At 31.1% G+C, this 243,302-nt stretch overlaps 34 protein-coding genes, 1 long non-coding RNA gene and 1 other non-coding gene across 43 annotated transcripts; 16 read left to right on the top strand and 20 right to left on the bottom strand.

Moving 5' to 3' along the window:
* The first annotated feature begins 4,549 nt into the window (after window positions 1-4,549).
* LOC105800547 (uncharacterized) lies at window positions 4,550-10,565 on the top strand. Its single transcript, XM_012631744.2, has 18 exons — window positions 4,550-5,047; window positions 5,707-5,946; window positions 6,082-6,145; window positions 6,229-6,358; window positions 6,434-6,581; window positions 6,693-6,941; window positions 7,077-7,161; window positions 7,601-7,703; window positions 8,073-8,198; window positions 8,275-8,388; window positions 8,598-8,716; window positions 9,024-9,105; window positions 9,196-9,288; window positions 9,373-9,462; window positions 9,578-9,697; window positions 9,782-9,873; window positions 10,080-10,137; window positions 10,244-10,565. Exons 1-18 carry the CDS (start codon window positions 4,861-4,863, stop codon window positions 10,319-10,321), a joined length of 2,178 nt encoding a protein of 725 aa, XP_012487198.2. The 5' UTR covers window positions 4,550-4,860; the 3' UTR covers window positions 10,322-10,565.
* A 753-nt stretch (window positions 10,566-11,318) lies between these two features.
* On the bottom strand, window positions 11,319-12,209 carry LOC105800549 (early light-induced protein 1, chloroplastic). Its single transcript, XM_012631746.2, has 2 exons — window positions 11,907-12,209; window positions 11,319-11,811 (listed from the first exon to the last, which is right to left on the bottom strand). Exons 1-2 carry the CDS (start codon window positions 12,063-12,065, stop codon window positions 11,389-11,391), a joined length of 582 nt encoding a protein of 193 aa, XP_012487200.1. The 5' UTR covers window positions 12,066-12,209; the 3' UTR covers window positions 11,319-11,388.
* Window positions 12,210-14,202: 1,993 nt separating this feature from the next.
* LOC105800550 (early light-induced protein 1, chloroplastic) lies at window positions 14,203-15,392 on the bottom strand. Its single transcript, XM_012631747.2, has 2 exons — window positions 14,766-15,392; window positions 14,203-14,684 (listed from the first exon to the last, which is right to left on the bottom strand). Exons 1-2 carry the CDS (start codon window positions 14,907-14,909, stop codon window positions 14,316-14,318), a joined length of 513 nt encoding a protein of 170 aa, XP_012487201.1. The 5' UTR covers window positions 14,910-15,392; the 3' UTR covers window positions 14,203-14,315.
* Window positions 15,393-16,064: 672 nt separating this feature from the next.
* On the bottom strand, window positions 16,065-18,653 carry LOC105800552 (perakine reductase). 3 transcript variants are annotated; one of them, XM_052620554.1, is made up of 8 exons: window positions 18,526-18,653; window positions 18,350-18,424; window positions 17,698-17,868; window positions 17,360-17,563; window positions 17,090-17,262; window positions 16,873-16,969; window positions 16,584-16,737; window positions 16,065-16,389 (listed from the first exon to the last, which is right to left on the bottom strand). In XM_052620554.1, the coding sequence occupies exons 2-8, from the start codon at window positions 18,407-18,409 to the stop codon at window positions 16,211-16,213; spliced, it is 1,038 nt and encodes a 345-aa protein (XP_052476514.1). In that variant the 5' UTR covers window positions 18,410-18,424; window positions 18,526-18,653; the 3' UTR covers window positions 16,065-16,210. The 3 variants fall into 3 exon arrangements, with proteins under 3 accessions (XP_052476514.1, XP_052476513.1, XP_012487205.2); XM_052620553.1 differs by having other exon boundaries at window positions 18,522-18,572; XM_012631751.2 differs by having other exon boundaries at window positions 18,350-18,456; window positions 18,526-18,544.
* A 1,285-nt stretch (window positions 18,654-19,938) lies between these two features.
* LOC105800553 (transmembrane emp24 domain-containing protein p24beta3) lies at window positions 19,939-22,438 on the top strand. The gene is made up of 4 exons (XM_012631752.2): window positions 19,939-20,272; window positions 21,100-21,286; window positions 21,498-21,605; window positions 22,124-22,438. The coding sequence occupies exons 1-4, from the start codon at window positions 20,063-20,065 to the stop codon at window positions 22,255-22,257; spliced, it is 639 nt and encodes a 212-aa protein (XP_012487206.1). The 5' UTR covers window positions 19,939-20,062; the 3' UTR covers window positions 22,258-22,438.
* Window positions 22,439-22,582: 144 nt separating this feature from the next.
* Window positions 22,583-26,564, bottom strand: LOC105800551 (meiotic recombination protein DMC1 homolog). Its single transcript, XM_052621517.1, has 14 exons — window positions 26,492-26,564; window positions 26,315-26,397; window positions 25,672-25,763; window positions 25,516-25,587; window positions 25,387-25,425; window positions 25,223-25,280; window positions 25,087-25,132; window positions 24,885-24,930; window positions 24,354-24,415; window positions 24,144-24,210; window positions 23,968-24,060; window positions 23,807-23,875; window positions 23,488-23,566; window positions 22,583-23,321 (listed from the first exon to the last, which is right to left on the bottom strand). Exons 1-14 carry the CDS (start codon window positions 26,506-26,508, stop codon window positions 23,116-23,118), a joined length of 1,029 nt encoding a protein of 342 aa, XP_052477477.1. The 5' UTR covers window positions 26,509-26,564; the 3' UTR covers window positions 22,583-23,115.
* A 12,378-nt stretch (window positions 26,565-38,942) lies between these two features.
* On the top strand, window positions 38,943-41,001 carry LOC105800554 (uncharacterized). Of its 2 annotated transcripts, none has more exons than XR_001135829.2 (2): window positions 38,943-39,267; window positions 39,359-41,001. It is a non-coding gene; the product is annotated as an uncharacterized LOC105800554 (long non-coding RNA). The 2 variants fall into 2 exon arrangements; XR_001135830.2 differs by having other exon boundaries at window positions 39,362-41,001.
* Window positions 41,002-44,097: 3,096 nt separating this feature from the next.
* On the bottom strand, window positions 44,098-50,428 carry LOC105797762 (protein argonaute 10). 2 transcript variants are annotated; one of them, XM_052621321.1, is made up of 22 exons: window positions 50,128-50,428; window positions 49,254-49,719; window positions 48,811-49,019; window positions 48,575-48,721; window positions 48,367-48,500; window positions 48,169-48,278; window positions 47,973-48,079; window positions 47,727-47,865; window positions 47,510-47,626; window positions 47,308-47,415; window positions 47,154-47,225; window positions 46,925-47,047; window positions 46,692-46,848; window positions 46,407-46,528; window positions 46,122-46,259; window positions 45,893-46,035; window positions 45,746-45,808; window positions 45,353-45,416; window positions 45,131-45,266; window positions 44,965-45,038; window positions 44,736-44,862; window positions 44,098-44,622 (listed from the first exon to the last, which is right to left on the bottom strand). In XM_052621321.1, exons 2-22 carry the CDS (start codon window positions 49,701-49,703, stop codon window positions 44,423-44,425), a joined length of 2,940 nt encoding a protein of 979 aa, XP_052477281.1. In that variant the 5' UTR covers window positions 49,704-49,719; window positions 50,128-50,428; the 3' UTR covers window positions 44,098-44,422. The 2 variants fall into 2 exon arrangements, with proteins under 2 accessions (XP_052477281.1, XP_052477280.1); XM_052621320.1 differs by having other exon boundaries at window positions 48,575-48,724; window positions 50,128-50,423.
* Window positions 50,429-61,288: 10,860 nt separating this feature from the next.
* Window positions 61,289-63,184, top strand: LOC105800555 (pentatricopeptide repeat-containing protein At5g43790). Its single transcript, XM_052620621.1, has 2 exons — window positions 61,289-62,911; window positions 63,098-63,184. Exons 1-2 carry the CDS (start codon window positions 61,335-61,337, stop codon window positions 63,108-63,110), a joined length of 1,590 nt encoding a protein of 529 aa, XP_052476581.1. The 5' UTR covers window positions 61,289-61,334; the 3' UTR covers window positions 63,111-63,184.
* A 4,006-nt stretch (window positions 63,185-67,190) lies between these two features.
* On the top strand, window positions 67,191-69,906 carry LOC105797763 (ATP-sulfurylase 3, chloroplastic). The gene is made up of 5 exons (XM_012627687.2): window positions 67,191-67,844; window positions 68,498-68,903; window positions 68,982-69,242; window positions 69,316-69,402; window positions 69,478-69,906. Exons 1-5 carry the CDS (start codon window positions 67,345-67,347, stop codon window positions 69,613-69,615), a joined length of 1,392 nt encoding a protein of 463 aa, XP_012483141.2. The 5' UTR covers window positions 67,191-67,344; the 3' UTR covers window positions 69,616-69,906.
* Window positions 69,907-70,659: 753 nt separating this feature from the next.
* Window positions 70,660-74,179, bottom strand: LOC105800556 (putative calcium-transporting ATPase 13, plasma membrane-type). The gene has a single exon (XM_012631754.2). The coding sequence runs from the start codon at window positions 73,863-73,865 to the stop codon at window positions 70,806-70,808; it is 3,060 nt and encodes a 1,019-aa protein (XP_012487208.1). The 5' UTR covers window positions 73,866-74,179; the 3' UTR covers window positions 70,660-70,805.
* A 4,254-nt stretch (window positions 74,180-78,433) lies between these two features.
* LOC105800557 (calmodulin-like protein 11) lies at window positions 78,434-80,093 on the bottom strand. The gene is made up of 4 exons (XM_012631755.2): window positions 79,902-80,093; window positions 79,638-79,795; window positions 79,447-79,527; window positions 78,434-78,742 (listed from the first exon to the last, which is right to left on the bottom strand). The coding sequence occupies exons 1-4, from the start codon at window positions 79,975-79,977 to the stop codon at window positions 78,605-78,607; spliced, it is 453 nt and encodes a 150-aa protein (XP_012487209.1). The 5' UTR covers window positions 79,978-80,093; the 3' UTR covers window positions 78,434-78,604.
* Window positions 80,094-84,092: 3,999 nt separating this feature from the next.
* LOC105800559 (uncharacterized) lies at window positions 84,093-88,129 on the bottom strand. Its single transcript, XM_012631756.2, has 4 exons — window positions 87,581-88,129; window positions 86,417-87,069; window positions 85,347-85,537; window positions 84,093-84,899 (listed from the first exon to the last, which is right to left on the bottom strand). Exons 1-4 carry the CDS (start codon window positions 88,065-88,067, stop codon window positions 84,521-84,523), a joined length of 1,710 nt encoding a protein of 569 aa, XP_012487210.1. The 5' UTR covers window positions 88,068-88,129; the 3' UTR covers window positions 84,093-84,520.
* Window positions 88,130-90,166: 2,037 nt separating this feature from the next.
* Window positions 90,167-90,754, bottom strand: LOC105797990 (uncharacterized). The gene has a single exon (XM_012627851.2). The coding sequence runs from the start codon at window positions 90,752-90,754 to the stop codon at window positions 90,167-90,169; it is 588 nt and encodes a 195-aa protein (XP_012483305.1).
* A 3,309-nt stretch (window positions 90,755-94,063) lies between these two features.
* LOC105797764 (uncharacterized) lies at window positions 94,064-94,645 on the bottom strand. Its single transcript, XM_012627688.1, has one exon. It carries the CDS (start codon window positions 94,643-94,645, stop codon window positions 94,064-94,066), a length of 582 nt encoding a protein of 193 aa, XP_012483142.1.
* Window positions 94,646-97,483: 2,838 nt separating this feature from the next.
* LOC105797765 (uncharacterized) lies at window positions 97,484-98,098 on the bottom strand. The gene has a single exon (XM_012627690.1). The coding sequence runs from the start codon at window positions 98,096-98,098 to the stop codon at window positions 97,484-97,486; it is 615 nt and encodes a 204-aa protein (XP_012483144.1).
* Window positions 98,099-99,890: 1,792 nt separating this feature from the next.
* On the bottom strand, window positions 99,891-101,838 carry LOC105800560 (leucine-rich repeat extensin-like protein 3). The gene is made up of 2 exons (XM_052621305.1): window positions 101,258-101,838; window positions 99,891-100,051 (listed from the first exon to the last, which is right to left on the bottom strand). Exons 1-2 carry the CDS (start codon window positions 101,781-101,783, stop codon window positions 99,891-99,893), a joined length of 687 nt encoding a protein of 228 aa, XP_052477265.1. The 5' UTR covers window positions 101,784-101,838.
* A 4,366-nt stretch (window positions 101,839-106,204) lies between these two features.
* Window positions 106,205-108,960, top strand: LOC105800562 (guanine nucleotide-binding protein subunit gamma 2). Its single transcript, XM_012631762.2, has 4 exons — window positions 106,205-106,688; window positions 108,410-108,462; window positions 108,568-108,612; window positions 108,724-108,960. The coding sequence occupies exons 1-4, from the start codon at window positions 106,581-106,583 to the stop codon at window positions 108,806-108,808; spliced, it is 291 nt and encodes a 96-aa protein (XP_012487216.1). The 5' UTR covers window positions 106,205-106,580; the 3' UTR covers window positions 108,809-108,960.
* On the bottom strand, window positions 108,942-112,454 carry LOC105800561 (uncharacterized). The gene is made up of 3 exons (XM_012631761.2): window positions 112,217-112,454; window positions 111,910-112,113; window positions 108,942-109,532 (listed from the first exon to the last, which is right to left on the bottom strand). The coding sequence occupies exons 2-3, from the start codon at window positions 112,099-112,101 to the stop codon at window positions 109,173-109,175; spliced, it is 552 nt and encodes a 183-aa protein (XP_012487215.1). The 5' UTR covers window positions 112,102-112,113; window positions 112,217-112,454; the 3' UTR covers window positions 108,942-109,172.
* A 3,798-nt stretch (window positions 112,455-116,252) lies between these two features.
* Window positions 116,253-120,421, top strand: LOC105800563 (pyruvate kinase isozyme A, chloroplastic). Its single transcript, XM_012631763.2, has 6 exons — window positions 116,253-116,998; window positions 117,081-117,171; window positions 117,267-117,460; window positions 118,079-118,200; window positions 118,453-118,931; window positions 119,776-120,421. The coding sequence occupies exons 1-6, from the start codon at window positions 116,408-116,410 to the stop codon at window positions 120,075-120,077; spliced, it is 1,779 nt and encodes a 592-aa protein (XP_012487217.1). The 5' UTR covers window positions 116,253-116,407; the 3' UTR covers window positions 120,078-120,421.
* A 7,448-nt stretch (window positions 120,422-127,869) lies between these two features.
* Window positions 127,870-131,009, top strand: LOC105797766 (putative calcium-transporting ATPase 13, plasma membrane-type). The gene has a single exon (XM_012627691.2). It carries the CDS (start codon window positions 127,870-127,872, stop codon window positions 130,909-130,911), a length of 3,042 nt encoding a protein of 1,013 aa, XP_012483145.1. The 3' UTR covers window positions 130,912-131,009.
* Window positions 131,010-133,153: 2,144 nt separating this feature from the next.
* LOC105797767 (calcium-transporting ATPase 12, plasma membrane-type-like) lies at window positions 133,154-133,872 on the top strand. Its single transcript, XM_052620540.1, has one exon. It carries the CDS (start codon window positions 133,160-133,162, stop codon window positions 133,634-133,636), a length of 477 nt encoding a protein of 158 aa, XP_052476500.1. The 5' UTR covers window positions 133,154-133,159; the 3' UTR covers window positions 133,637-133,872.
* Window positions 133,873-144,640: 10,768 nt separating this feature from the next.
* On the top strand, window positions 144,641-146,438 carry LOC105800564 (uncharacterized). The gene is made up of 3 exons (XM_012631764.2): window positions 144,641-145,466; window positions 145,570-145,759; window positions 145,848-146,438. The coding sequence occupies exons 1-3, from the start codon at window positions 145,047-145,049 to the stop codon at window positions 146,372-146,374; spliced, it is 1,137 nt and encodes a 378-aa protein (XP_012487218.1). The 5' UTR covers window positions 144,641-145,046; the 3' UTR covers window positions 146,375-146,438.
* Window positions 146,439-155,505: 9,067 nt separating this feature from the next.
* LOC105800566 (uncharacterized) lies at window positions 155,506-158,184 on the top strand. Its single transcript, XM_012631766.2, has one exon. It carries the CDS (start codon window positions 155,541-155,543, stop codon window positions 156,930-156,932), a length of 1,392 nt encoding a protein of 463 aa, XP_012487220.1. The 5' UTR covers window positions 155,506-155,540; the 3' UTR covers window positions 156,933-158,184.
* Window positions 158,185-162,735: 4,551 nt separating this feature from the next.
* Window positions 162,736-164,966, bottom strand: LOC105800565 (3-ketoacyl-CoA synthase 11). Its single transcript, XM_012631765.2, has 2 exons — window positions 163,992-164,966; window positions 162,736-163,682 (listed from the first exon to the last, which is right to left on the bottom strand). The coding sequence occupies exons 1-2, from the start codon at window positions 164,784-164,786 to the stop codon at window positions 162,876-162,878; spliced, it is 1,602 nt and encodes a 533-aa protein (XP_012487219.1). The 5' UTR covers window positions 164,787-164,966; the 3' UTR covers window positions 162,736-162,875.
* A 5,301-nt stretch (window positions 164,967-170,267) lies between these two features.
* Window positions 170,268-174,829, bottom strand: LOC105800567 (U-box domain-containing protein 43). 2 transcript variants are annotated; one of them, XM_012631767.2, is made up of 4 exons: window positions 174,602-174,829; window positions 172,746-174,108; window positions 172,046-172,364; window positions 170,268-171,944 (listed from the first exon to the last, which is right to left on the bottom strand). In XM_012631767.2, exons 2-4 carry the CDS (start codon window positions 173,976-173,978, stop codon window positions 170,449-170,451), a joined length of 3,048 nt encoding a protein of 1,015 aa, XP_012487221.1. In that variant the 5' UTR covers window positions 173,979-174,108; window positions 174,602-174,829; the 3' UTR covers window positions 170,268-170,448. The 2 variants fall into 2 exon arrangements, with proteins under 2 accessions (XP_012487221.1, XP_012487223.1); XM_012631769.2 differs by having other exon boundaries at window positions 172,746-174,157.
* Window positions 174,830-187,452: 12,623 nt separating this feature from the next.
* Window positions 187,453-189,090, top strand: LOC105800570 (CBL-interacting serine/threonine-protein kinase 7). Its single transcript, XM_012631772.2, has one exon. It carries the CDS (start codon window positions 187,565-187,567, stop codon window positions 188,939-188,941), a length of 1,377 nt encoding a protein of 458 aa, XP_012487226.1. The 5' UTR covers window positions 187,453-187,564; the 3' UTR covers window positions 188,942-189,090.
* Window positions 189,091-189,353: 263 nt separating this feature from the next.
* Window positions 189,354-192,255, bottom strand: LOC105800569 (pentatricopeptide repeat-containing protein At3g23020). The gene has a single exon (XM_012631770.2). The coding sequence runs from the start codon at window positions 192,115-192,117 to the stop codon at window positions 189,538-189,540; it is 2,580 nt and encodes an 859-aa protein (XP_012487224.1). The 5' UTR covers window positions 192,118-192,255; the 3' UTR covers window positions 189,354-189,537.
* A 1,034-nt stretch (window positions 192,256-193,289) lies between these two features.
* Window positions 193,290-193,370, bottom strand: TRNAL-AAG (transfer RNA leucine (anticodon AAG)). Its single transcript has one exon. It is a non-coding gene; the product is annotated as a tRNA-Leu (tRNA).
* Window positions 193,371-194,915: 1,545 nt separating this feature from the next.
* LOC105800573 (diphthamide biosynthesis protein 3) lies at window positions 194,916-195,683 on the bottom strand. Its single transcript, XM_012631775.2, has one exon. It carries the CDS (start codon window positions 195,356-195,358, stop codon window positions 195,110-195,112), a length of 249 nt encoding a protein of 82 aa, XP_012487229.1. The 5' UTR covers window positions 195,359-195,683; the 3' UTR covers window positions 194,916-195,109.
* Window positions 195,684-195,796: 113 nt separating this feature from the next.
* LOC105800572 (acylamino-acid-releasing enzyme) lies at window positions 195,797-203,083 on the bottom strand. The gene is made up of 18 exons (XM_012631773.2): window positions 202,901-203,083; window positions 201,866-202,041; window positions 201,447-201,756; window positions 200,962-201,183; window positions 200,645-200,863; window positions 200,458-200,526; window positions 199,481-199,619; window positions 199,013-199,164; window positions 198,843-198,925; window positions 198,628-198,749; window positions 198,462-198,540; window positions 197,866-198,037; window positions 197,460-197,520; window positions 197,225-197,347; window positions 196,923-197,120; window positions 196,615-196,683; window positions 196,225-196,301; window positions 195,797-196,099 (listed from the first exon to the last, which is right to left on the bottom strand). The coding sequence occupies exons 1-18, from the start codon at window positions 203,056-203,058 to the stop codon at window positions 196,036-196,038; spliced, it is 2,493 nt and encodes an 830-aa protein (XP_012487227.1). The 5' UTR covers window positions 203,059-203,083; the 3' UTR covers window positions 195,797-196,035.
* A 10,384-nt stretch (window positions 203,084-213,467) lies between these two features.
* LOC105800575 (serine/threonine receptor-like kinase NFP) lies at window positions 213,468-216,617 on the top strand. Its single transcript, XM_012631780.2, has 2 exons — window positions 213,468-214,699; window positions 215,680-216,617. The coding sequence occupies exons 1-2, from the start codon at window positions 213,596-213,598 to the stop codon at window positions 216,412-216,414; spliced, it is 1,839 nt and encodes a 612-aa protein (XP_012487234.1). The 5' UTR covers window positions 213,468-213,595; the 3' UTR covers window positions 216,415-216,617.
* Window positions 216,618-216,945: 328 nt separating this feature from the next.
* LOC105800574 (putative ion channel POLLUX-like 2) lies at window positions 216,946-222,955 on the top strand. 2 transcript variants are annotated; one of them, XM_012631776.2, is made up of 24 exons: window positions 216,955-217,211; window positions 217,850-217,962; window positions 218,126-218,229; window positions 218,368-218,660; window positions 218,735-218,806; window positions 218,998-219,073; window positions 219,191-219,289; window positions 219,400-219,554; window positions 219,633-219,737; window positions 219,864-219,950; window positions 220,117-220,201; window positions 220,271-220,418; window positions 220,547-220,623; window positions 220,691-220,771; window positions 220,903-221,097; window positions 221,194-221,307; window positions 221,402-221,494; window positions 221,597-221,723; window positions 221,793-221,869; window positions 222,001-222,048; window positions 222,135-222,204; window positions 222,284-222,357; window positions 222,471-222,581; window positions 222,657-222,955. In XM_012631776.2, the coding sequence occupies exons 1-24, from the start codon at window positions 217,126-217,128 to the stop codon at window positions 222,756-222,758; spliced, it is 2,592 nt and encodes an 863-aa protein (XP_012487230.1). In that variant the 5' UTR covers window positions 216,955-217,125; the 3' UTR covers window positions 222,759-222,955. The 2 variants fall into 2 exon arrangements, with proteins under 2 accessions (XP_052477037.1, XP_012487230.1); XM_052621077.1 differs by having other exon boundaries at window positions 216,946-217,211; window positions 222,471-222,955.
* A 633-nt stretch (window positions 222,956-223,588) lies between these two features.
* LOC128032781 (uncharacterized mitochondrial protein AtMg00310-like) lies at window positions 223,589-225,349 on the top strand. Its single transcript, XM_052621488.1, has 2 exons — window positions 223,589-224,025; window positions 224,214-225,349. Exons 1-2 carry the CDS (start codon window positions 223,664-223,666, stop codon window positions 224,434-224,436), a joined length of 585 nt encoding a protein of 194 aa, XP_052477448.1. The 5' UTR covers window positions 223,589-223,663; the 3' UTR covers window positions 224,437-225,349.
* A 345-nt stretch (window positions 225,350-225,694) lies between these two features.
* Window positions 225,695-232,962, top strand: LOC105800577 (alpha-mannosidase I MNS4). Of its 2 annotated transcripts, XM_012631783.2 has the most exons (18): window positions 225,695-225,953; window positions 226,367-226,486; window positions 226,586-226,678; window positions 227,074-227,160; window positions 227,249-227,339; window positions 227,446-227,501; window positions 227,765-227,837; window positions 228,698-228,807; window positions 229,358-229,408; window positions 229,504-229,592; window positions 229,758-229,839; window positions 229,951-230,064; window positions 230,431-230,510; window positions 230,941-231,076; window positions 231,258-231,328; window positions 231,437-231,683; window positions 232,074-232,340; window positions 232,498-232,962. In XM_012631783.2, exons 1-17 carry the CDS (start codon window positions 225,840-225,842, stop codon window positions 232,305-232,307), a joined length of 1,848 nt encoding a protein of 615 aa, XP_012487237.1. In that variant the 5' UTR covers window positions 225,695-225,839; the 3' UTR covers window positions 232,308-232,340; window positions 232,498-232,962. The 2 variants fall into 2 exon arrangements, with proteins under 2 accessions (XP_012487237.1, XP_012487235.1); XM_012631781.2 differs by having other exon boundaries at window positions 232,074-232,962.
* A 4,914-nt stretch (window positions 232,963-237,876) lies between these two features.
* LOC105800578 (auxin-induced protein 22D) lies at window positions 237,877-239,280 on the bottom strand. The gene is made up of 4 exons (XM_012631785.2): window positions 238,967-239,280; window positions 238,681-238,886; window positions 238,465-238,564; window positions 237,877-238,365 (listed from the first exon to the last, which is right to left on the bottom strand). The coding sequence occupies exons 1-4, from the start codon at window positions 239,134-239,136 to the stop codon at window positions 238,287-238,289; spliced, it is 555 nt and encodes a 184-aa protein (XP_012487239.1). The 5' UTR covers window positions 239,137-239,280; the 3' UTR covers window positions 237,877-238,286.
* Window positions 239,281-243,302: the final 4,022 nt, after the last annotated feature.

The following is a 243,302-nucleotide window of genomic DNA, read 5'->3' on the forward strand; positions in this document are numbered from 1 at the left end:
ATTCAAAAATTAAAGCTCGTACTTGATTTGAACTCAATCAAATATCAAATTTTAAGCTCAAGTTCAATCAAGATATAATTAATCTACTCAATATTAAATTTGATTAAGCTTATTTATTTTTAAACTCGAATTAATTCATACTTAAACTCATTTAAACTCGTGAACTATTCAAATTGAATATTTATGATACTTGATGGATACTTAAAGCTGCTGGAATTATTATCAAAATTTGTCCTGAATTTTGAAACGTTAAAGAAGATGCTAAACAAAACCAAATGGCTTTCCTTATTAAAAAGGTAAAGAGTAGCCATCAAACAAGCATATGGAAGCACGTCCGAAGACTTGAAGGGCCAATAGGGTTTTCATTGAAAGGCACTCACTCTCCCAATAGTGTGATGAAAACAACATGGCCAGCCTCAAAAGGATTATATATATTTTGTATTTCATATACCCACCACCGACACAAGCCCAACGCTCTGGTTTCAATCTTTTGAACTTATCCTTTCTTTTTCTTTTTCCTTTGTAATTATCCACAAAGCTTTGTCCTTCTCTAATTCCCTAAATCATTGATTAAACAACTTAAACATTTTTTTAATTTAAAAACCCATCCCATTGGAGTGTTCACTTTCAACAATAATACAATAATAAACGGAGTTTTTCTTCTTAATTTTGCAAGTAAAATATAAAAAAATATCTATTTTGATCAATTAATATAATAATTTTTAAGATATTGGCTCGTGTTCAACCAAAAATCTAAATATTATAAAATGAATGAGATAATATTTTCTAAATATATTTTGTTATGTTAAAGGATTAATATATTATTTCGTTTGGTTTTAATGTTTAATTTGTTATTTAAATTTTATTTTGCTTTAATTTGATATTTGAGTTTAGTTTTATTGTTACTTTTGGTACTTGACTTTTTTAAAACAAAGTAATATATTAAATAATATATTAATCTTATATTAAAATCAATCCATAGATCACTCAAAAAAACTCGATTAATTTGAATTGAAGAGCTAAAACTGTCTTCTATACAAACCATAGGTGGAGGGGATGACCACCAAGGACGAAGCTAAAATTTTGTATTGAGAGCTCAAACTAAAATTAAAGAAATCGGAGGTGAAACTAAAAAAAAATTATACTAAAATGATCTAAATTAAATAAATAATTCTTTAGAAGAGTCAAAATATAAATTTCTCATCTAATCAAAATAATTAAAATTAAAGTCCAACTTCGCAAAGGCTCCTATCCCGATAACAACAACAAAGGTTGAACATTAATATTAGCGATTGATTTAACCACTACTTTCTTATATTATCGGTGATAATTTATGAGATTTGAACGATATTAAATTTTTTGTAAAATATTTTTAATTTCAGAATTTTATATTTACATATAAACACATGTGTATATGCGTTATCAATAAACTGAAAACGAAATAAATTACAACAATATTTGCTTAAAAAAGAAATAAATTACAATAATATTAATACTTACTAATATTAAAACATAAAACGATGTGCTCTAACACGACCGAATACTTTTGGTCTCGAATTCAGAATACATTAGATTTTTCTATGGGCAAAAGAAAAAAAAGGTTTTGGACCTTTCCACACGTTAGAATATTGAATTTAGTTTATAAAAATATATATTGATCCCTTTAAAACTCATAAATCTTAAAAGTCAACAAAACGAGTGGCATACCCTAATTGATGGCACGCCCAACTCTAACATCATCAAATTTATTAATTAACAATTAATACAGAATTTAAAGTGTTTTTCCTTAATATATAATTAAAAAATAAAAACGACTTTTGTTAATTTCAGAGCCTCGGAAATTTTGTTAATTTAAAAATATGAAACGCGTGTGGAGACGAGGATTGTTATTGGACCGTGATTTATTTATTTCATAATAATTATGAAAATGACTTATATTTTCAATTAATAATTGTAATATAAAAGAATATATATATATATATGTATACTGTATATCGTTAATTTCCAGGTGAGGTCTTGCCGACGAAGGAAAAACAGTTTGCAAAAGAAGCCTGTAGTTAATAAAGAAACTTCACCTTAAAAGATATCCAAAGACTAAATTGCCCTCCTCTATAATATTAGAATTACTATTTATATTTTAAATATTTCCCATTAAAAATTAAGTTTTAATTCCTAAATTGTAATATATATATATATATATATATAGTATATTAAAATTCCTCTCCAATAAAAATAAATTTTAACAAGATAAAATGTTATCTAATGGTTGAATTTAAGATTAATGTTAACTGAAAATATCTTTTATTACTTTGTCAACAATTTAATCAATTTCTTTTAGTGTGGAGTTGACAAACTTATTCAATTTTGAAAACTTAAGAAATTTATGTTAGGATTTGAAATTTATTTAATAAGTGATTTGAAATATATATAATTCATTTAAATTAAATTTAAACTACTGATTTGATCAATTGATTCTATTATTTATTTAAGTGTTAACTGAAAGTTGATATGTGTAAAATGACAAATAAAGACATGATATATTTTATTGTTAAGTATTTATTTGTTTATAATACATTTTCTTTATTGGTTAAATTATTCAAATAGAACACTGTTACCAATGAATTAAAATATCCATCATGGAAATTAATTAGTGATTTTTTTGAAGTTTTAAATAAATAAATTTATTGAGTTCCTTACTTGCAAATATTAACTTTGTGGAAATTGATAAATGTTAATAGTGTATCAATATAATCGTAGACTATATTGTTAGTGATAATTATGTCATGTTCTTAGCATGTAAATTAGTGATAGTTATGTTACACTCTAAATAAATTTGTCAAGTAGCGTATTTCAATTAATATAAAGTTGCATAAAAATCATTTTACACGAGTAAATTGAAAATAAATTAAGAGTACATAAATATTCAATGATGAATGGACTCAAATAAAAATTTCTTGCGGCAATGTTGATTTTTGTAGATTCACAATGAAGTTTTTTTTTTTTTTTTAGATTTACTTTGGACTTTGGAGGTGGTGAAAGTGGAAATTAAATGAGATAATGGAGGCTACTGATATCTTGGCACCCCTATTAGGTTTGAGAGCATGTGGTAAATGGAGTCATTTTTTAACAAATATGGTCAGATATGTCATTTCACATATCTCATTCCCAATTAGATGCTAAAAATAGTTGCTCATCCTAACGTTTTTTGTTTTGAAGATTTTAGCTCAACAAGCTTTTGTAAATATCCATTCACCACACACTACAATCAAAGGGTTTGACTAACTAATCCTCAATTTGTGCCCAAATCAACTAAAAAAGGCCCAAAACACTGTGTACCAAACATCTCCAATAAAAATTTTAAAATTAAAAAAAACTAATTTTAAAAATTAAAACCATTAAAATTATTAAAAAATATAAAAGTATATATATTTTCATGATTTTTATTTTGTTAAAAAATTAATGTTTACATGTCATCTACACATTAATCCATGTGTATGCCATATCAAGAAATTAACAAATGTTAACTTTCCATCTATTTTGAGGTGATTTGACAAAAGATTATAAATTTAAAGATTAAAAGAAAATGAAAACTTAGATGAATGGTGAAAATAATTTGTTATTATAGGAGAAAAAAACCATTACACCATAAATGTCAATTGGAAAGTTCAACATAATTACTATGCAGTTGTATCAATACAATCATAAATAAAACAAATTCAAGCAATTATAATTAAAATTAATTTAGTACAAAGCACACTCTAATTAAAAAGTAAAAATATATTTGTACAAAATCAACATATAATAAAATTGAATCTAAAATAAATCTGAAAAATATTACATGATATTTATGCACAAAGAAACTTGATTTAGAGTGTGTTTAATAAACTAAAAATTAAGTGTTGAAAAATTGAATCCTGAATTTAATAGGTGTTGATTTCATATTAGAAAATTGTTTGATAAATTAGTAAATGTAAGCACCGAATATGATTATGTTGTTTGATAAAAGTAAATATTGATATTTAAAACAATATTTATTTCTTAATTTTAATCTTATAAATATAATATTTTATATTATTTTGGATATATTTGGATAAAATAAATATATTAATTTGAATATCTCTTATTTAAAAAATGATAATTTATTTCATTTTAATAAAATAAAATAACTTAATATTTTCTACATTAAATGATAAATAGCTATCTATTTACTTATTTTATTCAACATGTTTTTCTAATTTTTATTAAATAAAAATTTCAATAATTTATCAAACACCTTAACATTTGTCAGGATGTAATTGGCAGTCAACACAAGCATTAAATTCATATATAGAATTAAAATTTCAATAAAAATATATAAAAAATCAATACAAATATATAAAAATCAAACTCAATAAATTAATCCTAATATAGTAAAATTCTCTAACTATTATTAAACTACAAAGCTGTAACTCAAACAAAAGAAGGAGGGCAATTCCGTAAATAATAATGATCACATCATCGTCTTAAAAAAAACAAATTTCTTAATAAAAACAAAACAAAAAAACAAAATTAAAAGAACCCTCGATTTATCCCTCTATTTCTCTCTCTACCTCTTCAAAACCTTCCTCTCTAAGCTCCCTCTTCCCTTTTATTTTTTTATTATTTTTTTCAATTGAAAATTTTCATTTCCATTTTGAAATTTCGGAACCAGATCTCTCTTTATCTTTGCAATGCCAATTGCTTCCGAGTCTGAGATCCCTTAACTCGCGTCCTCTTCCTCCTTCTGAAATCAAATCCGGTTTTGTTTCCTTTTCGACTCACTGAGTTAAACCGCCAATCTCTGGCTTTGTATTTTTGTTTTTATACGACGGTAACCGAAGAATGGGAGCGGTGCCTTCGACGCCGCGCCATACAAGCACCACCGCCGAAACGGCGGAGTATCTAATCGGCACCTTCGTCGGCGAGAAATCGTTTCCTTTGGCGTCCGATTTCTGGCAGAAGCTTCTGGAGCTTCCTCTTACACTTCGCTGGTCCTCTTACCGTGTTCAACAAGCTTGCGAGCTCTTCGGTGAGTGCTTTCTCTCCAAATTAATTTCGTAAAACATTTTGATAATTGTTTTCTTTGGAATAATTAGTTGTGTAATTTAGTGCTCAATTTTTTATAATTCACAAAATGCAGCTGTTTTTTCGCATTATTTGTTAATAGAATTTATTGTTGTTTTGAAAATGATAGCAATCTTATTGTAGGAATACAATGCTTAGCTAATGATAAGGTTCCGATTGCTTCTACAGTTTTACTACCTCTATTATTTGATTGGCTTACTTTTCTGGACCGAATTGGAGTGCTGTTGTAGTGATAATATTGTAAAATGTTTGGATACGCGATGATTTGAGCTTCTGCTTTGTGATCTAAAACTAAATGATCTGAAAATATCTCAACGGGTGGAAGATATTTGTTTGTTATTGATACTTTACTTTTACCAAGTTGAGGGCAGCTATTATGAAAACTATACAGAACTTCCAAACTTACCAAAAACGGAGCTAAGTGAATTTTATTAATCAATCTCTAAATTCAATGCTTAAGTTGTGAGAGGCATTTTCTGAATTAATAACTCTTTGCAACTTTATTTTAAATTCTACCACTATTAGTGGACCTTCGTTTGTTTTGTTACAAATATTCACAATCATGCTGACTTTGTTTCTTTGTGCTGGATCCTTCATGTACAGCACAAAACAACCACCACACCAGGCACCTTGCGAAGATTTTGATTCACCTTTCATGGTGTTTACAAGAGGCAGTTCGAACTTCTGGTGCTCCATCTGTGGTCTATTTGAAGGCCATTAATGCGGTGTACTTTTCATCTGTTTTTTTGAAGTATATTGTTGAGAATTCACAGAGTGACAATATCGAGGAGTTATGTTTGTCTCTTCTTGAAAATGAACCGGTGCCTAAAGATTTCATGACTGGTAAATCCATAACTATTTGGCTCTTATCATTATTTGCGCTCAAGTTTTGAAATTAAAGTTTGTAAATGAGTATCTTGCAAGTTGTTATTTTACTGATAAATTGCATCTGACCTGATTTTTATTTCTATTGTGCAGATCAAAGGATTGAAAATCTTTTAATGCATAATGTGCTTACCTTCCTTGGTTCAATAGATGTAAGGTACACCATGGCTTAATAGTGCATTTGTTACATTGGCATTTCTACTTAATTTTCTCCTAATATTACATTATTTTCCTCGCAAGTCCTACAACATCCCTTCTACACCAGGAGTTGCTTAACTTCATGCTTGTTGTGATGTCTACTCAACTTCTTTCTGGACCAACCCCAGGGCCGAAAGATGTAAACCCTTTTCTTGATGCTGCAATGTCTCAGGTTATAAGTTAAAACCTTAGCTTGATTTTTTGCTCCAACAATATCCAGTTTGCTTACTCATTCTTTGCTTCACAGGAAAGTTTGCTGGTCAGTTCAGTGGTTCGCAGATTGCTTCTCAATTATATAATGCGACCTCTTCTTCCTTCTAGTACTGCTGCTTCTTATTCTATTTTTTCCGAGGAAAATCAACCTGGTGTTTTACAAAGAGTTGGTTCTGCTGCTGGTATGGTCTTTTCCTTGATGCTCTTATTAATACTGAGTCCTAATCTGTGCTCATTGCTGTAGGAACTTTTCCTGGAATATGTTTATAATAACGTGTATGCTATGCTTGCAGCAAACTTTGTATTGTTGCCATTCAATTATTTGGTCAATTCAAATAGTGAAGGCTCTAGAAATCAACTGGCAGATTGCAGTCTCCATGTGCTACTCGTTCTTATTCATTACCATAAATGTGTTGTAAGCGATGAGTCTGTAACAGATAGAAGTGATGACAGTGCCTCTACAGATCCTGTTTCTAAAGTAAATACATACTTTACTGTCAACCCTTACAGCAAGGCCTTAGAAAATGCAAGGGACATCGAATGTGAGAACTCCTTACGGTTTCCTTTTGGGTTACTAGCATTTTTGCTATATAGTTTTCTCTTCCTATTTTTTCGTGCATGTCATTATGATGGCATATTAGACGGTATTGGTGAATGTGTAAGAATTCTGCTTGCAGTTGATCGTGCCGATATTGAGGGGAATGCACAAAATGGACCAGTTGTGAGATTACCTTTTGCATCCCTATTTGATACCCTTGGCATGTAAGTGTCTTTCTATTCTATTATCAATATGTGAATGAGTAAAATTACTTCTATGAGATTATTAAAGATTGCTTTTTGTGGATTATGATGTATTCATAGTGGGCAAATCTGGGTAATAAGTTTGTATGACTGCTTTATTACTGTTAGTTTTTGCTAACATTTTGCCAAAAATGGGTTCTATTCCTTGGTAATTGCTGTTGGCTTTCTTTTCCCCATTTTTCTTTTGTTTCTTAATTGATTTTGTTTAAAACTGTTCTATAAAGAAAATTTGACTTAAGTTTAGACTTCTATTTTATGGAGCATCTGTCCTTCGTATAGCTGTGAACTTTGATTGACACAAATGCTTTTCCCCTTGTTGCTATATTCGGAATCAATATTCCGTCTCTCATGGCTTCTCTCTCATTCTTGTTTAGTAATTCGTAATGGTTCCCATCCGCAGGTGCTTGGCTGATGAGACTGCTGTCCTTTTACTTTACTCATTGGTGCAAGGGAACTCTGACTTTTTGGAGTATGTACTAGTGCGAACAGATTTGGATACATTGGTAAGAAGCTCTAACTTCCATTATCTGCATTTCATATATAATCCTCAGGAATTCCATTTGCAAAATTACTTTCTGATTTTTTGAACCAAGATGCGAATTGTATGTGGTGTCTTGTTAACATATTTAAAAGTTTTCTTGGCCTCCTGCCCATCCCCTTTTCGCCAGAAAGAGAGAGCTTGAACATTTCTATATGAGATGTTCAAGTCATACACATTGCATCTTGTTTTGCTTGATCTTGCCTATAATTTTTTTAATCGTTCATTGTAATTCTTCAGTATGTTTACACTTTACATGGCATAAACAACCTGCCTGTTTATATCGTACGTCGCATATGGTTTTAATCTGTGTTTGTATGATGAATATCAACAGTTGATGCCCATCTTGGAAACACTATACAGTGCTTCGAGGAGGACATCAAATCAAATATACATGTTGCTGATTATACTCCTCATACTTAGTCAAGACTCTTCATTCAACGCTAGCATTCACAAGATGGTAAGCATCTCTTTCGTTTGTCAGCTTTTGACTTTGATGAATGAGTAGTGCCTTGATGTCTTATTCATACGGACAGATACTGCCTGGTGTTCCATGGTATAAAGAGCATCTCCTTCATCAGACATCACTTGGTTCCCTGATGGTCATAATTTTGATAAGGACTGTCCAGTATAACTTGTCAAAGTTGCGGGTATGGCTCTGAATGTCTTAGATTCTTACCACACCGTGTTATGCTTATTGAAGTAGTAGGCTCCAGGAGAATATTGTTAAATGGCTGAAATTCTCTCTTCATATGTTAGTTTTGAGCTTTAGGACAGTAATATATGATTGTGTGGGTTCTACACCTGTTAATATCATATTATTTGGGAGTTGATTCTTTTTTCTTTAATGAATGAACAGGATGTCTATCTTCATACTACTTGTCTAGCAACTTTGGCAAATATGGCACCTCATGTCCACCGTTTGAGTGCATATGCTTCCCAGAGACTTGTCAGCCTCTTCTATATGCTTTCACGCAAGTAAGTCATCTATGTTTAGACCGCTTTTTTCTTCACCATAATATTCCTTTAGTGATTGTTACCTCTGTTTCCGACCCTTCAATCTACTTGAAACTGAAAGTACCATTTCCCAACACCTATGTTTGATGCATATCAGGACATGGTTATAGAATCCTCCAAGGACCCTCCAAATGTATGGAAAAACTTAGAAAAATTGAACATTACCCATGTTGGATTCAAACCCGAGTCTGAGTAACAAAGATTCATGTATATTTTGCTATCTTGGCACTCTTTTCCTAACTTTTATTGTAAATTTGTTGGAGTTCAGGTACAACAAATTGGTAGAGCTAAGGGACGATAAACTGCAAACCAAAGCCATCTCAACAGGGGATGGCCTTGTAGAAGATATGGTATCTGTCCTGGTTTTGGCATGTGATATAGCCCTTTGTAAAAACTTTGCTCTGTGTATCCTAAAATAATATCTCTTCCCCTTGTTGCAGTCAGCAGAATTGCAAATTTATACCGACTTTTTGAGAATTGTCCTTGAAATATTAAATGCGATTTTGACATATGCACTGCCACGGAATCCTGAGGTACATCTTTTATTGAAGTTATTCAAGATAATCTTTGGCTGCATTCCATCCCATCAACACTTACGGACATGTGCGTTTGTGCAGGTTGTCTATGCCATTATGCACAGACAGGAGGTTTTTCAGCCATTCAAGAGCCATCCTCGCTTTGCTGAGCTGCTTGAGAATATTTATAATGTATGCTCTGAGTTTATTTGATGAAACGCATTATTTAATCTTCCATTTCTTTGTCCTATTTTCTTCTTTATTTCTCCTTGCTTTTCGATTGTTTTGATCTCTTTGGCTTTTATAGGTATTAGATTTTTTCAACAGTCGTATGGATGCCCAAAGAATGGATGGTGAATGGTCTGTAGAAAAAGTCCTCCTGTTCATAATTAATAATTGTCGATCTTGGCGCGGTGAAGGGATGAAGGTAAAAATTATCCGACTGGATATAATCATTGTGTTATCTAGTAGGTTGCTTCCATTTCAATGCATTTTGGTTCTATTTGAACAGATGTTCACTCAGTTGCACTTCTCGTATGAACAAGAGAGTCATCCCGAGGAGTTCTTTATTCCATACGTTTGGCAACTCGTCCTATCCCGCTGGTAATAATCTGAACCTTAGAAAAAGTATAACCAGAAACGTGGGAGGGAGAAAAAATTCTGGTCTTCACACTATTAGTGATTGCTATGTTTAATAATTTGTATTATTGAAACGACTGAATGGGACTCACTTTAAACAATGTTTTAAGTTTGTACCGTAATAATTTTTGCTGATCTCTAATCCATATTCTGCCCCTTTTTCTTTTCAGTGGATTCAGTTTTAACGCAGATGCTATAACTTTGTTCCCCGTCGGTATGCATGCCAATGTAAGTTTATGATTCGTTTTAAGCTTTGGTTAGTTAATTATGCGATGCCTTGTGATTCTTTCAACTTGCATTGAACGTTTAAACCTTTCGTTCTACTATTTTGCAGAAAGAAATTTACTATGATGAAATGAATACGAACCAAAACGGGGAGTTGAATGAACAAAGAGTTCAGTTTGATCCGTAAAAAGAAAAGAAAAAAAAGGCATTTTATACCATTAGCTTGTGCCTATGCATGTACGTTTGTGGTGTATTCTGTAAATACATAAAAAAAATGATAAAAATAGCAGAAAATGTATTCTTGTTAATTCTTTTCTGTTTATATATGTTTGAAACACTGTAGAGGGGCCTTTTTTGAAGTAGATTAATATTTAAAATCCTTTGTATGAAATAAAAGAGAGGATTTGATGATTCCTTTCCTTTTTCACTAATATTAGTTCAGCCTCCAGTTGTTTTCAAGGAGATGAAATGCATGCTCCTTTGCTAATATGAAGCTGATAGATTGGAGAAGTTCAATGATACATTAATATCTCATAATGTTTATAATTTTTATATTTCTGAAATTTTCTAGGAAATGTATGTTAAAAATTGAAAAAATTTCCCACCTGACTTTGTTATTGGATTTTACTTTATTAATAATTTCTTTTCCAAATGTGTGAGTATAAATTTTAAGATTAATTGTGAACATCAATTGAGGAAATAATTAATTGAGGAAATAATTAAATATTAGACATTTTAACTATTTATATATGCTTTTACAGATTTCTGACGAAATTTTTTTCGAGTATAATATGAAAACCTTGCCAATGATTCTTTGGTATAATGATAATTTTAAAATTTCCCCACCTGACTTTGTTATTGGATTTTACTTTATTAATAATTTCTTTTCCAAATATGTGAGTATAAATTTTAAGATTAATTGTGAACATCAATTGAGGAAATAATTAATTGAGGAAATAATTAAATATTAGACATTTTAACTATTTATATATGCTTTTACAGATTTCTGACGAAATTTTTTTCGAGTATAATATGAAAACCTTGCCAATGATTCTTTGGTATAATGATAATTTTTTTTATTTTTTAAATACAAATCTGTATAAATTTAATATATTTTTATTGTGGTGAGTTATCTTCTGTTATTTGGATGTCAGTTTTAATTTAATTCACTCTGCAAAATTACATGACTTAAGCTTGATAAAATCGTTCACATATTGAGATCAACAACGTACAAAAAGCGAAACCAACTAGAACCTACACTAGGGTTCCGCCCTTTACATATTCGGTGAAAGCCAAGGCAACAAGTCCCAACATGGCGAACCTCCCGTTCCACAGCTCAGCATCCGAGCTCATGAACTGACCGGACCTTGACTCCACCGTCTCACCTCTAAACAACGGTATCAAAGATGCAAGCGATAACACAATACTAGTCCCAACGAACAACGGGATCCCACCGTTGGATATTTGGGTCAACACATCTTGACCATTGGATAACTCCATTGCCAGCGCTGCCACAAACCCAACCATTGCCAACCTGCCGTTGATCCTCTCCGGTGCAGGCCCACTAAAGGCAAACACATCAGAGAATTTCGTGCTCACTTTGGGTGATATCCGTGGAGGGCTCTGCTTAGGTTCCGGCGTTGTTGCTGCTGGCATTGGCTCCTTTTGATCACCCTCCTGCAAGTGCAAAAAATCGAATCACTTAAAACTGAAAACCTGTTTAAAATCAAACCCTGAATGTCAAATAGCAAAACAGGAACTTATGAACTTACCTCTGCCAAACAGCGAACTTGAAGATTGAGTTTCCTTTGAAAACGAGGCATGGGTTTCACGTTATAAAACTGAACCATTTGTCTCTTACTACCAAGGCCAGTCATGGGACTTGCTAAAAGGAGGGATTGCATTTGCATGGCACTTGATGATGCGGCCATTTTCTTCAATTTATGGGTAGATATGTGGAAGTGGAAACCAAGGAAGAACCCTAGAGATTATTTTGTTCTTCAAAATCTAAAGTAAAGGCTTAATGAAGCGAAAGTAGTAGTGAATAATGCAATTGATTGCTGATGGTGAGTAAAGTAGTACAAGTGTTTTGCTATAAATAGCGTAGGATAGGTGAAGGGGGTTGTGGATATTTAAGGGTCCACGTCGCTCTGTATCTAATACTCGAAAGTGAGTGAGTCACGTGGGATTCTTTGTCCACACATGATGAGTTTGGTGACGTGGGCTCTTTTATTACCGGAAAGTGGTTGTTGGTTCCGTAGACAGCCGGACCTTTTGGTCTGACGTGGCCTCTTCTCGATACTAGGAAGAACTTTCTGGACTCTTAGCGTGGGACGTGGTCTCTTTCTATGCGTTGTTTTTTTGGGTGAATTACATTCAAAGTCATTAAATTATTAATAAGTTTATTTTTAGTTATTTAACATCAAACATTATAAAATGGTTATCAAACTATCAGAAAGTTTTCATTTAAGTCATTAGAAGTTAAAATCGTTGCTGTATGACCTTCTTTATTTGTACAATTTGTAGCAATCGAGAGCATTATTTTCATAATTGGACTGAATCGACTGGTTGGATCAAGAATCGATTGAGGTAATGATCTGAAATAAGGAGTCAGACTGGTTGACCCGTGAACTAATTTGACTAGTTAAATCGACCAGTCGGATTGGTTGAACCGACCAATTGAATTGCTTAAACTAATTTTCTTTATTTTAAAATATTTTTTAAATAATTTATTCATTTAAACCAGACGAATCAGTCAAACTGAGAATCGATGGTTTGACTAGTTCAAACATCAGTCTGGTTTTAAAAACTTTGATAAAAAAATCTCCTTTCTCTTTTCTTATACAATTTAGTTTTCTTTCATAAAAAAACTTTGAAGGTAATGAATTTGCAAACCAAAATTCAAATAGCTTTTTTCTCCAATCTCCAAGACAGATCGTTAAATGGATCTGAGGTATGTTTTTTTACTCACTAATGGGTATTGATCTACTGTAACAATCGTTGAATTATTGCTTGGAGTTCACTAGTTAGACTTTAAAAAAAACTTAGTTGCCAAGTGACTTAAATAAAAACTTTTGAATAAATCAGTGATCATTTGTAACTTTTTAAAATTGAGTGACCAAAATATTAATTTATTAATACATTAGTGACCTTGAGTGCAATTTACATTTTTTTATAGTGATTACTTTTGTAGTTATTTGAATATTATGATCATATTACATTTATATTTGCAAATAATTAAAAAAACATATTCAATACACAATTAAAAAGATACATATTTGGGAATAACATTTTGTTGGGCCTTGATTTTGAGAGTATTACGAATATTATGGTCTTTGCGGTACTTCCTAGAGAGACTAATCGTATAGCAGATGCTTTGGTAAAAATAGCTCTATCAAGTGATAAAGTATTGCATATGTTCGAGGAACCCTTGATGGAGATTAAGGAGTTTTTGAAAGAAGCTTCTTCTTTGAATAACTCATTTATGAATATTTAGATGTAATCATTTCTTCTATTTATCAAAAAAAAAATCATAAAATACTAATTGAATTAATTAAACATAGCTTGCTAATTGAGAATTATTTTATAATATTACCAGTATTTAAGCAATAAATAAGAGTTAATATTTAATGCAACCACAATATATAGTTTTATATATTTTTAGGAATTAAAATGAAGTTAGGTGAATTTAATTTTAAAATTTTGAGTAATTTATCATCATTTGATTGGCAAAATGATACATAAATTTATACACCAATACATAAATATAAAATTTATTAAATATTTAGAAAATAGTGAAAGTTCTTCGCAGATTACTATATTATAATATCCTTATTAAATTAACCTTTATACTATTAAATGAATCAATTTAATCTTTATACTATAAAAAATTAAATAAAATCATAGTTTAAAAAGTTAATATTTATTATTAACAAAACCAATATTTTTAAAGCTATTATATTTTTGCAAATAAAATATTTTATTTGAAATTGAACTATAAATAAAATCTCAGTGAAACACCATTAAAGGGGTATAAGGATTAATTTGATTCTTTGAAAGGCTATTAAATAGTATAAGGACTAATTTAATTTTTTAAAATAGTTTAGAGCCTAAATCCATCCATTTAAAAGTTTAAACACTAATTTGATCATATAGCTATAACAGAAGGACCTATTTTACCTTTAGAAAAGGGCACCACCCTTGAGATATTCATGGAATGCCATAAAAACAAGGCCCAACATTGCAAACCTACCATTCCATAGCTCAGCATCAGAGGTGTAAATCCCAACTGAACTGCACTCAATTCTCATCCCTTTCAACAATGGGATCCACGATGCCATTGCTATCACCATACTGCTTCTCACCATCCATCGAATCCCACCGTCTGATGTGATCTCAGTAAGTAGATCCTGGCCCCTGCTTAACTCTACCGCCGTGGCTGCCACGAACCCAATCATCGCCAACCGCCCATTGATCCTCTCTGCCACTGCTCCACTAAATAACGCATCAGACAATTTCAAGCTCTCGAAATGCCCCTCATCTTCATCATCCTGAAAAGTACAAAACCTGGGTTTAAGAAATGTCCAGCGTTATAGCTAGGGAGCTAAGCAAAAAAAGTACCATAAACTTACCTCCGCCAAGCAGCAGATGCAAACATTGGGTCTCTTCGGCACATATTTTACACCAAAAAACTGAAAAATCCTACTTCTGTTAGTGAGTCCAGGTCTCACAGGACTTTCCACAAACAGTTGGACGGCTACTAGTGATGCAACCATTTTTCTTGCTTTCAAAAACCTCTATTACTTTTTTTTCCTGAAAATGAAACTGATTGATCATCAACATAGCATATAAAGCCAAGAACTTTGATGCAATTACAAAACCCAATAAAATTCAAAGCAATTTACTCATTGCATTGACGTAAGAAGGTAAAGTTTGGTATTAATTTTGGAATGTAGAGAGAAAAAATGGTGGTGGTAAATTTGGGTCCACGTCATTTTCATATCTAACTTTCAAAAGTGATTGGTAAATTATGTATTGGGCACAAGTTTCATATTTATAGTTTGTGTTTAGCTCGACATGAATGATTTTCACGTTTATAAAATATTATTTTTTAAAAAATATAAAAGAATTAAATATATTATATTGTAATGTAGGTGTTAAAAACTATGTTAAAATCTTAATAAAAAGATTCGAGCAACATTCAACTTAAACAACTATATATGGTATTAGTATTATGTATAAGATATCTCAACCCGAGCAATGAATATCTTTAGATGTAAATGGTGGAGCAAGGCAATTATGGTAAATGTTTATTAAATTTCATTCCGCTTGACTTTTAAAATTACTAGTTAAAAGAAATGTTAAATTCTGCTATAGTCTTTTGCAAAAGTTGCAGATTTAGTCCTTGTGGATATATTTGATCAATTTAAGTCATTGTACTTTTTAATTTGGTAAATTTTAATCCTTATATTTTTAAATTTTGAAATTTTAGTCCTAACCCAAACAATAACAGTTAAATTCAATTACTAGTTCTGAATTATGCGTACAATTGTATATTTGGTCCACATTCTACAATTAGATTATTCTAAGACCTTATACTTTTCAAATTTTGAATTTTCAATACTTACTTAAATGATAGTTGTTAATCCATTAATTGAGTTTTAGTGGGTAATGTGGAAATAACACATGATAATATGTTTGGCACATCAAGTTTTAGCAATGGTAGAACTTAATGAATTTAACAGTTATTTTTTGGTAATGACTAAAACTTAAAAATTACAAGTATTAAAAATAATCAAACTGAAGTACAATGATTTAATCAACAACGTTCGTAAAGTACAGTGACTAATAGCATAATTTAACCCAAAAGAAATGAAGAAGTGCAGTGTGGAGTAATATAAAGCATTTATAATCTGGAAAAGTATAACAAGTTTTGGCACAACTGTAAAATATATTGCAAACTCAATTTCAAATCATGGAAATAATATTATTGAATGGAACAATCATGAATCCCGAAAAGATTGGTATTCATAGATCGTCACAGGCTTTTCGATTCTAGCAATTTAGCTTTACATTTTCAATCACTTTTTGGGGTATTTGCAAACTTATAGGAATATTCAGCAAAAACATCATATTCTCTTTCACCATTCACTTCTTCAATTGGCACTGCATCACACATTTCTTTCAAATCATCTTTCGTCAGCTTCAATGTCAAGGACCCAATGTTGCTTTCAAGGTTTTTAATCTTTGTTGTAGCTGTAAATTTCAATTCCAAAAAAAAAAAAAAAAAATCATATACCCGGACTGGTGCATATTCGGGTAAAGGTGTAAATTTCAATGGGGATATAACCCTCGAAAAACACTTCAACTGCATAGAGAAATTCTAAAATATTGAACATACTCGTGTAAGATGCAAACCCGAGTTCAACGAGACTGATGAAAAAATTTACCAGGGATTGGAATTATGTCTTCCCCTTGATGGAACACCCATGCTAGAGCAAGCTGAGCAGGGGTGCATTTATGCTTCTTTGCCAAGTTTTCTAAACGAGCATAAACGAGCTTGTTCTTCTCTAAATTATCCCCTGAGAATCTCGGATGCATTTTCTGTGACAAGCAAACATCGAATACTAATCAAAAAGGGAGATTTTCATACCAGAGATGTATATAAGATGCATAGGTTTTGATCATAAAAATGGGAATTAAATCATTTTAAAAAAAACACTAATGGATTTGATGTACCAAAATACTTTCACTAGGCAAGCTCTCCACACTTGCTTTCCCACCAAAGAAACCTCGTCCGAGCGGACTATACGCTACTATCCCGATACCAAGCTCTCTGAGGAAGATACAAAAACAGTTGGAAAGACTCGGAAGTGAGTGTCAGACGTAGGTATTATCCTACACGAATATGCTTGATTTTAAGGAAGACAAAAAGTATGGGTACCGACTAACAAACCTGCAGACCGGAATTATATCATCTTCGATCTCACGAGACCAGAGGGAATACTCCATTTCCAAGGCTGATATAGGATGAACAGCATGAGCTCTTCTAAGGGTATCAACACTAGGTTCAGATAGACCAATATATTTTATCTTTCCCTCTTCTACAAGCTTCTTCAATTCCCCCATCTGTTTTTGCCAATGTTTGATGCATTAAAAAATGTTATCAAGTTTAATAATATCTATAGAGAAAATAGGTGTTTTTTGAGATGATATATATGCTTACAGTTTCCTCTATGGTGACCGAAGTATCGACACGATGCTGGTAGTAAAGATCGATATAGTCCACACCGAGTCGGTTAAGGCTAGCTTCACAGCATTTTCGAACATATTCACGGGTCCCTTTCACCTCAAAGTTAAATCCTTCTAATCTACGGATCCCGAACTTTGTTGCTAATTGCACTTTATCCCGCGGAAGCTGCTTCAAAGCCTGCGAAACAGGACATATATATATGCATGTATCGACATGTGTTTATGAATCAAGACGAGCTCTTATCTAACTGAATATTGACACATACAATGGCTGAAACCACAAAATCGCGACCGTATTGCAACCATACATACCTTCCCGACCATGGTCTCGTTATCGTAAAGTTCGCCGTAAAGGTCAGATGTGTCAAAGAATGTGATGCCCTTAGAAAAAGCTTCCTTTAAAACAAAACACCCTTCTTCATGGGAGAGAGGAGCATTGTACATACCAGAGAGTGCTCCACAACCAAACCCCAATTTAGAGACCTGAAAATATACACACACATATAGAGAGAGATGAATCTATATTACTCGAACTCTTGATTTTTCTAAAGTATTCGTATTCGACCACCACATGTTCAAATAAACATATACCAACACACATATCCTTTTGACACTCACTCGAGTCTAAATAACATTGAAGTGAATATATACAAAATAGTAAATTAACCCAAAACTTGAATCAATTAAAAAATCAAGACTTGAAAATTTTCTTGTTGGCCAGAAAGCCAAATCCATTTCTTACCCTTGTTTCCAGATGCTAAAAAGCATTCAAATAAGTTCAAATCCTAAATTGGTTTCATATAATAAATTTTAAGCAATATTATCTAAGAAATTTGGGGTTTGAATCCCAATATTGCAGCATCCATTGCAAGAACAAAAAAACAATCAAAATGCCAAATAATATATTATCATATCATAAATCCCTATTTTTAATATAATATGAAGAAAACCCATTTTGGCTTACCTCCAATCCTTGAGTACCCAGCTTCACCCTTGGAACTTGAACTTGGGTTTCCTTCTCCATTTCTTTTTTCTGAAGCTGAGTTTTGTTGAAAATGGAGTTTCACAATCCTAGCCACTTAAAAAATGAAATTATCGTATATTATATAACAAAATATTGATCTATATTCCCTTACCAACCTTTTTCTTTTACTTTTGCATCCACCAACCATTGTAGGACCAGTTCAAAACGTTGACTCACCACTGCATTTGTGAGTTGAACAAGGATGCATCAACTCATTATTTTGGTGAACATTTTTACCCCATGAAAATGCTTCCTGCAATTGGAGAAGAAGGGCAGCAAATATCTTGTGCTTATTGCTATATATATATATATTCATATTGGAGCACAAAATCTTTTAAAGTACCCAAAAGCAAACAAGAAGTCAACAAAAGTTGTCATCAAGCAGCTAATCAATCAAAATGGAGCAACAAATAGTAGAGTTTTGGTAATCATATATAAAAAGGTAGAGAATCAAATCAATTCATATAATTAAAAAGGATAATAACAGGAAGAATTCCAAATTTATCTTTATCTCCAATGCGATTCATGTAGTTTTAAAATTGTTCAATGGAGTACTAAAAGTTCCATTCCATTTTATTCTTCGTTTATCGATCACTAACCTCTTGTTTGAAGCATTGTGTTGTTACTTTAAGATTCAGCGTAAGGTTCGTATTTATAATACTTGAATTTATTAGTTTAAAATTTTGAAATAAAATAGAAAAATAAAGGAGTTGTGATGATTATAATTGTAATACTTTAATGGAGCTTTAAGCATGGAATATAGAAAAAGTTGTCACAATTATAGTCTATAATTATTAGTTTAAAATTATTGACATGAATAAAAAGTTGTGCACGCACAATAAAATTATTATTTGAATATGATTCTGAATATCTTGTTTTGAATAATGTTATTTTGTACTAATTACAAAATTATATTTTATGTTGAATATGTTAAAAATGTTTTAATTATATTCAATAAATTTTATATTAATATATTTTAATCATATTTAAAATTTTAAATGAAAAATATTATTTTATACTAATTATTATAATTAAAAATATACTATTTATAAAATTAATTAAATATTAAATACATCAAATCACAGATTAGAAGCTAGTAACTAAAAAGTTAAACAATAATAAAAGATAAATCACCAATTATAACCCTACTACCCTAATTCGTAAAATACTAGTAAATATGAAATTACATAAATAATCTAACAAGCATATAAGAGATTAGAAATTTATAATCAAATTCAACAGCATCAAAATTTTGTAGGACTTTTTGTAAAAATATATTCAAATAATATAATTTATTTTAATTATAAAAAATTAAAATATCTTTAAATAATATATCTTATTTTAATTATAAAAATATTTTTATAATTTTTTATCCGACTTTATACCCAACTAATTAGTGAGGCAAATTTAGTCAAAGACCTAAATAATAAAAAATAGATAATCAAGGTATCAAACCCATAAATATATGAACCGGCGTCGTATAAAGTAACGAGAAACGGTGCCGTTAACACTATAAATGCAGTGATAAACTGAGGCAGTCGTGGGATGCTCAAATTCTATATCATACACCAGAGTTTTTGACTTCTTTGCACAACTGTTAGAAATCAAATCAAAAGAGAGAAAAAAGAAATCCCCAAATCTGAACCCTAAAAGATGGCGAAGATATGGGGAAAGATGTGGGCTTTGATGGGTTTGCTTCTTTTTAATTCGGTGTGTAATGTTTCCTCCCTTTCGGTGAATGTAAACAACATCGAATGTGTGTACGAATATGTGCTTTACGAAGGAGACACGATTTCCGGCAACTTTGTCGTCGTTGACCATGATATTTTCTGGGGTTCCGACCACCCTGGCATTGATTTCACTGTAAGTTTATTTTCCGATCTCTAAACTTGATGGGTTTTCTTTTTTGGATGAAATTTGTGTTAATTTTATATCTGCGTATTGAATTTTAAAGGTCGGGTTTTTATGGCTATGTTTCAATTGTTTTGATTCCTGGGTATTGGTTTCCTTTGACTGAAGGTTGATTTTTAATGATATTTTCTCTCTTTTATTTCACTTTTCTTTTAATGTTTGATTCAATTGACTTAAGATTTAATTTTTAATGATATTTGATATCTTGCTTTTGGTGGAATTATGGGGACTTTTGGGTGATTCTGAATTGGGAAATTTTGATCTATGGCTTAAGGTTTGGTTTTAGTGGTGAAAAGGGTGTTTATTCTTTAGATCCATGCATTTGAATTGAATTCATATGATCTATGGGATATGTTGTCTCTGTTTAATTTCAGGCTTATGTTGATAGATAGATCGAACACAATACCAAAAAAAAGAGAGTAAAACATATCAAAACGAATTATTATACCTGTTGAGGGGGTCGACTTCTTTGGGAGAAGTCTTTGAAGTGTCCCAATAATGGTTGGGTATTGTCCGCAGCAGGGGTAAATGCTCATGTTTCCTTGGGGGGGGGGGTCTCCGGGAACCCATCCCAGCACTAGGACAATACCCTACCATTGTTGGGGGCTGGCAGACCACAGTTTGAAGACTTCTCCAGAAGGAGTCAGCCCCTCAACAATACCTGAAATACCATAATATGATAATGTTACTGAAAATTACATGAATACACAAATTGCCATGTCTATTGGCAGTATTATTTTAAGTAGTCTTCTATCTGTCTAATCTCTTGCTTAATGCAGGTGACTTCTCCTCTGGGTAATACAGTTCACGAATTGAAGGGGACATCTGGGGACAAGTTTGAAGTCAAAGCCCCAAGAAGCGGAATGTACAAATTTTGTTTTCACAATCCCCACTCTGCACCAGAGACCGTCTCTTTCCATATCCACGTTGGCCATATTCCTACTGAGCATGATCTTGCCAAAGACGGTTTGTTATATTTTCCTCGGCATACTTTTAAGTCTATATCCTATTTCTTTGTTGGGAAAACTGTATATTGCTGTTATTATCGGCATTCAACTTTGACTCTAACATTTAAGTTGCTTTTTTCTACCCTGTTTGTAGGCGTACATCATATATTGTTGTCAATATTATTTTTTCCTTAACATTCAGTAATTTTCCTTTATTCTCTTCATTTCAGAACATTTGGACCCAATTAATGTTAAAATCGCCGAACTTAGAGAAGCCTTGGAATCCGTTACAGCAGAACAAAAGTACTTGAAAGCACGTGATACTCGGCATCGTCATAGTAAGTAGCTTCAGTTTCCTCCTTTTGCTTTGAGTTCATAAGTAGTGTTTAATTGATTTTAGTTGGTAGCTAGATGTTATCTAGGCAGAATAGTGGGAACTTACTTTTCCTAGGCTTAGAGGAACTTATGTGCCCAACATGGATATACCCCCGAGTTTTCTATACTTTTCCTAGGCTTAGAGGAACTTATGTGCCCAACATGGATATACCCTAAAGTTTTCTATGTTTTTCCATTTATTTGGAGTATACCTTATATTGAAATATTTGTAGGTCAAATTATGATTTTGAACCCTTTGTGAGATTCAGTCCCTATACTTTAATTTGGTATAATTTGCTTTCTTTACTTTTATAGTGGAACGATCAAATTATGCCAAATTAAAATATAGAGACAATCTCAAATTTGAGCATAAAGAGGGATCAAAGTGACAACCATAATTTGACCCATAGCTAATAAATAACATGTGTTATGTATTATTATGGAAACACTTTCTAATAGCTCTATACTATTTGGGTGGCAGCAAATGAGAGCACAAGGAAGCGAGTTATAGGATACACAGTTGGAGAGTACATTTTGCTAACTCTAGTTAGTGCACTTCAAGTTATCTATATCCGCCAACTCTTCAGCAAATCAGTTGCGTACAACCGAGTTTGAACCACTTGATGTCTGATTATTACTTTTATTATGTATTTTGTAGACGAGTTCACAGAAAAATTATGCAATCAAACAGTTCGGTGTTTTATGTTTTTATTTTAAATACAGTGTAGCTTCTTGACATTAAAGTTTTAGACTGACTTCTATCAAATTGACATTCTTTTTTACTTTCCATTGGAAACCTGGCTCTCATCTGCATCAATTCGATGCTTACCCCTTTTTATATTTCTAATATTCACACAAAGTAGAGAACAACGTTAGTTACACATTTTCATAATTTCTGTAGGCTAAAATAAACCGAGCATATAGGTAATGTTACGGTTCACAATTTTCATTATTTTTATAGGCTAAAATTAGCACGCAACTCTCATAATATTCACTCTGTTTTTTTTTTTCATTCTTTTGTAAAAGGGAAAGGATTTAGCATATAGGTAGGGAAATATAAAAGGGAAGGCAAATCCTTACTTTGCAGCTTAAATTCTAAGGGTGAGGAATATAAACAGTCAATTAAAAAGTATATTACTTTGGCCTACATTTTTCTGCCAATCTTGGTCTCACCTCGGAGTCAGTCCTTCGCATCAGCAATGCCCCCTGGTGTTATCTGAAAGACATGCTTCCGTCAAGGATAACCAAACAACAAAGTTGCAGTACTTAGATAAGATTTGCTACATGCTGATGCCGGGATTTAATTTGATTCATACAGTCATGTTTGAAAGGTAATATCCAATAGATTAAATTATTTGGTCTTAGTTCTAATCGAATTAGTTCATGCAGTCTTTGATTAAGAGCTGGTAACTTGAAGTCTGATCATCGTGGTCAAACGACATGGAGTTGTGGAGTTAAGTGATTTGAGGGTACTCAGAAAAATTTTGCACTGAAATTGAGGTAAAAGGATATTGCTTCAGCTTCGGGCAAATTTGGGGCATCAAACACCTTGCAGACTCGCTGTTCACCTTTGCCTTTCCTGAACATCAACCTTATTGTGGCCGCATGAGCAAGCACATGACCCCCGGCTGGTTTCTTTGGATCTGATATAAATACTCCACCGCCAGGATCGGCAATAACTGCAACAAACAAACAAACAAACAAACAAACAAAGCACCCATTAATATAGTTTAACGATTGACCTTCAATTTGGCTCCGGTTTGTAAAATTTAGTCACCAACTGTTTCTCCGATTGTAGTTTTGCCTCAGGAAATATCAAAAAGATAAAGAGCTTGGAGTTGCAACCTTGGTTGGTCATGTATACTGCAACGTTGAATTCTTCAGCTATTTTTGTCAATCGGGAAAGCATCTGAGCCAATTTTTGCTGAAAAATGGCAAAACGTTCATGTGAGCAAAATTTTGCATTTGAACAAAGTGGTAAAGAGTTCGAAGTCGGTTCCAATTTCAATCTAGAAACCAAGAAAGTAAACTTATTTGCGATTTGACTTAGACTCTAAAATAGTTAAAAACCCAGTGTGACTATCAAGTACGTAGGATCTTAGAGAGAAAAGAGAAGCAAAGTTTTATGTTTTAAGTTTTAATTATAGGCTTTTTCAAGATAAACCTGGCGCTCGGCTAGTTCTCCTCTTCCGGTGAAATCTACTCGAAATAGAGCAATGACAGAATCCACAATCTGAAATATTATGAGCGTAAACAAACATCATCAAACAGATCCCATGATATCAGCATTCCAGAATGATGCTAAAACAATAGTACAATACTCACCAGAAGTCTGAATTGTTCTCCAGACATTTTTGCTGCCAAACCCAGAAGTAGATTATACTGATGCTCATATGTGTATGCACGAGCATAAACAATCTTTCACATTCACAGAAAATGAGAAATATATTTAAAACCTGGTTTAAAACTCAATTGATGATAATGTGGTTGTTGATCCTTACATTGTCAAGAACTGCTGCTGGGTCCATCCCAAATCTTTCTGCTATTGGTATAATTCGATCAGGCCGGCTTCAAGTGTATTTAGTTAAAGTAAACAAATCGACCCTAATTGGAACTACTTCGAAGATAATACTCCTTAGTTAGCGTCTCAAACAAGAGAAACTTGAATCCGTAACTTGAAAATTTAAAGTAAAAGAAAAAAAAAAAGATACAAAGTTCCCTCGGTATCAATGTAAGCAACTTTCCCATTCCCTCCTCTCATGTTTGTAGGAAGCTGCAAATCAATATAAAAATCTAATTTAAAAAAGTCCAATGTATATGATATATTTACTTAGATTGCGAGATGAGTGTCTCAGTAAATATCTTTGAATATAAATGTTGAATACAAATATTTTAAGAAAAATATGGTGTAGACGTAGATGACAAATATTGTCGGCTCCTTTAACTAAATCAATACCATTTCTTGGTGCATAATGTTCTTGCAACATAAACTATACTGTAAACCAGCACTAAGTAGCAGTATTCAATTACGGCATCCTGAAGAAATATACTACAAGTATAGGAGTTCGCATTGCAACAGTCAATTTGAACAAATCAAATCTCCTCCAAAATCAATCCAAATAACATTAGGAGTTTTGAGTCAATTAAACAAAGTCAGCGCTATTCTCTATTTTTCTCTTCCATCCCTAATTTCTAAAAAAAGATCTTGCATTAATCATGGACTACAAAGGTGAGAAAGCAACCTGTGTAGAAACGCAGAGTGTATGTGCCAGCTGTGTTTTTCCAGACCTGAATCAACATTGTAGATTAGTAGACAATTTAATCAAAGCCTCGGGGTACTAGAAATGGACAAGCTGCAAATATTTCAACTGGCAAATCATAGTACCATTTAATATCCATATATAGGAAACTGAAGAACTATAAGCTGTTGTTCTTAGTTCTTACCTAAATTCTCCAAAAGCTTCCGTGATAGCCGATGTTTCTATGCCACCTTTTAAAGTTTAGGCATAATTAAAATGATTTCTATGAGTGCAGTATATTTAACAGCAATGGAGCATCCCCCCAGAGCAGAAGTATTTACCTCCTAAGAGTTCATCTAGGGATTGGCTTCCAGTTGTAATGCGAATAACAGATTTTCTCTACAAAGCCACAAATGTATAATACCCGATAGCATTCAGTTTTATCTTAAGCGGAAATTAAAGCGTGAAAGGAGGAAAAGAAATAAAGAGTTAAATTTGAACTTACTCTTAGCAAAGCATCGCTTCCAGTGATATATCCAAAGTTCTGAAGAAACAAGACGTGAAAAACAAAAATTGAAACAGAAAATGGATAAAAGAAAAAAAGGATTAAATCCATGAGATGAATTCAACTAACCACTATCTTCTCAGCTGCTTCACGGATCTTGTCAACCTTAGCTTCAGATAAACCTTTGATTCCGGTCAAGTTCTGCATTATACACGAAGATGGTAGTAAATTTTTTAAAGAAAATTCCCGCCATATGCAATTAGTTTGAATCGAATTCGATTTTACCTTCTTAGTGTGCATCATCAACCCGTTACAGGTGTAGATCCCTGCATCTTGAAGCTTCTTCACGTCTCCGGCATTGATACCTGCAGATATCACTGCAGGAAAAAAAATGTTGCAGTTCAAATTAAATATGCTGAAAATTAATAAATAAATGTTCAAATGATCCTTGTTTAAATAATGAAATCTATGACACTACAAAGAGAAATGTTCAAATTAATTTATATCATATATGTAACTTCAACAACGATTTTGCCAGCGACATCAATGAAAGCTTATATAGTAAGACCAAGTTGAGACAGAGAATAACGGAAAGCAGATCTGAATCTGAACCGCAAGGCAAGAAAATAAAACTTCGAGAGTACTCTAGCAAATAAAGCTAATTCACTTAAAATATGTTAACAACTAAAACATCTCACAAATAACAACTACGTGCTCATTCAAATCCCAAACATACGATCAAAATGAAGATTAAGAAAGCCAGCAAGCTGATACGAGAACATGAAATCGTAAATAGCAGAAATGATTCAGAAATCTTCAAAACGAATTCAGACTGAATATATGAATAATCAGAAGAAAAAGACTAGCGCGCAAAAGCTTAAAATCACAAATCTTAAAACAGAAACAATAAAGAATCAAAATAGTTTACATTTGTCGATGGATTCAAACAAATCCTCTTCATCATCAATATCTTCTCGCTCCACCAGCTGTAACTGGCTCGCTTCTTCAGCTCTGATTTTCATGCAAATTCTCGTTTACAATTCAATTTTCAAACAAGAAAAGAGAAACAAAGAAAAAGAATATGTAAAGGAAATCATGAACTCACTTTAGAGTAGCGATCATCTCCGTTGCAGTAAAAACTATTGTTTGTTTACGGAGAAAGAGAGGGAGATTTTGATTTGAAATTGGCAGTGAATAAAAGGAACTAAGGAAGATTTGAGATCTTTATAAGCGCGGGAATCGGGAGCAAGAAGTTTGTGGAATTTCGCTTGAAACGACGCTTGAAATCCTCGTTTTGGACGTTGTTAGTTACCCGACGCTTCCCGCTTTGTTTTAAAGTTCGTATCCGGTTATGATTTATACGGTGAATACTTTAACCCACAATTACGTTGCCATGTCAGCACACTAAATGGGGCCCACATATTTGGCGGCAAATGCTGAATGGGTATTTTTTTTCCATTGTAATTGAATTTTAAGAAGGGTTATATACCATTTGGTACATATATTTGGTTTCAATGTCCAATTTGGTACTTGAATATTTTTTGTCTCAATTTGGTACCTAAGTTTGGCTTCAATATTCAATTTGGTATCCAAACTAAACAACATCATATGGTCCAATAAATATTTGACTTGGGGGATGTCCTTAGAGGAACATGTACTAGGGTGTATGTGTGACTTATTCAGATCATGGGCTGAGAAAAAAGAAACAACTTTTTTAGTATCAACGATCCATGCCAATGAATAGAATGGGGTTGAGACAAAAGAAAAACTCAAGTGCTAAATTCAACATTCAAGCCAAATATAGATACCAAATAGTATGTTATTTAGGAAATATATATTTTTAATTGGGTTAATTCATCAAATGTCTCCAAACTATGACTCAACTTTAAATTGATCCTCAAATTTCAAATCTTTATTTTTTAGTCCATAAGGTATTAATATTGTATCAATTAGGCTCTTCCATTAGCCTTGCCATCAGCTTAGGCATTTAATGCCAAATCGAATATGACATTGAACATATTTAAAACATGTGTGAAAAAATTTAAACATGGGTACACTATTATATGGATAACTTGAATTGGCCTAGTTTAAAAAATAAATAGTCCTCCTAAAATTTAATGATATTGTCTATTTTGTAACATGTTAGTAACAAGTTATTCATGCCGAAGGTATCAATTTATTTAAAATTTAATCACATGTTTTTATGTATATTTCACCTTATATCCAAGTTAGAATTCAATGCTCAAAATGATAACTATGCTAACAAAAGGATTTGATAGATAAGATATTAATACTTTGAATACTCAATTAAAACGTTTTAAATTAAGGAACCAATTTAAAATTAACTCGTATGGAAATGGGTTAAAATACACTCCCAAGTCCCTATATTCTTTGTACTTTCATAATTTAATCTCTTTACTTTTATTTCAAGGAATTTAATATCTCTAATTTTCGGATTTAGAAAATGCAATAGACCGTTAAAATTTTTATGTTAAATTTAAGTTCAATACAAAGTCATTTTATTATTCCAAAGCTATCAAGTGAGTATTTTCTTATTTCAAAGTATCATGCCAACATATTTAATAATAAAATTTTAATGGTGTTAACAATTTAAACATAAATTTTGAAATTTAAAGAGTAAAGAAACTAATTTTAAAAAAAAACTAAATTCTAAATATACCAAAAATATAGAGACTTAAAGCATATTTTAACTTAAAAAATATAGACATTTAGAGCATATTTTGTGCCTTCCGTCTCAGCCCCTGTGGAAGGTGTTGCAATTTTTTAACACTTCCACCTTTGTCTACCGAAAGAAAAAAGGTTGTACATCTTTTTTGCTTTCCAACTATCCTAAGAACAAAGCAGATGTAAAGAGAAAGGCAGAGGGAAGAAGTGGAAAAACATGCCTTCCTCTCTCTTACAATTAAATCAATGGTTAAAATCAGAAATAATAATTATAAGCATTAAACTAACTAATTAATTCATAAATTTAAATTTCAACTTAAATTTTCAAAATTTTCAAAGTCTTAACCTTATCATTAAATTAAAATTTCATTAGTTTTGTCTTTCTCTCTTAAACTTTTTTATTATTTAAGTTTAAAAGTACTTTTAATTTAAACTATGATTTCAAACAAAAAAATTTAGTAAATTGTTATGAATGCTATTAAGTGGATCTTCATATTACTCTTGTGTTCTTTACATTATTATTATTTTATAACATGAACAATTAGTTTTTAACCCAAACATTAATTTTAGACTGAGATTTTAACTTAAGCAAAAAGCCAATTTTGGCTTTTGAAAAAGTACTTTGTAATGAAATTATCTTTTTATCTCTAGTTAATTTTCTACTTTACAACATTATGTTTAAAATAAATAAATCATTTGTTCTCAAAAAGTACTTTTTGATAGCAACGATAAACAATCAAAAATTTCAAAAACACGTTTCCATTATATTTTTCTAACTTCAATAGTAAACTAGCACTTACGCTTACCAAAAGACAATAGAAAATAAGGTAAAAATACCATGGAAGCCCTGAATTAGGAGTTAGATTGTATTTTGCTCCCTATATTAAAAAATGAGCATTAAATCAAATAACAAATTGGCCCTTTCTGTTAAAATGTAATCCATTTATATTTTTAAAAATTAGCGTGATTGGCGGAATAATTAGACAGTGATACATAACATGTCACATATACCTTATGTTGATATATAGAGACGGTTTATAACAATAGATATGGAAACAAAATGACAAATTTACTCTTTAATCTAACATATAAAAACTAATTCACTCATTTATAAGTGAAAATGACAAAATGAAATTCAATTCTAAGTAAAAATACCTTCATAATTTTGGTTGGAAAGAAAAACCCAAACCTATCTCTTGTACTTTCTCTTTATTTTGTCCCTAGATGAGTATATATCTAAATAAATAGTGGCTTGTGATTGTTATTTTACGGTTTTGGTTCACTAATGTATTTTCATGATATTTATCATAATTGCCGCAATCCATCTTAATATCTGTGACAGCAATTTAAGTCACTGCCTACTGGACCCTGCAATCTGGAAATGCATTGAGTCATGAGATAAATGAAAGATACCACCACCACCCCTTCCCCTTCTCCTTTCCAAAGATGTAGACTGAGTAATGAGGCTTGCAGTTGCTTTTTCATACCCTTCTCTCACTTTCATTGCGCTCTTATGTTTTTGTCTTCTATCTTTTATAAACGTATTACGGTGGATATGTTTGATGTGTTTGTGAGATTTTGCAAGAGATATTTCTAACTTCAATAATAATATATTTAGTCCTCAATATTTATATATTCTATCAATTTATCTTAATTCTAAATAATTCAATAAATTTAACTCTTTCTATTTGTAAATTTTATTAATTTGATCCTTAAAGTTCCTAAGTACTGAAACTTTTAACTGTTGAAACAGAGACATTTCACATCTATAAATTTGTAAAACCCTTACAAAAAAAACTTCTCTCCATTACCAATCAGTAATGTACTTATATTTAGCAAATTTGTAGTGGTTTTGCCAATTTGTTCATGGCATGGATTTTTTTCTGCTCATTTTCTTTCTTTAAATATACATATAAAATTTTCATTCTTCCGTTTTAAACACACTCATGAAAGATTAAAAATATGTAAAAATAGTTTATTATCTTAATTAATAATAATTTTGAAAAAATTAGACGCATTTTAAGAATAATTTAAATTATATTATTGATATTTTTATTAATATATAAAATTGATTTTAAATTAGAGGAACTTTAAGAGTAATTTAAATTATATTATTAATTTATATGTGAGAGAAGTTTTGTTTTTACAACAAATTTATAAATGCGGATTGCTTCATTTTCAAAGTTGAAAGCTTTAATTAAGAAGTTCGAGGATAAAATTGATAGAATTTGTAAACGTGAATTATTTAGAATTAGGATCAAATTGATAGAATATGTAAGCATTGATGACTAAATATGTTATTATACTAATTAGAGAAAAGGCCTTTTGTTATCAAATGTGACCAAAACAGGAACGAGTTTCAACATTAATACTTAAATTAAAAAAATTTTAAAGTTGGGTTATCTAAACAGGAATGTGGACATAGTTGGGTGACCACTTGCATAGTTTGGCCTAAATTTTTTAACAAAAAGCATAAATTTGCTCTTTGATCAAACGTATAAAACTGATTTACCGTGAGACTTCATTCTTAGTTTCTGGTAAAGTTCCAAACCTCAACTAATTATAATATCTCAAAAAAAGACATTACAAAGTTATAACTTTGAAACCACGGAAGTTAAGTGAGATGGTAAGGGTCTCTCCTACCTTAACCAAAGGTTGAGGGTTTGATCCTCGCCTTAGGTATGGAGTAACTTTAAAACAAGTGGCCAACATCTATCTCATTAATTGTTACAACTTTGAAAAATCTAAAACAACTTTAATACCAACTGAATTAATACTCAATCGAAACAATTAAATATTTTATATGTTTTCCATAAGTAATAACTGTCCTTAGGGACCACTTTACTCTCTCCAACCCCACTTAATATACTTAATTAAGTAGATCCAAGGCTATATACCAGTCAGGCCAGCAAAGGGCAAAACCCCAAATTTTTCTCTCTTTGTGAAATGAAATCTCTCAATTGCACGCGTATTTTAACACATCTTCTGGCATCATTCGACTCTTTCGGCATTATAATTTGCCCTATTTGTTAATATACTCTTCCCCTCTCCTCGTGACTTTGCTGAGCAGGGAATAGATGCTTAACAATTCTAAATAACCAAGCTTTTTTAATAGAATTTTAATTGATAGGAATAAATATCCCTTGTTACTAACCAATTCACCTAGGAATCTTATTCATTTTAAAACCATAAATAAAAGAAAAGGCTATCAATGTGTGACAGCTACAGTTGGCCTAAAAGTTTTACCTATTAAAGGAAAAGGTTGTTGATAGGCCTGTGTTTTAAATATAACTATAAAAGATAAATCATAGAGCTGTAGTTTATTAGATTTATCTCTCATGATCAAATAAATATAAAATATTTTGTATTTTGAGTTGAATCCTCCAAATGGATAATTATTAACTTGAAAAGAAATAATTTTCATTAAGTATAAAATAAAACTATTAAATTGTTCCAGCTAAGCAAATTCTTCAACAGCTTTTAAATTATTGTTCTCGACAACGAAAAACATGTTTATTGTCATGCAGGCTATTATAACAGTGTTGTTAAACATTTGAAGTAAAGGACAAAGTGGTCTTAAAAAAAGAAGGGTAAATTTTAACAACACAAATGGGCCTATTTAATTATTTTTAAACAAAAATTCAATTCTACTTGTAAACTTAAAAACTTTCATCACTAATATACTAAATAAATATTCAAAAAATTCAAAGTCAATATGACAAAAGAAGTAAACGTTAGAAGCTACATCTAACATTATGTCATATATATTTTAGTTTGAAATCTTTCAATAATAGTCACATTAAACTTCGATTAAATTCAAAGTCGAGTTGAGTTAAACTCTTAAATTAAGAACAAAGATCTCCTAACACTATTTTTTTTATCTAATCTAAAAATACGCGAATTCTATTATAATATTTGGAATTACATGTTAGAAAATGAAAAGTTGAGAATGAAGGGTGGACTATAAGGTGAAAAAAAACCTAACCAAAAATAAAATTAAAAGCACGCCTAGTTGCAGCAGTTGGACCACCACATATAAGGCATTTTCAATTTCATTCTAGTAACAATTGGTAGCAGCTACTAAGAGTTGGCTGCTGCTGATTAAAGATTTTGTGGCCCAGTGGTCCCCAAAATCATCCACTTTAGGCAATTAATACCCAAATTCAAAAAAATATTGCATGCGATGTGTGTTCCATAATTTCTAGTCCCAAGTGAAGAGGAAATAAAGTTGTGGGACAATGTTTCCTCCCCTCAACACAAGTATATTAAGTAAAGGTTATACTAAGCAATTATTTCATTAAAAAGTGAAAATTTATCAGTCGTTATACCCCCCAACTATGCGTATGGCTTGGGACTTGATGGCATTTGGACTAGGAATGGGAATTATTACATGAACTTTTTTTTTTTCGGTTAAATTAATTAATTCGACAATAATGGTAAAAAAGGTATATAATCTGAATCAGTTTAATTTTATTAATTTGAACATTAAATAACTTAAATAAGTAATTCAAAATGAACTTAATTTATAATGACCTAAAAAGGTCACAAAATCTCAAATGATTTTAACCAAAAATGATTTCATCTTTTCTTAAGAGATGTGTACAAACTTTTATAAAATATATTGTTGCAAGGAAATATTAAAATATAAAATATTTATAATTTCGGAGTAAAATCGTTATTTTTATAGATTTTTCCATTTTTTAATTTCTTTTATAATTTCTTAGATTTATAATATTATTTTTCCTTTTTCAGATTTTCTAAAATTTGGAAAAAAAAAGAATAGTAAATTTTAAAGAACTTTTAACGATTTTTTTTCTAATTTTTATGCTAATGAATTTTAGATTATTTTATAGTTTTATAATACTATATAACTCTTTCTTTAAAATGTCAATATTTTAAAATTCATTCAATTGTGAATTTATAAGTACATTTTTTGTCTTTTTAATAGTATAGAGATTAAAATATTATTATTATTTTGAAAGAGGGTAAATAATTTTTCCTCCTCGTATTTATTTGGGATCATGTAATTATCTTTGTTGGTAAGAAATTTAAGTCAATCCAACAATCAATGTCAGATATTGAAATTTTTTATTTTATTTCTCAAGGTATTTAATCGAAGCGAGCCGAGTGACTAATCATCTGCATTTTGTAGGCCCATTAAAGGATAGATGCTAGCCACGAGTTTTAAAGTTGCTCCATACCTAAGGCGAGGATCAAACCCTCAATCACTGGTTAAGGTAGGAAAGACATTTACCATCTCACTTAACTCTTGTGATTAAATAAACTTCATTATTGATCATATAGTATGGTTCACAAACTTAATAACACAATTTCATATTATAATAAAATCCTGAACTTAATGCAAATAATTATAAAGAGCCATCTTAAAAGATTATTTTTTCGAACCATTATATACAGTTTAATTTATAAAAATAATGAAAATTTTATTTATCCTAGTTTTAGGCCAAATTTTCTTTTATACATGATTTTTTTACTAATTATAATGATACTTTTTATGAATTTATATTTAATGTGTTATAACGATAAACTCATACAATTCAATGTTATTATGCGATGCCACTAATTAATAAATTTAATTGTTTATTTTTATAGTTGCTTATAAGAAATTCTAACAAAATATTAACGTATTATTTGTTATTAATAAATGGGTAAACTACACCCATGTCATTAAACTATTAGTAAGTTTATGTTTTGGTCACTTAACTTCAAAAAGTTACAAAATGGTCTTGTAACTATTCGAAAGTTTTTATTTAAGTTATTTGATTGTTAAGTTTTTTTTTCAAAGTCTGGCTAGTGAATTCCAAGCAATGATTTGACGATCAGTACGATGAATCAACACTTATCGGTGAATAAAAGAACATATCTTAGATCCAAGTCGATCCAGCTGCCAGTGTCAGAGATTGGAAAAGAAAGTCGTTTGGATTTTGATTCTCAGATTCGTGATGTTCAAAGTTGTTTTATAAGAAAAACTGAACTGTGGAAGAGAAGGGTAATGAGAGCTTTTGATTGGTGTAGACGGTGCTAATAGAGAAGATCATACAACAACAATTTTAACAGCCTGGTGACTTAAATGAAAATTTTTGAATAATTTGGTCACCATTTTGTAACTTTTTGAAGTTGAGTGACTAAAACACAAACTTACTAATACTTTTAGTGGCCTTAGGTGCAATTTACCCAATATAAATTTATAAACTACTTATAATAACTCTTATTTCATAATTTACTAATGATAGTTGAAACTTTAGTTGCTGAAAAAGATTTGTGTTGATAATAGTCACATAGGTGCGTTAAGAGTGGTTGGGGGAGAATATTACCCATCAACCCTACTAACCCTAGCCCTACATTATGATAATTATAGGGCTTCTTAACTGTAAAGTCTTAATTGGCCCACTTTAATTTTACATAATTTAAGTCCTAAGATCTTAATTCTTATTTTTTGAGTCAACGTGTAATTTTATCATAAATTATCTTTTAATTTAATATTTTTTTAGAGGACTTAAATAATAATTTTTCATTTGAGGGGTCCAAAGGCCCTTCCTCCCTTCGAAATCATCCTTGAATTTAGTTTTACTGGAGAGAACATATAGTGATTATGATAAATGATAAAATAATATCTAGTTATTGAATTTGATAACTTTTCTTAATTTTTAATCCATATGATAATGCAGCACTTTAATATTATATCATGTCATTGTTTAAAAATTATAAATTTTCAAAAAAAAAGGTGGTAACAAGTGCGACATCATCACAATAACTAAAATTGAAAATTTTGTCAAACTCAGCAAAAAAAAAGTTTAAAGACTAAATTAATAAAATTACCAATTTCAAGAGATAAATGTTATATTATCCTTAATAATAATTTTTATTTATAAGGAAAGGATATTCCAATATAGGAATCAAACACACACAAAATCTCTAAAAGGTTAGGCAAATCTCATTGGGGTTTATAGAACACCAAACATTTTGTTAATTAATCATAAACATTATAACCCATAGTGCTTATATTAAAATATCTCATTTCTTTTACTTAATAATACCTTACTGTATATGCTGAGAAAAATATATTCAGATATTGGTTCCATCATCACTCACCCTATAGACCTAGTGCACATAAATAAAAGCCTATGAATTTTCTAAACCATTAACTAATTTTCTCTTCTTAGCTTCTTAAGCTTCATTTTCATAGGTAGGAAAGTGTCTTTTTCATCCTACACCTTCTTAAATTAACAAATCAATCTTTCGATTCGAATGGAATTCCACTCGATTCAACTTAATTATGATAAGTTATTGAAATAAATTGTTTAACTTTTAAAATCGAAAATATTACACAATTTTATATTTTAAAATACCCAAATTTAGGGGTGAATTTATAAAAAATTTAGGGACCAAAATCTAATTATAAATTTTTGAGAGGTTAAAACATAATTTTATCATTTATTAATTTATAATTTCATCATTTTAAGGGATTAAAGGAATTCTTTTCATATTTTAGAGGCTAAAATATAATTTTACTATATATTAATTTATAATTTTATTATTTATGAGAATTGAACTGACAATTTTTCTTTTGTGGGAGGCCAACTACCCTTAAATTCGCCCAGCCCAAACTTGAATTAAGTATAATATACTAAAAACAATATACTTATAGTATAAATTATCAATTAGGTGTATTTCTGTAACTTGTAAATATTATATGGGATAATGGCATTTAATATTTTAAAAATCAGGTTAGTGATGGAATTAATAAAATTATAAATTTTTGGTTTTATAATTTATAATTAATCTAATAACAATTAATTAAAATAATAAAATATTATCAAAATTAATTATAAAATTGATTCAACCTCCGCTCATAAACCGATTCAACCTTTTATTCGAATTAGTATACCCAACCGGTCAAGTTCCAAATGAAATTGTAATAAAATATGCAATTACCATTATATATATATGCATTACCATATTCGTTATATCATATCTATAAAACTATGCAAATGATTATAAATGTATATAATTATATTTTTATGATAATTTTAATCTGTAATTATTTCAACAGTATATTAATAAGGTTAAAATTTTAAATTAGGGTCAAACATTTTAAAATGGTTAAATAAAGGTCAAATCTTTTTAAATAAGGGTTTTTACATATTTCATTTAAGTTTGTGACAGAAATTAAGTGAATGCTAATGCGTCTAGAGTAAAACACACGGAAGTTAAATCATATATTACTTGAAAAGAAAATAAAACTAATTTAAAACTTGATACACAACATTTGAGAAGCCATTATCTGAATGCATTTAAAAATATTATGCCCTTATTTAATAATTTTAAAAGTTTTAACCCTTATTTGAGCAACTTCAAAAGATTTAAACTTTTATTTGATATTTTAAAATTTTAACGTAATTATTTAACCTATTAATAATCCATTACATTATGAAAATTAATTTACAAATTTAGACTTATGTGAGCATTTAACCTATTAATGAATTAGGTATAATAACACTTCTTTGAGTAAAAGTATATATAAAATATAAACTTAAGTCTCGGATCCAAAATATACAAAATTATATTAAAATAAAAAGAAATTATTGTATAAAACAAGTAGGCACAGCGTATCGTTTCCATTCAAATTATGCCTCTTAATTACATTTTAATAAAAACATTAAATATTTGTCAATAATCTTTTAGTTCAAGTGATAAGAGTATTATGTTGTAGGCATGAGAGTCCCAAGCAATTACATTCTTCCTAACTATAAAAAAAAATCAACTATTTATTTATTACCTATTATGTGAGATAATTAAAAGATAAGAACATAATTCAATAAAAATAATTTATATATAGGAGAATAATGTGTTTTAGCACATTTAAACCCACATCATTCTCAGTATTGACAACAATATTCATACCAATCGAGTTAAGACTTAACAGGCAAATCTAAATCTAAGTTAAATTTTCACAAGAAGATGGTCTAAATAAAATTGTTTAAAAATTTAAAATGAAAATGAAAATGAAATTTGCAGCTGGCACCAATAAGATAAAATTTGGCTACTATATAACAAATAGAAAGTTTTGCAATAAAATAAAGCTATCATCTGCCAATAAAAGGAAGATGCTTATACAGAAATTTTATTAAATGCACTTTCATGTAAGTACAAAGTAAAATTAATGAAACACAACTACACAAATTTCCACACATATATAATTAGAGGAATCTTTAAAATTTTGCTCTACCCTAATTTTTTTTTCTTTTCATCTATAAATAAACATATTATTGAAGAAGCAAAGGGTCGAAAATCCGATAACTATATTAGATTTCAATTGAATTTAAAACTAAGATAGGGTTTGGATGGACGGTTTGATGTGGTCAGGTGTGGTGCGGTGCGATGCGTTTAGTTTATTTTTTATTTCACGTTAAAATATCGTTATAGTATCTAATCTCACCACCACTATTATTTTTACACTAACAATAGATAAATACACCGTCCATCTAAACTAAGTCTAAATCGGATCAGACGTTCCTTTAACAAAGCAAACCTTGCAGAGCGAAATGTAAGAGGAGGCATAAGGGGTCAAGAAATTTGAAAATTTGTGACTAAGCTTTTCAAAATTTTTGAAAAATCTACTTAAACCCTAAAAAGATTTGAAATTTTTAATAAAATTCTCTAAATTTTTAAAAAAAATTTAATTAAACTCTATTTTTGAAAATTCTCATTAAAAATTAAAAATTTTAATTAGATCCCTAAATTTAATGTCATGTTTCATCGGTGATGAAAGTTACACATAAATTTTTTGGGTGATAGTAAAAAGAGATGCTCTTTCCTCTTTCCATAGCTTTTTCGAATAAAACCATGCAAAATTTATTATTATCTTTTCTGGTCCCCATTTATACTACTAGTAACGGTTACTATCTCTTTTTTGGCTGATCCTTCCTTCTCACAGCTACAAAGAAAAAAAAAAAAAAACCAGCAAAGAGAAAGAGGTTAAAATTAGGTCCCCCACTGTGACTGCCACTGCCTCAACCCTAAAAAATCTTATTTAATGCTCTTTCTTATAACAAATGTATATACAAAACACACACACACACTCACTATTAAACCCTCTCTCTGCCATCACTGCATGGCGTGACAATATTCAATTTGCTTCACTTCTGTGGGGGGACCAGTACTCTTCCTTTCTTACATCTTTTGTTTTGTTTTTATTATTGTTATTTCTTTTCTAAATATTTTTTGGGTTTACGTTATCATATTCGAAATTGAATTGAATTAGATTGAATCTCATTTTAAGAGTTTAATTCTTTTTAAAATTATTTCTCTATTCATAAAACTCAAATACGAAAAACTTAATACATTGAGCATACCTATCATATATGATAACTCTTAATTTTATAACCTTGTTTTGGAATTTTTTATATAATTTTATTAACTTAAAAAGTATAACTAAAATTTTCTTTTAGAGAAACCATGTTGTGTGAGAAGAAAAAAGTATACAAAATATCTAACATCAGCATCAAGGATTAAATTCAAAAGAATTTTAAATTCATCTTTAAATTTAATCACTTATCTAAATTTATTTTAAGATGATACTATAAGCTATTTACTTTTTTTAATTATAAAACCTAAAGGAGATAAATATCCTTATACTAATTTTTATTTTTAAATTTTGATTTTTAGGTTTTTTTTGTCATTATTAGATTAACACGTGAAATCAATCTATTGTGTTTTAATTATTTTCTTGTATTTTATTCAAAATTGTTGGATTATCAAAATAAAATTAAAGTATTATTTAGTCCCTCACAACCCTCTCCTCATCCTTCTATATAAACCCCCTCTTTATCCTCTTTTCTCAACATGGAGTCTAGCAGTTCTATTATAGGCTCTTAGTTTGAGTATAGTCATGGTTTCATGGTGGTTTTTTTTTTTTTTGTTGAAGCTTAAAGGAGAGTTTACGTTATTCTCTTATGGTGCTCCATCATCAGATGAAGCTGCCAGCATGATCTTAATTTCCCTCTGTTTTATCGAGGAAAAATCAGATCATGTGGCAGTTTCACCTGTTGCTGCTTGCACCCCCAAAAAAAACAAACCCTAATTTCTCTAAGATGAAACCCTAATTCCCACTCCTTTCTCTCTCTCCTTTTTTGGTTCACCGCCATTACTGTTTTCTCTCAATCTCTAGAAAAGGTTCGTCGTATCTGAAATCTAAACCTCTCAAGCTTATTTGGATTTATCTAATTTTGCGTTAGCCTTTTTTTTCGTTTTTTTTTTTTTGCAGCAGTTTCTTGAAACTTTTGCACTGGAAATGATGCTGTTTTCGATGATTTCAAGATCCTGCTTTGGTGATTGAGCCTTCTTAGGTATCATCTGTGAACATTCCATACGGTTTCCACTGTTTGATTGCTTTTAACATATGGCTGTATCTCAATTTTTGTTAGTACCCCAATTTTGTTATAAGATCTGTTTGGTTTTATATTTGTTCTTGGGATTCTCAGCTTTTTTTTCCTCTCTTATACTAATAATTTTGGAATTTAATTCTACTTTATTCATGTAGCTTTAGCTAGGGCCTTTTTCTGAAAGTGGGGATTTCTTTCAAATCCCTGGCAGATTTGCAAAATCAGAGAGAAATTAAGAGATCATAATTCACAATTGCGATAAACACGACATTAATATCATTAGTTTGTGGTTTTGGTTGTTCTTGTCTTTGTTATTCATAATTGCGATAAACATGATGCAACCGAAAACGTGTGGATGTGAACCTGCATTTCTTCTTATGAATCAGAGATATAGTAATCTTACTATAGGCATAGGTTATATGAAGAATTTCAACTTAAAACTTGTTAATAGACCTAATATTTTGTTGCCTATCTCTCTTTAAGCTTGAGCTTATTCCTTTTTGCTTCTTGATCTTAGTGCAACTTCAAAGTCCCAAAGAACATATAAGCAATTTATTTGAAAATACATAGTGAAAACATCATCTTGGGAGCCAAAATATGAAACATGTTTCTCAAATGGAAGAATAATTTTGAAGTTCTTAGTTACTTTATTGGAAGAGTATGAGCTCTTTCACTCTTTTTTCTCTCTCTATCTATCTGAGGTGTTGCTTTCTTTTCCATCTGTTTTCCATGTTGGAATTTGGTCTTATTCTTCTTAATGTTGACAAGATTCCATGCAGCTCTCGTATTTCCTTAAGTATAAAAAATACCTAGAAATGGTATTAGTTTTTGAACTCTTTCCCCCAGAGCTTTTTTTTTTCTTTTCTTATGTCAGCTATCATTCATGCATGAAGAAAAACTAAGTGACTAAGAGAGTGGTTCATTGATACTTGTTTACGTTCCATTTAAAGATTGTTCTTGGGAAATTAGCCCCCCACATAAAAGCTATGTTCTTTAAAGAAATGTATCAAACTTCATTCTCTGATAGAGAAATATCGATAAAAGAAGTAGGTGAGATAGCTGCCCGTTTTTGTCTAGGGTGGCCCCAAAGCTGTTTTTGGTCCCTAGCTAGGTAAGCTTTCCTACACCTGGATGATTTATTTCCCCCCTAACGGTAACCCGGGGGTTTGTGTTTCATGTCGTGTTATTGGTTTTTCTTTTTTATGTTATAATCGTGTTTAGATGTTTACTGTTAATTATCAGTATCCCGAGGGTTTTTCATATAATTTTGCTTAGGGTCTGTTTGGGTCTCAGGAGGAAAAGCAAAGGATGATTTCCAGTTGGGTGCTTAACTCAGTGCATTGAACAAAACTGAAAAGCCTTTTGATTTGTTCGATTGTTTTTTTGTTCAAAAGCTTGTTTGATTTTTTGTGCATTATTACTTGTATATATATACGTATATGTATATGTTTTTTTTTTCTGTGTGTGTCATCCCTGATATGTCAGATAAATATTAAGGGTATCTGAGATCTCTCTCTCTCTCTCATCTGCTGTGTTTTTTTCCCCGTTTTAGGGTACATAGGTGACCTCAGACCTGAGATATATAATGAGATTACAGTAGCTTATGGGATGATGATCAAAGTGGAGAGTGGGGTGATAATTTACACTTATATTTGAATTTTTAAAAAATTATTATTGGGAAAGATAACATCAACCCTCAAATAATGATTTTTTTATTTCATAAAACGTACATTGAAGATATCTTTGTCATACCAAAAACAAGCATATCAGCATTACCTCCTTGTTAGGAAATGAAGATCAAGCAAATCAAAACCTAAGTTGGGTGTATTCACCATTTATGTATGTAAGAGGAAGAAAAAGTGATAAAAGAAAAGCTTTTCTTAAAAACAAAAACCTAATTTGAATCATATGAACCCTAATGAATACTTTGAGCTTGGTTGTAGCTTTGTTAGTTCAGAGTTTCATGATTCTTGAACTTAATTGAGTAAAATTTACTTTCGGCTGCTGAGCAGAGTGATTTGAACTTGTAGAACGTAAATATACGATATATATGTACATGAAAAGCTCCCCAGCCACATCCATCGGAAACATTCTTCTGCCCCTCAACATGAGGGCTCCATTTATTAATTGTCATTTTTTAATACAACTATTATCTCCTATTCAAGTTGGTTAAAAAAATGATCAATACCCTACTTAGTCTTATAATTACAATACTATTTAGGACCAATTTAATATTAATTTTAATAAAGGTAAAAACATTCCTAAACAAGCTAAAAATTTTAGTTTCTTCCAAAAGTGTTTTTTTTTCAAAAAAAATATTTTTAAGAAACATTTCTAAACTAAGCTTTAATCACTTACCTTTAACTCACTTATAAGAACTCGACATGTGGCATCTCAAGAATACAGTCAGAAAAGAGTAAAACTTTGTTTATGAAGTATAAAAATTTCCTATGATAACTTTTTTTGCTAAGCTCTCTTATGATAATTATTCCATATATTACGGATGTATGACATACATTCTATTTTTATGTATTCTTTTACACACTATAGTCGCATCACTTTTCAATTTTATTAACAGGATCAAAAAATTAACCGTCTTTTTCTTAATTTGTTATATGATTAATATTTTAATAATTTGATTGTCATATTTCATACTTTATTCATGTAAGTCATGCTTATCAAATTTAAGATAAGTTAATACGTAAATCATACATATATTTGGTATGCCCTAAAAGCTCAAAGATACGATTCTATTAAACATATATTCGTTTTTCACACCCAAATCCAAATTTAGTATATCCTAATAGATGCTTTCACATTATAGATTTTTTAGAAGATCGAAATTTAGGAATAAAAAAGCAATTGTAAATCTCAAATTCAAAATTAAATTTATTGAATGCAAAATTTTAATAAAAAAATTCAAGTTTCAGTTGAAAACCAATAAGAATGGTTGTTTGAATCGGATTCGTTAAATCAAAATTTGATTAGGGTATCAGTTCAGAGAAAATGATTAAACCAGTTGATTTGACAATTGATATAGATTAATCGGATCGGATTTTTTTAATTTTTTATAAATCTTTAATGATTTATTTAATCAAGTCGAATGGACTGATCTGATTAGTTGAATTGACAAATTAATAACTTGACCGATTTGATCATTGATCCAGTTCTAAAAGCCTTGCCAATAAATCCTACTATTCAATCTTTCACATTTAGTCATATTTTCATTGAATATAATCTAGTTCTTGGTGAAAAAATGGCTAAACTTAAAACCTAGTAAAACCAGGTCGATTATTGATTTTAGGAATATATCATTTGGTATTTGAGTTTAACTTTATTGTATAATTTGGTACTTGAGTTTAGCTTCAATAATCAATTTGGCACCCAGACCAAACGAAATCATATAGCCCAATAAATTTTTGACATGTGTGCTCTAGTAAAAAAAGTTAGGTACTTAATTGGTATAGAAACAAGTTTAGGTACTAAATTAAATATCAAAGCTAAATTTAGGCACTTAATTGAGATAAAAGAAAACTTAAGTATCAAATTTAAAAAAAAAAACTTAAGTAGTAGAGGGTAAATTGAAGCCAAATTAAGGTATCAAATTAGAAAAAAAAAAAAGACTGATGTCAAATTAAACATTACAGCCAAACTCAGATACCAAGTATTATATTACCCATTGATTGCTTTTTGGGTTTTCTAACCCAATGCCTAACATGAACTGGGCTTTTTAAAGAGAACAAGCCCAATCTTATTCCTTATCAATTTTGATCCAAATTCCAAAAACCAATCTAATTTATTTAAATTTAGATCCGAGTTGAATTCGGTTTGACGGAGTTTTTATTTATTTTGAATTGTATTTTTCATTTTAATTTTAGGTTTTGAATTTTATTTTGATAAAATAAATTTTATTTTATGTTTTTTCTTAAATTATTTGATAAAGTTTTAAAGTTTTTCTAATAAATATTTCTACAAAAATTAATTTTCATTTATATAAAAATCAATAACCTTTACACAGTACTTTTGACAAATATAGTTTTTCAATATTTTAAATATAAAACATCTAATTTTACATCATAAGTTTAAATTAATTATAAATTAAATAAAATAAAATTAACCTACAACCTCTTAACTTAGTAACAAGAATAATCGTATTATGCATAAAAGCTTCATTACACTCTATCCCCGATTATTAAAAACATAAAAATAAAAATAGGTTAGTTTAGTTTAGTTAACAGTGGGATTTTAGCTTGTGAACCAAAATCATCTAAAGATCATCATTTTAGATCCATTTTCAATTTCTTAATTTTTTTTACTCAAACTTCATAAGCTTTAAACAGCTTGAGCAAATAACTCAAAATTATTTGAATCTAAAAGGACTAGAATCTGAATTTTCAAAATTCAACACCACACAACCATGGAGAGATCTGTCAATGAGATCTTAATTATGTATAAGTTCTATCCAATTCATTTCGGATAAATCCGATTCTCTTTAGTCTTTCATATCCATTTCATAACCTATACTCGAAGGTTAAGAAGTGCCCATTGTACTCGGCTGTGAAATAAGCTATGCTCATGAACCAGAATAAAAGGATTAAAAAAATTTCAACACCTTTTAACATTCTATCTAATTCAATGATCTTCGTCATATATTGAAACGGAGGGTAGGAGATTATAGCAAGTTTCTCAGCCAAAATTTCCTACGTTAAGATTTGATTCTAAATAAGCATTGCTTTACATATACCTACTTTAAACATTTTTATCCATCAAAGATCATTTTGGTCACTGTCCCACCGACCATTTTTACATTAAAGGCTGCGCTGACGACCTTAATTCGAAGACCTTGCATGCAACCATGCAAGTATCATTAGCAACTGTACAAGCAACATTGTGAACCGAAAGGTCGTTCATGGTTGCTGCATCTCCTCCTCGCTTTTGCTACGGTTCTAGCAGTAGAACATCACTCTCTTCACATTCTCTTTCAAGGCCGGCAACGGCCGCACCCCGGATTCTCCTGCTGCCTTTGTACCACCACCTTTTGCTTGACCTGAACCAGCGCCTGTTGAGCTATTATTGTCTTGCATCTCTGGTTCTAGGTAGAACCGTGCTCGGAATGCAGCTAAATGTGCATAATAGGCAGGAGGAACTGCAAAGGAAACCGCGAATGAAATTATATCAAAGCCTGAAAACTCGATGAATTCCAGGGATTCAAATGAACATTTGAGAGAAGCCCTAATAGCCTTCTTATGAAAAACTCACCAACAGAGACCGAGCGCGTGCACCTTGCATACGTGTAACAAAGGTTGTTTGTTAGAGACTGTATTCCATCTGCAGTAAAATTGTTTTCGTCCCAAAGAACATGGTAGTGTGCAGGCCGACTTGTTCCCTGCCCGAAAGTTAAAGAAAAATATTAAAATTATTCTGAAGTTAAATGATAAACGTTTATTCTATGAAGGACGCTAAAGAACAAAGGAAATTAATGTTGTACCTGAATACCGGCATGGCTGCAAAGATAGAAGTCAAATTCCGATGGATGACAGATTTTCGAATCAACGACAGTGCCTGAAAAGAACAATATGCGCCATTGTTAGAATATACACCAAGTGTCAGCATATCCCAAATAATCAAATTATCCAAGATGCTCCATGTTTTACCAGGCAAAATATTTCCACTCTTGTCCGTGCTGCTTCGGTCCCTGTGATTATTAGCAAACAAACGAGTGTGATGTCTTTTTTGCACTACAATGAAAGTCACCAGTGGTTGATAGTTCGGTTCAAGAGAAGCACAGGCCTGCAATAAATTTCGTATCAAAATTGTAAATGTTCCGAATCCGTTTATGCTGAACTGATCCGGGAAGAAAATATATGGATGCTCACCTTCCGGATTGCATCTAACTCGTACAGTAAAACTTGATAAAACTGTCCTTCGCTCACACCATCCCTACTCAAATAATTCACAAGTTAGTATAAGAACAAGGCCTACAACATATAGCATATGCACGAGTGGTGGACTGAGTGTTGAATTTGGGTATATATCCAACACAGAAATGCTTAATCTTTCTAGAAGTTTCCCCTTGTTTTTGAAGGATCATACTTCCATACTCATGTCTCGATATCTATTGGTCATGGATATATAAAAGAAAATGAACTTTACAGCAGCAAAGAGTGCATGCATATAGATGAGTCATTCTTATGCTAACAGGTCGAGTTTGTCTTGATAAGACACAGGAAAATGTTGAAATATTTACCAACAAATCCTTGATCACAAACCTGTAAAATATTATCCTCAGCGGCTTTTGCCCCGTGGCCTTCCTAAAAGATATCAGAAGATCCCTGAACAAGAAATTGATATTAGAACGAAAATCATCCAACCCCAAGGGTGAAAGTACCTACGGAACGGAACTGAAATCAGTATACCTGATCATGCCACCACTGACAGTGCCACGTACAGGATCATGCCAAGTTTTGTACAAGTCCTGTATGAGTTCTTGTCTATGAGCTTGAGCACAAACTAATCCAGCGTATTTCGTCACTTCCGGCCAATCTTGTGAAGCTACTACCTATGGAACAGGTATATTTATGTGTAATTATTAGCACAAGGACGAAAACAAGTTCGAGGAAAAGAAGCTAGGAAAAAGAATCATACTGCTGCTATTGAGGGGCTCGAGTCTTCTCCGTTTTCCGGGTGAGTCACATCTGCTCCGAATATTATGGTCGGTATATCGCTAACTAACGGTATTCGGCAGCTGATAGCATCCAAAAGAACAGTGTTTCTGCCACCCATCTGCAACAATGAGGGAACAATGTTTCAAATATATTTTGTGAAAAAAGTTCAGAAGCACGCATAGCGACCATAATTGGTATAAAGTTCAAATCAAATGATTATGTGGAACTTAGTTTTGTGTATATAAACCAGGAGAAACTATTTAACCTTAACATTGATCTTAAGGGCCACATTAGCCAAGTATTGTTTACTGATCTTAAAGACATGCTTTGTCAGACAGCATTGTGATATTAATCCTAGATCAGTTTCACAAATTCGCTTGAGATCACCTGAAAAAGTAGAACGATGTCACAGTTTAGTACAGCAGTACCATTTTGAGATCATTCTTTAAGTAGCCGCCCTAAGCACGTATAAGAACAGTGGAATGACGCACGCGCGCACGCACACACACACATATATATTAGAATTAGAACCACAAACGATATGACATACCATAAAGCGAGCCGTTGTTGTCAGGCAATATAGCTAATAGAAGCTCTAGTTCTTTTCCCTTAGTTTTCATGGATGCATGATAAACATGCTTCAAAGCTTTTTCCACTTGCTCGGGCCTGGCACTGTAGATCGGTATAACAGGCTCGGGATTGAACTCCTATAAAAACAGCAATGGCTTATAAACTTGTACTCCATGATGAAAACATAAAAGATATAAGGAAAAAAGAAACTACCATGCCAGAAACTTGGCACATTTGAGCAAGTTCATTGCAAAACCCTCGAGCAACACTCTCTTGCACGCTTCGTGAGAAGTTAATACATGCCCATCGGCTCACAGTCATTCCGTTAATCATTTTCTAGATAACGTAAAAGCAAGAAGCCGAAACATTATCAACCCAAGCTAGAAAAAGAAAAGACCTTATATAGTAGAGCAATTAAAATCCTTGTAGACAAGAATATTACCTTGTTCATCATGTTCCATTGCCCCACTTGAGGCAAACAATCCTTTTCTTTTCCAGTTTCATGATATTTCAGCTGCAAAGAGCCAATGAAACAATCAATAACGAATAACACTTTTCTTTTTTTTTGGATTATGCATAAGTTTTAGGTATATTACCCAAGGGGCAGGAAGGATACGAGCCTCGACCGAAGCGAGTTTTTCACTAATTTTGATTCCAAACTCCTTTGCATAAGGATCTTGATCATAAGCATTATGTTGAACCGTCTGCTTGTGTTCAATATGCAGCAAAGACAACTTGTCAAGCAAATGAAGATCGGGGATAGTTGATATGCATACAAGATTACTATATAAAATGTACCTGCAGAATGTCATTTTCTCGATCCCTCGGTCTTTGGCATGTGACTTTCAAGAGAGCAGTAATTTGCCTCTCATTCAATCTTTTCGTATATCTCTGTCCCTCCACGATTTTGCATGCCTAGTGAATCAACGAGTCCAGATTTCTCATCGGAGTTAGTAAAGAAAAAGGATAATTACCGAGGGAACTTATAATAAAACTTTCGGTGATATCTTCTAACCTCCATAGGTAAATAATTTGCCTTCTTCTGGTTTCCAACTTGAAGGCAAGGTAGATGCGTATGCTGAATTGTGAAGCTATACATTTCTTGGAAGTATTCAACAACAGACTTCATTGTAGAGTTATCGTCAACCGGAAACCTGAAAAAAGCACCATAGGTAATAACAACAGTATAAGCACTCTCATTCGAGCTCTAGCAAAATGCCTTAATATCCGTAATCAGGAAAGTTTTCTAGTTCAAGCTTACACTAGTTCTCTAGTAGGCTGAGAAGTCAATCCTGAAACACGGTATTTTCTTCGTACATTCCCTCTATGTGTCACCTCTACTTTGACTCCTCTGAGCGCCTTCTTAATCTGTTGGTTATTTCAAAGTTAGTAATTATGATCAAACCAAATGCCGAGAACAAAACCGTACTGCAGCAGAAGTAAAATGAAAACCATACCTTCACACGATCGGAATCCGACAATGGCCTAGACAGTACATCCTTGCCTAGAAGCTGAGCAACAAACTCTATTACAGGGAGAGGCTCGATGAATGCAGCTGAAGCCATATCTGTTAGAAAAGGGTAAAATAGAGGTAAACAAAAGATAAGAACCATCAAGGCTGAAAAATATTGTAAATTTGATCATATTTCATATACCGATGTTCAGAGACAACCCCATCTGAGTAGGCCTAATACTTTGGTAAAAACCACACCATGACTCCAAACCGTCGCCAAGCCTTTGTGGTGCTCTAATATCAGGTGAAAAGAATGATCTCCCAATAGGACAGTACCTTCACAACATTAGGCAAAATGAGATGTATAGAATAATATTGATAAACAGAATCAGTTTTCTATGAACATGTACCTCTTTGACGATAACTCTCGTAATACAATGTCTAGTATTTGGAGCGCTTCTTGTGGAGCATCAGCTCGCTTACCGGCTAAAAACTGGCCTAAATGATGCATGTTTGCTCGTGCAACAAACTTTATTACCACTTTATATTCTCTTTGTCTTCTGTAAAATCATATATAGGTCTTTAGAGATCAATTCAAAAGGAAGTAATGTATATCTAATATATATTTATGTATGAGATTACTCACTTGGGGCCATTGATGCCATCTTCCTCGTCTACAAGCTTAACGACGAACTCCTTCCACGCAAACGGAAGCTCACCGGCCGTGTACAAACTCTTTCTGCCGTCATAAGCCGGCAATCTCGTACCCAAATCGGATTCTTTGTACAGTCTCACAAGTTCTGCAATAATAGCTCGGTTAACCGTTCTGGATGCTACTTCGGGAGTTATTGTAACCTGCAAAAAACAAATGGCAACATACAGGTTTTGCCAAAAGGCAAACAACAATAAGAACAAAATTTAATATAACACCATAAATGCCGTTAAAAGTTATAGCATTGCATCTTCAATGTTAACAGCAAATATGAAAAAGACATAGCAAGCATACACATGATGAATGTCAGAGTAAGGGCCCACTTTCAAATATTGCCATGAAAATCCAAATCAAATACAAGAAATAAAAAAGCTTACATCATACTGGTTCAAGTCCTTGTCTGGTAACTGAGCAAAGAAATGGTTAGCCTTCACAATACATTTTGTCCCAACTTGACCATAACCAGGTCTAGGTGCAAAATTCAAAGACTTGCTTGAAGTGGGGAACGCCATTTCCATTCCACAAGAAGCTTGGTTCACTGGTTTATGTGCTACAGTGCAAGGCCTTGAACTTGGTCTCATACAAACATCTAGTTGATCAGATTTTTTACCACCCCTTCCTCTTCTTCTTCCTCTATTCTTTGATGGAGGTGATGTGGCTTGGTTATGGGGTTGTTTTGTGTTGTTGTGAGGTTCATGAGCTTGTGGTGGACCTTTGCCATTTTGTGCTGTTTTGGGTGGTCTTTGAACTGTGTTCATAGTGTTTTGCAAGTGGCTTTTTATCACCAGGTGTTGCTCTGAGCTCTCTTTCATTTGCCTTATAGGCATACTTGGTTTACCTTTGCTGATATACAAGGATATAGTTAAAAAAAAATCAATTTCATATATATGAACACATAAAGACAAAACCCCAAATCAAGCTTGTCTGTCACTACTAAAAACTGAAACTTTATAAGAAAAAACATCAGTCTTGAAATGAATATAAGCTCAAGCAGATGAATATAACAACAGCATTAAAGAGAGCTGATTTTTTTCTGTAAAGAGGAGATTTTGAAACCATGGAACTTTTGGGTGTATAGAAAGAATAAAAACAGTCTAGAAGAAAACAAAAAAACACAAGAGCATGAATACAAAGAGAAGGAATAAACATTGAAAAGGGCAATGTAAACACACACATGGATATCAAAAAAATAAATAAATAAAACCAAAAATATATATGAACTCATTAAATGCCATAATCCAAATAACTTACCAGTCACCAACTTGAAAACAAAAATAAAAAAGCAGTGAACTTTGAAGCAAAGATAACAAGAGGAAGATGATAGAAAAGATGGGCTTAAAAATAGAGAGAAATAAAAGAGCAGGGCCCAAAAAAGGAGATTCAAAAAGATGGGATTTTTGAAGAGGATTCAAAGAAGAAAAAAAGAGAGAGGGAGATGATGATGGTGGTGTGTAGGCGATGGTGGTGATGAATCTTTTATACACGCATGCAAAAGAGCTTTTTGGTGTTTTCTTTATCACGTGTTAAAGCCTTTTATTGTTGTAAGCCTTCTTCTTCTCTCACTCACTCATTCTTTGCTGCCATTTTTAATGAAAATGGCTTTGGGGTTTTTTAATTAGCACTTAGCTTAAGCTTTTAAGCTTTTCTTTTTTCTCTTTCTCTGTGTGTTATTGCTTTGAACTGATGGGAGCAGCAGCCTCGGGGACGTACACCATGGCTCATTGATGTTTAAAGAAACAATAAAAATAAAAGTAAAAAAAAACGACAGTCTATAAAAAGCACATACATTGAATATATATATATATATATATATATATATATATAAACATAAGTGAAAGAGGAAAGTGGGAGGGTGTGATGGTGGAGATGGAGAATAAAAAAAATTAACAAAAAAAAACTAAATTAATTAAAAAACTTAAACATAGTAACTAAATAATCCAAAAGAGATATTTGACCAAAATAATAATAATAATCCAAATGAGATAATGAACTGAGAGGATGGATACACAGAAGAAGAATAACTCAAACTTTGCAGTCCCTCTCTCCTCTCTCTCTAGTACTTATGTAATGCTTTGCTTCATGTATTGTCTCTCTCCTAAATTATTATTGTAAGATTAAAATTATACTTTAAGTTATTAAATTATTAATAAATTTATATTTTAATTATTTAATTTTAAAATTTGTAAAATAATTATTAAATTATTTAAAAGTTTTATTTAAGTTATTAAATTATTTGAAAGTTTTATTTAAGTTATTAAATTATTTGAAAGTTTTATTTAAGTCATCGAGTTGTTAAGTCTTTTTTAGTCCAACAATAAGTGTTGATTTGATGGTTAATATCGGAAATTGAAGAAGAAAGTTGTTAGGATTTTGATTCGTTAATTTATAATGTTTAATGAGTTGTAGAAGAGAAAAAGAATAAGAGTTTTTATTGATGTAGGCAGTGTGAATAAAGAAACAACATAGTGATTTAAATGAAAACTTTCAAATAATTTAATGACTATTTTGTAAATTTTTGAAATTGAATGATCAAAATGTAAACTTACAAATAGTTTAGTGGCATTAAAGCGGTTTACCCTTATTGTTATTATCATCCTAAGCAAATATTTTAAGCTAAAATATACCATAGGTCTATGTACTCTTTACAAATTTACAAATTAGTTATTTTACTTTTATTTTCGAAACTTAGTCCTTTTACTTTTTATATTTTAAAATTCAGATCCGATAGTTAACATTACTATTTCTTTTATTAAATTTATTGATACTAAATAAATAATGTTATAATGAACTTGCATGTCAACAAATTAATATTAATAGTATTAAGAATTTAACCTAAATTTTAAAACCCAAAATTAAGAGATTAAATTCTTAAAAGTAAAAATACAAGAGCTAAATCCTAAATTTACAAAGACTTACAACACATTTTAATTAATATTTTATGCATTTATCTATACACTATTTTAAGTCTGTACATATATTCCATCTTATCAAAACTGAGAACTACTTTTTATTTTAATTTGTTAAATTTTATATTTATTATGAAAATCAAATAATTAGATAAATTGGGTAATATTATTAAATAAGGTATTTGTATTAACTTTTTATTATTTACTTGAATTATTATTGTGTTTAAATTATAATATTTTGTTAATAGAATAAACTTAATATTAATTGCAATTTATTTAATTTTATGTTTAATTTGTTAAATACAATCGTGATTTTTTCTAGTTTTAGAATTTGATTTTATAAAAGTTAATTACTAATATTATTATATAATTATGAATTTTCATCAAATGAATCATAATGATAAAACTCGAATTAAACATTAAAAAATAATGCTATTGTTTTTGTTTATCAAAAATATTTTTTCCTATATAAATCAAATAGTTTATGATTTTTCTAAGAATTATATATTGAGATTTTATTAAAATGTATAAACTTTTATTATTAAATGGAAGGAATAAATATTAAAATTGCATATGAATTTTAGTTTAATATTTAATGCGATACATAAATTAATTTTGTTTTAATGTACATATAAAATTTTTATTTTGGTTGAATTATATATATCTTTGATTTTGAATTTAGTTGTAAAAAGCAAATATGTTAATATATTTTTGTATTAAATAAATATAATTATTTGTACATACGATATGTAAAATAGTATTGTCAAATACAACGTTAATGAATTATGAAAATAAAAAATTATTGTATATAAATCAAAATTAATATTAATTTTGAAATTTTCTCTTCATATTAATATTAATAAAGGGAACCCGATTCAATGTTATTGGTATATACATTTATATGATTAGAGATTGCAAAATAATCCAAAATCCGATTCTAACTTGACATGACATGACCTTATAAAGTTGTTTTCCCTAATGCCATGTTTGTTGTAGGATAAGGTGGGATAGGTTTTCAACTAAAAATTTTAAATTTTGACTCTAAAATGGGATTTGTCCTGTTTTGGTTATTCTAAAGAAGACAATTATGTAAATTAGTTATTGTGTTAAAATTTCTATTTTCTTAATGAATTACTGACGTGGCTAACTGAGCGTCTAACACACGACTTTTTTTGTTGACTTTTGACTGAAATTTAGGGACCTTTTAATTAGTCAAATACTTTTTCCCCCAAAACGTTATGAAGATGTCCCTCAACTTTAGTCAAAAGTCAACAAAAGAATGCCACATGTTAGTCACTCATAGGGGTAGTGTGCCACATCAGCAATCTGTTAAAAAATGAAAATTTTAATATCAGTGACTAGTTAGCACAATTATCTTTATTTAGAGAGACTGAATTGAAATAGAAATTTGAAGTTATTAAAATAAGACAAACCCTGTTTTAGAGTGACTATGGGTGTTGTTTATCCCTAAATTATGTTTGACTTTGTTGACACAAGTATCCGCTTCTCTAGAAGAAGTCTTTGAAATGTCTTTCTCTAGCAACTAACCCATACCATCAACAATCGAAGGTGCATATAAGGTCAAGATTTGTGGTTCCAGCTATGACGCCCTCCATAATTTATTCACACACTCAATCTAACACATGTCCTGCGTTTTGTACGTATTGATCTACTCTAACCGAGGCACCCCTATCCATGAACCGTACATGGCTCGTCGCAAATGTCATTAGGACAAAACCCCGACATGGGGACAATGCCTTTGATTGTTAAAGGACAATATCAACTACCTGACAGGCGACACTTCAATATTTCTCCCAAAAGAGTAGACCCTCTCAATTGACTCAATTAAAATCAAACCCATTCTCATCCTCTTAAAAAAAAATTCAAACACTTGTCTTTTTAATTTTATAATTATTTTTACATCTTTTAATTATAAATTTGAATTTATAAAATTTTATAACATTTATTTTATATATTTTAATTAAATAATTTTAAAAATTACAAAATATAATAGATTATATTTAAGGAGTGTTTCTCAAAAGATTTTAGTTTTATAATCAAAATTGGGTGTTAGAACTTTAAATAAAATTAATTTCAAAACGAAATAAAATAAATTATATAAAAATCAGATTGAGACTGTAGCAGGCATCCCTAATAAGGTTTGTGCGCAATTGAATAGGAGTTTGGTATAGGTATGTAAACAATACATTGATGGTCGTAAATTATTTGAGTTTGATTTAAATGATTATTAATTTAAATTTTAGTATAAATTTGAATTTAAGAATCATAATACTGATTTGAACTACTCGAAATTAATCAAGCTTCTCATTGTAATATATTCGAAAATTACATTTTTCACCTTTATTATATAAACAAAATTATAACTAAATTGAAGCTTGTTAGTATTCGATTTCCAAGATCAACGGTGGTGATGGGGGTCATTTCATGAGATTAGGTGGGGTATGGATGTACAATATACCATATGATGGATCCTTAAGACTCAGAATCTGAAACAGAGAGAGAGTTAAAAAGAGGACAAAACACCATTCAATTTCAGAGTGTGGCGGAGTGATGCAGTGATTGTGTATTATGACATTATGGACTTCAGATGAGATATATTTGGGTCCCACTCACCCCTCATTTAAAAGTCAATTTTTATGTGTGTGTTTTTTATGATTTTTCAGTTTTAATACAAAGGCAAAGGCAAATCCCACACTCATTATATTTTGGATGCTTTCAAATATTTCATTGTTTTGTTTACCCATTTTTTAAAGTTTTTCTTTTAACCTTTTGAAATGATTTTGTGTTTTCAAGACTCATGCTTTGGTGTTAAATTGTCTCTTTTTTTCAAAATTATATTTATATACTTAATCTAAAAAAATTGAATTTTCATATATTTTATATTTCATTTTAATGACAAAGTGAAGGAGCTAAGCGTACACTCAAAACCCAAATTATAAATATAAAAAGTTTGACACATAAAAAGAAAAAAAATTCCAATGCAAAGTGTGAAGGGACTTTAGAAAAAAAGGTGGACCACTTTCATCTTGGATTCTATTCATGATGGCCATGAATCAAAAACAGCAAAAAGAAAATCAAGTAATTATTAGTTTAATTGTCATTTATTATTATTGCAAACTATTGAAAGTTGAGTAGAATAGAATTATATATATGTAATTTCTTTTTAATTCATTGCACTCACTTCTTGAGACCACAAAATAAAGAAGATTAAAAAATAATTTGGGTTTTAGTTTAATTAGTTGATACAGATGTTATCAAGATGAAATATCTAAAATTAAAATATATATTTTGAGGTATGGGCTTGTTTTGTTTTGACATAGGAAATTTTTTTTTTCAAGGAAATAAATTTTGTAAAGGGAGAATGGATAGATGGGCAAATTTTGTTTTATTTTGGGATTGGAATTTTTTTGTTTTAATTAAAAAAAAATTAAATACTCTAGTAAGTGAAAGGGTATATAGAGCATGGAGGAGAGGATCCTAAGCTTGTAGACAAAAAATAGGTATCAATAGAGGAAGTGGGTGAGTTTCCCAAGTTATGTATTTCTTTAGTGTGTTCTTTTTATGTCCTAAAACATAAGCAAAGGGAGATGGGAGAGTGCTTAGGGTGGGGGGCCCAACCTCCATATTATATAAAAGAAAAAAAAAAGGTTTTGGGTGTTAATGGATCAGATTTAATCGGTTTAGATTTGAAATTAAATGTTAAGATTTAAAATTTATTTGTATAGATTAATTTAAAAAATTTTCAGAGGTAATTAGTCTCTATATGTTAAATCAAAAGATCAAAGAGTAAATTATACTTTAATCTAATGTACAATGATTAATTCACCTATTTTTGAGTTGAAAATACAATATAATTTCACATCTAATACGCGATTCTCCATAACACGTTTATCATTAAAATACAATTTTATCATTATACTTATAATTTCCTACAAATTAAAGCCACTAATAAACAATAGTTCAACTCAAAACATACATTATTATATTTAGATAAATGTGATTAATACCAACCATAAAGCACGACATGTATACATAAATTATCATATATTGATTTTACCAAAGTGAATAAATAACAATGAAGAGTAACATGGTGAACCTACAAATGTTTTGGTGTTTCCTTTGAAGTTTATATATCAAGATGCATGCAAGCATTTGATTATCCTTAACATCTATTTATTTAGGTTTGATCATTGAAAGATTATTTAAATAAATTGTAAAAAAAATGTTTTGGGGTTTGGGTAATGCATGCGTGCAACTCCCCTTCCATGATGGGGTTATTGAAATTAAAAAAAAAAAATCTAGGGTTTTGAGTCATCCATTCTTTTTGGTTGTATATGTGTCGCCCATTGATTATATTAGTATTATTTATTTTTGCAATTATGGTATTAAATTATTAGAATTGAAATGGGTTTGAAATCTTAGGATCCACTATAATATAGTATATAAATTTGTATTTGATGCATAAAAATTAAATTATTTTTATATATAATAATGTGTTCAAGATAGTGCATGAAATTATATACTTTCAATGTGAGGAATATATGAATTATTATTTCAATAAAAATTAGGAATATTTTTAAAATTATATAACAATTTTAATTTAATATGCAAGGTCTATAAATTTTATTGGCATGAAATAAATTAGAATACTAATTATTGTGAAATAACAAATATTATTTCAATTATATAACAATTAAAATTAATAAATTACCTTAAAAATAAAAAGGTAACAAATAAAAGAGTAAATCACTCAAAAGTATAAATAAGTATAAATTACCTTAATTAGGCACACTCATCAAGCCACCAATTAATAGCAAATAATAATCCATTAATAATTTTAAAAAGTTGTTTTGCTAATTGCTGTATTATCCATTTAAATCAATTTATTTTACAATCTCTCAATAATTTTTATAATAATGATATAAAATAAAAAGTAGGACCCATAAAGATCATAAAGCGATGGGCTAATTAGTGGGGGCCCATCAATATTATGCAGTCCTTTCAAAACCCACCCGCAGCTTTTGTCCGTACACTGAAATGGGCTCTTTGGCAGTTGCGTAGTTAATATTTATTATTTTGGATTTTATTACTTTTTGACCCCTTTTTTTTTCATTTATGAGATTTCTTAAAGTTAAAAGCATATTTTAAAAAAAAATTTAGGGAGTTAAGAAGTTATAAATAATTTAGCATGGCGTATAAAATTTACAATATTAATAATTATAAATAATTTTATTTTTCAATAGAAAATCAAAATTTGAATCATAAGGAAGAGTACAAAATTGTTAATCATATTCATCCTAAATTTAATTTAAATTGAACTTTTTTTAGAAAAAAGGTGAAAGGTTTTCACTTTGATTTATTGGAGATGACAAAAGGTGATTGTTGTTGGGACCAATAAAAAACAAAAAAAAAAGGAGAGTTTTTGATGTGTTAAAGGCCAAACATCACCCTTTTGCTTTTCTTTCTCCTTTACTTTGACTGACATTGCATTATCCCTTCCTTTTATTTACTTTTTCTAGGGTTTAATTTTAAGGTAAATTACATTTAGAGTCATTAAATTATTAATAAATTTATATTTTGGTCACTTAACTTCAGAAAATTATAAAATGGTCACTGAATTATTTGAAGGTTTTCGTTCAAGTCATTGAACTTTTTGAAAGTTTTTATTTAAGCCACTAGTTTGTTAAGATTTTCTTTTTCTTTTTAAAAAACCCACTTAGTGAGCTCCAAGTGAAGACTTGATTATTGGTACGGTGGATTAGTACTCCACTAATAAGTAGAAGAACATACCTTAGATCCAGTCAGTGTCGAAGATTAGAGAAGAAAATTGTTTAGATTTTGATTTGTAGATTCATGACATCCAAAGTTGTTTCATGAAAAAAACTGAATAGTATAAGAGAAGAGGAATGAGAGCTTTTGATTAGTGCAAATTGTGCAAGCAAAAAATGACATACAACAATGATTTTAACAGTCCAGTGACTTAATTGAAAACTTTTGAATAATTCAGTAATTGTATTGTAACTTTTTAAAATTAAAGGATCAAAATATAAACTTACTAATAATTAAGTGACATTGAGTAATTTACCTTTAGATTTATTGTAGGCTTTATTAATAATTTCACTCATTGTCCATGCTTAATTTAGGGATCAAATTGCTAATAAATTCTTTATTATATTTCCCTATCATAGTTAAAGTACTACTTTATTTAATTTAACTTATTGTCCCTAAGCTCTTAGTGCCCTTTTAGGTCTAAACCTTATATACTAAACTATTATATGATTTTTTTATTAATTTCATAAATATCAAATAAATTTAAATATTCTTTATGCATAAATTTTAAATATGATGTCTTCCAATGTCCATCCTTTTCTTTCATTATAATTTATTTTATTTTTTTCGTTTTTCCGTGTGAAGTTATCTTTAAAATTTGAGTAAATTATATAGATGGTCACTTAATTATTTAAAATAAATTTATTTTACGCACTTAAAATAAAGAATTTACAATTTAAGCATTCATGTTACATAGTTCGATCATATTGGTCACTCCGTTAAAATCACAAATGGCTAATTGACGTGACAGTTAAAAATCTTTATAATAACAATTTTAACCCTCAATTTACATATTATATCATTTAATCATAATTTTAAGAATTAACCCTCAAATTTTACAAATTTGATCCTAATTCAAAAAGATTCAAAGAAATACATACAAATTTTCAAAAATATAATAATAAATTTAAAATTTATATTAATATAAATAAAATGATTATATTAATATTGGATAATAAAAAACTCCCCAGACAAAAAATTTACAACCAAAAGAAGAGTTTATACGCACTGAAGCATAAAGATGTTGGATTTTTTTTCTCTTTTCTTGTTGGCTAATCTTTTGGACTTGGATCCTATTTCTTTTATATGGGAAATGAAAGATCATTATTGATTTATATTGACAATAATGAAGCTTTTAGGAGGGAGGATTATTGGCTGCTCATTTATGGTTGGTTCGTGCAGTGTTTATGTTTGTATAAACTTTATAATGTCAAGTTTTACTGTCAACAATCAAGAGTCTATTGCCTGTAGGGGGTGGGAGGAGGGGGGACAGGGACGTTGATGGTGGGAGGGGGAGAGGGGGAGAGGGAGAGGGGTGACAGGGTGGGGGAGAGGAGATTTTTTTTAAAATTTTATTTAATATTAAATTTTTAAAAATATTTATGTATTTTTTTAATTTTTTAGAATTAAGATCAAATTGAGAACATTTGTAAAATTTGAAGGTTAATTTTTTAAAATTGTGACTAAATCGATATAATATGTAAAAGTTGAGGCTAAATTTATTATTATATCGATTTTTAACTATCACATCAACTTAACGAGAATAACCAAAATGACCGAATTATATAATGTAGGTGCTTAAATTATAAACTTTTATTTTCGATATTTAAAATCAAAATTTTTAATAAATTAGATAACTACCTAGAATTTACCCTTAAATTTGATCTCTCTGTTATAATTTTCAAAATTAATAATTAATCTTGCTATCACCTATACTTTTAATCTTATAAAAATTAGTATTAATCCCTCTTCTAAACAAGTTGGGTCCATCAATTTCAATTCCCCCCTCTCTCGTTTTTACTAAAACAAACTTAAAAATTCAATATTGGATATATTAAATCAAAGTTCTAAGTGTGAGATACCAATAAATATGAAATCTACTTTTAATTACGTGTTCGTTAATATTATTGCTATTACAACAATTAGGAAAATATGAATTTACGTGTATTTAAATACATTTTCTTTTTTAATTTAAGGGAAAAAAAGTTTTTATAGATAGAAATTTTGTATAAAAAAAACAATAATCATCATTAAACATTGATCTTTTTCACATGATTTAATCTAAATGTGAAATGATAGTATTTTGATCTATCAACATGATATATATGTAATGGGCAATCCACCAAAGGGCATTGCCTTTTTGCCTAGATCACAACTCATTTTGCTATAAAGAACAGAACTGCATGGATCGAATTAATTGAATAAAAAATTAGTTAAGTGTTAATTTAAGATAAGGAGTCAAACCGTTTGATACGGATCAATTGAACCAATTAACTAAATTAATTTGAATTGAATTAAAAGATGAATTAAATTAATAGATAACACAATCCAGCAAATATAAAATTTAAATCTCAATATATAAAAAAATTTAAATGATTTTTATTCCGGATATAACAACGAAGGGATACGAGTTCATCATTGAATGAAAAGCTCTTATGATTATAAGATGAAAATGTGGCACATGAACTTAATTCTAGTTTTGCTTTTTAGTAGATTATTTTTATTTAAAACCCAGAAATAAAAAAAAATGCCCCAATAAAGGTATAAATGAATGACTATATTAGTTTCCATAATGGATTCCATGTTTGGCAGTCAAATAAGGTGGAACCACCAAAAATGAGGAGGAAAAAAGGAATAAAGTGAGCTCAAATTTATCATGAAATCATCATTACAAATGAATATTTGTTGGTGAAATTTTCTTCTTCTATCCCTTTTTCAAATCAAACTTCAAATTATTTGGTTGATACAATCATATTATGTATGACCATATATCATCTCATTATTATTCTTACTTTTGATTTTTGAGTAATTGGTGCCAACAAGAAAGTGAATATAATAGGTCCCCTATTCTATCTACTATCATATAATGTAGGGTCGATATTATTCTTTTGATTCAAAATTGATTTTATGTTTGGTGAAGTGGTAAAAAATTGGTATTATATATTATTAAATTTTGAATATAAATACATAAAAATTGATTTTTTAGTTATTTGAATATTCATTGGTTCTTATATAATATTTTGGTTGAAAAGACAATAGTTTTTAGATTTAATCAATTGATTGATTTTTTTATGATTTTATGACACATAATAGAACTCGAATATAAATCTCAATTTTTAGGGATTAATATAAAAATATACATGAACATTGATTTTGTGCGATTCTATACATGATATTTTTATCTAATTCAATTTTCATAAATCACTAACAACATTATTAAATTAACACCATTTGTGTTGATATATTTCATTCACAAACAATTATATTAATCCAGCATGAAAATAAATGTATGTATTGATCTCTTTTAATGTGTTCAATTAAATCAAGATTAGAGGTTTATGTATATATATAAACCACAATTTAAGTTATATATATAATTACAACAAATCAAAATTTATATATCAAATTGTACAATAAACTAAGATAAAGATTACTTTTAAAAAACATTGTATGGGAGCTAAAATATTCATCTCAAATTCAAACCCACCATCAATCTCGAAAGCCCGAGCCGAATGCCAACTTCAAACATTCAAGGATAGTCCATAACTCTGCTTTCAAAATGGAATATGAGCCCATAACAGTGAATTTGGCTTACATGCTTTAAACCCAAGCTCAGGACCAAAATCCCCATATTATACATGCATTTAGTGGTCAAATCTCTCCATTGGAACCATCCATCTACAAGAAAAAGTTCAATAGCTAATGAATTCATCAAGTCCAATCTTCAACCACATAACCTTAAATTACTTATCAAAATGCCAGACCCTAAGCTCTCTGAAGCAAGTCCATGCCCAAATGGTAACCACAGGCCTCACTCACCACACTTACCCTCTCAGCAAGCTCCTCTATTTATCCTCCACTTTAGCCTTACCTCATGCCCTCACAATCTTTAACCAAATCCCAAACCCAACAATTTTCCTTTACAACACTCTCATTTCCTCAGTACTATCATCAACCAACCGAAAATGTGAAACCCAACTTGCTTTTTCCTTGTATGAAAGAGTTCTTTGGGATAAAACAATTATACCCAATTCCCACACTTACCCTTCTCTTTTCAAGGCTTGTGGTTCTCATCTCCATGGTCTAGCTCTACATGCCCATGTGTTAAAATTCCTTGGACTTGCATATGATGATTTTGTCCAAACCTCATTGCTTAATTTCTATGCCAAGTATGGCAAATTGGGTGTGGCTAGATGTTTGTTTGATCAAATTAGGAGCCCAGATTTAGCTACTTGGAATTCAATGTTATCCGCTTATGGTAGTGGTGTTACTAGTGAGGAGGAGGACACTAGTGTATCAATGGAGGCTTTATGCCTATTCACTGTGATGCAGAAAAACCCTTTAGTTAAGCCAAATGAAGTTACGTTGGTAGCTTTAGTTAGTGCTTGTGCAAATTTAGGTGCTCTTTGTCAAGGTATATGGGCGCATGTTTATGTGTTGAAGTACAATATTAAGTTAAATTATTATGTGGGTACTGCTTTGATAGATATGTACTCAAAATGTGGGTGTTTGGACTTGGCATATCAGGTGTTTGATGAATTGCCTGAAAGAGATATATTATGTTATAATGCAATGATTGGTGGATTTGGTATTCATGGTTATGGTCACAAGGCACTTCAACTTTTTGAGAAAATGAAGTTTCAAAGGTTAGTGCCTGATGATGTGACATTTGTTGTTACAATGTGTGCTTGCTCACATGTTGGGTTAGTAGACGAGGGTTGCAAGGTTTTTGAGTCAATAAATGAAGATTATGGTAAGGAGCCAAAGCTTGAACATTATGGGTGCTTGATAGACATTTTAGGTAGAGCTGGGAGGGTTCAAGAAGCTGAAGAAAAGCTCAAGGGAATGCCAATGAAACCCAATGCCATTTTATGGAGGTCTTTACTTGGGGCAGCAAGGGTTCATGGTAATTTACAAGTTGGGGAAATTGCATTGAAGCATTTACTAGAACTTGAGCCAGAAACTAGTGGGAACTATGTACTTTTATCAAATATGTATGCAAGCATTAATAGATGGGAAGATGTTAAAAGAGTGAGGAAATTAATGAAGGATCATGGGATTAATAAAATGCCAGGTAGTAGCTTAGTTGAAGTTAATGGTGCCATGCATCAATTCCTGATCGGAGACAAAACTCACCTGTGGTCGAAACGAATTTATTCGAAGCTCGAAGAAGTTGGCAAAAGGTTACAGCAATATGGTCATAAGCCTAGAACTAAAGAAGTGTTGTTTGACATAGATGAGGAGGAAAAAGAAGATGCACTTACTTACCATAGTGAAAGGTTAGCAATTGCATTTGCTTTGGTTGCTTCTGATTCGACTGCTCCTATTCGTATCATTAAAAATCTTCGTGTTTGTAGTGATTGCCATGAAAGTACTAAGCTTATTTCGAAGATATATGGAAGAGATATTATTGTAAGAGATCGAATTCGGTTTCATCATTTCAAAAATGGAACTTGTTCTTGCAGGGACTATTGGTGAGATAGTGTTAAAAGGTAGTGTTTGAATGCAAAAAAAGTTTGGTTATAAAGAGGTTAGTCATCTTTGATTTTAAATTTCCATTTTATATGATTTTTTAGATAGTTTATTGATTACACTATATATACAACTTGGTCTGTTTTGAGTAAAATTATGTGCATTGGACTCAAAAGGCCTTTTGAGTGTTGTTACTCAGGGCGGATTCAAAGGGGAGAGGTTCCTTGGCCTTCTTACTACAATGGAAATATTGCATTTTGACCCATATAAAAAAAATTAGTAAATTCTTTTATCGGGGGCTATGACATTGTTTCTTATCAATATCAATGTGTAAATGAATTGCATTTGAATTAAAAAATATTCGAATTCAATTTGGTAATTATTGAGATTAGTAATAACTAGCTTGAATGACACGTGAGTCTTATCGAGTTTTTTATTTTTAATATACGTTTTAAATATTTTTATACTGTTAAATTATATTATTGCCCTTAGTATATATTATTAGCCCTAAGTTTAATTATCAAACTGAGTTCAAACTCAAGCTTGAGTATGCAATAACTTAATTAAGCTTGAGTTTGTACTTGAGTATGATAATTGATAAATGAGCTTAATTTAACCCAAACTCGAATAGTTTAATTATATTTCAAGTTGTGCTCGAACTTAAAAAAAAAAAAAACATATGTTTGATCGAATTCAAGCTTAAACTTACCAATTAACTTTCGAACTCAACTCAACTCGGCTCAATTATTCTCCTAATAAAAATAATAATGTGTACTCAACTTAATGCTTTGTTCAATTAGTACAGTATATACAATTATCCTCAATAGATGACATTCGATGAATCAAAATTTACCCTTTACAACTCTTTGTTTATCCAAAAGTGTGATCTTATTTATATATAAAACATGTGTTAAATTAGTGCAAATATCAAATGTCATAAAGAACCAAGAAGAATGATGTATGGATTTATAAAAATATATAATGTTAATTAAGCTTAGTGGGACGAGCATGAGCCATAAAGCATTAGTGCTTCCTAGTCGGTCAATGAGTTGATGACACGTATTCATGGTAAAATCCTGGACACATCATCATATCATAATTCTATCTTTATAAAATTAATGGAACGCTTTCTTTTTTGGTCAAAAAATTAATGAAATATTCACCAAAAATTAAAAAATAATAAAAATTAATGAAATGCTTGATCGAGTAATAAAGCAACACATCATCGAACCAAAACAGATCAAGTGATTATTTTAGTTAAAAATTGAAAATCAATAAATTATACGTAAATATAGTACAAATCATTACACCCTAAAAATATTTATTTAAGTATAATTCTTTTTAAGAAAAAGTTTACTCAAATAATGATCTAAAAGAAGAAGGGTTAAAATATAAGATAAATTTTTGTACTTTTACAAATTTAAAATTTAATTCTTGTACTTTTATTTATAGGAGTCTAGTCATTCTATTTTTAATTTTCAAAATTCAAGTTTATCTGTTAACATTGTCAAATTATTTTGTTAAATCCATATTCATTAAACATGATTTATTTAGTTACATTACTATTAAATAAGTATTTTTTCAAAAGGTCACATCAACTTATTTAACCATAAAAGTTAACATCGTTAATAAATTGACCCAAATTTTAAAAATTAAAAAATAATGAGACCAAATTCTTAAAAATATATATATAAAATTAAATTCTAAAAATATAAAAAGCATAGGACCTACTGCTTTCCTTTTCTCATTTTTAAATTTAAATTATTCAAACTTCGAATTGATGAGTATTAATTAGTATTTTAACAAATAAAATATTAATTAATTATGAATTAAATTTGTGATATAATGGTAAAAGATTTTATGAAATAAAATTTTAATTGACATCTGATTTCCTTAAAAATAAATTAACATTAACTTTTATTTCAGTAAAATACTAGATTTTATAAATTTTATTTTTATTTTTAATCTTATTTAATTTAAATTCAATTTAATCTAAAGTTAAATTAATTAATTATTTCGTTTAATTTAATGAACATATATTTTTGAACATTATGGAAAGGTGACATATTTTCCTCCCTGTCATGTCTAAAACTTTCACAATCAATCAATCGCCTGACTTTATTGCCAACAGTAATATAAAAAATATTATAAATATATTAAATATTAATTTTTATTTCCAATAAAAGGTTAAATGAAAACTTCGCTCCTAAATTATAAGTGCTCTTTTTTTTTTGGGTAGAAAAGATAACTGCTTGTTTACTTAGATATTTAAAGTGTTTTAATTATTAAAATTATACTTAAATTATGATTTCATCACCTAATTTGTTTCAATAGTTTACTTATTAGGTTAAAAATATCTCTTAATCAATTGTTTTTGAAGAGTGTCCTAACTTTTAACCCAAAAGAAATTAGCTATTTTTTTATAATTTACTTTTTTTATATCAAGTTGATAATGTTCCTTTTACTAATTAAATTTGACCTTCAATTTTTTTAAAAGAGTCAAATTTGATTATTAATCTTTAAAAATTATTATTTTCTTAGCAATAATATTGACTAAAATGTTTAACTTTTAAACATGACACCTCAAATGATAATCTATGTGTACTTTGGGCTATTTTTTGAATTTTTATTTTTATAATTTAAAATATTTATTAACGTGACATATAAGATAAATAATAACATGTCAACATAAAGTACATATAGGTTGCCTCGCGGGTTATCACATTTATCTTGTTAAAAAATTAGTGTTTTAGTCGAATATCTCAGTAAAAAAATGATTTGACTTTTTTTTTTAAAGATAATGGACAATTTTAGCTCAAAATAAATAAACTGGAAAAACATTATACAAATGTATAAATTACTAGATCTATTCATAGGTTGAGCTTAAGCATGATCATGCTTGCTTAGGCTTGGCTTGCTTGAAATAGGAGATTAAAATTTTGTCCAAGTTCGCTAATATTTGTAAATGGTTAGTTAACGCCCATTTTAGGTTAGCCTATATTATTTTTTATTTGTTTAAATATAAAAATATTTGTTCATTTATTAAAAATATATATTTATTGGCAACTTAACATTTTTTTAATGTTTACATTATAAATTGTATATTACTGTAGATTTTTTTTTTGTTATAAATAACATAATATAATATGTTACAAACTTAAAAAACAGATCGGGTTTGGGCTCTCGAGCGTTGAATGTTTTAGCCCGGACTCGACCTATATTTTAAACGGATCTAATTCTTTTTGTCTAGAACCATTTTTCAAATCAAATATTTTTGGTCAAATATTTCAAAACTTTAGGTGGATAGCTCAAATCTTAAACAGGTCTAATTCAAACCAATCTATGTGACATTCTTTTTAAATCACATAGATGAAAATAGATGGTGGTCATGAATCGAGTTGAGTCAAGTTTGGATGAAATTATGCATAATATCAATGTCGTATATAGTTGTTCAAGTTTGATTTGAAATATGAGTCTCAAATTTTGTCAAAATCGTTCCACACTATATTATAGTATATTTAATTTTATATGATATAAATCATATAATGTATAAAAGAAAAGAAAAGAAATGAAAAGAAAAATGATATATTATAATATTAAAAATAGATTAAATTGCAAAGCTCGAGCTTTGAATATCAAATGTCAAACTAAATTTATAATTTAAATAAATTTAAAATTTTCTCTTAATTCACATTTTACACCCAATATTTTTATCCAAAACCTTTAAAATTTCAAATAAACTTTTAGGTGTGTTCTTAAACATGTGTAAGGACAATTAATATTTTATTTATATTCCTATGCTAAATATAAAAACCAAAGCAAGATAAGATTCTAATGGCACTAAAGACGACCCCAAATGGATATCAAAATTTGACCTGAAAACATCGAAATAAATACTAAATAATTTATTATTTAATTAAAAAAACAACAACAAAAAAAAATTAAGCAAAATGTCCAGGTTCATCCTCCCTAAACCCTAAACTTAATTAGCCCTTAACAAATCCAACATTGATTTCCACTTTTCTTCTTTGTCTTGTCTTTCTTCACTTTTTCTCGTCCAAATCAACAACACTGTGTCACTGTCTTTTTTTATTCCCAAACTACCCTTCTACGGTTCATTCCCCAATCCATATATATTCAACTCACCCACCAGTCTCTCAAAAAACCGAACCACCACCAAGAAGAAGAAGAAGAAGAAGAAGCAGAACCAAACCGGGTTTTGTTTTGGTTCTCTCTTCCAATGGCTTCCACCATTTTCATCCAACCTTCGTTTACGTCAAAGTCTTTGAATAAATCCCTGAATACCCATTTCGTCCCTTCCTTCAAACTCCCCGGTTCGGTCTCTTTCAAGCCCCGAACGGTTTCCCAGTTGTCGGTTCGAGCCGGGTTGATCGAGCCGGACGGTGGGAAGCTCGTGGACCTCCACGTGGCGGAGCCGGAGCGGGGGTTGAAGAAGCGAGAAGCGGCTCCGTTGCCCAGGGTGAAGCTGACCAGGATCGACTTGCAATGGGTCCATGTTTTGAGTGAGGGCTGGGCAAGCCCCCTCACCGGGTTCATGAGAGAATCCGAGTTCCTCCAAACTCTTCATTTTAATTCGCTCCGACTCGGCGATGGTTCTTTCGTCAACATGTCGGTGCCGATTGTGTTGGCGATTGATGATTCTCAAAAGGAGAGGATCGCTGAGTCCAAAAGAGTCACGCTCGTTGACTCGGATGATAACCCCGTCGCGATCCTCAACAAGTAAGTCAATGAACTCCTAATATAGAAATAATGTAATGCTAACCATGCTTTGTATTTTATTCTTCAACTTTTTCCTTTCTTTGTTCACATTTTGCTTTCCTGTTTAATTGGATATATGTACACTTTTCAATACAATTTGACTTCCTACAGTAAAGATTTCTGAAATTGATTGTTTTAATGTTGTAGCTTAAAGTTCTTAAAATTTATACCTTTTTTGTAGCTTAAATTGTCATGATTTTTTCAAATTTCATATATTGCTCGTTTGCTATGATTTCATGTTTTATATAGAAATTATAGATAACTTTGATGTGAAACCAGTATTCTAGATTTAGAAAGCTCCCCTGCTTTTTGATGATATTTAGCAAAATTGGGGATGGGGGAATAGTAGAGTGAAGAAGAGGCGGCTCAGCGCCGGCCTCCGGCCGTTTGTAACCCTCGTATGATTCGATCCTCGACGAATGCCGCATTTTCCTTGGTCTATGATCCTACTGAAAGTTGTTCGATTAAAGTTTGTCTGAATGTAGGTCATCAGATTAATGTTTTTCGGTTGTTTCATTCTAGGACTCAAATGAGTCGATGGTGTATCATAGTTGTCTGATTCGATTCGATAACTATGTGGTCTTATTGTTTGCTTCGTTAATGGATTGATTCAGCATTGAGATTTATAAGCACCTGAAGGAAGAAAGGATAGCGAGGACATGGGGAACTACTGCCCCTGGATTGCCATATGTTGAGGAAACTATAACAAAAGCTGGAAATTGGCTCATTGGAGGTGATTTGGAGGTTATAGAGCCGATCAAGTACCATGATGGTCTCGATCGTTTTCGGCTTTCACCTGTTGAGTTACGTCAAGAGTTTGAAAAACGCAATGCTGATGCCGTGTTTGCATTCCAGCTCAGAAATCCTGTTCACAATGGTCATGCTTTGCTAATGACCGATACTCGTCGTAGGCTTCTTGAGATGGGGTACAAGAACCCCATACTTTTGCTTCATCCATTGGGAGGCTACACGAAGGCAGATGATGTTCCACTTAGTTGGCGAATGAAACAACACGAGAAGGTATTCATTAAACCCTTGAAAATGGTTATATATTTGCTTTGCCAATTGCCATGAAAATGCCATAATGTGTTCGACCAGGTGCTCGAGGACGGTGTTCTCGATCCTGAAACAACAGTGGTCTCTATATTCCCATCTCCTATGCACTATGCTGGCCCAACTGAAGTGCAGTGGCATGCTAAAGCTCGGATCAATGCAGGGGCTAATTTTTATATCGTTGGTAGAGACCCAGCTGGCATGGGCCATCCCATTGAGAAGAGAGACCTGTATGATGCCGATCACGGGAAAAAGGTCTTGAGCATGGCGCCTGGACTCGAGCGGCTGAACATCCTTCCGTTCAGGGTATATTGAGCATTCAATCCCTTTACTATGATATCGCTTGTGGCATATTCTTATTGGGTTGTTTCATTTACAGGTTGCCGCGTACGATAAGACCCAAAGCAAAATGGCTTTCTTCGATCCCTCGAGAGCTCAAGACTTCCTCTTCATATCAGGCACCAAGGTATCTTCTTTTTCTAACCCATCACTAGAAATACGATTCAGGTTCCAATAGTAACCGCTTGCTGCAATTCTACAGATGCGAGCTCTTGCGAAGAACAAAGAGAACCCTCCAGACGGATTCATGTGCCCTGGCGGTTGGAAAGTGTTGGTCAAATACTACGACAGCTTGACACCATCCGACAACGGAAGGATCCATGAAGCCGTTCCGGCTTAGACCAATGTACGATAAAGATACTCCATATGATTGGGAGGAGCATATTTAACACTGTTTGATTTCCAATGTGTGTGTGATGCAGAATCTCTTTAATAAAACCATGAGAGGCACTGGTACAGAGACAATGAAAAAAGCTTGCCTCTCCCTGTAATTAGGTTGCCCCCATTATGGTGTCTGCCATTGGTGCTCGCTTTGCTTGTGGGCAACATTGTACTATTTATGTCTGTGTGGTTTGTTTTGTTCTTATGAAAAGCAATGGCTATGGGACATGCTTTCATGTTTTCTCATTTATACTTCGGTGGAAACGATAGGCTAAAATACATGAACATCTATGGGTGAAAAGTGAATATGCATTGGCTTTTCAATCCAAAACGACCCTCATTTTATGTTGGATCGTGTTTAATTAAAATGTGTTTTTGCTTAATTTTTTTCAAACATTTATAAATTTTATTTATGAGAATCATGTCTATGGAATTTTTTAATAAATGCAAAATGGTTTAATTATCTTTTAAAATTTGAAAAATATATGAATTAAATTTCAAATATTGAAGATTTTAACATAAAAAAAATGCAAAATGTTTTCCAAAAGTAAAAAGCACAAGACACCTTTTTAAGAGGTTTTTTTGAAGCAGATGCGTCTTATGTCTACAAGAGAGTATCGCCCACAATGCGTCCACGTGGACCAATAATATAATTTCGCTCCAAATCAAGACGTGGAGAAGGAAACAGAGTTTCCCTTTCCTCAGTTTCTCTGCCAAGTGGAAATGGTGATGACTTATCATCTTTTTTTTCCTGTCTTTGACCTACCGATTTCCCATTGTTGTCACATTTGTGGTCTAGATTATCATTATCTTATCGTCAATAAGATTTTTTTTTCATTGTTGAAATGTTTGACTCGCTTATTTTTACATTTACAGAGAGAAGGTAATCTATGTTTCTTCCTATATCATCAATCGGCTGAATGTGAAACAGAGGCAGCCGAGATCAATGGGAACACTAGGAACATCTATTAAGCTCAAAAACAAAATTTGAAACTTCCGTCGGTTTAAAAAATGATTGTACTATTTTATTAACGAATAAAGAATCATCTCTGTAATCTGTAAAGATTGTGTAACTACAATATAATTCAATCTTAAATACAAGAAAAGAATATGAATATCAATGATTTGTAATTGTGACCTATGAAGATTCTATTTCCTCCATTTGAGATAGCTGAAAATGGGTTTCTGTGGAACAGGTAAGCACTTGACAACCCAACCAAGTGGCCAAGAAACAGCTGCAACGGCTATGCATGCTCCCCATTGCCCCCAAGTCAACCTCTCTGTATCTGCAAACCGTTTCAGAAACTCTACCATCACCACTTGAAGAAGAATGGTTACCCCGATGATTCCTATGAACAGCTTGTTTTTGTGTATACCCTCGAATACGTTCTTCTTCTCCAACTTCCTTGCGTTGAATTCGTTGAAGACTTGGCAAAATACGAAAATATTGAAGATCAATGTGTCGTTTACCTTCTCTGTCACCCCGAAGATTGATTCACCGCTGAATTGTAAGGTAAGGAGTACGGCTATTTGGTATAGAGCTTGAGCTAGTAGGTTCCTCCACATGATGTTTGTGATAAGTGGCTCAGTTCGACCGACGGGTGGTTTCTCCATCAACTCCTTTGTAGGCCGCTCCGTGGCTAGAGCCAAAGCACCTAATGTGTCCATAATTAAGTTCACCCATAATAACTGGACTGCTGTTAGAGGGACTTCACCTGCTGATACTGCTGCTACGAAGTTGATACAAAGTGCTGCTACATTAACTGTGAGCTGGAATTGAATGAATTTCTGGATGTTGGTATAAACGCATCTTCCCCACCTCAAGACTGTGGCAACCGAAGCGAAATTATCGTCCAAGATGACGATATCCGAACTCTCTTTCGCAACTTCAGTGCCTTGAATTCCCATTGATAGACCAATATCTGCTTCCTTGAGTGCTGGTGCATCATTTGTGCCATCCCCAGTGACTGCAACTACATGCCCTTTCTGTTTCAAGCATTGCACCATGAGAAGTTTATCAAAGGGAGAGGATCTTGCCATGACTTGGATTTTCTCGACTTTCTCCATCCTTTCATGTGGTGTATAGCTTCTGAATTCCTCACCTTCTACGACTGCACCACTAGACAAGTCCTGACCTGGCTTCAGAATCCCACATTCGGTAGCTATGGCTCTTGCAGTGAAAACATTGTCACCAGTGATCATTTTGATGTTTACTCCAGCATATTGGCAATCTTCCACTGCTTTCTTCACTCCAGGTCTGCATGGATCCTTTATACCCACCAATCCTAACAGGGTCAAGTTGTCTTCTTTAAGCTTTTTCTGCTCCTTTAAATTTTGGTACTCTTCTTCTGGAACTTGTTTATGGGCAAAAGCAATGCACCTGAGGCTGCTGGCTGCCATGCCTTGAATAATTTGCTCGAATTTCGTCCTTTCGTCATCATCGAGATCTTTTTCAACTCCTGAAGCATCGTAGTAGCTTGAACACAGTGCTAGAATCATCTCAGCAGCTCCTTTCCAGTGAACATGGACAGTGTCATCATCATTCCTTCCAATCAAAACACCACTTCTTTTTTTCTGAGAATTGAAGGCTTCAACTTGAAGTACTGCATAACATTTCTTCGTTTTCTCCATATCCATCTTCAATTCCACCACAGCCCATGAAAGGATTGCTTTTTCTGTAGGACTACCTGAGAATTCATATTCTGTTCCTGGAGAAGCTCTATAAACACTGCCAGTAGTGTTTAAAGCAACACCTTGATGGATCAAATCAACAACAAATGGAGAAATTGAGGAAGCTCCCTCTTCCATGGATTCCTGACCGAGCCAAAACTTCGTAACTTTCATTCGGTTGAGTGTGAGAGTACCTGTTTTGTCTGTACAAATTGTGGTGGCAGAGCCCATTGTTTCACAGGCAGAGAGCTTTCTCACCATTGCTTGATCTGCCATCATTCTCTTCATCGAATAAGCCAAAGTCAGTGTCACAGCCAATGGTAGTCCTTCTGGAATTGCAACGACAACAATGGTAACAGCGGCAGCTACAATTCCCACAACAGCATTTATGATATCATCACTCTTTGTCTTGCTTCCATTGAACTCCCGGTTTCCGTTCTCATCCGTTGTATGCCCTGTGAAGTAACGGACCAACAACACGACAAGAACCAAGAAAGCAACAGCTAAGCCAACTTTACCAATTGATGAGGTCAGCTTGTTTAAACGTGCTTGTAAAGGTGTTTCATCGTTGGTGTCACGGCTGATTTGGCACATCATTTGGCCCCATGTTGTGTTCATGCCAACCGAAGTAACAAGCATCCGAGCGTATCCATCAGCCACCTTCGTCCCTGACAATAAGAATGGATTTTGGTTGCCATTAACCTCAACATGATCACTTTCCCCAGTCATGCTCGATTCATCAATTTGCAGTGAATGGCCATCTATGAACAACCCATCGGCCGGAACCTGATCTCCGATCTTTAGGCACACAATGTCTCCAACAACGATATCAAATATAGAAATCTGTTGTCGCCGACCTCCTCTGACAACATCAACCTGAATATTGTTGCTGACTTTCGATAACTTGTCGAATTGTCTGTCCTGCCTATAGTTACTTACAGCAGAAACAGCAATGACAAGAAACACAGCTACGAAAATGCTTCCACCATCATACCAACCGTCTTTGAGGCCATGTTCTTTGATTCCAAACCCAAGTGAAAGAGCTGCACACCCTAAAAGAATCATTATAGTAAGGTCTTTAAATGCTTCAACCACAAAATGAAAAAATCCCTTGGTTGGCGGTTTCTTATACGTATTGGAACCGAACGCCTCTCGTCGACGCTCAATGTCCTCGGCACTACCTGAGACACCGACCTGAGTGTCGGTCCCAAGACCAGAAGCCACACCATCGACCCCACCATGTTTCCGTAACTTCTCAATCTTTTTCTCCTTCACCAGCTCAATGAGAGTTGGTTGATCAATTCGGAAGGGACTGTTTTCTTGCATGACAGCGAGCGAAACATGAGACGGCGATCGATGAACGACTCTGGCTTCATCATTGGCGGTTGCGGTTTTGGTGATAAGAGAAGAAAACTTTCTAGAACAATAGATGGTAGCGAAAAGGGAGTGCCATTTCTTTCTGGATTTAGGAAAGGTGGCCGAAGGGACTTGGATTGTATATTCAAAACAAAGCAAATTCGATTGAAGAATGGTAGTCATTGAAAAAGGAAACAACAGTAATACAAGAACAAGATGATATAGATTGAAACAAAGGAAGTGCTCAGTGGTATCTAATTTGATTTACAGATGATATGTTGTATGCAATGAAGAATATCAATAAGATTATCTATATATAATACAAGAAAAGAACGCGTAACAAAAATGTAAAATATTGTGATAAATATCTGCTGTATAATATATGGAAATGACAAATCAATGAAATTAAGGAAACACCTGCAGCTTTCCTGGAAGTACCATAGGAATCCTTTGTTTAATCCCCAATATCACGCTAAAAGTAGGTCGACTGCTATATCGACCAATTTTAATGCCTTTTCACCTGCAAATTATTAAACACTAGTAAATGAAACGGAAATAAATTGCGTAATGATAATAAATAACAATATTAAGTAAATCTCAATCAATTCATACTTTGGGTTTTATTTATTTAAGCTGGAGAAGCAGTTTGTAAAACATAGTTGTCATATGGATCTTTATTATCGTGTAATTTTTTTGTCGGTAGGGTTTTTTTTTTATTATTTTAAATAAAGGTTAAAGGTAAGATGCAAAGTGAGAATATGATTCTTTTTTATGTATTTTGTCGATGGAGTCTTAATTCAATTAATCTCTGTATTATTGTGCAGGAGGACATGAGTTCAAGTGCGTTGAACTGCATTATCTTCCTATTTAAATGTTGAGGAATGACTATTGATAGTTCTAGGCATTGTATTAAAAATAATATATATATATATATATATATATTAAAAATTTATAATAAAATTAATGTTAAAAAAATTATTTATCTATTTTAATAAAAAATATCAATAACTATATATTAAAACAATTTATCGAGTTCAATTGGAGCCAGGGACATGGGTGCTGGTGAAGGAGAAAGGGAGGAAATAAAAGAGAAAGAGAAAGGAATTTTATTATTATTTATTTAAGTATTATTACAGATTTATTGTTAAAATTTATATGATATTTTGTTAAATTTTTTATATCTTTTATTATTCATTTTATGTTGTAGTTATGTTATTTTTAATGTTGTATTTTAATTATTTTCATAAATTCTATTTGTGTCATGATTCAATTTAATTACTTTTGCTGATATTGATTTTCCTTAAAATTATTTAAATAATTTATTAAAATTATTAAAATAATTTATTATACTTTTTACATTAAATAAATTTTAAAAATTATTCCCAATAATGAAATGAACGAAGAAAAATAGTTAGAAAATACTATCATTATTTACTTGATATATTAAAAGAGTTGTCAAATGTAGACTCAAAAGTGGAAGAAAAACATGTTTTCCTAACATTTAAAAAAAAAACCAAATCGTTCATATTATTTAAATTATTTACTTTAAGCATGTTATTTATCGTGTTTTAATTTTCTCATATATCTCAATTTATTTAATAATTTACTATATTTATCATAAGTTTTAAAATACGATTATAAGTTAAAATAAGAGTTATTTAATATAAATTTCAATACTCCAAAACATAGAACTTTTAAGCCCCCAAAAAGAACATAAAACTTTATAAATTTAATTAGTATTAATTATCACAAATGATTACATAGCATTTTCATGATAATATTTATTTTATAAAAGTTTTATTGTAAATTGCATATTTGCATAAAGGAAAAAGAGATTGAGTGACAATTGAGTCATTGACGAGTCAAAAGCGTGGCGACCGGGCCATGAAAATAGGTAAGCTTCATCATCTCAAACTCTGCGTTTTCATTTTGTTTGACACTTGGCATTAATTAAACATGCAACTTTAATAAATAATTATTTATTTACTAATACAAAGAACAATTATATTAGATAAGTTTGCTTATGCCTTCAATCTTTCTAATTTTCTGATTTTTTTATTTTTATTTTAAAATTTATCTACTTTCGAAAATTTTATTATTTTTAATTTTTAATTTTTAATTTTTAAAATTAAAAGTTCTAACTATTGAAATTAAATTTATCACACGTCGATCAAGTGTTGGCTTACTCTCGAGAATTGAATTGAATTGGATATCAATTGAGAAAGACAAAAAAATCATCCAAAATTTTAATTACTGAAATTAAATTATAATCTTTAAATTTTTTAATTTTTAAAGTTTTAAATAATTTGATGACTTAATATATAAGACACGATAAATTCACATAAGGGTTGAGAATTAATTTACTTCAAATACAATTTATTTTAAATAGAAGAGTCGAATTAAATTGAATAATGATATAAATATTGTGAATTAAATTTCTCATTATATTTTTATATAAAATATCAAAATAATAATTTAATGGCACAATTTGAATAAAAATATTATTTTTAAACATTTTTTTCAGTGGAAAAACTAAAACATAATACAACGAACAGCCACCACATTAACTGACACACAATATTAACATATAATAATACGCGACGTTACGCGTTGGAGGGCTTTTGAGTTGTGAACGGAAGCAAAAAGGCAACCGCTTATTTTTTATTCTTCAATAAAATAAACGAGGAAATGCAACTATGTTATGTATTTTCGAGTAAATTACATTTAAAGTTATTAAATTATTCGTAGATTTATGTTTTAGCTACTTAATTTTGAAAATTGAAAAAATAGATATTAAACTATACGAATATTTTCATTCAAGTCACTAGACTGTTAATATTTTTAAAAAAAAATTCGACTAGTGAGCTTCAAGCGACGATTTGATGACTGATCTACGAGCAGATCCAAGTTGATCTGACGATTAGTGTTGAAGATTGAATTGTGGAAGAAAAATGTAATGAGAGCTTTCGATTGATGTACTCAATGCGAACGGAAAAAACCATTTAACATCCTAATGATTTAAATAAAAACTTTCAAATAGTTTAATGATTATTATGTAATTTTTTTGAGTTGAATGATAAAACTTAAAGTTATTAATAATTTAATAACTTTAACATAATTTACCCTTAAAGATAAAGTAGGAAATGCAAGTCGGCTTCGTATGTTTTTTAAAAATTTTCCCACATTTTCAGCTCAGATCTGCTTGCAATCTTATCTGTTAGACAAACTTATTTTAATTTAAAATTGTAAGATTTTGGAAGCTAAATTCTGTCCCTATTATTTATTGGTCTATAAATTATGCACCGTCGTTATCTAAAATCTAGTTCTTGTCTCAATAAATTCGAGATGAGTTGGTAAAAATTTTTCTTACTCTAATCACAATAATTAAAGGTTCGATTCTCATCCAAGATATAAAACAGATTAAAACTTGTGACCAACGTCGATCCCTTTAATGAATCTTATGGAATGTAAAAAATTAATCATCAGATTCAATCCATTAAATATTTTAAAAACCTCAAAATTCTTTTTAAAACAAAACTTCGTTAATTACAACCTCTAAAGGGTTCTTTCCTAAAGTTTTTTAAAATGGATTATAAACATTTTGTCATCAATAAGATCTATTTAACTTTATTTAATTAGACTTGGATTTAATAATAATAAAAGGTTATTTTAAACAAATAATGAATAAAAGTTAAAATTAAATTAACTCATATTAAAATATTATAATGTACAAGTTTTACTTGTTAAATGTTAACACGGTTTTAGTATTAAATATCATCTCCAAAATTTAATTGTAGGCTACTCAATATATAATTATAATTAAATCTAATATGTGATGCACACAGAATTTATATGTAGTAATAAAAAATTAGGAACACGCTACGCGGTTTCTTAACTTGTTTGACTTTTTTCTTTTTCTTTACCCAATATGTGATGTCGGAATTCAAACCATTTAATTACTGTGTATAACTAATTATTTTTATATACAAATATTTAAAATTATTTATGCACTCTCCTCAACCCTTCAATAGGAGGATAAATACGCTTCAATGCACTCGAATCCATATCCTCCTACATAAGCAACACAATGTTAATACCAACCGAATTTTATATGTATAAAATTAAATGCATAAATTAGATTCCATATCTATTTATAGGGTTTTTTTACAAAATTATTATAAAAAAATAACCAAAATATTATAACTTTTTTATTTACCAAATTATTATAATTTTTTTATTTATCAAAATATACAAAAAAAACAAAAAATAGAAAGAAAAAAAAACTGACACAGTCTAATCAGGCCAATCACATTGGCGGCACCAAAGGTGCCAATGTGATTGGCGGCACCAATAGCGCCAAAGGACTAAAATGTTAGTTAAGGGTAGTTTCAAGGACTTGACATGCAAATTTAATATTAATCTCATACTTACTTACATCTAAGTATGACATTATCCTGAATTAAATTACCAATTTAATGAAATTATAAAATTAATTTTAAGACGACATACTTTTATATCATCTTTAAACAAAATAATTATAAATTCAAAAATTAAAGACGTGTTTAATAGCGTCCAAATATAAATTCATTACCACTCAATCTAAATTTATTATTGATTAAAAACATTTTCGTGTAATAAAAATCTAGTAAAATTACAAATATAAGTATAATCCAAATATTGAGTTTTTAGTTATAATATAAATATATATTAAATTAGATTGATTTATAATAAATATTAAAAGGGGCCGGTAATTGTGAAATCCATTCATCTAATTAACTTTTGGACGTCATTTGACATCAATGGATACAATGAGAAAAAGAGTACAACAAATAAACTAAAAAGGACTTATTGGAGAATACAAATTTGAATGCAAAATTAGTAATAATATTATACATATGCGTTGATGATGAAGAAAAGTATGTTCATCCAACGGTCGTCATCATTTTGACAAACTCTTCATAGTTGACTTGACCATCACCGTCCAAATCGGCTTCTTTGATCATCTGCTCAACCTCTTCATCACTTAATTTCTCACCCAAGTTCATCATCACATTTCTCAGCTACATTTAATTGAAACGGCAAATTATTATTTCAATCTTTATTTTTCTTTAAACTATATAATAACAAATTTATCCATAAAAAAATAACGATTAAATTATGATTTTCGTCCTTATTAAATCTTCAACCTAGAGATATAATCCCAATACTTCAATTTAAATATTATTAATGTTATTTCTTTTAATAACAAATTAGTGGAAGTAACTATTTTAGTAACTATAATTTCACTTTTTAAATAATATATTGAAAATCGGATTTTTCTTTTTTAAATTTCATACCAATTGGATTAAGAAACAACTTTAATAATAGTAGTGAAAAATTAAATTATCCCAATTCAAAATGTAATGATGAAATCCCTAAATTGAACAAAGATTTTAAAAAATGGAAAATTAATATAAATATATCTCTCATTTTACTTTTATTAATGTTTGGTCATTACTTTTCCCTTTGATCCGCCACATGCTAGCCATCAACGTGTGTAAATCGTATAATATTCATGGACTATTATCAGTTATAATAATAGCTAAGTTGTATTTTTCATACTTTTCTATATGAAAAAACCCAAAGCTAAAGGTCAAAAGTTTTTCAAGTTGAATGAGTGCGTCAAAAAACTTTTGTTTGAATTTCCATTTTCTGGGTTTTAAAAACAATGCAATGATAATGGGAAATTAATGTTCATTATTAACTCATAATTAAAAAAAATTACCTCAGAAGCTGAAATATAGCCATTTAGATCTTTGTCAAAAACCCTGAAAGCCTCTTTAAGCTCCTCTTCTGCATCAGTTTCCTGTATTTTTTTTTCACACAAATAATTTAAACCCATTTTTTTTTATAAAAAAGAACCCGAATTAAACTCGAGTTTTTAGTTTTTAATTTTTTTTGGGATTTGTTTTATACCTGCATTTTCTTGGCCATTAAGTTCAGGAACTCAGAGAACTCAATAGTTCCATTACCATCAGCATCAACTTCATTAATCATATCTTGAAGCTCTTCTTCAGAGGGATTTTGATCAAGGGATTTTATCACTGTTGCCAATTCTTCCACTGTAATGCAACCTATATAAACACACCATTAAAGCTAAAAGGATTAAAGAACTTGATTCATATATATATATATACTGCATTGAATTTTCAACATGAAAAAAAAAAACAAAAGACTGACCATCTCCATCTTTGTCAAAGAAATTGAAGGCTTCTTTGAACTCAACAATCTGTTCTTGAGTTAGTATATCACCCATGGTTTTGTTTGTTTGGTTGTCTGGAAAATGGAAAGGAGAAAAAAGACCTACAAAAAAGAAACTTTGGGAAGTTTAAGAGAGAGAATGAGAAAAATGAGGGTGAAGCATATGTTTGAGTATAGCTCAAAGTTGAGGCTTAGCTGGGTTTATGTAGGAGTTTCAATGCAAGGAAATTGAGTGAAATCTTCTATTAGGTGTAATAACAAGTTGGTCCTTGGACAATAGGTAAAATGTCAATTTGGTACCTTGGAATTTTTTATTTGGCTTGATGCTTTTGCTTTTATTCCATCCATCGTGTTGGGATCTAAAAAAATAAAAAATAAAAAAAAAGTTCTGAAAAATCTGAAAATTTAGAATTTATTTTTCTGGAATTTTTAAAAATATATTTTTGAAATTATAAATATAAGAATATTCTAAAAAATTTAAAAAGATTCATAAATTTTCTGAAAAATATTTTAAAAACCCTAAATTTCCAAGAAAAGATTCTCAAAATTATAAATAATTTTGAAATTATATCTTTTAAACATTCTTAAAATTTCTAAAACAAAATCTAAAAATTGTGAAAAGCACGATGTGAATTTTTAAAAAATTAAGAATATTAGAACTTTGTTATAATTTTATGGTTTTTATAATTTCAAAAAATAATTAATGTGAAAAATTTCATATATTTATAATTTCAAAAGAAATATTTGTTTATGATGTTCATTTTAAATTTTATATATTTATGATTGTTTTTCTTCTGGTAATTTGGCCTTGATGATGTGGTTTTAAGATGACATTCTATAGACACTAACAGCTTTTATTGTCTACTTATTGCCACAACAACTAATTTTCTCTTTTAAAACATAAAATTGGGAGGTACCAAATTCATAGATAAAATGAAACTACATGTACCCAAATTTAAAAAACAAAATCAAAACACCAAACTGACATTTATTTTATAAAGGCGAAATTAGGTATTAAGCATTTATTTTACTATCATCATTTAAATTACTAAAAATTAAGTTAAAATATAAAGTTCTTTTTTAAAAAAATAAAAATTAACAATGATATTACAATTTTAATTAAAAGTAAAAATAATAATAAATTTGAAGGTCAAATCAAACATAAACATAATTGCTACAAAATATTATTATTTTTTGAAGTAATGGGAAATAAAATTGTAAGACAGCTGTAAGAGTTCAATGTTTAGGAGACAAAACTAGTAAAGCATTCAAAGTAAAAACATTGGAGACTCAGACAAGCATGGGACCCATAGTTCAAGGATTAATTTATCATTTTTTATTTCTATATTATATATGTCTATTTTATGGTTCATGTTCGGGGTTTATGGTTATTTTTTTTAATAATATTATTTCGAATGTTTGAATTTACAATTTTTCATTGAGAGTGTAGGAGGACGTAGGTTCAAGTGCGCCGAAGCGTATTATTTTTTTTATTTAAAGGTTGGAGAAAAACTGTGGCGTATTGGTAGATGAATGTGTTGGATAAAAATAGATATAATAAATTGTTTTAGAAAAATCAAAATGAAATGAATAGGCACCAATGTGTTATTATTTAATACTTCATTTGTAAGGTAATTATACCATAAACAGCCGCCACTTTTTCAAGTATCTAATTAATTTTTTTTCTTTTTAAAACATAAATATATTAATAACACTTCTTTTCTAATTAGTAATAAAATTTCAAACCCACATATCTGTATTTTAAAGTTTAGTATAATGTAATAATAAAATATAATGAAGGGATTTTGTAATGGCATAAGTTAATTGTAAGGAATAAGGACCTAGGTGAATAAATAAAGGAAAGAATGGGGAACTCTATAAATAAATGTGCATTGCTGTCGACGCGGTTTTAATTTTTAATTAATTTTTGTATTGGACGGCGCGGTAAACTTGAGTCATTTCCAGTAGGTCGTCACTTTGTACACTCTTTCAAACTTGTGGCAAAGCTTAGGCCATTCAAAACTTGAGTGTACGAGGGTCTCAAGAAGTGTTAACATGATCAACCAACAGTTTGGCAAAAGCACCATTAAAAAATTATTAGTATCATTAAATATAATAAAAAAATTGATATTTATGGTTTTATTTTGAAAAAAAATTAAATTTATGACATATCTTGAATTGATGTCGAGTCTATCTATAATTTTTTAAGGTAGATAAAATGATATTTAATTTTAGGTTGAGACAGGAAAAGACCGCTTCACCTCTTTTATTATTATTATTTAAGCACCAAATTCGAAGTCGTATGGTATATACTTTAAAATTGATTTTAATTTATGGCGAAATTTATTTGGATTTATGTTGAGATATATTTTCATTATCTATTTAATCGTGCAATATAACAATTAATTTTAATTGCAATTTATATTAAAATTATAGTTGTAAATGTGGTTATATTTAAGAAAAGAAATGAGATATGATCCAAAGATCTAACATACTAAAAAATAAGAATAGAAAGGCTAGCAAAGAATACACAAAGACACGTAGAAATAATTGAACAAGAGACAAGGAGACAAGATCATGGTCGGCAGTTTAGACTTTGATTCTTCTGACCTTGAAAACTCATGCTTTCATTGAATTGACTTTGTGAACTTTTGTTTTTTTAAGGTGATTATGTGGTACGCTAAATATTTTTATTTTGTTAAATTTATTATTTCTACAAATAATTTTAGGCATTCGAGCTTTTATTAGAATTGGAAAATAAAATTTTCACGTAAAAAATAGTACTGAACAGATTGAAAGATAAGCAAAGGACGCCTTAAAAGTTCTTCCTCAAAGAGTCGAAAACTACTTAACTAGAACACGTTTCAAATGGTACAATATAAGAGTTTATGGTTAGTGTAAATAATTTTAGTTGAAGACATTGGAGGCGAGTAAAATGAAGGGACATTAATTGTGTGGTTGAATACTGGTCTTGGTCGGTCACTATTTTATTACGCATTTGGGATTTATCCCTATTTATTTACCATTTAATTTAATAGTTATATGTATTTTTTATTTTTACATTTTTATATTATAAAAAGAAGAGAATTGATTTTAAAAAAAATATAATTTGGGGATTTTTTATACAATTAAATTATTATTTTATGAAAAATCAATATAATAAATCCTTTCCTCTTGTTTCTATTATTTAATCGAACAAAAACATTTAAAAATATTTATTCTCGTATCATTTTAATTAGAATCAAATTTTTATTTGATAGGACTCAAATATAAGCACTTAAATTTCAAAGCTCAACCTTGTCAATAATGTCAAAGACTTTGTTAGTTATTTTGTTAATCCAAACATAATTCTATAAAATTAAACCCTACTTAACAAAAAAGTATTCATTAATTTTACTTATTTTCCTTTATTACTGTTTTTTCATTACAATTTTATTCTCCTTTCATTACACAATTGAGAAAAGGAATGAAATTATTAAAATTTAATCTCTAAATGTCAACATTTACTAATCTTGTCACTTTATCTATGACTAAATTAGTATTTTTTAGGTACTATAACTTATATAACCATCTAATTTTACAAAACAAAATAATAAAAATATTAAACCTTCATTTAATTATTAGTGTTTTAGCCCTTAAACTTGTGTTTTTGTTAGACCACGCCAAAATGAATAGAAAAGTTAACGTTTTTAACTTGTTGATGTTACATACATGCAATTACCATGTGAATGACACATCATGAATTAATTAATTTTTAAAATTTAAAATTTTAAAAAATATAAAAACTATTTTAAAAACTAAAATCATTAAAAATACTAAAAAATATAAAAGTTATATATTTTAAAATTTTAAAAATTAATTAAATATCTACATGACTATCCACATACATGTCACGTCAGGAAAGTTAACAAACATCAACTTTTTTATCTATTCTGAATTGATTTGACAAAAAATACAAGTTTAAGAGCTAAAAGAGACAAAATTAAATTGACGACTACAATGAAATTTTGTAAAGTTAAAAGGACCAAGAAAATGATTATGACTTTCTTTTATTACTATTAATCTCAATATGATAAGTAAACGGTAATTAACCAGAAATGAATCTTGATCAACTTTGTGGATATACGATATCTTGCATCTTCTTTACCAAAATTAACAAATCACTCACAATTCAAGAAAAAGAAAACATAGCTTATAGACATTAATCTATCAGTACATGTGATACAAATAACAACACAAGAAAACCAAAAACCAAATATCATCCAAATAAAATCATTGGGAAGAAAGAAAAAGGAAATAAAATCACTTACATATGTAAGTAATAGAGGCTTCCAACAGTCGAATCATGAACTTAGGATAGAGTAAGAGTTGCGGATACTGAAATTCGAATCTCGAACTTGTTAGATGACACCCTTTTAATTGTGACTACATGAACTACATGAAGCAATTGGATTAAACTCGGCGTTCAACTGAAGATGCTAATCTATATACAAAGTACAAACTTCAGCAAGCTTATTTTTCTTTTAAATAGTAGTTTCTGCATAAGGAACTATGACTACTTATTAACTAAATTTTACCTTGGTATGGAAAATTGTTTATTATTCGGACATCTCTGATGGCTTCTTAACCTCTCGTAGCTGCACGGAATTGTCAAAGCAGTGATAAAAACCATAGTGTGGGAATCTCTCGTACCAGGTCTCTTGTTCCACGTGTGTGTCCCAATGCTCCCCACTGCTACTCTTTCCGTATTTGTGAACCCATCCCGAGCCGTTGTGTTCCTCACCCCATGTGCGATTCCATTGATCTCCATGCTTTCCTTGCCACCATGTTTCTCCTTGCTTTACACCACGCCCATGGGTGTCAAAATGTTCGTCCCACTTGTCACCCCATTTTGACCAACCATCACCTTCGCAGCGCTCTGCCCACTTGTCGGTGTATTTCACACTGCCACCATATCCATCGTATTGTTCACCCCACCTGACATAGTTGCAAAAACTTGTGATCAAATGTATTAAATCAAACTGGATGATTATCGAATATCTATCCTCCAGAGATTGATCTTAAACGAAGTGGCCATTTTCTTCATCGGTTCAGCACTTCAGCTGAGTCGAGTCATTGATGATTGAATCAAAACCATTGACCTAGAACTGAGTTCAGTCAACTGACAAATAGGACCCAAATTCAATGTCATACAAAACCATTCTGACAAAATCCAAAATAAGCTTTGGATGACATAAGACATGGATTTAAGCGTTTCAAGAGGTTGTTTAGAGCTTGCTAGAGTAAATTTCGACAGGGATCAAACAAGGCAATGCTCTTGTAAGCAATTTATGACCGGTTCAAGATTGCAACCATAAACAAATTCTGGATAAAGAAAATAGAAACAGTGAAAATTATATCCAAACTAGATATGATGTTTAATACCTTTCATGCCAGACATGAGCATGACCAGCCTCGAGGGGCGTGTTTGGGTCAATGCTGCACCACTTGTCAGCCCATTTCTCAGATTTTCCGGATGCATCATAATGTTCCCACCATTTTTCTTGCCACTCCTCACCATTAGCATTCTTTCCCCACTTATCAGCAGTTTTTTCAAGATGTACAAGCCCACTATCCTGAACCAAAGAACACTTTCAGTAGATATTTTTTCTTTTAAAACACAATATTCTGATAAAAACACATTATCTTAGCGTACTTCAATATTTTTGGACTGCTTTAGAACACAGTTAAAATTTATTAACGGTGCAATAATTTAGAGAAAACAACAAAGGGCACAAAAAAACTGTGATCAATACACTTTGAGCTAGATATGAGATTGACACAAACAGTAGCAAAGAAGTAAAAGATGCTAAAATAAAGTCATAGATTTAAATCTCTTCACAAAGCAAGCAAATGTGTGAAATGTAAATTAGAATACATCTCCCTTTAGCTTTATTCCTTTCTCCTTTTCTTTTTCTCCTTGAGAGAAGAAGGATGTTTCGTCAATGCCACCTGGCTTGACTGCTGGTGGAAGCTTTTAATAATGTTGCTCTCAGAAAAGGAGAGAGACCAGGAAAAGCATAACTAGCATACAGACAATTTATTATCTCTTAACCTCAAAACGACAGCTCTTTTTCCATTTTTTGTCAAGTTATGCTTGATATGTATCTAAAAGTACATCTATCATGCACTACAGTCAGACTATGGAAAATGATGAAATTCAGCTACAGTGATCTAGTTGTGACTAGACGGGTGAGCTAACCCTAGAAGGGATTCATTCCACACAATTATTTTACTACAATCCGACAAATCTCTGCTCCCAACCATTCATTATACAGGGTTCTCTACATATGCTTACGTGGAGCCAAGATGGACCATATACTCTAAGGATGATTGAACTTCATAATTAAATCACAATTTAATTTAGATGATATGAACCCCAAGTAAAATGCAATAAAAAAGAAAGGGTCCTGAGAAATGTATCATCTTGCTTCAATTATGTTGTTTTTACTGACCTGCAACATCGATTCTCTCCACTTTTCACTCCAAACATTCCCGAAAACATCACGTCCTGACTTCTCAGAACCTAATTCCTTGTAGTCGAACTCATCAGAAGCCTCCCAGTACTTCTCTTGCCATTCAACAGCTTGGTCAGCACTAACACCCCTGATCATTGTCCACCTGCAAATCACACCATCAGGTCTTTGCTCGATTCCCGTTTCAATCCACCATCTTGTTCCATCTTGATTGACTCCTTGAGATGATAATTCTTTGGCCTTATGAAGGGCATCAGCTGCTTCTGCAGCATGCGCTGAAAATTCAACTTCAAGGTCACGTTCCTCTTTTAAAGAAATCTCTTCTACATCAACCTCAGATGCTTTTGTTTTATCAACGTCTAGAAGTGACTGAAACGGTGGAAGATTGCGGGTGGTCTCGTAAGCTTTACTCTCAAAAGGAATAGAGAGAAAGCCAACGGACCGCTCTTTCTCTAGAACTGGATTGCTAGAAATTGGATACTCCGAAGTTTGTCTAGCAGCCTGCATCCCATCCACTTCATCTGAAATTTGATCATTACTTGAAGGAGGTGTCCAGGACCAAAAATCTGGACCAGGTGTCCCATTTCCTGAATTTTCAGGTCGAGTAACAAAAATGCTCCCACCCTGCTTTCCTGTTAAATTAAGACTCCGTTTACTGAAAGAAATAGTAATAACTTTATAATAAGCTTAACTCTGATGATCATTCCGACATTGGGTACTCTGAAAATTATCAGCTGCTAAGTGCCAAAAGTAAAATTAGCCGAGACATTCTTGCCAATCTAACATTGTTAATGGAGTAAACGTGCTTTTACTACTAAAGATTGAAAATGTGTGAGCTGCTGGTTATAAAAATGTCATTGTAGCTTCACATACTCAAGTAACTAAGCTGCGCTTCCTTTTTCCTTTTCTTTTTAATCGAATAATAAATTCCCTTCATTTGAGTTCTCCAAAAGATTAAAAAAAAAAAAAGCTTCTCGGATTCTTTAATTCGCTTCAAAGAAATGTTATCCATTTTCTTTAAAAATGATATCCTCAGATAAATTTTTTTTTAAAAATCAAACTAAATCATTTTAGAAAAAACAGATGTCAACAAAAATAAATACAATTTAAAATTTTCAGATTAAAAAGGATTTTAGTTCTTACCATCTTCTTGAACTCTAACTGAGTTGCGATTTTTGTTGTTGGAATCATCCTTTCTCGAAGAATCCTTGTTCCCGATAAGAGAGCGAGCCGCCGCAATCGCCGCCGCGGCACGATCAATTACTTGCATTCTCTGAATCTGATCCCTTTCTTCCTTCGGAGTTTCCAGAATCTTCTGGAACTCCTTGCTCTTCTTCTCTATAACCTCTTCCTTCTCGTCATTACCGCCGCCGCTATCATCGTCGGTCTTAGCCAAATTTTGAGTGAGCTTTTGAAACTCGGCTTCCTTCTTTTCCCTCTCCACCGCTTTCCTCCACATACCGAGGTACGAATTGTCGCCATCAACGGCTCTAACAACCGTCAAGCTCGTCCTGCTCCTCCTAAAAATCCTTTGGTAAACTGATTTTGGCGCGGCAATGAGCGCGCGTTTATGGTGGTCGGGAGGGAGAGGAGTGGAGGCGCGTAGAGCGGCGCGTGAGAGAGAAGCCATTTTTGTGGTTTTTATTCTTGGGAGAGTGAAATGAATTCGGAACTGCGTGAGCGAAGATATAGAACGTTGGGACTTGGGACTCTCTTTTTGAAGTTAGCGCGTGATTTTGTGAGATTTTTACAGTTTTTTTAGGTTTAAATTTGTCATCGATCCCTGTACTTTAACGAAATTTAATATTTAATCCTTATATTTAAAAAGTTAAGAGCTAAGAACTCTTGCTTTTTATTTAAAAATCTTAGCTCACTCACCAGTCATCACTATCATTAGTATTTTCTATCAAAAATTTTAATTTTACATGATTAATTTGTATTGATATTACAACACATGATTGAGGAAAAAATAAATATGTCAACAAAATTTGAAGAAAATACTAAAATGTTAATCAAGGGCGAATCTAGGGTAAAATCTCCTTTTAAACTTAAGTAATTCAATTTAATTTTTTTAGTACCTTTGTTACATAAAAATTGTATTTATGGCCTTTCTAAAATAATTAATAATTCACTTTAAGCTATTTTGAACTCTCTCTTTTGGTAAGATTTGGCATTCCCAAAATGTTTTATTTTATCTCAACTCTCCTACAAAATTTTTAGTTTCTCCCCCAAGGCTATAATTTTTTTTAAAAAATTTAAACTTTTAAAATACATGGACTAAATATCAATTTTGTAAAAATACAGGAACTAATGGCAGATTTTAACCTATATTATTTTTATTCAAATAATTTCGTGGCATCGAAGGAAAGTTCAGATGCGGTTTTGTTGGCTACGGTCGGTTCAGGTTTAACGGATTTACCTTTTTCTGAAACCGTCAAATGGATATCACATAGTTCTGCCGCGATGCGCAGTTTTTATTGCAGCTTTCTTTTTAAATATTGTTAAGCATCGTAGGAAATAGGGTTAACATCCAACTATTTTGATTGATACTTAACAATAAAAAGTTAATTAATATAATATTAAAATTAAATAAAATTTTTATTTTATAAAAATAAACTTATTTTTTCTTTTACAATATATGATAATTTTATTTTTCAAGTTTTTGTTTTATTAAATAGAAATTCTAACTTAGTTTACTAATTTTAATATTTATAAGTTAAATATTATTAAAATAACATATTTGAAAGAATTCTTTTATCAATTTATGTTTTCAAGTCATCAAAATTAATATTGAGTGGTAAATTTTATTAAAAAATTTAAAATTGGTGATAAAATTTAATAAAATTTAAAAGTAAAATTCAATTACATAGGAGTTGAATGATAAATTTATTCATGGTTTCAAAATATAAAAAAATATAATAGTAAATTTCAATAAACACCTATTATGGTAATTTTGCACTTTTAAGCCTAACAAGTATTTCGAGTATTTTCAACTCCTAAGTAAAATTATTAAACTTTTTATATGAAAACTAAAATATATCCTTTGAGAAATTATATTAAATTTTGAAATATAATATTATATCAATTATAAAAATTATAATGATTGAATTTTAAATTTTAAAAATAGATGAAATAAAATTAATACTAAACTTAAATTATTATGATTATAATAAATAATGTAACTAAGTAAAATAAAAGATGAAATTAATATATAACATCGGAAAAATTAAAATAGTATATCATGAAAAAATAACACAATATTTGGATTTTTTTCTTAAAAGGTGAATACATCTAATTTTCAAACATTATTATATATTTTTAGTATATTAAAGAGTTCATTGCACCAAAATCAACTTATTACAAAAGTAAGCAGACCACCTTTTTGGTGGCTCATTGGCCTAGCCGCCGTCACCACTTACTATCAGAGGTAGTTCCCCTTAACTTTTCGATATCTCCACAAGATGAGAGTATTTTGGGGAATATACATTTAGTACCTAATTGAACTAAAAAAGTTTTAAGTACTAATTAAACCTTTAAAGTAAAGTTTAAGTACTAAAATGTATATTTATTTTTTTTATTTTTAGTATAAGCCTCACGAGACTCTTAAAATTTCGGATTCATGAATAATTATGTAATACCTTGTTGATAAATATTAACCATTAAATAAATAAAAATTGGTGGTTACATATACATCAAATTATTACAGAAATATAATATACTTTTATACATTTAATTTTTGTTGTGAAAGTGGACCATGTCAATAGTAATGGTTAAACTGTTTGTAATCATCTTGCCGAGCAATGAATTCACTTCTGTTATTGGTGACTTAACGTTGGCTTCTTCAAATGCATCCTCACAATGATATATTTTGTCCACATTGGAGCTTAGCTCCACCCTCAGTTGTTTGTCATCGCCAATCGAGATAGCATCAAGGATTCTATGTTTGCTTTCAAGAATAGACTTGTAGTTATTGATACAAATGTTAAAACAATTAGTGATGGGTTTTGAGTTTGAGGAAGATAATAAGAGCTTTGAGGCCTTGTCCAAAGCTTCCTTAGTCTTAATATCAATTGCTTCAACCTCGATATTAAGAATAGACACGGGATTTATAGCAACCTTTTTACGTAAGAATGGAATAGTTGTTATTAAGCATTCAACTGGATTGTCAGTCTTATCACAAATTCGTTGAAGCTTAGGATCGATAACAGCAGGTAGTGTTTGATCGCCTTGTCGAACATTATATGAAGATGGAGTTAAAGCTATTGATGAAGTAGTAAAGAATAAGAACAAAACGAGGATGGAGATTAAGTGCTTCATCTTAATTACCTCTTCGTTTAGAGGCCAAAGATTGGGAAATGAAAAGATGACTTAAGTGGTAACTATTATTGATCAATTTAAACTAGTTTGAGGCGTTAATTTTAGATAGAACTAAAATATTGGTTCGCGTTGTGCCACAAATTTTGGATATTATTATAATGGCTTACATTTAAATACATTGTTAAAGAAATATTTGAAAAAATTATCAACTACAAATTACCAGTTTTTTTTCTCACAATTTGTTAATTTAGGATATTGTTACATAACATAAAAAACTATTTCGTGACAATTTTTTTTAGTATGAAGAATATGATTCACTCACGTTACGCACTCGGTTGACTATTTGTTTATGTTAAATTGTAGAATAAAAAATTGAAGATTAAAATATACTCTAAGTAAAGTTTTCAGAACTTGACCGATGTCGAACTAGTCAGGCCACAAGTTTGTATGGTTTGATTTAATAAATTATTAAAAGATCATAAAAATATTTTTAAAAAACCAATTCAATCGTTTTTTTTAGCCGGTTCAATCAGTTTATATCGATTTGTGGATCTCGGTTTATCTCTCTCCGGATTGATAGCCCGATCAATTCTCGGCCCGACTGGCCACTTTGATTCAAACAACCATGACATTAAGTCTCTACACCTAATGTATTAGGAATTTAGTACTCCTATTTTTATTTTAAAAAATTTAATGCCTCTACTTTTTTGGATTTAAAAATATGCTTTCAAATTATATATAACCACGTAACATGTTAATTGAAAAGTTAACGATATTAACTATTTAAACTAATTTAACACTATAAAAATATTAAAGTCATTAATAACATTATAAAATATAGAGATCAAATTACATTTAAAATTAAAATATAAAAATTAAGTCTCAAATTTAAACATATTAAAATTAAAACTGAAAATTAACCATTTTTATAAAATGAAAAAAAGAAAAGAAACATGGTAGGTGTGTGCATGTCAGCATGAGGGTTGAGGAAGATCCTCTTATATATATATATAGATTTTGAGCATAACTAAAACGATACTATTGTTTTATAATTAAAAAAGAAAAAGAGTGTGGAATGGTTTGGACAGTACTTTTTAGAGGTGCTCATGGGCCGGGCGGGGCCCTGCTCAAAATATGGCAAAATTTTTCCCAGGCCCGACCCGACCTATTTTTAATAAATACTAAAAATTTATTTTAAAAAATAAAAAAAGTATTTTAAAAATATTTTAAAATTAAAAAAAATTAAAAAATAAATATATTTATTATACCGGGCCGGGCCGGGCCAAAAAAGTGGTGCCCGAGGCCCGGCCCGTTTTCTAAACGGGCCTCATTTTTTTGCCCAATCTCATATTTCGGGCCTATATTTTTACCCAAACCCTCCCATATTTCGGGCGGGCCGTCGGGCTGGGCCGGGCCGCCCGGCCCATGAGCACCTCTAGTACTTTTATATAGAACTAGATTATAATCCCCTACTTTGTTGGGGATTTAAATAATTATTAAAATATAAAATTTTAATTATATTGAATACTTTTCAATTAAAATACCTTTAAAATATATCAATTAAAATATTATCTTATGTCTTTAATATTTTATGAAAATAATTTTGGAATTAAATTAAGATAAATTAGTAAAATATGAGGTAACGTGAGATTAAACATATGATGTGATAGAATTAAAACATGACACATTATTCATTGTGCGAATCAATTACTTCATGATATAATTAAAAATAGAATTTAAAAATAAAATTCTAAATGAAGTAATAAAATATAATTACTATTAAAATTTGATCATTATTATATAAATTAAAAAAGTACAGGTATCGTAATAACAATTAAACCATTTATAATGTAAAAAGCAGGACACCTGTGTTAGAATGCCCTTATGGATATAGATTTAAAATTGGAATTATATCATTATTTTAAAATAAAAAACCTTTATTTTTGGGCACTACTTTTATATAGTATATAGATGTATAACTTTAGTTTATTAATCATTCATATCATAAAATGTTAATATTTTATTTGATTGTTGCCATTGATCCATGGTATTTTATATGAAAACTAAAATATTTTGGGATTATATTAAAATTTTAAATATAATATTGATATCAATCATAAACATTTTAAATATTATTTTATGTGGGTATCTCCATAAGGTGAGAGTATTTTCGAGTAAATCATATTCATATTTGTCTTATTTTGGTTATTCCAATTTAGTCATTTTAAATAAAATAATTGTACAAGTTAGTTGTCGTCGTTAAAAGTTTTGTTTTCTTTTAACGGATTGCTGACATGGCATATTAGTTCGTTAGGTGATTGACATGTGGTATTTTTTTGTTAACTTTTGACTGAAGTTTATGAACCTCTTTATAAACTTTAGGGGGGAATAGACTTGGACTAATTATAGGGAGGTCTCTAAACTTTGGTTAAAAGTGAAAAAATGTCACATGTCAATCACTCAATGTATTAGTGTGCCACATCAACAATCCCTTAAAAGAAAATGAAAATTTTAACGACAGCGACTAATTCACACAATTATCTTATTTAAAGTGACTAAATTGAAAAAAAATTAGAGTGACAAAAATAGGACAAGTCATATTTTAGAGTGACCATGGATATGCTTTACACTATTTTTTTTAGGTAAATATACATTTTGGCACTTAACTAGACCAAAAAAACCCTTAAATACCAATTAGAACCTCGAAGCTAAGTTCAGGTACCAATATATATATTTAGTAAAGGTCTAATCAAACTTTTAAAATTATGAATTGATTTAAATTAATATTTGGAGTCTGAATTTGGTAACTTTTTCATATTGGGGTCCTAAATTTTTTTATCCAACTTAGATCCTAAACTTGGCAATTGTTCTCACATTAGGACCTGAACTTTATTTTTTGGTCCATGTTAAGCTTTGAATTTGGCAATTGTTCTCACATTGAGGTCTGAACTTGACAATTGTTCTCACATTAAGGCTTGAATTTGGGCTTTCAAAGACTAACTTGGATAAAAAAAAATTTTAAAATCCTAATGTGTGAACATTGTTCGTGTTTAAAGCCTAACTTAGACCCAAAAAAAGTTTAGACCTTGCTGTGGGACAAATTTAAGGCATAATTGGACCAACTCCAATATAAAAAAATTTACCAAGTTCTAAAATGTGATTTAACCCTTACAGATTAATGAAGAATTATGTAATGTCTTATTCATATAAATTGATTATTAAATAGATAGAAGTTGGCGGTTACAAATCAAATTATTACAAAAATACAATACTTTTTATACATTTAATTTTCAAACTTCAAATCTTCCTTTAAAAGTGGACCATGTCAATAGTAATGGTTAAACTATTTGAAATCATCTTCCCGAGCAATGAATTTACTTCTGTTATTGGTGACTTAATGTTGGCTTCTTCAAATGCATCCTCACAATGATATATTTTGTCCACATTAGAGCTTAGCTCCACCCTCAGTTGTTTGTCATCGCCAAGCAAGATAGCATCAAGGATTCTATGTTTACTTTCGAGAATAGACTTGTAATTATTGATACAAACGTTAAAACAAAATGTGGCGGGTTTTGAGTTTGAGGAATATAATAAAAGCTTTGAGGCCTTGTCCAAGGCTTCCTTAATCTTAATATCAACTGCTTCTACCTTAATTTTAAGAATAGACATAGGATTTATAGCAGCCTTTTCACGTAAGAATGGAATAGTTGTTATTAAGCATTCAACTGGGTTGTCAGTTTGATCACAAATTCGTTGAAGCTTAGGATTGATAACGACAGGTAATGTTTGATCCCCTTGTCGAACATCATATGAAGATCGAGCTAAAGCTATTGATGAAGTAATAAACATAAAGAATAAGAAGAAAACGTGAATGGGGATCAAATGCTTCATCTTAATTATCTCTTCTTTTGGAGGCTAAAGATTGAGAAATAGAAAGATGAGTTGAGCAATAGTGATTAATGATCAATTTAAACTAGTTCGAGGCCTTGATTGTTGGCAAAATTAACATCTTAGTTTGAATTATGCGATACAATCTAATTTTAGTATAACAATTTTTTGTTTTATTATAATGGCTTACATTTAAATACATTGTTAAAAGAGGGGTAAACTATTAAAATAGTCACTTTTGTTTACCTCATGTTACATTTTAGTCATTTATGTTTGAAATGTTACGTTTTAATCACTTACATTATCGCATTGTAACATTTTAGTCACTGAACCATTAATTGTCGTTAATGGTGTAACAGTAAACTGACGTGACACGTTAAATAATCATTTCAAACAAAAATTTTAGGTTAATTTATACAATCAGTCCTTATATTTTTTTTGTTTTGAGCAATTTTTTTTCTTTTATGTTCTTTTAACTCTCATTTTTTCTTTATTTTTCATTCTCTTTTGCTTCTCCCTCTGTTTCCCTCCCTCCTCCGTTTCTTTTAACGTATTTTTTCTATATTTTTCACTCGTTAATTAAACTAGTCCTTATAGTTTTATTTTTTGAACAATTTATTTTTTTTCGAGTGAGGCAAGCTTGTGGACTAGTTTTAAAAAAAGGAAAACATAGAAAAACCACATTAAAAGAAATGAAGAAGAGAGAAAAATAAATGAAGAAGCAAAAGAGAATGGAAAATAAAGAAAAAAGAAAAGAAAAGTTAAAAAAACATAAAAAAATTTGCTCAAAATGAAAAAATATAGGGACCAATTGTATAATTCAACCTAAAATTTTCGTTTGAAATGATGATTTAACGCGCCACATCACGACTTAGTGACTAAAATGTTATAACACGATAATGTAAGTGACTAAAATGCAACATTTCAAACATAAGTAACTACAATATAACCTGATGCAAACAAGAGTGACTATTTTGATAGTTTACCTTAAAAAGAAATATTTGGAAATCTTTATCAACTAATTAACAGGTTTTTTGTTATGGTTTTGATATCACAACTAGCATTAGTTCCCCCGCTAAAGCAGGGCGTTAATAATTTTTCAATAAATTATTTAAATAAATAATAATTAAATTCAAATAAAAATTATTAATTTAAATAACTAAAAAATTGTTTATTATATAAAACATTTATCTACTTATTCTTTTGATGGTAATACTATTTTTTATATTATGATTTTTCAATTATGACGATTAAATTTACTTACAATAATAATTTAAGATTGACTATATATTAAATCGATGAGTGAGTTAAATTTGGGACAATCATTTTAATTTTAATTTTAATTTTTAATTATTTTCTAAAAAAATTAAAAATTTTATGTGAATATCTCGGTTATATAATTTAAAGTATATGAAAAATTCAATTGTAGAAAAATTTCAACCATACTTCTCATTATTAAATTTAAGAATAAAATTTATACATAAAATGTTACTCTTTTTAGTAACATTGGAAAAAAAACAATATCCAATATTTTAAATTTTTACATTTAAGTCCCATATATTTACTTAATGCAATTATATGCTAAGCATAGTATATTTTAATTAAAATATGTAAGTTCTTTTAAAAGTTATACTTCAGAATTGCAATTATAAAATATACATCAAAATAATTATGATAAGGATTAATTATATAAAGCACGATTGAAGTAGTAATCAAAATATTCAAATTTAGACCAGAATAAATTCATACATGTCCATACATAGTGGGACATAAACCAAAAGAGACACGGATTGAGAACCAACACATAATTTATACATAATGAAACTCAAACTTAAAATCTTAAAATTTTTAATCTGATTGTAATTTTTTTAAAACAGTTATTAATGATAATTATTTTTATTTTGTTAATAATATTTTATGTAAACATGTTAGATATAGTAAGAATTAATTCAATTCGTAAACTTTCCAAACTACTTCTATTAAATATGTTAAATTAAATCTAGTGATATTTTAAAAACTTGTCAATATTTTTATTTGTTTATTTAACTTTTCAACATATATTAACAAAATTAATTAATAATTTTTATTTAAATTTTACATAATCTTGAAAATTTTCAATTAATAATTATGTCTATAAAAATAAGCATAACAAAATAGATAATCAAAACTAAAACATCTCCTTGAAATTATATTAAAATATAATATTGGTATCTTTCATAACAAATGTAATGCTTAAATTATAACTAAATGAATTTAGTGTAAAAATTGAAATATTATAATAAATATTAGATCATGGCACACGCCTAGGTGAAAAATAAATATGTAATAAATTTATAAAAATAAAAAATTAAATATAGCTTTAATTGAAATAGTAAAATTGAATGGGTAAATATCATGATGTTTTGGGTTCAAATCTTATCATATATGTATGTATGTACTTTTTTAGGTTTTATATAAATAAAGAAAGAAAGAAAGAAAGATAAAAATCTCCTAAAAGTAATATTTGTTCTCTTGTAAAAATAATAGGTTTTTGATAACTTCAAACCGAGTTGGGACTCGATTGAGCCTTAATAAACCTGAGATTTGATACTTGTGTTTGTAAACCCGTTTCCCCTTCCCTCATTGTAATGTAATTATTTACTTGTATACAAAAATACAATTTAGATATAATAATTTCTTTGTTTTTATCTAAAAGAATTAAGACATCAAAGAATAAAGTCGGCATTACATGTTTTTGGATTTGCCCGTTAAAAAGAGATTTTTGGGAGATCTCGGTCATAAAAAATAAAAAAATAATAATAAATTATGCCCTAATGTAAGATTCGATCAATCAAACACTCCTTAAAAAGGTGTTGTGTCAACACCAATGCTTAAACTGTTTATAATCATCCTGCCAAGCAAAGAATCCATTTCTATTATTGGGGATTTAATATTGGCTTCTTTAAATTCATCCTCGCATGCATATATATTGTCCACATTAGAGTTTAGGTCCTTGATCAACTTGTTGGTATCACCCATAGAGATAGCATCAATGATTTTCTGTTTGTTTTTGAGAATAGTTTTGTAGTCATCAATGCAACTTTTAAGGCGATTAGTAACAAATCTTGAGGTGGAACGATTTGATAATCGTTTTGAAGCCTTGTGCAAGGCTTCCTTAACCTTGCCGTAGAATACATCAACCTCCTCTTTAACAATCGATACAGGATCTACAACAGCCTTATCATCTAGGAATGAAATAGTTGTCGTTAAGCATTTGATCGGGTACTCAGTTCCTTCACAGAGTTGTTGAAGCCTAGGATCCACGTCGACAGGCAACATAGAAAATGATTGGTCCTCTTCGGGTTTAGGAAAGCTTAAAAATTGAGCATCGAGCGAAGATGGAGCTAAAGATATCGATGAAGATGCAGTAGATCTAGAGAAAGAGATGAAAATAAGGAAGAGGATTAAATGCTTCATCTCTGTTATCTTCTCTCTTAGCTGAGATGATTGAGAAATGAAAAAATTATGTCAAGGAACGTGGAATGGTGATACATTTAAACTAGCTTAAGGCATCGATTATGGACAAAAATAACATATTTATTTGAATTGTGCTACACAATCTAATTTTACCATACCCATTTTCGTTATTTAAATTTAATTTTTGTTAAAGATGTATTTTCAAAAATTTAACAACTACAAATTAACAAATTTTGAATTAGGATGCTGTTACATAACAAAATTCTGATGATTGTTTTTCTTGTTACATTTCTGTTATAAAGAAAATAAATTTAAGGTAAATTTTATTTTAAATATAACTTTAATAAATTAAATTTCTCTTAATTAATTTAAATTTTTATATTAACATTTAATATTATAAATATTAGTCTATTTAAAATTATTACTATTGGGTTGGGCTTCCCTCTATTCGTATCCAATATTAAATAATATTAAGAGACCTGAATTATTACTTTTTAATATTCAAAATTAAGGGTTTTTTTGGATGAGCGTTTATCTTCACTCCAGTCCGTTTAATTTTTTTTCTCAAACTACCACTGTTCTTTTTACACTAATCAGTAATCACAGATAAAATGTGTCTTCCTTTCTTTATTTTGTATCGAGGCACAAAGTTTATGTTTTAAATTTATCAAACAAATTTACAGCAATCAAAAGCAACTGTACGAAATTCTAAAAAGTCAGGTAATATTATTCTTTTTTATTCATCTTTCATTTGTTTAAATATTTGATCTTGGTGTTTTTCATGTTTAATCTATAGCTATTACATAAAAATAATTCTTAGATTCAAGCAGTTAACTATTTTAATTATTTTTATTTTTTCGTGGTAGATTTATGGATATGCAAACAATTTCAATTGATTATGTAGCTCTTACACTTTTCAAACCAATGAAACTTGGGATGGAGTTTTGAGCAAGAGGCATATGTGTACTACAATGATTATGCCGGAGAGAGCAGAAAACACGGGGTTGTAACATCAAGGAAATTCACATGTTCTAAAGAAAAAACAATGGTGAAAGCTCATCACAAAGAAGCTAGAACCAATTGCTTGGCTCATATTGTTATCAAGTGCTAATCGAATGAAAAATATCGAGTTACTGATTTTGAAGAGAAGCACAATCATTCTCTTGCTCCTAAATCGTGTGCTCATATGTTATCATCGCAACTTAAACTTGCATTTGATATGGTTTCTCGAGAATCAAGTGGTCGAGATGGTTTGGGGTTTACAAAAACAGGCCAAAAAATAATTTAGGAACTAAACGGAAACGATCTTTGATGCTCGGAGAAGCATGTAGCTTGTTAGATTATTTTGAGAAAATAAAAGTTGAAGACCCTTCATTCTTTTTTCTATATGGTTAGATGGTAATGGTTTAATTACTAATATATTTTAGGTTGATGCAAAAATGATGGTAGACTACAATCTTTTTGGCGATGTTGTATCCTTTGATACAAAATATCAAACAAATAAAGAACACAGATTTTTTACCATCTTTGTTGGGATGAACAATTATAGATGGTGTTGTTTCACTGTATGATGAAATAATTGATTCATTTGAGTGATATGTGTGAGAAAGAACGTGGTGCCCAAATTATATATCAGTGATTATGTATGTACTACCACCTTAACTATTCATATAAGAGTTCAGATTTTTTTAAAGAGTTTGCAAAGGCGTAGGAAATTATACCTAAAAATTATGGAGTTTAAGAAAATAAATGGCTAAAAGGTATTATAACTTTAAATATAAAATTTTAATATTTATTGATATTTCATGTTTGTAGGTATTTTTACATTGGAAGAAAAATGAAATGATTCATATGAAAGAAATGCATTTTTAGCTGGACTGAGGACAACACGATTGAGTTTTGAAGATGCATACGATTCTTTCAATATCTGCATTGACTGCCAAAGTTGAAGGCCTGCAATAATAGACATAGAGCTGCCAAATGTATTAATGAACTTATTTCAAAGTCAAAGCTCGCTCAAAGTGAGACTTCGACACTTATATAATATCTGCCGAAAGAGAAGTTAAGGGATTAAAGAAAAAACAAAGCACACATCTCGAAAAATCCGCTAAAACGGGAAGAGCACCGTGGTTCCATCTAAAACAAAATTGAAAAGTATAAACACTAGTACTTCATGTTCATGTTCATGGATTGATTAGCAATATCCATTCGAAAGATGTATGACAAGTCAAGGAGCTGATCTCTCAGCCATTACTTTACAAATGGCTCCCAAACAAGCTCTCTCGTTTCTTCTCTCTTGCTGCATTCAAGAAGGGTGGTGATCATTATACAACTTCTTGTTATTGATGAGGATGACACCGATAATGATGATTATAGTGATGACAGTGTTAATAATCATTCTAATTATTGAGGACGATTGCTACGGTTGTAACTTCGCATTTCTTGTGTCCAGTTCAAACCAAAACCTAGGGCCTGGATGAACCGATTAACCACACCTCAGGACCTGATGTTACGCTTATTTTCGCTGTAAGGGCGAGACGCTAGCCCGAAACGGAACGGATAAAACTCGTCAGCAGCAAGCCGGGACCTACAACTTATATTTGACATTCAATGCCAATTCTTCTGATGTATCAATGACAGAACATATGAGTAAACGGGCAGAAAAACATTTTGAACTTTCGAGATAAAGTTCTTTCTTTGTTATATATATTTTTAATAGAATTAATAGTGTTTATACATTTTAAACGTAAATTTTGTAAACGGAAAATGAAGTGAAGAAAGGAGGAGTAAATTGAAAAGGAAACAAGAGAAACAGTAAAGTTCCATTAATTTACTCAATATTCACTAATTGAATATGTCAAAAAATTAGTGATGGGGCACATAAACGGGCATAGGCACAGGAATTTTATTCTTAACTAAAATCCATATTAATTATTATTTTCCCAAAGATAAATGAAATCTAAATTAGTGCAATTATATAAAAAAATCATTACAATTCAAGTTTTAGATGCTACGTTGTAAAATATATTACTTGAATTTATATGATTCAAGAAGCGTTTTCAAGATGAATATCCATTTTCTTCTGTGATAATATGGACAGTGAAATCCATTTATTTCTGATGAAAAGTTCTACATCTTGCTAGAAAACGAAGGATGGACCTTTCGGTGATGGAATATCAGGACTTTTAGGTGGTGGAATATCAGGAGGGATGCTCGGTGTTGGAATTTCCGGCGGTATAGACGGTGGCGGCACATTACCCGGAGGTGTTGAAGGCGGCGGATCCACTTCAGGCGGTGGCTTTTGACCGGGTGGTGGGAGAGGAACTACTTCTGGATCAACTGGAGGAGGCCCCAATGGAGGCTTTGGAAAATCGGGACCAGGGTCAGGCCCGGGACGACCAAGTGGCGGAGGGTCACCGGTGGTGAATTCTAATGGGGCATCGGAAGGGTCAACTTCAGGAGTTTTTGGAATCTCCGGTGGCGATGGCGAAACTGAAAGAGGCCTATACTTTGGACCCGAAACAATCTCCCTTGGGACACCAAAAGAACTTTCAGCTAATAGGCGTAGCCGCCGCGATGACGGCGGCGATAATTTTGTGGTTGTTGGCAAGATGGGTAATTTAACTGTGGTTGATTTGAAAGAAAACAAAGGAAGGATTTTCAAGAAACTGGGTGCAGTGAACATGATCGATTTGTGAGAAAATTTTAGGAAGTTGAAAATATAGATTTGTGGAACCGAACACAAATGAAATCGACATGTGTAAGTATTACGTGTGACAGTGTCTTAATACGTGCGTTTCATGCAAAGCTTGGGACGTGTAACGTCGAGAAGGCCTGTCATTACCAGATCTAATGGAGTTAGCGTTGCTTCGAACGTTGAAAAAATTTCTCACTTAATTGAGTTGAAGAGTTATTTTTATTATTTTAATTTTATTTTATTTTTTTAAAATTGAAACTGAGTAAATTTTTCGATTTAAATTAAAAAATTAAACATGTTAAACAAAAATCTTATTACAATATAATTAATTCCATTTTAAAGTATATAAATTTCAAAACATATATATTTGAAAACTTTTTCAAAGCAAAATAATAATAATAATAAGATATTTTAGTACGATAAACTTGAATAATTAATTAACTCTTTTAATTCTCAAAATTATTATTTCTAAAAATATTTAATTTTTAAATGTATATATTCTTTATATATGAAATTTTTATAATTTTTAAAATATGTAAATTTTGAAATTTTTATAAATATTTTGAATAATTGAAAATTATTTTAAATTTTTTGTAATTATTGTTGAGATAGACTAATTTGCTCATTTTTAAAATTGATAGGGACCAAAAGGTATTTACACCAATCTATTATTCAAATTATTTAAGTTATTGAATTGTAAAATTTAACTCGACTCAAACTCGAAACTTGAATTACTTATTCGAGTTGACTCAAATTATTCTAATAACTCGGTTTGATTAACTCTAAATATGATTTTTTTCAATTCTTCTAATCGAATTAAGTTTTATTCAAGTCCAAATCTTAAAAAAATTTATTAAGACGAAAAGTTATAAATTTAAATATTAACCATAAAATTGATATATAATATAAAAAATAAAGTAAGAAATCATATTAATTATTATAGAATTTTAAAAGAATTATAAATCTCGAAGTGGTGAATTAGAGATGGGTCTATTGTAGGCTTTTTCTTAGATTGGTGGGCTGTTACTAAATTGGGTTAGAGGGGTCCATTGCCTCAAGGTGTCGTAGACTCAGTTTTCTGTGAGTTTCTTCCTTCAGTTTCTCGTAATTATAAATATTTTTATAATTATTTTACGAAAAATATAAAAGGCATTACGTGGCGTTCCCTAATTAGTTGATTTTTTTAACTTCAGTTAAAAATTATTATCAATTAATTATTTATTATATTAGTAAATTGTATCATAATAAATTATATTTTCATTAATATCTAAATATTTATTTTGAGTTATACTTTTATTGCTATCTAAATTTCAACAATATAAAATTAAAATTTATTGCTATAAAATAGATGCATTAGAACCCATCATTTAAGTATTTCTATTTAATTAGAAGCTAAAATAATCACAATTTTCATTATTTTTTAATTATAATTTGAATTTATTATTATAATATTTCAATTATAAAATAATTAATATATTTCAATTATGTTAAACAATTTCAATAATATTAATTATGTGAAATAAAGAACATTATTAGTAAAATAAAATAAACACAAGTGAAATTAAAAATAATTTAAAGTTCAATGAACCATAACTTGCTTTCATAATTGCTAATTTGACAAAGCAATCATTTCATCAATTAACAAATTTGACTTGTATAGTTCATTCTTCATGATCATAGATGAACACTATTGTTTTGTTTCAAAATCCCAACAGTCAAATCTATTCATAGGGTGAGGATTTTTTTTGTTTGTTTTCATTTCATCTTTGATTAATATTTAATTGATAGAAAATTTTATTTAAATTTAAATTTTTTAACATTAATTTCATTATAGGTTTTTATCATATCTGTTTTTTGTGATATAGTGCTTACAACTCTCCGTGATCATCAATAGAATTTTAGGTTAGTTTTCTAGATCCGGACTCGACCTGGCCCAAAAAATTGGCTTGGAATTTTACCCAAGCTTGGCCCGAATAAAACTGTTAAAACTCGAGTCTGACCTGCCCGTATTAATTTTTCATGTTGTTATTTTTATATAAAAATAAATTTTAAAATTAATACATCAAAACCTAAACAACACTAAAATATGTACAATTTAGCAAGCAAATACATCTAAAATAGTAGCAAAATTAACAGCAAAACAAAAGTTATACAATATCCAAATAATAACAACAAAATAGTAACAATATAATAACGAAACAACACCAAAATAGTAACAAAAACAACAACAAAAATAGTGAAAACAACAGCAAAAAAGAACAGGTTTTTTTTTTTTGTAAATTCAGACCAAGTCGGAGCCAAAAAAAAACTTACCTGAAGCCTAGCCTGTTTAGAAAATAAGCCTCCTTTTTTTTTCAATTCCATTTTTTAAGCCTATATTTTTTCCCAAATCCTCTCACTTCTTGGGCGAGCCTTCGAGTCTACCCGTAGCCCTTCCTCGACCCCTAAATAGGAGAACACATGTCTTCTTACACTGACAACAATATTCACACCATCAAGTGAATACTCAACCTGTATCTAAATTTAATTTTAAATATATAAAATTGTTAATACAAAATAATGTTTAACATGGCAAGAAGAATAAACTTAAAATCGAGAATTTAATAGTTGAATTCATGATTAGAAAATAATCCCAAGACTTTTTTTTCGCACTTGAAAAGTGAAAGTTGGAAACATCGCATGGGAAAAAACAGGTCTCAAAGGATATCTTTTCTGTTCTTTTACTTTTAGAAATAATAATTAAAAAAGAAAAACATGAGTAAAGATTTCATGTCAAAGCATTAAAATGATTCCTATATTTTCAAGAATAAATTAAAAATAAAAATTTATTATTGGTGGATTAAATTAAATACTTCATGATTATATACAATTTTAAAATTTGCGTAATTTCTTTTTAAAATTTGAGTCAGTTTAAAATTAAATAATTTAATAAACATTGTTTTTATTCAAATTTAATTATATCAAAATACAATTAGTAATATGGAAATATAATTTTATATTTATTATTTTAAATTGTAAAAATAGATAAATTAAAGAGCAAATTAGCCATTCAAAATTTTATCCCTTTCTCTGTTAAAATTGGTCATGTACATCAACATGAGGTACACATGATCTGTAATTGTTTAGTTATTCCATCAACTAAACTAATTTTTAACATTAGGAACGAATGTAACTTTTAATAAAAAAGCTAATTTTCTATTTGATGTAACGTATAATGATTAATTTATTTATTTTAAGTAAAGAGAATAACTCCTAATATAAAGACTTCCCGATACTTTCGATCTAATCCAATCAATAGAACCCTCTAATCGAAACATTTGATGTTTAATGAAACTATATTGCACAATAATTTTGGTATTAAAAGGAAAGAAAAATTACCATTGATTGCGAAATATGGAGAATTTTATTTGTCTATAAGAGTTTTAAACCCTACCATTTTGATGTTTACATAATTTACTCTTAAAAATTAATTAATGAATAAAACCAATACTTAAATGATAATAAGGACTAAGCATAAATTATTGCCATCATTGCCTTATAAATTATAAATAGAGGTATTCAGGGCTTAAAATTAATTTATAGTGTGACTATTTTAAATTAACGGTCCAAAATTTAAATAAAAGCAAGTTTGATAATTAGCTAAAAATATAAAATTAAAACAAACTATATTATTATTTTGGACAAAAATCTATTTTATTATTTAAAATATATTTATATAATTAATTTTAATTAGTAAATTGTTTCGGATAAATCTATACATCTCTGGATAATTTATTTTTGTCCAACACTAAATTTACATAAGGATATATTTAATCAGATTTTTTTTGGATAAACTACACTTAAGGTCACTAAATTATTAGTAAGTTTATGTTTTGGTCACTCAACTTCAAAAAGTTACAAAATAATCACTGAACTATTCGGAAGTTTTTATTTAAGTCATTGACTGCTAAAAATCACTACTGTGTGACATTCTCTGTTCGTACCGCCTCGAAAACTCTCCTCCATTTTTCTTCTACAATTTTTTTCACAAAACAACTTTAAATGTTACGAATCTACGAATCAAAATCTAAACATCTGCGAATAAAAGGTATGTTCCTTTTGTTGATGGGTACCGGTTCACTATACCAATCACCAACTTGTTACTTGTAGCTCACTAGTCTACTTCTTTTAGAAAAGAAAAACTTAATATCCTAATGACTTGAATAAAATCTTTTAAATATTTAATAATAATTTTAAAATTTTTTAAAATTAAGTGATCAAAATATAAATTTACCCTTAATTTTAAAATTTTGAATAATCACATTATACCAAACCTCTCAATACCAACACCCTTAAAATGAAAAAGACAGAAAATGACGCCACCTTTATTTATTTTCCTTTTCATTTTAAAACTCAAAAAAGTCCCTTTATTTTCTTCTTTGTTTCTCTTTTATTTCTTCGAGAGGCCAACAGAAATAAAACGAGGGGAGAAAAAACCCAATTCTGTTTCACCACTTTCATCTTAAAATTCCCCCCACAGATCCAATTTGTCTTTGCCTAAAAGAAGGCTACTTTGTTTTTTGTTTCAAAGAGAAGAAGTAATTGGTTGTTGACTAAATTTCTTTCAAGCCTTTTTCATGGGGTCCATGAGGATTTCTCTGGGACATCCTTAATTGCCCCCTCTCTTCCCATGTTTTTTCCGACATAATAAGCTAAATAAAGCTTCAACCTTTTTTTCCATTTTTTTGGGATTGTTTGGTTTTTTTCCCCCCTCTTTGGCTAGTTGTTTATAGGATTGTAAAGGAGATGCAGTCGGGTCGATCACAATCCATGGTGGGTCGGATTGATACCAGAGGGAAACATAGGATACAAGCTGAACTCAAAAGGCTAGACCAAGAAGCTAGATTCTTAGAGGTTAGTAAAAAAAACCAAAAAAAAACGAGATCATCTTTGTTTCGGGGTTTTGGTTTTAGCTGCTGAAATGTTGGTTTTCTTGTCTGATATAGTTGTTTTTTTATTGTATTGATTGATTATCTGATTGTGTCTTTGAATTTGATATGAAAAATTCTTGATGTTGTATTGTTGAATGTTGTCTTTATGTTATTTATTTTTAAGACAGATTGAACTCAATTGCTGAATCTTGTCTCTAGTTAATGAAAAGAAATCCTTTTGTTAGTATATTAATTGACCTTAAACAGTGTACTAAGTGTAGTCTTTAGATAAGACTTGAATTACATGGTAATATAGTATTGCTCTAGATCATTTTTAATACATAGGTGGTCCTCTTGGTTTTGGCAATGAAGTTAAAAGCCTTCTGGTATATACAATGAACTTTAAACTAATTTCTTTTAGTTTAATTCACTGGGACACTAGTGGACTGGTTTTCAATGTCAACTTATTTAGTTGCTTCCTCGTTTGCTCGAACCACTCAGTTTGAAGTCATTACCATTTTCGACCCCATCTGAAGAAGCCTTAATGTTTTACATCATCTGTCTGGTGACCATATATTTCCTTTCGAGATACAAAAGCTTTAAGAACTTGCAGTTCATGTTAGGTTGCCAGGTTTTCAGTGTCTTGGAATTTATTTTCAAGTCCTTCTTTTGGTTAATGCATGGTGGCTGTCAATTGCTATATCAGTATTCTGTACTTATAACCTACTTGGATAACTATGCATCAGTGAAAAAGAAGCTTACTCTGTTATCTATTATTAACTTGTAATATGAATGTCATTGCTTCATTTTTTATGTTGAATAAGTTACCATCACTCACCAAAATGATGGGAAGGCTTTTTCTGAAAGTTACTCGGACAAAATCGGAACAACTGAATTTGAGATTTTAGTAGTCGGTTAGTATCCATGAACGTCACTTGAAGGGGACATTATATGTTTTTGCCGACAACTAGGGAAGGAATGTAGATGGAATTCAAAGGGTGCTACTTATTATCATCAAAAGTTTGAATTGACAAAAGTTGTTTGCTTGTTCCGAATCCATGAAAATTTATGGGGTAAAATACATACAAAGTTATTCTCCATTATCGTCTTTTATATCCCTTACATGGAGGTTCCTTGTTTGCATATCTTTCCTACTGATGTCCATATGCCTCTATTGTTGGGACATTTTTGTAAAGTTCATTTTGTTAAACCCGAGATTTATTGGATTACGTTAATTGTTTCTTTTATAAGTTGAAAGGCACCTTAATTGGTTAATCAGGCTATAGTCTCGTACATATATAGGACAGTAGTTTGTAGCCGGAACAGGTTGATTTCGACTGCAATAAAAGAAGCCTTCTCTTTCAGTTTCAGTTGTCTAACATGAGAAATAATTAAAGATTCCAAATTAGCTTGAACGACTGAGTTCTTGTGTTCCTTATTTTATACGGAGAATCAGTTCTAGGAACTGCAATTATTTGCAGACTTTGCATATTAACAGGTGTAAAAATATTGATGCAGTCAACATTGAGGTTCTTCCAGTTTGATCTTTCATAGGTTACCATACATGCTTAAAAGATTGAAACATAAAATGTCATTAGGTTGCTCCAACTCTTCGTTTTTCACATATCACCTCGTATCCAAAACTCACTCGATTCTTGCCAAATGGTTTCCCATAAATTGATGTGATGATCTGTGTACACACAGGAAGAGCTGGAGCACTTGGAAAAGATGGAGAAGGCATCAACTGCATGCAAAGAGTAAGCATTAATACTATAAAAATGAATTTGGATTCTTAATTTAGATGAAAATAAAGGGCAAAAGCTGATTCTAATTTGTTTTTATTTATGCATGGTAATTGGCAGGATGCTGAGTAAAGTGGAAAGTACACCTGATCCACTCCTTCCAATGTGATTACATATATCCTTTTTCTTTTTTATTAATTCCTTTTTAATTGCTTAAAATATTAAAGAAAAACTCAACTATTTCTGAAAATTGTGTATGTTTACCATTGTTGACAGCACAAATGGTCCTCTAAATCTCACGTGGGATAGATGGTTTGAAGGTCCCCAGGAATCTCAAGGCTGCAAATGTTGGATACTGTGACAATATTGCTTATTTGGATGATTTTTTTTTCTTTTTGATCTTAAATTTGGAGAGGCTTTATTTACATTGTTGTTGATGTTTGTGAGATATATGTATTTCATTGTGCAGAAAAAACGACAATTTTACAGCAATCTATAGCAACGTTTTCATCATTCTCGTATTTTTAAATGAAAAAGATGTCATTGTGCATAAAAATGTCAATTTCTTGAGAGGCAAATTGAAATGTTTAAAAACAATATAGAAAAAGTTCATACAGAAGATGGTACACAAAAGTTCACTCTGTTTTTTTCGGTGATCAATCAGCAGAATCCATAATATATATATGGAGAATGAATGGGTCGTTCTCTCATTGAACAGATCCTTTTCAGCTTGGTGCTTTTCCGGTAACGTGCTGGGCGATCCACCCAAGACCATCGTACAGTCCATCTCCTGTAAGTGCGGAGCAGGCTTGGATGTGCCAATCGTGATTTTTTATGCTGTGAAGCGAAAGGGCATCGGTGATCTCAGCTGGGGTCATTGCATCCTTTAGGTCTTGTTTATTTGCAAAGACGAGTATAACAGAATGTTGTAGGTCCTCGTGTGCGAGCAACCTGAAGAGCTCCTCTTTCATAATGGTGATTCTCGCCCTATCCACACTGTCTATCACCACGATAACAGCATGAGTTCCACGATAGTATGTTGCCCACGATGTCCGTAGTCGGTCTTGCCCACCAAGGTCCCATACCTGAGGCAAATACAAACTTTTAGGTGCCCAGCAGATACCTAAAATCTGAATGAAACCATTATATTCACTATCCAGTTTGTTCTTAAGACAAATCTTAAATATAGAAAGGGCAGCTTCAAAATTGGATCTTTATAAAGGACAAGCTGAAGATCATAGCAAGAATAAGATCCTGATGCAAATAATTGAAGTCGATGCTTGCTAGCTAAACTACTGCATTCTGCAGTTAAGTTACTCGAACTAAATGAGAAAGAAACAGTAACTCAACAAAGACGATTATATTAATGAAAATGATGGAAAGCAAAGAATGGAGTGAGAACAGAATCACCAAATCAGCATAGTAAACAAAGACAGCCTGTCCAATTCATCTTATTTAAAGTGTCTCCATCTCTTTACTTCATGGCACATATACATACATGGATAAACAATTTCATGTCATTTCATTATCTGTATAGAGAAAAAAATCTCTTAAAAGGCTGATTGAATCTTAACTCGGTTGACGTTGTTGTTGTTGCAACAACCTGGAGAACGTAGGTTCGAATGCGCTTAAATGCATAATATCCTCCACTTAAAGGATCAGAGGTTATGGGCAGTTTAGTCTTTGTATCAAAAGGAAGAAAAAAAAAAGGTCTCTTAAAAGAACCTATGACATAAACAGGATAAATATTCACATCATATAAGGCAGTAGTATGTTTTACTGAAATCACATAATGCACTTTCCATCAGAACTAGTAAAATGAGCTTATAGGTTTCTAAATAGGTAGTACCAAAGCTCTTGACAGTTGACACACCCTACAGGAAATTAGAAAACAAATCTGTGATACATCATAGTTGTATAACCCGGGGTTTCAAATCATAATGTTGTTGCATTTGCTATTTCAAGGCTGAGACACCCATCCACCACCACTAAAAAAGCCTCAATAGCATTGTGAAAAAAATAATTTACATAAATTGTGGTTGATTGCAGTTGCAAATGCAGTTTAGCAGAAATTAACTGAGATAAAGGTTCACTATTTCCATTAAACTGATACCCTTTAAAAGGAAATTCTTGTCCTTTAACAAAGTAAAGAGAGATAGAGTATGAAATAAGATAGAGTAACAAGTAGTAGGATCGAAAACAAAATATCAAAACATGTTGGAGAGATGCAGAGCGAGAGACCACATAACACAAACCAGGCCAAAACTCAAAAACTCATGGTTCAAGCGGAAATCTATGAGTTTAGGTTGTCGAGAACTATCTTGTTGACTTTCTATTTATAGTCTTTGGTTTGCTTGTTGAATACTTCAAGGCAGGAGGGGACTCAGGTCAAGGACTAGAGCAGGAGGAGGAGATGGGCAGGCGGTATAAGCAGACCTGAGACAGGATAGGAGGAGAAGAACGAAAAGAGATACACACAAGAAAAAGAAGAGCGAGGTGGTGGTAGGGCCTGTGAGGGCCTTGAGATTTTAGGGGGATTTGGATAGGAGGTTGTCATTGGTGAAGTTCAATATGAATTTAATGGTTTTTGTATTGGAGTTCCAAAAATGAATTATCAACAGGTGATCAGAGAAAGTGGCAGTGGACATCTCCCTAGGCATTTGGACTGAATTTGAATCTAGGAGTCATCACTATTGGGAGGGCTTTACCTGAATACCACTCTGGCCTGAACAAGATTTAGGGGGATTTGGATATGAGGGGTTGTCATTGATGAAGTTTATATTTGAATTTAATGCTTTTTGTATTGGTGAAGTTCAGAAGACAATTTACCAACAGGTGATCAAAAGAAGTGGCGCGGTACTTCTTCCCCCGGGCATTTAGATTAAGTTCAAATCTTAGAGTCATCACTATTGAAAGGGCTTTACTAAATACTACTTTGGTCCAGACAAAATTAAGCTCGAACCTTAAAACGGATGAGAGCACTTGCAGTTATGCAAAAAAAAAGAGAGCTCCAAAAACGAATTTCTGAATACTTAGCATCCAAAGCTATGTACTAACCGACTTCCCTTCAAATGTGTGGATTCATTTCATAACGCTCATAAAACAAAATCACAATTATGAAGATATTCACCATGGTTCACAATCAGCAAAAAACCCATTTGATTGGCTACATAATCATGGCATGAAAACTAAACAAAATATTTCCAAGTTTTAAACCTATTTTATTCAACCCCACAAACCTTTTCTCCAAGTCTAGAAGAATCTATTAAGAAGATTTCAAACCATTTAACAACGCACTAATACATTAACAGGCCCTTTGAGTTTTGAACTTATAATCCACCAATTTTTTCCACGAAAATAAAAAACAAATTCAATAAAATTAATTAAAATGAAAACTCGGAAATTAAATAATTGAGAAACCGTAAATAGCATCTAAAAATTAAAAAAAGAAAGAAAGAATACCTCGAAACGGATGTTTTTATAAACAAGCTCTTCAACGTTGCTGCCAACAGTAGGATGGGTAGTAACAACCTCACCAAGGTGAAGCTTGTAAAGCGTCGTCGTTTTGCCAGCATTATCTAACCCAACCACCACAATCTTATATTCCTTTGCGGGAAATAACATGAACCAGAACTTCGATATGAAAGCTCCCATCTTTTCTTATCCCTTAAGAAAAAAAATCAATCAATTATCAACCCTTTTTTTATATAACCCGATCAATGAAACGGATCTAACAAAATAAAGAACAATAAAATATTCATTATTCTACCTGGTTTTAAGAGAAGCGGCTGAGACGATGATGAACGGTGGCGATGGATAGTCTAGCGTCGATCCTGAAGGAGGAGAAATTGGAAACTTTTTGGGGGAAAACGAAAGGGAATTTCCGATCTGGTTTCGGAAAATTTTGAAGAAAGAGTGGAAATTAATTTTTAAGGAAAAAGAAGAAGAAATAGAAGGGAGAGATAGAGGGGCATTGATGCTTGGACTATTGGACACGGTAGCTGGTGACGTGTATGACTAGTGATGATTTGGTGGCCACTTATGCCATTTTTTTTCTTCTCATTTGTACATTTTTTACTTGCATACATTATGCACAGGAAATTTGATTCAGGTTTCGGATTTTCATCTGCTATGATAGAATATATATTTGTATTTATAATTTATGCTCTTATGTTATACGTGTAATTGTACGTCTTATATTAGTAAGAGTTTAAAATAATTGAATTATTATTCATCCAATTTATTTTACTAATATACTTAAATTTTAATTCATTTTTCAAAACATAAATTAATTTTATAACTTATAGATTTTACTTTAACACGATAATCACCCATCAACATTCACATTCACGTATTAATTTTTTTCATACCACAAATATAACATAAACACCTAACTCACATGTATTATTGAATCATATATATCACTATAACACTTTTACTTTTACATATCACTTTTGCAGCCTTTAACAAATATACAAAAAAAAAGTTTAAAATTTTCAATACATTGCAAATATCCAGGCCAAACATGAACTCACGGTCTATAACGGAACTCTAATAATGGGAACTCCTCTCTTAACCCCTTCCGAACTCCTGTATTACCAACTCAGTTTCCATTGTAACCCCCAGCCCCTCTCAACTCCAAAATCATTTCATTATCATGTATCATATTATATCAACATGTCACTTTGAATCAGATAAACACATTCATTGCAATTTTATTTCACACGCACACTTTATTCACAAATCATAAAAAAACAAACATAACATATATTCACAAGGCTTAGCACTTTAGATTTCAATTCGCTATCATTAAGCACTTTACTTTTCTTATAACACTTCACTTAAATATTTTATTGTACTATTTTACCATGCTTAGTAATTTTTGAACAATTTACAATTTAAACCTTGAATTCATGAAAATCCAATATTTACTTTCATAACACTTTAATATCACTTTTCACCTCGTTTAAACCTTCAGTCATAATATTTACCTCACATACCAAATTTTACTCTCTTTACAATTTTGTCCTTTCTATGGTGTTTTCTCTATTCTACATCTGTTCACTTATCAATCAATGACAAATAAATAACTTTCACTCTTTATAATTTAATCCTTAGTTTCATAAAATTCACTAATCACTAATTTATCACTTTATTATTTCTTACATTACTAATATGCCCTTAATTACATATTCACTGCTAAATTCAATATACATATTCAACAATCTTAATCATTTCTTATTTAATTATTTCATATTAAAATTTAAATATTTAAATTAAAATAAACTAACTTAAATTCAATTAATTCACTTCAACTTAATATTTTCTTCACAGTCTTCTTCAACCAATTGATTTTCATGGTAGAAAATATCTCATTAACACTTTAGGATATTAAATTAGGCTACAGTTTTGAAATACAACAAGAAAAATTCATACAAAATTTTTCTTTCTTTCTTTTATCGCTTTCTTTCCTTTCTTTATTTCTTTCATTTTCCTTGCTTTTGCTTGCTGTCCTCTCATGCTAAAAATAATATAAAGAAAAATTCTTTCAATTTCATCCTTATTTTCCTCCAACCAATCAAATTTCAATTAAAGATCAATAAATCTCATGCTAAAATAATATAAAGTATATGGATTTTAATCCCACAATGTCTCTAAATATCAATTAACAATGAAAAAAATACATTTAGGTCCTCCTCCTCCATAAAATAAAAAATTACACTTTAATCCATATACTTTTTACTTTATTCAGTTTAGCTCTTACCTCGATTTTCCAACTTCACATATCAATATATCTCCACGTCCCATTCATAAAAAAATATTTCTTAAAATTTCATCCCTTTCCCAAATGATAAATTTACACTTTCAATCCTTCAACTTTTAAAATTTACAATTTAATCCTTAATAAATTTCATTATTCATACTTTCTCTCCAAAGACTTAATTCACCTTTAAAATACTTGTGATTTCTTTGAAGTTTGAAACCAAAACATTGGGGTATTACAATAATAGTTTTCTATCTTAACTCATTTTGATTTTTTTTATCCTCGTGTTTGTTTCACGGTCTATGTTCGGGGTTCATGATTGTCTCATTGAATAATGTTGTCTCCAAAGTTTGAATCAGTGTTATCTCATTTGAAATGTAATGTCTCTTACCACTACACCTAACACTAATTAGTCACTTAATCTAATTTTAAAATATATTTGAATTAAATAATAAAATTAAATTGTAAATAAATATTGAATAATTAAAATGATCGAAAATATATAGAATGGGATAAGACAAAGTGGAGTGAGAAATGTATGAATGTATCCAATACTTATGAAGCAATAATAATATTAAAATTTCAACATCTACAATAAAGACATGATAGATTTTACAATATTTACCCATGCCTTTTTAACTGTGTTTTATGAAATTAAAAACTTTATAATAATCATTTTATATTAATTAAATTTAAATTTAAATTTAAATAATATTGTTTGAATTTGATCGGATTTACTTATCATACTTGTTGAATTAAGAACCGATCTAGATATTAATTTATAAAGTGGCTTTAAATTAATTAAATTAAAAACTTATACAAATAAATTAAAAAATTAATTAAACTGATGATTGAATTGGTTAAACCGATTGGATTAATTTTTAAAAATTTTAATTTAATCTATTCAACCGATTACGTTTAAAAAACATTGCTTTAAACATCTTTTTAAGTGGGCCAGAGGATCAAATATGGTGATGCCGATCCTATCAATCCACGTCGTTAAGGCCCAAACTAAAACACTTTTTCAGCACATCTGTACAATTCACTTGTAGCTAGACTCAAGTGGTTCAATCTCATCGTAAGTCCGGTAATGAAATAGCTATAATTTATAAAGGTTAAACTATGTTATTAGTCCCTGTACTTATATAAAATTTGATATTTACCTTCAGTATTTTAAATGTTAAAAGTTAATCCTCCTACTTTTTCAATTTAAATATACTAGTCCAATTATTATCGATATTGGTAGTTTCTATAAAAATTGTCACCTTATCATGTTTATTTTCCATCAGTCATACCCCATATCATAAGATTTTAATTTTTAGACTGAAATTTTAAATAAAAATAAGAAAACTTAATTTTAAAATTTTAAGTACACAGAATAAATATTAAAATTTATCAAAATATAGGGTTTAACCATTTAAGAATTATAACAAATTTGATTGATTTTTAGAAAAATTGCAATAATCTTATAATATTCGGATTAGAAAAAGCAAACTAAAACTAAATTAAATATCATTGTTTTAGAAAAGCATTGTTTTTAAAAGAAAATTTAAAATACTTTTTCCAAATACTTCTTTAAATTTATTTTACTAACTTATATGTAATTAAAAATTTGAACTGGATTTGAACAAGTAATAATTGCATCAAATATCTTCAAATTATGACCTTCATTTATTTTTTAGTTTCAAGCTACATAAGACTTGAGACATAATTTAACAATTAAATTAATAAATTTAATAACAAAAGATCTAATTGATAAACATTAATAGTTCGGGATGTACTTAAAATGTTTTAAAGTTTAAGAATCAATTTAAAATGAGAGTAAGAATTTGGGGATGTCTGGTGCAGTTAAAATTTTTGGAATATCTAATTCAACCAATTAAAAATAGCCACGTAAGAACAAAAAATAACTCCTAATATTTTGATTTGTACTATTTAGCCGTTTAACTAGCCATTAGTCCTCAAAGCTCTGTTTGGCAGAAAGCAGATAAAAGCAAAGTTTGTCTGTTGTGAGTTGCTCGCTCACTTGGCGGCATTTCCCAAGCTCCAAACACGGCTCTTTTTGCTTCGGTTTATCCGCCTCCCTCCTCAAAATTCCCCTTTAAAAAACCCTTGAAAAAGAAAATAAAGGAAAACTCCTACTACTTCACTTGTTCCACACATTTCCGGCCTAACCGTTTTTCTTTCCCCGTAACAATGTCGCGCTCCCTTCAATTTTTCACTCCCTCCCGTGCTCCTTATTTCACTCTCCATAAACTTCCGTCGACATCCTACACCCGGTTCCCGGTAATTAACTTCCCGAGCAAAAAGCACTATATCACTATCACGAAATCGTTATCTTCAGATCTCGATGCAGCGTCATCTCAAGTACTGGATTCCGGAAACGGACAGACCGGAGTTTCGGGGGTTTTATCAGCGGACAACGTGGTGGCGGTTCAGTCTCATGCGCCGTCGGAATCGGGAGCGGCGGCCGGGATCGAGGTTGACGCTGTGACGGAGGCGGAGCTCAAGGAGAATGGATTCCGGAGCACGAGAAGGACGAAGTTAATATGCACGATTGGTCCCGCAACGTGCGGGTTCGAGCAGCTGGAAGCGTTGGCTGTTGGAGGTATGAACGTGGCTCGGATTAACATGTGCCATGGCACTCGCGAGTGGCATCAAATGGTGATCGAGCGGGTGAGGAGGCTTAACGAGGAGAAAGGATTCGCTGTCGCCATTATGATGGATACTGAAGGTAGCGAGATTCACATGGGAGATCTCGGTGGCGCTGCCTCCGTCAAAGCTGAGGTAAAGTGAAAAAAGAAAAAGTTTGATAAAAGTTCAAATCTGTTCATCTCATTAATCGTAAGTTATTTACTTTGAAATGTAGGATGGAGAAATCTGGACATTCAGCGTTAGAGCTTTCGGTACACCGCGACCAGAGCGAACAATTAATGTGAATTATGATGGTTTTGCCGAAGGTTTGTGCTTTATTTTTGGTAAAAACAAATATAATTATGTTGAGTAAACTGACTTATTGGTGATTTAAATAAAATTGTTTGATGTTGGTATATAGATGTGAAAGTTGGAGATGAACTTTTGGTTGATGGTGGAATGGTGAGGTTTGAGGTGATTGAGAAGATTGGTCCTGATGTTAAGTGTAGGTGCACTGATCCGGGATTGTTGCTTCCTCGAGCCAATTTGACTTTTTGGAGGGATGGGAGTCTTGTTCGTGAGCGTAATGCAATGCTTCCTACCATTTCTTCCAAGGTTGTTACTTGTTTCCCATTTTTGCTCTTTGAGTTTTGTTAATTGGTATTGAATGATTTAGCTAATTTAAATGCTAGTTTTATCCTAGGGTATCCATGATTTGTCTTTGGTCACGTATGGTAACAATGGAATCAGACATTAGGAGCTACCAATATTAAGAACTTTAGAGTCTCTTTGAATTGACCATGTGCTTGTCTGAAATTTTCTGTTTCCTTCTTACTGGTATTAATTATTTAACTTGTTAAACATTTTAGCATTTTCTTTTCCCATTCAACAAGGCATTGGTTTATGTAATGTTACAAAAAGAAGTCCAAGGTATGTAAAATTCAAAATTAATAGCTAGAAGTCCATTTGTGAAATGAGGTAGTGGAGTGACCCTGACTCATTCAATCCCAGCAATGGTGTTTTGGATCTGATTTTTGCTATTTATTCCGTAGGTTCTTGTGATTTTTGAAACTTTTGTGGTTCAGTAGTGAAGCATGTCTTTATTGTTTGCCTCCATGCATTTGTAACATTCACTTGATTACCTTCTTCTTCTGTTGTGCTGCCTGCATGTCTTTATCTACAAATAAAGACTCTATTCCTAGTTGCATGATAATATGCTTTTTCCCACTTCAGGATTGGTTAGACATCGACTTTGGGATTGCAGAAGGTGTTGATTTTATTGCAATATCCTTTGTCAAATCTGCTGAAGTGATTAAACATCTCAAAAGCTATATTGCTGCTAGGTCACGTGGTAGGTAAGTGTCATACATTCCCTTGCACTCTTGGAAGATTAGAATAGTTTTGGTCAATTCTTATATTTCGGAAGAAGCTTTAAGGTTCTACTTTTGACGTAGGTGCTACTTGTGCACTTTCAAAGGTTACAAACTAGAATTTGAGACTGAAACTAAGTACTCTTTTAGTAACATTAGTGCTAATATACCAAAAAGGAGTACCATATATCAGTCTTTTTCCTTTCCTGAAAACGTCATCTCAATGTTATGATGCAGTGACATAGCTGTGATTGCAAAGATTGAGAGTATTGACTCATTAAAGAACTTGGAAGAAATTATTCAAGCATCAGATGGAGCTATGGTTGCAAGAGGAGACTTGGGTGCTCAGATACCATTGGAACAGGTTCCATCAGCTCAGCAAAAGATTGTCCAGCTATGCAGGCAACTGAATAAGCCAGTGATTGTTGCTTCCCAGCTACTTGAATCAATGATTGAATATCCTACACCCACCCGAGCTGAAGTTGCCGATGTTTCTGAAGCTGTACGGCAGCGAGCTGATGCTTTAATGCTGTCTGGTGAATCAGCAATGGGGCAGTACCCCGATAAGGCATTAGCTGTTCTGAGAAGTGTTAGTGTGAGAATAGAGAAATGGTGGAGGGAGGAAAAACGCCATGAGGCTATGGTATTGCCGGATGTAGGAACTTCATTTGCAGATAGCATCTCAGAAGAGATTTGTAATTCTGCAGCCAAGATGGGTAAGAATCTTTGGTTTTGGTTCTATAATCCATGTCTAATTATGTGCTTGCACAAGTATGGGTGTGTGAATTTATATCTGCATGCATATATCTATCCTGCATCAATGTGTCATCTCTCTTCATTGAGTTCACTGTGGTCCAAAGTCAAACGAGCTTTCTACATCTTGAGACATTAAACTTTGTTCTCTTTCAGTATTTGAGACAAAAATTTATTTATCCCGGTAGGGTGTAGGTCTTGAAAAGAATTTTTGTAGGGTTATGTAATTTACGTCTTCGTTTTCTTTCTTCAAGTTAACTGTTTTGGGAGGGCATTTGGACTGTTGAGGCAAGATTCATAGTTCATTGTTCAAGCATGAGATTATTGCTTTTATCAAGTTTGTTAAATTTTTTTTTTCAAGTAACGAATTCAGGAAAGCAATTCAACACGGGAATTTGGTAGATAGCTTCATTTATGAACATATGTCAGTTGATTTGTAAATACCTTTTCTAGCTTGTCAATATCTCGTGGATCCGATAAACTATGATAATAAATATCTACCTGCGTACTTTTTTTCTCCTAGGAATTTTATAAATTTATAAAGTTGGTGATGTTCTTTTCTCTTCACCTCCTCTCTTATCCTCTGTTGTTGCCAGTTTTCATCCTGTCCTGTTCTCGATTTTATTTTATTTTCCCAAAAGATGCTTCGATAGTTTTGTTGTAGATGGAGTAAATGATATGACATCATCCATCAGCCAAAAGAGCTGATAGAACTCAGAGAAATTAAAGCCGATAAATATCCACCATTTCATTCTTAGTTTTTCATTGATTATGGTATTGACATGAGTTTGGTTGTGTGATCTGCAGCTAACAATTTAGAGGTCGATGCCCTTTTTGTCTACACAAAGACAGGTCACATGGCATCTCTCCTGTCACGTTGTCGACCAGATTGCCCCATCTTTGCTTTTACGACCACAACTTCTGTCAGGAGACGCCTGAACCTACAATGGGGTCTCATTCCCTTCCGTCTCGGCTTCTCCGACGATATGGAAAGCAACCTTAACAAAACCTTCTCGTTACTCAAGGCCAGGGGAATGATCAAATCTGGCGACCTCGTAATTGCCGTCTCAGACATGTTGCAGTCCATCCAAGTCATGAATGTTCCCTAGAAACAACACAGTATGATGCAAATTATGTTCGTTTTCGAATCCTGCTTGTAGACTCACTTGTGTATTGAACTCGCTGTATCTTTCGCAATCTATTCGGCTTTGATTAATGTTAGGATGAAAATGACTACCACCGGAAAACAGAGGAGCTTGGCTCAGCCAATCTTGCGGTCACAGTTTCACTCAACAAAGGTAAATCAGTTGAATCATTTTGTGACCCCCTAAATTATTTGAAATTTCAACTTCTAATTTGAGAGACATAAACAACCTTTTTTTTTTTTTACTATGTAGTGTGCTGTATGAGGTTCCTAGAAATGAAGAATAATATGTGTGGGGTGCTTTTTTTTTTTTTTTTAGCTTATTGAATCAATGAAGACTTATTAAATGTGAACATTTGACATTAATTAACCCTAATTTAAATGCTTAAAAGACTACTATTGTTAAAACCTTTTAATTATTTTTAATTAATTTGTACAATTTATATTTCTTTTTGTCGGTGTCCAGAGATAGGTGGTACTAAGGCCTCAAAAGAAGTTATTTTAGTTAATATAAAATTAAAAATATTTATCTTTTCTTCGAGCTTTTCACTTAAAAAATTAATATAGATTGAATTACAAGTGAAGTCAGGATTTATAATTTATATTAATACGTTTCAATTTTCTGAAACCAGATTAAAACTTGGTTATTTTTCAAATTTCATGAAATAAAAAGCATTTTAAATACAAAAACATACTCTTTTTTATTCATTAACAAATCAAACACATCTTTAATGCTTCATGCTCTGCATTATTTGAAATAACTTTTATTATTCCCCACGTATGAGCAGAATAATTCATTAATTAATGATTAATGTTATCTTTTAGAACCAAATAAAAAGTTAACCGTTAATTTATACCAACAAAATATGTTTAATTAAGAAAAGTTAATTTCACTATACATCTCTAAATCATAACCTACCTTTTAAATTGACCTTTAAATTTAAATCATTCTAATTACATTCTCAAATTATCGAAATCTTGATAATTAAAATCATTAATTTAAATCTCAATTCATACCTGATATAGCTTAAAAGAATAAAATTAAAGAAAATAAATATTGTAAAAATTTGGTCATAATAATTTCAAATCTTTTACAAAACATTTATCGTCCACTCTCTTTTGTTATTTTACTTTAATTTTAGTTTTAACTTTTAAATGCTATGTGGTAATGTTTTATTTTTTAACTTCATTTTAAATTACACCACATGAGATTTAATATCTTATTTAACGGATACATTAACAATTTTAATAATAGAACTTTACTGATATAATATTGATAGTTTAGGATGTAATCAGAACATTCTAAAATCTGGGATCAATTTAGAATAAAGATTAGTTTGGAGATGTGTAGTGCAATACTGGAGTCTTAATGCTGAAGATTGCGTTTCTTAAAATGGTGTGAACTAAAACGAAAAAAGCAATTTCTCAAAGTAAACTTCAAAGAGCCACCGTATCCTTTTCCTTCAACTTTAAACATCATATTCCGTGGTTCCTATATTCTTGCTTAGTTACTATTAATAATACCCCAACTTGATTTGAGTTACACCAAGCAAGCAGTTAGTTCCTTTGTTTCATTGTTCATCATCATCATCTTCTTTTTCTTCTTCCTCTTGTATTCCTGCCGTTCCCTTTGTCATTAACTTACCAAAACAATGCGATTTTTAGCCACATTTTTTTCTGACAAAACAGGTACTCCCACAGGCAGCCCAATGAAAGTGATAAAATTTTGGGTTGGTCAACAGGAGGTAGCTTCTTCAATTTCTCCAGTTGTTGTTTATTTGACCCATGAAGGTGTTGCTTTAAACACTACCGACAGTTTTGGATTCTCAGATTGTCCTAAAGAAAAGGCAATCCTTTCATGGGCTGAAATGGACCTGAAAATAGATATGGAGAAGACAAAGAAGAGTTGTGTATTAATTCGTGGAGCTGAAGTCTTGGATTTTGAGCAAAAACGAAGTGGGGTTTTGATTGGGAGGAATAATGGTGATACTCTCCATGTTCATTGGAAAGGACCTGCTGAGATTATACTAGCAATGTGCTCGAGCTACTATGATGCTTCTGGAGTTGTGAAAGATCTCAATGATGGTGAAAGGGCGAAATTCGAGCAGATTATTCAAGGCATGGCTGCTAGCAACCTAAGCTGCATTGCTTTTGCACATAAACAGGTTCAAGAAAAAGAATATGATGATTTAAAAGAGAAGAAACAGGTTGATGGAAAGAGCTTGACCTTGTTAGGAGTGGTGGGTATAAAGGATCCATGTAAGCCTGGTGTGAAAAAGCAGTGGAAGATTGCCAATATATTTGGGAGTAAACATCAAAATGATCATTGATGGCCATGTTTGAATATTGTTTTTATTTTAATCTTCTTTTATCTTCTCATTTCGTTTAATATACTGTGTAATTTCCACATAAACAATTCATCCTTCATTTTTTTTCAATACTCTTGTCTCTTTTATGGTATCAAATTTGTTTAATATACTGTGTACTCATACGTGATCGTAGCTTATGTGAACAAATCGCAAACAAGAATATTTAGTTTGTGCTCGATTTTCCGAATAATCCGATCATTTGTGTACTGAATTTGCTGCATCTTTCACCATCAATCGGCTTTGATCACTGTTAGGGAAAAAAAGTTTACCGCCACCGGAAAACAGAGGAGCTTCAACCTTTTACCGCCACCGGAAAACAGAGGAGTTTCAACCAGTGTCACTGTCACAGTTTCACTCAACAAGTTGTGACAAAAAATTATTTCAATTTCAACTTCCAATTTGAGAGACAAAAAACAACCTTTTCACTAATCCTATGTTGCCTTTTGCTGTCTGCATTACTTTAGAATAATTTTTTAATATATAAAGTAAATCCAAAACAGTTGTTTTAGTTGGAATCTTAACGCCGAAGTTTTGTTTTGTCCGCGTGAACTTGGATTAAGAGAAAAAAATAATAAAGAAAACAATTTCTAGGGCAATTTCCAAGAAACCATGTAGTTTTTTCATCAAAATTTCCCTTCAATTTCTCAGAATATGATAATGAAGGAAAAATATCATATACGCGTTTCAGCTTTTTGCTTAATTAGCATAAAACCCGGACTACCTTCATCTTTACTAAATACAAATAAATCAGCTTTACGTTGCTTTGGGTCACTCCAAACTCCGAAAGAGGTTCCCTTTGTTTCCTTATCTACCATATTCGCTTCTTTGAATTTTTTTGCTGTTTTTCAATGAGTACCACTCTTAAATCAAGCTTGCTTTGTTTTATTGCTGTTGTGGGAATTGTGGCTGCGGCTGTTACCATTGTTGTAGTTGCAGTTCCAGAAGGATTGCCATTTGCTGTGACAATGATTTTGGCTTATTTGGGGAAGAGAAAGATGGGAGATCCAGCAATGGTGAGAAAGCTCTTTGCTTGTGAAACAGAGAGCTCTGCCACTGCAATTTGTACTGACAAAACAGGTACTCTTCAAGTGACAAAATTTTGGGTTGGTCAAGAATCTATGGAGGACGGAGGTGGTTCAATTTCTCCATTTGTTGTTGAATTGATCCATCAAGGTGTTGCTTTAAACACTACTGCCGGGTCTCCATTGACAGAATATGAAAAGGCAATCCATTCATGGGCTGTGGTGGGACTGAAGATGGATATGGAGAAGATCAAGAAGAGTTGTAGAGTACTTATTCGAGTTGAAGCCTTGGATTTTGAGCAAAAACGAAGTGGGGTTTTGATTGGGAGGAACAATGATGATACTGTCCATGTTCATTGGAAAGGAGATGCTGAGATGGTCCTAGCAATGTGCTCAACCTACTATGATGCTTGTGGAGTTGTGAAAGATATCGATGATGGCGAAAGGGCGAAATTCGAGCAAATTATTCAAGGTACGGCTGCTAGCAACCTAAGGTGTATTGCTTTTGCACATAAACAAGTTCCAGAAGAAGAGTATGATGAGTTAAAAGAGATGAAAAGGGTTGATGGAAGGAGCTTGACCTTGTTAGGACTGGTGGGTATCAAGGATCCTTGCAGGACTGTTATCTGTTAACAGTGAAAATTTGATAATTTAATTGTAAGTTATATTTGATAATCTGAGCCACAGGATTTGTTTGATTTGGTTTGTTAAAGCCGTCTACCTGGGATGTTGTTTTCTAGAAGAACATATGACACTATTTTAGAATGATACAGTGACATCTTTGGTCTTTCAATGTTTACCTCTTTTGAGACTGAGCCTTTATTTTTCTTTCTAAGGGAAATATATAATTTTTCCTTTGAGTTTGTACTTTGCTACTTAATTGGTCCTTAAATATTTTTTTAACCTAGTTGGTCTCTAAATTTATATTTTGTTAATTAGGTTAGTCTTTTATACTAGCACCGTTAATTTGTGCTGACGTGGTGTTGCTAACTAACCTGATGGTGTCGCGTGGCAGTCTCTCAAAATGCTATGCGGCAAACATAAATTAAAAATATTCAAAATATAATTTTTTCGCACGAAGAATGAACCTAAACATAAATGTATCTAGACAACCAATTATCTAGGTTCATTACAAATGTGTTTGTGTAGTAATTTTAAATTTTAATTTTTTATAAAATATCCTTTTTAATTGTTATTATTTATACAATTTATAAATTTATAAAAATTATTTAAATATATAAAAGCCTATAATATATAAAAAATATAAAACCTTAGAAATTTATAAATATATATTATAAAAATTATTAATATATATTAAAATATATATTATAAAAAATATATTTTAATGGCTTACGTAAAAATATTTTAAAATATATATTATAAATATTTTTTATAAATTTATACGTTTTATAAATTTATATATTATAGGCTTTTATTTATTTAAATAATTTTTAATTTTATCAATTATAATTTATATATTTTAAAAATAAAAACAACTTATTGATATTTTATAAATATATATATATATAATTACTACAAGCACAACTATAATGAACTTAGACAAATGGTTGTCCAGATTCATTCTTGATGTGAAAAAAATAATTTTTTATTAATTTATATATTTTCATGTATTTTTAATTTTTTAAATTTATATTTGTCACATGAAATTTTAAGTGGTTGCCACGTGGCACCACTAGATTGGTTGGCAATGTCACATCAAGACAAATTAACAGTATTAGTGCGAAGGACTATCTTAATTGACGGAATACAAATTTAGGAACAATTAGGTTAAAAAATATAGGGACCAACTAGGTAAAATGGAAAAATTCAAGGGCCAAATTATATTTTACCCCTTTTAAAACTAAATTTGACACTCAACATCTTAAAAAGAGTCGAATTTTACAATCAATCTTTTAAAATAGTCAAATTGTTGTTTTTAACGTAAATATTAAATTTTAAACATGGTAACTCGCATGATAATCCACATGTATTTCATACTTTTTTTCTAATTTTATGAACTTTTATTTTATAAGATGAAATATATGTAGACTGCTTTTGCTGTTGTTACGACAACATCATTAAAAAAGCTAAATGACTCTTATTAAAAGTTTAATAGTAAAATTTAATTTAAAAATAAAAGCGACAAAAGATATAAACGTTAAAAGCTAGATTTGTTATTAAGTCACTTTTATTTTTCCCAATATATTAGCATAATAAATGATTAAAGTTAGGGATAATGTGACATTTGATACTCATACTTTCATAATATATTCAATGTGGTACATGTACTTTGATAATGTCCAATGTAGCACTTGAACTATCAATATGTGTTTTATTACGATACCTAGTGTTAATATTGTTAGTGAAAAATTAAACAAAACAAAAACAAAATAATTTACTTTAAAACAAATAACGGTTAATAAAATAAAGAAATAAATACTAAACTTATAAAAATAAAAACGTAATATTCTCCGTTCATAAATGTTCATTTTCTCTAAAGAGTTTTCTATTTAATATAATATTTTTTATTATCCATATAACTTTAGTAGTTACTTCTTCTTTATAAATAATATGTTCATTTTCTAATAAATTTTAAATGTCTTTATTAACTTTAAATATTTTACTATATTAAATAATTTTACTGATTTTTATGGGTTAAAATAAGTTTTTATCACTTTATCCCACCTATCACAATTACCGCGTACCAAATAGCGGAGTTAAGTCAAAAAAGGAAAAAAGAGGGAATTAACGAATCATTAACAATAAAAATAATAAGATGTGGTGGTATCAAAAAGCGGATTCCGCATTGATCCGAAGGTTCCCAGTGGTCCTTCTAAAAAAAAAAAAAAAAGGTTTTTTTAATTGTTTGTGATTTGTTTTCTTATATAAAAAACATTAGACATTTTTTATATTTTTAAAACCTTATTCAAACTCTTTTCTCTTTTTTATTCAAACCTTTGCTCTCATAATTTAAAAATAGTTTAATCAAAGGGTTTAAGGCTCCTTCCATGTAGTTAGGGTTTTCAACCCCGTCAGTGTCACAGACAATTCACCGAGGGCTTCCTTCCCCTCCCTCTTTATTTCTTTCTTTTTAAAAATAATATTAAAATATGAGATAAATTAAGATAGAACACAAAAATAATATTGAATAGTTATTAAAATCTTAAAACACAAAATTAATGAAAATAAAATTAAAATGAATATCATAATTTAGTGGAGCTCACTCCAATATCCCAATATATATCTTGAAATTTTAAGTAAATAAATATTCTTGATTTGGTTTCTAATATTATTTTACTCAAATTCAACTCATTTTTAAATCTATATTTACTGAAAATTAAATTTATTTTTGAACCTATATATAAATAACATCGCCAAAGAAGGTATCAAAAGCGGATTCCACTTAATCATTTCAAATTATTTTTGATGTAAATTATAATTTTCATATGTTTTGTAATTTTAATTTTAAAAGTTTTTATTTTCTTATAATTTTTAATAATTTCTATATTTTAATATTTTATAATAAATTTTAATAATTTTCTAAAATTTTTATATATGTTTTTTTTCTTTTATAATGAACTTTAACAATTTTTTATATTTTTAGAATGTTTTCTATGTTGTTTCACAAATTTTAAAATTTTATTTGTATCTTTTATAATACATTTTATTTAGTTAAAATATCACGGCTTAAGGAGGAAACTAAAATTGAAGCAATACATAAAACTTTCTCTGTTTCATTGTCTACCATCTTGTCCTTCCTTTGTTGCTTACATTTCCACTGTTTCATTGTCTACAATCTTGTTTTCTATATTTTCTCTCTTTTATAATAAATTTTAACAAATGTTTTTATGTTTTTAATATTTTAAAATGATTTCTATATTGTTTTATAAATTTTAAAATTTTTCTATTTTTATAAATTTTATATTTTATAATAAATTTTGTTTTTTATATCTCTAACAAATTTTTAATAATTTTAAATGTTTTTATAAATTTTAAAATTTTTATAATTTTTATATTTCAAATATTTTTTTAATTTTTATAAAAAAAGTATAGTTTTATGATTTTTAATAACTTTATTGATATTTTATGGGTTAAAGCAACCAGGCTTGGAGGAAATAAGTTGGGAGAATTGAAGCTCATAATAACAAATAAAATACGGCTTGGACGGCTTGGCAAAATAACAAATAAAATACGGCTTGGACAGCTTGGCTCGGAAAAGTTCAGATTTTCGAAATACTTCTTCTGTGGAGGAAACTGAACTTGGCGCAATACATAAACATTTCCTCTATTCCATTGTCCCTAAGCATTTCCGCCTTTCCATTGTTTACCATCTTGTTCTTGCTTTATTGCTTTTCTTTCTTTTCCAATGACTACCATTTTTGAACCAAACTTAATTTGCTCTGAACATACGATCCAAGACCCTCCCACGCCTAGCACATCCGAAAAAGCCTGGCACTCCATATTTGCTTCCAAAAAGTTTTCATCTCTTCTCACCATGTCCCCAACACCCAAAGAAGAAGCCAAAGTTGTTCATCGCTCACCATCTCATGTTTCGGTCAATGTTATGCAAGAAAATCCTCCCTACCAAATTGACCAAACAACTCTCATTGAGCTAGTGAAAGAGAAAAAACTTGAGAGATTGCAGGAGTTTGGTGGCGTCAATGGTGTGGCTTCTACTTTTGGAACTGACACTCAAGTTGGCATTTCGGGTGGTGCCGACGATGTTGCACGCCTACGCAATACATTCGGGTCCAACACCTACAACAAACCTCCAACAAAGGGCTTTTTCCATTTTGTGATTGAAGCACTTAAAGAACCCGCTGTAATGATTCTTTTGGGGTGTGCAGCTCTTTCACTTGGGTTTAAAATCAAAGCACATGGCCACAAAGACAGTTGGCATGAGGTTGGAAGCAATTTCGCGGCGGTATTTCTACCCATTGTTGTTTCTGCTATAAGTAACTATATGCAGAACCGACAATTCGAGGAGTTGTCAAGAGCCAACAACAATATTCTGGTTGATGTTGTACGCGGAGGTCAGCGCCAACAACTTCCGATGTTCGATGTCGTTGTTGGAGACATTGTGTGCCTAAAGATGGGAGATCAGGTTCCTGCTGATGGGTTGTTCTTAGATGGCCATTCACTGCAAGTAGATGAATCAAGCATGACTGGAGCAACTGAGCATACTGAGGTAAATAGCAGCCAAAATCCGTTTCTATTGTCGTGGACCAAAGTGGCTCATGGGGACGCTCGAATGCTTGTTACTTCGGTTGGTATGAACACAACATGGGGCCAAATCAGCCGTGAAACCAATGAACAGACACCTTTACAAGCACGTTTGAACAAGCTGTCCTCATCGATTGCTAAGGTTGGCTTAGCAGTTGCTTTCCCGGTTCTTGTTGTTTTGTTGGTTCGTTACTTCACAGGCCATACAAAAGATGAGAAGGGAAACCGGGAGTTCAATAGAAGCAAGACAAAGACTTCTGATATTATAAATGCTATTGTGGGCATTGCCACTACGGCTATTACCACCGCTGCAGAAGGACTGCCACTGGTTGTCACACTGACTTTGGCTTATTCCAAGAAGAAAATGGTGGCAGATCAAGCAATGGTGAGGAAGCTTTCTGCCTGTGAAACAATGGCCTCTACCACCACAATTTGTACCGCCAAAACAGGTACTCTCACACTCAACCGAATGAAAGTTACAAAGTTTTGGCTCGGTCAGGAATCTATGGAAGAGGGAGCTTCCTCAATTTCTCCATTTGTTGTTGATTTGATTCATCAAGGTGTTGCCTTAAACACTACTGGCAGTTTTTACAGAGCTTCTCCAGGAACAGAATATGAATTATCAGGTAGTCCTACAGAAAAAGCAATCCTTTCATGGGCTGTGGTGGAACTGAAGATGGATGTGGAGAAAACGAAGAAGCGTTGTGCAGCACTTCAAGTTGAAGCCTTCATTCCTCAGAAAAGAAGAAGTGGTGTTTTGATTGAAAGGAATGATGATGACACTGTCCATGTTCACTGGAAAGGAGCTGCTGAGATGATTCTAGCAATGAGTTCAAGCTACTACGATGCTTCAGGAGTTGTGAAAGATCTCGATGATGGTGAAAGGATGAAATTCGAGGAAATTATTCAAGGCATGGCAGCCAGCAGCCTCAGGTGCATTGCTTTTGCCCATAAACAAGTTCCAGAAGAAGAGTACCAAAATTTAAAGGAGCAGAAAAAGCTCAAAGAAGACAGCTTGACCCTGTTAGGATTGGTTGGTATAAAGGATCCATGCAGACCTGGAGTGAAGAAAGCAGTGGAAGATTGCCAATATGCTGGAGTAAACATCAAAATGATCACTGGTGACAATGTTTTCACTGCAATAGCCATAGCTACCGAATGTGGGATTCTCAAACCAGGTCAAGACTTGTCTAGTGGTGCAGTGGTAGAAGGTGAGGAATTCAGAAACTATACATCACAAGAAAGGATGGAGAAAGTTGAGAAAATCCAAGTCATGGCAGGATTCTCTCCCTTTGATAAACTTCTCATGGTGCAATGCTTGAAACAGAAAGGGCATGTAGTTGCAGTCACTGGAGATGGCACAGATGATGCACCTGCACTTAAGGAAGCAGATATTGGTCTATCAACGGGGATTCAAGGCACTGAAGCTGCGAGAGAGAGTTCGGATATCGTCATCTTGGATGATAGTTTTGCTTCGGTTGCGACAGTCTTAAGGTGGGGAAGATGTGTTTATACCAACATCCAAAAATTCATTCAGTTTCTGCTCACCGCAAATGTTGCTACACTTTGTATCAACTTTATAGCTGCAGTATCAACAGGTGAAGTCCCTCTAACTACGGTCCAGCTATTCTGGGTGAACCTATATATGGATACATTGGGCGCTTTGGCTTTGGCCACTGAGCGGCCTACAAAGGAGTTGTTGGAGAAACCGCCTGTTGGTCGAACCGAGCCTCTCATTACAAACATCATGTGGAGGAACCTACTAGCTCAAGCTCTATACCAGATAGCAGTGCTACTTACCTTACATTTCAATGGTGAATCAATCTTTGGGGTGACAAAGAAGGTTAATCACACATTGATCTTTAATACTTTCATGCTTTGCCAGGTCTTCAACAAATTTAACGCAAGAAAGCTCGAAAAGAAGAACGTATTTAATGATATGCACAAAAATAAGATGTTTATAGGAATCACTGGGGTAACCATTGTTCTACAAGTGGTGATGGTGGAATTTCTTAAACGATTTACAGATACGGAGAGGTTGAATTGGGGACAGTGGGGAGCATGCATCGCCATTGCAGCTGCTTCTTGTCCTCTTGGTTGGGCTGTCAAGTGCTTACCTGTTCCAAAGAAACCCATTTTCAGCTATCTAAAATGGAATGTCGCGGGTTTGGATCAAAATTCGTGACCAATTTATATATAATTTTCCATAAAGGTAAACTAATTAGATGAGATTTATTTAACTTATTTGAACTGTTTCCTGAAATATATGAAAAAATTCATTTATTTGAAGTTTTGATAGTTTAGTAAAATATCTCAGTAAAACTAGAGTTACTTTAGTGAATATTGTTAATTCTAAGGGATAAGATTATATAGAGTTTATCTTAACTGTCGATGTAATTTAAATTATACCATTAGATATAGGAGAGCTCAACCATAAATAAAGGTTTTTTCCCTCATTTGTAATAATTTCATTTAAAGTCATTAAATATATTTGAACATTTGGTGTGCTTAGCTTTCTTGTGACTTTTCTGGTTTATTCATTTTTCTTTTTTATTTGAGTTTGCTTCCTCTTTATTTTAGTGCTTAAGAGAATTCTCACTTCTGAGACTTAGGCTAACTTAGACGGATTTAAAATAAAGAAATTGCATAAGATCGTGCGGTTTGTAAACTAAAATTCTAGCCCTGTGATAGTTAGTAGTAGAGGTAATCTTCAAAGGCATCGGTTGAGATGACGAAAGGAGTATACATGAAGATTGAGCCTAGGGAGACCTGTAGTTGGGTAAAAAAAGCTAATAAATTGAGATCATTTGTAAATTTTAAGGTTAACTCAGCCATCAATTTTTACATATCATATCGATTTTATCATAATTTTAACAAGTTAATATCAAAATTTATAAATAATCTCAATTTGATCTTAATTCTAAAATATATAAAATGCATAAATATTTTCAAAAATATAATTAATTTATAATTTATAATTTATAACAAAACTAGTGTCTTCTATGTGAAGGATCTCAAACTTCTAGCATCTCCAAATGCTTAATGCTAAATTTTACTTATTTTCGAACTTTTATATTTAAATATTTTTGTTTAATGTTAAAAATAATATATAATATATAAATAATTCAAAAATTTAAAAGTTCAAAAATTAATTTTTTAATAAAATTCTAAAATATATAAATGCAAGTTTTAATAGCGCCACGTGAATAGTCAACACCGATCAACATTCGATTAACAGTGAGTCAAAATTAAAGGTATTTTTTAATTTAAATTTAATGTTTTTATCTTAAATAACCTTAAATTTCATGTTGAACATTATGATTGGTTTGATGTGTCACATGGCACATTCTAATTAGAGCCACGTGGCGGCTAATTTTTTAACGCTATTAAAAAAAAAAGGTTGAACCAAGTAACACAACCTTAGTTTAAGTACCAAAGTGGAAAACTATACATAGTTCGAGAGCCAAATTGAACATAGTAATATTCATTATTATTGTTGAGGCTTCGAGAGAACTTTTGATGTGTTGTTCGCCACGCAGTTGATTGGTCCTCAAATAGTCAAAAGTGTTTCCTTCAATGGGGTTTTATCTCCCATGCTTTATCAAGAGTCAGCTGCCGAGAGCATATGCCTAGTAAACCTGGTTCACAAAGTCAGAAGTGCCTCGGTTGGTGGCATTCACATTTGTTTAACTTATAAACTTTTGATGGTGCATTGCTTGAAACAAAAAGGCATATAGTAGCAGTCACAGGGGATAGCACAAATGCTGCACCACTACACCAGCACAGAGGGAAGCAGATATAGGTCTATCCATGGGAATTCAAGGCACTGAAGTGGCGAAAGAGAGTTCGAATATCGTCATCTTGGAGGATGATTTCGCTTCAGTTGCTACAGTCTTGAGGTGGGGGAAGATGTCTGTATACCAACATCCAAAAATACATTCATTTCCAGCTCACTTTAAATGTACCACTTTGTATAAACTTCATAGCAGCATAGTTCTGTTGGATTTGGGAGTGATATTCAGATACAAATCTCTCAGTAATGTAGACTCTAGGGTACAGAAAAGAATTCTACTCATATTTTTTTAATTACGTATGGGTAATTGTAATTGTATATTGCTTGCACTTGTAATATACCTATAATTTTACTTCTAAAAACTTCTTAGAATTATGTTTTTTTCTTTAAAAATTTTAGTGGTGATTCTAAGATTTATCCTTTTTAACATGTTAAAAGAACTTACCATCAAGGTAAATGCATATTTTTATTAATGCTCAATTATATTTAACATTTATTTTACATTAAATTATCACTGGTGACAATGTTTTCACAGCAATAGCCAACTGCAGAATGTGAGATTCTCAAGCTTGATAAAGACATGTCTAGTTGTGTAGTGGTAGAAGGTAAGGAATTCAGAAATTATACACCAGAGGAAAGGATGGAGAAAGTTGAGAAAATCCAAGTCATGGCAAGATCCAGCCCCTCCGATAAACTCCTCACGGTGCAATGCTTGAAACAGAAAGGGCAAGTCATTGCAGTCACTGGAGATGGCATAAATGATGCCCCAGCCCTCAAAGAAGCAGATATCGGTCTATCCATGGGAATTCAAGGAACTGAAGTTGCGAAAGAGAGTTCAGATATCATCATCTTAGACGATAATTTCGCTTCAGTCGCCATAGTCTTGTGGTGGGGAAAATGTATTTATACCAACATCCAAAATTTCATTCAGTTCCTGCTCACTGTAAATGTTGCTGCACTTTGTATCAACTTCATAGCAGCAATGTCAGCAGGTGAAATCCCTCTAACTACGGTCCAGCTATTGTGGGGGAACCTATATATGAATACATTCGCTGCTTTGTCTCTCGTCCCTGAGAGGCCTACAAAGGAGTTGATGGCAAAACCACCCATCAGTTGAACCGAGCCGCTCATCTCAAACATCGTGTGGAGGACAATACTAGCTCAAGCTCTATACCAAATAGCACCTTACAATTCAATGGTGAATCAATCTTTGGGGTGACACATTGATCTTCAACACTTTCATACTTTGCCAGGTCTTAAACGAATAGAAGCTATTTGTATGAATCATTGGGGGTAACCATTGTTCTTCAAGTGGTGATGGTGGAATTTCTTAAACGATTTACAGATACAGAGAGGTTGAATTGGGGACAATGGGGGAGTCTGCATCGCCATTATTCTAAATTTTAATATATAATTTTGATATTTATCCCTAATTAATTTGCCCTAATTTTATACAAGAAATAAAAATTGCATTGCCGTTATTCTAAATCGAATTTCCTTGTATTCATTGTCAAATTGAATGGACCTACAATTTGACGCTCATATTTGCCGGTACACCAAGAAAAAGGGGCTGTGCAAGTGGACTTGAAAGCCCACTTCAAGTTGAAAGCCTATTTATATAATTATGTTATTTTTTGTGTGCATTATATTAGATTCCAATTTTTGAGTTTTTGTTTGTTTTTTTTTTTGGTAGAGAAAGATAACACTCCTATTAGCTAAGAATGAATAAAAATAGTGTTTCCTTCATATAAGGAATCATGAGTATCCTCTTCTAGCAGTCGTATAACATACTGTGATGGAACTATAAACAAAACTATTTGGTTTAGCTTTCCTATTGTCGCATTTGTCAAACAATCACCTATTTTGTTACTTCCTGACAAGACATGCCTTATTATTGTGCATCTTGTTTCCAATTTTTGGAATTTTATATTTTAATAAATTAAATATATTCAAGCTAAATTTATTATCGAAATATAAATAATTTGAATCCAATGTGAATCAACTTAGATTATCATTTAGATAGAATTATGCTCAAATAAAAGTTTAGGATTATTTGGATGTTAATTAAAGTTTTAATGGTTTATTTGAGTGGTAATTAAAATTTAAGACTCTATTTGATTGCAGTAAAAATATAAGGCTCAGGTAAAAAACGTGACGAAGTTTAAGGGCTTATTTAATATATTAGTCTAATAAAACCTTAATTGAAATTAGGTGTGAAGTTAGAATTATGCAACTAAAATTGAATTATAATACTTTTGAAGGTATCATTATATTAATTTATAATTTTAAAAACATTATAGAGTAATTTTACCATTTTAAGGGTCAATGCTTTGAATTAAATATCATGAATTAAAGTATACCAATAGGTAAAATTATTAAAATACCAAAATCATATATAATATAGAGGTAACTATGACGTGTTCACGGGCCGGGCCTATAAAAAAATTTGGCCCGCATCCTAGGTCCAGCCCGAAATATGGGCCTAGAATTTTGTCCAGGCCTGGCCCGAGAAAAAATCCTAAGCCCGGCCCGGCCCATTTTTTTAATAAACACCAAAAATTTATTTTAAAAATAAAAATTAAAAAAGTATTTTAAAAGTATTTTAAAAATAAAAAATAAAAAATAAATATATTTATTATATCGAGCTAGGCCGGGCCCGGGCCAAAAAAGCGGTGCCCGAGGCCTGACCCGTTTTCTAAATGGACCTCGTTTTTTACCCAAACTCATATTGTGGGCCTATATTTTTACCCGAACCCTCCCATATGGGCCGTCGGGCCGGGCCACCCGGCTCATGAGCACCTCTACTATGTGCCTTAAATTCTGTATATAATATAAAAAATTAATTCATTTATCTAAAACTAGAGTTATCCATGGGTCAGATTGAGTTCAGGTCGAGCCTTAATAAAATTCTAGGCCCGATTGATAGGCTCAGGCCCTACTTGAAAAATGAGTCTAAATTTTTGCTCAAGTTCGACCCAGATAGAAATGCAAAAATTTGGACTCGACCTGCCTGTATTAATTTTTTTATTTTATTTTGTATGTAATTTTTTTAAATATATATAATATATCAAAAGCACTAAAAACATTATAAACAAATTGAAAATAATTTTAAAAAAAATCTTTATACTTAAATAACACTAGGATAGGTATAACTTAACAAGGAAATACCTCTAAAATAGTAACAAAATTAACAATAAAACAAGAGATATATTATATCCAAACAATAACAACAAAATAGTAGCAACATAATAGTAAAATGACAGCAAATAGTAAGAAAGCAAAAGCAAAACAATTGGTTTCCTTTGCAAATTTGGGTCGGGCCCAAGCTAAAAAAAACTTTACTTGAGTCTTGACCTATTTCCTAAACGGTTTTTTTTTTTGTTCAAACCCATTTTTCAGACATCTATTTTTATCCAAATCCTCTCACTTCTCGAACGAATTTTCGATCCGACCTATAAACAAATCTATGTAAAACTATCCATTTATCATATAATTTCTCATTAATAACCCATTATTTTAACTATCATTGTTTTTTGAAACAAAAAATCTAATATACTAACTCAAAACGAACTCTTATTTTTATTATTTTGCTGATAGTTTGTTTCTTGTTACACTTTTTAGTTCAAAGTAATTATAATCATGAGAAGTTGTAAATTAAAATCAATTAAAGGTGCATATTAAATAATTATTAACATTTTAAAAATAAAATGAATTTTTGTAAGCATTAAATAATATCATAGGATCATAATGTAGATGTCGCACTCAAACTAACCACAAATGGGGCCAAAATTTTATACATATATAAAACACTGTAATGAAATAGGTAATTATACAATTTATTTTTCTTGAAAGTGGACCTAACCTTAGAGAGGGTAAAAAAAACAAATAAATAAAACAATATTAGTACAAAGTTTTGTTTGGCTTTGCCAAAAATAAAATAAAATAAAATAAATACCCAAAAGAAGAATCCAAACCACAACAGTCCCAACTGCCATCATTTCATATAAATAGCTTTCTTAATCAAACACCTTTATGTCCTCATCAGTCATCGTCTCCATTATTATATACATGGGGAAGCAAATTTTCCATGCTTTAACACACCAATTTTGTTGTAATTGATACAAACAAACAAGGTCTTATTTTCATAATTAATGGAAGGTATATTGTACAAGTCAAGTAAATATAATGTAAAATTTCTATATTTTTAAAATTTCAAAATACAGATTCCAATTGTTAACACTTGTTAAACTAATTTGTGTGAGATTTTAAAATAAGAAAATACTCGCTTGATAACCATGTAACTAAAAAATAAGGTTGTAATAAAATTTAAGTTTTACAAAATAATCTCTTGGATTAATTTATGGAGAGAGATAAAATTAAAGTTTGAGATGACGTTTAGGTAATCTCCTTGCAAGAAATAAGACAATAATGAGATTAATTAGGTGCATTTTAAATTCCCAATATATATATATATCACAATTAAGAATAAATTTAAAGTATGATATGCACCTACTAATTTAATATATGATTGTAAGAAGATTAAGAAAATATTATATTTAAGCTCTTATCAATGTGACTAAAGCAATAGGCAATAACTAGGAAAGCAAGAATTTTATTAATTTTTATGAACAAAAATATATATTTCTCTCTTTTTGTGGATCCTATTGCTTGAGAAATCTTAAAATAATATATTAATAATAGGATAGTGATACATACATTGACAAAATGATATGCCTTCATTATTAATGTCTTCTATCACTAACTTCAAACTTTAAAATACATAGTTATTGTCATCAACAATTTTGGGTCTTTAATTTTTTATATTTTTGAATTTAGTATTAAATTATTGAGAAGAAAGAATTTGCTATTAAATCTTTATTATTGTCAATTCTTAGATATAAACTATTAAAATTCCCATAAAATTACAATTCATAATAATTCCATTCTTGAGAATTTTTAATAAATTAAAAACTTTCACAACTCGTATATCAAATAATAATTCATAAAAATCTCGATTATTTTAATTTTTTATAAAAAGGGAAAGAAATTTAAAGTGTAGTAACATGTTTTGTTATATATATTTAAAAAAACAAATATAAATATAATATAATATAATAAAAATTTCAAGTGGGTGACATAATAAATTAAAAATTACCTTAAAAAAGTACAATCTGCTTAGATTTTTAAAAAGCACAGCTTGATTAGGTACAATTTTATTAAAAGTACAAAATGAGTAGATAAATTTGATTAGGTATTTGGAAATTAAAGATACAGATTAGGCTAACAAATAAGGTCTTTGTGGGTGGAGAAGATAAGAGGTAATAGTGGCACTCATACTTTATGACATTTGCTCCTATTTGGTTTTAATTGGTTGCATTCAACATGACTTTATGATCCACTTATGATAGTTTCAATTTTATATTATTTATATAATTTTTTGGTGAATTACAATAATAGAGTAAAGAGTAAATAACAAATGCGACTAGCGCGACTTGAATTCAGGCCACACCTGGGATGGTGAACACCTTTGACCATCAGGCCATCATATGTATTCTCTATATAATTTTATTTAATAATTTAATTGTGAGATTTGATAATGAAGGTAAAAATTTGAATGGAAATTATTGATAATTTATATATTTTTAATTTGTTACATATTTTATGAGTATAATTTATATGAATAAAATATAAGAATGGAATTTTAAAAACTATAAATCATATAAATTTATATTTGTAAAATATTAGGGTGGTACTGGTGACCAAAGTTTGGCCAATTTGTATGATGGCATTAGCATATTCCAGAAGAACCATTTCTTCAAGAAAGAAAGAAAGAGAGTTATCTAATTATATATTCACAATATCATATCATAGTTTAAAAGAATGATTGGTTTTAAAGGTTAAAATATGAAATATATTTTTTGTATATTTGAAATTTAAATTTTAATAGTGTAATTTCTATATTTTTAAGATTTAAAATGTAAGTTTAATTGTTAACATCATTAAAATTATTGTATTAAATTGGTGGTATGACATTTTCAATAAAAATGCTCACTTGGTAACCATAACCGTATAATAAAAAGATGACATTATAATGGAGCTGGTTTTAGTAAAAATTTAACAGTACAAAAAATTACACTTGCTTTTTCAAATTAAAGAAAAAAAGTAGAGGATTAAAATTTTGACAATAAAAATAGAGGGACTAAATTCTAAATGTATAGAAACCACAAGGACTTAAAGAATATTTTAACAATTGTTTAAATTAAAAGTGGTGGGTTGGAAATGTATTGGGTTGGGTTAAGGCAGTTCGCTTGCAAAGATATGCTATTTCCTTTTTCTATATACAAATACTAATAGTGATTTTCTCAGGTTAAAGTATTTGGGAAGTCCCTGTATTACAGGGACTATATTAAATTAGTCCTCTATTATTAAATGGATCAATTTAGCCCTTATACTATTAAAAAGAAGCAAATATGTCTAAATTGTAATAGAGTTAACATTTAATGTATAAAAAATGTCTTGAATTTGTTTTCAATTGCAATTTAATTACAAATAAAAGATTTCGTTTATAAAACCATAAAAACTTTAAATATATTAATTTTATTAAACAGAAAATGATATTTTTATATAGTAAATGTTAACTCTGTCTTATTTGATTCTTTTAATAGTACAAATACTAAATTGATCTATTTAGTAATAGAGAGATTAATTTAATCAGTCCCTATATTAGAGGGACCTTTTAGGTACATTCACTAATTTTCTTAATAGCAAAAGGAACAAAACTAATTATATATTTGAAAAATATATAGAAAAGTGATTCTATTAAATTTATAAACATTATAAAAACTTCAAATTAATTACTAATTAACTATTCAACAAATTTAAATATTTGATTTGAGAAAGAACAAATTTAAAATTTTCAAAAGTTTTTCCATTAAATTATTGTTTTAACTTATTATGTATAAATATTACAATGTCTATCTAGAGAAATGATGGTATGAAACAATGATATTATTCATTTTCAATAGTTTAATGTCGTGTTAGCAATTTAATCTTGAATTATAGGATTTTCATTTGGATTTAATTTTTTCAAGGTGAAAATCTTGAACTTCAGGATGAATTTGCTAATGTAGCATTACACTATTTGGAAAATACTACAGATGATGTGGCGTCATTGTTTCATACAATTATTTCCCATTTTGTCATATTTCTAGATATCTTATGATTTTTAGAACAAATAACTTTAATTATTTATCTCATAAATTAAAAAAAGCTCTACTATATATTTTTTCAGTTTTATAAAAGTAAATTTTCATCAATAAAAATAAAAATCACTAATTAGACTTTAGCTTGAATATAAGGTTGATACTTGAGATTTGAAAATTTTAAAACCCTATTTTCGAGTCATAGTATGCGTAAATATTATGTGTAAGTTTTCGGTCCATATTTTATTATGATGTAAACATGGGAAAATTTACCCTAAAAATGATAAAATTTTGATTTAATCCTTCAAATTTTACATTTTATTATCGTAAAATTATAATTTAATTTCGCCCCTAATTTTTTATTTTTGGTTTAAGCCTGGATGTAAGTCTTCTCGTATTTGAGTCCTATCTAAATTTATTGTAGTTTAGGTTGAAATATTAATTCGATCATGTTATATAATAATCATAATTATAGTTGCAATTATAATTGTATTTTAAAAAAATTACAATTGAGCTCTCACCCACCAATTACACCAATTAAACTGTGAGTAATGAGTAAGAAATGTGACAAAATTTGATGAATGAGATAAGTGAAGATATATAAAGCAAGTTTTATGGGAAAATAAGATCTAAGGACATGAATAAAGATATAGATGAAAGATTTCAACTAAAATAAAACCTTTAATTATGCAATCATCAAAACGCACAAAAGGTTAATGCTTTTTCTTTCATTGTCCAAAGAAAATTTATGTCTAAATTCATGAATTTTAAATTTTGAATTAAATTAAATTAAATGCATAATATTGTAAATCAAATAAATTGATTGAGAAATACTTTTAACTAAGTGGGTTAAAAAATTTATGAGTGTTTTATGTTATACTTAAAAAATAAAATTCCATTTTTAGCATTTCAAATAATTACTTATTTATAAATTATATTTAAAAAATCTACAAATATAAATATTAAATTCATAAATATGTTTACATAATATTACAACTTATGACCTTTGAGGCGCCTTGGCTACCTAGAGTCGAGTTTCATCCTTTGTGATCACTATGTCTAGATTTCTCTCAAATTTACTCTGGATTTACGTCCATAATATGCTGATTTGATTTAGATATATTATGGATTTAAGTTTGATTGTACTTTGAATTGATTTCATTATAATTATAATTGGTGATTTTTTTTATATATATATTCATGAGCATCTTCATTCATTTTGCGGTCTAAGTTTAGTCTTGTTCTGGCTGAAAGTGATATTGAGATAAAACTCTCTGTAGACTCCAAATTTTGAACTTGGTATTTTACATTCAATTAGCACTTAGACATAAAAAAAAAATTACAACAAACCAATTAAATTGATTGAATCGAAAACTAATAATTTAACAATTTTTTATTTTTATTTAAGTTTCTCTTAACATCGATTCAAAGCATGTGAATCCCTAAAGTTAAAAAAAAATCTTTTATAAAAAATTGATAAATAATATTGAAAAAATCAATAATATAAATATGCATAATGGAAGTAAGTTCCACTAAAGTGAAATCAATTAAGTCTTGACACATCAAAGATCCAACATTGTGCATAAAAAGAAACATAAAGCTATTGGATTAATGGCTTGTTTGTAATGTATGAAACATGGTTTAGGCTTTCCCATCACAATCTTTGTGCATAAATGAAGAAAAAGAGAAGATTGAATATTAGGTTTGGCCCCATTAGTGTTGTGTGAGGAAAGTGGAAAACTAGGGAGGGCATGGTGTTTCTTTTTCAAACTTTTTGATTATTGTTTGCTTCCCCTTGAATATAGGGATTTTGTTGGCAATAGCCCTACATCTTTCAAAAGTGAAAATGAAAATTCAAAAGGTTTCACACTAATTAACATTAGATGCCTTCCTTTATGTGATCATTTTCCCTACTATGCCTTTTGTATTTTTCTTCTTCCATCAAAATTTTACTTTATATATTTGTCCAAGTTATTCATTTAAGATGAATTTGAGACATGGTTTTTCTTTTAATTCGGGTTAAGCCGATCTAACTTAAAGTAATTATAAAATATATAAATATTAATATAAAAATATCTTTAAAATAGTAAACTAGACTATTTGAATTACCCTAACTTTACTCCAACCTTGGCTTGAATGAACATGTGTGAAATAATTCAAATAAGAAGAAAAGGTCGAGACCCAATCCAAAAATCTCTATTTTTATAAATTTTAAAACTTTCTCATCCTCAACTTACATATAGCAGGGTAATGCGTTTCAACACACTCAAACCCACGTCTTCCTACATTGACAACAATATCCATGCCAATCGAGGTAGGACTCAATCGGCCGATAAATTATTTTTAAAATTCCCTAAAAACAGAGTTAATTTTTTTAAAAAATTCTCTGAATGCATGCATCTTAAACTTATATATGATGTTCACTTCCAACGAAATTACTCTAATGTTCTTTCTGTTCCCACCGTTTTTGGGGTATGTTTGCTTGAATTTATTAACTTACTAACACTAAAATAGCAATTTGAGTATTTTCTAACATAATCATATTGGGTTTTAGTCACCCAAAAAAGAAAATGCCATTTAGTCCTTAAATTGGAAATTAGTAAAACTTATGGTGAATGATTTAGGCGGATTTGGAAATTCTAGAATTTGGGAATTAATTTTTCTAGTGCCTAGTTTAAAATAGTCCTAGTCTCACTATAACTCGAGTTTCTAAATTGTTTAACTTTTGAAATTTCTATCAAATACGTAGATGGCGCGAGTTTAAATTTTGTCATTTCTATCAACTTCTCTAATATTATAATTGATAAAAGAATTTTAAAAGCACTTGTAGTGTAATTATGCTTAGTTTTATCTTTTGTACCCAATAATTCTCTTTCACACACAAATCAATAATTAAGAGGGAAAGAAGAGATAAGTCGTACACTAAATAATGTCATGTCTTAAATTTGGTGCCTTTTTATGAACACAACATTGAAGATAATGACCAGACAAGCGTACATATGAAGAGTTGTAAGAATCTTCATTCAAACTCTTTCTATCAAATTCTTAAACCTTTTTTTCCCCATTTTTTCTTAACTTTTCTTTATCCATTTCTCCTTTATATTTGAATCAATGTTAATGCTCAAAATTTGGATTTAATCCATTGGATCAAATGGGTTTATTTTAATAAAATATAAAATAATAGTAAATAATAAAGGTTTAATTATTAATTTCATCATCTTACTAGACTCTACAAAATTGAAAATTAATCTAGATTTTGACAAATGACTACAATTATTATTATTTTTTAATTTTAGATTACAAATATCTTATAGTTTTTTGATCTTTATATCTTTCTCTAAAATATATATATTTATATTATATTATCCATACCCTAAATGTGATACATATTAATTAATTTATATAAAAACAATCACTATTTGACTTGATCTTCATTTCCTTCTTATCTTAACATGAATTCAGCTAAATTGTTAGCAATTTGAGTCACCTATCATTATCAAATTGTACCTTTCCTACCCCATTTTCATGTGACCTATCCCCAAGACTTTTTTATTTTATTTTTACAAATTGGACCACCCTTTTCCCCCGATCGTATAAAAATATATTTCTAATTATTATATTATTCCTTAACTATGATTAAAGCATGGCAGTCCATAAAAGCTAAACACCCAGATAGAGAAAGGTATATATTCAAATTTGTATATAAATTTTAAAACACCACAATCATACAAAACCTACACCAATAATCTTATTAATGTCACAACTTATTGTTGGATTAACAATTATTTTTAATTTTATTCTCTTTCAATTTTTCTTACCCAACAAAGCTTTAATTGTTTATATCATGATGCTAATTATAAACCTTAATTTCTGTAAATTTATTTATTTCTTTTGTCATAATTTCTACAAATTTATTTCATCTTACCCAAACAATATTTTCTTTGTCTTCCATGGTACAACATTTGTACTTTTCTTTGCTTGTTGTTATATTTTTAAACAGTTTTATTTACTGCCATATTCAAACAATAAAAGACTTGACTTCATAACCTATTCAAACATTCTATTAATGAAAAAGAAATCAGGATTTTATTTCATAAAAAGAATTGTAAAAGAGTTGTAATAGAAGACAAAAGAAATGTTTGAGCATAACAGTAAAATGGTAAGACATATTGTATTAAGAGGGTAATCGTTAACTTTGAAATAATTAATTTTCATGGACCATAAAATATACATAAGTATTATTTAGATCGACTCGTAAATAATTATAAATTAATTGAACTAAATTAAAAAGTAATTAATCGATAATTAAGTAATTTAAACTGAATAAACTAATCAGATCGAATATTAATGAGTACCCCGATCCTAAAACTATTAGCTTCTATCTTTAATTAATTTCTATTAATTATTAAAATGAAACACTTAAAAAAAGGGTACATGGATACGGCCCCCACTAAAACTGATCATCAGCACTAAAACCAAATAATCATGATCAGACGGTCCAAGATCAAGGTTATGATAGAGACTCTGGAGATGGAGTACGTGTCGCATAATGTTAGGCGCACACCTCTCAAAATAATCTAACTGCACTCACAATAAAAATCCATCCCGCTTCCTTTCTTGCCCTTCACGTTTTTTTCTTAAATTTCAAATTTACCCCCGCCTTATTTCCTTACAATTCCCAATACCACCGAAAATCGTGGGACAGTGGGGGGAAAGGACAACATTATAATTTCACTTTCCTTTAGCGTGTGAAATTAATATTTAACCCACGTCATTAAGGATAAATGATGCCACGTAGGATTCAAGGGGGGATTACTAAGTCCAAGTCAGCCTTCACAGAGGCAAAAAAAATAAAAATGAAAATAAATTTTCGAGCTCTACTAGAAAAGGCCACAGGCAGATTATCTTTCCCTTCATTCTTCCCATCATCCAAAAAAAAAAAAAAAAAAGAAAGAAAGAAAAGAAAAAGCTCCCTATTCACCGTTGCCGGAGAATGTATATCCCGGCGAACAGATATTTTCTTTCTATACGCCATGTTCGCATCTCCGATCATCGTCGCTACGTCTTTCACGAAGAAACCTAACTCTTTTGGGGCTAAAGTAGCTTACCTTTTGGCTAATTAATGTGCATGGTTTTTTTTTTTTTTCCCGTTTGATTTGTTTTTGGGATGTACATGCAGATGTAATCGGAGTCATTAACTGATTAGATTTTTTAGTTGAGTTTTTAAGATTTCAAGATTTTGATTAGAACTGAACACAGAGAAGTGAGGAGGGTTTTAGAGTTTTAGACCGAAAGAAGGGAAGAGAAGCTCTGACCTTTTTTCCGATGAAGGTTCAGCCGATCGACACTGATTCACGGGCAGGGAAAGAAACTGCTCCGGCTCGAGCAGAACCGGTCAAGCCAGTGCTTAAATCTCTTATTAAAAGGCTCTTTGACCGGCAGTTTCCGAGCGTTCTGAGAGTATCAGCAGCGGAGAAGTCGAGTATTGGTGAAACTCAGTTTAGCAACAAAGATGGGACGACTGAGTTCGAGCCGAGTTCGATATGTTTGGATAAAATGGTTAGAAATTTCATCGAAGATAGCCACAACGACAAGCAACCGCCACCGCAGCCGCCTCCAGCTAAGTACGGCCGTAACCGCTGTAATTGCTTTAATGGTAACAGCAACGATAGCTCCGATGACGAGTTTGATGAGTTCAGTGAGTCTTCCAACGGATCACCGCCTGATACTTGCGAAACTGTCAAGGTAAATCGTTCTTAAAAAAATTAAAGAAATGACAGTCCTATTCCCCCCCCCCCCTTTTTCCAACAAAATTTAACAGAAAAATGTTGAAAATTTTAAATTTCAGAGTCTGGTACAATGCGCCACTGTCGTCGAGAGAAACCTCTTAGCTGACACGGCGATGATCGTTGAAAAGAATAAAAACTGTAAACGGAAAGATGATTTGAGGAAGATCGTGACCGACGGTTTACTTTCACTTGGCTATAACTCTTCAATTTGCAAATCAAAATGGGACAAATCTCCTTCTTTCCCTGCCGGTAACTATTTTTTTTTTCTAGATTATTCTAAAATTTGAAAATGTAATCTTAAACAAGTAATTAAAATTTTGATTTCTTGTTATTTTAGGTGATTATGAGTATATAGATGTGGTTATGGAAGGGGAGAGAATGTTGATCGACGTTGATTTCAGATCGGAGTTTGAGATGGCGCGATCAACCGGGACTTACAAAGCGATCGTCCAATCACTGCCGTTCATTTTCGTCGGAAAACCGGACCGTCTCGACCGGATTGTTACGATCATATCGGAAGCGGCCAAACAGAGCTTGAAAAACAAAGGCATGCACCTACCTCCTTGGAGAAAAACCGAGTACATGCGAGCCAAATGGCTCTCTCAATTCACCAGAACCTCTTCCCAAACCGATGACGTTTCAGCCCAAACCGATGTGGAAGAAACAATCTATTCCGGTTGTGGAGAGCTAGACTTAATTTTCGGCGAGGAAAAAACAGCCTCATCGGAGGAAAATTCCGGCGAAATAAAATTACCGGAGAGTCCGGTCACCACGTGGCAGCCACCGGCGGTCAAACCGAAGAGTGTAGAAAGAGGAACTAAGATCGTCACCGGATTGGCTTCTCTGTTCAAAGAGAAGCCGTAAAAAAATTTTGTTAAAATTTTCAGCTGATTATAAAAAATAAAAAAAATCTGGATAATATAAAAAATCGTATAATCTTTTTTTTTTTTTTTGTTCGAAAGGGTTTATTTTCTTTCGTTTGTAAGAGGCAGTAAATCTATTACCGTGCACCGTTGTAATAAAAGTAATTAAATAGAGATTAAAAAAACAAGTAAAATTTTCTCAGAAAATTAAAAGGGTAGAATAAGCTTTGAGTCCCTATATTTTCACTTAGAATTTGGTTTTTAATTTTATACTCCAGAATTTAATTTTTGTTTTGTTTTTAGATTTCAAAATTGAGATTGAATTGTTAACGTCATAATTATTTTTAAAAATTAGATGGTATAAATTTTAAAATAAAAAATTACATAGTAGTCATTTAATAGAAAATAAATAAAGAACTTAAAAATTAATAGAAAAATTAGATAATAATTCAAGTTATATTCTTTTAATTTGAAAAGTAAATGAATTCACCTACATTTTAAATGTACAATAATATAGTCTTATGAATTTAGTCTCTATATCCTATTAATATAAGTTAAATTGAATTACTTGACATTTAAAAATAAGTTGCTCAGGTAGTTAATATTACACGCATGAAAAACTGTTGTTTCGGGTTGTAAAATTCCTCAACATGGTTTATGGGGAGCAAAGTAAAAGGATTAAATTTGAAATACATAAAAAAATATAGGGATGGAGAGCAGAAATAAACCTTAAAGAAAGTAAAAAAAAAAATTCTCAAATGTAGCGAAAATCAGAAACACATTGTTAAGCCTTTCATGATTCGCCTTTATTTGATTATTTATGTGCAAATTTGGTAGGTGTTGTTGCTTGAGAGGGAACAATGGAGTATGCAACTTTATTATTATTATTTTCACTTTAATTTATTTTTTTCTCATCTTTTTAGGATATTGGATTTCAGTTTTTATTTTATTTTTAAATGCTTAACGAGGTGATTGTTTATGACGGCATATAAAAGCCAAAGGAGGCCTCGTGGAGTCTCATTCTTCGAGCATCAAACAAAGTTGATGGATATTGAGCAAATATTTATTTATGATCTTATCGAAAAGCATTTTTAAATTTTATTTCTTTATTCCACGTGTGCAATTTTCCATTGGTTGAATGTTGAAGGTTCCTATTTTGACTGTCTTGGTGCCTTGCAGACACTTCAATCTTCAAACAAAATGAAAGAAGTCAAAATTGGGTTCATAATTATAATTTTCTTTTTCGACAAAAACGAGGCATTTTTAGGGGGAGAATTCATAAGAATAGAACCCTTTGGGCACGGCTTAAGGGAGAAATTAAAAAAATTTGAAATCTTTTATGAAAATTATAAACAAGTTAAAAGTTAATTTTTCCATTCAGGTGGTCCGAGTTCCTGCCAACCCTTTAGTGTTGCTCATATATGGTATTAATATTAGTATATTTGTTCGATTCTATCTCCGTCTAAAATATGAATCTCAAATTTTATTCAAGTCTATTAATAGTCGAACTTATTTAAATCTGCTTGTATTATTTTTCAGTTTTCAAAATATATATCTTTTACTCCTATTATAAATTTATTCATTTATTAAATTTATAAACAGGATTGACTTAATATTTTTTAATATTTATATTATAATAACATATATTTAATTTTTTATATGATATAAGTTACATAATATATAAACAAACAAACAAACAAACAAAAAAATAAATTTGAAAACTAATCAAGCTGGATCAAATTTTAAATATTGAAGCCCGAGCTTAGTCCATATTTTAAATAATCCTGAGTTTTTGTCAAAACTTATTTTTCGAGTCTAACATTTATCAAAATCTTTTCAAATTTCAGCCGAGCATTCAAGTTTTGGGGATAACACAACCTTTGAATATGTATACTTGTAAATACATATATATTGTAAGTAATCGTTATATTGAATTAAGTGTAACCGGAACACTTTAATTACACTCTCCAATTCGTATTAAGGTTGAAAATTATGCAGATAAAGCTTTAACGAGTTCCAATTTTTAAAGATGTAATTACATTTCACGAGACAAAACATACCTAAAAATTAAAGTTGGGTATAATTATATCGAGTGTGATTACTATTCTAATTATTTTTAAGTTAAAAAATCCCAAGTTTAAATTTATTACCTCTCTCATACTAATAACAATAAAATTAAAATATATATTTCTTTTGTTTAATCCCCAGCCTGCTGACATTTATCAATTTGTTTAAGGGAAAAATATTTGTTTAATTAATTTTAATGTTTTAGTTACTTTTATAAGAAAAATAATGTATCTCACAATCATTGTCGTGGGCCATTAATCAATAATTTTTATACCAAAGTTTGTTTTCAATGTAACGGTGACCCAAAATTTTAATTTTATAAGTAAACTTTTCTAAATTAATGTTTTATTTTATATATATTAATGTATCATAACAAGTATATGTTATTTTATGAATCCAAATATTTAAAATGACATATTTTCAGATTATTAAGTATGTATAATATTATGAAATATTTACTCTACTATTTTTTTCTACTAATTTTGACATGTTAATAATTTTATTATTATAAAAATTGAGATATTTTGTGTTAATGTTATTTAAAAGTTATATATATTTAATTTTGGTTTTATAGGTTTGGTGGGTCATCCTTTTTCTTCCTTTCTATTTTTATTTTCTTTTTTGCAAAGGAAAAATAATCAAAAGCAAATTGCCCAAGTTGGATAGTAATAATATAACGTCTTCATGAAAGCAACCCCTCACCAACTATTAGCTTTCTCTTCCCACAAAAATGGTCTGAATAAAAATAAAATAAATTTATTTTTATTTTCTTTCATACATTATCCCAAATATTAACATTTCTTTCAACCATTTTCCTTCATACATTATCAATGAAGTTTTAAAATTTTTATAAATAAAATTAATAAAATTAGACAATGTTACGTTATATTAATTTTTTAATATTATATATTATATATTATACAAATATAGCTTTATTGAATCTATTCATTAAGTTTCTTTCCTTATTTATCCACTACGTCTATGGAGTCTTGTATATTGGTGACATGTGGTCCTGTTTTGGTCCCTTTCCCTCTTTAAACTTCTTTCATTTTTGCTTTGTTCTTTTCAATTGTTTATAAGGTAAAGGGATAAAGCCACATTCAATTCTTGAATTTGATAATTTTTTGGATAAATAACATCCAACTCCATTAAATCATTAGTAACTTTATATTTTGGTCACTTAACTTCAGAAGGTTATAAAATAGTCATTGAACTATTCGAAAGTTTTTACTTCAGTTATTGGGCTTTTAAGTTTTTTTTTTTAAAGTCCGACTAGTGAGTTTCACACGGTAATTTGACAATCGGTACGGTATCGATGAGTAGAAGAACATATCTTAGATCCAAGTTGATCTGACAATAAGTGTTGAAGATCGGAGAAGAAAATTATTTAGATTTTGGTTCGTAGATTCATGACGTTTGAAACTATTTCATGAAAAAAGACCGAACTATAGAAGAGAAGGGGAAGAAGATCTTTCAATTGGTATAGGTGGTGCGAATAAAAAATGTCATACAACAACGATTTTAAAAACGCAACTAATAGTTTAGTGACATTGGGTATAGCTTACTCTTTTTTTTTTCCTTCTCAGTTTGATCTTTAAATTTGTTTGATATTGTGCCACATAATCACTTGAAATCTTTTAAAAAATATATATTTTATCTACAACTTTTAAAATTTATTGAGTGACAACATGACATAATTTCAAAATACCAAATCATCGTACCTTAAACAAATTCAAGTTCAGGAGCTAAATTAAAAGTTTTGCCCAAATTTAAGATTATCGAGGAACAAAAACATTTAAAGATGAAATTGAGAAAAGTAATAAATTTAAAGACAAAATATTATTTTATGGTTAATGTAAACCATTGAAAGGTAAAAGAAATTAAATAGACGAATAATCATGAATCTAACTCTTTAATGAATCGTACATCAATTATTTGAATGAAACACTTTTCTCTGTTTTAATTTGTCATTTTCCCGTTTTCTTTTAGTTTTACAATGTTACAAAATTTATAGGTTAAGATGTGGTAACAGCTAAATTCAATTCAAGATTTGAAAAGTTTAGGGCTGATTGTTTTCCTCGTTAAAAAGAAAATTTGATTAACCTCCACACTTGTTTTTTTTTTAATTTGTTTTTCTAATAGATTTAATGAATAAATTCAAATTTTCTTTTCTAATTTCAAAATGTTTCAATCTTTCGACGTTTGTTTATTGAGAAGTTTTTCTTGAGTTATTTTTTTAGATAATTACGTTTATTTTCTTTAAATTAAGAGGTTTTTAAATTTAATATATTATTTATTTTATTATATTCCTCGTATAATTATCTTATTGGGTTATCTAAGTAATAAATTGCATCTCATTAAAAATATTCTACGTTATCCCGTTAATTTTTTAACGACACTTTCATTAAATCTATTAAAAAACAGATTAAAAAAAGTTGATGGCCATACAAAATCCACCCATTGGTTAAAAATGTTCACCCCATTCCGATGGAATAACAAGAATTGTATATTAATACACGTGAGTTATACCAAAAATAACAAACAACATATAAAAAATATAATTGAGTTAATAGATAATATATGTAAAAAGAAATTATCAATGTATAATATTTAAAAAAACCGAATAATGGAATATTCCTCCACTAATCAATTAAAACATTGGAAATGGTAGATTACTTCAACATTAGAGAAATTAACTCTGTGTTTTTCCAGTTGAAAAATTAAATTATCTACAAAGCCCAAATAAGTTAAAGAAGGGTTCTTGAATGCATAGGATAGTTGGTTGGCATTCACCACCAATTCACACCAACAAAATGCAACGATGCAACTATTCTTTAATTTACGAGCATAGCTTATACTAACATATTTAAAAACTTTAATACAATATCCGATTAAGTCTTTAATATTATTACTAATACAAGAGAACGTGAGTTCGAATGTCTGAAATATTTTATCTTCTTATTTATAGATTAAAAAATGACTATGTGTGTTTCAGATATATATCCATTTGTATTAGTGTAATATTAATAATCAGCTTTAAAACTTTTATAAATTTCCATAAAAATATTTTATGAGTGCAATTATTATTGTTAAATTCAGCAATTAATTTGTTAAAATATTAATGATTAACTATAAGAATAAGGCAAGTTAGAAGTGGAAATCAGGTTCCTTTTGTAATATTGTAGTACTTGATAATAATTAACTAATAATGATAACATTTCAAAGCAATAAACTATAATTAAATCCAGGTTGCATCTTGCAAATCAAGCAACCACCCACTTTCATCTTTCTTTTAGATGTAATCTGTATTTGATCAGATTATGTCAATAATATATATACATATACATATTTATAATATATTGCAGGTGGGATATCAAAGTTGATAATTCCAAGATAAAGCTGGCTTGGATTAACACTGAAGATTTTGTCTTGCGTTGTGGAGATCCTTTTAAACTTATGGGGTGTTGTTGGATATCGTAGTTACATATTATTATTTACTATCATGATAAGTTGGTCCAAATTAAAAGTGATCTGATTTTGTTAAACTTTTATTGGGCTTTAATTATTAAATAAAGTATAGGTCAAAAATGTGTAGATATTCTAGTAACTCTAATCAAATTCTAATTAATGATGGGCTAATTAGGAATTAGAACTAATTTGACAATATTATAAATATTAGGGTTATGGTTCCCAAATTACATACAAAATATCTTTTCTAATATCCCATCTTTAGCAAAGAGAGCAAATATTTTTTGAATTTCTTGTGTGCTAATTTGGAAGATCAAATCCCCAAGATTCGGAAAAACTTCAAGGAATTCATGGATCCAGGTACGCTTTCGCATCTAATTTTATTCTTGATTTATTTTTGATGATTTGACATAATAGATCCTGATTTATTAAGTTTTATTTTAGATTTATTTTACAATTCTAATAGCTGCTTCTTATAGATAATATCAGCTCCTACAATCAGATAATATTAAATAGGTTGATGTAGATTATGATATAAGCATGTTATGAGAGAATTAATGATGTTACATTAAGGGATAATAAACCCTTGTTGAAGGAGGGAGAATGTCATGATCCTAAATAGAAGCCATCGATCCTATATCATTTATGTATTAGAGTTGGTCTTGTAAGTTGGTATATATATATATTTTTATATTATTATGATTGAACTTAATCTATGATCTTAGGAAAAGTGAATACCCGATCAATAAGTCACCGTTTAGAGTTTCAAGTTGGTAAATACAATGACATTTCGTATTTTCATTTATAGTTTTACCATTCAACCCTTAAAATTATGTTTTTCTTTACTTCTATTCAACCACTTGAAAGATTGTGGGGTCAAATGAACCCTAAAAGGAAAAAGAAAATAGTTATATATATTTTAATTTAATATAATTGTCCCCACAAAAATTAAAAATAATTCCCACAAAAATTTGATCCAACCAAAATTTATGAAAAAAATTTATTTTATATAAAATAAATGAATCTCTCTTCACCCACTAAAATCTCCAAAATCTCAAATCCTTTTATTTTCTTTCAACATTATCATTGTACTCTCAAATTCCTCTTTTTCTCTAGAATTTATTTAAGAAAGGTGATCAATCTTTTAATACTTTCAAAATTTTGAAGTTCAAAAGGCCTTGTCCAGTTCTTAAATTTGTTCTGGACGAGGATTAAATACGAAACTATTATTATGTGTATCTTACTTATGTTCGAATGAGGGTTTTGCACCTATTGACAAATAGAAGTTGATTTGTCTTGATCAAATTTATTCATCTGATTTTTCTCCACTTAAAGTTGTTGCACTTGATAATCAAATTTGAAAGGAATTCAAGATCTTGCTAAGAAGATGGTTGATACAAAAAATAACATTGCTTATCCATTGGTATATTGCCTGGCTAAGTTAGCATTGATTTTGCTAGTTGTTACAACAAGTGTGGAAAGAGTCTTTTCTACAATGAAAACTGTGAAAAATCATTTGAGGAATCGAATTGGAGATCAATGGATGAATGGTTGTTTGATTACATATGCTGAGAAATACATTTTTAACAATATTGACATAGAGAAAATAATTCAACTGTTTCAACACATGATAAAACATAATAGAAAATTGTAAAAGAGGTACGAGTTATTTGAATTTTTTTGATGTACCTTCCGTTTAACTATTGTTTCAATAGTTTTGTAACAATTTTACATTTAATCATATATCGATTTATTAAGAATTAATGTTATACATTAATTGTTATTTTAAAAATTTACCCCACAATTCAAATTTTTAACTATACCCTTTCTTTTTATTTAAAGAAGCTATAATTTGAGAAATTAAAATAAAAACTTATTAAATTTAAAATATATTAAAGAAGTTATAGGTTTTAAGGAAAACCGTTTAGGCCATGTATCCATCTTATCCAATTTTGATGGATACCAAAATACCGGAGAGATCATAATTAAATTACAAATTCTCTCCCAATTATACTAAATTTATAATTTTATAATTTTTCAATAAATTTACTAGTAGTTCAATATAGGTATATTTATTTAATTTTTATATCCATACTGTTATTTAAATTCTTGATTGAGTTGATGTCACTCTCAATTCGTCACCAATTCGGAATGTCCTTCCGTAATTAAAATAAGTTATATTATTTGAGAATACTTTAATAATTTTTATTTAAAAAACTAATAAGAATATGCATATATTAGGATTTGAAACCGAACTAATTGCATTTGTTAAGCCTTTAATTTACAACTCAACTAAAGTTTTATTTTGATACTTTTAAACATTTTAATTTTATTATGTACACCTTATTATTACTTTCACCAATTATATATATAAATATACTATTATTTAGGCTTCGAGTAAGTTAGTGTCATCCTCAACCGGGTCACTAACTTAGTTAGAAAAATTAAAGAAATGACTTTTGTAATTAAAATAAGTTATATTATTGATATTTGAACCCAAGTAATTACAACAGTAAAATCTTTGATTTGCTATTCAACTAAAATTTTATTTTAATATTTTTATACATTTTAATTTTAGTATGCACACTTTATTACTTCTATTTATATTTGTGATTTTTACATATGATAATCTCGTATCCGCATTCGTCTTGATTACTTATATAACAAAAACCCTAGAAACATTAAATGGTTGTATTTGGTGTATGTGTTCCCACTACTTTGTGATCCATAAAATCTGGCAAACAAACTGGAAGAATGCTTTTCGAGGCCCAAGTGTCATTGGGTTTAAGTTGATTTTTTTAAGAGAGAAACTAAGATTTAGTCTTTAATTTTAGTAATTTTTTATCTTCATCCCTGAATTTTTTTTGGTATACATTAGTCTCATAACTTAGGAGTTTTTTATAATTTGATTGTTAAACATTGATTCCGTTAAGGAATGGTCATACGACACTCTGAGATTATATCACTTTAGATTTTATATAAAATTTTAAAATTTTCAAGTGATATTGTGATACGATCTTAAAATGTCACCTCATTATATTATAACAAAATTTAGTTTTAAAGATTAAATTAAAAGAACAATTTCTATAACAAGGATGATTTAGTAAAATGCGCCTATTTATATATTTAGATTCTATCAACCAAATACCGAAATATTATATTTCGACTAAATGAACCAAATAGGATAATGTAATATACCCGACATACCCAACTCTTAAATAAGAGGATAATGTAACCCACGTCCTCCTACAGTGGCAACAATATTGCATCGAGCTAAGACTGAATCGACCATTTCTATTTTTTTTTTAACTTTATTAAAAAATATAAAAGATATATTTCTTCATATTTAAATAATTATGATATTAAATGCATCTATATCACATTCATAATATTTATCACATGGAATATTCAACAAATTTATACACACTACCAAACCTAACATAAAAAAATCAACAATCGAAGTTCATATTATCTATCACTGGACTAACCCATTAATTTTCCTAGGACTAAATTCAGATAAATTAAATAAAAGACTAATGTATCAATTTTATAAAATAAGAGATAAAATTCATAATTATACCTTTGTTTTTCCATATAAGTTGAAGCCACAGCAGAAACGATCGAAAACAAAAATGGAGGTAGACGAGGCCATCTTGGAAACCCTACAACCCTCTCGATTCCTCTCCTTCGCCATCCCAAACCCTAATCCCACCCTCAATCCCTCACTCGCTTCCCCACTCATTCGAATCGCTGTCCTCGACTCACCGATTCAGCCCTCCTCTCCTCTCATTCCCAGTGTCGCCGCCATGATCGTCCCCAAGCACCGCGAGTCCGACTGGATCTTCTCGACGGAGTCCGGTCATCTCCAACTCCTCCTCTCCTCCCCTAACATCCAACGCCTCATATTAATCGGACAAGAACAACAACCAATCATCAACGGCTCTAGTTCATCTTCCATTTACCGCCGTTGGATCGATCCCGATTCCCTAAACAACCTGGAGATTTCGCTAAAGCCACTGGTAATTGCATTATCTCCTAAAAGTTACTTCCATAATGAAAACTTGGAAGTACCCTTTTTGTGTTATGAGGATAATATTGTTTGTAGCTTAGTTTTAGAGAAATGTATTGGGAATTTTGTTGGTGAAATGCTTGTTGAAGATGTTGAGATAGAGGGTAGTGATCAAAGTAGGGAATTTAGGAGGAGATTAAGGTTTAAACGGATGCCTAATTTGGTTCAAACAGAGATTCGAATTGTGCCCAACAAGGTTTCTTGTTTGGATTCAGTTGATATAGGAAGCAGTAGTATAGAGTTTAGCCCTGATTTGGGGGTTTTGGTGCATGCTTATTTGGTGCCAATGGTGGCTAGTCTTGCTTTGATCGGGTCGTGCATTGAAAAGCATGTTGAATCCGGGTTAAGACCTAAAGCTTTATGTCTTGGTGTTGGGGGTGGAGCTCTAGTTGGGTTTTTGCAAACACAACTGGACTTTGAGGTTGTTGGTGTTGAGGTTGATGAAGAGGTGTTAAGGGTTGCTCGCAAGTACTTTGGATTGGAGGATGGAGATTTAGTTCGGGTTCAAGTCAGAGATGGTATGGAATTTATGGACCGACTTGCACATGGAGATGTTGTTGGTAACATCGTTCCTCAGTTTGATGTTATTATGGTTGATTTGGATTCTGATGATCCAAGAAATGGTGTTAGTGCTCCCCCAATAGAATTTTTTAGGAGGGATGTTCTTTTGGCTGCTAGATCGGTTCTTCGTGAATCCGGGATTTTTGTTATTAATGTGATCCCTCAAAGTAGATCGTTTTACGAGAAGTTGATACATGAATTTCGGGAGGTTTTCCCTGAGTTATATGAAATCAATGTTGGAAATGTAGAGAATTTCGTTCTCATCGCTGCTAAGGCTTTGCCTTGTTCGTCTTCAAGTAGTGATTCTGAAAATAAATTCCTTACAAAATTGAGACTGGCGATTTCAGGAGCATATATGGATTCCATTAATAGAATTGGAGATGCAAGCAATTAATATGCTCATTCAAATTCAGCCATATCAACTTTTAAGATTGTGTTCAAGGTTAGAAATTAGCATCGCTATATTAGAATTAGGGTTTAAGCATGACTTGGCAGTTATGGTTTGCCATTTTAAAATTCTTTTGAGGTTGACAAAAATTAAGACCCGAATGCAATCTGGATCTGCCATGTCGGATCACCTTTTCAGTTCCTTCCTTTGGCTTTGGAGTAAGCCAGTTCATACCACAAAGAACTGCTCGGCATATTCCTGAACCTGTAAAGTGTCATCCTCGATGGCTCCATGCACCAATCCATGGCTCAAACTTCTTCTCGAGCTCATTTAACGTGGCTCTCCTTCCTGCTTGGATGCAAAAATGCCCAAAAGTTTATTTGAAATCTGAGATGTATATGGCGTAGTCTTCATTTTGAAGACTTTCCTCTCAACTAAAGTGATGGAAAACAGGAGTTGTTCAGACATGGGAAGAGCAGGGTGGTGAAGTTGGTTTTGAGGGCTCCTCCGGCAACGGTCATGAGGCCTTTCTATAGGGAAGCAACGATCTTTTTGGTGTCGTTCTCGCATTGGAAGCTGCAGTTGTAGCATTTGTCGATTTATGGGTACGTACAGTGTGGATGACTTGGTATTTCAAGTGGCAGCGATCAGACAACCCAAGTGACAGCGATCAGACAACCGGTTCGAGTTGGTAATCAAGTGGCAGCGATCAGACAACTGATTTGAGAGGAGCATTGCGGCACCATCCATATGGAACAGGCAGTTTGAGACCAGCATGGATCGGTGGTTGCCCAACAGTTGAGAGTAATGTTCCCATCCTCACCACTATGGCATAAGAGTTGGGGTTGCACCTATAAAAATTGGACCATAACATTACAGTCACTAGTACTTCAACAACATTTCAAACGGTTCGAAATTGAGGTTGGGATAATTTCGGGTTCACGATATAATAATTATGGGTACAGCTGGAATTTAGGATTGACGCCTTTTCATTTTTCATTGACTATACCTGTCTTTCCTTTGACTCAGTTGGCCTATTAAATTCAAGAGCAGACATACTTGATTGACTGTTGGCACATTTTCATACTTCAATGTGGCTGGCCTACTTGGCCAATTGCCAGTCCCATGTGCTATGTAGGAGAGAAATAAATGCACAATTTTTTCATAGCCTATGATTCCATTGTTTAGTGTTTGGATACAGGTGTATTCTATTGTTGTTTGGGTATCCTAAATTAAAGACCATTTAAACTTACAAGTAGCATTTATGTTATACCACGGGCAGTTTAGGAATGCTATTTAAAAGTGTTTTTTTTTGAGAAAATGTACTTTTGACATAAGAATATTCCTAAACAAGCTTGTAACATCCCTTACTCGAGACTGTTGTCGGAGTCAAGCACGAGGCATTACTTAGCTTATCTTACTAATTTAGAGCATAAAAATTTTACTTTGAAAGTTAATTTCACTATTTACAGAAAACCTGTCCAATTGCGCAACAGTTACTAAATTGATTATAACTCGAGCTACGGGACTCGAAATTTAATTCCGTAAATTTTCCCTAAAACTAGACTCATATATGTTCTTACCATCAAATTTTTAGAACTTTTGCCTTAGCCAATTAGTACCGTTTATTAGTTAAAGTCTCCCTTGTTTCACCATTCGACTGTTCTGACCTCTTGTTACTAAAAATAAATTTTCTCATTATAGGATTTTTCATATGGTGTTCCGACTTGTTCCTACAGAAAATAGACTCATTAAGGAATCTAAGAATATAAACTATAACTCATAACCATTTTTGTAGAATTTTTAATGACTTTCTAAACTCACAACAGGGGACTCCAAAAACAGATCTGACCATGTCTCACTAAAATTCACATATCTCAAAATATAAAATTCCTTTTGCTAAACCGTTATTTTTCCATGAAAATAGACTCAACAAGCTTTAATTTCATATATCATTCACCCTCTAATTCATTTTATACCATCCTAGGTGATTTTTCAAAGTCACGTCACTGTGCTGCCTGAATTCTGTTTCTCTACAAAATTTTACCCATTTCATGATTTCCATGCATAATTTATCACCTAGACTCTTATAACAACAAACACCTTCATACTTAACCATTTTTAATAATCATTCATCATCAAATACTTACACCTCATTCTTTAGCAAAATTATAATTACAAACATGCAAAATAACTAAATCCCTATACATGCCATAACTCAAACGAGTTTCATCATAAAATACCGAGCAGTTGTGGTTGATAGTGTAGACGATTCCCGACTTCTTTAGGATCCTTGAAGTAGCCTTGCAATACTATAAGAGAAAGAGAAATAAAAGAAGTAAACATAAAGCTTAGTAAGTTTACTAGCAAATAAATAACAACATTAAACACAAATAATTAAACTCAAGTGTCTATATCTCTAGTTTACTCTTTAGATAATCTCATTCTAGTTCTCTTGCTTGTTTTCTTAGTATACTTGTATGCATAACTTACTCTTCTCTTGCTGCATCATTGAATATCAATTGATAATATAATAAATTCTTAACTCCTATAACTTACCTGAGCTTGCCATTTATGTTTTTAACTGAACTTTCCTGAACATGATTCGTTTATTAGCCCGTTGAGTTACATTGGAACAATAAGGATACTCGGGTCTTTTCTGGTAAAAACATGCCAAAGCCATGTCCCATACATGGTCTTACATGGGATGTTCTCATGTCGGTTTCCATGCCATGTCCCAGACATGGTCTTACGGGGGACCTTTCATCTCGGTGCCAACGCCATGTCCCAGACATGGTCTTACATGGGACCTCTCATCTCGGTGCCCATGCCATGTCCCAGACATGGTTTTACAGGGGACCTCTCATGATCTCAAGGATGCCAATGTCATGTCCCAAACATGGTTTTACATGAGATCTCTTTACCCAAATGTCATGACATTTGTATCTAGTACTTTCCTTATGTATCAACGAGACTTTTTAATATTAATTCTTTATCATTTTATACTTGAATCAACATCAAATAAATTCATGGAATAAATTCATAGTTGCTGGAAAATAGTAGCATTAATAATAATTATTGAAATATTGCATTTATTTACCGTAAACTTACATCAGTACCAAATATAGCCCAATTTACCAACTTAGTCTTCAACTTTATTCTTCCCTTTGTCTAACCTCGAGTTTCGTTTTTCTTGATCTAAAATAGAAAATTTAACTTATTTAATACTCACATTCATCAAAACAGCCCTCGACTCTAACTTTTTCAAAATTATGATTTTGCCCCTAAACTTTTACATAATTACATTTTTGCCCCCAAGGCTCGGAAATTAAATTTAATCTCATATTACTATGTTTTATGACATGCTGGACATTTTTATCTTCTATGACAACATCAAATTCTCACTCTAACACTTACTTATGTACATTAGGGATTTTTACCGATTATGTCAACTTACTCGTTTTCGCTTAAAATAGGCTAGCAAAAGTTGTTTAACATAATTTCTAGCTTCATATTCTATCATAAAACATCAAAATAAACACTCTTCACCTATGGGTATTTTTCCAAATATAAACCCTAGGTTAAATTATTGCTAGAATAAGCTAAATTAAGCTATCGAGACTCTAAAAACGTAAAGAACATTAAAAACGGGGCTTGGGATCACTTACTATGGAGCTTGAAAGCTTGAAAATCCTAACTATGGCTTCCCCCCGCTGATTTCGTCCAAATGAAGAAGATGAGCATAATTTGCCATCTTTTTCCCTTTTAATTCATTTTAATTACTAGATTACCAAATTGCTCCTAACTTAAAAATTTTCTATTTCACTTATTTCATGTCCATTTTTGTCTAACAACTTAATCAATGGTCTAATTATCATATAATAACCTCCAATTGAAAGTTTCATAACAATTGGACACCTCTAACATGTAGAACTCAACTTTTGCACTTTTTACAATTTAGCCCTTTTGACTAAATTGAGTGCCCAAACGTCAAAAATTTCGAACGAAATTTTCACGAAATCATTTTGTGAAATCGTAGAACATAAAAATATAAGAAAAATAATTTTTTTTCTTATCGAATTTGTGGTTACGAAACCACTATTCCGACAACCTTAAATTTGGGACATGACAAAGCTTCTTTTTTAGAGAAAACAAATGTTTCTCTCAAGTTGAAATTTTGCCCAAAAATAGTCTTTTCTCGAAAATTTTAGCTTCTTTCTAAAAGTTGTTTTTTTTCTCGAAAGCACTTTTGAGAAGCATTTCTAAATTATGCCTATATTCTAGAAGTGTTATAAGGTTAGATTATTTGATGGATTTTATTTAAATAAGGATAGTTATTTAGTGTATTCATGGTGAAATTTTTTAATCTCATAAATGGAGTTAAAATTTTTATCAAGTATTTTTGTTTAGTTTTATTTGTTTAAATACAACTTTAAAATAATCAAATTTTTTTCAATTCGCTTGTAAAGTTAAAAAACTCTGCTATCATTGTATTGGATAATAATGCTTTAAATATATTTTCAATTAAAAATATAGTTTATTTTCTTGATATTATAATACTATTAGGGTTAATTTCACGGATAACATCAAACTATGAGCTATCCAAAATATTGTAGTTGAGTCCTCAAAATATTATTATCGTATTAATTAAATTAAATTCAATTGTTTGCTTAGGGTGTACTTCATAGATTATTGAAATTTTAATTTTAACATTTAATTTTATATGTATTTGACAGCTATAATAAATTTTGGCTTAATTTAAATTTTTAACAAAAATTATTGAATAAAATAGCTAGATAATTACTTATCGCTCAATATGATATTAAAAATATTAAGTTGGTTTTAATTTTAAAAAATCATATATTCAAAATAAATTATATCTTTACTTTCTTTTAAATAAATGAAATAATCATATTGTTGTATTTATTTTTATCCAAAACTATTTAAAATAATATATTAATTTATAATATATATAAGCACGAGCTTGTGCATCATACTACTAAATTCACATCTAAAATAATTATAATATTTAATTTATAATTATTAGTTAAAAAGTTGAATTGAAAATATAGGAAACTTGTATAATTATAATTTACAATTATTAGTTAAAAAAGTGTGCTAATTTTATTGATGTAAAATAAAGTTATTAGTTGAATAGAATTTTAAACATTTTAATTATCACTTAATTAATATTAGAGTTATTTATGTTAATTAATTATTATTTTGAATAATGTTACTTTGCATTACATAAAGTAAAACCATATTATATGTAGAGCATGTTAAAATGCTTTAATTATTATTTAAAAATTTCTATTCTAATATTTGAATTGATAAGTTAATATATTTAAATTATATTCAATAATTAAAATTTAAAAATATTATTTTACTAATCACACATGACATTAGAAGCTAGTAAAATTAAAAATATGAAACAAGTAAATTCTAAAATTCAAGATTTTTTTTACCTTAAAAAGAATTCAAGTTTTTTTATTAAACAGCAGTTAAATTTTTACTAATCTAATAAACAATTTATCAAATAACAGATTAATTGTAAATTTAGGTAATATATTCATTAAAAGAATTTTTATTTTATTTTTAACCCAAATATTTTAACATTTTATTAGGTGAACTGACTCAAACAAAAGCTGTTGGGCAGAGATAGTAGGAACAATAATTCCAATAACAATTGGTTAAGAAAAGAAATAAGCAAATTTGTTTTCTACAACATCAATAAATTTTTATAACACTAAAATTAAAATTAAAATTAAAATGAAAATGAAAATGATATATATATATATATATATATATATATCTTCAACTTGGAATAAATTAATCTTCAAATCAACACACAAGTAAACATGTAAAAAAAATAAAAAATAAATCATAGTTCTAATAATCACTAATTATGTCCTCTCTTTCTCTCTACTGTCTTCCTTTGAATGATGAAAATTATGTGGCTTTCTGGGAAGAAGAAGAAGAAGAAACAGTGGCCACCTTAGGCACATAAACCGGATATTCATCAATTTCATCAATCCATGGACTCTTCTCCTTTGCTGGATTAATGGTCTTCAGTGCTTTCCATACAGCACTGTTGCATTTAAACCCTGACCCGAATGCAATCTGCCATGTCCGATCACCTTTTCGGATCCTTCCTTTGGCTTCCGAGTAAGCTAGTTCGTACCATAAAGAACTGCTCGACGTGTTACCGAACCTGTAAAGTGTCATCCTCGATGGTTCCATGTGCCAATCTGAGAGCTCAAGGTTCTTTTCTAGTTCATCTAACACGGCTCTCCCACCTGCATGGATGCAAAAATGCTCGAAAGCTAGTTTGAAATCCGGGATGTATGGCCTGATCTTCATTTTGAAGACTTTTCGGGCTACTAAAGTGATGAAAAAGAGGAGTTGTTCGGACATGGGGAGGACTAATGGACCGAGGGTGGTGATGTTGGTTTTGAGGGCTTCGCCGGCGACCGCCATGAGGTCTTTGGAGAGGGAAACGCCGATCCGTTTGGTGTCGTCCTCACGTTGGAAGACGCAGTTGTAGCATTTGTCGTCGGCTCCTTTGTGGGTTCGTACGGTGTGGATGAGTTGGTACTTGGAGCGGCGGCGATCGGATGACCGGTTTGATAGAAGGATCGCGGCACCGCCCATACGGAACAAGCAGTTAGAGACTAGCATGGATCGGTCGTTGCCGAAGTACCAGTTGAGAGTAATGTTCTCCATGCTCACCACCAAGGCATAAGAGTTAGGATGTACCTGCGGTTCAGAAAATTTCGAATTCAGCTTTTCATTTTTAACTAATCAAAACAGGAGCAGTTACCCTTTAATATGGTTCACCTACTTGGCCAATTGCCAGGACCAAGCACATGTGCTATGTAAGAGAGAAATAAATGCACCAAATTTTCTTAACCTGTGATACATTTCCCTTGTATTTGGACCCCAAACGTGCATTACCAAGTCATATTAAGGTAAAAACATCCTCATCCAACTCGACTTTTAAATGCTCTAATTATCGAAAATTACGGACAATAGCAAACTAAACCCTAAAAATGAGATTCAACATACCTGTAGCATTTGTTTAGCAAGGTCAATAGAAATCAGCCCAGCACTGCAACCCATTCCACCAAGATTATAGCTCAAAATATTGCCTCTAAGCTTATATCTATTAACAATCATGGCGGAGAGCGACGGTGTAGGGTTAAACAAGCTACAATTCACCACAAGGATACCGATATCCTTAGCCTTAACACCAGTCTTCTCCAACAGCTCATCAATGGCACCAAACATCACTGCCTCCGCTTCTTTCCTTGCCTCCGCCATACAAGGGTTCGGCGGTACACGCAACACCGCCTCAGGCAAATACGTCTTTTGCCCTAAACCAGACCTCTCCAGTATCTTCTTTTGAAAAGCCAAGTTCTCTTCAGTGAAACTTCCAGTAAGACCCGATCTCTCCATGAAAATCTCCCTGGTACAAGTCCGTTCAGGCTCCGGCTTATAACAAGCGAAATCCACCAAATAAACTTTCCGGGGACGGCTCATGAAGTAAAGGGTGGCTAAAAAAACCAAAAGGCCTGAACATAAAGTAACAGAGACAAGATTGAACTTGAGTTGGTCCCATAGTTGAACCAAATCAAGGACCGTGAGCGTTGAGAGATGAGCTGAAGCAATGGCTAACAACGGCACCAGCATTAAATACATGGCGTTGGAGATTAAATAATGGTAGCCGAGCTTCACGTATTTTAGCCTCACTGAAAGAAGAAAATTGGGGAGATTGTTGTTTGATCTTGTTTCGTTTGATGAAGCTGTGCTTTGAACATGAACTGGGTCTGGATTCATGCTTTTCTTACTCGCTTCTGTCATCTTTTTTTTTTTGGTATAAAACAAAGTTAATATGAATATTCAAGCAAAACCCAGATTGAAAAGTTGCTGGGAATCAAGAAAAAATGAAAAATTTCTTGCGTTTTCGGTTTCGAATTCGCAGAGAAAATGAAGGAAAATGTATGAATGAGTTAATGAGTTGCTTGCAGTTTGGGGGAAGAGGTTTAGTGGAGAATTTAAAGAGGTAAGGGGGGAAAGAGAGATGGGAGGATACAACTACCCCAACGAACTTTTAATTGTTAACACGCCTTGGCATTGAATTCGCCAACCCGGAAAATTATTTATTTTATTTTCTCTATTTTTGTTTTTTTTTATCTTATGGAAATATTTTATAATGATTTACTTTTCGGCCTTCTCGTAATTAGGAAATTTCAGATTTGCCACTCTTGTATATTGTGTATGTGATTTGGGTGCATGGACCAAGGGTTTACAACTTGGTCAATTTGCTCAAATGAATACTGATTTAGTACGTATCTATCTATAGTACTATATATAGTAGAAAATTTTCATATTTAAATTCGGATTTGAAGTAGAGATACATCATGTTTGAAAATAGGAGGATAATACACTTCAGCATACTCGAGCTCACGTCTTCTTGCATTGGAAACAATACCCATACCAATTGAACTAAGACTCAAAAGGTAATAAAATCATAATTAAGTCTTGCTCCATTCAAATTTAATAATGCACCCCAAAATTAAATGAGTATTCTGATCATCGATTGGATAAGTCTAACTCAAAGTTTAGCTCAATTAGTGTGAAGCCAAAATGCTATAATATCAATTTTTTTAAAAAAAATTAAATTATTTATGTTGGAATTTCGGATTATGTTCTAGAAATCAACAAATGTGATGTTATCAATTAATGTTTAATGAGTTGGGACCAAATCCAGGACACTTCACCCGCAAGCAAAGCATTTTTAGATATCAATAGTCCGCCACACTTTAAGAGTATGAAAGTTTTTATAGGTATTAATCCCTCACTTTAACCTTAAGACTTTATACCCGGATTTGACTATATAAGAGCCCAACTATTAAAATGTCAATGATATTAGGTACTAAATCATGATCACTATCAGACCTCTCAATCTGTACCCCTCAATCCCCTCATATTTCCACTTTCTCACCATTAAAAGCTTGCCATAACAATGCTTCCATAAGCCTGCTCCATGTCCAAGAAAGAAAATCTAACATCCAGTTTTGATAATAGAGCCAAATGGAAAAGCTCCAAGTCTCTAAAACCTATACCACCATCTGTATTTTGGTGTTGGTAAGCAACTCTAAGCCTTTCAGCGTATACACATTTCATCCTTTTGCTGATCTCACTAGAAATTAGCAATGCCTGCACACATCACATACTTTTTTAGGAAATTTGAAACAAGCCATTGTATAGATAGGTACCACTGAATTCAAGGTCTAGGTTTAATAGCCTTAAACCATCTAATTACTAAGGAGTTTGAAGATCTCAACTATTTAATGTTGGCCAAATAAATTAATCATCATTAAAATTTGTTTGAATGGCTAAAAATTACTTTAATATATATATTTTTAAATTGATGAAACTCATTTTAATATATTTTATTTTTTAAATAAATGGATGAGATTTTAACATTTAATCTTTTAGTTTTACATTATCGACTATTTTCTTAAGTCAAATACACAATTTTATTAATTATTTACTATATTTGATATTAAAATTATATATTTTAATATTTAAAATCTCATTTGCTTAATGTACCGATTAAATTAACTGAATCAAAATTCAAAATATGATAACTTTAATTTTTATCAGCTTGAAGTTTTTATAATATGATAAATTTTTTAAAAAATTTGACGAATATCATATCACCAAAATAATCCGAAAAAATTGAGACAATGAGGAAAATAATCTAATCTCAAGTCAATGGGTTTACCCACTATACCCGGTCCAAGCTTTCCTCATTATCACCATAACAGTCCCAACATAAAAATATTCGCAATAGAAAGACAAAAGACAAACTCAAAATAATCCACTTGAGATAAGACTGCCCTTGTTAGAGAATGAGCAACTTTATTGAATTAAAATTTGAAATCTTTAATTCATAAGAATAAAGATTTGGCCATCAATTTAAAGTGAATGTTTTTTTAAGATACAACCATTTCAGTAATAAACAATTAAAATCTTTATATTCAAAAAATAAAAATTACAATAACTACAGCAACTAAATCAATTCAACCTAACTAGGGGCATAGCCAGGGGGCTGGAGGGCCTCGGTCCGCTAAAATAGATTTTTTTTTCATTTAGACTTTTTAAATTTTTAAAAATTTTAAATTAGTTAAGATAAAATTACATTTTGGCTTCTTAAAAATGAAATTTTTTTGATTTAGTCATTTAAAAATTACAAAGATATATATAGGCTATTCAAATGGTGAAATTGCATTTTTGTTATCGTAAAAAATAAATTTTAATTTCAACCCCCCGTAAAAAAAATTCCTACCTTCACCCCTGAAACTAACTAAACTAGTTAACGGACCAAAACAAAATTGATAAAAAAAACTCAGATAAGTGAAACTTGAACTCGAAAACTCAAACTTTTCAAAATGTTTAAACCAAAAATTTGTAAACAAGAAAACTTGGGGTACATTTCCTACAAGTTTAAGTTTAACCCAAATGAAGAATACATATTTTTAATTCCCTAGTTTCCTTCTTGTTCTAAAACAGCAATGTCTATTAAGTCTCAAATTAAACAACTTCAAACCATAATTTTAGCAATGATTTCAGGTTCTATTTACATGTGCCAAAAATTTTTCCTAATTGCTGTGATAAAGATTGGATTCAATCTAACTCAACACAAAACTTGAATATGAAACATAAAATATATTTGAGTGAATATTTAAATTTATGATTATTTAGAGCTTGAGACAAAAACTTTTTAATCCTTATAATTTTTCTCATATTTAAAAAAAACTAAAAAAATAATCTACTGCACAAACTTAAATGGTTAGACTCTTAATTGAACCCAGACAAAGAATGAATAAAAAAAGTAAAGTAACTTGTCAAATTTCATATAGGATGAAATTGTAATTTAAACAAGACCATTTTCCTATACCCATGGAAGGGTATTTGAGGCATTTTTGGAATGTACTAAGAATTTATTTTCCCCCTAAACAATAAATAAAACATGTGCCAGATAACAGCTAGCTAATGTCTAACATATGGAAGTGAAACAGTTGCCTCCCTTTGACTTTGAAACTAAAGTCTCTCTTTTTCATCGCTTCGTCTTTCTTTCCCAAAATCTCAATATATTATTATTTGTTTATTTATTGTTGAAATTGCGTGTCCAACTTGGAGGCTTTTTTTTTTTTTTGATCTTTTCGGTTGTATTTTTGGTTATCCAACAAGCTTTAATTAAAATAATATCCCATATTCAATGCTCAATCTTCTAACCAAATACCCACTAACATTAATCATAAGCCCACACCAAAAAACCAAACGAAATTCAAGATATGGCACGTAATTATTTGTTAGGCTTTTTTAAGTCTTTTTCATGCCATCAAACTCAGTTTTAAGTTTAATGTGAAATTTAAAACTAAATGTACAACTCAAGTTTCATCATACATTATTTTTTAAGTTTAAGTTCGGTTCAAGATATAATTTATCTATTTGAGCTTGATTAAACTCATTTATCAATTTTTATGTTCGAGTTCAATCATGCTCATACAGATTTAAGCTTAAGGTTAATAGTATTAAGCTTAAATTTAAATTTTTTCGAGTCGAACTTGATTAATTCTTAAGCACCAGTGTCTTATTTACACCCCTAATACATCGTATTTAATATAAATTATATAAATGGATGAAATTACTCATTTTGTTTTAAAATTATATATATTTAAAAACCTAGTTTTTGCTCCTATTTTTCATCCACCCTAATGAAAAAAAAATGATATAAATATTTTTATAATGGGTGTTGGTGATGAAGGAGGCGTAGGGGCCTAAAGATTTATGGGTCACTTAATTTGAGGAAAATTGGTTTCGCAAGAAATAACCCTAACACGAAATCATCTAATAATAAAGGTTTGTCCCAATGCCATGCCATGCATGCACTTTTCTTCATTGGGTTAATGTCATTTTGTATTCAATCTTCTCACTCAATACTTAATATTTAATGCTTTGTGGGGAAAAAATGAATTTTAAGAATATTAAATTATGTAAAATGTTAATCAAGGAGACCCATTTCCTTTTCAAAAAAAAAATCACATTCATTGTAACTTTCTTTTATAAATTATAAATTTTCAATTTAGATATAAAAGTCTTTTTTTTAAAAAATCAGATTTTGGTTTATTTGATTCATGCACTCATATTATATTTAGTATGTTTTAGTATCGATTAATTTTTTTAAAAAACTTTGATAACTGTTTGTAAAATAAGTCACTAATTTTTAAAGTTGTAAGTGAATAATTTATTTATGTTAATATATAAGTATAAATTTTGGTTATGATGTGTCTAATGAAAATTATAGTCATATAAACAAATAAAAATTTTTGGGTTAAATAAAATCCCTTTTAAAAGGTATTTATTTGATATTTTTAGTTTATTTAATTTTTAAAATTTGAAGTTTTAATATGAATAAAATTAATTTTAAAAGGATAAAATTAAAATTGACCAAATTAAAATACATAAAATAAATCCATAGTTTAAGTATAGTAGAACGACTTAATAGTAAAACTTGACCTTTTTTAAAGGTTTAAGTACTAAAAAGCCCTTAATTAAAAGTTAGCAATCAATGGAACTTCTAAAATATGATTTTCTATCAAAACTCTTGACTGTTAAGTGCTAATATGTCAGGTGGCATAACAGTTGATGTGTAATGTTACACCAACATTTTCCACGTCAAATGTCACGTCGATCATCACATCATCATTTTTTCACGTTATTTGTCCCGTCACCACTTAACAATCCATTAAGGGTTTTGACAAAAAATCATATTTCAAAGGTTCAAATGATTGCTAACTTGAGATTAAAAATTTAATTTATTATAGTTTTCGACTCAATTAATTTTTTAATTATTTTGCTTGAGCTTTCTTAAACAAAGAAACTAAAATCAGAAATTTCCTTTTACTAGTAATGGAGGCAAGCGATTTGAGTAGAAACGAGATGCCCCATTTACGGTTTTACCATTGAAGTGGTAACTTAATTTTCACAAACTGAAATGCCTTAATTTATCTCGTGCCTAATTTGGAAACAGAGGGGGAAATTCGAGTTAAGTACTAATGAGTTAAGTACGACTAAATGAGTTAAATACTAATGAGTTACCCATTAGAAATAAAATCGAATAACATACAATTTTCTATGCTTAACTCAGTAGTAAAGTTCTATTTATGTTGTTCAATTTGTCTTAACTTGGTGTAAAAAAAAAATCGATTCTCATGGTGGAGTTCAAATAAAATTATTTGTAAGTCTTGTTCGATATTAAGCTATCATGAATTACTCGAACCATTAAGATACTCCTATTCGTCTTGCCAAATAATAGTATTCACAAATAAGTGTAGACCAAATGAAATTTGCATCACAAATTTGTACACCAAGAACACTAACTAATGTCGACAAACCCTGGGATATGTCGGTCTAATGTCGAATTCTTGGTTTCAGCGATCATAGTTTTTGATCAAAACAGTCCTGGAATAATAGATGTTGAAGATTTTGAATATCGTTCGACAAGCGATAAAACTTTCGCAACTTTCCTCCCCAGAAGGCCGTCATCGTGAACATTCCGGCCGGTCAGACCAACAAGAAGATATCTAGCTTTAGTTCCGTAGCTGTCCACCATTTCCTTTGAAATGAAAATCTTCTCCAGGAGACCGACTGCCTCTCCCTTCAGAGAATCCGTTCCCCACGTCAAAATATCTAACACGGGGTTTATTGCTCCGGCCTCATGCAAAACGATGGCTCCTCTCTGCGTACAACCGTCCTGAACCAATGTTGAAAGCGTCTGAATTGCTTCATAAGCAGTCGCCTCGACTTCATCGTGTAAGAGTTTTACTATGTAAGGCAATGCTTTTGCTTCCAACAGACAAAACGAGGTGTTTACATTGCAAATACCACCATGTGCAGGGCATACAGGAACACGAGATGTTCGAAAACACCAGCAACCGGTTTTTTCAGACGCCACAGTGAGCTTAGGACTGCTCATTGATAGATTACCAATAAGAGCCGCTGCTCTTGCCTTCGCTGTTACTGAATTAACTTTGAGGAAATTTACAAACAAAGGGTAAGCTCCGTGTTCAACCACAATCTGCTGTGACTTGACATTTGCGGGATCTGTAAACCTAAAGAGAGCACTTAAAGCATGTTCTTTAGCTTCCATCGTACCGGATTTCAAAAGATTTATAATTGCTGGAAGTCCATCCAAGTTGATCAATTTTTTTGTTAGTGATGTTTCAGACTTTGGGAGGTTGGCTAATAAACCGGCAGCGGCCATCTTGACATCACTGTTATAGTCATTTTCGAGAAACCCCACTAGACCCTCCAACCGTTTCGGCATAAGAAGGTATTCTACAACTCCTTGTGATTCGTGTTGAGAAAATAAGAAGAGAAGGTTTACTGCAATTTCTCTTATTTCCGAGTCTGGATCATCAAGAAGAGGAAGGACTAACGATACACCATTGGCAGTTAAAACAGCAGTTTTAACCAGCTTAGCTTCAGACCTGCACATTCCTAACAGTGCACGTAAAGCAGGCCTCCGGAAATTGTTCGATGATTTGGAATTTTGTTGCAAAGCCAACAATTCACGGATGATTGGCTCCAATTCAAGTTGAACCCCTTTTTCATCAACAAAAAATTTAACCCCGTTGCCTTCAGAAGAAAGTTTCTCAACAATCTCAGAGCATCTGACTATAAGAATTGTACACACATGGGGAGAGAACATTAGTTTCAGAACAAGAGGAACTCCACCACCAGTAGCAATAAGCTCTTTATTAGCATGACAACTGGATAGTTTGACCAAAACGGATAATGACAACTCCTTTAATTCAATATTGCCAGATGCCACCATTGAAAGCAACGGAGGTATGATCCCTTCTTCACCAAGAACTTTTAAATTCGAATCAACCAATTCCATGGTAACCAATGCTTTCATCATTGACATCCGTGAAGACTCCGGCCCTGAAATATAAACGGAGGTATCAATGTACACTATGCCGAGTAGGATCATTTAACAAAAAGACAAGATGTTTAAAAAAGGACACATAAAAGGGTTTCCCAACCTTGAACGATGTGATCAATGAGTGGTTTATACCACCCTGACTTGGCAGCTCGAGAAATGTTCTCCTCGTCAACATCAAAAAGCTTATTCAATATTTTTTCGGCATGGTCTGCCGACTCTCTGACCGGACCCTTTAGAAGGGTAACAAGAAAAAGAATTGCGCTGCTTTGCTGAGAGAGTTGACAGCAAAAAGACTCGTTCCATTTAGATCTATCTTGCAATAACTCATATAGCAGTTCAACTGCAGCCATTGAGATACTTCGATCACGGCCTAAACACGGAACAATGTAATCAAACCCCTGATGCTCAATCACTTTTTCCTATAATTTTTTGACAATATAGTCAGTAATGAAAGAATTCTCCTCGTCTATTACAAAGCCATCCAATGACTCTGAACAAGAAAATCGAAAATTTAATTTACTTAAAAGCAAGGCAATGAGTTCTAATCAGAATGATTAGCCATAGATAACCCGGTATAGAGTGAATGAATCAAATCCAATTTAGGGTCATCGAATCAAGGGTGTTAATGAATGTATATGTATGTATTTCGTGAATGCATACACGTGTACATAAGTACATACTCTAAACAGTATACATTGTCAGGCTCCACATAATGAATGAATATTTTGTTCACAAGCGGAAATCAGGATTCCATTATACCACGTCTTGGTATTACACTTATAAGTATGCTTACGGCTTACCTTATTTCTTGCATGCCCTTCCACCATATCTTTCAAGGTGATTAAAATCTTCTTCCTGACTTCTCTGTTGTGAGAGCTTCCGAGGATAGAAATTATTTTATCAGTGAGCCCTCCGATGGAAATCCAGTCCTTGTTTATAGAATTTTCTCTGATAAGCTCCTGCATTTGGTTCAAGGCTTCCTCGACTTTTAAATCAACACCTGATGACAACTTTGCCTGACAAGCTCGGATTTTAAGGCAATAGTTCAGTTCTCTCCATTCCTCTATTGATTGTCGGAGTGGAAGGTTAGATCTCAAAGAAGTATCTTCGAGAACATCACCGGTATCTGGATCAGTTATCTTCCCACAGTCAAACCAAGCTTCAATAGCAGCTCTCTCGCACGTGGTACCAGTACAAAGGCTTACGGGATCAACCATTACTTCCCCACTTATACGACATTTGAAAGGTTTAAGTGGAGGGATGTACTCTTTCTGTGTATCGTACCGTTGTATAACCTGAGCCCTTTGAAAATACTGCTTCTTCATTTCTTCGAAATCTCTCGCTGTATCCGCTTGAGAAAGTAGCTCGATAACTTGTTCCAAGAAGAGAACTTCGGCTCTTTCTTTCCTATTGCCAGCTTCTTCTATTTCCCTTCTAAAGCTCGCTAGCTCCTTGCTAATTTCAGAAGGCTCAACGGGTACCCCAACTGCCCTTGCTATTTCTTCCAACATATCATTCGCGAAACACTGGTCACGTTTTTGATCCCTTAGACCCTGGTTTAACTTGTCAACGATTTGGAGTTGAGAATGTGAAGTCTTGAACTCTACTTTTTGCATCTCACTCTGTAGCCTATTGACCTGATCAGATATACCCGAAAGAACTTCCGTATTGGCAATAGAGAATGCTGCCAAAGACCTTCCAATATCTCTTGTGACTTCTTGCACCTCATGAACAATGTGCCGGCACTTTACAAGTAAGTAGAAACGGCCTCTATTTTTGTATTTCTCGACCAAAGTATTCGCCTTCTTGACATCTGCCTCCAGAGCCTCTAGAGCTAGCCTTGCTGCGGGAGAATCATTCAACTGCCGAAGCTGCAATTCCTTCAACAGAGGCTCTATGTCAAAGAGATGCTTTGACAGGACTTTGAAACTTTCCTTCTCAATTACAATATCCTTTGCAGCCTGAGCTGTTTTCATTACCTGGTTTGTTACCAAAGCCAAGATGGTCCCAATCGGTATAAGTTCCATTGCCATTGCAATGGGTCGTTCTTTCCCACTAATTCGTTAAGACCAATCGCTAATCCGAAATAGAAATCAATTATCGGATTTCAGAAAGCATCCAACATCTCTCCCTTTGAGCAACCTCCCGATACTCTATATCAGGCTGTCAGCAATATACAACCAGGAAAAAGAACTCAGAACAAGCCCTTGTCCTTTATACACCATTAAAACAACAAAATGCAGAATTTAGTGAAGAAAGGGAATATAAATTTATAACTTGTTTTAACCAATAATTGATGAACTCGAAGTTTAGCTTAGTTGGTTCATGTAATAATCTTTTAAAAATAGTATCCCCCTGGTCTAAATTCAAATCTCAGCAAGTCAATCCTTCCCTATTCCCAGATTATGGACTAATTTGTAAAATAAAAAAAGACAAAAAGCCATTAATTCAAAAGGGCTTCAATAAACAAAAAAGAATCCAATTTACAAACACTAGAATCACACAGTCAAAGGACCCTAATTATAAAAACAGGCAATGAATTTCCATATTTTGATCGGTACCCATGAAAGGAAAAATCATTCAATAAAAACTTAAATTGCAACAAAATAAAAATAAAAACAAAAACCAAAGCCAACAAAGAAGAAAAGTTCCTTACCTTTGAAAAACAAATGGCTTTTTGGAAATCACCATAGAAGTGAAAGAGCAAAGAAGAAGCTTTAATTGTGACCAGAATTATTATTATCAGCTAGGAATTAATTAGAAATGAGAAGTGAAACCCAAATACCCATTTCCATGTTGTACGGAGAGAAGACTTTGATATTAATCAAGTCAAGCTCTTCGCTTTTTCTTATTAATTAACTGTAGACTCTGTGTAGTTTTCAACTTCATGGTTTATTTAGTAATATTTAATAACAAGGCCTGGGAATGGTGAAAAAATATGGGATTTTTCCAGGAAATTTCAACTCGACAAGGAAAAGTCAAGTGCTAAAAAATCAAACTGAACTTTTTAATTGCATCTGTGGAATTTTTGCCGACCTTTTCCTGCTCCTAGTTCATAAACTTCTTAATCGGGAACCAAAATTAAACTTTAAATTCAAAAATTCTAGTTAATATATTTTAAAAAATGTGCTGATAAAGCATTCTTTTATACATTATTTAGATCCCCACTAGCTTTGGTCATGAATTTATCTGATGTAATCGCTAATACTGTTCTTTTCTACAAAAAAAATTATTATTATGAAAATATTTTTGTATTTTATATATTTTATTTAAAATCTATTAAAAATATTTAAACTCAAAATAAATTTAAAAAAACATACATACCAAGATTTAAATTTAATACACAATTAAAACTTTAATATTTTTAACATTTTTTATATAAATTTCCTTGTAATCTAATATTAATTAAGCATATTTTTACCTTAATTAAGCATCTTTTAAAAATATTTTAAATATCATTTTTTTATGAATGATTAAAATCAATCTTCAATAACATCTTTAATATAATTTAAACTCATAAATGAATAATCCAATTTATAAAATTAACATTCTCTTATTTTCTCTTATTATTGTTTAAATGGTTGATGGTTAACAATGTAATCGTAAAACGGAACGGGCCTTCTATGTATTGCCTAATAGTTGAAAATTATTGCCCCAAAGCGTTGGGCTGCTAAGGTTATTGATGCCCGCTACCATCACAAATTACTTATGCGGGCTTCAAAATCTTTAAGTTCCCATAATTCAGCCTAAAAAACTAAATTTATGTAATTCAAAACATTTAGTTTGAATAAATATATAAATATTATTATACTTTAAAAAAAAAATTTAATTTCTGTTTTGATGTAAATTTCGGTCATACCGATACATTCAAGGCACCGATTAGCACAAAATTTTAATTTTTAAAATTTTTTATTTTATCTATTTTAATTATATTTAAAAATATAATATTATCATTTAATTAAGTTATTAAATATAATTAATAATTCTATATAAATATATATTTACATTCTTCATATTTACTTTATGAAACATATTCAGGGTTCATGATTACTCCTCCCAGATTATATAAATATATTATATGAAAATATTTTAAAAAATATTGAACGGCTTCATAGATGATTGTATTAAGGGTAATTTGCAACTCAATAGACATGATTACGGATATTAGGCTTGGCAAACCCAATCCAATTTTAATCGAGCAGGGACAAAATTTTTAGTAATTATAGCTGACCCTTTGTATAATACTTTTTTATAATATTAATATAAAAAATTTATTTGAATCTAGTTACAATCCTAACCACAGATTGGTATCAGTAAATTCCAAATAATAAAATGCAAACAGCAAAGCAACGGTTTCAATAGATTTATTCCAATAAATAAAATTATGAGATATAGTGTGATAGTGATCAGGGGTTCGATTCCCATCTATGAAAATAGAGCGGAACATATTTTGTAGCCAACCGTTCTCTTCTCTGAAGAACACCTACGACAAAAGAATTTAATCACTGTTACTGTTGATGGACGATAAACACTTAATTTCAACCAAAAAAAAGAAAAATTCGAGATGAAAATAGCATCTACTACTTGTTTGCACCGATACTAACAAAAATTTAATTTTTATAACTACAATGTTATTTAAGATTATAAGATAAGAAAATGTTATTAATTAAATGATTACATTACCTAATAAAATATTTAAATACAAACAAAACATATAAACTAAATTATAATGATATTCATATCTAATACACTCTCTATAGAAGTCCAACAAGGCTAATTGACATCTAATTATGTCTCTGCATTGGTCCAAATGGACAATGCCATCAGTTCATGACGATTTAGAGTGACATGCAATATGTTTTAATTATTATTATCATGAATTAATTTAAAATCACCTACTTTTTTTTATACGATGAATTTGTTTTCTTTAAGATACTTTCACGGTTGAGACATAGCTGTTGACGAGAAACTTGATTAATTAATACCATTTAACATCATCTATCGCCGTTATTCATATTTTATCAATAGGTCAAACTGATTATGGTACCTAATTTACCATTATTAGGACATGTACCGGTTCCGCTACGGCTCAAATAAGATATTTATAAAACTTTATATCTGTCTACTCTAAATAGTAAAATTGGCCCGGCTGGATTGGTCCATGATTGAAATGAACATGTTTATAACCTAATAGGAAGTTATCAAATAGCTGGTTTATAAATTCTTATTATATTTAAATTTTATCTTTTGTATATGTGGTAAAATTATTATGAAGTTCTCATATTAGAAGTTAGATTGTATTTTATCTTTTTTTATTAAAAACGAGTAAATTAATCCATGTATATATGTTAGACTAAATAACAAACGGATCATTTTTGTTAAAAATCTCATTCATTCCTATTGTTAAAAATTAACGTAGTTATGGAATAACCAGACATTTACACGTGATGTGCCACGTGGACCTCATGCGAACGTTTAGGGACCCATTTTTAATAGTAGAAATGGACAATTTTTTTAATAGAAAGACCAATTTAGTCTTTGATCTAATGTACAAGGACTAATTTGCCTATTTTTAGTAGAAAGAGCAATATACAATCTAACTCTTACTACAATGACTTCATGGTACTTTTACCATCCATACGAGTATATAGCCAAAGCGACATTATTCATACTAAGGGTGAATTAAAATTTTATTTAGGGGCTAGAATTAGATTGTAAATTCTTAGGGGTTAAAACATAATTTTAGCATTTTTTAGCTATAGTTTTATAAATTTTAAAGACGAGAAGGTTTTCTAAATCAAAATAGTCAGGGCCTCTACATTTTTAGGGGTGTTCAAACGGTCGGTTCAGTTATTAATTGAACTAAATTAACATTAACTGAATTATCCGAATTGTATAATCCTTTAATCATCAACCGAATTGAAATTTTTTCAAAAAAATTAACCGAACCGAAATATTCCGGTTAGTTCAATCGGTTAACCAAAATTTATATGTTTTTGTTTTTTGGTTAAAACAAGTATAAAATATATAAAAAATACATTAAAATTAACCGAAATATATATTTTTGTCTTGAAAATTAACCGAAATTTTATATATTGAAACACAACATAATTAAAAACACTACATAAGACTTGAACTTAACACAAAATATTAATTGTGAAGTTCGGCTAATTCAGTTAATTACCCGATTTCAGATTGAATAAACTGATAATCAAAATTCCAAAAAACCATCCACCGATTTCTAACTGGACTAAATTTAACTATTAACTGATTACCCGAATTAGATTAATTTAATCAATTGATTTAATTTTAATCGCTCAAAGACTCTAATTTATTTTATATATCACCAATTAAATCAGGAGTGAAATGATGGAAAAGTTTCCACCAATCTGGAGTTAGATTTTTAAATAACTCCTCCCTTTTTCGCCATATAAAAGAATAATGATAGGTGAGTGCCTATAGCCACTTGCCTAGTTTTTAATTGTTAATCTCTTTTTTATTACTTTCACCGAGTTTAAGGAAAAGCAACATCTTGGTGTATTAAAAATACCTAAAATTTAACTTTTGTTTCTTTCCTCTAATATCAAAAAGTAAAAAAAAAACCATAAATATTAATTATATATAAAAGAACAAAAGTCATAACTGTTAAAAACAAGGAGATATAACTTCACAACAAAAAAATATATGTAAATGTTGGGTGTAATAGTAAGATATATTGTATTTTTAAAGAAAATACAGATTTATATTTTAGAGATTACGTTGTTGAGAGAGACAATTACGAACCCCAAATATAAATAGTAAAATAAACATAAAAATATAAAATATTTTATTTTGTTATATTATATAAAAAACATTACGTGATATATTAAACTATTGTAGAAAAACTTATTTCAAAATCAACCCAATGAGTAATAAAATTTATCAAATCAATCCAATCAAAGACAAACCTCTTTTATCTTCTTAAAAGACCAAAAAAGGTAAAGAAGTCATGACGGGCTTTTAACATTACAATGGCAAGTGTTTTTTAAACATGCAATGTCACTAAATTATTATTAAGTTTATGTTTTAATCATTAAATTTTAAAAAATTATAAAATTGTTACTTAATTATTCAAAAGTTTCATTTAAGAAATTGAGCTGTTAAAATCATTATTGTATGGCCTTCATTGCTCGTGTCGTCTATACCAATAGAAAACTTTCTTTCCATTTACCTTCTGTGGTTCAACTTCTTTCATAAAAACTCTTTGAATGTCATGAATTTACAAATCAAAATTCAAACAACTTTTTTTTTCGATTTTTGACACTAACCATCAAATTGAATTGCACTTAAGGTATGTTCTTTTACTCGTCTATGGGGATTGACCCACCGTACAGATCGTCGAATCGTCACTTGGAGCTCGTTAGCTAGACTTAAAAAAGGAAAAAAGAGAAACTTAACAACCTAATGAAATAAATAATAACTTTTTAATAGTTTAGTGACTTAAATGAAAATTTTGAATAGCTCAATAGCCATTTTTAATTTTTATAAGTTAAATGACTAAAACATAAATTTATTAATAATTCGGTGATCTTTGGTGTAGTTTTTTAATTACTTTTTTAAATTAAATTGTTAATTTCACGACTTATTCAAGAAGTTAAAAGAAATTAAATTAATTATTAGTTGATCCTTAAAATAAAAATATTAAGTAAAATATTTAAAATAAAACACAAATATTTTATTATTGCACTAATAATAATTTAATTGATTATATTGCTAAGTGTTTGATTAAAGAAACGTATTATAAAAATGGGAGACAACTAATTTCCTATATAATGAATTGTTTAAAAAGTAAAGTGGTCAAGCACTCATCAAAAGATTTATATGAAAGGTTGGCCGCTATTAAAGCAAAATGCCAAAAACTAAAATAGTAAGTAGTAGAGTCTAAGAGTTAGATTATTTGCTTATATTACAAAATTTATAGAGTTTTAAATAGTAATATTGAATTTCTAAAATAAATTTATATTAAAAAGAAGTACCAATTGTGTATTATCTCAATTGGTACGTGCATTGTTACCAATGTAAAATGATGTAGATTTGAGTGTCTTTGAAGCATATTATCTTCTTATTTATAGGTTGAGAGGGTTATAGATAATTCTAAGCATTATCTAAAAAAGCAGATATAACCAAAATCGATATTGGTCGTAATTACATAAATGTATTGATTATAATTACAATTCGATTTTGTATTGTAATGATTGGTTTTAATTGTAGTTATGATTAATTCGGTTAATATTGATATTATTAAATGGTGGGGCTAATTTAGCTATTACAGCACAAATTTGAATTTTTATATATAGGCAATCTATTTCTATCCGTTACCCATTAACAACAATAAACCACAAGAAAAAGTAAAGAAAGGAGAAAATCAAGCCTTATTTGGTCAATTTTGTTTTTAGTTCAAGGTTTAGTTAGATGTAAAAATTTTAGAAGATCTTAATTTTTTTTAATTTAAGAGTTTATGATGATATTAAACCTTAAATAAATTATTATTAAAAACCATCAATTAAAATTTTCTAGAATGCCATTCAAATTGGACCATGAAAAATGGCTGGTTGTTTATTTAGAATAAACAATAAACTTGACATATATCTATCACAATACGTACATAATTACGCATGATAAGAATCGAATCTATATATAAAAAACCTAAAATTTCAACCTTAACCAATAATATCAATACCTTATCTGTGATATTGATATAATAATAATTTATAGATAATGGCAATAGTTCACAAAGAGAAAAAAATTCATTGCAAAAACTTAATAGTCACGATAAAATGGTGGGTTATGACTTTTGTGGCTAAATATATAGTTTTTATGGTAGCGTAAAATAATTGTGATGACAAATCTGCAATTTTAGTATTTATCTGCAATACATTGAATAAATTCTATTTGATTCATCTCTATCATAACCTCGAAAATTATTGTGCATCTTTTTCATTTTATATCGACCAGCCAACATAATTGAATATTTACATTATTAATGATTTTTTATTTAGTGTCACTAAAAACTGTGGAGTTATTTACATGACATTTGTTTTATTTAAATAAATAATGGTTAATATGGGATTGGAAGTTAGTGTATGAACCTATTTAAGCACCAATTTCTTTCCAATAATTTTACTATCTTTACTATTTTAGCTTTCATTTAAAAAAAAATCAACATAAAAATTTAATGGAATTCATATTACGGGATACAACTCAATTGAGTAATAATGAAAATATCTTTATTTTACAAAATAAATTATATTGTTTGAGATACTTTACAAAGTAAATTATATTGTTTTAAGAGTATTTTTGTCATTTAATATTTTTTATATAAAAATAAAATTATTAATACACGAATAAGATGCGAATCAAAGCCTTTAAAGATGTTAACATTTATACTTTATTGTTCAACAAAACTTTATTTGTTATTTATATATATATATATATATATATATATTTATAAATGTATTTATTAGATAATTTTAGTGTGCCATAATCTAATGCGGGGGCAAAACTAGAGGGATTGGCAGGCCCCTTAAAATGTAAAATTTTCTATTTAAACCATTTGAAATTTTTTAAATTTTAATTAGTAATGGTAAAATTACACTTTAGCCCCCTAATAATGATAAAATTTTGATTTAATTATTTAAAAATTATAAAGATATAGGCTATTAAAATGATGTAATTACATTTTTACTATCGTAAAAATTACAATTTAATTTCGGCATTCCTAAAATAAATTTCTAGCTTCACCCCTGATTTAGTGTGTATATATACATATTGTGTGTTATAACACAGCATGATACATCCTATTTAAGTCCCAGCATGTACGGGTTGTTGACTCAAATTTTATTTTGATTTAAGTCTCACCATATGTGATTGCTGTCTAGATTTATTTTAATGTAGGTTCAGACAAGAACAAATCTAAAAACATTTTTAGTTGAGGTGAAAATTGAATTATAATTTTTTAAAAATTAAAATATAATTTTATTATTTTTAAAACCACTAAATAAATTGTCTTCATTTTTGAAAAGTAAAATATAATTTTAGTATAATAGAAATGGTAGGTAATGACAACACAATACCTCACATACAGAGAAAAAAAAAGCCAGATTTTAGTAGTGAATATAAAATGGTGGATCACGACTTTTGTTATTAAATATATATATATATATATATATATATATATTTCCTTGTCGTTAAACTAATTAGCATGTTAAATGTGCACTAGTTTTGGATTTTATTTGAAAATTAGTTGGCTATATAATTTAACACATTCAACAATTTTCCAGTTAGTTGTATTCTTATCATAACCTTGAAATTTTTATGTTTTTTCGCTGTATGTTGACTAGCCAATATATTTGAATATCTATATTATTTGTTTTCAAATAATAGAGGATAAGTTAAATTTTAATTCTAAGTTTTAAGAGTTTAATATATAAATTTATCATGTATTAATTTATGGTTTTATCATTTTATGAGATTAAATAGATATTTTTCATTTTGAAAGAAAATTTTACCCTTTAATTTTTTAATTTTAAGGAGACGCTCCCATGAGATAAGTGATATGTTTTTATCAAAAGATTAATACTTCTATATTTAGTTTTTAAAATATTTTTTATTTTTTAAAAATAGTTTTATTTAAAAAAACAACATGTTTGATAATTAGAAATAAAAAATAATTTAAATAACGAAAACATGTTCAATAATTATTTTCTCTAACAAAATAAAATAAAATTTACATTTATATAGATTCAAAACAAGGGATTAGATTTAATATTAAAAAAACGTTGTTAAACTTTTTAGTTTATGCAGGTTTGAATCGGGTAAATTGATTAAAATCTCTTATTTTCATCATTTTCATTTTACAAAGCATTTTTTTGTATAATTTTTATTGTTTTAAAATTTTAAAATAAACACGTTTTCTTGATATTTTCTAAATAACTTATATTTCTTGAAACCAAAAGTTTACAATTAATCGGGGAAACCAAGGGGCTCGTAAAATAAAAATTTTTTATTTAGGCTCTTTAAAATTTTAAAGTTCTAAATTAATAAAGTTAAAGTTATACTTTGCCTCTCTAAAAATGATAAAATTTTGATTTAATCCTTAAAATTATATTTTATTATCATAAAATTATAATTTAATTTTGACTTTTAACTTCACCCTGCAATTAAACCTTCAACTACACAAATGAAGATAATCCTTTTAATTTTGGTAAACTTAAATCCTCCTTCCAAATTCCAACATGTGTGTAAGTCTATCTTTTATCTATTTTAATATCGTATAGTATATGTTTTTTTTATTATGTAATTATATTGTCTTCAGCTTATCAAATTAGAAACCACCGTTGACGTTTTGGTATAAAAAATATTAAAAATTATTTATTAGAAGCTGTCACTTATATAGCTGTGACCTGGGGATGCTGGCGTAAGCCAACATGCGTGCTACATAGTTTTACTGCCTACCACCGACTTTTCTGTTTATATAACGTAAAAAAATTCAACATTAACACCAAATTAAAAAATAAAAATAAATATTGATAATGTCTTTGCTGAGTTTTAATACGTTGAAACACATTATCTATTATTTATGAATTAAGAAAATTATAAATAATTTTAAATATCGTATAAAAATATAATTAAAATTTATAATAAAATTAATTTTTATTGATTTAAATTTAAAAGATATACCTCAATCAAAATCAAACAACTTTTGTTTTGCTTTTGTTTTTTAAATTATATATGAATTCTTGAACGGTTGATAATTTGCGAAATGAGGCGCGGTGGGTCAGCAGCAATGGTTCATATATGGCACTTTCAAAGCCGTCCAAATAAGTCCGAATGCATTGTTACACGGCACACCAGCCTACTTTTAGCACGTATCATATGTTTGCTTGACTAAAGTCTTGGATCAATGGCAGCAGAAACTCTTCGAAGCTGTTGCATACTTTTATGTATCTATAGAGTTACCAAATAGTCCGTTTTTAGTAATTAACTCAAATTCTAATGTTTATGCCGTAAAAGTATTATAATAATCCCTATAACATAGATTGCATTTTAAAAGGATAAAAGAGTCGTAGCATAGCCGTCCCTGCAGAATTTTGTCTCTTTTTCGATTGTTTAGGATGAGGAAGATTCGGCATAAAAAAAAAATCAGTGTAAATCTATAGAAGATTACACTATATTTGGAAGATCTTCATGTGGTAATTGAATATATTTTTAGCTAATGGTGTTGATAACGTTATTTGTGTCAAACCATTTGTTATTCTCTCTAAATATATATGTTAATCATATCATCCAATCTTGCTGAAGTAGATTGTTAATGGTGCGTGTCACTACTAAGTAATCTTGTTTTTCTCCGGTTGCTTAAATTTCTTGAATAACTTTTTTATTATCTATCAAGATTTTATACAATTTAGAACTCATCTAAAATACTCCATATCTCCGTCATGGTCACTGAGCAACGCCCAATATTCCTTATGAATAGGGTGTGGGTTTTCTTATTATTATTTTGATTTTTTGTATTTCATAATTATTAAAGAGGTAATTGTTTTCATGCTTAGGGATAATTGTTAGATAAATATTTGGAAAAATCATTTTACTCTTTCATTTAATATAGGTTATATAAGGATTAATTTATTTTTTAATAAAAGATTAAAATATAATTTGTCCAAAAAGTTTACTATATACAAATAAACTCAGCCCGTATCCCAAATCAACTCTTCATTTATATCAAGAGTTTATTTAGATATAATAATAGCATAATAATTTTATGTGACGGATTTTAGCTTTAAATCTTATTTGTGAATATTTCATATTATATATTATAAAGAAAGTAATTTTGACACAATCTTATAAATATAGAAGCTATTTATTAAATCATATTTTAAATTTTTGTATAAATCACTTGTTCTAATTCGAGATTCATTTTAAAATTATAAGTAGAATTAACATTACAAATAATGTATTCGGATAATTATCATCAGAATAAATTATTATAAAACACATTATGAGACTTATCTATATATAATTTATAAAGAGTATTAAAACTAAAACTTGAGATATCAAATTTTCCAGATCCTCAACTTTATGGTTAAGTCAAATCTTGATTGATAAAATACTACCATTTTAAAAATTAAATCGATGATCAAATCGATTAAACTATTAATTTTGGTTTCAATTGTTGATTCAAATGTTTTTTATTTTTTATTCAACCGATTTATTCAAGAACAAATTCAATTCATTGTCTAAATCGATGAACACAACTAATTTTTAATCTAACTGGTTCAATCGAACCAGATCCAACAACCATGCAAAATACATTTAATATTGAATAAAAAATAATCTCAATGAAGTAAATGACAAGTTTTATGTCTCCCAATAAATTCGATGGAAGATTAATCATACGAAAATGACAGACGATATTTTGGTTTGAAACTTGCAAGTTAATGCAAACTGGGGCGAGCTGTTGGCAACGGCGTGCATACCGTGAGGCGGTGATTCTAAGAAAGAACACATAAACGCTTTGTAGAACAGCCTATTTGAAAAGGTGGCTCATCCTTATCAACACGTCTCTGTGATTTTTTTGACTACCATTTTATCCACAACTTGCAAAGGAAAACTTTTTTTTTTTTTGAACCTTCAACGAAGATCTTATCATGTTAGAAAAAAGAGACGGCGAATTAATTATACACAATTTTAATCACATGGTTTATAAACATATATCACTATCACTTATGTCTAAGTAGGTGTCTGTGAAACAAATTAATTTCGAGCACTATTTTCAAAATTTTATCAGATCGATTAGTCAAATTGATTGAATTCGAAATCAATTGAGGGTATCAATTCGAAATAAGAGGTTGGACTGATTGATTCACAAACTGGTATAGATCAGTTAAACTGAGCTAAAATATCAGTTAAACTGAATTTTTATAATTTTAATAATTATATAAATATTGATTTAACTACCAGTTTAGTTATAAAAATATTGGTTTCAAATCAAATTTAATATTATATATAAATACTTTAGATTTCTCAAAATAGGAGTGTTAAGTTTTACAAAAGGAAGAACTACTCTTATTGATAAATGCTTAACACAAGTTCATCTACAACTGCTGATATTACTACAATATGAAAACGAATCAAATTGAGTTCAGCTTGTGCTTTGAATAATAAAATTTGAATCCAACTCATATTTTAAACAAACTTAATTTTTATGATCAAAATTTATTTATTTTATTTAAACTCAGTTGAGGCAACTAACCCACTCTTAAAGAAAAGTAAAAAGACTAGTGCTTAAATTTTAGGTGCGAATATCCTTGATTATAACACTATTTTGATGGGAATTAAAGTCTCTTCTGGAAGATTAGAAGTTAGGGTTGAATGGGCAAATTTCATATTCTAAATGGTAGATGGGTGATATTTTATATAATTTATATAGTATCGTTGGATGGTGGTGAACGTCGGTACATGGAAAATTTGGCATTTAATTAAGGTAGATTTTAAGTGTTAGTGGAAGTACTTTTCATTACCAATCTTTTAATCACATATCAAATTGGCCTTCTTTTAGAGCTTTTTGCTCTTTGATCTTGACTACTCCACTTTGAGAGAAGCAAATTTAATTCAATTAAGTAAAGAAAAATAATCAATTTCATTTTCCCCCTTTGCTTACATGTAATAACTGTAGAACTTGTAGAGATCGTGGTCTAGATTTTTGATAAATTAAACATTTTATTTTATTAATTTCAAATAGATTTTATTAAACTTTTCACAATTCATCTGTTTTCTTTTTTTGTGGCAAGAACAAATCATTCATTATTATTAGAGGAAGGCACATCATCTAAACATGTATTATTCCAAAATTTAAAATTTTGAACAAAATAAAAGAACATAAACAAATATTTCCTTAAATAGTGAATTAATAATAAAGTCAACGGAATTTGGTGCCGTTCGTTATTAATTAAGGCAAAAACATTGGTTATTATTAGCGCAAAACGAGTCACACAAAACCCTTTATGAAATTGCTTCTTTTTTAAGTGAATAAATATAACAATTTTATTTTTAGGTTTATATTATATATGATTTGGTTTAACAAATGATAACATCTTAGAGTTTATATTTGTTGTAATCACAATAAAATTAAGGAAAACAGTAAGAGGTGAGAAAATAAAAATTAAATTTAGAATAAAAAAAGTGTTGTTTTTCAATTCAAATTTGATTTGAAGGAATTCTATTTTATTTGATTTATAACTAATTCTAAACCTTTCATAATTTCCTTTATAAAATAAAAATGGTTGAAATTTTAAATTTTAAAATAAAAAAATAATGAGAATGTATCCAAACCAAATCAAAGTAAATAAGATGGGATTTACACATATGTATATAAATCTTAATAATATTTTGTTAAAAACTAACCTGAAATAAAATAATAAAAAAGAAATAAATCAAAGAAATCCCACATCAAGGCGGACAGTGAGGAGCCGACCTTCTCTTATTCCTCCACAGTTATATATAAGCCAACTCACTCCGCCTGTAACCCTTGTGGAACTCGCCCTTTTGGCTTCAACCTCTCTTTTCTACGCCACAAGTAACCATGCCATCAGGGGCTCCGCCGCCCCTACCACCGCCACCATATACGCCTTCACGACAGCCTCCACCACCAGTACTATCGCCACCACCGATAAGAATCACCCGAACCAAAACACCCACCGGCGGCATACTTTTAGGCAAGTATCAATTGGGTCGTATGTTGGGACAAGGAAGCTTCGCCAAAGTTCACGAAGCGACTTCAATCGACGACGGTAACACCGTCGTCGCGATCAAGGTTATAGACAAGACCAAAACCGTGGATGCCGCCATGGAACCGAGGATAATCAGTGAAGTTTCCGCCATGCGCCGGCTACAACATCACCCAAACATTCTTAAAATCCACGAAGTTATGGCTACAAAAACGAAGATCTACCTCGTCATGGAACTGGCTACCGGCGGTGAACTTTTCGATAAATTGTTAAGCCGTGGCCGGTTAAGCGAAGGAACTGCGCGTAGGTACTTTACCCAACTCGTCTCCGCCCTTCATTTCTGCCACCAAAACGGCGTCGCCCACCGTGATTTGAAGCCACAAAATGTTTTGTTTGACCAATATGGGAACGTCAAAGTTTCCGACTTTGGTCTCTCGGCTCTACCGGAGCAACTACACGACGGGCTTTTACATACGGCTTGTGGTACACCGGCTTATACGGCTCCTGAGGTTGCTCGGAGTAGACCGTACGAGGGTTCTAAAGCCGATGCTTGGTCTTGTGGGGTTATATTATTTGTTTTGTTGGCCGGTTATTTACCCTTTGATGATCATAATTTGATAGGTATGTATAAAAAGATTGCTCGTAGGGAATACAAGTTTCCAAAATGGATATCAAAGCAATCAAGAGGTATAATATGGCAGCTTTTGGATCCAAACCCAGATACTAGAATGACCTTGGAGAAGGTAATGGAAACTTCATGGATTAAGAAAGCATTAGCCACGTATCGATCATCACACAAGGAAAACGAGAGTTTATTACATGGGAGGAAATTAAAACATGAGATGATTTGTAATGGAGTTAATGCTTTTGATATAATATCTTTGTCTTCAGGGTTGGATTTGTCTGGTCTTTTTGAAGGAGGTAATGATGGCATTAGAAAGGAGAAGAGGTATACTACTTCAATGGAGGTTGATGGGGTTATGGAGAGGGTTATGGAGGCTGGGGAGAAAATGGGCTATAGGGTGGAGAAAGGGAAAAGAGGGGTTTTGGGATTGGGGAAAGGGAAGGTGGTGTTGACGGTGGAGGTGGTCGAGATTGCTGAATTGTTTGTTTTGGTGGAGGTTAAGGTGGTGGAAGGTACGGTGGAGTTTGATGAAGGGCAATGGTTGAATTTAGAAACTGGCCTTGGAGACCTATTTGTTTCTTGGGATGATCATATCGTGGGTGATTGATTTTTGTTTTTGTAATTTACGATTAGTTTCTTTGTTTTCTTTCCTCTTATTTTTTTGGTCAATTATTTAGGAATGGTGGGGTTTATTTCAGTATTTAATCAATGTAAATGATCAATTTTATAGTGATACTTAGTAGTTTCTTTTATAAATCCTCCAGAATATTGGAATCCATTCTTGAAGAAAGAAAAAGTTGAAAATATATAGAGTTTGATGTGAAATGAGATATTTTTGGTTACAAATACTGTTTACAAACAGGTGAATCTCAGGTTGAGATGTATATCTCATGAACATATCTGCAATTAATGGTAACAACCTGCGAATATAGATTATATAAGTCACCAAAATCCCACATTCATATGAATGAAAATATGGGTTTTTTTTCAACAAAATATAAACCAGTCAACACACAAGCTGACATTTCATCAAATCTTGCATTCATATGAAAAAAAACACAACTTGATTTACATAATTATGCAGCTTAATTAGTTCAAGTAATATAACATAACTTGCCACGGACTACCAGCTATACAGTTGTGAGGCCTTTGGTTGAAGTGGTCTATGAGACCATCTCTAGGCTATACACTGATCGAGATAATCTAAGCATAGTCATCATCATCTTCATCTTCATCCATTCCAACCACTGAGGAGAGGATGGCCATCCATGCTTGCAAACCACTCTGAGCATCCCTCTTCCTTGAAACTTGCAGCCTGTTAACAGCACTCTTTGGAACTCCGCATTTCACGAGAATGGATCCTAGTGATTTGAATGTACCATCGTCAGGTTGAATACAAGCATTCACCATTTCTTTAAAAAGTCTAACTGCTTCCCTGAATCTCCCATCCATGGCGTACAATCCAAGCACGTTGTTGTAACTCAACAAATCAGTTAGAAGTCCCAGTTCTCTCATCTGTCTAGCTATATGAGTGGCTTCTTCAAACCTCCCATTTCTTTTATGCATACACAGCATCATTGCATATGTAAATTCGTTAGCATCTCCGTTTTGCTTCAAGTTATCGAAAATTGCTTCAGCTTGAGTAACCATAGAACGCTCGCTGTAGAGATCGATCATACAATTTGACGAATACACATCAGGGCAGAAGCCTGACGACTGGAGAAGCATGTAAACTTCCTGTGCTTCTTTTAAATAACCAACTTTCGTATAAAGCTTAATCAATGAGTTGTAAATAACAGCATTTCCAGGCAATCCAGCACTTTTCATTTCATTAACGTACCTCATAGCTTCTTTAACACTCCCAATATCAGCAAAAGCATTTATCAATACGCCATAGACAACAACATCAGGCTCCACCTTAGACTGAATCATCTCATTGTATACTCCTTCAGCCATTCCCAATCCTCCCAGTTTCAAAAAACTTGATATCACAGCACAATATGGGATGCAATCACTTACAAGTCCAGTTTCTTGCATCTTCTTCAAGTAGCCTTTTGCCACGTGTGGTAAGTCCGCACTCGTCAAAATCTGTATGAGAGAACTATAACTGCATTTATCCGGAACTACACCATGACTCTGCATGCTATCAAATAGCCAGCATGCTTTATCGTAACTCTTCCCTATTCCGTAAGCTTTAATCATTACATTAAACTCGAGGACAGTAAGCCTCTTCATTTCTTGGCAACACAAGAAAATATTTTCAGCTTCGGAAACATGTCCCCTCTCCCCAAAGGCATCAATGTTGGCAGAGTAGCCCTCTGAACTCATATTCCCTGCAAGGTGAAACCTCCTAAACCATAACCATGACTTCTCGAGCATCCCAGCTTCTATGTACATTCTGGTAAGAGCAGATTGTGTATATTCATCAATTTCAAGATGTCTTTCATCCATTTCGTGTATGAGCTCTTCTGCTTCACTAACCATTTGCCTTATCGAGTATGCATACAAGAGGGTGCGGTAACTAACAAGATCTGGTTCAAGGCAGGCCTCCTTCATCTTTGCAAAGTAACCTGCTGCCATCTTTATATCATCATACTTAGCATGAAGGGATATGAGAATATTGTATGTTCTCGTGTCGGGTAGGCACCGAACCTCCTCCATCATCTTCATCAGTGAAGCCACTTCTTCCAACTGTCCATGGTTACCACAAATGTGAATCATAGTATTAAAAGTAACAGTAGTTGGAACAATCCCTTCTCTAAGCATGATTTCGAATGTTTCAGAAGCCTCTCGAATCTGCCCTGCCTTGCCATATGTATCTATCAAGGTATTATATGTATACGAGCTTAAATGTGAATCACTTCCCACTGCACTGGATGTTTCACTTCCTTCATGCCTCAAAGATCCATTCAATGACCACTTCTTGAAAAACTCTTCAGCTTTTTGAAACTCGCCGGCTTTCTTATACAACTGCACGACGATCCCCATAGTTACCTCATCAGGCTCTATTCCTTGCTTATTCATCCTCCCAAGCCAACAAAGAGCTTGTTGCTTCATCCCACCTTTACTGTAAACATCAATCAGAGTACCATAAGTAGAATTAATAGGCTCAACCCCTCTAAAGCTCATCTCATTCCATAACTTCTCAACATAACCCCATTTATGAGCTTTACCAAGAATTCTAAACATAATGTTATAATGAATTACATTCAACTCATAACATCGTTTTCTCTTAAACCACTCAAAAATCTCTAAAGCCCTGTCCCAATTTGGTTGTTCCTTCAAAATTATACTCCTTTCCTTGTTACTTAACTTTTCAGCCCATGGCTTTAATGCCTCGTCCAAATCCTTAACGTTCTCCAAAGCTCCCAAAATCGCTGGAATACAACCTCCATAAGAAACCCGTTTCGTCAAACACTTGGTGTGCATTTTATCCACCAAAATTTTCCCATTAACCACACCAAAATTTCCTCTATTATTCGCAAGTCTGAAACTTTCCCTCGATTTTTCTCTCCTTTCTCTATCCGGGTTTTTCTCCAAAGTCTGGTTGCTTGACTCAGCCTGATTATCAAGACTCTGTTTTCGACCTCCATTGAATTTCTTGGTTCCTCCTCCATTGGGAGTCTCGAGAAGCCTTTGATGCTTAGTTTTGGTGATGGGTTCGAGTTTTTCTATAGGAGAAAGTGAAACTGAAAGTGAAGCTCCATTGATGTTGGGCAGTGAAGTTTTGGTAGAGCATAAAATGTTGAAGCAACTGGTATCAAACTGGAGTTTGACAAACATTTCTGTAACGGGAAAATCCGTGAAAATTGAAGTGATGAATCGAGAAGTTTAGTACCAGAAGCTATATAACATGTTTGTGTGGGTAATGGGTTTAGGATTTGGTTGTAAAAACATGAATGCTTTGCTGTTAAAACGATATTCAATTGCTGCAGCATCCTTGGCTTGGCTATTTTAGATATCTAAATCGGTTTTACGCCGTCGTTTTATCATTTCCCCTTCTTTTTTAACTGAGACAATTATTTACCACTAACCACATTTTAATATTTTTCTATAAACATACATCAAATATTCTCTAGAGTCTATAAATAAATATTTATTTCAACAATTTTAATTTTAAAAATATTAACATTTTAAAATCTTAATTAAAATATTTTGAAATTTACGGATCAATTTAAAATCTAAATGATAGTACGATTCATATTTAAAGAAATTACGTATATATGTATTTAAAATTGATCCATATATTTTAGATGTATTCCGTGTTAGTTTTGGATTCCTATTTGTCACCTAAATTGATGGGAATAGCTTGATTGGTATACTACTCAATTAGAAAATTTAAAGTTTATAGACTAATTAATCTAAATAATAGTTTAAGGACAATTGTTGCAATTAACCCAACATCTACAAGGACACGTAGATTAATAAAAGAACTAGATTATATGATACAAACAATTTATTGTGAAGTTCATGGAACAATTTTAAATTTGAATGATAAATTTGAAAATGTTTGTTGCAATTAACCCTAAAAAGTTGCGTAATTAGAATAAAATGGATAATTTGAGGACCTTAATGATTATTTATCGCCTATATTAACGGTTAAATCGATTGATACATTACTAATCATTCAAAGACTCAATTAGAATGTTTGAAGACCAATTAATTAAATAATAGTTCAAGGATGATTGTTGGAATTAACCCAACATCTACCATGACATGTAGATTAATAAAAGAACTTGATTGATATGACACATATAAAATATTTTGAAGTTTATGGAACAATTTAAATTTTGAACGATAATTTTAAAACATTTGTTGTAATTAACCCTAAAAAATTACATAATTAGAAGAAATTGGGTAATTTAAGTACCTTTGTAACAATTAAGCTTGTTTAAGAATTTTGATAAAAATGGATAAATTTAAGGACCTTTGTAGCAATTAATCCTCAAAAGTCTTGTTGAGAGTGGGATTTGAACCCACGCCCTTTCGGACCAGAACCTTAATCTGGCGCCTTAGACCAACTCGGCCATCTCAACGCCTTGTTCAGTCTCGCAGTAGTTTATATATGGATATAATAGACCTAAATACTCTTTTTTTTTTATCATTTGAATTCTTTTAATATTTTCTTTAACTAATATGGTATGAGTACACTTTAACTAGTCCAAATATTTACAATAGAGGCTATGCTTATAAATTCTATAAGATGAAAATTATATATTTAGAATATAAATGTGTTTTTAAAATAATTTATAACAAATAATAATAAGTATGATTTGAAACTAATTGATAATAACACATGAAATATGTACTATATTTAAAATGAAAAATAAATTAAATTATGAGTAAAGCACAATGTAAATACGTAAATACATCAAATTAAGAATACTGAATGCATTACAATAGTTTATTTTGATGTTGTCATCAATTTTGAATTGATATCGAGTTAACTTGTGACATCAACTCAATCAAAGACATTACCAATATATACAATTGTACGCTAGCCACGAGTTTTAAAACTACTCCATAGCCAAAATGAGAATCAAACCCTTAACACTGATTAAGGTAGGAGAGCCCTTGCCATTTCACCTAACTCTCACGATTTAATTTTTTTCAATACAATAAAAATTATAAACATAAAAATTGAAAGAGTGATTATGTAGGTTAGGTATAAAAACACTTTAATTGTAAAATATAATTTTATTTTACTTATTTTTTTAAATATTATTTTATTTTTATTTAATAATAATTCTAATTAAATTTACTTCAAAAAATGCAAATTGTTTTAAAAATTCAAAATATTTTTAGATTTGCTCAAACAGAGTATAATAATTTTAAAGAATTTTTAGTATATTAGCTTTTTCTTAATCTTAATCCTATTTTTGATAAATTATTTTTTAATTTAAGGAGGTGAGGGAGTGAAGTGTCTCAAGGGGTGGGTCAAGACGAATACTGACGCAACTATGTATGATGGTTCGTTGGTTGCTGTGGTCGAAGGAATGGTCAAGGACAATGCTGGACGATGGCTCTGGGAGTTCTCTCACAAGGTAGGGGTCTGCCCTGTGTTTGAAGCTGAGCTATGAGGGGCCTTTGACGGCCTTAAGCTAGCATGGGAGAAGAGTTTGTCCTTGAAATGGATTGCATATAGACTCTTAATTTCCTAAATGGTCAAACTCTGGATCAAAGTTTGTTAGGGGAAAGAGTGAAGGAATATTTACATTTGATAAAAAACTTTCGTGTGAATAATGTCTTGAGACAGAAAATCGAGTGGCGAATGGTATGACGAGTTTGGCTATAAGAATGGTTGCCAAATGGAGGGTTTTTAAGGAATCTTGTTGGGCGGTGTATAATATTATGATGGTTGAGGTTCCTAACTCAATGCTAGAAGTTGGTTAATAATTTTCTGTTATATTATACAATTTTTTTTATAAAGAAATACACTATTTTTATTTAAATATATAAATTTCAATTTTGCCTAAATTATTTAAATATATAATTAAAAAAGCGTTATAATGGTTATTTTATTATTTTCTTGTCATTATTTTTAATCCAAATAACATTAATGATTTAATAGATAATTTGGATATTAATAAAGTTAGTTGGATTGCTCCACCCAACAAATCTCATCTCTTACTAAGGGAACCAAATACATGTATTTATGTTAAATTCAATACACGCACAGATATAACAAAATTTCCTCACCAATGTTACCAGCACGGCACGGAACATATTTCCAACCTCCTATAAAACCAGTTTTCCATTTGCCATCTGAAAGGTCTCAAGCAACGTCCACTGCTTGCCGTTTTGGAGGCTCAAGGTTATTGTTTGATTTTTTGTCGGCGAAATCCTCGGCATTGTAGATGACGGTGATGTAGAGAGAACAGCTTGGGCAACGAGCGATTTTCTCGCCGATCTTTAGCTCTTCTTTTGTTATCTGAAAAAGATCACCACAAGGGCATGGATATGTGTATGCCTGCAACTCCTCGTAACACTGCATGTCCTCTATCTCCACATCGTCGCACGACATCGTTAGGTTGATCAAAGCTGTAATGTGTTTGTTAGGTTGTCCTCTATTGATTTTTGTCTATTTTTGGCTGCCGAATTGGTTGGGCAGAAAAGGAGAGAAACTTTGGCGTCAGCTTATACACAGACGCCAAAAGCCAAAGCAAGGACGAACAGAGCTTTTAATGGCGGAGATTACTGAGTTGAGTCTCTTCTAAAGGGGAAATTTTTAGGGTTTTCGTTTTGAATTTATATGGGCTTAAACTAAGTTATTCAAACTGCTTTAAACTTTTTAGAAGCAAGGGCTCCTTTTATAATTCGTTTTAAAGAAAGTTGAAAATTACACATCTTCGGATTTTTCAGGGATTCAAATTTTGTGGGAATCTAAATAAATCTTGTAGGATTTCATGCCTCGACTCTTTAGCCAAAAAAATGAAGGGCTAACAATGCATGGACAAGCTCGTGAAAATTTCCCAAGTCATCATCGTTAAAATTCGGATACACGATCTAACATTATTTGCCGAATGAAATACGAATCCAACATTACAAATTCATATTTCCAAACATAACACAAAACGCTAGAATCTTTACATTATTGCATGTAGTGCAAGGGACAAATTAACCATCTTAGAGATTATTATGATGATTAAGTCCTTAATTACAAACATGTTTGGCCCTAGACGACATGAAACTTTTACCTTTTCATTTGCAATACTTTTTGAACCAAACACCAATGTTAAGAAAGCTCTCGAAATCGGATTGCGGCCTGCAACAAAACGAACATGTATATATATATATTAGATATCAGCAATATGACATTGTCGTTAGGTTTTGATGAGTGATTAAACTAAGCAAAATATCATAAGTTTCTTCATCATAGCAGGTGTTTACCTTTCAATTGCATGGATGTCATTAGGAAACAGGATGATTTTGGTCTCAACTCCTCGCTCCTTTAATGCCCGTGCATACTATGAGTTTCAAACAGCAATTGTCAGACGTGACCGGAGTTGGATCATGTCAACTTTCAGATCAGAAAAAGGATGTGCTCATGTGGGTGGGACTGTGAGTACAATAGTAGACAACACATATTCTAATCAAGTATCCTATGTTACCGGATGCTTTTTCAAAATACATATATCCAACACATTCTAATCAAGTAGACAAAATTGTATACCTATGTTAGACACATAAACGTATCTTACACTCAACTCCAAGTAACATAATTAAAAATGAATTACATATCCATCATACTTCATGCTATAGAAGGGAAAGTTATCGTACTTGCAATCCCCCAGAAACCGGGACGCGAAGATCCTGCGCACCTAGAAGAAAGATGGTTGGAGCTTTAACCTGCAAAGACAATAAAAGACAAGACTTTATCTCATCTGATTGTTCACATGATAACCCTTTTTAAGGGAAAGCACTGCAAGTTTTAGGGTACCACGCCATGTAATATACATGGATTGATTTTGCTTTATGTAATGCTAAGTCTGCACCGGTGCCAAAGCGTGAAGCATGAAGCTAACCAGTTCAATTGGCATCTCTGGTTCATGCATCATACTGGAAAATCAGTCTTTTGTTTAATGTACCTTAGAAATATGCAATATAGGAGACTTGCTGTAAAAGTGAGTCAAGTGTTCAGCTGAAGGTGCTTCAGTAAAGATAGTTTTTCCTTTGCTTCCGTAAGATTCCACGTAACACCAATCAGGAATATCTGTTGTGGCAACCATGGATGAAAGATTACAAACTGGATTCCGTGCGGCAGCTGCAACAAACTTATCCGGTGCCTGTAAAATGTAAGAACAAATTTGTAATATCGAAAACCATAGATTTTCCCTAATACTAAAGAGACACTAACACAAATTTATATTACTTCAATAGAAAGCCTAACCTGACCAATCAAGTGCGTAGTTAGAAAGCCGCCATGTGAACCACCAAGAACAGTTATTTTAGATGGGTTGACAAGTCCTTTCTCAATGACATGATCTATAGCTGTGAGTACATCATTGACATCCTGCGCATGAGTCAATGAACGAAGGTTCATAATTTACATAACAATGATCCAAAAAGTTATACCCGATATAATAAGTTAATGACTTGAGCACATGTATATCAAGAATAAGCACCTGAGACCCAATTTTCCCAGGAAGAGATTGCAATGCTTCCTCGCCAAATCCCAGTGAACCTCTGAAATAAATTAGCAATGTTGGATGAAGATAAAAGTTATGCCAGCCATTTTATGTAGATAAATCATAAAAAGCTATTTTTAAAAGGAAAATCCTTAATCATGTTAAAGCAAAGATCACAAAAAACCCATAAAGCATTTTACTGTTAGCTATAGGATGATGTGCTGTACTTGAAAACTATCAGCATGACATTCAACTCGATAAAGTACTTTGGGAAGCAAATATGAAATTAAAGCATCTTATAGAAGGAAAATTTAAGCAGTAATGTGAAAATGAAATGACAAGAAAAACCGGTTCCTATCTCAAGTTAAACTTTCTGAAGAAGTAAAGCTATACTTTCGCTCACCTATAATTTACAATTAATAGGCTGAAACCAAGTGAAGAAAGAAATGCCAATGACTTTGAGAAGCTTGACAAAGAGACGGAATGAGGCCCTCCATGAAGGACCACTATTAGCGGATCAGGTGCATTGTTTACCTTGGAAGATACAAATATTGCCTCAAAAGACTTAGCAGCTCCTGAATGAATTGAACATATTCCATCACCAAAACCATTTTTTTTTTCTTATTTTCATAATGGCAGTACCTCCTATACTAATCAGAGGCCAATGAACACCATAGCAAATAAAACATTAGTTTAGCCTTCAAATCATTCACAAATATATATATACAACTAAAATATATTGCGAACATAAAATCATGTTTTTATCTTTTCCTTTATGGCTTTCAAAGAGGTTGAGGGAAGTTTTTTATGTCAGCTTTTAAGTTTTCGTTGAACTTTTTCCAGTAGTTGCCATCATCAGCTATCACAAGGATAAAATATCGTAAAAAAGAAAAAGAAAAAGAAAAAGAAAAAGAAAAAATATATATACGGCTAAATGTGGTTATCAAAGCATGTTAAGATACAAAAATAACAGCATTGAGCCAAACTAGTTTGCAATACCTTTTGTCAAGCAATCAGAAACATCTTTCACTGGAATTTGCGTGATACCAAACTGAAGATGTGAAAGCAGAGACGTAACCTGCACCATGAGATGTAAACATTAAAAGAACAACCTTGGTATAAAAGAAATGCAGAATCAGATGAAACAAAAGCAAGCAAAATAAACCTTCTCTGAACATTTAAAAATGGGGCTTGAGACATTTAACCAATGCCAAGCGGTTGTATTAGTCGCTTTGTCCTCAAGGCAGCCATATTTGATTTGAGGAACATCTATCGGGCTGCTACACACTTTGAGATGAGGAAAGAATAACTACAAATTTCATTTCTCTTTGTTTCGGAAGGAAGGAGAGATTATTGGTTGAGAAAGAAAATTAATTTTACCAGCAATAATGTTGTCCCCGTCTAGTGTCAGAACATTCCATGAAAAACCTGAGTCAGCAGTGCTGATTCGTAATACTTCACCACTGTAATATGGTAATTACGTCATCAAATAATGAAGTAGAATATTAAAGTCTATGCACCTGACAAACTGACATATAACCAATAGTCACCTTAACACATTTACAGAAAGTATCACTTGACAGCTGCGCCAATAGGAAGATAAAATCATAGTGCATCCATCCGAAAGCCATGGCTTACTAAGAAAACTTGAACAGTAAAGCCCCGGAAACTGACCATCCTCGGCACAGTTCACCACAGGAATCTGCAAAGATTTAATAGAATAAACAGGTTAACCTGTCACATGTAAACCTAAGAAAGTAGAGATTAAAAACCAGATTTGGTAGCAGCATGTATATATTCCAGCAAAAGGATCATCATAATGACCCAATTTGGTTTTGTTATATACCAAAACAGTAGTCAGCAGTAGAGGAAAGAAAGCAGCAACTAGAGGGAATGGGAATTGGGGATTTAGAATGGTTTTTTCTCCCCCCAGAGAACCCCAAATGAATCTCATAAATTGCATGCTCTAAACTGAACTCATCACCTTCAACTTAAGCAGAGAAATGTGGAGGGCTTACCACATCAATGATCTTTGTAGATGAGCATAGCTTGCCATCAGTAGGCCAATCAATTCGGTGAAGAGAATCAGTTGCAGAGTGTACTCCAGAGTCCACTGAGGCTTTTGCAGACAGAAACACAATGAACTTTCCATCTGGGCTGGGGGAAAATGAAACATAACACACATATAAGGAGGAAGCTCCAAAGATGTAGACTGTATGTAAAAAGAGGCCCTCTTCAAACATTTAGGCAGCTGCTAAATAAAGGTTCCAGTTAATTAAGCCATATTGAGGGAAGATTTTCATGGGAAATATGCAATTCTAGACAGTCATACAAAGACTTCCACGCAAAGATTTACATTGCATTCTCTGAAAAGAAGCAACAAACAAAGACGTTCAACCAAGATATGGTACTCCACATATAACAGAGCCTCATAGGTGCTATAACAAGAAAAGATTGAGAGAACACTCTTCTTTCCTATCTTGACTAGTAAAACAAGGAAACAGATATTATACCATAAGACAGCTACCCAAGCAATTAGAAGAAGAGAAATTGAAAGTTTAACAGCAATGAATTATTTTACAAACTCGTGCATGAAGAAACTGACTTGAACTTAACCCAGGCTAATTACAGAAGAGGAACTGAAATAAAGGCTGGTAAAAAAACTCATGTTTTACATCAATTATTTGAACTAAACAAATGCAACAAAGATATGACGTGGTTGGATGAACAAAAGTTTTCTAAACCTTGTAAAGACAACATAGATACAGAAACGATCAAGTCTTCTCCCGCATCACAGTGTGAGCTAAGGGTAGACATAAATTGTTTGCAAAAAAGGAACTTCAAAAGGCACTCAGCAGTTTGTTCAGCTATCGTGTACAAGATTTGAGGAAAAGAACACACAAAGAGGAGCTGGGGAATTCTGAAAAAGGATTAGCGACGACCATATGCTTCAGGCACAAGCCCAAAAAGTGAGGGTAAGAGTTAAATAGCATACCTGAATTGTGGAAAGAATGCACTACTTATGCTTTGTGTTAAGTTGACAACAGTCAGTTCCTCCATTGATCTGTCACCAGAATATTATATATTGTGATTAAAGGTACCACATTCAAGTTCCAACATGAAAATATATGAATGAAGAAAATGTTCAGATTAAAAGCAATTTAGTGAAGCAAGCAACCCACTTGAGATCTGACTGAGCAGCTTCTGACTTATAAAGTGGAACCTTCACCGCATATAATGCACAGGGTCTGTTATAGCAGTATTTTATACCGAGTTTTCTCGGATCTGCTGACCACCCCACGAAAACCAGATATTGGTCGATGCTTTCCACTGGTGGAGCCCAAACGACCTGTCCTACACTCAAAGACTTTGCAATTCCTTTAACAGCATGTACCTTGCCACTGTGATATGGAGGGAAGTTTAGTGAGGGTTCTTCCACCGCACAAAAGCTCTGTGCCATAGCATTGATTAAAATAGAAAACCATATGTGAAATGAAACCTGTTAAGATTGATCACAAAGAGTGCAGGCTGCCTTTTTCCTGCATAACATTCCCCCCATTCTTCCTCCCAATCCCCTTGACCTTTCCAGCTCATGCATTCTTTATCTTTTGCAGCACCTTGCTTGTAACCCTGACAATCAAACGAAGGCTTGCAGGGAGATGGCTCCTCAGCAACATAAGCAATAAGAGATTCATCAGAGTTCCAAGAGATTCCCTCGAACCTATACCATTAAGAAAGATTTCAACTTTGCTAAGTTTGCTGGGATAATAGCTACCGATAAAGTTACTTATAACAATCCTGTAGCAGCTACAAATGCTACTACAACTAGGCAATGATGCTCTTATGAGCAGTTCTAGAGTTTCTACCATATTTACATTGATGAAGGTGAAAGTTCAACTTAAGTTACTTAAACCATTTACTTCTGGACCAATGACTATGTTAACATAGTGTGCAAAACTGTATCATCAGAGAGAAGAAATTTACCAGCCATCAGCATACACTGAGCCATGAGTGGATTGGGGAATCCGGAACTCCTTCTCCAACCGAGATGAACTCCATATTTCAAATTGTGTGGGAGATTCATTTTCAGGATTTCTAATCACAAGAAGCTTGGAACCTGATGGTGAAGGAACAGTTATAGACACTCCTGTCATCTCAACAGGAAATGGTGCCCATTGGAAGTTTACATTATTGTTACTTTCTTTCGAAATACTAGTTGACAACATAAACTTTCTTTTCTTGTTTGCCAAAAGATTCGGTTGGCTAATTAAAAACATTGCTTGGGAGCATATTCCTGCAGCAAAAAGTTTCAACAAACAGCATTGGGATCAGCGATAGCATTTTGGTTTTAAATAAAAAGAGGAACACAAAAGAGAATGATGAAGAAACGTTAGCCTTCCTACCACTTTCAGACTTAAAAACCCATGCCTTGTCGATGCTAGAGATATTAGTAAACTCTTGAAGTAATTTAGACTGGGAAGCATATTCTTCCTCGGTAGCTTCATCTAGCCCCACTGGCAATTCCTTCACAGTACCAGCTTTAGAAGAATCCATGGCCAAAATAGCTGGTAGATTTTTTCTACATAAAAGAAAATCATCAAGGAATGTTCCAACAGAAAACTAAGCAGAAATATGCTTCACATTCCCACGAAGAAATTTGATATTCATCAATCAGGTTTCAGAAAGTACAGCAAACAACATAGTTTCGAAAATATTATTAAGCCACAACAATAGATCCAACGAAGTAATGCAAGCAAAAGATGCAACGGAGATTGGATGTAAAACACTTAAAACTACAAATATGACTTAAATTCGTTTTTGAGTGATCTTATTACTTTAAATTCACTAAACGGTAATCAGCCATCATAGTTCGACGATGCCACAATACATATTCTCTAGTTTTGTACTTTGTTCCAGCCAAGATATTGCCTAATGCTTCTACGACTCCACTCCAGATTAAAATCACAAACAAGTGTGTCCTAGAAAAAGGGATAGGCTAGCAAATCTGAAATGATTTCAATTCAAAAGGTACCAAAAAGATTTCTGAAACTGTGCATGGATTAAGTTGAATATTTTGCAATCATTCTTTGCATTAAGTTTGAACTATAGTAATATACCACTTCTCAATAGCACAGATCAATAGTCAAGCAAACCTGAATACCCAAAACCGATTATTTCAAGATATTGACACTGATTATACATTCCAAAGACGCTATACATATAATCATCCCATCAATCAAGAAATGAAGAATATAACTATTTTGTATCGAAAAACAGCTGACCCCCAAAACTAATATGTAAACTTGATAGCTCGCTCCAACCAGTATCGAACAGGCAAAAAGGAAGCTAAACAAAAGATACCCATCAACCGGTTTACCATCAAAAAAAAAAAAAACTCTCTTTTCCAAAAAAGGGAAAAATGTACAGAAAGAGCTTACACGTAGTGAGAAATGGGAGTGGAGCTGAAGAGTGAGAGACGAGGTTGAGAAGAGAAAAATAAAAGAGAGAATCGAGGAGAAGCTGCTAATGTCCCTGACCAAGTAGAGATATTGCTGCTGATACTGGTGAAGTATGCTAATGGTAAGGTCCTACTCATTTCAAGATTCCTAACTTTAACATTTCTTTATTTTATCCACCAATTATTAATTACAATTAAGTAAAAAAAAGCAGCCAAGTGGATGCCCCCGCCACAAAAGGATAAAAATATCCATCCCAAGAAACTAAGTAACAGCCTTGTAAACTGAAATTGTACTCGCGGATGAGTGTCGGATGAAATCTAATCAAATTGAAAATAAATTTTGAGTGGAATCGATTTGAGTGAAATAGTTGGAATTAAATTAGAATATTAAATATTTTAAAATAAATTTTTTTATAATATAATTAATTTCATATTAGAATACATTAATTCGAGTAATTTGAATCATTAATTAACTTATTTAGATTTTAAAATTATTATTTTAGAATATTTAAAGTTTTAACTTTCTTTATATGTTGTTTAGATTTTTAGATTATTATAATTTTTTAAAATATAAAATTTAGAATTTTTATAAATATTTAGAATTTTAAAATTATTTTAAATTTTGAAAATTATTTTGAATTTTGGTTGAGAGATCAATTTGCTCATTTTAAAAATTGACAGAAACTAAATGGGTATTTACACTTATTCAAATTATTTGAATTATAAAATTCAACTCAATTCGAATTTGAAACTCGAATAACTCAAAATTCGAAAAAATTCGAAAAATAATTCGATTTTTTCGAATTGAATCAAGTTTTGTCCACCCCTAATTATACCAACTCTTATCGGGATTAAGATAAGCTTATTTATAGAATTCACATTAATTATGATAAAGATTAGTTTTTATATAAAAATTTATATTATATAGTTAAATAAAATTTTTAAATAGTTGGATGATTTAAATAAAATTTCAAATAATTTAATAATACTTTGTAACTTTTAAAGCTAAATGATCAAATATATAAATTTACTAATAATTTAAAAATTTAAATATATTTTATCTAACTTAATTTAGTTTATTTATATAATCACATCCTTAACCGGTGATATTAATAATTTCAAATTCAAAATTAGGCCAGCATCCTTTCGCTGTAAGTAATTTTTGAAAAGATGAACTATTAAACATTAAATGTGTAATTAAAAAATAAAATACACATCTCATAATTAACCTTATGGACTATTTTATTTTGGCTTTACGGGTTTGATGTTAGTATAGTTGGGCAGTGTCTGTTCATTATGAAATGGATAAAGAAAAAGCCCACAAGCCCATCATCTTACGCCTGTATATATAAAGCAAGGAACATCTCTAATGCATTAACAGAGACGATGGTTAAATGAAAATTTTTCATTTTTAGTCCTTGTCAAATATTAATAATTCAGGTTAACTTTTTAGATTTAGTCCTTTGGATAGCATTAAAATGATAAAATTATACTTTTATCCCTCAAAAATATAAAAATTTTAAAAACATATATTATTAAAATGGCAAAATTATATTTTATTATTATAAAAGTATATAATTTAATTCCGACCCTCTAAATAAATTTTAACTTCGCCCCGTAAAATTTTCAAGTTTCAACTCTTAAAATTTTATTACAAAATTTCAAACTTCATCAAACCAATTAAACCCTAGATTCTACCATTTAATTTTTTTCCTGGTCCTATGTTATTATGAATGATGAAATGATGACGACTTTAGTGCTCCACTACATGGGGAAAAAAAGGAAAAAAAAACTCATCCAAACAGTCGCTATTCTTTTGTTGAAATTCAAAGATGCCACCATCAGTCCTTGTCAAACACTGCTGCACATTTTCTAAAAGATGCAGAATCTGTCCAATGCCTATTAACCAACTCAACTTTGATTATGAATCTTCCATTTTCGATTTTTAGCTTTTGAATTCTTCAAAAACCTTACATTTTAGCATCGCCATTTCAAACTTACCAGCTCTCAACCGCAAAACGGATTACAGACTCAAAGACAGAGATGATATAGGTTTTTGGATTTTTATATTAATTTTAAGTATTTGAATTTTAGACTTGTTTATTTTATAGCTTTCTTGAATATTATTTGATAATAAATTTTATATGATATTATTTTTAATATATATATATAAGATTTTAAAATTATTTTTATTATTTTAAATACAAAAGATTTACTTTTTATGTTATAAAAATTAAAAATAATGATAAATTCAATTCAATTTTGAGTAACCTTAAACTCTATAAACCATCGTGGGTTTTATTTTATTTTTTCTTCAACCCTACCCTACGCCTCAAAAGGTAATCAATTATGCTGAACCTTTGATTACGCCTGCTACCTTATTGGCTGCTTGTTTTGGACTTTCCTGGTCCACCAACGAAAAACCATTACGATCAAAAGAGTTGACTTTAACTTTTCTGGTCTTTCCATTTACCTTCAAACTCATTTGCTCTTATATGTTGCAATTTTCATTCCCCCTAAAGTTTAGGTATAAAATTCATATCTATTTCTTTTTATGAATTGAAATTGTATTTTCATTTACAACATATTTAAATTTATGTCACAACACATAAATGAGTGCATTATGCACTTATTGAATTGACAGGTCGTGATATTAGAATAATTTGTATCAATTCTCAAAGTATATAGTGGTAACATAATTCGGGATAGAAAAAATTTTAAATAAATATAAACAATGGATCAAATATGCTCCAAGTCTTTATATTTTTATACACTTGAAATTTAATTTTAAAATTTAAAATACAAGTCCAATTGTTAATTAATATAATTTTTGTTCAATTTGCTAGCACGTCATTTTGAAATAAAAGAAATGCTCATTTAATAGTAATGTAAAAAAAAAGATATTGTAATAAACTTAAATTTAATAGAAAAATTTTAATTGTGTCAACTATTGGACTCGTATTTTTAATATTAAAAAGTAATAGAACTAAATTCTTTAAAATAAAATTAGAAGGGCTAAATTTTGAATTGGAACAAAGTCAAGGGACCTATAACACCATGAAAAACACTAACTCGTAATCAACCTGAATTTAGTAAAAAGTTTTAATTGTGTGAATAATTAGATTTATGTTTTAATTCTAAAAATACAAAAACTAATGCAACGTTTGGTATGATGAAAATCACTTTTCTAGAAATTTAATCAGTTGAAAAGTAATTTCAACGTTTGATATGTCAAATTTGATTTACTTTTCTTAGAATTTAATTTTGCCTTAGGAGTTACTTACTTTCTAATGAACATAGCAATGTGATTCTCATGATAAAAGACGACAAAGTTACTTTCCCATGTAGATTAGAAAATTAAAAAAATATTAAAACAAACTTAACCCTATTTTATATTGATTTAGAATGTTAGTATATTAATACACGTAAAACAAAAAACAAAAAAACTATTGCCTCCTTCTATTTAATTTTCTCTATTACATCAACAAATTATTCGCAATGATTTTTTTCTCATTTGCAAATTTGATTTAGCACTTGTATTCGTGTGAAATACTTATTTTTTTTGTAGAATATGGGTAAAATTGTTCTATTTAAGTTGTGTAAAATTTGTGGGTCAATGTATTATTATGAATAAAATATATCATTAAAAAATAATATAAAAAAAGATGGGTAGTATTATGTAACAGTCTAATTTTCAGTGATGTCGGAAACAATGGTTCGAGACCACTAAATTCGACGAGTGAGTTCGAAATTTTTTTTATTATTTAGTAATTATGATTTAAATGTGATTTTAGAAAGATTTGTGAAATAGTGATTTGAGTTTAGAAGGAATTATTAGGTTAATTGGTTTTGAAAATGGGGTATCGAGACCATGATTTTATAAATCGAGCCATAAATATTTTTATAAAAATTTACGGAGTGTCATTAAGTTTGTATTAAAGTTTTGTTAGAAAATTTTAATGTTTTGATAGTTAATTAAATAAAAAAGACTAAATTGAAAATTGTGCAAAACTTGTTAAAATGATTAAATAGCTTAAGTGTTACATGAGGGAGAACTTAAAAGGCAAATTAGCCCAAAGGTGATGGCTTGGGCGGCATAGGCAAAGAAAAATCAAAGAATTAGGTAAAATAAGGGCAAAATTAGAAAAGTTGAAAATTTTAGCTTACAAATTGAAATAAAAAGAGAATTCTAGAGAATTTCTTCAATTCTCAGCCAAAAACACCATTGAAGAACCCTTAAGAAGCTGGTTTTCATATTTTGCTACATGTGAGTTCAATTCTTGCTCTTTTCTTGAAATTTTTGTGTTTTTAAGACTCTAGCAACTAAGTTCAACTATCTAATTCATTAGTTTTTGATTTTATGAGTATTCTTGAAAGTTACCATTGATGAGTGCTGGATGTTTATGATGAATTAACATGGATTTGAAGCTTAGTTTTGTCATATGATATTTTATCAAGTGATTTCAAGGGAAATTGATTTTAGGAACAAATTGTGAAAAAGATTAAATCTTAGGGTTTGGTATTAAATCTTGTTTATCAAAGGCTGTGTAATGGTTTGGAATGTTTAGATAATGTAAGAGCCCATTTTTGCCCGGGCCCATACTAGCAAAACAAACCCAAATGATAAAAACAAAAACAGTCCATTTACAGAAAATTTAAACCCAAAATTACAATGGCGAAACATTAATAAGAATTAAAACCCTAAAGCCTGAATGGCCCAAAACCTAAACTAGTTTTCAGCCAAGAGCAAACCCTAGCTAGCCGCCGCTCCTGCCCTAGCCTCTGTCACCTCCGCACGAGCACGCCTCTCCCCACATACGTGCCACGTCTGCGCCTCCGTACCCGTACACCTGCAACGAACACACAGCAGCAAAAAACGACAGAAAAGGGGCAACAGAGGGGATTTGGGATTGATTTTATTTTTTTTCTTTTCATTTTTCTGTAATTCTGGCTATAAAGAAGCCAATACAAACACTGTAAGAGGAGGGCATATTGAAATAAAAAAAAAGAGGATTAAAAAAAAGGAGAATACTCGTAAGGCGATTTTGAGTTTTTCTTCTCTCTCGTTTTCTATCATTTTCCGATTCTTCTTTTTTCCTTTTCTTTTTATTTACTGTTTGAGAAAATGAAACAAAAAATGGGGGAGGATTTACCCGATTCATCATTCGGTTGCGCCGCCGTCGGGATTTGCCCATCGGTGAAATAGGCCTCGAAAGGTGGAGTTAGGGGGTTCTTCCTATTGATCCTTGCACCAAATGAATCTGGCCTTTGATCGGGTTTTGAAACGGGGAATGGAACACCCCTTTTGCGCAACGCTGGCCACCGTTCAAGGTGGCGCTATGGCGGCGTTGAGGAGACCCTAAAGGCCGGATGGTTTAGGGAAGAAGAAAGGTTTTTTTATTTTGAATTCTTTAAAAAAAAAGGGTGGCTGAAATGAGGGTTATCAGAAAATTTTGACTTAAATAACCTGACCCGCGTGGTGACCCGACCCGGGGAAGGATCCGTGCGTCCCGTCTTTCTGGTTTATTTGCGCAACCAGTCCTCATTTGTTTTATATCGTTCTAATCTGACTTTCTATAGTTTTCGATTTATACAATATAGTTTATTCTGGTTTCAATTTGGTTCATGGTCAAACGGCGACGTTTTCGATTTTAATTCTTGAACTTATGCATTTAATTGTTGCTTTAGTCCTCAAGCTTTCAATTGATTGTAAATTTAGTCTTTTAAATGTTGTAATTTCGATTTAATTATTTCTTTTTTAAAATTTTATTCTTATTAATCATAATATTCATTTAATTTTATAAATATGATTTGTTGGTTTAAAATTAGCTTAGTATCTATTTTAATATGTTTATTTATGGTAAATTTTAAATATTAGGATTAGCATTGTTTTCAAATTTATTATTTAATATAATTTTAAGATGCAGCATATTGTTATTTCAAATTATTATTAACATGTTTTGAGTTTATCATACATTATTTTAAAATTTATCATTTTATTTTCAAACTCTATATCATTATATGTTTCATCGTCTATATATATATGAAATGCTTTCATAATAATTTGATATACTTTGTACATATTTTAATAATTTCTTTTGTGTTATAACTTAATTTTTATATATATAACATTTTAAATGCCATTATACGTGTTATTAAATTATTTTAAAAAATATTTTTTTTGTTTTGATGTTTGATATTATTATGATTATAAATTTCAAGTATTTTTATATCTATATGTATGTTAAGTCGATTTCATTCATAATTTACTTCTTTCAAAACCTATTTAGGTGATTATTTATTTTAAATTATATATGTATTGAGACTTTTACATGGTTATTTTATAGGCATTATTTAGGTAAATTAATAAATATATTATTTGTTTCAAATCTATTTTGAATACTATTATCCAATCTTTGTATCATATTGTTTCACGTCCATTTTGAGTTCATGTATGAATATTTTAGCTTATAAATGTTGTTATTAATAAATGTTGTGGTATTTAATTCATTTGATATTTGGCAATTAGGACTGATATTTACATAACATGATAAGAATTATCGTAGCCATTTTTGTTTGAATTCATCCATTGTTTATTATCCCTCAGTTTGTATTTAGATTACTTAATTGTATCTTTTACATTATATATTGTTATTCAATCATGTTTCCTTTGTAAGAGTTGTATTTTATTAAAGCACTATGATCATTTTATTTCATAATTCCTAAAAAGGCTTGGTGTTCATAAGTTCTTGAGAGAATTGTGCCCTAACTCACTGGGCTTCAATTCTTCTCGATGAATTTAGGTAATCAAGTGTTCATTTTATCGAAACCATACCACTTTTAAAAATAAAATTTGTAAGATTTCAAAATGTTGGATCCTAACTTACTGGATATGACATTTTGTATCTCGATTTAAAAAAATAAATAAATAATAAAGGCAATATTTGGTGTTTAGGAATTTCGAGGAAATCGAACCCTAACTTACTGGGTTTTGATTTTCTCATTTGATCCAAATAATCAAATATCCTTCTCAAAATGCATAGATTTTAAAAGTCAAAAGATAAACTTAATTTTGAGGATTTGAAATGTTGCACTCTAACTTATTGAGTGTGACAATTTATTCCTTTGAAATAAGTGAGCCTTATCATCCAATCCATTTTATTCAAGATAAAAGGATCGTATTTTAAAATCTTTTCAAAATTTCGACATTAAGACATCAAACAATCAATTCGATACCAATTTTGGGCGTCACGAGGGTGCTAACCCTTTCTTGTACGTAACCGACTCCCGAACCTATTTTCTCAAAATTCGCAGACCTAAAATCATTTTTTAATGGTGAACCGATCACACCTCAATAAAAGATCAGTGGCGACTCCCATTTTATTTTCAAAGTCGATTCCCGTTTTTTTTAAATATAAAAAATGGTGTCAACAGATAAAGTATTACTTGAGAAAAATTAGCTTATTTGATGGGCTAATTAGTAAGGGACTAAATTGTAAAAACTGTAAAAGTTAAGATAATTGTGTAATTTTGAAATTTAAAGGGTACTAATTGTAAAGTGAATTGAAACTGAAATATGCTAATGCATGAATAATTTTATATTTTAGATCAAGAGCCAGAGATCAACGAGAAAAAGGAAAATTAACAGAATAATCCTTGAACTACTACAAACTTACAATTTAACCCAGGTAAATTCGTATGGTTAAAGTTTAATAGTTATTTGGAAATTGATGAATGATGTTACGTATTTAATAAATTGTTGAAAATGGAATATTGCTAAATTTATTGTGTATTTAATATATTATTGAATAAAAAATGAAATATTGTTGTATTATGAATTAGATTGGATATCTGGCTAAAGTAGAATGCAAGATTGAGTACATTCGTTCTGTGCAAAGGAGGAGTTGACGGCAAATTACCCAAGTAAATTGGGGGTTCAACATTTGTTGCGAACTTCCGTGTTTGCTTTCCGTTTAGCTCTCATGAGCTTTAGTTAACTCATATGAGTTTCAGTTTAGCCCTTATGGGTTTCAGTTTAGCTCTTTTGAGCTTCAGTTTAACTCTTATGGGTTTCCGTTTAGCTCTTATGAGCTTTCGTTTAACCCTTACGGATTTCCGTTTAGCACTTATGTGCTTCTGTGCAGCCTTCGGGGTTTTGTATACGATGTACTCATATCCGTAAGATGTTCTCCAATTTGACAAAGGCTGGTACGTGACATATGGAGTATTATTGGAAAATTTAATGATATCATCGATTTTGAGATGAAATAAGTGAAATCATCAATTGAAGTTGTGATTGGCAGGAAATGTGTAATGAACGATTTAGTTAAATGCATCATTATAGGATGCTCGGTAAGATTTAAGTTTAAAGCCAACGAACTTACAAAGCTACATTTAGCTTACTTGTGTTGTTTAATGTTCTTTGTAGATTTTCGAGTAGCCGGGAGGTCGGATCAACGCATCGAATCACACTATCCAACTTGCCGGTAGATTTTGCTAAACATACTATGTTTTATATGGCATGTATAGAAATTTAAATGGTTGTGTAAATATTAAAATTACATTTTGGCTACGTTTCATATTAACTTATATATGTATGGTTTGTCATGTTTGGTATGAGTGTTAATATGGGTAATGAATGAATTGGTATAGCATGTTAATATAGTAGTTGCATGTGTGAATTAATTTATGTTCTAGTTTAAATTGTTAGAGTATATGTGATAATATGACCATAATAATGATAGAATTGGTTGTTTTGAAAATATTGTTATGACCTATATGTGTGAAATTTGAGATGTGTAGGTTGGAGTCGAGAATGGGTGAGAAAGAGGCCACAAAATGGCCTATTTTCGTCCACACGGGCAGAGACACGGGCGTGTGTCTCAGCCGTGTGTGACACACGGCCTGGCACATGGGCATGTGGTCTGGCCGTGTGTCTCCTGCACCTTGAAATTTCAAAACAGAATACCTAGGTTTTTACACATGGCCTAGCACACAGGCGTGTGGCTTGGCTGTGTGACCTGTGTGACCCCTGCACTTTTCACACGACCTATCACACGGACGTGTGGATGGCCGTGTGACCCAAGTCAGAGAGTTACACGGGTATGGACACGAGCTGGAACACGGCCGTGTGCCTCACATCGAATGCCCACACGGCCGGCCACATGGGCGTGTGTCCCCTGGTCTTAAGAAATTTTTTTGAGATTTTGAGAAAAATTCTCTAAGTATCCAGTTTAGTCCCGATTCACTTCTAAGGTGTATATTAGGCCTCGAGGGCCTATATAAGGGTTAATATGTGTGTTTTATAATTGGTTCCTGATGTGTATATTAAATATTATGAAACGTTAGTATTTAATCCATAAAGTTTAGTAATACTCTGTAACACTATTCCGCTGAAGGATAAGGGTTAGGGATATTACATATTACCTTTGTTTTTTTGCCATAAATTTTTGATGATTTCAAATGATTTGTTGGCCACCATTCTCAACCTGAAACGGGAAGGCTTTTATACTTATTATGTGATGGCGGGAGCCAATTTCCTCACGACTTTGGTGACCATTTGCTTATGTGGTGGCATTCTTCCTGTTGATTTCCAGGTTATTTGCTTCGGGCAATCCATTGAATAACTGGCATGCTTGAAAAATTTTAGAAGAAGAATGAAACTAGTGTTTGATTGCAAAGAAAATTGACAGATCAATGAGAAGGGATAATGGATTTTGGAGCATATATAAAGTAATTTATCATGTTTTGATCACTTTTTATCTTGAATATTTATTTTATATATTTTAAATTTATTTACTTGAATACTGTCCTAAATGATTTATTAATAAAAAACTAAATACTTAAAAAGTTAAATTTCAAGTTGATACAAAATGATTATAATTTTAAAAATTAAAATTAAAACCTAATCATTTACGTTTCATTACATTTCAAATTTAATTTTTTAAGAATAAATTTAAACTTTTTAAACATAATCATGTTTAGTTAGGGCAATTTTATAACAGCCATATTTTATTAATTTAGTAACAAATATTTTATTAACATACGTACTCATTTAATATTTTACGGAATCACAATCATATTTTATTTTAAATATTTAGTAATAATTTCATTATAGGTCATTTTTAGATTCATTTAATATTTTATACTCTTTTAATATTTAAATATTTATTAAAATTAATTATATTTTAAGTTTATCTTAAATATAAAGTTATAGATACAAAATTTTATAATATATTTTAATTAGTAAATATTACATAAAATGTATGGGATTGCACAGGATATTAAAAATATTTAAATCCATATTTAATAAAAACATATTAGATAAAAATAAATGAAAAAATGTACCTTGATATATATATCATACATTAATAAAATAATAAATTATCTTTATATTCTCATAATAATAGTGAAATAAATAAAAATAGAGAGACTAAAACAAAATATCTATGGCAGTCATATTATTTTTTACTTCCATTGTTCTTACAGGGCCATGTGGTAGAGATACAAACCCCTTTGAAAAGTAATAGTTTATCTCCATGGACTTCTTAATTGTCAACAAAAGCAATCATCCAAGCTCCCATTTTTCCACTTTTCCCCAGTTATTAAACCAAACCAACCAGCTCTAATTCATAGCTAAAACAAAGCAAAAAAAAAAGAAAAAGAAAAAAAGAAAATGAGAACCAAACTCAGCTATGTCTTTGTGTTTTGTCTCTTGTTCTTTGTCTTCCATGCCAATTCCCAACCAAGCACCACAGGCTACACTTGCAATCTCAACCAGACCACTTATCCATGCCAAACCTATGTTTTTTTCCGAGCTACTGCACCTAATTACCTTGACTTAGCTTCCATTGGTGATCTTTTCAATATCAGTCGTTTAATGATATCTGAACCAAGTAATATTTCTTCTCCATCGGCTCCTCTTATCCCTGATCAGTTCCTCTTTGTTCCGATTTCATGTGCTTGTAACTCCATAAATGATACCATAGGTAGTCTTTCAGCTGCTAATCTTACTTATACATTCATAAGAGGTGATACTTTTTATCGGGTATCGACTTTGAATTTTCAAAACCTTACTACTTATCAATCTGTGGAAGTTTTCAATCCTGATGCTGTTCCTACCCAAATTGAAATCGGTCAAAGAATTGTGTTCCCAATTTTCTGTAAGTGTCCTAATGAAACCCAGATTCGAAATGGAGTGAAGTACCTTGTTTCTTATGTATATCAACCGTTGGATAACTTGTCTGTGATAGCTTCGAGGTTTGGGATTCAAACACAAGCTATAACTGGTGCTAATAACGATAGTATCCAGCCATATGATACCATATTCATCCCTGTCAGTAGGTTACCTGTTTTGTCTCAGCCTGAACCAGCTCCTGTTGCTTCTGGGAAAACTGAGAGGACAGGTGTCATTATTGGACTTTCGATTGGGTTAGGAATTTGTGGGATTTTGATGATTTTGTTGTTTGTTGTGTTGGTTTATAGAGAGGTTTTATCTGGGAGAAGAGGAAAGGAAAGAGATGAAGAGAATCATAGGTTGAAGATGAACAGGCCTGGGATGGGGGTTAAGGGGATTGAAGCTAATTTAATGGCGGATGTATCAGGTTGCTTGGATAAATATAGGGTCTTCAAAATTGAAGAACTTAGAGAAGCCACCGATGATTTCAGTGACAGTTGTTTGATTCAAGGATCTGTTTATAAAGGTTCCATTGATGGAGATAATTATGCTATAAAGAAGATGAAATGGAATGCTTCTGAGGAGCTTAAGATCTTACAAAAGGTAAACCTTTTTTTTGTCCCTTTAATTTATTGGAATAATTTTCTGTTTGTTTACCGTGAAAATTTGATGCTAGGGTAAAAGTACCACTAAGGTTCTTAAATTAAGAGTGGTTTACATTTTGTCCCTTTACTTAAAATATAAGTAAATTGATCTTTATATGTTTGGTTAAAATATAAATTGATCATTCTATAAAAAATTTAAAGGCTAGTTTTTAACAATAAAAAGGATGAATGACTAATTTACTTTTTAATTTAACATATATACAACGATTAATTTATCATTTTATTTTAATAAAGAGAACAAAATGTAATTCGACTTAGGAGTTTTATAGTAATTTTACTGGCTTTCTTGAATTTTAGGACTAACGTGTTAATATTTTTCCAAGGATCCATGTGAAAAGAATTATATTGAAATAGAAATAACTGGTAATAATGAAATTGTTGGATGGGAAGATTGAAAACATTCTTTAGCAGATGAGGACATGAGTGGAAGGACTTAATTAACAAATGATGATAGCAAATGTTTGAATTTTATATTACCAATAAAATAATGATTAGGTTAAATGACCTGTCCATTGATTAGGTTAATTAAAAAAATTAAATTATTTTTAATATCCCCAATTAAGGAATTTTCTATTGTTTATACTTGCTTAGGATGGCCATAGGGTTCTTGATCTGACTTGAATTTTGATAAATTGAAAATGATGGCACCAAAGGTGAACTCACCTTGGGTCCATTTATTTAGTTTTGGATTGTATTTTAATCACCAATATAATAAATAAATCTCAAATTTATAGTTTAGTCCAATTGATTTCGGCAATCATCTTCAAGAGTGATATCATCCAGCAAGTCCAGATATCATTATCCTTACACTTCCATTGCTATTGGATTACTCTGGTCATTGAATTTAAGCTTTAAAGATTTTGTGAATGGCAAAAAAAAAGACAACTAAAACCCTGATTCTGAATCTGTCATATGAAGGTAAACCATGGAAATCTGGTGAAGTTGGAAGGGTTCTGCATTGATCCTGAAGACACAAGCTGCTACCTGGTTTACGAGTTCATTGAAAACGGATCGCTTTCCTTTTGGCTTCACGAAAACGACAACGAAAAACTGAGCTGGAGAACAAGGTTAAGGATTGCAGTTGATGTTGCCCATGGTTTGCAATACATCCATGAACATACAAGGCCAAGAGTGGTACATAAAGACATCAAAACCAGCAATATTCTTTTAGATGCCAACATGAGGGCCAAAATAGCCAACTTCGGGTTAGCGAAATCCGGCTGCAATGCAATAACGGTGCATATTGTCGGCACCCAAGGTTACATTGCTCCAGAATATCTTGCTGATGGGGTGGTGTCGACGAAAATGGATGTTTTCTCCTTCGGGGTGGTTTTGCTCGAGCTTGTATCAGGCAAGGAAGCCATTGATGAAGAAGTGAGGCTTCTTTGGGCAAGTGTTGAAGGTGTTTTGGATGGGAATGAGGAGAGGAAAGAGAGGCAAGTGAGGGAATTCATGGATGGATGTTTACTAGAACAGAGTTTATCAATGGAAGGTGTGATGAATGTTATGGCTGTTGCCATTTCTTGTCTGAATAAAGATCCCACTAAAAGGCCTAGCATGGTGGATATTGTTTATGCATTGTCTAAGAGTGATGATTTGGTATTCGATGAATCCGAAGATTCTTTATCCGCTCCTCCGGTTGTAGCAAGGTAAAGTATCGCTCATGCTTGAGTCAAGGATCCCATGTCAGCGATATTACCCATATCCGACACTCATTGTAGTGACTAGTGATACTTGTAGCATATACTAGAGATGGCTGTTCAGCTTGTATGATTGTTGGCCCCTTCCTATTATTGGCCTATAAAGTTGTACTTATATATATAAAATTTTGAAGTGCTTGAGGTTATTTTTTACAATCTGAAAGTAAATAAAGGGAGTGCAAGGTTTATTTTATCCCAAAAACTAATTTCAACCACAAAAATCATCATATTTTTCCGTGTGAAATGCAACTTTTAATCTAAAATACTGTGTCAAACGTGACTGCATAACAAAGCCGAGAGAGAAAAAAGGAGGTTAACGAGATGGAATAGAGCACAGTGCAGAAATGAAGCGGACAAGTGTTGTTTAGATACCAATGCCACAGTAACTTTCTCCCCCAAAGGAAAATGACAGCAATGGCCTATCGCCTATGGTCCCATGTTTAGAGGATTTTCCCTTTTGGCCCATCTCCCTTCACTTCATTTCTACTTTGTCTTAACCTTTTCCATACAAAAAAAAATCCAAACCCATGTAGTTCACACTTTTCCCTATACTCTAAATCATTTCCTTGTAATCACATTTTTGTCTATTTCTTCAAACCCACATCAAAAGTTTTGTTTTTTTCACTTTTCTTTTAATATATCACCAATAAAGGAAAGGGGGAAAATGGTGTTTTGTCAGTTGCAGAGCCCTCAGCTATGGCTATTGCCCTCTAGAATTTCCAGGCCGACTCAAACCTCATGTTCAGCCAGGTAAATTTTGAACATGAGTTGTTGAATTTAAGCATCTGGGTATGATTGGAATCCTAGGAGTAATGTACATTGGTGATCATATTATTTTAAATTACTCATTTTTATCCAATTTCTTTTTTTTGTTGTTGTTGATGGATTCAAAATTCTCTGAATTGATTATTTATTGTGGTAAAGATATGGTTCTTGGGGTGTCCTTTCTGTGTTTTGATCTGCCTTGGACGAAACTAATAAGTCCCAAAGCTTTGCATTGTATGCACTATCATGGTTACAGTCAGAGATATAGTGATCAACTAGATAGAGACGGGGGTGTTCTTGATCATGTCATTTCTTCATTTTTACCGTTTATAAATCAAATAGGATAGCTTAAAATATTGGGATTTTGAGTTGATCTGAATGTATTTTAGGCTCAAGTGCACTGGTCCCTCTATTGCATCTTCTCAAAGCAAAAATGACCGCTAAATGAGATCGATGTTGATGCAATTACCTTTTCATTTTCCTTTTTTTTTTACATCTTATTTGGTTTGTGGTTTCATATAGAGGGATGTGCTATGAAGGATTGCCGTTTCTTTTTCATTTACGTATAGATGGGGTGTATTTTAAGCTATTATGCATTTGAAGTTTCTTAAATTTTGTTGTAGAACACAAGGAATAAGAGGTTCAAAAAATATGATACTTTTCCAGAAATCAAGAAGCAACTTTTGGTGGAACAGTTCTTCATCTAACAATGTGCAAAACTTTATATACAACCGAGGTGAGCCCTAGTTGTTAGCATTAATAGTTTGTCAAATCAAATACTTATGTTCAATCCTATGAATCAGTAGTTAATAATTATCGATTGATATTAACCATGCAAGTGCCATTGGTCTTGAAATCCATGCTTTCTCAAAAGAACTATGATAGCTTTCCTCCTTCAGGAAAACGACAAGTTACTATTCAAAGCACAACAAACAACTCAGAGTGTGTTTTGGATAATTCAAATGTCGAATTCTTTAGGATGGGCCAGCACAACAATTCTCTGGTGAGTCTTTAAGTCTTTAATTTCAAAAGACTCAACATGGTAATTCTTTTCCTTTTCTTGGACAGTAGAGCCGTAAGGTTGATGGGGGATAAGCTGGGGTCCATTATGCCTTAAGTGTCTTGATTGTCATTGTTGCAGGTACAGGATAACCAAACTATACTTGTGTCTGGAACTTTGTCATCATTTTTCTTACTGAGATTGTTGCAACTAGATTTTATCAACTCATTAATAAAGATCGTTCATGACATATTTCGGCATCTACATCAGACATCAACGGCTACAAGCTTACCTTTTGCCTGCCTATCTAGTTCCGTGAATAAACCAAGACCTCTTAACTTGGATGTGTCCTTGCCTACAATTAAGGATCTTCGATGGAACATGTCACGGTTACTCTATTTATTCAACATTCAACTTGAGAAAAATGTTGCGACGTAAGTGAAAGTTACCTTTTGCCTGGGTTTTATGTATCAGAGCTAAGAGATTCATTTGTTACAATTTTTTGTAGGATTCTTGTGGTTCTCCTTGTAGTATGCGTCTCTTTTATAGTTGTCGGTGGTTTCTTGCTCTTCAAGTTTAGGTAATTTATAATCAATCTTTATTTACCTAAATATTAATTTGTATATGATTATCATTGTTTGGTTTTAGTTTTCATCTTCAAATACGATAATTCTATGTTATTTTCCGGAAAATCACTAATTCATAGTGGACAAAGAGTTCTAATGCTACTTTCCTTATGCTAATATGGTAGCTATGCATTGAACAACACAGGGGTAATACACATTCTTTAGAAGACTGTGTCTGGGAGGCGTGGGCATGCCTGTGTTCATCATCTACCCATTTAAAAGTGCGTGGTGTGTTATGAATCTAATCATTCGGTTGCTTCAAAATATGATTGCATGATTACCAAAACAAATTCAAAAATTTTTGAGTCTGAAAAACATATTCATGTCTTGAACTGCAGCAAAGAACACGTATCGAACGTGTTGTTGGCTTTGTTCTTGCTATATGGGGCATCTTGTTTTATTCTCGATTGTTAAGCACAATGACAGAACAGTTCAGAGTAAGTACCTTCGGACAAGAGCTCATTTTACCTCTTTTTCCTTTTCCCCCCCTAATAGCTCGTGTTATTTATGTAAGCTACCCCTTTGGAATTTCGTTTTTGTGTGACAGAGAAACATGCAAAAACTCAGGGAAGGAGCGCAAATGCAAGTTTTGGAGGCTGATCATATCGTCATTTGTGGGTTAAATGGACGTCTGTCTTTCATTCTAAAGCAACTAAATAGATCTCATGAACTCGCTGTGCGTTTAGGGACTGCTACAGCCAGGTAAACATTATGCTGCCACGATTTTTCCCCTTTTTTCATGCATAATTATTGGTTTCTACGTGCATTATATTTTCATAGGAGGCAGAGAATTCTTCTTATGTCGGATCTTCCGAGAAAGCAAATGGACAAACTAGCTGACAGCATTGCCAAGGATCTTAACCATATCGATGTCCTCACAAAGAGGTATAAAAGCAATGCCCTCCTTTCCTCCGAATATATAAACTTCTTAAAACGTATTTGATTCATTGCAATTGAATCATTTGTGTCAATAAGTTTCTGTTTCTTAAACATTGGTTTGTGCTTGTGCAGTTGTAGCCTTAGTTTGACAAAATCATTTCAAAGAGCGGCAGCTAATAGGGCACGTGCCATTGTCATATTGCCTACAAGAGGAGACCAGTAAGGCCTTTATCATGTTTTAATTCTCGAGTGTTGGTCTGCAAGCAACCATGCCGCAAAGTTTAGTTGAAGTTTTATGTAATAATATTATGTTCGCTTTATTTATTGTAATACGGACAGTTCTGTTCAAGGGATGTTTATTGACAGCAGTTTGTTAACTGATTAGGTATGGAATTGATTCTGATGCATTTCTCTCTGTACTAGCACTTCAACCTATTCCCAAGATTGAAAATGTCCCAACAATTGTCGAGGTATGTTCATCTGTATAACCATGAGAAATGTCGAGTTTAATTTTTGACCCTTTGTTTTTTATGATGCAGGTTTCAAATTCCACTACATGTGAGCTCTTAAAGTCGATCTGTGGACTGAAAGTAGAGCCAGTAGAAAATGTCGCTTCTAAATTATTTGTTCAATGTTCTCGGCAAAAAGGGCTCATAAAGATCTATAGGCACTTGCTTAATTATAAAAGTACATATCTCATCGAAAATAATCCATTTCTTTTGTGTTCCAATTTTTTTTTCGATTTTAGATTCTTGTCCATATCATTATGTTAATACTTTTCTGCTCCGAAACTAATTTGTATTGTGTTATTGCAGAGAATGTATTCAATCTTTGCCGTTTTCCTAGTCTAACAGGATTGACTTATAGAAAAATAAGACGGGGATTTCAAGAGGTAATAAGTTTTTCGCTTAACCTTAGCATTCATCAGTCACGGTTTTCTTATGTTGGTTTGTTTTCAGGCAGTTGTTTGTGGTCTTTATCGGGACGGTCAGATATACTTCCATCCCAAGGATGATGAAATTCTTCAGCAAACTGACAAAGTATGTCTCGACAATATGACTTTTCAAACTTTTACATGCATATTCCTCCATGTTTCGAATATCGTATAGCCTAAATGATGTAATCTCAAAGAAATTATTATAGATTTTTATGTCCATGTATCTAAATGTAGGTATTGCTAATTGCACCTATTCATAAGACATGGAAACAACAACAGGCATTGGAGGATGATGGAAAAGAAGAAACCAAAAGACTCCGAGGCATGGAAGTTTTCAAAACAATCGTTGATACTCCAGATCATGATTTCGAATTAAGAAAGGAACAGTTTACTAAAATCGTAAAGCGTCCCAAAATATTTGGATCAAAGGTATATGCTTTACAAAGAGATAAGTGCTGTAAGTGACAACATCTATTGAACATTCTTGAAATCGTACTTATATATTCTTTTGGTCCGAAAAAGTAGGCATCAGACCAGACTATCGGACCCACGGAATGCATACTTATCCTTGGATGGCGCCCGGGTGTTATTCAAATGATTGAAGAATATGATAATTATCTCGGCCCTGGAAGCGTATTGGTATGCTTTTATTTTCTTTTGGGATTCTTATAGTCTCGATTTTCAACTGTAAGCGTCAGATTGTATCACTTGATGGAAAACTTCTGTATTACAGGAAATATTGTCTGATGTTCCATTAGAAGAAAGGAAGAGAGCAAGCTCCGTCTCAGGTCAAGCAAAACTAAAAAATGTTCAGGTTATCCATAAGGTACTTTCTTATTTAGTTGCTCGTGTGGTGTGGAATGACTGCATTGATAAGCCTTTTTAAGGTTTCGTTCTAATATTGTTATTTTGTCTTCACACGTTGCAGATCGGAAACTCCATGAACTATGATACATTAGAGGAAACTATAATGAACGTACAAAATAATGTCGTGAAACCGAATCGTATTCCTTTTTCCATTGTTGTGATTTCCGATAGAGAATGGCTTCTTGGAGGTAATGATAATTAGTAGACGATGTTTCTTTTGGTAAAACTTATCCTTCGGCTAACTATTTGCTTTTCAGATCCATCTAGAGCAGACAAGCAATCTGCATACTCACTTCTTCTCGCGGAGAATATCTGCAATAAACTTGGAGTGACAGTAAGTTCGGTTCAATAAAATCTTGATAACACCATGGTCTTGAATGATAATATTCGAGTGTTAGCCAATAAAAAAAAATGCTAATCTTTGAGATTTAACTAGTCTGAGAACTGTTGTTGATCGTTCTGCAGGTGCAAAATCTGGTTGCAGAGATAGTCGACTCGAAATTAGGCAAACAAGTAATTTTTGTAGCGAGTTTGAAAATTTCTCATTTTATTATCTTCAAATTTTCCAATTTTTGTAATATTTAGATCAAACCCTGCAGATTACGAGAATCAAGCCATCCCTGACTTATATTGCCGCGGAGGAAGTGATGAGTCTCGTAACAGCTCAAGGTCTCAAACTTATATGACTTTATTCATATTGTTTCGATGTTTAATCTTTAAAACATAACTCTTATGTTTTGCATAACAGTGGCCAAGCATAGTGAACTAAATGAGGTCTGGAAAGACATTTTGAATGCTGAAGGTGATGAAATATATGTGAAGGTAAAGACACATATTCTGACATTCGTTGGGGAATATAATCTTTCAAATATATGAAAAAGCTCAGAAAAAATAAAAGAAGTAGTATGTTGTTACTTACCTATGTTTCTATGCAGGATATTGGCCTTTACATGAAAGAAGGTGAGAACCCTTCGTTCTCTGAGCTAACCGAGAGAGCATGCTGGCGTCAAGAAGTTGCAATCGGATATGTGAAAGACAATCATAAGGTACGTTACACTTTTTGCTCGATTATAAACACGTTTTCTTCGATGCCTAAATGTGTTTTCTTTGTTCCACCTCAGGTTATTAACCCGACTCCAAAGACAGAACCTCTCTCCCTAGGAATGTCGGATTTACTAATCGTCATTTCCGAGCTAGAAGGTGAGCAACCTATTGTCGTCTAAAATGCAAGTAACTCCAGCCATTTTCGTTCCACTTTGCACTTTTTTTTTCTCTCAATAAATTCTTACGGTTCCAAGGGCGTCGACTTTGGAAACTGTTTCATAGATAAGGCTGTCCCATGAAAATATGTTTTCTGTCATGGGAAAATGTTGTAAATTTTGTAGGAAAATCAATAAATTTCTTCTTTTTCCTGAGAAAAGTCATGTTACTATTTCCCTTTATCAAAAAAAAAAATGAAAAGAAAATCTCTTGGATGAGTCCAAGAACTACCATTAAATGGTTAACTTCGCAATTTATAGCAGCAGCTCACTAATTTATACGCGATAAATTAATAAAAATCGGTCATTTAAGTTGAATTTTGATAGTTATCAAAATATTGAATTGGATTGTCCGATTGAATGAAAAATTGACAAGTTGTTCGGTTTGATATAGTACATTAATTAATTAGGGAATCCCTTGATCTGGCAGATCAATTTAACAAAACAGTATTTACGAAAAACAGGTTTTTATATATTTTTGGAGTTAATTATATCATATATTCTTAAATTATGATCCTTATTTTAAAATAGTCCCTAAAATTTTAAACATTTTAATTTCCATTTTAAACTATTGATGTTATATCAATCAATTCCTTCCATTATTAAAATTTTCATTTTAAAGTATGCCACATGAAATATGATGTCTAATTTAACGGTTAAAATAATGATTTTAGCAATAGAATGATCTTCTTGCTGTTGATATAACCTCAATAGTTTAAATATGTAATTAGAGTGTTTTAAAGTTTAAGGATTAATTTAAAATAAAAACAATAGTTTAGGGATATCTGGTGTAATTAACTTTTTTTAATAAAAGTTTTGTGTGTGATTGATAGGAAATTGTATATATATATAAACATTCTTTAGCTAGAATGATAGTTATTCTTCTCTCGATTTCAAGTTATTTCATGCTGACAATGATAGTTCCCAAAGGTGTCTGTGATGAGATCGAGCGCATAGTTCGGAAATTTGTCTGGGGAGTTCATAATGGCAGCTCAAAGACGGCCTTGGTTAGTTGGGATTCGGTGTGCCAACCAAAGTCTCACGGTGGTCTTGGTCTCAGACAATTGAAAGACCACAATATCTCTTTCTTGATGAAGGTTGGTTTTAACATCATTTCTAATACTAATGCCCTTTGGATTCAGGTGCTTCGGTCAAAATATAGAGTCCCTAGTGGTTTACTAATGACTTGTCAAGGAGTTGGTGTTCCTTTTTATGGAGATCCATTTCTAAGGTATGACCCCTCATTCGTAAGAACTTAATAGTCGGAAACAGAAATAGCATCAAGTGCTAGCAAGACCTCTGGATTCCCAATTGTGGTCCCTTATTTAAGTTTATCCCTTATTCTGCTAACCATTTTCTAGATTGTTCTCTTAATAGTATGGTTGCAAGTGATAGCTCTTGGAAGTTGGATCTTTTCAGGCCTTGGGTTCCTGAGGAAATTATCAACAAAATAATAGGTGTACCACCACCTCATCCTTCGTCAAGTCCTGATCGAATTATTTGGGGAGCTACCTCGACTGGCTCTTTCTCTCTCAAAAGCGCTTATGAGAAGGTTCGTGAAGGCATTTTCAACTTAAAAGTGCGGCCTGGGAAATACCATGGAAGTTTCACGGCCCTCATCGAATTCGTTTTTTTCATCTAGTTGGCTCTAAAACAATGTCTCTTAACAAATCTAAGAGAGTAAGACGCGGCTTTGGTAGTAGCAGTGCTTGTGGCCTTTGTGGACATGATTATGAAGATGTTTTGCATATACTCATATATTGTAATGCTGCCATAGGCATTTGGGACAAGCTTATTCCACATGAAGATCTTTCTGGTTTTTATTCTGAATCTCTTCTCGACTGGATGAGGAACAATTTTCAGAGCCATTTTTCTTCTTGGGGTGGAATCGATTGGCCACGTCTCTTTGGGATTATCGTGTGGCGTATCTGAAAGAATCGGAACCTGTTCATTTTCCAAGGTATTACATGGACTATTGACGAGATTATTAAAATCTCATACAGTTGGGCGAGACAATATTTCTCTATTTCAAGGATTTCATCTCGTAAAGTAATTGGCCTTTACCTAATAGCTGGGTGAGTTTGAGCACAAATGGTTCGGTGAGGTTTGATGAAGGCTTCGCTGCAGATGGTGGCTGTGTGAGAGACCATAATGGTGAGTGGATCATTAGGTTCGCCAAATATTTGGGCAATTACACCGCTTTGGAGGCAGAGATTTGGGGAATACTAAATGGGTTGAACCTTATTCTGGATTGGCATTTCGAGAAAATCCTAATCCAAACTGATAATATTGAAGCTATTAATGTAATCTTGAAAGATTCTTCAGGGAATTCTAATTCTGCTTAGTTAGGAAAATTCATCTTATCTTGAGGAAGATGGAGCAGTGAAAAATTCAGTATATTCCCAGAGAGGAAAACTTAATTGCTGATAGTCTGACTAAGACAGTTCATACTAGAAGCCTAGGTTTAAGATTGTCACATATTAAATATATTTTAAAATGTATTAAAAAGCCTACCAAAACGCACCATGTGAGTTTTTTTAAGCTATATTAGCATGATGTGACGTCCATTTGAATTAAAAACAATAAATTTTAAAAGTTAGAACATGCTTCAATTTTTCTATTTTTGTCAAATTGAAATTTAATTAATTTATTTTTATATCAAGGAAATAGCCTCATTACTTTTTGAATTCAAAAATGCAAGCTTGGTTGTTAGCATCATTCAATTTTTTTGTTAAATTCAAATTGATTATAAATTTTAAAATTCTTAAAGATATAAATAAAAGGACTAAATTTCAAATGTAGAAAGAGTACAAGAGCATGTTGTACATTTTAACCAATTCTAAAATATGTATAATTGTTTTAGTATTTTCCTTTTAGTAATTTTCTTCCTTTCAGAACTTAAAAACCCGGCCAGGCGGCCAACCAAAAGAGCCCAGACGGATAGTTCATAAGCGTTTCAGATTAAAGAAAAAAGAGGCTGAAAAAAATCCGGTTTAATATCCGAGATCTTAACAAAGAAAGAGAGATCGAAAATCTAATAAAAGGATGAAAGATTTGAATTTGGTCCCTACGTTTCTATGGTGTCTTTTGTTGTTTCCTTTACACAAAGCAGTCGCAAATGGCGTCACTCCCGAGGAAACCAAGCAGCTAAGAGATGAGGTAAAAAGGGGATTTTTTCCTCTTAAATTTATCTTTTAAATTCAGGGTTTCTGCTATTTTAGATAGATATATCATTAGGCTTCTTTAACTTTACTCTCGTTGGCTTTGCTGATCTTGCACTTTGGGATTTTTACAGTGTTTTGATTTGTTTTGTGGATTGATAATTGAGTATATAAGGCTAGTTTTGGAAACCCATTTTGGCAAAAGCATGAAAAAGGATGGGAAGCAGATGTATTATTAGTTCACATAGTATGTAAATACTTGATTCTTGTAGGATGTTTAATGAAAAGTGGAAGTCAAAAGTTTAACATTTAAGCTACAATTTATCAATATATCTAATGGGAGGAGTGGATTGGAATGTATTAACCATTCGTTTGATGACATTTGTTTTGTTGCATTTTTGGGAGCTGTAGGTACGTGAAATGTTCTATCATGCTTTTGATGGATATATGGAGCATGCATTTCCACTTGACGAGTTGAGACCGCTAACGTGTGAAGGAGAAGATACGCTTGGTGGTTATGCCTTGACACTGGTATAATCTTCATCTTTTATATATGTTTTTTCCTATGTGTGAGACTGAGATTGTGTATTGAACTGTTTTTGTGATGTTGCTGGTATGCTGTTGTTGCAGATTGATTCTTTAGACACATTGGCTTTACTTGGAGATCGAGAACGCTTTACAGCCTCTGTTGAATGGATTGGTAAAAATCTTCGGTTTGATATAGTGAGTGAAGTACATTTTTGCATAAAATCTTTTGTGCTTATCCCACTGGGTTTCTTTTTAATAAAGAAACCTTAGTGAAACTTTATGTCCTTGGTTTAGACGCTCAAACTCTGGTTTGAAGAGCTCCTTGATAACTTTTAAGACTGGTATAATAGAAGCTTGATCTTCTGTATAGTGCTAAAAGTTATCCTAGTCCTGTGGGTTAAATGCAACAATACATGATAGTTTGTTTGCACTCCACTATGATAATAAATTATTGTTGGTGGTTTCCAGTTTTCAAGTAACTGTTACCCTTCACTCAATTAATAATTAGTTCTATTGGCTATATATAATGCTTTTGGTACCTGGGAATATTGCTATCAATCTAAACTTTGGAGTTTACTTTTATTCTGTAGAATAAAACAGTTTCTATTTTTGAGACCACCATCAGGGTCCTTGGAGGTTTACTTTCCGCTCATCTTATTGCAAGTGACTATGCTACGGTAATATCGATTTTTGTCCACCTCCATCAATCTTTTCTAATCATATTTCATTCTCGTTGAATAAATATCAAGGTCATTTCAATTTCAGGGCATGAGAATTCCTTCATATGACAATGAACTACTTGACTTAGCTGAAGATCTGGCTAGGAGGTTATTACCTGCATTTGACACTCCTACAGGTATCGGTCCGGGATCTTTATCCATTAAAGATGCAGTAACATGAACGTTGGCTGGTGATAGATTTAGTATCTTATTATGACTATTTCCAGCTATGTCATATTGCAGGAATCCCATTTGGTTCTGTTAATCTAAAGTATGGAGTTGATGAACATGAAAGCAAGGTAATGCCTCTATTATCTCCCAAGTTATGATTTTATTAGTTAGTTTTCTAAACTGCTTGTGCTTGTGTGACCCTGAACATAGCTTGCGCTAATTCCCCTTGTCCCACACTGTACAATGCTATCAGTGCTGATGTATGTAATTTTTTCATTCACATGTTAATCTATAGTAGAGGCCAGTTACTTATGAGTCCTGTATGTGTGCAGTTTTCATGTATATAGTATCTATATAGGTAATTTTGAACTTCCAATTTTGGCCTGTTCAGATAACATCTACAGCTGGTGGTGGGACTTTGACCCTTGAATTTGGAGTGCTAAGCCGTTTGACAAATGATCCTAGTAAGTCTTACTGCTCTTATATTTGATGTTTTTGCATTCTCTAGAAGTTTGTGTGCCACAGAAAGTATAGTAGTAAGTTTTGGCTCTCCTACATGCCTGTTCCTTGTAGTCTTGATGACCCTGGGTTTTCTAAGGCTATACATTGTAATTCCAGGTAGTAAGAGTTCTAGCATCTTTCATGGTTTTACATCATATCAGGCTTTGGCTGAATATTTCTTTTGGGTTGCAAGTTCCCTTGCAAGCATTTCGGTTTATTAAATTATTCTTCTACTTGCACGGTTATTTCAACAATTCTTTCTGTTCTCATAAATGGTAATTTGCTGCCCACATTATTGGATTCTAGAAATTACACTAATCATGTAATGTGGATTTCAATACAGTTTCTGTTGCTAGCTAGCTATAACTATCATGAAATTAGACCAGTTTCCCCTTTCCTTGTCAAAGCTTTAGCAACAGGAAAATTTTACCTTTTTTGCAGCCTTGCTACTTTTGATGGAACCTTTGGTCTATCCTGACTTGCAAAGCCAACTTATTGAGAACTTTAATGCTAATAGTCCAGGATCCAAAATATCATTTCCTCTTGCTGTGAGAATAGATGTAAGGAGGTCAGGGTGCCATTGTTTTACACCTTGCACAAGTAATGTTTACTTTCAAATTTAACCTGTAAAGGAGATAAGGTCCACAGGGCTTCCGGATTGACTAGGAAATGTGTAAATCAAAACCTGTTAGCTAGACTTAGGAAACTGCTATCAGTAGACCAGTGATGAGATTTTTAGTTACTTTTATCAGTTGTGAGGACTGTTAAGTGTTAACTTTTGTTTTCATTGCTGAAATATGATTCTTTCTTAAAATGGATGCAGTTTTTGAGCAAGTTACCAAAAATGCTGTTCGGGGCCTATGGGCTCGCCGTTCAAAGCTTAATTTAGTTGGTGCTCACATCAATGTGTTTACTGGTGAATGGACACAGAAGGTAACTTGCTGTTTTACGATGACTGCATGGTCAAGGGCCTTGTAACTTTCTGGTTTTTTAATGGTTATGATAGGGTGTTCTTCATATTATTTAGTTGCTGAAAAGGATTAAATCTTCATTGCTTCTACCAAGTGATTCTCTCTCTCTCTCTCTCTTAAATGTTGAAGTTAGTCTTTTCTATAGGAAAGATGATCTGTCTTGAACTTCCCTTTGATGTGATTCTTTTGAAATTCTATTGTGAAACCCTTTTTTTTCCTTTTATACTTTCAAACAGATAATCTGGGAGTTCATATTTTCACTGGATGCATGTGCCTTGCAAATTGCCTTACTGATATGCAGACATTGAATGGAAAAAAAAAAACAAAAACAAAACAGAAACATATAATTAAGAATATGCACTAAACTAGAAACTCAATTTCAGTTCTATTCATTAATTGATTGACCTCCTACTGGAAGTTAGCCCTTCTGTAGCATTCATTTACCATGCGAATGAAACAAATATAGCCAATCTACACTGGCCAGCTCAAATTAATTCTATGCTGCTTTGCAGGATGCTGGAATAGGGACAAGCATTGACTCCTTCTACGAGTATCTTCTGAAGGTCTGTCACATGACTTAAAATTATTCTACCTCGTTTCTGACTACAATATGTAAGTAGTTAAATTTTTTTTTCCCCTTTTCTTGATATATTTTCAGGCATATTTATTGTTTGGGGATGAAGAGTATTTGTTCATATTCCAAGAAGCATACAGTGCTGCTATGCACTATCTTTACAATGATCCCTGGTAAAAACTTTTGTTGTGCTGCACTTAATTAGTTTTTCTTTTTCCCTTATTTTATTATACTTTTGTCGTTTGGCATTTTCTGTGCGTCATCTAGTTGGACTTTATCATCTCTCTCTCTCTCTCTTTCTCTCTTTCTATTTGTTTAATTTTAATTTTCTTTCTTAGGTATGTAGAGGTCAATATGGATTCTGCTGCTATTGTCTGGCCACTATTTAACAGTTTACAGGCATTTTGGCCCGGGCTTCAGGTTATTATTTCTGAATATCATTGTCTGATTGAAACCATAAGATACATACTTTTGAGGGCCAATAAGATGTAATTGAATATTTGATAATCAGAGGTTTACCATTTTTGGAAGGTTTTAGCAGGAGATATTGATCCTGCTATTCGAACACATACTGCCTTCTTCAGTGTCTGGAAACGGTATGGTTTCACTCCGGAGGGTTTTAATCTTGCTACACTTAGTGTTCAGGTATCTGAATCATATTCAAATTAGAATTTTACTTATTTCATGTGTACCTAAATAACACTAAATATGCCTTGTTACCAAAGGAGTTTTATTGCCTAATAAATTTTCTCAATTATGATATTATTAGACATAGCACCTGTGGAAGTTCAAATAAATTTTCTCAATTATGATATTATTAGACATAGCACCTGTGGAAGTTCAATTGCCTGATAAATTCTCTTTTTCTTTTTGGAAAAAAATGGTCTCACTTTTATATCACGTTCCTTTGACAGCATAAACAATAGAGTTATCCCTTTTGTTCGAGTTAATAAAAAGCTTGTATTTGGCCGATGTATCAATCTTCTAAATAGTACCATGTTTTCTTGGCAGCATGGGCAAAAGAGTTATCCTTTGCGTCCAGAGTTAATAGAAAGCACGTATTGGCTCTACAAAGCTACCAGAAATCCCAGGTCAATCTGATTGATATTTATTTACTTTACTTTTGAACATCTTTTCAGACAGTTATTTTCGGGTGGTAATATTGCAATGTCTTAACTTTATCTCCTTCTTTCTTTTGCTGGAGTAATTCTAAATGGTAGAGATATCACGTTTCATATATTAATTTAATGATTTATCATTTATCAAAGAAAACTCATTTGTCGAAGCAATTCATGTCATATTGAACACCCATACCTGAACATAAATTTTATTAAAAGACAGAAATTGCTGAAACTTACTACATAGAGAAAGGGAAAGCGTGAAAGGAATATAACTTATGCTTATTATCATAGCTTTTCACTACAGTGATTAAAGATGCTACACAGAAAAGAAATGCAAGAAAAATAAAACTGACCCCTTCTGCTGTGCTATTTTTTCACGAACGAACATTTTCCACCGTAGATATCTGGATGCCGGACGAGACATAGTTGCTAGCTTGCAATATGGGGCAAGGTGTCCATGCGGTTATTGTCATATATCAGATGTCGAGTTTCACAAGAGGGAGGATCACATGGAAAGCTTTTTCCTGGCGGAAACAGTAAGTGAAAAATTCCATGTATTATCCCCTAAATACAATTTTAGGATTTTGATTGACTTGAACTTGACTCTAATTTGAACTATCTGCCAGCTGCCCCCTCCCCATATAGTTTTTGTTTTTGTCATCACATTTTCTTTTCCATTCCGGTATATTCTTGTTTGTAACCTTTCAACCTGGTCAGGTGAAATATTTGTGGCTCCTTTTCGATTTGGCTGTGGGTCCGGACAACCTTGTTGAAAATGGACCATACAAGTGAGATTTTTTTTGCGTAGTTTCTTTTTTCTTTGTTCTTTTTACAAGAAGAAAATATATATAAATGAAATATGCTACATCTTTTTGGGGGCAAAATCCCATTTATAGGTACATATTTAGCACTGAGGGCCATTTATTGCCGGCAACTCCTCAAATATCTCTATTACAAGAGCATTGTTCATATTTTGGGGCTTATTGTAACCGCGACAGCTTAAAAGAAGAGCCTAATGCATCAGACAAGTCTGCTGATTCTCAAGAAACCAATGGTAGTAGAGTTTCCGAGGGTTGGGTTCGCACGAGATTTCCCTTGGATTCTTCTTCTTTCAAGGCATCTCCCGTATCTGGGCTGATTAAGGTTAGTGTTAAGTATTTTCTGAATAAAATTTAGGTGTAGCTTAATGAGTTATATTCCCTCTACTTTGTATTCTGTTCATTTCCACCGTGTTGATGGTCATATTAGAAGATGATTTGCTGGTAAAAGATTGATTAATGTTTGTTCCCTCGGTGCCTACACAAGGATTTTCGTTTTCAGGTTACCACAAAACAAAAATGTTATTCAGCTGTCTTTGGTAGGAATTTGGTCATTACTAGTTGTAGTTACATGCATTTCTTATGTCTAAATTGTGGAATAAACAAGGCACAGCTATGGACGATTGAGGCCTTTTGTTTTCAATAACTATTCCCGCAGGGGGGGGGTAAATAATGTTTTTTCGGTTTTTTAGAGATTGCGTTCTTTATGTCACAGGGCCTTTGTCCGGGACTAACTCATGCGCAGAAGTATGGCATTTCGTATCTTGCTTCAGTTGATACACCTCATGAAGATAATTCTGCCAAAAAAAAAAATATCGTGGTTAAGAGCCAAGCTATAGTTGTCGTTTCTGACCAAATCTCTAATCAATCACTATCTGGTGACGGCAACGATAACAATGTTAAAGAATCAACCGAGAGGGAACCGGAGAGTGATCCATCTCAATCGTGAAAAAGCTTCTCGGGCGTGTATAACTAACCAGAGGTAGTTTGTGCCCTAAACCATATATGACGAAAACCAGATCTCAGCTCTTTCCTTTGTGCTATTTTCCCTGAAAGATCATTGATAGTGACTGAAGAAAACATTGGCTGCTCTGACATTTGATCTGATTACAATGGTTGATCTTCTCCACTTTTGACAGCACACATACTATTATAATCAACGGGTTGAACAATCTGGCAACAACTGTTGATACAATGAGTATATATTTGAGGCTAGACTTGTGAACTGCAAGATGAAGCGGGTCGTAAGATGTCAGTGCTGTTATGTTGATCATGGACGTAACGTCAGAAGTAGCCACTTGTATACTTACAGGGGCAAGCATTTGTAAACTTACCAAAATTTAACAGGACTTTTGTACATTTTATTTAAGTTAAGACTAAGGTTGATTACAGTGGGTGAGGCCATTATCATCCCTGATTGCCGGAAGACAATAGTTTGGAAGTTGCCTGCTGGAGGGGGACGATCGATTTTAGTTGAGGTTCCATTGATATGGGGACTGTCATAAGGGTCTCGGAAACCATCGCCTTTCACCCCATTTGATTTGAGTTGTAGTGAAAAACAATAAGTTTGATTGATGGATTTTGATATTCAATTACCCTTTTTATGTTTGGTTCTTTTTGTTCGAAATTGATTGGTATTTTAGAGTTCCCTTAGGCTGTGATTTCTTTTCGATTGTGAAAAATATGTGAAGCTTTAAATCAGTTTCAAGTTCTTCCACTGCAAATAATGTTATTAGGTGTAGGGGAGAATAATTTTTTGTTTTAACCAAAAAAACTGACTCATTTGGTTTTTTTAGTTTCAGTTTAGTTGTTTGGGGTTGGTTGGTTGGTTTAATTGGTCAATTCGATTGGTTATGGTTATCAGTTTTTGAATTTCAAAATTGAATTGACCAAAAAACTAAGGTATTTTATATTATCTTTAAATATATTTGTATCTCATAATATATAATAGATATATAATCATATAAATCCGATTTAATAATCCAAGGTTGGTTAATCGAAAAATCGATTGAATCAAAGTTGGTTTGGTTTTTTAACCGAAATTGGTTGGATTGATATTTTTCATATTAAAGTTGGCTAAAAAAATAACCGAATTGATTGATTAAATCGATTGCTCTCTCTTAATCAGGAGATTGAATAATAGAGACCAACAGGTGTAGGCCAGATGAATTATATATGAATTGAGATAATATTATGGCTTATGATCTGAGTCAATATGCTGTACCATGTTCTGAGATCATAATCTTGAGGGCACTCACGAGTAACTAAGTTTGCTATTTTGAAGTGTGCATGATTGCAAAACAAAACTTGACCTAGCTTGCAGGTCATGTTGTAATACAAATCACAGATGTCTTTTTAAGGTATCCATAGGTCTCCTTTTTTAAAAATGAAATCATTTAAAATTTTGGTACTACTCACTTATCACTAACAGGAGTACGGGTGAACCCACAACATGGGCATGGGTGAACAACCTTGACCTATGTGTCAAATTTTGGGATTCTATCATAAATTATTTTAGCGAGTTGAAGTTACATTTCCAAACATGAGCCCACACTGATAAGAGAAGTACGGATTCTCGAGAAGAAAAGTGTTGTGGTGGTCTCCATCAATCACCCAGATCCCTTGAGTGAATAAAAAAATAGGTTTACAGTAGATCTCACCTAAATCGTCACATTTGTCATCCTAAGAAGTTTGGTTTTAAACCTTAATTCGAACAGAAGTTCACTAATGTTGCTTTTCACCTAGAAGATTGAGAGTTAACTATCAAGACTTTGGACTATTCAGACACATACTTTCCCATTAAGTGATTTATATGAATCATTAATCTTTTTTTCACAGGAATTCCTCTTATTCTTATGGTTTCTTATTTTAAATTTAAAAAGCATAAAAACAATTTAAGCGCAATAACGGATAAAAGTACCATGGAGGCCTTTATACTAGGTGTCAGATTATATTTTGTTTCCTCTACTCAGAAAATGGGAAAGTATTAATTATACATTAGATTAAAGAGTAAATTTGTCATTTTGTTGAAATTTTCACTAATTTCTACTATTAAAAACAGGTTCCAGTATGTCAACATGAGGTAAATGTGGCATGCCATGTGTCACTCTTTGGTTATTCTGTTAGCAATGCTAATTTTTTACAGTAGAAATGGATAAAATTTTAATAGAAAGGACCAATTTACTCTTTAATCTAATGTACATAGACTAATTTACCCATTTTTTGAGCAGAGAAAACAAAATACAATTTAACACTTAGTATAAAGTCCTTCATATTATTTTTACCCGTAATAACCACACCAAATGCTATTTTTACTTAAAATTAACTAAAATATATTAATCCATAATATTAACGCTTACTCTTCAATCCTAATGATTAATGATTCAAATTTACAAAACCATTGGGACAAAATTTTGAAAGATACGTGAATATCAAACCCTCGTATATTATCCTTCCACACGCAACTCATCAAGCTGGATTTTAGCTAACACTTAACAACCATTGTGTTTTAGTAACAAACAAACATAATGATATGAACAAGTGTGAAACATGTTATGCGATTTGTCTTTTCAGTTTAGGTATATAATATCATATGATTAATTAGCAATAGCTGCGATTCTTTATTTTATTAAATTATTAAACAAAAAAGAATGAACAGTTAAGACAGATTTGCTTTTAAAACATAATGCCGACACCTAAATAAACTTAGGATCACTACTGTCTAATCCTTTAATCTTGTCAGATCATGTTTTTCCCTAAACACCTTTTTAACCCTTTATTACTGTTTTACTAATAAAACAATGCCCATGAGATTGAAATTGTAAAAAATTATTATCAACTTTATTATATCAGTAAATTTTATAGCCAAAAGGTTTTTGCTTTAATGGCATGGGGCTCCAAACAATGCAAAGTAACCCTTTTTAACAACAAAAAAAAAAAAACATTGTTTGGGACAAAACAATGTTTACAAATTCCCAAAAATTTTCTCATTGCTCGATAAGATTTTCTTAATAAAAGTTATTAGTAGTTTAATTATAAAATTATCTCACTAACCATTTTCCTGCTGGCATATATATATATATATATATATATATAGGTATCCATATCAAAGAAAGCTCTTCTTGAGAAAAGGACAAACTTAATTGTAATAATTTTAGTTACACCAACAAAATTGTTGTCTAATTATTTGTCATTTTAGACATGGTTTTTTTTCTATTATATCGTGTGTTTATTGTGATTATAGTTATAAATATTTTGTTTTGATTTTATACAATACTTACTATATAATGCATGTATAAATTATAATCAATCTTCTTTTTATTAATTTTAGAATCTTAAAAAGGTTAATTGCATTAGGCATCCTCAAATTATGACCTTCATTCTAAATTGATTCTTAAATTTTAAAATGTTCTAGTTACATTCCTAAATTATAGATGTTATATTAATCGGTCCTTCTATCATTAAAACCGTTAATTTAACCATTAAATAGCACGTTGAATCTTATGTGGTATAATTTAAAATAAAAATTTTAAAGAAAAAGTAAAACATTGTTGCATAACTTTTAAAAGTAAAATCGAAAAAGAGGAGTGAACAATAAAAATTTTGCAAAAGCTTGAAAACCTTAAATCTGATATTTTCATGCAATCCATTTTTTACAATTGTTCATTTTCTTTAAAATTTTCATTTTGAGCTATACCACGTAAGATTTGATATCTCATTTAACGGTTATATTAACGATTTTAGTAATAAAAGATCTTATTAATATAACTTCAATAATTTAAAATGGAATTAAAATATTTTAAAGTTTGAAAATCAATTTAAAATAAAATTATAATTTGAGATGTAAGGTAGTATTAACTTTTAAAAATATATATCAGAAAGTAAATTGAATTTATGTACATGTAAATTGATTATTCTTTCTTTCTGGATTATGTTGATTAATCCCACCGGATCATCATTTTTATCGGCGGTAAATTTTATAATATTATGTATCTATATAAGACAGATTTTTACATACTTTAATGTTCACTTCTTTTTATCATTAAATTCAATGCCTATCTTATTATCAAACTGACAAGCAACAATAAATTCTGACTATGTTATTAACATTATTATTTTTAGATCGAGTCTTAGTATTATTATTCGTGTAAGAAATTATGAGTTTGAGTATATTTTAGCGCATTATTCTCGGTTGAAAGTAACTATAAGTAATTTTAGTTAGTGTAGAAAAAATATGTTATAAAAACCTATAATAAAATTGTATTAAAAAACAAAAACTTCCATCGACGGTTGTGACTGCTCCCAACATTAATTGAAATTATGGGTGTGTAAGAATTTCATCCTTGGCATTTCATATTGTTTAGAATCTTAGTAAGGGCAAGGATTATTCAAACATCAAATTCAAGTGGGTTGAATCAATTAATGTTGTTCTAAAGATTCCTTTTGAAGGCTTTGAATGGCATGTTTTTACACTCGTGTATATTCATAGAAAATTTCAATGAAAGGAAAAGAAATAGATCTGAAATGTACTCTCTTTTTTTTTTTTTTTTTGTTTCTTTACTTGCACTCAACAATCTGCCTTGATTATAAAGAAAAGAAAATGTTCAATTATGGTTTTAATCCTTCTATTATATTGAAAGCTGATATTCGGTCCCTCTATTTTGATTTTGAGATAATTTGATCCCTTTGCTTTTATAATGGTCTTAATAGGCACACCATTAGTCAAAGGCGAATTTAGGGAGGCTAGCAGGGGCCCCGGCCCCCCTAAAATGAAAAATTGTTATTTAGGCTATTTTTTTTAAAATTTTAAATTAGTAAAGGAAAAATTGTACTTTGGTCCCCCTAAAATTATAAAAATTTGATTTAAGCCTTTAAAAATTATAAATATATAGACTATTAAAAATTAAAATTTTATTCGCCCCCTAAAAATATTTTCTGACTTCGCCCCTGCCATTAATTTTTGTTGAAGTGGCAACATGAAATTTTCTTTTTTTGTTACTTAATCGCCAACTTAAGGTCATGTGAAAATGTAATTAATCATGTTTAATTAATAATAAATTTACATTTTAACCAAATTCCAAAGAATGTTTTTAAAAAAATTAACATTATTATCAATTTAAACCTATTAAGAACATTGTATAAATAAAGGACCAAATTATATCAAATTAAAATTTCAGCATGGTAAAATCTGAGTTTCTTTAATTAGTTCCTAGTCTTGCAAATTAAGGTGAGGTGTAGACTAAATTTATGGTGCACATGTGAAAAGATTTAATTTATAACAATCCCTAGTCTTATGCTTGAATTATGGGACAAATACATATATCATAGATGATATATAAATCACATAATTCATTTAATTTTAAAATTTTAAAATTATTTTGCATTAAAATTTACGTCTTTTTATTGTAATTTATTACGGTGTGAATTAAAACTTTTAATAATCCATTTGTTAACCTCTGCAAATGAACACAAATGAAGAAATAATGGCAACATTAAATAAAACACTTGAAATTTCCAGGTTGATGAACAATATCAAACAGAAAAATTTTAATCATACAACACAAAACTGATATACAAATACAACATTTGTTTTCTTTGCATTAATACTAAAATAACAACCAAAACTTGGATTAATTAGCCCCCATATGCTTCCTTTTTTTCTGTCATCTTTCACAAAAGTTGACCCTAAAAAAACAGATCTTATATATATATGTGTGTGTGTGTGTGTGTGTGTGTGTTTGGTCGATCTGTTTTGCTTGTAAATTTTCCCAGTCGGTTGAATATCTCTCGAGAACCCAAGCTGAAAAAGATCTTTAATTTTCTCTCCCTGAGAGACAAAAATATTAGATCTTGTGTTTTGTCTTAATCTTTCTCTCATATGTCTTTGTTGATGATGGTGATGATGATAATAAGATAGAATTTTTTTTCCTCATACACCACTACAACTTAATCCCCTTGCTTCTGATCCTTTCATGATCCTTAATCTCTTGCATGATGTGATGAACATTCTGCAAATAAAATAATATAATCCTGTAAGTTTCATATCATATATTATATATAATCATGCATGTATGTATGTATGTATGTAGAGGATAAATAAGACTTACTCCCAGGGAACATCACCAACAAGCATCCAATCACCATCTTTGTCTTCATAAGTAGGTTCATAATCTGATCCTTTGTACCCTTCTCTTTCTGAGTACTCACCTGAAAGGAAAAAAAAGAGAGGTCATTTTCACCCTAAATTCATCATCATCATAAACAATTCACCAGTAAGTCACATCATGTATGTCATCATATCATATAACAACATATATACATACCTATGGTGAACTTGAACATGTTCTCTAAAACCTGTAACAACTCTGGGTACCCTTTGTAAACTTTCAAATCAATCTTTCTCAAATATGGTGCTCCATCCATGCTTACTTTTACATATATCCCACCACACTCACTTTCACTTTTCTTTGCCTGTTGAAAATTGTTCTTTCTGTAGGACTGAACCGGTGGCCACCCCACAATTTGTGCCCTGCAAGTTACATAATCCATTAGTAAATAAAAATTGTTGTATATACATACATATATATACATATATATATGATGACTTACTTGGAAGGAGGGGCTGTTTCATTTTGAGCAGATTTGCCATTTTCTCCACTTTTTTCATCATGCAATGGCCGCTTGTTGTTTTTAACACTGGAAAGTACTGCCGGTTCATCTATGCCTGGCAACCCTAATCTTAGTTCAGTTGCCTTCTCATATGCTACACTGTTCTCCATTATGTGTAAAGCAAAACCCAAGTGTTCTTTTTTGTGTGTGTGTGTTTTCTTTTCTTTTGGTGTGGTGGGATGGGAATGCAAAGGCAGGTAATTTTATAGGGTTTATGAAAGAAGAAGTGATGGGGGGAAAGCCTTGTTATTCTTTCAATGCAAGAATTGTGGACAAAGGCAAGCTAAGCTGTCGGTAGCAGTGGCAGCAACTTTGAGGCAAGCTGCCTTGTAATAAGGGGGACAAATGTGGGACAAGTTCAGCCAACCCATATAGAAAAATATACAAACACACTCCCTAAGGATTCATTTGGGACGGTCAAGATGCGTTTTGAGGACCTTGTGGAACAAAATCAGAGCCGTTGTTTGTGTAAAGTTTGAGTTTTTATAGGTTAAAATATATTATAGTTGTATGTAATCTTTACAAATTTGAAATTTAGTCCATATACTTTTATTTTTAGGAATTTCAAATTTTAAGTTCAGCTGTTAATATCGTTATTTTTTTGATTAAATTTACTAGTGTGACATTTTGAAATAAAAAAAATATCACTTGATGGTAATGCAACTAAAAAAATGACGACGTAATGAACTTGAATTTAACAAAATAATCTTAACAATATTAACATTAATCAAACCTAAATTTTGAAATATACAAAATAAATGAATTAAATTCCTATAGATAAAAGTACAAGTTACAAAGAGTATAGGAGTTTATAACATATCTTAACCTTTTGAATATTATGAATGGAGAAAATAGACATATTAAAGAATTTTCTATCATTTGGGATTGTATTAATAAAACTTTTAGTCCCGAATTTAACAATTAGGTCTGCAGTTTTTTTTCCTTTAATATTTGAACTTAATAGCTAAATTTATTTTAATTCTTAAACTTGAATTCTATTCAAGTGACAAAATAAAAAAAATTAAAATTAAATTAATTATTAAATTCAAGTACTTAAAAAGAATATATATTAATCTATTAGGAATTGAACTAACTTGACCATAAAATAGTCCAATGTATCTAGAGGGGTATCTAGGCAAAAGCTAAGACAACATCCCCATGTGAGAAAAGGGTCCATATTGGGAGTAGGGTATGGGGCAGTGCATGACCATGTGGGGACTAAAAAGGGGTCATTTTCATGGTGGACTGTGATGTGTAGCAGGCTCAAGTTAGCTCCTGAAATATTATTCCTATTCTTGGTTAAAATTCAAAGAAAAAAGAAATGAATTAAAAAAAAAGGCGCTTAAGTTTGATCGTGTTGATTAATATTTAATTAATCTCTGTTGGCCATTGCTAACTTGGGAAAACAAGTTCATTTAATCTAGCCTGCTTCTGATTAATTTACATTCCATTAATGTTTGACCTATAATTCTTTTATAGGAACTACCTTTACCCACAGGATTACCAATTCCTAAGTATTTGAGCTTCCATTAATGTATCTGGATTTGTATATATAATCACCGTAATTTATAGGTTTGTTTTTATAATCACTTCAACGTATTTAAATTCATGTCTAATAATATCACTCAATCGATAAGGAATATTCAATTAATTAAATTAATTTATCTATATTAACGAATATGCTTATGTGTATATATATTTAGAGGATAGTATTGTTTAAATATATAATAAATATTGAATATGATATTTTTTTAAAGAAGTAAAGAATTATTACGATGACATAAGTTAGAAAAATAAACGTAAAGATGAGGCATAAAAATTATGAAGAGGGTCCATTAATTTCAGCCTCACCCGTGTGCATTAAAAGGATGTTTAATCATCAATATTCTTGTTCTGCTATAGTCATACACATAACATCCAACCCCTTATTATTTGATAGACATTGTTCTTAAAATATCTTTTGTTTTTGACTCACCAATCTAGAAAATCCAAATTTACTTTGTCCAAACCTGTTTTTGGACTCAATTGAAATAGACCCAACGTAAAAGTTGGTTTCAGATACGAGAAAATTAAAATATTACATCCTTTGATTATTCCAGCTTGTTTCTTTTGAGTATTTTCTTTATCTATTTTGAAAATCAAATTTCAATTTCAATTTACCTTAATGTAAAATTTAATAAATTAAAATTTTTCATATCAAATTATCAAGAACAAAAATTAAATGTGAAAGTTATATGTTAAAATTTCAAATAGTGCGGTTTTATCTTTTAAAATTAGCACGCAAGTCTTTTCAGAAGTGTTTTAATGTACATGCAGTGGTTGATTAGATTGATTGGATCGTGAATTGATCGAGGTAAAATTAGACTAGTTGAACTAGGAACCAAGCTAAAAAAAAGTTGAACTGACAATTGAATTGATTTTTTTTAAAAATGATTCCATTCATTTTATATTTCCTTCAAATTTTATAAAACTATAAGTTAATATAATGATAAAATTATACTTTAAATTTCAAATTTATTTATAAATTCAGTAAACCTCAATAGTATTAAATCAGTTATAATTTGACATAACGTTTTATCCAACTCGACCCGACGTATACGTAGACGGATTCTATTGGGACATTAAGGAATCTAAGAAAAGTTTAGTAGGAATTAACCATCTTTCGGCCATGGGAGGCATGGATATCACACACACACACACACGGGTTGGCTGTGGTTATGTAATTTATTGCTCCATCACTGCATCGACAGCAACGGCAACGAAATATCCCAAAAATCAAAAGCTGTATTTGTGTGGTGGCTGAGTGATCTTCAGCTTCCAAAAGATAAAGACGTATACCAAATAAGTTTTAGATTTTGCAGAATCTGATCCTTTTAAAAGCTTTTCCCAGGTTGGATATACATTGATATATTGACGGTGGACTTAATACTTGTGTGATTTTGACTATTCAGCATTTCTCCTACATGAAAGATTTTGATTCGTGTCTGGCTCTAAGCTTGGAGACGTGTATTGATTGTGAAATCGAATTTATGATCCCGGGTTTACATCCCTTTCATCCATGACATCATCCAATAAGATTCGTATTTTACAATTTTAGGGTTCCAATCTCAAATTTTCTTTTTATATTTACTTGGTTTTGCGTGTTTAATATGTTTGTCTATTAGAGATGAAGTCAAAAAAATTTGGGTTCGGAATTAAATAATAAATTTTAATAAAAGTTAAAATGAAATTTCACTATTTTATTAACTAATGTTTTTATAGCTTTTTAAATGACTATTGTAATACCCATTTTTGCCCAGGTCCCCTTAACAAATAAACTCAATTTTATAAATAAAAATAAAACTAAATTTTAAAATTTCCACAGTCCATTACAGCAGGCCCTATTGGGCCCAAATCAGTCCAAAAAACAACTCAATTACAAGTGGCCCAAACGCTAAACCCAATTAGCCAAAACCTAAGCCCAAATACCCCTAGCCCAACTAGCCTAAACCAGAAGAAGGAAACCCTAATGGCTGAGGCGCCGCTGCCAAGCTACTCCTCACGCACGAGCCTCCGTACGCGCACGCCCGCACACCTCCTTACGTGCCACATCCGCGAGCCTCCACGTCCGCTCCTCCGTACTTGCACACAACGAACGCAACAAGGCAGAAAAGGCAGAACAAAAGAGCAAAAATCGACAGCAAAAAAAAAAAAGAAAAATAGAAAAAAGAGCAAAACACATTTTCTTTTGTAATTTTCATTTTTTCGGCTATATAAAGCCATTTTTCAACATCTGTAAAGTTGACACACACAGAATATCAATACAAAGACAAAAAAAATATTGAATAGAAAGAAAGAGATTCAGAAAAATCAAAAACTTGAAAGGTGATTGCAGATTTCCTTTTTCTTTTCGTTCTTTCTTCTGCTTCGTTTTTTTATACTTATTCCATATTCAGTGTAAAAAAAAATAAAAGAAAATAGGAGTTAAAGAGTCATATACCTGGTGGCCGCATCTTCTTTCTCTCCGTCGTCATCGGAGTTGAAAAGGGGATCAAAGAACCTGAGCAACAGATTGTCAAACGGCGCAGGGTTTTCTTTAGTTTAAGTTTTATTTTAATAAAAATGATAGGTTTGTTTAGAGTTATTCTAGTTTAAAGCGCAGGAATTAAAACGTCGCCGTTCAGAGCCAATACAATGGCATTGAAACGGCGTCGTTTAAAGACCCGATCAGAGCGTTGACCCGATCCGGGGAGGATCCGCGCATTCTGACTTATTGGTCTATTTGTGCTGAGAGTCC

The sequence above is a fragment of the Gossypium raimondii genome, chromosome 9 (assembly GCF_025698545.1).
Source record: "Gossypium raimondii isolate GPD5lz chromosome 9, ASM2569854v1, whole genome shotgun sequence".
Lineage (NCBI taxonomy): Eukaryota > Viridiplantae > Streptophyta > Magnoliopsida > Malvales > Malvaceae > Gossypium > Gossypium raimondii.

Bases quoted from the DNA above. Each gene is read 5' to 3' on its own strand.
- LOC105800547 (XM_012631744.2), top strand. From the start codon at position 4,861: ATGGGAGCGGTGCCTTCGACGCCGCGCCATACAAGCACCACCGCCGAA. The intron at 5,048-5,706 runs GTGAGTGCTTTC...CTTCATGTACAG, and splicing joins ACAAGCTTGCGAGCTCTTCG to CACAAAACAACCACCACACC. The intron at 8,389-8,597 runs GTATGGCTCTGA...ATGAATGAACAG, and splicing joins ATAACTTGTCAAAGTTGCGG to GATGTCTATCTTCATACTAC.
- LOC105800549 (XM_012631746.2), bottom strand. From the start codon at position 12,065: ATGGCCGCATCATCAAGTGCCATGCAAATGCAATCCCTCCTTTTAGCA. The intron at 11,812-11,906 runs GTAAGTTCATAA...TTGCACTTGCAG, and splicing joins AAGTTCGCTGTTTGGCAGAG to GAGGGTGATCAAAAGGAGCC.
- LOC105800550 (XM_012631747.2), bottom strand. From the start codon at position 14,909: ATGGTTGCATCACTAGTAGCCGTCCAACTGTTTGTGGAAAGTCCTGTG. The intron at 14,685-14,765 runs GTAAGTTTATGG...TGTACTTTTCAG, and splicing joins GCATCTGCTGCTTGGCGGAG to GATGATGAAGATGAGGGGCA.
- LOC105800552 (XM_052620553.1), bottom strand. From the start codon at position 18,557: ATGGTTGGTGGATGCAAAAGTAAAAGAAAAAGGTTG. The intron at 18,425-18,521 runs GTAAGGGAATAT...AACAAAACTCAG, and splicing joins AAAGTAAAAGAAAAAGGTTG to CTTCAGAAAAAAGAAATGGA. The intron at 16,970-17,089 runs GTTTGTTAGTCG...TATCTTCCTCAG, and splicing joins GATATAATTCCGGTCTGCAG to AGAGCTTGGTATCGGGATAG.
- LOC105800553 (XM_012631752.2), top strand. From the start codon at position 20,063: ATGGCGAAGATATGGGGAAAGATGTGGGCTTTGATGGGTTTGCTTCTT. The intron at 20,273-21,099 runs GTAAGTTTATTT...TGCTTAATGCAG, and splicing joins ACCCTGGCATTGATTTCACT to GTGACTTCTCCTCTGGGTAA. The intron at 21,287-21,497 runs GTTTGTTATATT...TCTTCATTTCAG, and splicing joins GCATGATCTTGCCAAAGACG to AACATTTGGACCCAATTAAT.
- LOC105800551 (XM_052621517.1), bottom strand. The intron at 24,931-25,086 runs GTAAGAACTAAG...ATGTTGATTCAG, and splicing joins GAAGCTTTTGGAGAATTTAG to GTCTGGAAAAACACAGCTGG. The intron at 23,876-23,967 runs GTGAGTATTGTA...ATAATATTTCAG, and splicing joins GAGAACAATTCAGACTTCTG to ATTGTGGATTCTGTCATTGC.
- LOC105797762 (XM_052621320.1), bottom strand. From the start codon at position 49,703: ATGCCTATAAGGCAAATGAAAGAGAGCTCAGAGCAACACCTGGTGATA. The intron at 48,501-48,574 runs GTACATGTTCAT...AATGTTGTGAAG, and splicing joins CGAGAGTTATCGTCAAAGAG to GTACTGTCCTATTGGGAGAT. The intron at 44,623-44,735 runs GTGAGTTTTTCA...TTTCCTTTGCAG, and splicing joins CACGCGCTCGGTCTCTGTTG to TTCCTCCTGCCTATTATGCA.
- LOC105800555 (XM_052620621.1), top strand. From the start codon at position 61,335: ATGAATTCATCAAGTCCAATCTTCAACCACATAACCTTAAATTACTTA.
- LOC105797763 (XM_012627687.2), top strand. From the start codon at position 67,345: ATGGCTTCCACCATTTTCATCCAACCTTCGTTTACGTCAAAGTCTTTG. The intron at 68,904-68,981 runs GTATTCATTAAA...GTGTTCGACCAG, and splicing joins GAATGAAACAACACGAGAAG to GTGCTCGAGGACGGTGTTCT. The intron at 69,243-69,315 runs GTATATTGAGCA...TTTCATTTACAG, and splicing joins TGAACATCCTTCCGTTCAGG to GTTGCCGCGTACGATAAGAC.
- LOC105800556 (XM_012631754.2), bottom strand. From the start codon at position 73,865: ATGACTACCATTCTTCAATCGAATTTGCTTTGTTTTGAATATACAATC.
- LOC105800557 (XM_012631755.2), bottom strand. From the start codon at position 79,977: ATGGGTGATATACTAACTCAAGAACAGATTGTTGAGTTCAAAGAAGCC. The intron at 79,528-79,637 runs GTATAAAACAAA...AAAAAAATACAG, and splicing joins TAATGGCCAAGAAAATGCAG to GAAACTGATGCAGAAGAGGA. The intron at 78,743-79,446 runs GTAATTTTTTTT...AATTAAATGTAG, and splicing joins GCTATATTTCAGCTTCTGAG to CTGAGAAATGTGATGATGAA.
- LOC105800559 (XM_012631756.2), bottom strand. From the start codon at position 88,067: ATGGCTTCTCTCTCACGCGCCGCTCTACGCGCCTCCACTCCTCTCCCT. The intron at 87,070-87,580 runs GTAAGAACTAAA...TTAATTTAACAG, and splicing joins AGTTAGAGTTCAAGAAGATG to GAAAGCAGGGTGGGAGCATT. The intron at 84,900-85,346 runs GTATTAAACATC...CAACTATGTCAG, and splicing joins GCTCATGTCTGGCATGAAAG to GTGGGGTGAACAATACGATG.
- LOC105797990 (XM_012627851.2), bottom strand. From the start codon at position 90,754: ATGAAGCACTTAATCTCCATCCTCGTTTTGTTCTTATTCTTTACTACT.
- LOC105797764 (XM_012627688.1), bottom strand. From the start codon at position 94,645: ATGAAGCATTTGATCCCCATTCACGTTTTCTTCTTATTCTTTATGTTT.
- LOC105797765 (XM_012627690.1), bottom strand. From the start codon at position 98,098: ATGAAGCATTTAATCCTCTTCCTTATTTTCATCTCTTTCTCTAGATCT.
- LOC105800560 (XM_052621305.1), bottom strand. From the start codon at position 101,783: ATGTTCACTGCACCCAGTTTCTTGAAAATCCTTCCTTTGTTTTCTTTC. The intron at 100,052-101,257 runs GTCCATCCTTCG...CTATTATTGCAG, and splicing joins TGATATTCCATCACCGAAAG to GCCTTCAACTTTGGCAGTCA.
- LOC105800562 (XM_012631762.2), top strand. From the start codon at position 106,581: ATGCAGTCGGGTCGATCACAATCCATGGTGGGTCGGATTGATACCAGA. The intron at 108,463-108,567 runs GTAAGCATTAAT...GGTAATTGGCAG, and splicing joins GCATCAACTGCATGCAAAGA to GATGCTGAGTAAAGTGGAAA. The intron at 108,613-108,723 runs GTGATTACATAT...CATTGTTGACAG, and splicing joins CCTGATCCACTCCTTCCAAT to CACAAATGGTCCTCTAAATC.
- LOC105800561 (XM_012631761.2), bottom strand. From the start codon at position 112,101: ATGGGAGCTTTCATATCGAAGTTCTGGTTCATGTTATTTCCCGCAAAG. The intron at 109,533-111,909 runs GTATTCTTTCTT...TATTTGCCTCAG, and splicing joins ATAAAAACATCCGTTTCGAG to GTATGGGACCTTGGTGGGCA.
- LOC105800563 (XM_012631763.2), top strand. From the start codon at position 116,408: ATGTCGCGCTCCCTTCAATTTTTCACTCCCTCCCGTGCTCCTTATTTC. The intron at 117,172-117,266 runs GTTTGTGCTTTA...GTTGGTATATAG, and splicing joins TTATGATGGTTTTGCCGAAG to ATGTGAAAGTTGGAGATGAA. The intron at 118,201-118,452 runs GTAAGTGTCATA...GTTATGATGCAG, and splicing joins GCTGCTAGGTCACGTGGTAG to TGACATAGCTGTGATTGCAA.
- LOC105797766 (XM_012627691.2), top strand. From the start codon at position 127,870: ATGACTACCATTTTTGAACCAAACTTAATTTGCTCTGAACATACGATC.
- LOC105797767 (XM_052620540.1), top strand. From the start codon at position 133,160: ATGGAGAAAGTTGAGAAAATCCAAGTCATGGCAAGATCCAGCCCCTCC.
- LOC105800564 (XM_012631764.2), top strand. From the start codon at position 145,047: ATGAAGGTTCAGCCGATCGACACTGATTCACGGGCAGGGAAAGAAACT. The intron at 145,467-145,569 runs GTAAATCGTTCT...TTTAAATTTCAG, and splicing joins ATACTTGCGAAACTGTCAAG to AGTCTGGTACAATGCGCCAC. The intron at 145,760-145,847 runs GTAACTATTTTT...TTGTTATTTTAG, and splicing joins ATCTCCTTCTTTCCCTGCCG to GTGATTATGAGTATATAGAT.
- LOC105800566 (XM_012631766.2), top strand. From the start codon at position 155,541: ATGGAGGTAGACGAGGCCATCTTGGAAACCCTACAACCCTCTCGATTC.
- LOC105800565 (XM_012631765.2), bottom strand. From the start codon at position 164,786: ATGACAGAAGCGAGTAAGAAAAGCATGAATCCAGACCCAGTTCATGTT. The intron at 163,683-163,991 runs GTATGTTGAATC...TCTGAACCGCAG, and splicing joins TTGCTAAACAAATGCTACAG to GTACATCCTAACTCTTATGC.
- LOC105800567 (XM_012631767.2), bottom strand. From the start codon at position 173,978: ATGGCAATGGAACTTATACCGATTGGGACCATCTTGGCTTTGGTAACA. The intron at 172,365-172,745 runs GTAAGCCGTAAG...AAAAAATTATAG, and splicing joins AAGGGCATGCAAGAAATAAG to GAAAAAGTGATTGAGCATCA. The intron at 171,945-172,045 runs GTTGGGAAACCC...TTTATATTTCAG, and splicing joins CATTGATCACATCGTTCAAG to GGCCGGAGTCTTCACGGATG.
- LOC105800570 (XM_012631772.2), top strand. From the start codon at position 187,565: ATGCCATCAGGGGCTCCGCCGCCCCTACCACCGCCACCATATACGCCT.
- LOC105800569 (XM_012631770.2), bottom strand. From the start codon at position 192,117: ATGTTTGTCAAACTCCAGTTTGATACCAGTTGCTTCAACATTTTATGC.
- LOC105800573 (XM_012631775.2), bottom strand. From the start codon at position 195,358: ATGTCGTGCGACGATGTGGAGATAGAGGACATGCAGTGTTACGAGGAG.
- LOC105800572 (XM_012631773.2), bottom strand. From the start codon at position 203,058: ATGAGTAGGACCTTACCATTAGCATACTTCACCAGTATCAGCAGCAAT. The intron at 202,042-202,900 runs GTAAGCTCTTTC...TCTTTTATGTAG, and splicing joins ACTCCCATTTCTCACTACGT to AAAAAATCTACCAGCTATTT. The intron at 197,521-197,865 runs GTGAGCGAAAGT...AATTTATTTCAG, and splicing joins CTATTAATTGTAAATTATAG to AGGTTCACTGGGATTTGGCG.
- LOC105800575 (XM_012631780.2), top strand. From the start codon at position 213,596: ATGAGAACCAAACTCAGCTATGTCTTTGTGTTTTGTCTCTTGTTCTTT. The intron at 214,700-215,679 runs GTAAACCTTTTT...TGTCATATGAAG, and splicing joins AGCTTAAGATCTTACAAAAG to GTAAACCATGGAAATCTGGT.
- LOC105800574 (XM_052621077.1), top strand. From the start codon at position 217,126: ATGGTGTTTTGTCAGTTGCAGAGCCCTCAGCTATGGCTATTGCCCTCT. The intron at 221,495-221,596 runs GTACTTTCTTAT...CACACGTTGCAG, and splicing joins ATGTTCAGGTTATCCATAAG to ATCGGAAACTCCATGAACTA. The intron at 222,205-222,283 runs GTCTCAAACTTA...TTTGCATAACAG, and splicing joins GAGTCTCGTAACAGCTCAAG to TGGCCAAGCATAGTGAACTA.
- LOC128032781 (XM_052621488.1), top strand. From the start codon at position 223,664: ATGATAGTTATTCTTCTCTCGATTTCAAGTTATTTCATGCTGACAATG. The intron at 224,026-224,213 runs GTATGACCCCTC...GGATCTTTTCAG, and splicing joins TATGGAGATCCATTTCTAAG to GCCTTGGGTTCCTGAGGAAA.
- LOC105800577 (XM_012631781.2), top strand. From the start codon at position 225,840: ATGAAAGATTTGAATTTGGTCCCTACGTTTCTATGGTGTCTTTTGTTG. The intron at 227,161-227,248 runs GTAATATCGATT...TTTCAATTTCAG, and splicing joins TTGCAAGTGACTATGCTACG to GGCATGAGAATTCCTTCATA. The intron at 229,840-229,950 runs GTTATTATTTCT...CATTTTTGGAAG, and splicing joins CATTTTGGCCCGGGCTTCAG to GTTTTAGCAGGAGATATTGA.
- LOC105800578 (XM_012631785.2), bottom strand. From the start codon at position 239,136: ATGGAGAACAGTGTAGCATATGAGAAGGCAACTGAACTAAGATTAGGG. The intron at 238,887-238,966 runs GTAAGTCATCAT...TGTAACTTGCAG, and splicing joins GAAACAGCCCCTCCTTCCAA to GGCACAAATTGTGGGGTGGC. The intron at 238,366-238,464 runs GTAAGTCTTATT...TTTTATTTGCAG, and splicing joins GTTGGTGATGTTCCCTGGGA to AATGTTCATCACATCATGCA.